The sequence below is a fragment of the Leptodactylus fuscus genome, chromosome 4, assembly GCF_031893055.1.
Source record: "Leptodactylus fuscus isolate aLepFus1 chromosome 4, aLepFus1.hap2, whole genome shotgun sequence".
In the NCBI taxonomy this organism is placed as follows: Eukaryota; Metazoa; Chordata; class Amphibia; order Anura; family Leptodactylidae; genus Leptodactylus; species Leptodactylus fuscus.
This window is the reverse complement of record NC_134268.1, coordinates 184056866-184345223: the sequence shown is the minus strand read 5'-3', so window position 1 is coordinate 184345223 and position 288358 is coordinate 184056866. Positions and strand designations below refer to the sequence as shown.

Here is a 288358-nt window from a genome sequence, read left to right as displayed (position 1 = left end):
ACCTGGCAGGGAGGGGGCAAGGAGCAGTGTGAAGCGGCAGCGAAGCAAAGAAGAAGGCACCGGGCACCGGACCAGCCATCTCTGGAGGTAAGTGGACACCAGGGGGGACTAAGTAGCCAGAGGATTGAAAAAAATCCTCTGACTATTTGAGTGATTCACTACACAGCGTGGATTCTAACAATTGTTAGATTCCATGCTGTATAGTGAATAGGATTGCTTTTAAAATTCGATCTCCAATTAATTAAAAAATCACATTGACTTGCATTGGGATCGGAATTGGGATCGAGATCGGGTTCGAATGAAAAATGATCGGAAATCGGATTTTAAAATCGATCCTGAAAAGTCAAGATCGGCTCAACCCTATTAGTAACTAAAACATAAATACATTGGCTATACGATTGCTGATTTGGAACTGTGCAGTTACACAAAGTGCCTCGGATAACATAGTCACATCAAACAGATAAATTTGCCATTGTTAAAGGGGTTATTCGGTTTCTAAGAGTGATGCCTATCCTTAAGGACCACTGCAGATTACTGATACCGGAGTTGGTAGGACCTATCATCCTTGTCCATCATTGTAAACTTCTACACTGTCCTGCAGCTGTCCTCTAGCAGAGAAAAATCTCTGTGTGAAGGAAACCTCTAAAGGTGATAGAACTGACCTTCCCTTGGATCATTGTTGGATAGGCCCCCAAAGAGTCCTCAGTGGGCCAAGCCTCAAACACAATAATGGTCCAATAGAAGGCCCTCAAATTTAAAGGGTACTAATTTCTAGGGGTTGCTGAAGAGTAGGTCACCAGAATAGTTTTATCTGGTGGATCCATAGTTACATAGTAGATGAGGTTGGATGAAGACATCAGTCCATCAAGTCCAACCTATAACCCTACAGTCCCCTACAGTTTTGATCCAGGGAAGGCAAAAACTCCATGAGGCTCATGCCAATTGCCCCATTTCAGGGGGAAAAAATCCAAATAACTTTATTCTGCCACTGTCTTGGACTAATACATACAATAAGATCTTAATTTGAATAGCTATACAGAATAAACCATTAAATACAAAGCCAACATAGCTTTTGCATAGCTCTAATATAGACATCTGTTCAACACCTTCATTGGAATTAGCAATCTAGGAATCATTTTGCCCAAGCACCTTCCAAAAGTCAATGTGCCCTTAATACCTTAGGGATCACTATGATAAGCTGTGGGCAGATATGACCATTTGCCCTTTCAGAGCCAGGCCAAGCACTTATACCCTATGGCTGTGAGGGAACTGGGAGGGAGCATGTCAGGGAGTGTGCCTACTCTTTAAGTCATGACCACTGGAAGAGCATGGATGCCAGTGGTCACAAGCCATAGGCATTACATCTATCAATAGTTTCTAAAATTTTAGTGTGGTGAAAGGAATCCCTGCACAGGTTCTCACCAGCAATCTTGGCATGGCCCCTCATTGTAGGGCCTCCGTAGGACTTAATGGTATATACACACTTGCATATTAACACATTTATTAAATTCTTAAATGTACCATTGTTGACTTTAATACCATGACTTATTAATGTGTAGTGACTGTGCCTGCATACTACAGCTCTGTCCTAGTCATGTGGCTTTACTGCAGGTCAGTCCAATTCCCAATGCCTAGCTACTACAGCTGGGTCCGAGTTGCTTGTATGAGAGTGAGCAGCAGTATCAAGGCACGGCCATTACTCAGTATGTGGTGATGGGCCTGATTCCAGAGCTTCACAGCAACTTCAATCCTACAAATATTTTCTACTTTTTAGAATTTTTTCATACGAAGGGACTTTTCTGAAATATAAGTTCTGTTAACTGGATAATCACAAACAATAATTTTGGTAATAGTGTTAGTTTGTAATATTAGCATGGCTAGAAAAGTACACTAGCTGACAAGTTAGAAAATTTGCAATGTTACAGGTAGTCTGTGACCATAACCCAGCATATCAACCCAACCGGCACATAAATAAGTTAGGGTCACCTGAATCAAACCATGTTCTACTCTTATGAATCAATTCCTAGGGGGTGTTGCCGCTTACTTCTTTGGAGCAATGACAATGCCCTTATTGCTCCAAAGAGCTCATGTGTATATTGATTAAAATAGTGATATCTCAGCAATGGAGGCAGCGATTTACAAGGGAGAAAGACTATCAGACTCGTGTGATCCTACCCTATCTATGGGGATAGGCTGATATGCCGGGATCTAGTGACAGACTCCCCTTAAATATAAATGTGCTTATCCTATACAAGACATATACGGTAACTGAGTAGCTGTATGAACACTTTAGCAGTTACACCGCACTCTGTATTTCCTCTATTATACACATGCTACACCTGCACTAAACTTTTATTCTGTTAATTTACTACACAAATGACAGATGTACATTGACTTACTGGACACAGTTTTATATTAAAACTCAAATAGCATCTTGTGTTCATGTCACTTACCCAGCCAGCCAAGGCCTTGTCTTTCACTCACCAGCTGCTCTGTGTAAGCGCTGAGCTACAATTCGTAATGCATTTCCTTTAATAGTCGCTATCTTTTGTTCTGCCAATTCTGTGCATAATATCTTTATTTTTTCCTATTTGTTTGTTATCCTCTAGATGGTCATCAGTATTTGCTTCATTAAACCGCTCTTCTGGTTGATCGGTAAAGGATGATTCGCTATGAAGTTGGCATTAGACCGATCCTGTTTCATAAAGCACAAGTCATTGGTATTTAAGTTATGAGCACATTTATGGCCCCCATTTAATTGGTTTAGATGCATGCATTCTGTAATTCTTTTATATTTTGGTATACAGTACAACAAAGCGCTCATTACCAAAGTTCATAGCCAGGCTTCCAAATGTGCATCAATTTGCACTGTGACTAACAAGCATGCATATCAGTTCAGAAGTCCTGGCTAAATGTTTTTCTCATTAGCCAGAACTAAATAACTGTCGGCAAACTATGTGCAGAGGCAATAATCTATATTTAATTACAGAAGCCTGCACTCCGCTCACAGATCACTGATATACATCATTACGTTACACAGCCACTAAATGAGAAGAAAAGTCAAATAGGAAAACGCTGTACATGTATGTGAAACTCATCTCGTGTACTGGAATGCCCTTCTTGCTTATCTCCATGTTTTACATTAAGACAATCTACAGTATAGAAGTAAAGAAGGCGAACAAAAGGAGATAAAACATGTACATAAAAGAGGACAACAGTTTCACATTGCACTATAGGTACATAGACGCGGCACTTTCTCTGTATTAAAAGGAATGTATCGCCAATTTTTTAAATGTATTTATTAAAACTAAGTAGTGAAATATGACTTTTTATTTTCAGATTGTAGATTTTTGTATTCTGTTTTCTGTATATTATTATGAGGGCTGCCATCTTGCCTAAGTGTAAGCCGTGTACCGAGGTGGGCTCCCCAGGATACAGCGAAGTCACGAACAAAGGAAGTGAGTCCAATTCAATTTAACCAAGATAGGACTTTACTTAGTTTAGATAACCTCTTTTGTCCAAAAGAACACTCCCAGGTATTACATTTACACAGCCTAGAGGCTGGGACCCTGGTGTTATACAGCACGGTGCCCACTAGTGTGGCCTTCAATATACTCCAAGCTTTTACCTACCTGCAGGCTGCGCCTATGCAGCTGCCTGTTACCTGTTATTACCCTATTACACAGGAACAATTCAGTGTGTGTGACACAGGCATCCGGCGGTGTAACACCAGGGTTTACAATCTTATCACAATACTACTAAATTCCCCCCAAACCAAGTACAACTAAGCAAGTATAATGGTTAGTTAGCTTGCAAGCCAAACAGTGTAAAGTTAAACTAAATGTTGCTCCCAGACTTCCTTACAAGTCCCTCCCTGGGAGATATAACTGTAGAAATCCTCTGTGACTTAGTCCTTTTACCAGACAGGTAGATAGTTCACCAGTATTGCAGCCTGGGGTGATGATTATACCTAACTAACTAACTACAGGCTTTTTACTCAGTCCCAGCAATATGGTGCAAAACTTGCAGTGTGGTGCGTGCACGCTTACTTCTGTTGGGTACCTTTTAGTCTCTGTTAGCATCAGGGTGAAGAGGAGCTCCTCGGACAGCATGCGGTCTCACTGGCAGTCTCACTTCTCAGCCAAGTCTCTGACAGTAATCTTCTCCTTAGGATGGTGTCTGGACAGACTCTGAAAGTCTCAAATCCTCAGCTATTCTTGCTGTGGCTTCTCCCTCCAAGGACCCTCTCTGCACAGTGATGTCTCCACAGCTCTCTCTTCTCCTCTAGAGTCCAGCACACTCTGACTCAAAATGGCTCCTAGAACCTTCCTACAACGATCAGGGTCTCCACATCAATCTTCCAGGGGCATGCAGCCTTTTTCCTTTTACTTGTTATCTCGCAACAGCGACCTCTTGTGGTCAAACAACAAAATGTCAGGTTATGAAAACACCAACTCAATTACACATTGCACATTCACTACACAGGGGCTGTTTCACCCTCTTACATGCCACCCCACTAGAGGTTGACGTCCTTGGCAACCTTTCCCATATAAACTCATCTTGTGCATAGCGCTGTGGGGGTACCCCAGCATTGGACCTGGCTGTCCTACGCAGAGTCACAGAATCAGGGGCACCCGGCACACCCAATGATGGCTGTTCTGCAGGTTGTACAACTCCCTCCCTGGGCGGCAAACTAGACTCGACTTGGTTCCCTGGATCGGCTGGGGCAGGGACAACCCACCACTCATCGTCTAAGGGGGTTTCCCTGGTAGCAATGCTAGGAGCCTGTACCACCTCGTCGGCCACCGAGTGTTCAAAATTGCAGCGTCTTAACATGTTACGGTGAAGGTTCCTTGAGGGTCCTCCAGTCCCTACTGGCTGTACCTCATACACTGGAATATCAGGGTCTACCTTTCGCTTCACAACATATGGTACCGCCTCCCAACGCCCATCCAATTTTCCCGTTGGCCTCTTGGCCCTGACAATCACACGATCACCTGGGGCGTATTCATCCCTCTGCACCGGCCCTGGGTTGGGGTGTACTATTTGTCTCATGCGTTCGCCCACAACCTTATGTACTGCTCTCAGTCGGCGACGGTGTTCTTGCGCCCATGCGGTAGTGCTCCTTGGAGGAGGCTGCATTGGATCTGGCATGTGGAGATCCTCAATCTCTTGACCTGCCCTCCCAAACATCAACATGTGTGGAGAGTAACCAGTGGTGTTGTGTACTCTATTGTTATAGGCCCACATCAGTTCAGGTAGATACTCTGGCCACCGAGCTTTTTGACTATCCTCTAGCGTCCGCAACATCTGTATCAAGGTGCGGTTGAACCGCTCGCATGCCCCGTTCCCCTGTGGATGATATGGGGTCGTGCGAGAACGTTCGATCCCATAGAGTTGATACAATTGACTCATCAAAGCCCCCTGAAAGCACGCCCCCTGATCTGAATGGATTTTCTGTGGACACCCAAACACTTGTATAAAGTGTTTGCAGACCGCTTCGGCAGCGGATTCAGCCGTCTGATCTCTGGTGGGTACAGCTACTGCATACTTTGTAAAATGGTCCGTCCTAACCAAACAGTAAGAATGTCCTGAGGTAGAGTACCCAATCTGTACATAATCAATCATTAGAATTTGCAGGGGGGCAGATGTTTGAATAGTTTGTACAGGGGCACGTTGTTCGGGACTTTTACTCAGCCCGCAGGACCGACATTGAAGACATGCCTTGGTCACCATCTTTCCCAAATCTGGACAATACACAAATCGTTGGAGCCATTGGTACGTTTTGGCACTCCCAAAATGGGCCCCACTCTCATGGGCTTCCTGAGCGGCTACTGGTCCCAATGACATCGGGATGACAATCTGTTGCCGGTGCTGCAGCTCTGACTGTATGTATATGGTCCGACATAGGAGTCCTTGGATGACAACCAGCTTATCCCACTGTCTCAGTAACTTCTGACCCTCTTGGGTTAAGCTAGCCCGCTCATTCGGCCGTGGCCAGATCTTAGTCCGGATCCACTCTTTCACTTTACATAGGTCCGGACAGCTATTTTGAACCCTTTCCCAATCTTCCAATGTCTTCCCCAGCACCATCGGCATCCCTGAAGCCACCCCACTTGAATGGGTTATGTTCTGGAATGGCGGTATTCTGCCGAGGTGTGGGATTTCACTGTCTTCTAGCCCTTCCTCTCCACTCTTGGTTGGCAACCCCACAGGGACTCGGGAGAGGGCATCAGCGTTGCCATTCTCTCTCCCTGATCGGAACTGGATACGGTATTGATACTTGGAAAGGCGGGACATCCACCTCTGCTCAAGGGCACCTAACTTAGCGTTCTCTAAGTGTGCTAAAGGGTTATTGTCCGTCATCACAATCACTTCTGCACCCGTCAGATACTCTGTGAATCTTTCAGTCATGGCCCATACAAGTGCCAAAAGCTCCAACTTAAAGGAGCTGTAGTTGTCGGGGTTACGCTCTGACTCCCTTAAGGACCGGCTGCCATAGGCAATCACCCTCTCACGTCCATCTTGAACTTGAGATAGCACAGCTCCCAGACCATGTAGACTTCCATCGGTGTACAACAGGAATGGCTTATCAAACTGTGCATAGGCCAGGATCGGGGTACTGGTCAGAGCTTTCTTTAACCCCTCAAAGGCTTCTTGCTGTCGTGGCCCCCACTCAATGGGGCGATTCTTGGGTCCACCAGCTGTGCCTCTCAGTAGTTCATTTAGGGGGCCAGCCCGATGAGAGAACTTGGGTATGAATCTCCTGTAATAACCGGCCAACCCTAGAAAGGCTTGTACTTCACGCAGGGTTCTTGGTTGGGGCCACTTCTGGACGGCCTCCACCTTGCTGGGCGCAGGTTGTACCCCTTCCGGAGTGACTACATGTCCCAAGTACTCTATTCGCTGCTGGAATAGTTGACACTTCTTGGGCTTGATTTTTAGCCCATGATCACGCAATCGCCCTAGGACCTGCCGCAGCTTTTCGAGATGATCTTCAAATGAGGACCCAAACACTACAACGTCATCCAAATATATCAATACCGACTCAAAGTTTAGGTCACCCAAACAGAGCTCCATCAACCGCTGAAATGTCCCTGGGGCATTGGACAGACCGAAAGGCATTCTGTTAAACTCATAGAGTCCCATGGGTAAGATAAACGCTGTCTTGGCCTTGTCCTTCTCGGCCACTGGCACTTGCCAATATCCACTGGCCAAGTCAAGCGTTGAGAAATACTTGGCATGACCGAGGGAGGATAGTGACTCTTCAATCCGTGGAAGGGGGTATGCATCACGGACGGTCTTAGCATTTAGTTTCCGGTAATCTACGCAGAAACGGAGACTTCCGTCTTTCTTCCGCACCAAGACCACCGGAGCAGCCCATGGGCTCTTACTCTCCTGGATCACTTGATTCTCCAGCATGCTAGCCACCATTTCTTTCACCTCCTGATACATCTTGGGGGGAATCTGCCTATACCGTTCCCGAATAGGCGCAGCGTCGCCAGTGGGGATTTCGTGTTCAATGGCGGTAGCACACCCGAAGTCTTCATCGTGTCTTGAAAACGCCTCCTGGAATTCCCACAGAGTGTCCTCCAGAAGCTTCTGTTGTCCCGGGGTCAGAGACCGGCGATCTACTCCCATCAGAGACATGATCACTTGGCCATTCCACTCTGCCGTTGGAGGCTGCCTTTGCTGGACCTTCACAGCATAGGTCCAAGACGACCTCCCATCAGGCTGCAACGTGAAGCTCTTCCGGCGAAGGATGTCACCCCCGGGCACGTGAACTTCAGCCAGCAGGGTATTCCCAGGCACGAACAACTCACTGTCCAGAACGTTGAGACAGCGTATAGGCACACACCCATCCTTCACAGTGGCAAGTGCTCGGGCTACCAGAGGGCGGGTCTGCGTTTCTCCCTGCAGGGCAGGCTCTATCAAGACCTCTAGTCCATTTAATGGTCGTCCAGCCCCCACCGGAAGCATCACAATATTTTCCTGTCGCGGTGGAATCTTCATTGGGGCACTCAGCGGCACCTTCACGTATCCAATGGAGCGCCGTGCCATGGTGCTCTTCTGCAAACTACAGCTCCTCACCATCTGCTGTAGGACCTTCTGAGTCGGCCGGTGTGTGGTGGCCCGCTGCCAGTATTTAGGTCCTTCCTTTGCATAAAGGTGATGATCTAGGTCTCTCAGCACGTTCATGCCCAGCGTCACATCGAGTCCTCTCCTGGACGGATGGTCTATCAGCACGATCCCCTTTTTGCCAATGTCTTGCCCAAACAGCCGGACCCGCATCCAGACGATCCCTTGTACGTCCATCGCACCATTGTTGGCAGCTATCAACCGGATGACACTTCCATCCTCTGGCTCCATCATATGTCCGAAGTGTCTCTCGAAGAACTCCAGGGGCATCAGGGTGCACTCCGATCCAGTATCAACTAAGCAGCGTACCTTCTGGCCCTCCAGCTCAGCTTCCATAACGGGGCTGCTAGCATATAGGTCGCATTCATCACGTACGGGGCTTGATTGTTGGTGAACCGCCACAGGACGCCCCGTTACTGCGGCGGTCGGGAGTTTAAAGCCGGCTCGGGTTCCACCTCCCCCTTACACTCTCTGGCGATATGGCCATACTGTCTGCAACTCCAGCAGAGGGGTCCCCTTGATACCTGCCCAGCTGATGAGCCTCGGTTGGTGGGTCCTCGGCCACGGTGTACTCTCAGCGGGGGAGAGTAGGACGATGCGGTCATTTCTGGAACCATGGATTGACCTGCTCGCATCTGGGACACCTCCAGTCGGAGTTCTCTCATTTCTGCCCGTAGAGCCTGGACTACATCCTTTAAGGACCCTGGGTCTTCAGGACCTCCTCGGGTCCCTGTCACTTGGGTGCTACTCACAGCCTTCACATTCACAGCCACGGGCGCTTCTTCCCTCTCTACAGCAGCCAGGTAAACATTATAGAATGTCAGGTTGGCATCTGCCCGGATCATCTCTTGCAGTTTATCCTGTAACAACTTATTGGATAACCCTAGGATGAATTGATCTCGTAGCAGCCGGTCCACTTCTTTGAAGGCTCCCATAGCCTCTGAGTCCCGTCGCTGCACTTCATTCAGCATCTCTTGTAAGGCGTTAGAGTATTGCGTTAAAGTCTCACCCTCCCTCTGTGACCGATTGAAGAAGTTGCTCCGCAACTGCGCTACCTTGGCACGCCCTCCCTGAGCTCCCTCTAGCAGAGCAAATATTTTTTCTAAAGTGTCTCTTTCCGATTCGGGCCGTACCATCACTGTCCGTCTAGTGTCACCTTCTAGGGCCCCTAATGCTATCTCTGCACGCAGTTCCGGTATCAGGTTGCTCAGTCTAACTATACTTCGTACCCTTTCAGTCCAGTCCTGCAACGTCATATTATTACCGTCAAACTTTGGCAGATGCTGCATTAGTGCCCCGGCCGATAAGTACCCCACTTGGGCCGGCATTACCAGCGCTGGGGCTTGCTGTGCAGGGGCACCCTGGACCACCACAGCTGGTGCCAGGGGATTCTCTCCCACCACATTCCCGTCCATGAGGGTCGCTGTATCCTGCCGACTACGCCAAGTTGTAAGCCGTGTACCGAGGTGGGCTCCCCAGGATACAGCGAAGTCACGAACAAAGGAAGTGAGTCCAATTCAATTTAACCAAGATAGGACTTTACTTAGTTTAGATAACCTCTTTTGTCCAAAAGAACACTCCCAGGTATTACATTTACACAGCCTAGAGGCTGGGACCCTGGTGTTATACAGCACGGTGCCCACTAGTGTGGCCTTCAATATACTCCAAGCTTTTACCTACCTGCAAGCTGCGCCTATGCAGCTGCCTGTTACCTGTTATTACCCTATTACACAGGAACAATTCAGTGTGTGTGACACAGGCATCCGGCGGTGTAACACCAGGGTTTACAATCTTATCACAATACTACTAAATTCCCCCCAAACCAAGTACAACTAAGCAAGTATAATGGTTAGTTAGCTTGCAAGCCAAACAGTGTAAAGTTAAACTAAATGTTGCTCCCAGACTTCCTTACAAGTCCCTCTCTGGGAGATATAACTCTGTAGAAATCCTCTGTGACTTAGTCCTTTTACCAGACAGGTAGATAGTTCACCAGTATTGCAGCCTGGGGTGATGATTATACCTAACTAACTAACTACAGGCTTTTTACTCAGTCCCAGCAATATGGTGCCAAACTTGCAGTGTGGTGCGTGCACGCTTACTTCTGTTGGGTACCTTTTAGTCTCTGTTAGCATCAGGGTGAAGAGGAGTTCCTCGGACAGCATGCGGTCTCACTGACAGTCTCACTTCTCAGCCAAGTCTCTGACAGTAATCTTCTCCTTAGGATGGTGTCTGGACAGACTCTGAAAGTCTCAAATCCTCAGCTATTCTTGCTGTGGCTTCTCCCTCCAAGGACCCTCTCTGCACAGAGATGTCTCCACAGCTCTCTCTTCTCCTCTAGAGTCCAGCACACTCTGACTCAAAATGGCTCCTAGAACCTTCCTACAACGATCAGGGTCTCCACATCAATCTTCCAGGGGCATGCAGCCTTTTTCCTTTTACTTGTTATCTCGCAACAGCGACCTCTTGTGGTCAAACAACAAAATGTCAGGTTATGAAAACACCAACTCAATTACACATTGCACATTCACTACACAGGGGCTGTTTCACCCTCTTACATAAGCATCATCTCTGCGCTGTCCACAGCATTTAGTTACATGCTTTACAGTCAGGGTCCAGCTGTATCGGCAGAAAAGAGGAGAAAAGAGCCCTCGGCCTGTTTCTAAAGCTTTCCAGTTTTGTAGGCTGCAGATTTGTGTCCTACAAGCTTGAGGTCACTATACACTATCACATACACTATGTGATCAAAAGTATCCAGACACCCCCAAAACATGTTTTTCATATTAGGTGCATTGTGCTGCCACCTACTGCCAGGTACTCCATATCAGACATCGTGAGAGAGCAGAATGGGGCGCTCCGCCGAACTCACAGACTTCGAATGCGGTCAGGTGATTGGGTGCCACACATCACGCAGGTCAATGCCAAACGACGCCTGGCTTGGTGTAAGGAGCGTAAACATTGGACGATTGAACAGTGGAAAAACGTTGTGTGGAGTGACGAATCAATGTACACAATGTGGCGATCCGATGGCAGGGTGTGGGTATGGCGAATGCCCTGTGAACGTCATCTGCCAGCGTGTGTAGTGCCAACAGTAAAATTCGGAGGCAGTGGTGTTATGGTGGTGTTTTTCATGGAGGGGCCTTGTACCCCTTGTTGTTTTGCGTGGCACTATCACAGCACAGGCCTACATTGATGTTTTAAACACCTTCTTGCTTCCCAATATTGAAGAGCAATTTGGGGATGGCTATTGCATCTTTCAACACGATCGAGCACCTGTTCATACTGCATGGCCTGTGGCGGAGTGGTTACACCACAATAACATCTCTGTAATGGACTGGCCTGCACAGAGTCCTGACTTGAATCCTATAGAACACCTTTGGGATGTTTTGGAACGCCGACTTTGTACCAGGCCTCACCGACCTACATTGATACCTCTCCTCAGTGCAGCACTCAGTGAAGAATATGCTGCCATTCCCCAAGAAACATTCCAGCACCTGATAGAATGTATGCCTGCGAGAGTGGAAGCTGTCATCAAGGCTAAGGGTGGGCCAACACCATATTGAATTCCAGCATTACCGATGGAGGGCGCCACGAACTTGTAAGTCATTTTCAGGCAGGTGTCCGGATACTTTTGATCACATAGTGTACCTCCCAACTTTTGAAGTGCGCCACAGCAAATTTAGCTCTTCCCACTTTTACATTGACTCCACCCATTCTCATTCATTTTTCATGTGCCCCCACACAGTATAATCCTCCTACAGCTACCCGTACATTATATGTCTCCCTTCCATCACTCCCACAGTTTCATATGCCCCCTTCATCTGCCCCTAGTTTCATGTCTCCCTCCATCTGCCCCAGTTTCATGTCCCCCTCCATCTCTGCCCATAGTTTCATGTCCCCATCTCTTCCCACAGCTTCATGCCCCCCTCCATCTCTTCCCCCAGTTTCATGTCCCCCATCTCTTGCCCCAGTTTCATGCCCCCCTCCATCTCTGCCCCCAGTTTCATGCCCCCCACCATCTCTGCCCCAGTTTCATGCCTCCCCTCCATCTCTGCCCACAGTTTCATGTCCCCATCTCCTCCCACAGTTTCATGCCCCCCTCCATCTCTTCCTCCAGTTTCATGTCCCCTCATCTCTTGACCCAGTTTCATGCCCCCCTCCATCTCTGCCCCCAGATTCATGCCTTCTCCATCTCAGCCCCGTTTCATGTCCCCCCTCCATCTCTGCTCCCAGTTTCATGTCCCCCCTCCATCTCTGCCCCCAGTTTCATGTCTCCCCCTCCATCTCTGCCCCTAGTTTCTTGCCCCCTCCATCTCTGCCCTAGTTTCATGTCCCCCTCCATCTCTGCCCCCAGTTTCATGTCCTCCCTCCATCTCTGCCCCCAGTTTCATGTCCTCCCTCCATCTCTGCCCCCAGTTTCATGTCCTCCCTCCATCTCTGCCCCCAGTTTCATGCCCCCCTTTCCATCTCTGCCCCCAGTTTCATGTTGTTCTTCCCCCTCCTTCATTTGCCCCTAGTTTCATGGGCCCCTTCATTATGTTCCCCCTCAATGTTTAACACAAAACAACACTGATACTCACCTTTCCCTCGCTCTCCCGCAGCTATCTCTGCATTCTCACTCAGAGTTGTAGGCGTGATGTGAAATTCTGTAAATTGCCACAGCTAACACAATGTTGAATGGGCATGTGCTCCCATACAGGGATAACTGGCATGATAATCCAATTTCTTTTCTGCTTGCCAAGTTTTATTCTCACAGTCATAGAACCCGTTCATGTGGCAGATCAGGCACACATTTTTCTTTTACTCTTATAATTGTCACTCATTGATGCGGCATCTGCTCCATAAAGGGAAATTTTTTTTTTTACCATATATACTCGAGTATAAGCCGAACCGGATATAAGCCGAGGCCCCTAATTTTACCACAAAAAACTGGGAAAACTTATTGACTTGAGTATAAGCCTAAGGGTGCATTCAGACTACGTAACGCCGGGCGTGTATGAGAGCCGTACACGCCGGCATTACGGCAGACTGCCGAACACTTCCCATTCACTTCAATGGGAGCGCTCGTAACAGCGGCGTTTACGAGCGCTCCCATTGAAGTGAATGGGAAGTGTTCGGCAGTCTGCCGTAATGCCGGCGTGTACGGCTCTCATACACGCCCGGCGTTACGTAGTCTGAATGCACCCTAAGGAGGGGAAATGCAGCAGCTAATGGAAAATTTCAAAAATTAAAATGGTCGGAGTTTTTGGGTGCAGTAGATTCTGGGTGCTGGGAAAGGGGAGGGGTGTTTTGGTTGTCTGTCTGCCCTTTCCCTGAGCTTGAGGACTGGGGTTTTTCCCCCCCATTTGGAATTCAGCCTGGCTGAATATAGGGTATCTGCTGTGCTCCTATTGACCCCTTCCCAATGGAATAGGAGCACTGCAGATATATTTAGCCTGGCTATAGTCAGACTGAAATCCAAGTGGGTCTTGAACCCCAGGGGGTCTGATCACTAATGCAATGCATTACAATGCTAATGCATTGCAATACATTGCAAAAATCGTCATTTCTTTTGTAGGCTGCATAGAGCAGCCTGCAAAAGAAAAGCACTGCAGCCGGGGAGCCTTTACAAAGACGCTGTTCATTTCAAACTACAGAAGTACTTACGGTGCTTCTGCTAGAAGGCCCCGGTACTTCTGCCAGGAGCGTGGCGATGCTGCAGCCCGGCACCCGCCCCTGTGTCTGTATGCCGGGTCTGTAACTACGGTATTACCGTAATGACTCGAATATAAGCCGAGGCAGACTTTTTCAGCACAAAAACTATGCTGAAAAACTCGGCTTATACTCGAGTATATAAGGTAAGTCAGTTCTTTATCACTTCACTATTGTGCCAAGGCATGCTAACAGTGTGCCACACATATTTCTTCTATGGCTGACAGTGCCACTCCTACTCAAACAACTATAAATCAAACAACCCATTGCTTCTTCCAATATTGAAGTGGAATTTTGCTCATAAAGGGATAATTTTTGGTGCCTTTTTTTTTAAAAAAGCAAAATCTTCATCACTTTTCAACTAGACTCATAGCCACATATTGCTCAAATAGCAAGAAAGTAACTCTCGCAAGTCATCAAAACAGACTACTTCTATTTTTATATATAAAATTACTTCAGTCCTCCACTACTTCAAAAGACCTTTGTTACTGTTAAATTGTCTGCTATATGTGTATGTATATCTATTTGAGAGAAAGGAGGGGTCAGTTTTGTAAGGCCAAGTTTTGAGAACCTGGTTGCCACATTGGGATATCTGGAGCAGCCCAGGTCTCCTGGGGATCAGAGTGTGTAGCGTAGTGAGAACATGTGGCTGTTGGTGGGGGTAGGAGGTGTCCAATGTAGTAGCCTATTTTTAGTGAAAGCAGGGCTCTGAGTGACAACCCATGTCAGAATCATATTACTTCAAGCATGGGATAGTTTACTGAGGTTGAGCTAACCCCAAAAGCAGTATAGTTGTCCAAGCGATGGTTAATTTAATCATATGTAGACCCTAGTGTCAGTATGGTAAGGAAACCCATAGACAGAAGTGAGACAAAGGTTAAAGGGAATCTGTCAGGGTAATTTTGGACCCTAAGCCCCCACAGTGATTTAGAGCCCTAAACCTGTTGTAAAGCTATCCATTCCTGAATTAAAAATAAAAACCTTAATACTTACCCTGCCACTGTAGTCCTTGCACTGGTGAAGTGAATACACCTCAGCTTCAGTGCTCATGCCCCGTATCTCCGATAATTGTGCAGTAAAGCCAGGGTGCGCATCCTCGACTTCACTGACAAACTGTGCAGGTGTTAGGAGAACCAAAGATGCGTCTGATTAAATTTAATGGTCTAATCTCTCAGTTAGTATTTTTTTAAATGCCATTGATATCCCAATATTTGAGGGCTATGTATTGAGGTGCTTAGGTGTGCTACCGTAGATGACTATATGCATATGACCAAGACAGGCTAGCATCATTTGTGCTTGTTGTGTGGATGTACTGTATAACCATTGGTGATGCAGAGTGTATATTTCTGTCTCCTTTGTGAATACAATCTGTCAAGGAGGAATGTTGGCTGGGTTTTGCACCCAGGAGATGTTGCTTGGACACTAGCCTCACTGTGATGTTTGGCTACACCGGAGCAAAGCTCAATATAAAGCCTTTGCACTTTTTTGAGAGATGTAGTTGTATGAGTGCACTTGGATGGTTGGTATGCACTGTCCCAGAAAGCAGCTACTGATCCACGAAGAACCAGATGACTAATTCATGAGTGTAGTAAGGAGCATTGCCTGTGTAATCTCTTGGTGAGATTGAAGTTACTTGTTAAAAATGTGCACAATCTGCATTCAGGCCCATTCATTGTACAACATAGAAAATTTACCACTTAGGCCCAGTTCACATCTATGTTCGGTACTCCTTTTGAGGATTCCCGAACGAAATACCAAATGCATTAAAAAGTGGTAAGCAATGAAAGCACACAGACCCCATAGACTATAATGGGGTCTGTGTGCTTTCCGCGCGGTGTACGCAAGAATCAAGCGGAGAGAAAAGTACTTCAAGCAGCATTATTCTCCATATTTCATGCGGACATACCGCTGAAAACACATGGATACTAGAGATGAACGAGTAGTGAAATATTCAAAAATTCAAAATTCGATTTGAGTAAACCTCAATATTCGACTATTTGTTCGAATATCGAATCCCATTATAGTCTACGGGAAAAACATGCTCGTTTTAGAGAAACCAAAATTCGACCAATTGGAGTCACCAAGGCCACAATGACACCTCAGGAAATGATGCTGAAACCTCTGGAATGCAACTGGGACAGCAGGGGAAGCATGTCTGGGGGCATCTAACACGCCCAAGTCCCAGGATGATTATTGTTACTGCTGCTGCTACTGATTTAGCCAGCCAATGACTGTATACATTTTTTTCCAATGCCTACGTTGTCCTACTACCTGTACCACCTCCCCTGCATAGTTATTGGTGTAAAAAAAAAGCACCAGGGAAGGTGGGAGGGGAATTGAATATTGACTGCGCTTAACCCGTGGTATTCGACCGAGTCCGAATATTTCAAATATTGTAATATTTGATCAAATACCTACTCGATCGAATACTACTCGCCCATCTCTAATGGACACCATTATAGTCTATGGGGTCCGTGTGGTGCCATTGCTCACCGCTTTTTAGTGTGTTCGGGTGTGGTCCCCAAAATGGAATGCCGAACGATGTGAACCGGGCCTAAGATAGTCAAGGTTGTACAAAGAAAAAAGTCTAAATCACAACGTCACTTTAGTTGTCACAACACCAGACATGAAAACAATCTGAAACTACATCTGTTTTACCCCGCATTCTGTTAGTCCATTGAGGGTAATTTTTCTATTGTTCCTTGTCATTCTTTTCCAACGATCTATGTTATCCTCAAGAAAACAAAGACACCCCAATGTTTCCCCATCGTACTGTGACAAACATTCAGTGTCGGAAATGTTTCTGTCATAACCATGATTTTCAGAGTAATGGTTCTACCTTTTATCTGCCTCCATTTCATTAGTGAGAGGCAAAGAATACTTTAATGCTATTGAAATGCAAAATACCAGATAAATGTCTTTTCTACCATACATCGATTCCAGCAATCTAATGGAAGCGCTGAAAAGCATTTGGCATTCACCTCCACGAAACATGTACATCGGCTGAAAGTACCATCTAAACCATACGACTCTCAGAAATGGAAGTTGCATCAATCTGCTAGTTACAATGAGCACTAAAATATCTTTATTTAGGTTAGAGTAGCTAGTTTTCATTGAAGTTTTGGTGCCGGTAACCACAGGGTAATCAATCAATGTGTTTTAGAACATGCCAGCTAAAAGTACCCGCGGCTCACAATTCAACATTTCTTCAAGTTGAAGTGTCTAAATTAATTGAGCAATTAGCCTCTCCACCAGCCTCCTGAACTCTGCTCCCAAGACTCGAGATCAATATATGTCATTTTTCCTTTGAAAATGCAACTCAAGGAACGTAATTTTAGCAGCAATCTAAAGAAAAGTGGTGAGTGACTTTTCTGTGTTACACAATAACACAGACATTCAATAAGAACTCTACTAAGAGCAGCGACTAACAGCTTCAATGGTAGGAGAGAAAAAAAAAACTTTTACCAGATTGTACACAGATGGAGAGGAGTGGAAAATCAGGCTAGAAGAAAATGTTTCAGATGACACCTATACAATAGCGATATAATGTTAATTGCGATATTGCTCTTAGATAATCACAAGACGAGCTATAGCATTGAGTGTTTTCTGCACATTATTGCTCTAGGAGAAGAGTTTATGTAGTTTGTGACGCTTTATCAATGGCCTATACGTAAAAGTTTGAGATATAAAGAAAGTTCTGATCTAAATGTATCTTACCAGGTGGGAAACGCAACTTTATAAAAGTAAAAATACACTTACAAGCAGGAGAACTTTGTTCCAAGTGGAGAGACGCTATTAGATGAGACAGCTACTTTGTTATATTGAGGCCCCAGGTTGTAGAAATGCTATTTTTTTTTGTTGCAGATTTTGCTGCATTTTTTTGAGCCAAAGCTAAGAATGTCTACAAGAGGATATAAGAATATATCGGAAGCTCTTCTACTTCTACCTTCTGCTCAATCCACTCTTGGCTAGGTCTCAAAAAAACTGCAGCAAAATCTGCAACAAAACAAGCTGTGTTTCCGCAACATGGGGCCTCAGCCTGAACAAGTTTGTGGTCTCAAAAGTAGGAAAGGAAGGTAAGAGAGGAGACAGCTTGGATGAGATTATGTCTGAACTTACTGAAATTGGTTTTGTAGGTCTAAAAGAGACTGAGAACTGTTAAACATATATCACCTGTCTGTCTGTTCCAATCTACTGATTCTATGTTTTCCTACAGTGAAAAAAGCACACTTTTAGTCAATTTAGTGAATACCATTACAATACCATAACGCCACCCACAACACCTTTACAACACAGCACCACTCGCAACCCCATTACAAGACCACAACACAGCCCGTGTGATCTATGAAAACAGCCAAAAAAAGGACATGACCTATATTTTGACGGTCCGTGAGAACAGAAAACTCATGATAATGGTCATGTGAATAGTCCCCACATGACCTGAGTGGCTCCCATTGATTTCAATTGGAGCCGTCTTTCTGGTCAGGATTTTGAGGTGAATACTGCCTCAAAACCCTGACCAAAAAACCCCCCTGTGAACTTACCCTAACAGTAATCTGAGAAGGATATTACTCAAAGCACAATTTAGGAGAATATGGAAAAGACATATTTTAGGCTAAGGCCTTATAGCAAAACGCAGCAAAACAATGCTAAGGAAAAAAACAAAGTGGAAATGCCATTGCCTTTTTTTCCGCAGCGCTTTTCATTGTATTTTCGCTGGCGGTTTCTCTACAGACTTTCTGACCTCCTTGCACCTATAGAGAAAATTCCAGTGTTTCCGCAAGTACAATTGACAGGCTGTAATTTTCAAAAACGCGGACATAATTGAAAACGCAGTTCTTCCGCTCCAGATTTTTTTCTGCAATGGGTGGATGGGATTAACCAGAATCTCATTCACTTTGCAGAATTTTTTGCTGCAGCATTTCTGCAGCGGGATTTTAGTCTTATTATATTTTATATATAAAACAAGGTATATACTGTAGTTCATAGTTTCATAGTCACAATGAGGCAGTATGGTCGGAGTTTATTATGAGGATCCACTTTTATTCTGTTGGTATTGATTTTTTTTATTATTTGTAATTCTGTATTTTTCGTGCTTACACCCTGCTTGTACAATTTTGCAGAACATTTTGGCACTGGTACAAATTTCTAAATATTGGAGACCTATAGCTTTCAAGAAATTGGAACAAGCAATCCACAACTCTCAATATTTCAGCGCTGCTATTTTTAGTAGCGTTACAAATGTAACATAGACCTTGACATGACTTAAAGGTGACTGTCTAGTCATGAGACCACAAATGTTTTGTAAGTCAGTACCTATAGGTGACACTTACCTACTACTTATTTGACTCTTTGCTTGTTCCTTAACTGTATTTTAGTTGAGCTCTAAGGGTCAGTTCACACGTGAAAACCGCCTAGCTTATTTGTGCGAGGTAAAAAACCTCGAGGAGTTTTTTTGACGCTGTTTTTTGCATTCCGCGCGGTTTTTGACGAGGTTTTTGACGCGGTTTTCGCTAGCGGTTTTCGCTAGGGTTTTTTTTCCTATATGTGCTATAGAAACTGCAGGCGAAAACCGCGCGGTTTTTTGCAAAAAACCGCGCGGTTTTGTGTGCAAAAAACCGCGCGGTTTTTTACCGCGCGGTTTTCGCCTCCCATTCACTTCTATGCAATTCTTCAGGCGTTTTCCGCCTGAAGAAAGGTCATGTCGCTTCTTCAGGCGGAAAACGCTAGGAGGAAAAAAAAAGCTAGTGGTCTACATAGACCACCATGTTAAAGTAGAGGTTTTTGAAGCGAATTCCGCTGTCAAAAACCTCCCCTTTGCCCACGTGTGAACTAGCCCTAATAAGACATAGCTGTGATTTGTGACTACAGATTAACCACAGTGCCTATTAGGCGTCTGAAGTAGTCTAAGACATTTCTCACGCCATGCCCGTGATTGTTTCGGCATTTCAGCAGCTCGCTGGGACGCCATATAATGAGTGTGTTGTTGATGTCGATGATCCCCCTGAGCTCCGCTTGAGGAGAACTCAGTGACTTCTGACTTTCTTCATAGCTCTCGTTGTTTTAGAATTTTGTGAAAAATTAGATTTTCTTTTTCCCGGTATGTTTAAAAGCAGCAAACTGCCAATTTGGATTAAAGGTGTTTTCCCATCTTAGTGTGTCATCACACTGCCTGGAGCAGATTAGATAATAGGCAGATGCTTGTACACAGTGAACTCAGTGTTATATGTGTGTTTACATTGAGAGATAACAGACCTGGCTTTATCAGCAAACTCCAATTAGCTGATAGTCCTGCTGGCAAGAGCAGTTTAATATAGTATATGAACATAAATTCATCATAGTCGTGAAGAAATAAATAAACTATCTATGTGTCAAATTTCATGTGCCAAATCCATTCAGCCATTTTTGCGTGATTGAGTAACAAACACACAAACATCCCAACTTTCACATTCATAATACTGTATTAGTAGATATCTTTCGCCTCTGGCCAATTTAACCCCTATCCATAGAATAGGGGATAACTTGTAGAGATGAGCGAGTACTGTTCGGATCAGCCGATCCGAACAGCACGCACACATTGAAATCAGTGGATGTAGCTGGCACGCGGGAGGTTAAGCGGCCGGCCGGCGTCAAAGCGGAAGTACCAGGTGCTTCCATTCATTTCAATGCGTGCGTGCTGTTCGGATCGGCTGATCCGAACAGTACTCGCTCATCTTTAATAACTTGCAGATGACTCCTCAAAACTGCTGACAATGCTGGAGAGGTGACGTGTAAAGCAGATAAAACATTGCATATTTGATGGTTATACTAGCTGCATGACCAAATAAATACATTTTATTCTGGTTTGTCCTGTGAACCACTAGACAAACCGCAAACACCAGCAAGTAGAAACCATCTATTTCAATTGTATCAGTGTCTGCAGAGCTTCTTGCTTTACCATTCTTAACTTGTATAAGTTAAAGCAGCCTACACGACGCCATCACCGCACATCTACCTCCCTGCATAAATGGGCATGATAACATCACTGGACATAGACGTGTTGTGGTTACTGTGTTTTGTAGGCTGCTGACTTGAAGTGTCTAGCAACCTACAGCTTAGAACAAGAAGAGATGATGGCGATGGTTTGGGCTCCCTGCATCAGGGGCTTGAAGGAATTTATATTAAACTAGCTGGTACCCGCGACTTCGTCTGCGGTGATTGTAGAAGTGGGTATATACAGGCGCGGGTAATGTTTTCGTACTGTGTATAAGGTATGGGATATGAAATGTAACTTTGTATCTTGTTTTTGCTGTAATTCAGAGAATACGTGAGACTTTTGTGTTGAATGTAATTTGTATTTGAGCTGCTATACGGTGTTGTGAGAAACTGTACATAGTGTCTTTGGGACAGAGGGATTTGAAGTTAATATACCTCGATATACGACATTGTATGATTTGTTATTTTCTGCCAGTAGTGTGTTGAGATTTTTTTGTTTTTAAAAGTTGCCATATTCTGACAGCAGTCACTTTTTTATTTGTCTGTGTCAGCGGATGTCTTTTTTGCGGGGCCGGGTGTAGTTTTTAGTTGTTGCATTTTTGGGAAATGCCATTGGTTTGATCACTTTTGATTGATATTTGTATGATAATGAAAATAGTGAAAAAACAGCGGTTTTGGACTTTTCAGTATGTTTGCCGCTACGGCATTAAGCGTCCAGGCAAAATATTTGTATAGCTTTGTAGAGCGGGCGATTTCGGACACAGGGATACCTAACATGTATGTGTTTCACAGTATTTAACTACTTTTATATGTGTTCTAGGGAAAGGGGGGAGATTTGAATTTGTAATACATTTTATTTTTTATTAAATCTTTTTTTCCTGTTTTTTTGTTTTTGCATTTTATAGACTGCCTAGGGGTATTGACATGGGTGGGCGGTGTCGCGGATTGTCAGAGCGGTGGGGGTTGGCAAACATGGCTGCTCAGGAGCGTTAAAGAGAGTCTCCTGGAGTATCGTTAAGGTGAGGGGCAAAGTGGTAAAGTATATGTATATGTGATTGTGTGGGGTTAGGGGCTAGGCTGTAGAGGGCAATATGAATTTTGGGGCTTGCTATGGTCCAAAGTGTGTGAGATTGCAGAGATGGTGGTGTGAGTTTGGGTTTTGTGGGGGTCCTGGCACAAACGTATGTGTGCTATTGTGACGAAAAGTAGCCTATTGCGCAATCGGGTGTATTAACTATGTTTGTGGAAACTTTCAGCCAAATCGGTTGAGCGGGTTTTGCGTGATTGAGGAACAAACATCCAAACATCCAAACACACAAACCCACAAACTTTCATATTTATATTAATAGGATATTCTATAATTGGGGTGGCAGCAGGATGGAGACTTTTTGTAGGTGAGGACAATGTGAGTCAGATGCCTGAAAAAGGAGCTAAAGATGTTGCACACTTTACAGAGACAAGTCACAGCTGGAAGAGGTGATCATGGTGGTCCAGATAGAAGACGCAAGATATGTGAACGATTAGTCAGAGACGTCACCTGTAAGTCACTGAATGTTGCTGCACTGTAGTCACTTAAATGGTCTGCAGAGCCCTGTGTAGAGCCAATATCTACCACTATATGGACAATGTAGGGTAGTAATACTGGTATACTTGGGCTGGGGGCCCACTTGGATGTATACTGAACCCTCATCTACGCCTCTGAGTGTTTGCAATGTTGTAGTGTTGTATAGTGTTCATTACTATGTATTTTCATCTGCTATCATCCAGTTTCCAGTATTCACAGGTAGGAACGTATCCCCCAAAGATGTGAAATAGGGGGTCTTACTGTACTTATTCAGTAATTCAACTTCGATCCGCTTACTTTGTTTCTTTGTATTATTATTGTATGTATCTTCTGCATCTGGGAAATAGGCAGTAACGTATGAAGTATCCAAGAGAGGACAATGTAAGGATGATCATTATCACTTAGTGACGGGACTATAAATACGTATGTTATTACTTTTCAGACAATTGCCTTGCATTTATATTTCCAGCAGTAAATGTGCTGCATTTTATCTTATCTGCTCGCGGGACTGAATGTTTTCCTAAAGTATATATATTTAATAATGGCGCGCCGTTGAGCACTTCTGCTGCAGATATAATAGTGATAACATCAATTTCCTCCCCTGCTGTGTAAAAAGGGTAGAATAAATCAGGTTCAGTAAGAAGAACAGCACTCTTGAGTTCGGGATTTTCCCACAGAGCAAATTGTTTGGGCAAGTCACATGGTCACACGTAATTGTCTCTAAATCTGATCCCCCCCATTGTGGGTTTATTCTGATTGAAGCCAGCGGAGCAGGCGAATGAGCTGTGCAGGAAATGATTAGTTAAGCAACTATTATGCTCGGTTGTTGTTCGTTAACCAGCGCTCTTACCATGTAAATCACTCATCAAAGCCATTCCATCCTCTAGCTTTCCGAAGCTTTATGAAGTGTACAGTCAAAGACCCTCACTCCTTATTTTGCATAAAACAGTTGTGCCTCATGAATGATAAGCATTACATTGGTCTGAAAATTACAGGTAATTTACATTGAAACTCAGAAAAAGGCCAACCAGCAGCGTGCCCTTCCCAGCTGATAAAATTATTTGTGGCTTCTATTGAACTGGAACTAGCACAAGTTGTACTGTTCTCTTTGTGAACGCCACATTATTCGTATAGAGATTTTGACTTTAAGATGGCTCTAAGATGGCTTTGCTGCTAGATCAGCAAAGTAACCAATGTAGTGTATGGTATGCATAAAATAATCATCCTTAGGGGGTGTTCACACTACCATTGGATGTTTGTTATGTTAGAGGGCGCCGATCATAATGGACAAGAGCAGATACTAACCGATACTAATGTGTCTTTAACTGATCCATATAATGTACCGTATATACTCGAGAATAAGCCAAGTTTTTCAGCACAGTTTTTTTTCACATGACTGCAATTTGTGGTCCGTAACTGTCCGCAATTGTGGATCCGCACAGTATTAAGTTTAAATTGCCGTGTTGGCACTCCGCGAAAATTTAGTTGGTTTTGGGTTGCAGTTTGGGCACTTGGTCACTAAAGGTTCGCTATCACTGGTCTAGAGACCTACAAGATTAATACAGTAAGTGTAGGTTTCATTGATAGTAAAAAGATAAGAACAATAAACAGGACACAGATGTGTCCTCTCACAATGAGGCCTCCGAGATAAGAATCAGCAGCTTACAGACATGTCCAGGTCCACATCCTTTCACACTCAGAGTGACCTCACCTCGTAGGATTTATATACAGTCCTATGAAAAAGTTTGGGCACCCCTATTAATCTTAATCATTTTTAGTTCTAAATATTTTGGTGTTTGCAACAGCCATTTCAGTTTGATATATCTAATAACTGATGGACACAGTAATATTTCAGGATTGAAATGAGGTTTATTGTACTAACAGAAAATGCGCAATATGCATTAAACCAAAATTTGACCGGTGCAAAAATATGGGCACCTCAACAGAAAAGTGACATTAATATTTAGTACATCCTCCTTTTGCAAAGATAACAGCCTCTAGTCGCTTCCTGTAGCTTTTAATCAGTTCCTGGATCCTGGATGAAGGTATTTTGGACCATTTCTTTCTACAAAACAATTCAAGTTCAGTTAAGTTTGATGGTCGCCGAACATGGACAGCCCGCTCTCAAATGATCTGAAAACAAAGATTGTTCAACATAGTTGTTCAGGGGAAGGATACAAAACGTTGTCTCAGAGATTTAACCTGTCAGTTTCCACTGTGAGGAACATAGTAAGGAAATGGAAGACCACAGGGACAGTTCTTGTTAAGCCCAGAAGTGGCAGGCCAAGAAAAATATCAGAAAGGCAGAGAAGAAGAATGGTGAGAACAGTCAAGGCAATCCACAGACCACCTCCAAAGAGCTGCAGCATCATCTTGCTGCAGATGGTGTCACTGTGCATCGGTCAACTATACAGCGCACTTTGCACAAGGAGAAGCTGTATGGGAGAGTGATGAGAAAGAAGCCGTTTCTGCACGTACACCACAAATAGAGTTGCCTGAGGTATGCAAAAGCACATTTGGACAAGGCAGCTTCATTTTGGAAACAAAAATTGAGTTGTTTGGTTATAAAAAAAAAGGCGTTATGCATGGCGTCCAAAAAGAAACAGCATTCCAAGAAAAACACTTGCTACCCACTGTAAAATTTGGTGGAGGTTCCATCATGCTTTGGGGCTGTGTAGCCAATGCCGGCATCGGGAATCTTGGTAAAGTTGAGAGTCGCATGGATTCCACTCAGTATCAGCAGATTCTTGAGAATAATGTTCAAGAATCAGTGACGAAGTTGAAGTTACGCCGGGGATGGATATTTCAGCAAGACAATGATCCAAAACACCGCTCCAAATCCTCAGGCATTCATGCAGAGGAACAATTACAATGTTCTGGAATGGCCATCCCAGTCCCCAGACCTGAATATCATTGAACATCTGTGGGATGATTTGAAGCGGGCTGTCCATGCTCGGCGACCATCTAACTTAACTGAACTTGAATTGTTTGTCCAAAATACCTTTATCCAGGATCCAGGAACTGATTAAAAGCTACAGGAAGCGACTAGAGGCTGTTATCTTTGCAAAAGGAGGATCTACTAAATATTAATGTCACTTTTCTGTTGAGGTGCCCATACTTTTGCACCGGTCAAATTTTGGTTTAATGCATATTGCACATTTTCTGTTAGTACAATAAACCTCATTTCAATCCTGAAATATTACTGTGTCCATCAGTTATTAGATATATCAAACTGAAATGGCTGTTGCAAATACCAAAATATTTAGAACTAAAAATGATTAAGATTAATAGGGGTGCCCAAACTTTTTCATAGGACTGTATATATATATATTAGAATACAGAATGGAGAACTACTCATGGAGGATTTTCTCTATCCGTTTCCATTTTTCCCATGTGGTCCACGATCCAGAGTCTAAAATTTTTACTTGTCTTGTCTATATAGTTCTTAGGCCAACACATCGCTAGATAGACCAGACCCATCATACGGCAGTTAATGATACTCTGTATGACATAACTTAGGCCTGTAGAGACACCAGTAAACCTGCAACCTTGTTGCATAAACTGGCGCATATTGTAAGACCTGCATGGACATCAATGATTTGACTCCTATTGAGCCATGTTCTTCCTGACTCATCCAGACCCAGCCAGATTGCTACTAATAAATTATAGTATAATATAGTATAATAATTGTTAATGGGTGTCCACAATGGAGCATAATACAGTCTGATGGGGCCACTGTGGGGCATAATACTGGGTGATGGGGCCACTCTGGGGCATAATACTGGGTGATGGAGCCACTATGGGGCATAATACTGGGTGATGGAGGCACTATGGGGCATCATACTGGGTGATGGGGCCACTGTGGGGCATAATACTGAGTGAAGGGGCCACTATGGGGTGTAATGCTGTGTGCAGGGGCCACTATGGGGCATAATACTGGGTGAAGGGGCCACTATGGGGTATAATGCTGTGTGCAGGGGCAACTTTGGGCATAATACTGGGTGAAGGGGCCACTATGGGGTATAATGCTGTGTGCAAGGGCAACTATGGGGCATAATAGTGCGCGCAGGAAGGCGGGGGGGGGGGGTCAGGGTCTTCGGCGTCGGTTGGGGGGGGCATGTCAAAGGTTCTCCACGGGGCCCCGCCATTCCTAGTTACACTACTGGAAGCAGCCATTATCCTCCCCAGTACCTTAAAACACCAACAAAGGAGAACTAAGCTGAGATCCCACGTTGTGGAAAAGCTGCTTTTTTTTGTAGCAGATTGCGCTACGGTTTTTTGAGCTATAGCTAGGAATAGATTGAGCAGAAGGGAAAAGTACTAGGCTGAATCCTCATGTGTTTTATATTATCAGCAAAGTGGTTGGGATTTTGGTTAATCCCATCCACACATTGTAGAAAAAAATCTGAAACGGAAAAACAGTGTTTTCAAAAACGCCCACGTTTTTGAAAATTGTAGCATGTCTTTGCCAGCGGAAATGATACCGTTTTCCTTATAAGTATAATAGGGGCAGAAAGTCTGCAGAGGAAAACACTGTGAAAATGCAATGAAAATAACAATGCGTCTCCGCAATATGTTTTGCTGAATTTCGCTACATGGGAGCGTAACCTATCAGATTCTTAGATATTTTCCATTTCTTCTGTAATCACTACTAGGTTTGGCGCAAAACCCCCCAGCAAAAGCTGCATCATAAAAAAGTAGCTTTTCTGCAACGTGGGGCCTCAGCCTAAATAAGATAATCCTTTAATAGTCCCACTGTGGGAAAATTTCAGTGTGTTACAGCAGTATAGTAATACAGATACAGGATAGTACACAGTAATATATTACAGAAGTAGAGACACGTGCTGAGAAGAGAAGATATACTAGGAGTCCATAGCAGCTAAGGAAGAGAAGAGAGAAAGAAGTGTTAGGATCACATCCTCCATCTTGTATTTTGTCATCCATCTTGTAATCTTTTATATATAAACTTTTTAAGCAATGTCTGTTTAGAGTCTAAGAGACCCCTTTAGGGGATAAGGCGTGTGGAATGTTGATGGATGGGTTATAAATCCTTATCTGTTTGTGGTAAAGGTCTCATCTTTGATGGTGTGTGTAGAAACAGGTTCTATAACCTGTTGATCGTCAGCCCAAGACCGGAGTAGTCAGACCAGCTTGTGATCATTATCTCTCTTGCTGTGATATATACATCTAGAATTAGTGTAAGATGTTGGTTTACACATAAATATTTTAAATCCATGAGAAAGGTCATCCCAGTTTGGAAAGTAACAATGAGATGCAGATTACATTAGGCCGTATTCAATAGTCATGTGCCACACCTTATGTTATAGCTCTAGAACCAATCATGTTATTAGAATAGTCCAACCTGCTTTTGTCTGTATTGTATTTAAACTACCTTTTTGCACCATTAAAATCAGAACTCACTTGATACACTATCAGCTGTGTGTGTGTGTGTGTGTGTGTGTGTGGCTGGCTTCTCCAGGCCCAAAAGGATGGGTGTAACCCATCCAGGCCTGTTATTTAATTTGGAACTCTGCAACATACTCTATTATGAGGACCCCTTGATGTCCCTAACAGAAGGAAGACTTCAGGATCATTTATTTCTCTGTGCGGAGTGATCTTCACATGTCCTGATGTAGATTATGTAGTCTGATCTCGGTTTGGAGGAAAGAAGTGCAATAGTGCTCCTTCTCACACTTGGGGTGAAGCAGACGGTCACTTACATTGCTGCCAAGTGCCATCAAGGTCTCATACATGGGGTGGGATTTGTTCTCCCGCATGGAGGTCACCACAGACAGTATCCTTCTGTCATCCACCACCTGTACTTGGTTCAGGGGGCTCCCCAGGACAGAGCTGGCCCTTCTGATCAGCCTGTCAAGTCTATTTCTGTCCTGGTTGATATACTGCTCCCCCAGCAGGCCACACCGAAAAAGATGGCTGAAGTGATCCAGTTGTATAAAAATGTGTGACGGGTTATAAACTACTGAAAAAAAGAGCTTATACTCACTTCCACTCATTGTCTCCTACTGCTGACAGAGCCCAGGCCTGTTGCACCCCACTTCATGCACCTGTCCTGAAAATGGCGGGGAATGTCCATCTGATCAATCAATGGCCGTGTAAGGTCACAACTGTGGCCACTAATTGGCTTACACTGGGTTCACACGAGCGCCCGATCTCCGTTTTCAGGTTTCCGTCTTCTGCCAACAGAAGACAGAAACCTGACAGACCATGTCCGGCCATGAGCGCCAGTGAGCGTTTTGTGCTCTCCGTTACAAAACTGTTTTTTTTTTTAACTGGACACAAAGTCCTGCATGTCCGACTTTGTGTCTGGTTAAAAAAAATGGTTTTGCCGTGGAGAGCACAAAACGCTCACTGGTGCTCACAGCCGGACACTTTCCAAACCCATTCAAATGAATGGGTTTGAAAAATGACTGCAGGTTTCTGTCTCCTGTCCAGTTTCGGCAGGAAACAGAAACCGGCAAAACGGAGACCGGGGTGCAGATGTGAACGAGCCCTTAGTGGGTATTGTAAGCACTTTCTGCAGTGTTGAGATAGAGGCAGGACGAAGGGTGAAGAAGAACTAGGACATTGTCAGAACAGCAGGAGATCTGTGCAGTCTGTTTAGTACTATTAAATTTGAGGCTCACTATCTGGCACTATTACTTTTAGACTGCAGAAACACATCTTTTTTTGTTGCAGATTTTGCTGCAGTCTTTTGGGCCAAAGCCAGGAGTGAGCAGAGGGTAGAAGTATCAGAGATTCTTATACAATTCTCATTCCTTTTGTAGGAAGAATATGCATGTCTGTCTCTCATGATGTTAATATAGGGAGACAGTGCCTCAGTCATGCAGACCACTAGAGGGCACTCCCTTTAACATCATGCCTGACCTTCCCAGAGGCCTTTGCTGCAATGATGTGGGATTTTACCAAGTCAGTGTCTCAGCCGAGGACAGCTGTTTCAATCTGTTTGGATCTCTTCAGCCTGGCGCAGAGAAGACTAACTTGGCAGAGGTGAGAGGCTTCTAGACCAGGTTAAGGGGATATTGTCACTCCTTAGGGAAAGACCACCATATAGGTGTGTGGAGACTTATTAAGCCATTTGCGCTCCACTGTGAGGGATCATGGGAAGAATATGCAAATCTGCCATTTTTTCTGCAGTGCACTATTTGGGAGCACTGTACAGAACAGCAGGCATATTAATGGGGCATCTAGGAAGCAGTAGGCATAGTATTGAGGCCATCAACAGGATAGGTAATTTTTCTATACATGTGACTTGTAAAAGTGCTAGAAACCAAATGTGTATGTGCAGAATCACGGCCGAGTGGTGTCTGGACAAAAATATCCATCGTGAGACTCTGGCTTGTAATGTATTACTACATATATTTACTTGTAGAGTCTATAATCTGCTTCTATGTAGAGTTGATGTCTGACCATTTGTTTCCTGTTACTAGTATTATTAGTTACTATAGTGGTATAGTATAGTGGTTCTTGCTCAGTAACAGTATGGCGGTATTACGTCACTGTGCCAAGATAATATGTGGTCATGGTAAGAAAGTATTATTTGGTACGTGTATACTGGAATTACTTGGCGACTCTATGACTATGTTATTTACGGCAGAATTGGTAAGAACGTACCCAACAAGTATAGAAATGTCTTATTATCCAGCGTAGCCCTGCGCAGAATAAATGTGTATGTACACTGCTCTATTATACCCTTAGGTCTGTTAGCCTGCTGACCCCCTGAGGTTAAACCCTCCGTCTTCCCAAACCCGATCATATACATTTCACTTATTTGCACTTCCGATCTGATATAGGCTGTTAGTTTTACAGTCTCACTGGGGAAGCCTACACTTCCCAGCAAACTGTTCCTAAGGAAACATTTGATAGTTTTGACAGTAAAACGCTGTTTATAGTGAATGTATAAGACCATTTCATTGAGTTTAATAAGGGATTGGAATGGAATCCTTAATTACAAGATAATTGTGACTTGTCGGAGAAACTGAAGCAACTATTACAGCTGTTTAAAGGATTGCATCTTTCCAAGACAAGAGAAGGCTTTTTATGTTCTTAGGATTGTAGTTTGTTGATTGTGTTACTTATTTTACAGTGAAAATAATTCCAAACAAAATAATCTTGTGTCTTCAGACTTTTACTCTATAAATATAGCAGGTGAGGAGTCAGATCCTGCACACAATGAGCCATCATACTTCTTCTCTCCATTGGTATTAACATACGTAACGTGGTAAACAGATACCAGAACAAAGCTCGTGGCATCTGCTACATCTGCTACATTATTATATGCTGTCACTTAGCCCCATTAGGACCAAGCGATTTTTGGCTTTGAGGACCACACAGGATTTCTCACTCTGGAGGTGCCAATTATATCCGGCTTGGGTCTTGATTTTATATGTTCTTCTATAAAATATGTTCTTCTATATATGCAATACTGTGCAAAGGTTTTAGGCAGGGTTGGCAAAATGCTGCAAAGTAAGGATATGTTAGAAAATAGAAGTGTTGATAGTTTATTTTTCTCAATGAAAAAAAAAAAATCTAAATCCCACCAATATTGGGTACGAGTGCCCTTTGCCTTCCATCGCTTCTTCTAGGTACACTTGCAGACAGTTTCTAAAGGAACTTAGCAGGGAGGTTGTGGCCGCCATCTTGGAGAACTAAGCACAGATCTTCTGTGGATGTAGGCTTGCTCCAATCCTTCTGTCTCTTCATGTAATCCCAGACAGACTGGATGATGAGATCAGGGCTCTGCGGGGGCCAGATCATCACTTCTAGGTCTCCTCCACTAAATACTATTGAGATTTAGTTTCTCTTTTGATCATTCATTTTATTCATTGCTAAAAATAAACTAAGAACAATTCTATTTCTGAAACCATTGTTTCTTTGCGGTAATTTTTCCACACCACACTTTTGTACAGTACTGTTTATTTTTATACAGCTATAATATGTTACGTCTGCACCCATTCAAACTTTTGCGCCATCTGCTCGCATGCTGCGGTGCAGAAGGCATGTTTAGCTTTGGTTCCTTGCTTAAGGTTTTTGTTGCTCTGCCTAAACTCTGTCCTATTCCTTCTCCTCTGTAATTGATTTTCCACCAAATCCATCCCCTTCACATTGGTTTCTCTCTTCTCCTCTAATAGTTAATGTTAGCCTTGCCTGTGTGATTGACAGCATATCTTCCTATAAGGTCGGGAACAGGTTCTTCCTTCCTACTTATTGTTTGCCCACATTCACATTGGTGCTTGCTATTGCCTTGTGCGTATCGGCTATTTACTCTTGCTGATTTGTTACCTGTTATTGTTATTCTTATTCCTGACCTCTGGCTTTACCTTTGACTATTCACTTGGATTTTGATTCTGTACTGCCCTGATCTCAATTGTTTATTGTTTGTCTTGTCTGCATTCTGTGTCATCATATATGTCTAGGTAGGGTTTTGCCGCCCATTTGTCACCTGTCGCTTAGGACAAGCAAGTAGGAAAGGACGGGGGGAAATCAGATTAGGGGTCACAGTGTATTGTGCCCCTCCCTCCAGGATTTACCAGCAGCTAGTGGGGAATTGCACCTATAGCAATCTCCTAACACAATAATTTTAACCTAACTTTTTCCCATTCTGACGTGCTTTTGAATATATAAATAGTGTAAGCCGATGGCTGGTCAGGTAATGGAGGGGGTGTACATCTCGCCCAGACTACTCAGGTGGGTGAGATGAGAAAACTCCAGAAGGAATGTTTGTTCTCAGCAGACAACTTTCGTCTGCTGAGCATTTTGGTAAATGCTCAGTATTGGGCTGGATTTTTAGGAATGACAGGTAGGATTGGTAGTGGGACCTGTTTTTCCAACCCCTCTAGTCCACACTTTGGGGATGTTCCGGCAGTGACTCAGCTGTTGAGAGTCTGCTCATCAAGGAGGCTTAAGAAGTTGCTCCAGCAGCAGACTTTGGCAGAGCTTGGCTGGAGAGCTGACAGAGAGGTCATATTTTTGGAGCTGTGTCCTGAATTATTCAACTGGCTTTTGGATTTCTGTTATTCTAGGTGAGGTAACATATTCTATGTTTAGTTAGAGCCTAGCTGGGCAGGGATTTATTTTTGTATTGTTTCCTTTGTTGCTGCACTACCTTTTTCGAGTGAAAATAAAACTCTACTTTTGTTTTGGACTAAAAGAAAGTGGACTTGTGTATCTATGCCACCCCACCTAGCAACCCAAGACCATGACAATAGGCAAGCAAATACAAGGCATGAAGTATAGTATATACTTCCAAGCTTGGTCACAATGATGTCTATTGAGTTGCTGAGCAATGTAAGCTGGCAAAGCAGTAACGCTAATTCCAAAGACATAAAGGTACATAAGACATATGTAACAGTTGTTTTTAGGGATAATACAGTGTAATGTGGGGGTGATACCTGTTATGGGGCAGTGCTACTTTTTAGGACACCCATCATGGCACTGACTTGCTTTACTGTTGCACCAGTATTTGCATTCTCTTACCTATATATATAGGACACTGCGTTGGTTTTCGACGGTATCTAGATGCTACTATCATGTATTATTATTATGCCTATATCCTTATGCTTTATAACGGCTATATTTATATGCCTTTATATTATATACTGTATTTTCTTTTGGACATTTTCAGGACTATTCTCCCATCTGGTTTCTTTTATATTCTATGTTACTTGGAGATATTTTTGATCAAGAGCCAAGTGGATTAAAATGTTGCACGAGATATAATCTGCTACATCCCAAATGTTGCAATAAAAACTAAACCCATTTAAACAGCAGTCATTTTGTAGTCTTTTTGTGTGCTGCGTACTATATTATATTATGTTTTACTATAGATAAAAACACGGGGCTACTCACAATGTACGACCCAAAAAATTTAGTTTACCTGCAATCTAATATACTCACATGTGTAACACCTATACACATACCCTGAATACAAGATGAACATTTTTTGTGTTATCTTTTTTTTTTTCTTGAATTTTTTTCACTTTAGAAATGAAATGGCTCTTATTGTAGCCCTGCTGAGCGTTCCTTCTGTAAGATCAAGTGTTCCTTGTTCTATAATCCTCTCGCTCCTTGTGCATAATCCTTTGCTAGATTCTAATGTTTTCTGGCTGCATAGGATGTTATTACTGCATGGAGAGTAGAAAGTGAGTTTGTTGTATGTGGGTGGCGTTAATCCTTTAGTAATGAACACCTTTCTCAAATCAGGCCATGTTTTCACCTTCTTTGTGATTTCACAAATTTGCTGGTTTTGTTTTCATGCATTGTTATATATTTCTCAATGACGGGGTTCACTCTGTCTTCACTTTCAATGTCTCTTTTGTGGCTTTTACTCTTTTCTCAGATGACTTTGAAACTAGAATATGAACTGCAAAGTGATTTTAAGCTTTCTGACAGAGTTGATCCATATATTTTTCTGTAATTTACACCGTTTTGCATTTTCATCATGAATCCAGACATTCATATCCTAAGGTGAGCCTACCATTGTTCACAAGGTCCCACCTACCTCACTCTTATACCTTCAGAATTCGACTAATTTAGATAAATGCACATTGTCCTAATGCAAATGGCTGGTTGCCAGACATCTCAATTTTAACTCTCTTGAGGTCTATGTTCCTTCCATACATATTTGGGAAGGAGACTGTAAATGGCTTGAGTCAATGACGGCAATAATCACCCTTTTATTCTTATACAAACTATATCTAGCTATGTTTTTTTGTCTTTGTAGGAATATTTATTACATATGATCAGCCTGTTACTTACATACTGCACTTACATAGTAATTTGGGCTTATTTATTACTATTTTATGGCACCTCGGGGATTGCAACTTTTTAATTCCATTTGCAACAAATGGTGTTTTTACTTGAAAATTGACACGTCAGACCCATCAGATTTCTGATAATTCTCACCAGTTCACTTTCATGATTGATGCCACAAATCTACCCCATACAGGACCTGGCACACATTTCAGTGCAGGTGCATGGCCCCACTGATGGGTGAACCAAAAGCATCTTTTGTGTATGGATTATAAATTGATTTGCTCAGCAGCAAGACTGTACTTTGATGCTAAAAGGTATGTTCACTATGTCACTAATAACACAAAACAAGTGCTCCTGCATATAAGGGGGTTAGAAGTGATTTTGGAGGTGGAAGATTTCCTTTAAATAAAAAGAACAATAAAAAGAATAGATATAACTTGGATCTCTTAAAGTAAGAGGAGATTTCTGGCGATATAAGATTGATGACCTATCCTCTGGAAAGGTCATCAATGGAAGACCAGTGGGAATCCAATAACTAAGACCCCTGTGGAATAACTATTTGAAGTAACACGTCACAGTTATCTGTCACATGGCAGCTATGCAGCTCAGTCCCAAGTGAATGATTGATAGAGCCCCAAAGTATCAGTGCCCCATCACTATGCCAGCCACAGTGCCCACTCAAGATTCTATCTACAGTGCTCCATCACTACGCCAGCCATCGTGCCCAGCCACAATGTCATTCACAAGGCACCTGCACTATACCAGTCTCAGTCTCATCACATGGCAGCATTAATTTCACTGTATGTGAATGGGGACTATTCACATGACCGATATTTTGACGGTCCATTTTAAAAGACCGTCAAAATATAGGTCATGTTCTATTTTTGCCCATTCATGGATCACTCCATACAGTGCATAGTTTGAGGGATCCATGAAAACAGAAACCCCTTTGATAAACAGACGTTTTTATGGCCATTTTCACCATTATTTGCCTGAATGTAATGTAGGCTTAGGTCACAGTGAAGATATGTACTGGTAGAAAGATAAAAGGGGTACAAATTTTTTTACATGTTTAATGTTTAATCCTGGAGGGTGCTGTATATTTAGGTCAGAGTTTAAGGCACAAACGTGAATTGTAATGTACTTTTAATTTTATAAATAATTTCACATTGATTCAAAATGGAAAGAAAGCACCAATGAACGTGGAATGCAAGGAGGTGTTTTGTGGTACATGTGATATATCAGTTATATATCAGTTTTTTTAAATTCAGATTTCATTTCTATATGTCACAAGTGAGAAGAACACAAGGGCTTTCAGCATGGAACTTGATAGGAAGTCATAGGTCAAATCAAAATACAGTGAAACCTCTCCAAAAGACCTTCTTCTTGAGAAGACCACCCCTTACCCAGACCATATTTTGAGGGAAAGGCTTTTAGTTTTCCATACTAGCCATCTTCTTTGAGATGACCACCTCTCTAGTAGAAGACTCTTCCATGCAATTTTGATCAGTTGTCTCAGAGGTTTCTCAATATCAATAAGGCTCTGCCTACATTAAAAGCGTTAATATTGTTAGTCCTCTGTTGCAATATTCATTACAAAGCTCCACAATGCATCTGGTGTTTGCTTTTGAGGATGTCTAAAGCAGGGCTTCTTTTGACTAGGGCTTCACCATTCATTCTGTAATGATGCCAAAGCCTCGCCAGCAAAGATTTAATATCATGTGGTGAAAAACAAATACCAAGGTGCTGTAGACATAATACCTTCCTCAGTGTCAACCAAATCCCCAGTACAGCACACATAACACCCATATACTGAAACATCCAAATACCATGTACAGTAGAAAATACCTCCCAGAAGAGCTTGTGCAAAGGATCTGTGGACTCTTAACAGGTCATCATGGCTCCTTCAGCCTCTCTAGTCACAGAACCTGCACTGAGAATGTAAGGCTGGCATAGTTAGTGCAATCCTTACTTTGTACCAAAGCTGACACTGGCAGGGACCTGCACCTCACCAGCTGTTGAGTTGTACTTTACCAGTGAGGCCCGCCTCATAGTTTGAAGCAATGGTCTAGAGCAGGGGTCGGGAACCTTTTTGGCTGAGAGACGTACATATTTTATATGCTACATATTTTATAATGTAATTCCGTGAGAGCCATAATAACCCCCCCCCCCATTCCTTCATGCACTATTATGCCCCATAGTGACCCCTGCACACAGTATTATGCTCCATTGTGGACACTCATGAACAATTATTGCAATTATTGTACTCTTGGTCTTTTCAGACACCAGGGTATAATAATTGGAGACCCAGGGGGGATAAAAACATAAAAAAAACACTGTTACTTACCTTTCCCGGGCTCCGCTGCACTCTACGCCGCTGTCAGCCATCTTCAATGACGTCCGGGACATCATGTGACAGGGGGCTTCAGTCGCGACACATATGGACGCAGGCCCTGGTCATGTGACATCTGGGACGTCACACAAGTACGTCTGAAGCCTGCCCGGACAGGTAAGTAACACTGTTTTTTATGTTCCCTTACCTCTCCTCGACCTCTGGTCATTATACTCGGGGGGAGGTCCAAAAAGACCCCAGAGTATACCACCCCTGTCAGCGAGTCAGATACAGCCATCATAAGAGCCACATCTGGCCCGCGAGCCATAGGTTCCCGACCCCTGGTGTAGAGCAAACTCCTTGGATCACATTGGATTTAGGGTAAATTCGAATATTAGGTGGGACGAATCATTGTTTACCATCAAGCATCTGCAAAACTCTGAATGAAATTAAACTGGGGGCAGCAGGAGGGGGACAGCTGCCCATAGTTTAATGTCCCCCTCTAGCTACCCCACAGTTAGCCCTATATAAGCAACAGGAAACAAATAAATATTGGTCCTATGTTCTAAATCAAATAGTTTTTACAAAAAAATCCAGTAGATGGCAGCAATGTTTCACTGCACAGACTATCTGGTGCCATTCACATGCATTTATATCTTCTAGCTATGGAACGTATCAATATAATCCATTCAAGTGCTAAAGTCTGAGAGAATTGCAAAACAGCCAAGTATTTTTGGGAACAGAAAATTGTGAGGTGCATCAGAAATGGCATTTTTACCTTTATAATGTCATAGGTAAAGTCTGAACCGTCAATGATGAAAAAAAACCTAGAGCAAACCCTACTAAATCTTGTTCTATCCTTATAATTTCATATTGTTAGCTTTATTGTACTGAGCTTTTTCTTTAATATTTCAACCTATATTTTATTAAAGGGTTATCGCTGCAGATGTGAGCCCTCTACTCACTGCCCCGCCTTGTAGTCAGGGCCCCGGGCAATAAAAGTGATGTTGTCGTGACTAGTGCAGACTAAAAAATACATTTTCGCCTGGTGCGCAGGAAACTGGTATTTTACTCACACACAATTCTGAAATACAACAGTAGCTGAATGTTCCTTCGTAAAGAGGACCTGTCACCAAGTAGAAAATACTAAATAAGGGCTCATTCACATCTGCGCCCGGTGTCCGTTCTGCAGGTTTCCATTTCCTGCATAAAACAGAGAAGGAGACGGAAACCTGCAGGACTCTTTCATACCCATTCATTTGAATGGGTGAGAAAGCTGTCCGGCCATGAGTGGCGGTGAGCGTTTTATGCTCTCCGCCGCAAAACCGGGTTTTTTAATCCGGACACAGAGTTGGACATGCAGTACTCTGTGTCCAGATTTTAAAAAAACGGTTTCGCGGCGGAGAGCATAAAACGCTCAGCGCCGCTCACGGCCGGACCCGGTCTGTGCTTTACGTCTTCTGGCATGCAGAATTCCGAACACGATCTTTTTATGTGGGATCGAGATCGGTGATTTTTCCCACAATGCTTTGCTCAGCCTTCACACTGAGTATACACTGTATATTCAGTGTGAAGGCTCCGCTGCAGTTCCATAGGAATGAATGGAAGCAGCCGGCACACAACCTTAACCCCCTGCGCCCGGCTGCCTCCATTCATTCGAATGCCAGCTGCTGCCTTTGCTGTCCGTGCTGCTGTAGAATGAGCTCTCCCAGCTCATCCCAGAGGCAGCAGCCGCCATACAGAGGAGGAAGCAGCCGGCTTTCCTGTGCACACGGAGCACAGAGCACGGCTGCTGTGTCAGTGAAGTGGAGATCGCCAAGCTCCACGCCCCGAAGCATCGCTAAGCCCCACCCACCACTGCCAGGACGAACAGCAGCACCAGTGCTGCTAGGAAGAAGGGAAAGGTAAGTATGATACCTTCCCCCCTCCCCTACACTACACTACCTACAACCGGCAGTCATGCTGACGCTCCACTAAGGAAGTGCCGGCATGACTGCCGGTTGTAATAAGGCTGTCACGGAGCAAAAGTATACGTCCTTCCTCCGGAGGATATCTTGAATCAACAGGGACGCAAGAGGTCGGGAGACAACAGCAATTTATTGTAATCCACAAAGTTAGTAGCCGGCGGCGGTCACATCAACTGTAACAACAACAAGTCCACGGAAGTCACAATCCAATGATAACTTTGGTTCCTTGGTCCTGTAACTAAATCCTGGCTCTCTGCAGAGCTGTGCACAGGCCGGCTAACACGTACTAACTGCTAACTACATACTATATACTAAGACTGTTACATCCTATATCTGTGGGTGGGAAGGGCTGAGTCGCAGATCCTTCCCCCCTCACCTATGCCAAACAGAGCAGACTCCCTGTCTCCTGTGGACAATGCACCATCCAACATCTTCTTGGGGACACCGAGCAGATTATCTCCACCCATTGTCCTCACTAGTTAGAGGTATTTGCATACAATCTGCTAACACACTAGACCCTAATCAGCCAACTACACATTGATGTATACAACAGGTTAGAGAATACACTCCACATGAAATATATATTACACATGGCCTATAGTATAGACTCTAAACACCCCGCGACAAAGGCGTCCCCCGAAAATAAGACAGGTCCTATATTTAGGGCGACAATTTAATATAAGACGCTGTCTTATTTTTGGGGAAACACGGTAGCCATACAGTAGTAACTCCAGCATGTACCTGTCATTTTTTTCTTTCACTTGAGCCGTCCTCTCCTCCTTCTCTTCTCTGCAGGACGGCAGGAGCTCGGGCAGGGTCCATCTTCTGTGTAGGGATAAGCCCTGCCTCCTGGGCTCTCCTCACCCTCTTATTGGTGGGCAGAGGGCAGCCGGAGAAGGGGGGTGGGGAGAAGCCTCCTGAGAGCGCGGAGTGGAGCTTCCTTGATCAGTACCTTCAGCTCCTGCGCTGGCTGTTATGTATTAGCCGCTGCAGCGACACACAGTCTGCTTGTGACATATACTTTCCCTATATTAATAGGGAAAGTATTCCATCGCCGGGGGCCCAGTTTGCTGGCCCTGCATTCACCCCACACAGACATGTGTTACTATTTACACGGGGAGACGCTGCAGGTAGTTCAGCCTTGCTTTTCTCTACGCTGGACTGGATTGTAGAGTAGAAGGGGGAGGGCTCATAGGTCACAAACTCACTCTCCTCTTCCGGCTCAGCAGGGAGTGAGCAGTGGGGGGAGGAGACGCAGCAGAGAGCCAGGGTTCGGGGAAAAGTGAAAACACTCAGGGGCAGAGCGGGACAAGCTCTAAGCTGTCTGGGACGGAGGGACAGGACTACAAAAGCGTGACTGTCCCGCCAAAATCGGGACTGTTGGGAGGTATGTATCTATGATGCATTGTCTGCACTTTGGAGGACGGCATTTAGAGTTAAGCTTGTACCACTGGCCAGACACAAACACTCCTGACATGCTGCACAAGCACTCCTACTTATAGAGTACTGTAATTATATGTAAATTATTAAAGGTGTGTTCTGATTCTGATCTTGGCTGGCTGCACTATAAAATGCTCTCATAGGCTACTTTTGGCTAGTGTACCTCTTGGTGAAAGTTCATTGATTGCTAGACATTCCTCTATGATCAACTAGATAGATACCAAGCATGAGGAGTACCTATTGTCCATCATACAGACACAGGTAGCACCTTTATTACACACCCCTGTCTCTGTTAGGGGTCAGAAGTTTTATGTCAGTGATTGCTCACTTACGTCCCTTAACCCCTCCCCTCCGCAGGATTTTTTTCGATTTTCATTTTTGACTCCCCACCTTCAAAACCCCATAACAGAGGGCTTAATGTTTTGTGGGATGTTCCCTGTGTGTCACCAGTGCACGGGCAGTGCATGAATAGCAGCCATGGAAGCAGGACAGGAATAGAATCTATTCTATATTATGTGGCTCCGAATGATGGCAGTGGGGTAACTACCACGGTAGCAGTGGTAGCAGCTGCGACAGGGCCCGACACCTTAGGGGGGCCCGGGCCCCTCACTAGTTAATATGACAAAAAAATAAATAAACAATAAATTTTACTTTTTGAGGCCCGAGGGGAGGGCAGTGGGGGAGGGCCGGAGACATCGTGCAGGAAGAAGATAGTGATGGGATGGAGTGAGCAGTGCTGAGGACTTATGGAGAGTGAGAGCAGACTGGTGAGTTTAACCCATGTGTGCAGGGCAGGCTGTCAGCACACAGTACTGTGCTGGTAGCTGCCTAGCGATGAAGGAGTTATTACAGTACATAATACTGTGCTACAGGGGCCAATATAGGGTATAATACTGTATACAGGAGCCACTACAGGGTATAATACTGTATACAGGAGCCACTATAGTATATAATACTGTGCACAGGGGCCACTGTAGGGTATAATATTATGTACAGGGGCCACTATGGGGCATAATAGTGCAGGCAGGAACGTGTGGGAAAAGGGATGGTCAGTCAGGGTCTTTGAAGGGGGGCCCCATGTCAAAGTTTCGCCACAGGGCCCCGCCACTGCACACATGGGACTGTCAAATTCTCGGTCGTTGTATACAGGCCCATAGAAAACAATGGGTTAGTGTGTTATCTGTGAAATACACGGATAGCACACTGACCACGGCCATGATCCTTACTCTGCATAGGCTAGAGCCACAATCTTGGTCTTGTTTTGAAGCCCAGAATCTTGACCAAGTTCCTACAAGTAGCCCAAGTAAAACAAGAGTTATCACTATTATCAGACAGTGTGCAAGGAAACATCTGCTGCTGACAGTTTGTAGCAGGCGAGAGCCATGAACTTTTGTCATAGATTTTGTCAACTGTTAGAGCATAATTGCAATTTAACCACAGCCCATAAGTGGTTTTAGAGAAAAATAAAATAAGACAATTTAAAAATACACAATTGGTATCGCCACCTACATAATAAAGCATAAAATAAAATGAGTATGTCATTTATTCTACATAATAAACTATAAACTTTAAAGTTCAGATGCCAGAATTGATGTTTTCTGTTCATCTCTCCTCTACAAAGCAAAATAATAATAAAAACTGATCAAAAAGTCATATGTACATTATACCGATAAAAACGAAAAGATATCCAGCAAAGATAAGCCCCCACATAGCCTCATTCATGGAATATGGATGTTGAAATATGGAGACACACAAACTGAAATTATTTTCTGGAAAAAAAAAAGTTTTTATTATGCAAATGTAGTAAAAGAAATTACAAAAACTATAGAAATTTGGTATTGTCATAATTGTAACAACTGTGATATTAAAATATTATTTATACAACACTGTGCATACCATAAAAAGAAAAGTGCTTTGATACATTCTATGTACCTACAAAGTATTCTCATCAGGATCATAGTTACACTTGTAGAGTAAGAGCTTGTTCACATCTGCACCTGGGACTCCGTTCTGCAGGTTTTCGTTTCCTGCACAAAACAGGGGCAGGAGATGGAAACCTGCCGGCATGTTTCAATCCCATTCATTTGAATGGGCTTGAAAGGTCTCCGGCCATGTGCGCTGGTGAGCGTTTTATGCTCTCCGCGGCGAAACCTTTTTTTTAAACTGGACATAGAGTCGGACATGCAAGTACTCTGTGTCCGGTTTTAAAAAAAAAACGGTTTTGCCGCGGAGCGCATAAAACGCTCACTGGCGCTTACGGCTGGACTCGGCAAGAAAACGGAGATCGAACGCTGGTGTGAACCCAGCGTTAGCTAACTGAAGTGTTTACCCAATACATTCCTTTGTCTATCTTGCTCCATTTGTTAGCTACAGCTAAGGTTAGGTTCACATCTGCGTTGGAGTCTCTCTAGATACTGCCACAACTTGGCAGAGAGAAAAGTCCTGCATGGAGGTCTTTTCTCTCCACCAGTATCGGTATGAAAACAGCGAAACCCAATGGACATCCAACGGACCCCATTATAGTCTATGGGGACTGCAAGTGTGCGTGGGTGACTGCTGTTTTAGGGGAGGGGCTCTCCATTATTCGAATTGTTCGGGGGACCTAAATGACAGAGAGCTGGACCGCTGAAACAGCAGTTACACACAGAGAGTGTCGAACTCCATTGACTATAATGGGGTTTGCAGGGTGTGCGCTGTAAAGCGTTGGAGAAAAAAATCTTCCATGCAGGATCTCTCTCTCCACAGTAATATGTCTCCTTAGAGTCTGTGTTAGGGCCCGTTCACATGGAGTAAACGCGCATGTATTTTGGCAAAATACACGTGTAAAAATAAGACTCCCATTGACTTCAATGACATTTTTTTACACGTGTAAAAAAGTTCCTTCAAAGTTGTCCGGGATAATTTGAAGTCTCTACACTATTAAACACCCTCCCCCTCTGACTTTCTAAATAACTTTAGCAATAAAAAATGTATATTTACCCATATCCCTGGCATGGCCATGTGACCGCCCCAGGGACATTTTCTAATTATCCGATAACGATCCGGAAACGGATTATCACTACTGCTCATCCCACCATACTCCCTTATACTCACCCTCTCTGCTTCTTCCGGTGAGACGGCAGGTTCTCTTGTACTGATTCGGCAGGTATATTTGGTGTATTTACAGTGTAGAACGGTACAATCTATTTTTGGTTGGTTAAAGAGGCGTTCCTCCCCGCTCACACAGTACAGCGCGATAGGTGTTGCTTTGAAGAAGGACGTTCCTGACTGACTGTCAGGAACGCCTTTCTGACTGCAAAGAGCTACGGTACTGGGACTGATAGCCCTTTACCCGGGGCACAGATCAGGAAAGCCGACAGTGCGCTGAATTCAGCGCACTGTCAGCTTTCCAGCAGTATATAGAACTGCCTGTGCCCCAAACCATGAAAGGTCCTCTTTAAATATGCTGCTTGGTTTTTTTTTCCAGAGAACTAATGTAAATAAAATATCAGTAAATGGAGTGAAAAAAGTTAATAGCGCACTTTATAGCATACAGAATAGTCGCTGATGATTTTTCCAATTACATTAAAGCTCACAATTCAATTATAGAATGTGTTTCTTATTCTGTTGAAGTGAATTGTGGATATACCTTCAAATCATGTTTCTGAATGCTTATTATATTACACATAATTACGTGAATGTCTAATGAATGATGACACCTTTGGAGATCTATATGTTTATTTTACTTTCCAATGCAATACATATGCAATAAACCATTTACTTATCAATCAACAATAATACACAGTCCAGTCACATTAATGTGACCACCTGTCAAAATCCAGAATAACCACCTTTGGCAGAGCGGACCACTGCGAGACCTGCAGGGAGAGAGGGGATGTTGTGATGATGTGAAATGTAGAAAACAGGGCACTCACCCGCCACGGGATACATAAAACATTCGTTTTTATTTATCCTCTTTAAAAAAAGGTCAAACCTTGACCATCGGGGTACAGAAGACGGAATGATGCAAAGAAACAAACAGCGACGATCGTTTCGTGCTTAGTGCACTTCGTCAGGCTTCTTTCCGAAAGAAGCCTGACGAAGTGCACTAAGCACGAAACGATCGTCGCTGTTTGTTTCTTTGCATCATTCCGTCTTCTGTACCCCGATGGTCAAGGTTTGACCTTTTTTTTTAAAGAGGATAAATAAAAACGAATGTTTTATGTATCCCGTGGCGGGTGAGTGCCCTGTTTTCTACATTTCACATATGTCACTGCCTGTCTAGGTTTTTTCACAGTGAGCACCACCCTGGGATTTTATTTATTCCATGGTTTTTTGGCTGTTACAGCTGGAAGATTTGCCAATACTGACACAAGATTGTGAATACGAGCGCTGTTGCAGTAGTGCCGCTGACTACTTTGTTCTTTGCGATGTTGTGATGATGTTCATTGGGATGTTGAGCCATGCCGACTCCAGTGCCGTGACCAGCTGCTCTAGGTTACGTGGTTGAGCATCCATGGCGCAAACAACCCAATTGAGGTGGTCCCACAAATTCTCAATTGGGTTCAAGTCCAAGGGAGCACGGTAAACTCATCCTGGTGCTCCTTGAACCACGCACGTACACGGCGAGTTTTATGACACGTCGCATTGTCCTGCTGGTAGATGCCATCATCCTGAGGAACAAGGATAGATGTATACCTGTGTTGATCCATCGTGCCTTCCACAATGATGAGTGCACCCAGATGACTGATGACACGTGCCTTCTGCGATTGGTTATTTAACGTTGGCGTGAAAAGTAGGAGGTGGTCACATTAATATGACTGGACTATGTAATTTCCATTAAATGATCCTCCCCCCACAAGAATGTGGTTAGAAAGGAAGAAAAGAGAAAATTTACTAATACTTTAAAATAAATCAAAGGGGTTATCCAAACCTGAACAGTGATGGCCTATTTATTTACTTTTTCTAGTTGTACAGCACCAACATATTCCACAGCACTTTACAGTCACTGTCCCATATAGGGCCCACACAAATTTAGGGGCAACATACAAACTCCATGCAGATGTTGTCTATGGTCAGATTTGAACCTATGACTCAAACTCTGTACATCTACAAGGCTAACCACTTAACCACCATGCTGCCCACCCTTAGGATAGCGCATGAATAAGAGATCAGTGAGAGTATGACACCCAACACTCCAACCAATCAATTGTTTAATGCTGGAAGCAGATGGCTCTGTACACTGTATAGTGACTGACCTTCGCTATTCCAGCTCAGAGTGTAAGAGGCCACATAAAAATGACCAATTGGACATACAGAGTTGGCTCTATCCAACATGAAATGGCAGAGCCGACTGAGCATGTGCGGGAAACCAAAGACACGACCAGCGGGTGCTGACGCTGCGGAGAGGCGTCAGCACAAGAAGAGAGATGCCGCGCTGGATCTTCTCAGGAGCCTGTGCTTTGAGCACAGGGGACACCCCCTGTGCTTTCTGAAAACTACCGTAATCTGGATAAAGAAGAAAAATCTCAAAATCCGATCCAAAAGACGGGTAGCCGCAGCTGAAAGCCAATGCACTGCACTGGCATCCAGCCACGCGCTCCACTCCAGATTAGGCCCAATGAATGGGCGTAGTCAGGAGGAGGGAGTGTCTTCAAGCCGAATTGCGAGGCGACTCGGCCTGACCAATGAGCATCTCGCTTCTTTTTTCCAGGAGCCGTAAGAAACGGCTCCAGAGCGGCTCCCATTGATTTCAATGAGAGCTGTCTTTTTGGTCAGGGTTGTAAGGCGATTACGGCCTCAAAACCCTGACCAAAAAATCTCATGTGAACTTACCCTTAGATTATGTTCACACAGAGCTTTTTGGCAGCGGATTTTGACACGGAATCCGCCTCAAAATCCGCCTACCAAAATGGCTCCCATTGACTTCAATGGGAGACGCTCGCTTCTTTTTTCCGCTAGCTAGTAGCAGAAAAAAGAAACAATATGCCCTATCTTTCTGCGGATTCCATGGCTGAATCAGCCACGGCGTCTGCAGGGCAAGACTCCCTCTTGATTAGGTCCATTCATGCGGGCCTAATCCGGAGCGGAATCCACTGCATCGGCATTGTGTCACAGCTAGCCGCGTGGTATGTTCACACACGAAATCCATTTTCCGCTGTGTGAACATGCCCTTACTGATCCTGAGTATACCCTATATAAACAGAGCGTCTGTTGAAATTGTGCAGTGATCAGACATATAGGCCACATGAACATAAATGTGCGCAATGTAGGGTGCCATGGGATATCCGTGTGCCATCCATGCCCTCCACAGACCTATTTATTTAATGTATTGAACCTGGGCCGAAAAAAAAAACAGGAATAGCACCTGCCCAGGGTTTTGCCCCGGACTCACTGCCCCTTACCCAGACCTATGATAAATCTAAATTTCCTGTATCTAGCACTGTGACACTATTTCTGAGGATGGAGGTGGTTCCGGCTGTTGGATCTCCACTAGTTAGGAAGTAATGTCATATTGATATTAATCCTTGGCAGCCGCTTCTTTGCTATTAAGTATGACAATTTTACATTAAAATCAGTACTATTTATATACATATATGGGGTATGATCAAAGGGCAACATTAATCTTCAGCATAAATAACCTTTAAATGCAATCTAAAGGTTAAAATGTGAAATATACCAAAGAAAGTAAACAAATTAAAACTGTGCAGTCACAGAACCCGTCTCTAAGAGCAAGACTTACATTTGCTTAAAGGGATTCTACCATTAAAAATCTTTTTTCTGTGGCTAACACGTCAGAATAGCCTTTAGAAAGGCTATTCGTCTCTTACCTTTAGATGGGATCTCCGCCGCGCCATTCCTTAGTAATACCGGTTTTTACCGGTATGTAAATTAGTTCTCTGGCAGTGATGGGGGCGGGCCCCAGCGCTGAATCCTCCCCTTCTTTCTTTGTCTTTCCCCTGACGCCTGCGCAGTTGGCTCTGCCATTGAGACACTAGTAGAGCCGACTGCGCATGCGCGCAATTGCGGCCTCTGAACTATGGCCGCGCATGCGCAGTCGGCTCTACTAGTGTCAGAGTCGACAGAGGTGAAGCCGCCAAAGAAAGAAGGGGAGGATCCAGCAGAAGATAGAGGCAGCGCAGGATCCTGTTCTCAGGCAGCGGTGGGGACGCCCTCATCGCATTTTCAGCGCTGGGGCCCGCCCCCATCGCTGCCAGAGAACTAATTTACATACCGGTAAAAACCGGTATTACTAAGGAACGGCGCGGCGGAGATCCCATCTAAAGGTAAGAGACGAATAGCCTTTCTAAAGGCTATTCCGACGTGTTAGCCACAGAAAAAAGATTTTTAATGGTAGAATCCCTTTAATGAAAAACATTCTTCTTGGTTTTGTATAAGCAAAAATTCACAGCAGCAGCATGTCTCATCTTTACAGTTTTTAACCAAAAGTGAGAGCGGATCCCTGGTGCAATAAGATGTCGGTTAGGCTTGGTTCACACTAGCGTCGGTGTCCGACAGCTAGTGTCCGCAGCTAATGTCCACGCAAGATTTTAGCATCAGACACTAGCTTTGTCTGTTTACTATTTGCATTATTTTAAATGGGATATTATGTAGTGTCCTTAAGTGTCTGTTTACAAAGACATCCGATTTTTCAAGCGGACAGCTAAATCCTACATGTAGGATTGAAAATGAAGAGGAATCCAGAGGAGGATGTGATGTTTGCTTCAAATTCCTTTTTATTTCCTGCTGTGTGAACATACCCTAATATACCTTCTCATTCAAAGACTTTTCTGTATTTTCATGACTATGAAAATTGTAGATTCACACTGAAGGCATCAAAACTATAATTTAACACATGTGGAATTATATACTTAACAAACAAGTGAGAAACAACTGAAAATATGTCTTCTATTCTAGGTTCTTCAAAGTAGCCACCTTTTGATTTGATTCCTGCTTTGCACACTCTTGGCATTCTCTTGATGAGCTTCAAGAGGTAGTCACCTGAAATGGTCTTCCAACAGTCTTGAAGGAGTTCCCCGAGATGCTTAGCACTTGTTGGCCCTTTTGCCTTCACTCTGCGGTCCAGCTCACCCCAAACCATCTTGATTGGGTTCAGGTCTGGTGACTGTGGAGGCCCGGTCATCTGGTGTAGCACCCCATCACTCTCCTTCTTAGTCAAATAGCCCTTACACAGCCTGGAGGTGTTTGGGGTCATTGTCCTGTTGAAAAATAAATGATGGTCCAACTAAACGCAAACCGGATGGAATAGTATGCCGCTGCAAGATGCTGTGGTAGCCATGCTGGCTCAGTATGCCTTCAATTTTGAATAAATCCCCAACAGTGTCACCAGCTAAGCACCCCCACACCATCACACCTCCTCCTCCATACTGGGAACAAGGCATGTAGAGTCCATCCGTTCACCTTTTCTGCGTCGCACAAAGACACGGTGGTTGGAACCAAAGATCTCAAATTTGGACTCATCAGACCAAAGCACAGATTTCCACTGGTCTAATGTCCATTCCTTGTGTTCTTTAGCCCAAACAAGTCTCTTCTGCTTGTTGCCTGTCCTTAGCAGTGGTTTTCTAGCAGCTATTTTACCACGAAGGCCTGCGGCACAAAGTCTCCTCTTAAAAGTTGTTGTAGTGATGTGTCTGCTGCTAGGACTCTGTGTGGCATTGACCTGGTCTCTAATCTGAGCTGCTGTTAACCTGCGATTTCTGAGGCTGGTGACTCAGATGAACTTATCCTCCGCAGCAGAGGTGACTCTTGGTCTTCCTTTCCTGGGGCGGTCCTCATGTGAGCCAGTTTCTTTGTAGCGCTTGATTGTTTTTGCAACTGCACTTGGGGATACTTTCGAAGTTTTCCCAATTTTTCAGACTGACTGACCTTCATTTCTTAAAGTAATGATGGCCACTCGTTTTTCTTTACTTAGCTGCTTTTTTATTGCCATAATACAAATTCTACCAGTCTATTCAGTAGGACTATCAGCTGTGTATCCACCTGACTTCTGCACAACACAACTGATGGTCCTGACCCCATTTATAAGGCAAGAAATCCCACTTATTAAACCTGACAGGGAACACCTGGGAAGTGAAAACCATTTCAGGTGACTTCCTCTTGAAGCTCATCAAGAGAATGCCAAGAGTGTGCAAAGCAGGAATCAAAGCAAAAGGTGGCTACCTTGAAGAACCTAGAATATAAGACAGATTTTCAGTTGTTTCACACTTTTTTGTTAAGTATACAATTCTTCTTTTAGTGTCCTGCAAAAAAATAAATAAAATAAATACATTTTAGGTGGCACACAGCTGACACCCCACCGATGCATGGTGTCCAATTGCATTAAAGGGGTTGTCCAGGATAAACCTTTTATATTAGGCCAGTGAAGGAGAAAAAAAAAAAAAAGGAACCCATTGAAGTCAATGGGAGGCTTTTTTTCCATGTGGATTCTGAAACGGATTCAGCCTCAAAATCAGCGCCAAAAAACTCTGTGTGAATGGATCCTAAGTGTTTCCTAAGGGTATGTTCACACAGAGTTTTTGCAGGCGGATTTTAATGCGGAATCCTCCTGCAAAAATGTCTCCCATTCATTTCAATGGGAGTGCCTTGATTTTTTTTCGCACTAGCGATTTTTTTTTCAGTTAGCGGGGAAAAATGTGGCATGATCTATCTACCCGCGGATGAGTCAGCTGTGGCGTCCGCAGCGCGGGAGTCACTCTTAATTATGCCCATTCATTCAGGCCTAATCAGAAGCGGGATACCGTGTTGGGATGCCGATGCACTGCATTGGCATCCTGTTGTGGCTAACTGCGTGGAAAAGTTAAACAATGGAAAAGGTTTCCATGTGAACATACCCTTACTGTGCCACCCCATGCCCATTTCCTTAGAGCAGCAAGATCGGACCGTGCTGGGAGACACAGAGGACAGGTGAGGTGAGTAAGATTTTTTTTTTTTTTTTATCAACCCCAGCCTAATATTAAAAAAAAGTTTATCCTGGACAACCCTTTGAAGGGGTTCAGGACTTTTTAATCCATGTCCTATCTTTAGGATAGGTCATCAACTAAAGATTCATGGCGGTCTGACACCAAGTGGATCAACTGTACTGCTTCCACTTCACAGGTCACGTTCATTGGCCACATGACCCGACCGCAGCTCAGTCCCGTAAGCATACCAGGAACAGTCGCTATACAAATGTATGACGCTGAAGCCTCTTGAAACAGCTGATCGGTCAGGGGCCTGGGTGTCGGACTCTACCAATTGTTAATTGCTGACATGGATAAAGCCCATGCAAAGTGATGTCATAGTAGAAATAATGTACACAGTGATGTCAGAGAATCATTATAATGTACACAGTGATGTCACAGTACAGGGATAATATCTACTGTGACATCATAACACAGGATTAAAGGGGCCATGGCAAATATTTCAGGATAGAGGATACATTGCCGATTGGTGGGGGTCTGGCTGATGAGCGCTCCACTGATCTTGAGAACGAGGGGTGGGGGTTGGGGGGTGTATAACCCACATTGTGAATACAGCTGCTATGTTGCTCACTGCTGTTTGGGACCAAATAGCGGTTACATACAGACCTATGGACCCCGTTGACTATAATTCAGTCCGTCGAGTGTCCGTTATTTTGAAACTGAAAGTGGTAGACAAAAAAAAAAAATCTATTTTTTGTCCTCCGACTTCAGGCAGACATTGCAACGAAGGAAGCAAATGTGAACATAGCCTGAGACAAAGCTGCAATACCCCTCACGGCTGCTACCAGGGTATGACCTGCAAGTACATGGAGCAATGCCAATACTGAGGGGGGCACAGCACTGGCAGGGGTGACCACAGCCCCCCACAAACAGCTGGTAAATGGGGCGCCCAGAGTTACTCGCCCCCTCCTAAAATACTATTCATGACTTTGCCTCAAAGGTGCCATCCTGGGAAGTATCAGCAAAGCTCTGACTGGTTGCTATGGACAACTCCTCCACTTTTGCCTTGCACTGACATTGGGAACTCTCTGTGCCGTGCTTGTGGTGCATTAGGCAGGGACAGTCTGTAGGATCCTATACGTGTCTCCATCAGTCAGGGGGCGCTCTATGTAGGTGAAGCCACATCTCAGTGTTGTGTGCACGGGCTGTGCTCAGCTTCTCTCCTCCTCAGGGCGGGGCTGTTCCTCCCCCCCATTGAGTTTTGCAGGACTCGGCGGTGGTGGAAAGTTTACAGGACTAGAACATCTGTGCGGACACCGAGCACCGCATCTGGGCTCCCCCACCCAAGCCATGGACTCGGCCACCGCAGCAGTGAAGGTGAGGACCCCCGGCCCCACACGGCGTGGTACTGCCCGCCATAGCTGCACGTGTGTGAGGACGGGCGGCAGCTCCAGGTTTGGCGCCACTAGAGAGGAAGCGTGCTGTGTGCAGGGCGGGCAGGACGGAGCTGTACAAGTGATAGCAGGGGAGACTGGTACTAATATGGCCTGTGTGAGGGGCTGCAGACCCCAGATAGCGGTGTGAGGGGGCAAACTCTGCTATAAGTATGCCCATCTCACGTGTATTATCATTAGGGAGGGTCCTCGGGGTCAGATATAGCACCAACCAGAGAGGGGTCAGCTATAGCACCAACCAGAGAGGTCACTGGGTCCGATATAGCACCAGCCAGAGAGGGTCCTGGGGTCAGATATAGCACCAGCCAGAGGGGGTCCTGGGGTCAGATCTAGCACCAGCCAGAGGGGGTCCTGGGGTCAGATATAGCACCAGCCAGAGAGGTCACTGGGTCAGATCTAGCACCAACCAGAGAGGGTCCTGGGGTCAGATCTAGCACCAGCCAGAGAGGTCACTGGGTCAGATCTAGCACCAGCCAGAGAGGGTCCTGGGGTCAGATATAGCACCAGCCAGAGAGGGTCCCGGGGTCCGATATAGCACCAACCAGAGAGGGCCCTGAGGTCAGATATGGCACCAGCCAGAGAGGGTCCTGGGGTCAGGTATGGCACCAGCCAGAGAGGGCCCTGAGGTCAGATCTAGCACCAGCCAGAGAGGGGTCAGCTATAGCACCAACCAGAGAGGTCACTGGGTCAGATCTAGCACCAGCCAGAGAGGGTCCTGGGGTCAGATCTAGCACCAGCCAGAGAGGGTCCCGGGGTCAGATATAGCACCAGCCAGAGACGGTCCTGGGGTCAGATATAGCACCAGCCAAAGAGGGTCCCGGGGTCCGATATAGCACCAACCAGAGAGGGCCCTGAGGTCAGATATAGTACCAGCCAGAGAGGTCACTGGGTCAGATCTAGCACCAGCCAGAGAGGGTCCCGGGGTCAGATATAGCACCAGCCAGAGAGGGCCCTGAGGTCAGATATAGCACCAGCCAGAGAGGGCCCTGAGGTCAGATATAGTACCAGCCAGAGGGGGTCCCGGGGTCAGATATAGCACCAGCCAGAGAGGTCACTGGGTCAGATCTAGCACCAGCCAGAGAGGGTCCTGGGGTCAGATCTAGCACCAACCAAAGAGGGTCCTGAGGTCAGATATAGTACCAGCCAGAGAGGTCACTGGGTCAGATCTAGCACCAGCCAGAGGGGGTCCTGGGGTCAGATATAGCACCAGCCAGAGAGGGTCCCGGGGTCCGATATAGCACCAACCAAAGAGGGTCCTGGGGTCAGATATAGCACCAACCAGAGAGGGTCCTGGGGTCAGATATAGCACCAGCCAGAGAGGTCACTGGGTCAGATCTAGCACCAGCCAGAGAGGGTCCCGGGGTCAGATATAGCACCAGCCAGAGAGGGTCCCGGGGTCAGATATAGCACCAACCAGAGAGGGCCCTGAGGTCAGATATGGCACCAGCCAGAGAGGGTCCTGGGGTCAGGTATGGCACCAGCCAGAGAGGGCCCTGAGGTCAGATATAGCACCAGCCAGAGAGGGTCCCGGGGTCAGATATAGCACCAACCAGAGAGGTCACTGGGTCAGATCTAGCACCAACCAGAGAGGATCCCGGGGTCAGATATAGCACCAACCAAAGAGGGTCCTGGGGTCAGATATAGCACCAGCCAGAGAGGGTCACTGGGTCAGATATAGCACCAGCCAGAGAGGGTCCTGGGGTCAGATATAGCACCAACCAAAGAGGGTCCTGGGGTCAGATATAGCACCAGCCAGAGAGGGTCACTGGGTCAGATATAGCACCAGCCAGAGAGGGTCCTGGGGTCAGATATAGCACCAACCAAAGAGGGTCCTGGGGTCAGATATAGCACCAGCCAGAGAGGGTCCTGGGGTCAGATATAGCACCAACCGGAGAGGGTCCTGGGGTCAGATATAGCACCAACCAAAGAGGGTCCCGGGGTCAGATATAGCACCAACCAGAGAGGTCACTGGGTCAGATCTAGCACCAGCCAGAGAGGGTCCCGGGGTCCGATATAGCACCAACCAAAGAGGGTCCTGGGGGTCAGATCTAGCACCAACCAGAGAGGGCCCTGAGGTCAGATATAGTACCAGCCAGAGAGGGTCCCGGGGTCAGATATAGCACCAGCCAGAGAGGGCCCTGAGGTCAGATATAGCACCAGCCAGAGGGGGTCCCGGGGTCAGATATAGCACCAGCCAGAGAGGTCACTGGGTCAGATCTAGCACCAGCCAGAGAGGGTCCTGGGGTCAGATATAGCACCAGCCAGAGAGGGTCCCGGGGTCCGATATAGCACCAACCAAAGAGGGTCCTGGGGTCAGATATAGCACCAACCAGAGAGGGGTCCTGGGGTCAGATCTAGCACCAACCAAAGAGGGTCCTGGGGTCAGATATAGCACCAACCAGAGAGGGTCCTGGGGTCAGATATAGCACCAGCCAGAGAGGTCACTGGGTCAGATCTAGCACCAGCCAGAGAGGGTCCCGGGGTCAGATATAGCACCAACCAGAGAGGGCCCTGAGGTCAGATATGGCACCAGCCAGAGAGGGTCCTGGGGTCAGGTATGGCACCAGCCAGAGAGGGCCCTGAGGTCAGATATAGCACCAGCCAGAGAGGGTCCCGGGGTCAGATATAGCACCAACCAGAGAGGTCACTGGGTCAGATCTAGCACCAACCAGAGAGGGTCCCGGGGTCAGATATAGCACCAACCAAAGAGGGTCCTGGGGTCAGATATAGCACCAGCCAGAGAGGGTCACTGGGTCAGATATAGCACCAGCCAGAGAGGGTCCTGGGGTCAGATATAGCACCAACCAAAGAGGGTCCTGGGGTCAGATATAGCACCAGCCAGAGAGGGTCACTGGGTCAGATATAGCACCAACCAAAGAGGGTCCTGGGGTCAGATATAGCACCAGCCAGAGAGGGTCCTGGGGTCAGATATAGCACCAACCGGAGAGGGTCCCGGGGTCAGATATAGCACCAACCAAAGAGGGTCCCGGGGTCAGATATAGCACCAACCAGAGAGGTCACTGGGTCAGATATAGCACCAGCCAGAGAGGGTCCCGGGGTCCGATATAGCACCAACCAAAGAGGGTCCTGGGGTCAGATATAGCACCAACCAGAGAGGGTCCTGGGGTCAGATATAGCACCAGCCAGAGAGGTCACTGGGTCAGATCTAGCACCAGCCAGAGAGGGTCCCGGGGTCAGATATAGCACCAGCCAGAGAGGGTCCCGGGGTCAGATATAGCACCAACCAGAGAGGGCCCTGAGGTCAGATATGGCACCAGCCAGAGAGGGTCCTGGGGTCAGGTATGGCACCAGCCAGAGAGGGCCCTGAGGTCAGATATAGCACCAGCCAGAGAGGGTCCTGGGGTCAGATATAGCACCAACCAGAGAGGGTCCTGGGGTCAGATATAGCACCAACCAAAGAGGGTCCTGGGGTCAGATATAGCACCAGCCAGAGAGGGTCCTGGGGTCAGATATAGCACCAGCCAGAGAGGGTCCTGGGGTCAGATATAGCACCAACCAGAGAGGTCAGTGGGTCAGATCTAGCACCAGCCAGAGAGGGTCCCGGGGTCAGATATAGCACCAACCAAAGAGGGTCCCGGGGTCAGATATAGCACCAACCAAAGAGGGTCCCAGGGTCAGATATAGCACCAGCCAGAGAGGGTCCCGGGGTCAGATATAGCACCAGCCAGAGAGGGTCCCGGGGTCAGATATAGCACCAGCCAGAGAGGGTCCTGGGGTCAGATATAGCACCAACCAGAGAGGGTCCTGGGGTCAGATATAGCACCAACCAAAGAGGGTCCTGGGGTCAGATATAGCACCAGCCAGAGAGGGTCCTGGGGTCAGATATAGCACCAGCCAGAGAGGGTCCTGGGGTCAGATATAGCACCAACCAGAGAGGTCAGTGGGTCAGATCTAGCACCAGCCAGAGAGGGTCCCGGGGTCAGATATAGCACCAACCAAAGAGGGTCCCGGGGTCAGATATAGCACCAACCAAAGAGGGTCCCAGGGTCAGATATAGCACCAGCCAGAGAGGGTCCCGGGGTCAGATATAGCACCAGCCAGAGAGGGTCCCGGGGTCAGATATAGCACCAACCAGAGAGGGTCCCGGGGTCAGATATAGCACCAGCCAGAGAGGTCACTGGGTCAGATATAGCACCAGCCAGAGAGGGTCCCAGGGTCAGATATAGCACCAACCAAAGAGGGTCCCAGGGTCAGATATAGCACCAGCCAGAAGTAATACAAATCGCTCAGGGAAATTAAAGGGATTCTTCCATTAAAATTGAATTTTTTGCCCCTAACACGTAGGAATAGCCTTAAGAAAGGCTATTCGTCTTCTACCTTTAGAGGTCTTCTCTGCTCCGCCGTTCTGTAGAATCCTGGTTTTTGCTGGTATGCAAATGAGTTCTCTTGCAGAGAACTCTCCAGCGCCGCCTCCATCTTCTTCAGGAACGTGTCTTCTTCCAGGGCTTGGCTTCAAACTTCTAGGCGTCGGGCCTAGGGCAATGCTGACTGTGCATACCTGCTGGACACAAGAAAGTGGCCACTTACAATACTGTGTAAGCGGCCATTTTCTTGTGGACGGCGGGCATGCGCAGTCTGCTTTGCCCGAGGCCTAGAAGTTTAAAACCAACCCCCGGAAGAAGACACGTGAAGAGGCCGTACCTGAAGAAGATGGAGGTGGCGCTGGTGAGTTCTCTCACAGAATTGGGGATACCCCCAGTGCTTCGAGAGAACTCATTTGCATACCGGCGAAAACCAGGATTTCTACGGAACGGCGGTGCGGAGAAGACATCTAAAGGTAGGAGAAAAATAACCTTTCTTAAGGCTATTCCTACGTGTTAGCGAGAAAATGTTCGATTTTAATGGTAGAATCCCTTTAATGAGTTTATGCCATTTACCTGGCATAAAAAAGTTGCAAACATCGGGACCCTTGTGACATATTCCAGATCAGTGTGACTGCCGAGTGCAGGGTCTGTGTACTTTCCCTTTAAAGCGCCCCCGCCGCTCTTGAGGCATTCTATTTGAGTTTAGACTACTTTGCTTTTTCTCTAATAAATATAGACATCTCTATTTATGCCGCCTAAAGTAAGTATTTTAGAGCGAGGCATTTTAGTTTTGACGGGACTTATGAACACTTTAATGAGACTCTTGAAAATCATCGAGGGGAGCCCTGAAACGATTTTAATAGTGGGGGGCGGGGGGGTCGCCTTTTGAAATCCAGCAGTACTTTTTTCTTAATTAAAGCCCATCAGTTCCCGGCCGTACATGGGGTGAAGTACGCGTCGTCTTTGTTCCTAATCAGTAATTGTGATCCCCTGACGCTGCCTCCTTGGGAGTAGAGGTGGAAGTAATAGAGGAAACGGGGGGGGGAAAAATTATTTAGCGCACGGTATTCTCAGCGGGGTCGCGACACAGCAGCACAAAGGCAAAAGAGCTAATGCAGTTTCTCTTGAAGGTAATTTTTCATTCTTTGTAAAAATGGCTCACAGCTCCTCACAAATATTCCTCCATTAAGTCATTAAAATGTTACATTTTCTAGTGCTCCAATTTAACCTCATAGAGATGTGGAAGTAAAATTTCTTCACAGGTACGGCAGGCTCAGCTGCTCGCCGGCCTAACTAGAGGCTAGGAGCAAAACCTGGGAGAGGGAACGTGCTGAGGTTAGGCAGAAAGTATTGGGAACAGAGCTGAAGGGGTCAGGTGACAGTGCAAGACGCAAAATTGGTATGCAGGGGTATAATAAGCTTGGGAAGATCAAGCTCCTATTTTAGGAAGGTATATACCTTCTATATACTGGGAAGAACTAGATAAGGCTGCGTCAGGTCATCAAAAATTCCTGCAATCCCGACTTTTTCGACTGATAATAGTCAATGCAGTCCCTCAGCATTTGTTGCTGCCTGTCATTAGCCAGACCGTTTTTCCGTTCTTCTGGTATAATGGAACTCCAAAGCAGATGTGAGCATAGCTAATGCCTCGTTCACATCTGTGTTGGTAATCTGTCGGGGAGTCCTCGTGGGGACCCCCGCCGAACAGACTACCGAACACATTTGCAAGTGGTGTGCAGTGAAAGCACATGGACCCCTTAGACTATAATAGGATCTGTGTGCTTGCCGCGAGATCTCTGCAGGGAACATGTGGACAGGAAAGTACTTCACAATCTACTTTTCTGTCCGCATGACTCGTGCGGGGATCTCGTGGCAAGCACACGGACCCCATCATAGTCTATGGGGTCTTTGTGCTTTTACTGCACACCGCTTGCAAATGCGTTTGGTAGTCCATTCGGGGGTCCCCATGTGGACTCCCCGAATGGATTACCAAACGCAGATGTGAACCAAGGGTAGTAAAGGAAAAATTGTTATTCTGTGTTATATCTAGTGCAGGGCCCAAGAATTTCAAGGCCTTGCACAAGTTATAAAGCCAAGTTCACACAAGTGTAATATAAGTACAATAATATATTAGACTGAACCTAAAAATGAATGATAAAAATAAACCAGAAATCTGGGATGGCTTCATAGCTCAGAGGTTAGAGAACTGGTCTCGAAAACCAGGGGTCAATAGTTTGACTCTAGCTGAAGCCTTTGCGTCACCTTAAATGGGGCAACACAATGGCTCAGTGGTTAGCACTGCAGCCTTGCAGCACTGGAGCTCTGGAACAACATCTGCAAGGAGTTTATATGTTCTCCCCGTGTTTGTGTGGATTTCATCCCATACTAAAGACATACTGATAGGGGGGAAAAAAGGTACATTGTGAGCCCTATATGGGGCTCACAATCTACTAAAAAAAAAAAAAAAAAAAAAACATATTTCTTTTCACAATTTACCTTTTCAGCATTTTCTACATTATTCTTAAGCAATCTTATAGAAATCTGCAGAAAACACGGATTAATCTTGTTTAATTTTTTTTATTCTCTCTGGTATTTCTGATGCCGACCCATCAGTAGTTGCCGGTGCAGACAATACACAGTGGCCAGAGGTGGAGACAGACGACTCTGTACACTGTCACGCCACTCTGCTGAGTTACTTCAGCTCTTATTCCAAGTGATGGGAACGGACTTGCAGTAACCCACCAGAGCCACAACACAACGTATGGCGTCATCTGCTGGATGGATGGTGTGGGGCACTTGGTGTTGGTTTCGAACCTGCAGCGGGTTCGTTTCTTGCTGTAGGTTCAGTGCTCACTTGCTCTGGTTTGTAGGGAGAGAGCCCAAAATGGCACTTCCTTTTGGGATAGTAAAAATTGGCTGCAGTAATTCAATCATCTGGGTCTGTGTCCTATTGAAATGAATGGAAAGTACAGATTTGCACTTATTGTACATAGGTTTGATAGCGGAGGGGAGGCTCCAAATACTTTAAGGGGTTAAAGTGAAGTTGGAAGTTTTTTGTTTTTCTTTTTCCAAATCTGCTAGGATTGGCCTTACAAATCTGTGTAGTCGATGAGCTGCTTCATTTATCACTGCTCTGAGCCCAAAGTGCGCAGATCTATCACTGTCGGTGATTTAGACATGTGCCAGAGGAGAAACCTACTAATGTTAGTAGTGCTAGAGGTTAATGAACCTGCATCAGAGCGAAGATGTGAGAGATGAACTCAGCAAAATGTAACGCTCAGTTTTCATGACCTGAAATGGACTGGTAGTGCACATGCTCAGTCACTGCTCTGTTCAAATGAGGGGTGAGGACCTCCAATTCTCACAATTCTTTGCCTAATCTTTTGGATGACGAGCTGAAATAAGCCTTAGGATAGGCCATCAATGTTAGATCTGTGTTGATACCCTAGACCCCCGCAGATCAGCGGCCTCTATGTCAGTTGCTGCAGTACCTTTACTTGCTGCTATAATAAGTACAGCAAGTGAGCAGTGCGGCTGCCTCAGTAACGGTGATCTGTGCCACCGCAGATCTAATACTGATGACCTAGCCTTTAAGCTGTTTTCCCTCTACAGGCTGTATTTCTAATTCCCTGTGGTCCCTGATCTGGCCGTGGTGGTGGGGAAGTGTGTGTGGGGGGGGTAAAGATTATTTGCCATGATGTCTCTCATAGCGAATATGTAGAAAATAGGATATTCTGCTTTCTACCTCTCACTCAAACGTCATAGAGAATAGAGATGAGCGAACAGTGTTCTATCGAACACATGTTCGATCGGATATCAGGCGGTTCGATGTGTTCGATTCGAATCGAACATCACGTGGCAAACTCCAAAAAAATTAGATTCCCCTCCCACCTTCCCTGGCGCTTTTTTTGCACCAATAACAGCGCAGGGGAGGTGGGACAGGAACTACGACACCGGAGGCATAAAAAAAAATCGGAAAAAGTCATTGGCTGCCGAAATCAGGTGACCTCCATTTTAGACGAATAGTGGATTTCAAATCCGGGTCATATGAGAATGTGAACTTTGTGACTATGAGACAGGGATAGCTGTACAGGCAGGGATAGCTAGGGATAACCTTTATTTAGGTAGGAATGTTATTAAAAATAACTTTTTGGGGCTCTATCGGGTGTGTAATTGTGATTTTTGTGACATAAACTTTTTCCAATAGGAATGCATTGGACAGCGCTGATTGGCCAGAGTACAGAACTCGACCAATCAGCGCTGGCTCTGCTGGAGGAGGCGGAGTCTAAGATCGCTCCACACCAGTCTCCATTCAGGTCCGACCTTAGACTCCGCCTCCTCCGGCAGAGCCAGCGCTGATTGGCCGAAGGCTTGCCAATGCATTCCTATGCGAATGCAGAGACTTAGCAGTGCTGAGCCAGTTCTGCTCAACTACACATCTGATGCACACTCGGCTCTGCTACATCTGATGCACACTCGGCTCTGCTACATCTGATGCACACTCGGCTCTGCTACATCTGATGTAGCAAAGCCGAGTGTGCACACTGCTACATCTGATGCACACATGATGCTACATCTGATGCACACTCTGCTCTGCTACATCTGATGTAGCAGAGCCGAGGGTGCACTAGAACCCCTGTGCAAACTCAGCTCACGCTAATAGAATGCATTGGCCAGCGCTGATTGGCCAATGCATTCTATTAGCCCGATGAAGTAGAGCTGAATGTGTGTGCTAAGCACACACATTCAGCTCTACTTCATCGGGCTAATAGAATGCATTGGCCAGCGCTGATTGGCCAGAGTACAGAATTCGACCAATCAGCGCTGGCTCTGCCGGAGGAGGCGGAGTCTAAGGTCGGACCTGAATGGAGACTGGTATGGAGCGATCTTAGACTCCACCTCCTCCAGCAGAGCCAGCGCTGATTGGTCGAATTCCGTACTCTGGCCAATCAGCGCTGGCCAATGCATTTCTATGGGGAAAAGTTAGCTTGCGAAAATCGCAAGCTGACAGGGATTTCCATGAAATAAAGTGACTTTTATGCCCCCAGACATGCTTCCCCTTCTGTCCCAGTGTCATTCCAGGGTGTTGGTATCATTTCCTGGGGTGTCATAGTGGACTTGGTGACCCTCCAGACACGGATTTGGGTTTCCCCCTTAACGAGTATATGTTCCCCATAGACTATAATGGGGTTCGAAACCCGTTCGAACACTCGAACAGTGAGCGGCTGTTCGAATTGAATTTCGAACCTCGAACATTTTAGTGTTCGCTCATCTCTAATAGAGAACAGTCCTGAAAAAGCACTTGGGATGAGGTGGAAACTTTACTATTTAGCTGCAACAGCATGTTTTTCCCACTGTCTCCCTTTTACTTTTCTCTCACTGTACCCTTTCCCCCTCCATAAACTTCAATGGGGAGGTGTAATCTGATGCTCTGAAATGTTTGTTGAATCCCTCTTAGGAAGCTCTGAGTTAAAGGGGTTGTCCACAGCTTAGGTCATCACTATCCCATTCACTTGAATAGGAACAGAGAGCTGCTACTGAGTCTAACCGATCTGATACTGATAGCCACAGGGTAGGTGCTCAGTATCAAACTTTGCTGGGTTATGGCGCAGTCAGTTTAGGAAAAGGGCGCCCAATAAGTGAAGAAAGGGGCTGAGATATATTTACCAAGTTATTGACCATTTAAATTCCTTATTATTGCATTGTCTGTGAAACTGTTAATAATGCCGTTTTTTATGCCCCCTCCATTTGCAGAAGCCAATCTTCGACCCTAAATCCATAACTGAAGAACTGCTGAGAATTTTCACTGAAGACAAGGATTCGGAAAATGATGTCTTTGAAGGTTTCTCGCAGAAAGAGGTGGAGGAGCAGGTAGGAAGGACGTGAACGGATTCCAGCACATGTAAATGTTTAGGCCGGGTTCACACAGGAACACACGAGTTTTTTGGACCAGATTCTGAGGCGGAGGCCACTTCAGAATCCGATCTTAAAAAAAAACGGCCAGCCCCGACTGGATGCCGGTGCAGTGCTTACAGTGCACTGGCATCCAGTCGCGGCATTTCGCTCCGGATTAGGCCCAAATGAATGGGCCTAGTCGGGAGGGAGTGTCGCGAGGTGGACGTCCATGGCTGTATCCGCCTGAAGAAAGGGAATGCCGCCACTTTGTTCCACAAGTGGGAAAAAAAAAAACAGAAAGAGGAAATGTGCTGGTCATCGTCTGGCACTTATCTGCATATATCCAGCCAAAGGGAACGGTACAGAAGCACAATCTGTGGTTGGTTAGCAGCTGTACACAGTCTGTTACATGACCATTGTACTGTTTTGTGTTTTTTGTTCCATCTTGTGATGTCCACCAGACATCTGTGTCATATAGTTTTGGTCTTGTCTTAGAAGTAGGCAGATGATCAGAAGTTAGTCTATTGGTTGGATTGGTACAATTAATTCATTTTTCTGTTTTTCAAGATCATTGATGTGAGCCCTTCTGTATATCAGAGAGTGGTATCTTATGGCTATGTTTGTAATTTCAGGATGTAAGTGATAATGATCATAAAGAAGATGTGCTATCGGACAGTGAAGAGGAATCCCTCCCACCCAAAAAGAGAAAGTTTGGTCTACGTATTGCCCTGCAGTTTCCCAGCAAGAAGCTTGCAGACAAGGATAAGAAGCCGTCCAGTACTCCCAAAGTGAAGGTGGCTCAAAACAACAGAAAGAAGGGACCTGCCAAAGTAGACACTGCAAAGTCTGAAAACAAAAAGAAGGCTGAACCTGATTCTGATGGGGAAAATAATGTATCCAATCAGGAAAAGTCAAACGCACTCGCCAAAAGAGCCATGAATATTAAGGAAAATAAAGCCGTGGTAAGTACTGCAGTAAGAGGCAGACACTATCTTTATCTTAAAGAAATGCTGGACTGCAAGGATTCATGCACACATGTGTTTTGATATTTGGTTCCATGTCATATTTCCCTTTCCGTTCTCACGGATCTGAATAGGACCTGCCCTAAAAATATTGGAACAGAACATTGAAACACGTTAGGATTGCACACTTGGTCATGTGCATGAAACCTTAGGATACAGTCACACAGAAGATTTGTTGCAGAAATTTCTGTGACAGTAAGTCTGTTCCATTCTTCTGATCGGGGTTTGTTTCTGTATTGGGGACATTTTGAAAAACCCTATTCAGATGAATTGAACGGTTGTGGAGATTTTCTACCGGAAATATACCCGGTATTAACTTTCCCAGAGAGAAAATGTCAGAATAGCTGAAATGTCTTATAGATTTCAGGGCATCCCCTTAACAATAAGAAATAAACCTTCAGTTACTGGGCCTATATATGACCGACCAGGTGGCACGTATGTGAAATTGTGATATGTAATCTCTAAGTGAGGGCAAATGTTTCTAGTCACATATTAACCATTTTATTCTTTGTATTATTATTCCAGCTTGCCCAACTCCTTGCAGAGCTGAACTCCATGCCTGAACTGTTTCCAGTAAAATCCTCTAGTCCCACTGTAAGTTGCTACAGCTATGAAGAGATTGTGTATCTATGTGTGTGCGATACACAAAGTGACTTTCATTCTACTGTTTTATATAGAAGCAGAAAAAGACCAGCCGCCGATCGTTTTCAGAAGGTCCCATTGAGAGGCGCACTAACCCAACTCGCAGTGCACGACCTAAAGAGAATTTTGCACTGGAGAATTTTACTGCTTCTGCTTTGCAGTTTGCAGAACATCTCCAGAAGTATGGGAAACGTGCATTCAGGCGCACCTTGAGTGATGTAAGTATCTATAGGAGATTTCTTTAGGATAGCTGTCTCCATCTATTGGGCTACATTAATTCTGGTGTATATGTCAAAACTATCCAATGGCCCCCATTGAGCTGACATCAGCCAAAACTAGTACTTCAGTACTGGTATATGCCAATAGTAACGCTCTTTCTGTTTCACTATTACATACAACATCTCACAACATATTTTTTTGTTATATGGTTGTATTTGTAACTGCTAAGAACGGCTGATCTGTGAGGGTGCTGCATGCTAGACCTTCACTAATCTGATATCAATATTTTTAGTATAGAGACCTCTTAAAATCTTCCTCTCTGTATCTTTGATACAATTTATATCCTATATCTTTTTAATGGGACAGAAAATAAACATTTTTTGTGGGATTACCACTTTAGGTAGAAGATCCTATGGGCTGCATTTGCTGGTGGATTGCTATACAGTGATCTTTGTGACCGATCCCATTAATACTGAATGTATAATAGAGCCTGGCCTTGTATTCAGAGCTTGACTCTTACCTTTTAGTTATTTTAACTTGAAACTTCATCAATTTTTTTTTTTATTTTTTATTGCGGTCTATTAGGAAGATCGTGAAGAAATTCGCAGAAGGAGGAGGGCATCAAAAAACAACTACCGTGCTGTAGAAGACATTACAGAAGAGGAGCTGGAAAGTGTTGCTATTACGGTTAAAGACAAAACCTATGACAAGATCTTGGTAAATACTTTCATTTGCTTTAGTTTTCTGATTAAAGGGATCATTAATATCAGCCAGTTTGTGCCGCTGATCATTTGTTAATGTGGCCATGGTACTCTAGTAAGCCCGGCAATCTCATCATTGTTTACAATGCTTCATTGACCTGCACGTTTAGTAGCAGTTGTGTTAGCCCCTGCTTGTTAGTGGGGTAACCTATCAGTATTGTAATCCCAAAAAATCCCTTTAACTGGGTGCCTAAAGGGCCAAATATTTATCAATGGGTGAGCAATAGGTGTGCACGGTTAACCACTTGCCCATATTGGGAATCATGTATTATGCCTTCCCTCCACTTATGTGGCATACTGAAAGGGTATGTTCACACAGAGTTTTTTGCAGGCGGATTTTGACACGGAATCCACCTCAAAATCGGCCTTGAAAAAACTCTTTTTTTTTTTCTGCAAGTGGGGAAAAAGAAGCGAGATTGCCCCCTTCTTCCCGTGGATTCCGTGGCTGAGACCGCATCCGCAGCGTGAGCCTCCCTATGACTAGGCCCATTCATTTGGGCCTAATCAGGAGCGGAATGCAGTGACTTAATGCCAGTGCACTGCATTGGCATCCCGTTGCGGCTAGCTGCACGGAGAGTTGCACGGCAAAATTTGATTTCCGCCGTGTGAATGTACCTAAAGAGATGTAAACTGGTGGTTTCCAACAATGTATGTCGCAAGTGCTGTTTTTATGCCGCCCTCACCGCTTTACTGAAAGGGCGCATGGTCATTGGCTCCATCAGAATTTTCATTTCCAACATTTTTCTGGAGTTGGCATGTAATACATTAAGTCAGTTGCATCCTCCACTGGAGAAGAGATTGAGACTGGGGTCTTGATAAATTTTCCCCATTGCACTAATAGAGTATCTAAGGGGAGGAAGGGGACGGTAGGGGTGCACTAGTATTATATAGTTACCACACATGTAATGATGTGACTGGTATTACATAAGCATCTGATTGAGGCGTGCGTCTTTCAGCATCTGATCTGTAGTATCTTATTTCTATCCATTTCCTAGGGAAGCACATGTCACCAGTGTCGCCAAAAAACACTAGACACAAAAACGTTCTGTCGCAATCCTGGCTGTGGTGGTGTCAGAGGACAGTTTTGTGGACCCTGTTTAAGGAATCGCTATGGTGAAGATGTGCGGGAGGCACTTTTGGACCCTGTAAGTAAAAAGTCTCTAATAATAGTAGTAAATACTTACTATAGCTAATAAGATGAAACTTGGTTGTACCAATTACAAAGTTCATTTGTGCACATTTTGTATCTGAACTAGGATATTATTTTCCTGCATTTTTTGGTTTATTCTCATTTTACGATTCCTTTTATTACCAGTTAGATTTATAATCATCTGTGCCCTTTACCATTCTCATAGGATTGGATTTGTCCTCCCTGTCGTGACATCTGTAACTGCAGCTACTGTCGTAAGAGAGATGGACGCTGTGCCACAGGGATGCTTATTCACTTGGCAAAGTTTTCTGGTTATGACAACGTCAAAGAGTACCTTGAAAGGTGAGCAGTAAAAATAGTGTTGCAATGCAGGTGTCTGAAAGGCGTGTCTATGTTATAGTGTGTTGTGACGTGTGTCTGTGCCAGGGAAAGCTTGGTGGGATAGTGGAAGCCCAAATTAGCTCTTAACTGGGAGAGGTCTTCAGGTTGAATGTGACAGAGATCATATATGCAGTGCCCTTGTTGTACAGTACAAGCATAGGGTGGGTTTACACCTGTACTCAGTCTCCGCTTTGTGGGTTTCAGTCTTCTGCCCGAGAACCTGGACAGGAGACGGAAACCTGGCAGTCCATGTCTGCCCATGAGCGTTTTCTGGTCTCTGTGGCAAAACCGTGTTTTTTTTGTTTGTTTTAACTGGACACACAGTCCTGCATGTTCGATTTTGTGTCCAGTTAAAAAAACTGGTTTCACCGCAGAAGACGCTTAAGGGCGTACACTTTGCAAACCCATTCAAGTGAATGGGTTTGAAAACTGCCTGCCGGTTTCCGTCTCCTGTCCAGTTTCTTAGGCAGAAGACTCAAACCTGCAACGCAGAGACCGGGCGCAGGTGTGAACCCGCCAATAGTGGATAGTTTTGTTTTTTCAAATCTTCATCATTGTTGTGTCACAACAGCTATGTATAGAAATGATTAAAGTGTAACTAAGCCTTTAAACAACTTTATATTTTCTACTTTAATAACACATTTTGGCTCCTTTCTGTGAAATCCTGCATTTTTATTTTTTCCCTTGTTTCTTGTTTTTGAGCTGTGCCTGGCTTAATACAACATAGAACTTTGCGTCTGGTGTCATATGTGAGCGGATTCTCACCAATGTAGTTCTACCTGTACCATTTTCATAGATAAGCAGCTGCCTATAAATATGACAATCAAGATTGTATTTCCAGTGATATCTCTGGAAACAGAAAAATAAGTTGTAAATCCTTTCATTGTACAGTGATTAAAAGGGGTATTTAGTAGAGATGAGCGAATAGTATTCGATTTGAATACTCGTATCGGTCGAATACCACGCAGGAAAATTCCATTCCATTCAAAAACCTCCTCGTGCTCCTCGTCCCGCTACTTCCTGAACTTGAAGGATCCAATGTGGCAAACTTTGATTTCCATGGAAACTGGAACAAAATTCCGTTTTTCTCCCCTAGACTATAATAGTATTCGATATTTGATCGAACACTACTCGCTCATCTCTAGTATTTAGCATTTCATAGGTGAAATCACAATACCCATATGCCTGAGATGGTGGAAATTGACTTTGATGTAAACGATGAGATTGCCTACAATGTCCATACAAAGCAAACCGCACAGTAATACTGCACTGCTGAGATAGGTGACGCTTGGTGTCCTTTATTTACAGCGAGCATTTAGTTACAACATGTTGCAAAATGCTGATCTGAAAATCATTCAATCTCTATATCAAAGCAATAAATAGTCCAAAAGGTATAAAATATTGTTTTTATCTCATATATATGTATTTAATTACATTTTTATACATTAAAAAAAAATTACTTATAGTATATGTGAATTTTTATTTTTTCCTTTCTTCCTCCAGCTTACAAAAAAGTCTGTCGGAAGATGACTGAATCTGCTCTACAAGGGAAGTGAGCTGTGCCTTAGTGGATGGTATAAAGATGCACTGGATTGCATTGTGCCGAGGGGCCGGATGAGAATGTATATTGCGGCCTATTGGCGTATATTCCTAAAGCTCCGGTATAGCGTCATCACAGTTGAACATTTCATTTAGCACCTTATTCACCAGCAAAACGTTATGTCTGAGTGTTCCCGATGCCTTACAGATACTGCAGTTAGGTATTCTCCATGACCAAATGATATATCGCCGTGTCTTCCAAGTTAAGCTCTATTTTTATCTAGTTTATGGGAATTTTTCTGATTGTAGTTTTTAATAGTTTGGTTTTTCCCTAGTTCTGGCTGATGCTTTAGCTGTAACATCCTGACTGAATTACTTGTTTTGTTCCTGTAGAACTTTTTAATCTGCATCTTGTTACTTTCAATGGTTATAACCTTGTGTTGTAGAGCTGTGAATGTTTTTTTTTTTACTGTAAATGTTTTAATTCTTAGAGTTCTCTATATTTGTATAATTGTTTTATGTTATGGAGGTGGAATGTCTCATCTTTCATATTTTGACCTGTGCCAAATAAATCTGACTCTATAGTGCAAATACTGTAATAAAGGACTAAACCGCCAGCAATAAGGCCACACCGGCCAGGACCCATTTAGCTGGCTTCTCCCTGGTTTTAAGATTAAATGTCCAAACATAAGTGGGGCCTCTAATTTTAGTTTTGTACAGAGGACACTCATACACATTCTTCAGATCCTGTTTGTCAACTGGAATCGCTTTCACGTAGATGACCGGCATAGGAGGAGTCATCTCTTTGAGCCGAGCTTCAGCAATGACTCCTGTCTGCATGTCCCAGCGAGCACCTGGGGAGAAGCAAATACTGTGAAATGGTCTGTATATTGGCATTTCACTTCCAAATAAACATTTCTTGTGTCAGAACTCCTGGAATGTATTACTCAGTTGAGCTTAAATGTATATTTTTGTCTGAATACATGTTGCAGAAATTGTAGCCAAAGTCAAGAGTAGCTTCAAAAGAAATGGGAAATTATTTAAGTTCTTATACTTCTCCCTTCTGCTCAATCCACTCCTGCAGATTTGCAGTCCCATAAGCTGTTAAAATGAACAGAGTACCGATTGGGCAAGTACACTGGTACTTCACAAGGAGAATGCAGGGGGGGCTTTTAGTGCCCCTGTTCTCCTGTCCACTGGGACCCTCAGTGATCAGACACTTATTCCTTTATCCTGTAGATAAGGGCTAACTGTCTTTAATGGCTCAGTGCACATGTATTGTTTAGTCCATTCTGTTGTAACAATAGTAATAACCTAAATGGCAAAAAAGAGATCCCACTAAGTATATAATGGGGCCTGTTGGGTATTCGTATTGCCTGATGGACTTTTATCATCTAATTTGATGGATGCTGCATGGAGCCTCCAACACGTATGTGAATGAAGTATAAATTAGCTACAAGCAGGGGCGTAACTTGAGAGGGTGCTGTCGCATTGGGGCCCAGGAGCCTTAGGGGGCCCATAAGCACTGGCATCAGTATTGAGATTGTAGCTTCCATCTGGCTCATAAGCCAAGGAGACCCACAGATTCCCCTAACCACACTAAGGGGGATTAAACTCCTTAACACCCATAACCATCACGATCAAGAATTCACTGTAGGGATGAGGTAGGAGGCCCACAAGTCTTTAGTTTCGTCACTGGCTGCAAGCAATGGTTTGGCTTCGCTAGGGACCGGTTTTAGAGAATTTAAAGCAGTGAAACAGCACAAAGCCCAGCACCACATGCAGCCAAAACACAACTGGCCACACAATTTTGACGGTAATTCACACAAAATCTGAAAGCCATTGTTCATCATAGGTAAGTGGGGGGTTCAACTATGTGCAGCCGCCAAAACGTGTGGCCTTAAGGTTTTGCTTTATTTAAATAAAGAGGTGTGTTATGAGACGGCTGCTGTAACCATTTCACAAACAGTTAATAAGATTACAATATATTTTTAAGTAGTTTCCCCTCCCATTTTATGTAGGTGATACATCATTATGTGTTCCCAGGGAGAGGCTAAAATCTGCCATGTGGGTGTGGCAATTTTGTGTGATGTAATGGTAATGTAACTAGAGCTTCATTGGGGCTGACATATTAGCCCCAATTATAGGAGCAATACAGCTTCCTAATACGCACTGCAGACTTTTCCTGGGTCCTCTAGGACCAAGCAACCTTTTGCAGTTCCCTGGAAATCACACGACCCCCCAAGCCTGGTGGTTTCCATAGCTAAACAAAAAGTGCTTGGTGTACCGCGATCAGGAAGGCAGGAACGGTAACAATCTGTCCCTGCCTTATTATTTGTCACTGACAGCCATCTCCTCATTTGTGCAGCTGCAACTCTGCAAGGATGGACCAGTATATTCAATGGGCTATTGGCAAGGTGGTAATATAACAGGATCTGCTCCTGGGCCAAGTTTCCTGACATGTCCATGGTCCCATTTAAATACTCAATTGAAATCCTCCATTATGTTAATCTTATGTTACATTTGCTTTCCCAATTCTGATACCATTTTGAGAAAAAAAAAAAAAATCAAGTAATTATTTTGTTTACGTTCACGGTACTTTTGCCGGTTACCTTCCATAAAGAGTCCATGAATATAGGCGCCTTCTCGTGGGGGGTGTCCAAAGTCATCTTTTGCTTTCTTGGTAACGTCAACAGTCAGGCACATTTTATCTAGGGGCCATTCATTCTTACGGGCCATGCTCTGCATTATTGCTGGGAAGACAACACATCTCGATTATAAATGTTATTTTCTTACCTCTTGCATTCCAGATAAATCTCTCGTTAGACTCTGCTTAAACCTTGTGTAGACAGTGCCTGGCATGTACTGTATGGCCCTGGACTGTGCAACCATATACTATACAATTACATATGTAGATGTGACTTTCTACTTAAAAGCATGGTCGACTAATATCTGAAGCTTCGTTGGGAGTAGAGATGAGTGAGTACGGATCAGCCGATCCGAACAGCACGCTCACATAGAAATGAATGGACGTAGCCGGCATGCGGGGGGTTAAGCGGCCGGCCGCCGTCAAAGCGGAAGTACCAGGTGCATCCATTCAATTCTATGCGAGCGTGCTGTTTGGATCGGCTGATCCGAACAGTACTCGCTCATCTCTAGTTGGGAGGACATCCTTTAAGGACAGGATATTTCACTGTATACTATGAATGTAGGCTTTTCTTGATTTATACTTGAGCTGTATATATTGAGATATTAACAAAACCTTAACGGGACAGTTCATAGATTATTACTAATGTTGTAGTTACCTGTCAAAAATGACTGTGGATTAAAAAACCCAGAGAGCCAGACTACTGCCGGTAGCACCAGATCCTGTGTCCACATGTCCAGTTCACGACATCTCAGTAAAAGATCATTAATCCTGTTCAATAAATGGGACACGTTATATGCTCTGAATAGGGACAAGGAATGAACACGCGCAGAGTTGAATTTAGCATAAGAAGGGTGAAAATTAGGCAAGAGCTACATGGCAAAATAACATTGTAATGTCATGCCACTACATTGCACCTGGATGGGGCAGTGTTTCCATCTGATGACATCTATCCAACCCTGCCCCAGTTCTGTGCGACTGCTTTTATGATCATTACAATTAAAATGTATCGGTAATCCAGAAGAATATTTACCAATGCCCTAATCCAAACGTTGATGGGTATGCCAGCTTTGTCCAGGAGTCAGGAACACTGTCATAGTACAATGCAAGTTGTAGTGCCTCCATGTCTGAGGAGATGGTAAGTTCTCCCTAGAGTGATGAGAAGAAACCTGTCAGTGTCTTATGACCCTATGCTATAAAACACGTTTCTATCACACCTAAGCCTACCTTTAACCCCAGGTCCAGTTCTTTAAGAGACCTCCGGATCTCCCTCATTAAGACGTTCATTCTCTCACATTCTTGGAAACAGACAAGGATGTATGGACTTCTCTCTGTTGTCTTCTGCATGATCTCTTGTAAATTATATTCTTCTGGGAGTTTCTCCAAGATCTCATCAATTGTATTCTTAACCTATTATCAAAAACGCAAGGAAAAGCTCTGAATAAGTGGCCATCCTACCCAAACCTTCCCGCAGTAAAATTTGTAGCTCACCAAAAATGTTTTTGGATCTTTCATGTCCTTTGACGTTGGTGGCATTATTTACTGCTACAAAGCAGACAGTGCATCAACTTTCCTGGTGTGTGCCCCAATACAAGAGACATATGTGCCGTTTGTTTCGGCACTGATATCCTTCCACTGTCAGCAGGGCAAGTGTTACAGTTTAGCGTCATCACTGGGCCATGAGGAATACCATCTCCCTGACAGCACTCTTCCATACCCTTGTACCTTCAGGGAGGGGTCGTTGCTCACAGTCCAGCAATGATTTCGAGTTGTAAGGTCTGCCCTTCTGACAGTGGAGGGATATTGGTGCCTAAACTAATGGCACAAATATCTCTAGCACAAGCACCGATGCAATGGCAAAGCTGACAATGTGCCGAACTCAGTGCACTGTCAGCTTTCTAGTGGTATATAATACCGCCAATGTCAGAGGACGTGACAGGTCCCTCTTTAATCTCATCCTGTCATTTGATCATAATTATTCTTATATTGCAAAGAAAGGTGAGAAATATTTCAAAAAATATTCACTGTGCGTCCCAATTCATTACTAGGTTCAGTGTTACTTAAACGTATGGGGTTGAGAAAAGTAATTCATTCAAGAAGAACCCCACTACACATCTACTGACATGTCACCTTATACAGGTTGATGATACCATTGTGGAGGATCTATGTCCTGTACTGTACACTTCTCTTACCTTCTCTTCTATGGACATCCCTGATCCTTCACCAGTCATGGTTTCTTTAGGCTGCATTTCTAATATGGTCTTGAACAGATTATCCGAGGTCACTGTTAAGAATTCAATCTCCGCATTTGGGTGCAGTCCATACAATACAGGATTTTCTGCAGGCAGCATCTCATCTATATAGGTATGATATCCAATGTAATCCAAGTTTGGTGGAGCCAGGAATCCAGGAGCCAAGGACAGCTCACCATCCAGCTAAAGATGAAAAAAGTTGCATACAATGAGAGCGAGTATATAGAAAGTGAAAACACTAAAAATCTCTCTGGCTGCTTATTTCAATATATTTCTAAACCAATGCCCAGTGATGGGACAAAATCACCTGAAACCATTCAGAAAGCCTCCATATACTACTATACAGGTCCTTACAGGTCCTTTAAATATGAACATCCACATGGCCACCTTCTCCTATATTGTAGTTGTATTACACAGGATAGCGGTGTTCACCAGGTTACAGGGGTTTCCCAATGAGAATATATTGGCAGTTGCGACACAGAGTGGGTTAAAAAGATAAAAGGACCGGCAAAGAAGCCTCCAGTGATCGGACACTTATCCCCTATAGGCCACACGGGGTTCCGCATGAACACTTTCCGTCGCAGCAGGAATGTGAAGAAACAAAGGGCAGCTCGCTTCTTTTTTCCACAAGCGGGAACAAACCGCTCTCGGAAAAAGGAAATGACCGGCTCCCATTGATTTCAATGGGATGTAGCAGGATTTTGATGTGGATTCCGCATCAAAATCCTGACCATTTGGCCCCTTGTGAACTAGCCCTTGAAGCTTGCCTAGAACCACCATTCATCTTCCTTTAATCTCAGAGCACACTATACATGCTGAGTGTGTTCCGATGCTCCAGTCCATTCCCAGATTTATATTGGACCTGCTAAAGAAATAACACAATGGAATGTAAAGGAGCATTGGACACACTTCACGCTGTACACTCGGGCAAGTACATGAAGACTCAAAGTAACCAACCACTTGAGTGTCCAGACATAACTGGTACTAGGTCTCGCCTGTCTTACTTGCCTCTATGGGGCTACCCAACAGACACTTCAAGAGGTTCTTGGTGCCCCATTAAGCACTAGCAGTTGGCTGTTCATACATTGCACAGTACTATACTTGCTCCACTATATAGTCAATGTCAGGTAGAGAAATAACATGTCTCTTACCAGTGCTGGACTCATAAACTCCTCTAGATATGTCTGACATAACCTTCTGTCCCAATCATCAGTTATGTGGCCACCATACATGATTTCTCCAAACAGGTAGCGCAAGTCCTCCCATGGCACCTACAATGGGTAATATAAACTTTAAGGACATCATACGTTAAAAGAGCATATTCTGTTCATTCATTTAGAATATACTGTAGCTACAGTACAGCCGAGGATTAGGTTTTGTTATGTTTCTAGTGAAAGAATATAATGAATATTGATTAGAGATTAGCGAATAGTATTCGAAACTCTAGTTTCGAATACCTTGCTCCATAGGAATGAATGGGAGCAGCCGGCACACTGCAGGCGCCAGCAGCCGGCGCTTAACCCCTTCACGATCGGCCACTCCCATTCGAGATATTCGAATCTCAACACTAATATTGATGTCTAATGATCAAGACTCCAACAGACCTGCATTCACAATTTAATCCCAGTTTCTGGCAGGAAACACCGTATGTATCAAAGGAACAGAAAAGATGTCAGTGCTTTGGAGGGGAGCATATAACTTCACAATTAGCATTAGCATTTATATTGGGTGCTAAAATTAAAGAAAAAAATGACAGCTTGTACTGCATTGTTGAAGTGGTGCCTGCTGAAGAATGTAAAGAGGTGAAGTTGGTGAAAGGTCCTGTTTAAAGGGGATGTCCATTTTCAGACAAATATTAAGAGACATATGTTATTGTTTGAATAATGAAAAGTTGTACAATTTTCCAATATACTTTCTGCATCAATTCCTCATTGTTTTATAAATCTCTTCCTGCTGTCATTCATTCTGCTTACTTCTAGTGAAAATCAGTCCATGGTCATGTGATACACAGTCCATGATCATGTGATATTCAGTCCATGGTCATGTGATATTCAGTCCATGGTCATGTGATATACAGTCCATGATCATGTGATATACAGTCCATGGTCATGTGATATACAGTCCATGGTCATGTGATATTCAGTCCATGGTCATGTGATATACAGTCCATAGTCATGTGATATTCAGTCCATGGTCATGTGATATTCAGTCCATGGTCATGTGATATTCAGTCCATGGTCATGTGATATTCAGTCCATGGTCATGTGATATTCAGTCCATGGTCATGTGATATACAGTCCATGGTCATGTGATATACAGTCCATAGTCATGTGATATTCAGTCCATGGTCATGTGATATACAGTCCATGGTCATGTGATATACAGTCCATGGTCATGTGATATACAGTCCATGGTCATGTGATGAACACACAGGTACTCGGCTCATTATAGTCATATGAGACGGTCCCTAATAACATTTTTAGCCAGACAATGGAGACCACACCTCACACATAAGATTCATTCAAGTAAAAATCCTTTGGTCTATGTGCCGACAGTTTACGGCCCCTCGTGCACATTGAGGCTCATCCCTCCTAAATATTATTTTTCAAAGTCACCTTGTTAATGTAATAAGTACGGCATAAACTTGTTTTACTTTTCACATAAAATCACTCATCTCACCTTAATTTCATCTCAAGTGGAGTATCAGTGGGAATGTCACAACAAGGTGGCATCCCTAATACATAAAAATGACATGTACAAAAACCTCTGCGTTATTTATGTATGTGACGCGTTGCAAATTGCTTCCATCATCAAAACTAATTGTAGTGATTATTAATGCAATGTTAAGAACTGTCAGATTTGCTGTATGTAATTACATTTTCGCAAATGCTTCATTACCTGCCTAATGAATAAGGCGCACACGTACATGTAAAGCACCGCTACTGTTAACAGAATAAAGGGTATTTTTCTTAGATGGTTTTGACTTTTTATGATAACATTTTTCCAGTATGTTACCTCATTTACCATTACAATACAATATCTTTTTGCCTCCCTGATATCCTTTCAACAGGATCACATCAGCCAGACTACTGGAAGTGAATGGGCCCGAGGTCCAATACCAGACGAAACTCAGACAGGTGCAGGGGAGTAACAATGGGGCCCTATAGTAATGAGGTCTCACTCTACAATGGACAACTTAAGTAGCAAGTTCAAGGTTCAAAATGTGTGCAATTAATTTACATAGAGGAATAATACACACAGTGATGTCACAGTACCAGGATAATGCACACAGTGATGTCACAGTACCAGGATAATGTACACGGTGATGTCACAGTACCAGGCTAATGCACACGGTGATGTCACAGTACCAGGATAATGTACACAGTGATGTCACAGTACCAGGATAATGCACACGGTGATGTCACAGTACCAGGATAATGCACACAGTGATGTCACAGTACCAGGATAATGTACACGGTGATGTCACAGTACCAGGCTAATGCACACGGTGATGTCACAGTACCAGGATAATGTACACAGTGATGTCACAGTACCAGGATTATGCACACGGTGATGTCACAGTACCAGGATAATGTACACGGTGATGTCACAGTACCAGGATAATGTACACAGTGATGTCACAGTACCAGGATTATGCACACGGTGATGTCACAGTACCAGGATAATGTACACGGTGATGTCACAGTACCAGGATAATGCACACGGTGATGTCACAGTACCAGGATAATGTACACGGTGATGTCACAGTACCAGGATAATGCACACGGTGATGTCACAGTACCAGGATAATGTACACGGTGATGTCACAGTACCAGGATAATGCACACGGTGATGTCACAGCACAGGGATTATACACACAGTGATGTCATAGTACAAGGATAATGCCCACTATGTTATCATACTACAGATTTAATGCATACACAAAAAGTATGTACATTATGACATCACAGCATATGAAGTAGTAATTAGAATGATATGACATGCAGGAATTATGATGTCACAGTATTGCACTTCCAGTTTTTCACATCCTCTTTCATCAAACACAGTTATCACGAATTGTACCCCAGGTCTCAGTGTGAATGTCCCCCCTTTAGTTGTTATAGCATAGCAGCTGCCATGTGTGCGACCCTGTTCATTACACCCACATGCAGATGTATTGTTGCTTATGGAAATAATCCTGTATAACTCCTTTATTATATATTGTTCTGAGCGTGAATCTCACTGGTAGTATGATTTCAGCAAATATTAGGCTATATGTGGTTATAACTGTAGTATATACTATATATATGGTGTATATCTGAGAAGCAGGGCTTTAAAAGGCCACACCTCTGGCTACTTTGGCCCGGATGGGCAGGGGGATACCTATTTATAATGGCAAATTACATATAGTAAACATCAGCAAAGAAACATTTGTATGTAGGTAGTATACTTATTCTAACCAATATAACAGGATATTAAGGGGCGGCAAATGACAGTTTTGATGCCATTCACAGACCGGTGTGAACACTCATCTATTATTGTAATTGATCATCGCTGGAATTTTGTCCCAGAGAGCTAGACAAGCCTTTCGTGTAATCTATGGATACTAGCATGCTTCTATTTAAATGGTATTCTTCTATAGAATATTAGCAGTTATTTGCACCCCACTTACCTTCGTATTCGCTTCTAAATAGTTGTATAACACATTAACACATATAGTCAGGTCTCCAGCATTGAACGGATAGCTGCGATTCCAACCTTGCGGACCAAACTTAAGTCTCCCAGCAACAGAGGCATGGAAATAGCAAAGAGAGAAAAGGATGCTCTTAAATTCATGCTCTCTTGCACACATTTCTAGTGTGTCCTGGAAAAATGCAGAGATATAGATAGCGCATTAATTCTCATATTCATTTCTAAAAAGCGGATACAAGGTAACTTATGGTCATCTGACTGCTTCACCAATATATGAATTAGACATAAAATTAAAACCATCTGCCTAGTAATGTGTTGCCCCTCTTTGAGATCTGATACCGAAATGTTAGCAGCAGATTCTTCATGTCCCTGTAAGTTAAAGGGGCAGTAGGACAGGTCATAAATAACTTATCGGTCTGGTAACCCCTTCAGGGATCAGCTATACTTCCAATACATGTACTATACAATGTACCGTCAGAAGCAGTTGGCTCAATGCCCTGTATAGAAGTCACAAAAGACAAAAGCAATAGAGACACCGAGCGGTCCGTAGTGTAATATCGTTGAAACCAAAGGTGGTGAAATACAATTGTATCCTCACCTTTATAGGTTGTGGTTATACGATCTAGAGTACGTGGAGCTGCTGGGTTCTTAACACCCTACGGGTGCATATGTTTGCAAAATAGGACCGAGAGTGGACTATGGAGTGGATGTTCCAGTAGTTAATGACCCGCGCTCAGATGCATGGCTAAAAAACGACTTTATTATACGAACAAGGCACAACGCGTTTCGGACGTCACTTCGCCCTTCATCAGGTGCAAAATTCAAAAACCATCAGGCCGATAGCCTTCCGCCGGGCCGATAAGCTATCGGCCTGACGGTTTTTGAATTTTGCACTTAATAAAGGGCGAAGTGACGCCCGAAACGCGTTGTGCCTTGTTCGTATAATAAAGTCGTTTTTTAGCCATACATCTGAGCGCGGGTCATTAACTACTGGAACATCCACTCCATAGTCCAGTCTCGGTCCTATTCTGTATAGAAGTCAGGCGCTGTTACTGCAGCTCAGATCCCAAAGTATTCCTGAATCACCTTGGCAGTGTCGTAGGTCACATTATCATGGTGTCATGGTGAAAGAGGCCACTGCTATTATGAAACACTGCTCCATTGGTCTAAACAATATTTACGCAAGTAGTTTATGACCAAGTAACAACATGAATGTCAGGACTAAAGCTTTTCCAGCAGAGCATTGCCCAGGGCATTGCTCTGCCACCACTAGGTCACCTTCATGCATCCTGGTACCACATGAGCCATCTACATCATGTTATGTAAAATGTGCAGACTGAACTAATATTATCTCTGTAATTTACCTGATCAAAATTGTACAATGCAGCATGTAGGTTCGCCAACATTCCAGTAGGGGGCTCATTGGTGATTTTGATGGAATTTTCTAGTATTCCCTGAGGAATAATATGCTCTTCTGGAGTTGAAGCCGGCTCAGCACTGATGAAGATTCGGTAGTCCTCATGGCTCCCACTGCTGTACTTGTCAAGGAGTTTTTCCAAGGTCACCAACCATTTGGCCACTAAATGAACATTCTGGTGAAGAATCGCACACGTGTCAGCAGTTTTCAAAGTGGAGACTTACAGCAAACAATAGTAAGCTCTACATATAGCTAGAACAGGAGGGAAACGATGGCAGACAGAATATACGCTTACCTGCAGGATCACCCAGTGTCCTAGCTCTGCAGCCTTCTCCATAGTCTCTTCCGCTACTTTTTCTTGTCCCTGTCCCAGTGAAATGTTATGGAATTTTCCAGAGTCGATGGTGAAGCCGAGTTTATTTCCTAATAATTAACAAATGTTATTTATTATACCATGACATTACAAATCCCTGTACTGTATGCTATAAGGACCAGGTAAGTGCGGCTGAAGAGTTGTGTCTGGTCAGGGGCGTAGTTAGCAATGACCGGGACCCATAGGAAGTTTATCACTGGGGCCCTCTGCTCCCCACATGGTATAACGTCCCCTTTACTGGAACCCCTACACCGTATATTGGCCGCTTATTAGTTCCCATACAGTATACTGTCCTCATTAGGGGGCCCCGATATAGTAAGGGCCCGCATTTCAGTAAAAAAAATTGGCTGTAACCTGCTAGAGTAGTCCAGATGATAATGGCCTATTAAAAAAAATAATCACAGGGCCCTTAAGGTCACGGCCAGTCAGATGGGTTTAGCCCTTTAAAGTATAGAAATAAGGAAACCTACCAAGGGACTCCACATCTTTGAGCGGGTTCACTCCAGGAGACAGAATGAAGAATATTGGTGTTGCCGGGCTGGTCTCTTCATAAGATTTGGCTATATCAGGACGTGATCCCTCCACATACTTTGACCCAAGTTTTTCCTCCACAAAATTTCTGTGAAGAGATGGACATAACAGATACATGGAATACAGTAAGAAAGTACGTCTCATATTATACACAACTAGAAATATGGGATTTGAGACTAAAAGATTACTTCAGATTCTCAACTCAGTGCATTAACTATACAGAATACACACGTGCACCCCAGTCTGTGCTTTCAGGTTTCTGTCTTCTGCCGACAGGAGGTGGAAACCCGGCAGACAGTTTACGCCTTTGAGCGCCCATGAGCGTTTTGTGATCTCCGTTTTGTGGTTTCAAATGAATGGGTTAGAAAAGTGACTGCCAGTTTCCGTCTCATGTCCAGTTTCTCGGGCAGAAGACAAAAACCTGAAAGCGGAGACCGGGGCGCAGATGTGAACCCACCCTGACTTGGTGTGTACACTGGTAATTGATCTTATTGAAATCTTTCTTATATGCCAGAAAACTGATCTGACATGGCTAAAATTTTCAAAAGGATCTGAAAGACAACCCCATTACAGAGAATAAAAACAATTCTGGAGCAACTTTCCATAAAGCTGTACATTTTGATGTCACTCTTGGAAATAATAATAAAATAAATAAGTTGAATTTACTCCGTGTTACCACGTCCTTACTAACATGATGTGTCCATACACATTGTGACACTGTCGAACTCTCAAGGAAAAGTGTAACACTGAGTTGTCAATTTCTTTATACATTTTCCAGTAGAATGGCTTAAGGCAAACTCTTGGAGCTCCTTACAAGATTTCTCAGGAAAACTCATTGTACTGTAGGTAACAAACCTGATGGCGTAGGTCATTCTGTCCGGACGAAGCGCTCTTAATATAACCATTTTTTGTAAAGATGTCTTATTTTTCCACTCCTGAGGGAATCTCTCCTTCTCCGGACACTCGGATTCCACCAACTTTTTCCATCTTTTTGCTGATCCCTCAATATCTCTGTCTAACCCTCTGAATTCATCCAGCAAGGAAATCATCTATAACAAATCACAAGATTTTATAATATAATATATTCTTTGTGCAGTACATACTAGGTATAGCCTGGTATGGTTCTGTAGTGTTTCATGCATGGCGTGATTATTTTATGCTGCCAGTCTCCCCTGGCATTGTCTTATCTCTCTGAGGACAAAAGGATCAAGGAGTTGAAATTTGACTTCTCAGTCCTGATCTCCCCAGATCCATCGGAGTTGAGAGACCCCATACACACTACATGATCGGCAAATCTTGTGGAAATTGGTGGGCTCGGCAGATACACATGACTATATCTATACCAGTGTATAAGACATCTTAAAGGAATCACTATTCCAAATACAACATGGTATAGATATTTAGAAAGTGGGGTGTTGAGGTATGACAATCTCTATTCTATGACTGCTGGAATTTCTACATAATAATATTATTGTGCCCAATAGGCTGACCCCTACCTTGATGGCGCTCCATGACTGGACTGACAGGAAGTCAATTGGACTTTGGTATACATGATCAATAGGAAAGCGAAGCAAAAGGTCCAATTCCAAAGAATCTATTTCCTTTGATTTCAGGAGAATCTTTTGGTAGAAAAGGAAACAAGGAAAGGTTATCTACAATAAATCCACTCTTTGCTAAGTCTGATAACCTGCACATGCCTATATATTCTGCACCTGATGGTAACTCACCCCATACTCTATATAAAGTGCAGTGTCATTTCTTACAATGCTTTACAGTTCACACATATACTGTACTTGATATACTTCTAGACCTTGGGCCTAGGGCAAAGCCGACTATGCATGCCTGCTGGCTACAAGAAAATGGTCACTTGCATAGTATTGTAAGCGGCCATTTTATTGTGGCCGACGGGCATGCGCAGTCGGCTTTGCCCTAGAAGTTTGAAGCCAACCCCCTGGAAGAAGACACGTGAAAACCCCGTCCCTGAAGAAGATGGAGGCGGCACTGGAGAGTTCTCTCGTAGCACTGGGGACGCCCCCAGTGCTGTGAGAGAACTCATTTGCATACCGGCGAAAAACGGGATATTAACCGAACGGTGGGGCAGAGAAGACATCTAAAGGTAGGATAAGAATAGCCTTTCTTAAGGCTATTCCATCGTGTCAATGAGAAAATAAAAAGTTTTTAATGGTAGAATCCCTTTAAGATGTTAGTTGAAACAGCTATTCCTGCTGACTTCCTTATAAACATTCACACTTGGATTGGCTGATGGTAGATGTATTTTCACTGTCACTGTCAGACCCCTTCTGGCAGCAGCTTATCTCCTGTGGCCACAATGAATCAAACCTATTAAAATCTATCATGCCCTGTTTTTCTATGTTTGCAGGGAGTCTGTCAATAGAACCCAGTATATCAACCCAGCCCCACAGGTAGATAGGTTGGGGTCACCTGAATTATACAAATCAAAGCAAATCAAACAAGCTTTATTGGCACGTCCGAATAGATATTGGCATTGCCAAAGCTAGTAAAGTGGGGGCGGGGAGTTGGATTCGGGTGGGTGAGTGGAGGGTATGGGGGGGTGGGGGGGTTGGTTTGGGGTATAACAGTCCGTGGAGTCTCATCTTCCTCTTAGTTGGTGACCGCTATATGGGGAGGTGGGGTGGGTGGTTTGGGGTATAACAGTCCATGGAGTCTCATCTTCCTCTTAGTTGGTGACCGCTATATGGGGAGGTGGGGTGGGGTGGGTGGTTTGGGGTATATACTGTTTTATCCTTGTGAATTGCTACCTCTGTTGCTGAGGTCTCTGCGGGGTTGATATACTATGTTCTGGGGAAAGATTCCCTTTAAGAATCTCTGTGGGAAAATTGTGTTCAACAATGGACACCCTCTCTATACCTCAGTACTCTTTGTATCTGCATTAACCAGCAATAAGGTGGGTAACTACTGTACCTCCATTCCACTACTAAACTACACTTCATCTTGTGACCTTATAGGACTATAAATAAGGTTATGGCCCCGATAGTTTCACTCATTGTGGTTATAGATTTAATTGACTGTAAGGAACAAACAGAGGAAAAATGGGACAGTCTGGGCGACTGAGTGACAGATAAATTGGCGCCATCGAGAACTAAAACTGCAGACAGGAAGAAGCTATTACCTGGAAAAGATACGGAAAAGCCAGGAAGCAGCGGAGCTTACAAGACAATCTGTGCACACACTCACTGTATACAAGGACTTATTACTGCCGTCTACTTTTAACTTGAGTTGCGCTTTGAAGATGTATTTTATATAATGTTGTGCATAGCTTTTATACTAAATTAACTCATTTCTGTCTCCTGACATAAACCATTGCAAACTATTTTCTGACAAAAAAATAAATTACCTTGACTAGTAAACTATAGCATAACGGGTTGTTGAGGGCTAGTCCCACTATTATCCATTTGATGTTCCTGGTATGGCTGCTCATTCCATTGAAGTGAATTGGGGTGAGTTGTAATACCAGTCTCAGCCCACTGACAAGGGAGGCGCTATTAATCCACCAAACCCAGAACAAATTGTTAAGTTGTAACACATTTTGTGAATGAGAATTTACCTGAAATGCGATCTGAGATAGGAATGTAAGCTTATCCTTTTCAAAGAGTCCCTGGCTTGTGTATAGAAACGCCGAGTAGGTAATGCACTCTGTAAGGTTGGTTACTCTCTCTTTGACATCTTCTGATGGTTCTGCTCGCCCAATGGCTTTATGGAAAACTACATTAAATGCCTATGAAATATATAATAGTGAATGTCTTTGGAAAAGCAAAAATAAGGATAAAATCATTGCAAATCTTTCAGTAAATTTTACTTGTTCAACAATACAAACGAATATACCATAAGTAACTTAGTAATACATTCTATCAAGGAAATATGCCTTCCTGCTTTCCTTCATCCTTTTCCCTCCTAAACTCTTCACTTACTCTCAAGACAGTCTATGAGTTTACAGAATGATCAGATTACATGTGATCATACAGTAGAAGTCTATGGAGAGGAGAGGGAGGAGTTCATTTTTAAATAGCCAGCAATAGTGCTTACACCTTATATATAAACATAAGGTAAAAATTTAGGTATGCTTTACTGATTCTGGTCTTCCCATTGACTATATCCATTCGGCACAGTCCATTCTTAATCCGTCAAGGAAATACATGTCCTTTCAGTGTTAAGCAGCTGAATGAAATGCAGCAAGGCTATTGCTACAAATGGAGCTGCAATGAGGATGCCAGGGACAGTTTATTACCCCAGATCGCTGTGTACACTGCACTAAAAGAGTGTATGACCACATAGCTATGACCATGAGTAGCCATGATAGCTGCAATGCTGAAAAAGAAAGTGTAAGAAGCTCCTCGGAGAGCGGGCTGGGGAGATATACTCACTTTTAGCGAGAACTGGTAAATGGGATTTATTTTACTGAGATCACTCATCACAAAGTAAAGCAGTGCCGCCCTGGCTGCTGCAGGCCTGTAGTGTTCTCTGGCTTCATTAATTTTTATCTCATTCTCTTTTGCTTCAACCACCTGTCAAATAATAAAGACCCTCGTGAAACCAGAGAGACATGACATTGGTATTTCTGCACAATGCCTATAAAGAGACTTGGACATCTTGCCAATAAATGTTCAAACTTCTGTGAATTTCAAGGCAGGTTATCCAAAGAGATGCTGGAAATATGGAAATTATCAATTTATCAAGATAAAAACTTTACATGCAGAATAGAGAACAAAACTCCCTCATTCTGCTAATCAGTAGAGATCGACATGTTCGGACCCCCCCGAGCTACAAGTTATCTTCTATCCTATGGATGGGATAAGATTGGAATACCCCTTTCACAATTACATTAACAAATGTAGACAATTTACCTTAATCTGGATTTCAGCAGCTGTTGTCTTAGTTGATTCAAGTTTCTCCACAAGTTCCATATCACCCAAAAAGTTTCCCTCTGCCGCTGAGAGGCGGATCAATAGCTCGTCTTCCAGACGCTTCAGTTCTATCTTGAATTCATTTTGCTGCTTTGTTAACATGGACTGAAACGACATGAGAAAATACATAGTAATTTGGGACCTAAACTTGCAAAGATAACAAGATTGCATAAGTTGCCTGGAAATCATGTTGTGGTTATCCAGATATTTTGTATCATATCTTTGTTGTCAACAGAACCAGAGAAGGACTTGGATATTCCCATTACGAATAAGCTAAAGAGCAGAGCTATACCTGAGCTAGCATTCTTACTCCTGTGCAGACTGTATCTTAGTGGAGGGATATCTCTCCAAAGAAGGGAAAATGGGGGACACAGCCCACTTACACAAGATATGAATTGTTCTAAGCTATTAATGAATGAACAGGTGTATATGCTGAACCCCTGTTTATGTGATATTGGTTACATGAAGTCTATAATATACTTTTTGAAAGCCTCCTATTTTTAGGGCACATGCTAGAATTTTAGAATTATTTATTAAAAGTTATGTTTTAGGAATGCTTTCTTACAGGGCTTTGCATAAAAAAGATTAAAACCCAGGGCCCCAATGTAATATTACAACTCTCTGAAAGCCTTTTAAGTCCAAATCTAGAATATGGAATTGGAGTTTTGGACGCCATATTCAAAAAATGATAAAGGAGAATTAGAGAGAATTTATCCACAGGCATACTTCAGATGTAAGGTCTCTCTTATAATGAGAGGTTACAGAAATTGTGCTTCTTCAAAGTGGTAAAAAAGAAGCATTAAGGGTTCATTTACACTTACGCTTGGTGTCCGGTTTGTGCATTCCACACTGGGTTTCCATCCTCAGCCCCGGTCTGGACAGGGGATGGAGACCCAGTGGTCAGCTTTAAATCCCATTCACTTGAATGGGTGTGTAAAGGTGACTGCTGGTGTCTGCCTGCGGCCTGTCCACGAGAAAACCGTTTTTTTTAGCCGGACACAAAATCCTGCATGTCTGACTTTGTGTCCGGCTAAAAAAAAATAGTTTCCCCACAGACACGCCGCAAGCGGACACTGGTGGTCACCTTTACAAACCCATTTAAGTGAATAGGTTTTAAAGCTGACTGCCGGTTTTCCGTCCCCTCTCCAGTTTTGCCGGAGCTAAAGATGGAAACCCAGCGGAATGCACACACTGGACACCAAGCGCAAGTGTGAGCGAACCCTAACGCTAAGGCCCCATGTGGCATCCTGCAGCAAAAAAGCTCTGCGGTAAAAACCACAGCGGCAACGCATCGCAGTTCTTCCCGCAGCGCTTTAGAAAGAATGTTTTCACAGCTTTACTCTGCGGACTGTTTCAATTACACCTATGGGTAAGCCACCAGCGTTTCTGTAGGTATAATTGTTATGCTGCTATTTCCAAAACCGCAGCAGTTTTGAAAATCTCGGCTTGTCCGCAGCACAGTTTTTACCACAAAGTGGACATTGGATTCGCTTGAATCCCATCCACTTTGTACTGATTGTAAAATGCCACGTTTTTTATACAGACACAAAAGTATGGTATACTATGTTTTTATGTCCATTAAAAAAAATTGGAAAGCAACAATTTTTTTTTTTTTTTTTAACATTGATGTCATTGGAAACGAATGGACATCTATTTCCTTTTGTTTTTGCATCTGCTTTTTGAATCAGTTTTTTGCATCCGTTAATGTGATGTAAAAACCGTGATCTGAATAGAACCTTACACGTACAAATATATACGTGGTCAATATAAAGAACGGGCACATAATTTATTCTATCCAAGAAGTGTATGAAAGACTAGGAGACATTCTGTATGGGAGAAGGATTGGCGGTTTAGGCATCTATATAAGAAGTGGTTCTTTACCGAGTAGTAAAGCTATGGAATGGCCTACTCCAAGAGGTAGTAATGAGAGATGCCAGATCAGCATTTGTGAAAATTTAGCTATACCATTTTGAGTAATGGCTGATGTTTTGATCGTTTTTATATAAAAAAAATTTAGGGGAAGCAAAACGGCTTTCACTGTATGATAAGCTTATGAAATGTTGATAAGGTCTTAGCAAATTAGATGAGCATGTGTATTTTGTCAACCAGACTTTTTATGTAACTATGGACTGTTAGGGCCCCTTCACACGGCGTAAGCGCACCGCTCATGTAGACACATACAGTGAGGCAAAAAAGTATTTAGTCAGTCACCAATAGTGCAAGTTCCACCACTTAAAAAGATGAGAGGCGTCTGTAATTTACATCATAGGTAGTCCTCAACTATGAGAGACAAAATGAGCAAACAAATAAGTATTTGGTCACCTACAAACAATCAAGATTTCTGGTTCTCACAGACCTGTAACTTCTTCTTTAAGAGTCTCCTCTTTCCTCCACTCATTACCTGTAGTAATGGCACCTGTTTAAACTTGTTATCAGTATAAAAAGACACCTGTGCACACCCTCAAACAGTCAGACTCCAAACTCCACTATGGTGAAGACCAAAGAGCTGTCAAAGGACACCAGAAACAAAATTGTAGCCCTGCACCAGGCTGGGAAGACTGAATCTGCAATAGGCAACCAGCTTGGATTGAAGAAATCAACTGTGGGAGCAATAATTAGAAAATGGAAGACATACAAGACCACTGATAATCTCCCTCGATCTGGGGCTCCACGCAAAATCTCACCCCGTGGGGTCAAAATGATCACAAGAACGGTGAGCAAAAATCCCAGAACCACGCGGGGGGACCTAGTGAATGAACTACAGAGAGCTAGGACCAATGTAACAAAGCCTACTATCAGTAACACACTACGCCGCCAGGGACTCAGATCCTGCAGTGCCAGACGTGTCCCACTGCTTAAGCCAGTACATGTCCGGGCCCTTCTGAAGTTTGCTAGAGAGCATTTGGATGATCCAGAAGAGTATTGGGAGAATGTCCTATGGTCTGATGAAACCAAACTGGAACTGTTTGGTAGAAACACAACTTTTCGTGTTTGGACGAAAAAGAATACTGAGTTGCATCCATCAAACACCATACCTACTGTAAAGCATGGGGATGGAAACATCATGCTTTGGGGCGGTTTCTCTGCAAAGGGGCCAGGACGACTGATCCAGGTACATGAAAGAATGAATGGGGCCATGTATCGTGAGATTTTGAGTGCAAACCTCCTTCCTTCAGCAAGGGCATTGAAGATGAAACGTGGCTGGGTCTTTCAACATGACAATGATCCAAAGCACACCGCCAGGGCAACGAAAGAGTGGCTTTGTAAGAAGCATTTCAAGGTCCTGGAGTGGCCTAGCCAGTCTCCAGATCTCAACCCTATAGAAAACCTTTGGAGGGAGTTGAAAGTCCGTGTTGCCAAGCGACAGCCCCAAAACATCACTGCTCTAGAGGAGATCTGCATGGAGGAATGGGCAAACATACCAACAACAGTGTGTGCCAACCTTGTGAAGACTTACAGAAAACGTTTGACCTCTGTCATTGCCAACAAAGGATATATAACAAAGTATTGAGATGAAATTTTGTTACTGACCAAATACTTATTTTCCACCATAATTTGCAAAAAAAATTCTTACAAAATCAGACAATGTGATTTTCTGGATTTGTTTTCTCATTTTGTCTCTCATAGTTGAGGTCTACCTATGATGTAAATTACAGAGGCCTCTCATCTTTTTAAGTGGTGGAACTTGCACTATTGGTGACTGACTAAATACTTTTTTGCCCCACTGTGTACACGTGTCCAAGCGCGGCGCTTCAAAACAGAGCCCATTGATATCAATGGGAAGTGCACGTATATGCCAATATACGCGCGCTTCCCATTGAAATCAATGGACTCTGTTTTGGAGTGCCGTGCTCGGACACGTGTATATGTGTCTACATGAGCGGCGCACTTACGCCGTGTGAAGGGGCCCTTAACCTTCATCAGTGTCAATATCTTGCATTAATAAAGAAGGATTATACGGTGATGTCTACACTATAACGTCTACTTTACCTTCAGGTTCTCCAGATCTGGTCTTTCAATGCTGACCACATCAGCCAGTAGTTGATCTTCAAGTCCATCTGTAGTGACTGTGAAGTTTATGAGGGTGGTCTGAGCTTGAAGTTCCGGTTTATAATGTGGATTTGCGAGTTTTGTATGAAGGATTAATCGGAAGTTCTTGCTGTACTCACATTCTTTGTCTCCTATCTTTATATATCTGTTGAGGAAAGCCATTCATGTTATGTAGCTATTAGCACAAACTATTGTAGATTAACTAAGAACAATCACTAATCCTAAAAGAATATCATGTTGTAGGATTCTTAGGATTCTCCAAGTCTCTCCTCATGCAGATTTATATTCAGGAATACTGTATAACATTTGGAAAAATCCCTGAGATAGGCCTTATATGGATCAGTTGTACAGAACTGCTTCTGACGCCGGTACTATACGCTAGGTGTCCCTAACCACCAGTCTGTGAACCAGGACTGGGCCCGTATGCTATACACAACAAGGGGCCATAGCCAGTTGTCTCCGTGGCCTGTATAGTGGCTGGATGCCGTCACTGCAGCTCAGGGAACCGTATAGCCTTAGGCCATCGCTGACTGTAAGAAATACCATAGAAAATAGCCAAGTAAATTACAGATGTAATACAGGTTGCAGGACGGATTGCTCAGACAGGTATATGTATCGATTTATGATCCTCACGATCATTCCAGTAGATCATAACTTGTATAATTACAATAATCTGTAGTATTACATTTCCACAGATATTTATTGCTTCCACAATGACTTCGGTGAGACACAATATATAATGACCTTGAGTATCTGCCTAGTGCTAGTGACAGAAATGAAGGATCTGGGACACATAAAGCCAATGCTTGGTTGCTCTTCTGTTACTTTATGGGTCTATGACAATAATATTAATTAGTCTGGTGATAAATAGAGATTAGGAGACAACTGCTCTTCATATACACAATACAGAAGAACTTTATACTGCAGTAAAACTTTATAGAACAATACTAGTGTAATGTACGTGTATATGACCCTTATTAGTTACATTATTACTTTTATATAGTGACTGCCTTTATTTACTTATCAGATGAGGCATGGCCGACACTACAAAATATAGGTGGTAGACAAATTCATGCGGCCTGCTTAAAGGCACTAATATGCAAATTAGTTCTCTTCCAAGAGAAGGAAAGCTGCCCCCTAGTGGCCCCTACTTGAGGTAGCTACAGAGTAAGGTGCTTGGTTAGTTCTGTATCAATGATGCAATAGAACCCCAAAACGGCTGTCTTTTGGATAACAATTTGACTAATCTCCTTAGTTATGTTGAAAAGCCTTGGTCGGACACTTATTATAGGACAAATATCTCCACTAGGAGACAGCTTTCCTTGTTGTGGAGATCTAATACATAATATTTTTCCCAATGAACATCATTTGGTGTTTAAGACTCTCTTGCCAGCTGTAGTGGTCTTTGCAAGGAAAAACAGTACCGCCCTTGTCAGAAACATAAAGGCAAACTAGACACTGCAAGATGATCCAGCACATGCTTATATGGAAGGAACAAAAGGAAGGAAAGGACACCATCCACAATGGTCAGGTTTTACAGGAAGCCAGTTTATCCATCAGTATGTTTTTGGCATGTGGCAGGAATCTGGATGGGGGATGGGGGGCAAAAACATACAAATGCAGATATTGCTCTTGGTCAGATTTGATCTGAGGACCACTAACCACTGAGCCAACACAATTGCACCTGAAAGTTTGTTGTTCTCTTATGGTGCGACCCACTGACATGTTACCCCAGCTACCCAGGGTACTAAAAGGATCACGATTTTAGGAACATTCCTTCGCTCTGTAGGAGGTGATATACAGGTACAGATTGTAGGAGCAGGAAATCTGTTCACTGGATGAGGCAACATCTACTAAGGTCAGGCCAGGTAGATGAGCCATACAAAATATTTGGAGAGAACAGAGGAAAACCTCCCCCAAGATGTCAACTGGTTCATTAAACTGGTGTGTTTCAGCAAACAGCTGGTGGTGAGGGGCATAGCTATAAGGGGTGCTACCGTGTTTCCCCGAAAATAGGACACCCCTGAAAGTAAGGCATGCGGGGGGTTTCTGTTGAATTGCCTAATATAAGGCACCCCCCGGAAATAAGGCATGCCTAAAAATCTTTGCAGCCAACTGAACACTGTGTGATGTGCTTGGTGTGCAAAGGAAATCCGGCTGCTGCCTCTGCTGTTGTGTCCACTGTCCCTGCTGCTGTAGGATGAGCTCTCCCAGCTCACCCCAGAGACAGAGGCAGCAGCTGGCATACAGAAGAGGCAGCTGTCACTGAATTGAGGATCGCTAAGCCCTGCCTACGAAAGACCTGCTAAGTCCCACCCCCGAAGGCTCGCTAAGCTCCGCCCACCACTGCTGGGACGAACAACAGCACCAGCGCTGCTACGAAGATGGGAAAGGTAAGTAGGATACCTTACCCCCCCAAACTACCTACAACCAGCAGTCATGCTGACGCTCCGCTAAGGAAGTGCCGGCATGCCTGCCGGTTGTAATCGCCCGAAAATAAGACAGGTCCTATATTTAGGGTGACAATTTAATATAAGACACTGTCTTATTTTCGGAGAATCATGGGTACTAGGCCCTGAACCCTAACAGGGTTCCTGAATTATTCCTCTGCCACATCAAATATACCACTATTCTAAATTGCACAAGATGGGTATGGGTCAACGTACAGATTTTGTATTGGGACACAGAAGTATCCCACATGACAGCAAAGGCACATGGTCATCATCACCACACCCTCAGGGGCTTAAGTTATACTAACACCCCATTGTGTAAGCAAAACAGGTGCTGTATATGTCCTCACTCTATGGGAACTTTAGGTGACCTGGAGCCAGCTCTGTGTCAAGCACCATATTACCGTTATCCCATTGCGAGCATTTCCTGGCCAGTACCTGGTGATTTTCACCACATCACAACCACATGAGCACTGCTACACCTAGGACAGCGCCCTTCCCCATACTCCAATCTATTATCATGTCATCTATTACACTTACTACACACAGCTCCCTAAAAACCCCTCTCTCGTAAAACGTACAGAACTTCCAAACTATTGAATGCACTTCACCCTATCATATGAAGTTCCAGAATTGCAGGTAGCCACAGAGCGGTATTACTATTTTCTAAAGCCCTTTTACAGATCAGTCCCGTAATATACGAGTCAGAACATTTGCTTTGGAGTGGATACAATTCAATAAATATTTCCTGCTAGGCTTTTCCACTGTCAATTGATATCATAAGACATATTTTATTTTAAATTAGTAGTGTCTAAAGCGCAGTAGATTTAATTATTTGTAATTGCCTAGTTGTTGTCAGTATGTGGCCATTTTATGACACCGGAGTCTACAGTGTGGGTCAGGTTCAACTGTATATCTTTTCAACACAGAATTAATGTACTATTGATAGAACCATTACTGGAACCAAATTAAAGTCTGAGCTGATGGATTGGTCCGCAGGGTGCTGTCAGACATGAAAGGAGTAATTAGTATTCATTACTTCATACTCCACAACATTCCAATTATTAATGAACTTCAACTGTTGGACTGCACCAAATATATCACAACCATCTATTTAGCCATTATTTCAAAGGAGGAATTTATATCTTGGCAAGCCATTAAGAAATATCCAAAACTGTGATATTCTATATTGGATATTACTAGGAGTTGTGTAGGATGTGCATAGGGTGATAAATATTTCATATTGTAAAAAAAAAAATAAAAAAAATAGCTCGTATTTCTATGAATGTAAATGTGACTTAATGAATAGCTTAGAGGAAACCATTAAAGAAATCCCTATTTTCCTCTCTGCGTTATAATAAATGCATCCGCCGTACACGTACAGTGTGCTCTTATATGTTATAATACAGTTTTTATTTCTTGTAAAGATAATTGAGAAATGACTTCCATATTCCCCATGTAAAACACTACCCTCCACCTGCTGTAAATGTCATCACAGCCAGGACACTTGATTTGGGTCTTCTGATGTCAAATTATTTATTCAAAGGGGTTTTCTCATATAAGTGGCTTCTCCTCGACTATCCTTCATAGGATAGAGTATAATCAGTCAAACCGCTCAGACCCCAACATTCGTCCTCCATTCAGAATGGAGTGGTGGGCTGAGTGCTGCATATATATTATGGAAGTCCTAGTTATTAGTATATATTATTCTATAATGTACACTGTATTGTACTGCAAATATATTATGGAGTGGTCAGGGGTGAACCTAGCCTTTTTGCCGCCTGAGGCGGACGACAGAAAGCCGCCCCCCCCACAGCCCGCCGCCCCCCTTCCCCCCTTCCCCCCCAGCAAAAAGGATAGGTTCACCCCTGACTCTACAAAGCATGTAGTAAACAAATTGTTTCAATTTTTGGACCCCACCCTGAAGTTCCCCGTTCTTCTTAGTCCGGTTCAGTCTTCAGAGTGCCCCCTGCGTAGGACGCAGGCACACGTCAGGTGCGGGCCTAATTACGTGGTCCCAGCGTGTGGGAAGGAGGGGGAGGGCGGAGTGGAGGGGGTGGGTCGGAGTGGAGGGAGCGTGGCGGGCAGCATTAGCAGGCAGAGAGCAGGCAGGGAGAGGACCTGCTCTCTGCGAAGCGTGAGGGGCGGCCGCTGGAGCAGCGCTGCGTCCACAGGGCCGCCCCAATCCACCGAGACGGTGACGCTAAGCCAGTCCAAGACAGCTTGTCCTGGACTGGCTTAGGTCAGTAAAAATGCCCCCCTTCCCCCGAAGCCCCGGCATAGCGCCGCCTGAAGCGGTCGCTTCAGGTCGCCTCATGAGAGGTGCGGCGCTGGGAGTGGTGGGCAGTGGGCTGAGTGTTGTACTTTGGCTATCTCCAGTATGCCCATTGAAATTATATGATCGGTGTCAAATGTCCCCATTCTCCTGGTCAGTGAGAGTTGTCGCCCTCCCCGATCTGCAAGTTATTCTGTATCATATGGGTAGGGTATAACTTGCTTAGATGGAAAAACACCTTTTAGGCTGAGGCCCAACGCAGCGAGCCATAGTCAAAAAGTGCAGAAGGAAAAACTGCAACAGGGGGCCACACGGTGGCTCAGTGGTTAGCACTGCAGCCTTGCACTGCTGGAGTCCTGGTGTTCAAATCCCGCCAAGGGCAAAAAAACATCTGCAAGGAGTTTGTATGTTCTCCCCATGTTTGCATGGATTTCCATCCCATATTCCAAAAAGATATACTGATAGGGAAAAATGTACATTGTGAGCTCTATGTGGGCTCACAATCTGCATTAAAAAAGAAAAAAGAAAAACTGCAACGGAAACTCATTGCGATTTTTCCCGCAGCAATCGTCACATTTTATGTTTCAATGATACTGCTAATTATAAGTTCCGGCATTTCCGTAGGTATAATTGACATGTTGTGATTTACAAAAACATTTTTTTTTTTAAAATTGCAGTGTGTCCAGAAAAGCACAATGAAAAGATGCTCCAGAATTATTAGAAGTTGAATTCAAATATTTTATAAAAGAGAACCTTTTATCACCGACCCCAGCTCCAGTTCTTCTTAGGATCTCTTAATAGAGACTGATTCAGACAGAGCTTTTCTCTCTAGCCCCACTGTTCCTGAGCAATAAGTGCAGTTAGTTTTGGTGCCTGATATACTATTTAGCCACTGTACTGTCAGGTGGGCGGTGTCAGGAAGGAGCAGACAACAGGTGTGATTCAGAGCTCCCATCAGTGGCAGCCAGTGTTAGAGCTCAAAATCCCACCCCTTGTCTGCTCCTGCCTGACACCGCCCACCTGACAGTACATAGCATACCAGGCACCAAAACTAACTGCATTGATTGCTCAAGAGTGGAGGGGGCTAGAGAGAAAATCTCAACTGTGACAGAATCAGACTTTAAAATACTGGAGACACAACAAACCTTAAAGTGATTTCCCAATGTAAACATCTTATCTATATTATAGAATAGGGGGATAAGTTACAGATCATGGGGTTCCTAATGCTGGAGACTGCTCCATCCCCCTGTTCACAAGAGCAAGGGTTGTATGGTTCCCGTAAATGGAGTAGACATTGGCCAAGCATACCCGTTTCTATTGAAATGGATGGAGTGTGTGTGTGGGGGTGTTGGTCCAACCAACTATCCATTTAGTATGGGTAGCAAAACATCCCTGTTATTGTGATCAGTGGGGGCCCCAGTGGCCTGTAGCCATGTACACGTATGTCAGCATGATGCTTTGGTTAATATGCTTACTGTGCCAGAAATGAAACTGATCTAATACTGTTGAATACACTATTTTATTTTCTGGTTATCATATAAAGCTTTTATCATCATCCTAAGAGATATTATCGTCACTTGTAGACCACATCTGATGAAGTCCCATAGACCAAAGGGTCTTAATTTCTGCAATATTTGGAAAGGAGTAAATAATGGCTTTGATTTGAGAATGTGCTGAATTTTGTACATACAAAAGTATTGAACTAGATCCATCTAGTAAGGATCCTATTTCCTGTAATCCCATGGAGGTCCTAGTTTTTAGTATACATTATGGTATATTATATACCGTATGCTATTGTAAATGTATTATGTGTTTGTATTTACATATTACAAGTATACAGCATTCCATTCACATTTGCGATACGTGTAAAAAGTTATTTAGTTATTTTTGGTTATCGCCACTGCTGAATGGTAGAGATTACTTATGGGGTCTGGATTTCTATTTATTTTTGTGCACATAAGCTGTGGTAACGTGCAGTTATACCACCAGATGGCGCATGGACAGGGGAAGAGAAATTTCTGCTCTAATTTTTTTTGCTGTTTTCTTTCAAAAGGCATTTTTGTGAACATCTTACATTAACATCTAGGTTTTTCTACTTGATAGATGACAATAGTGCAGACCCTGTCAAAATTCACTTTCCTGGGAGAACCAGCCACATGGATATCTACATTTACGCTCTCATCGTGGAACTATACGTGCTTTGACAAGTGTTGGGAAATGTTTTATTAAGAAATGTATTTCCTCTTAAACACCATCACATTCACAACGCACTGACCAAAATAATTTCCAGGAGATGGCAATTACAGTCAGCTGCAAGTGTCAGTCGTACCTGAAGAATCATTCTCAATGCTTGAAGTGGTTGTGAACAGTATATACAGTCTCAGTACAGTATATACAGTATACAGTATATACAAGCCATATGTAAGAACGTGTAAGCATGTATCTTTCCCTTTATGTGCGTCTTGTGTTCTATTAAATAGATGTAAGGCCCGGTTCACATCTGCATTCGGTATTCCATTCAGGGAGTATGTTTGGGGATCCCCCGAATGGAGTACCGAACGCATTAAAAAGTGGTTAGCTATGAAAGCACACGGACCCCACAGACTGGTAATGAGGTCTGTGTGTTTTCCATGCGTGTCCGCACGGAACATGCAGAGAGGACAGTACTTCAAGCAGTACTTATCTGTATGATTTCTGCGGACACCGCGCGTAAAATGCATGGACCCCATTATAGTCTATGGGGTCCATGTGCTCTCATAGCTAACCACTTTTTAATGCGTTTAGTATTCCATTTGGGAGGTCCCCATGCAGACTCCCCGAACAGAATATTGAACGTATACGTGAACCAGGCCTAAGAAAGAGAGTTTATGTTTAACCCAGCTGGTGCTGGAGAACTCTTCTGTGGCTATATACAGTGTAAAGCAGCACTTCAACATCTTCAAGACTTGTTTGGATCTATAGAACCGTGTACACAATCTGGTCTAGTCAAGTGCAGTCACCTGTGTATAAGTAGGCTTCAACTATTTTGAAGCACCCAAACAGGACAGAAAGGCTACACTATAATAATACTTACCGTCCTCGTTTTATAGTGTTTCTTCCCAAAAGAGGGTCAAGTACAGGGTCAATGGTGTCATCCAGATTTTCGATTAACACAATATCACCTGATGCCAACGCATTTTCAATTGTATTCAGATAGCTAGAAAAATAAGTAACAGAAAAGTAGAAGTGAATAAAGAATTTTTTAAATTGAATTCTAAGCCACATGGGCATAACAGTGTCACTTACATTAAACAGAATTAAAAATGTGAAAAATAATTTTTATCATAGGGATTCAGGACCAAATAGCAACCTATCGGGAATCATCCTTATTTCTTTATCTGTGTTACGCTAGGTTCACACCAGTGTTGTGGCCTCTGACGTTTGGGTTCATCGGGGAACCCTAACAGCAGACAGGCGGCTAAAACAGCGGTTACACATGGACACTGGCGGACCCCATTGACTATAATGGGGTTAGTTGGGTGTCTTGTTGTCAAACCGAAAGTGATGGAGAAAAAAGTCGTCTGACTGGACTCGAAACACGGAGACCACAACAATAGTGTGAACCTCCATCGTCAGTTTCTACGATGAGTCCCCAACAGAGACTTCGGTGCCGATGTGATCCCGGCCATATAAGAAATAAAAGCTGGATTTTGGTTGGTTTCTATGATGATAAATGTTTATATGCTAAACGTTTGTCTTCAGGGGTTTCAGAAGTTGCTGCGGGACCAATTATAATATTAAATGAATGGCGGACCATATAAATACATGGACAGGATGAGTCTACTACTGTACAGCAAAAGCCACTTTTTAGGACAGACTCTGAAAAGATTCTAGTCTCTGGGTTTATGGACATAAAGTAGGTACCTGCTCCAATTGAAGACCCCTTAAACAGCCCTATTATTGGTGTGGGAGACATTTTGGACCCGACAGAATCCCTTTAACCATTAGGACAGAAACCAGAACTGGATTTACTAAAGTAAAAATACCATCACCCGAGCAGAAGTTATACGCAGAGATAAATGTGTTGCCTTATACACACACCAATTCATTAAGAGCAATGAAAAGACAGGTGGTTAGTAAATGTAATTTTCTGTGAACAAAGCATAAATGTTCCATTAAAATCTCATTAAAATCTATATACTACAAAGGCCACCTCATTTACTATATACACCCAGTGAACAGAAAATCATTGCCTTTGTGCGGCTCAGGGTATTAAGTGCTCCATTGATAAAGACTAATACAGCTAGTGCAACAATATTTATGTTGTCAGAGAGATTATAATTCATAATAAGATAGTGTAATACAATCCTGGGAAATGGAAGGGGCCTTATAAGGTGCGTGTCCATTATACCATATACCGTCCATCATATTTTAGGACGTTATAAGGAATAGCTGTCAGATGCTCAGGCAACAGCTAGGGAAGGTGTATGGGGATCTTTAGATAGTTTTATATGTAATGTGCAATATGCAGGTATATGTTGTAATCCTGTATTAAGAAACCTTATTTACCAAAGGGTCCTTGATAAAATGCAGACAGTAATAGGGTTGAGCCGATCTTGAGATTTCAGGATCGATTTTAAAATCCGATTTTCCAGCCAATCGTGAAATTTGCTCAATCGCCGATCGGGATCTGATCTTTCCCGATCCCGATCGCTCAACCCTAGTCAATGCTTCTCTTTGGGAAAAGTCACTTTTAGGGTTGAGCCGATCTTGAGATTTCAAAATCTGATTTCCGATCATTTTCCAGCCGATCCTGATCCTCATCGTGATCATGAAATTTGCTCGATCGCCGATCGGGATGCGATCTTTCCTGATCTCAATCGCTCAACCCTAGACAGTAACCATAGTTATGCTATAGTTACTATCCAGTTATCAGAGACTTTGGGATTAGGAGAACTACGTATTAGCTTATGGTGAACTAATATAGCTTATATTAAAGGGGTTGCCCAGGAATTTGAAGTCAGTGGTTGCTGAGTTGAAGTACCGGCCACTATACAGGGGATGGAGCCATCTGCTTAGTGTATAGTACGGGTGTCAGAAGTGGCCCCTAACAGCTGATTCATGTTGGCTCCCACCGAACAAATATTTAAGGTCTGTGCTAACCATAGGTCACAAATAAATTCCCGATCAACCCCTTTAAGACAGCTTCTTCCATCTACATTTAATCTATCAATGCCCACAAGAGAAAGGCTGTATATGCAACAGTACAAGGATCAGCCTGCATTTGCCTATTTCACGGAATACATAGGGGTAGTATGTTGTTGGCTCTTGTGTCACCACAAGCATAGTATCAGTCCATGTCGCTGAGTCTCAGAACACGTCATCTGTACTAACTTTTTGGTAGAAGCGCACTTTAGTATTCACTATCTGACTGTGCCTGTTAATATAGTCAGTCCTTTATAACACGTTCCTGTGGTGTGGCCGTGGACAGAGGAGCAGCAATTCTAGGTGGGCATTTCGATTGCACAAACAATAAATCAAACACCTTTGATGCATCTTCAGAATAAATGTATTTCTGTACAAATAACAAGACTGTCCTGTTACATTTTGTATTACACACATACCCTTTCTGTCCTAAATTTATAACTTTTAAGTCAGCTCCATATTTATTCTTAATCCATTTGATGCCCTGTTGCTGTGGATCTATCATAAGAGGCCATCGCTCGCAGTTTATTAAAGTGGTGGCATTTTCCGTTGACATTCTGTCTCCAGGCAAACCTTCATTATTCCAGGCGGCGACTGTAGCATCATCAGTCAGCATGGCAATTGGATCTAGACCTTCAGATATTGGAATCGCAACCTGAATGGAGAAAATGTGGATTAGTAAAACTCTAAAGGCGAACTGTAAAGTATCTACAAACTATATATGTAATGATGAAACCAGGACAGATCAGAAAATGCAGAATGATACAGATAATTCAATCTTAAAGGGAATCAATCACTAGAATCCCGTTTTTAGCTAATCCCACGTCGGACTAGCCTAAAGAAAGGCTATTCTTCCCCTACCATTAGAAGTCATCTCCGTGCCGCCGTTCGGTAGATATTCCCAGTTTCTTCATTATGGTAATGAGTTTTCAGGCAGCACTGGGGGCGTTCCCTGTGCTGCGAATAAATTCTCCAGCGCTGCCTTCTTCTTGTTCTCCGCTTCCTCCTCTTCTCTGCCGTTCGGCCACAGGAAAATGGCCGAACAGGAGAGTAGAAAATGTGGCCGAACAGGAGAGTAGAGGCAGAGGTGGACGAACAGAAGATGGTGGCGCTGGACGCCCCCAGTGCTGTTTGAGTAGATTTAGCTGAAAATGGGATTCTAATGATAGAATCCCTTTAACAGTATTAAAGAGTGAAGAGGTTATTCCATTAGAGAAATTTAGCCCCTATTCACAGGATAGGAGATAAGTATCATATCGCTGGGGGTCTGACTGCTGGGTCCCCCAAAGGATCAGGAAAATGGTGGACTGAAAGTCATTCTGCATTGTCCCTGTGAATGAAGTGCCAATACTCTTGCATGATGGGAGCTCCAGTCATTGCTATGGGGCTGCTGGGACTGCAATCTGCAACACACCTATAGCAATAAATGGTGTGCTGGTCAAGAAAGCACATTGGCACTTTATTCACAGGGAGAAAACAGGGGAACTTTCAGTGCCTTGTTCTGATCTCTGTGGGAAACAGCGGTTAGTTCCCCCTAAGGTACATGGCTGTCTTTACCCTGCACAATTTAAGTAGCTGATATATAGCTAACGTCCAGTAGGCCAGTGCATGGTGGTCACTCCAAAGATACACCCATTAACCCTTTGCCACATTTTAAGTGAAAGACAAAAAACAGGAGGATATTAAAGGGGCTCTATCAGCAAAATTATGCTAATAGAGCCCCACATATGCGTGAATAGCCATTCAGGCACCGTAAATGTTATATTAAACCCCCATCCCGGTTTTAAATAAAAGCATAAAAACATATATGCAAAACTTACCGAACGTGCACCATGGGCGGGGATGCACGATGTGACATCAGCTTCGGGCACACCTACCTCTTCTGTCTTCTTGTAGCGACGCCCTCTGGTTCCGTGTCTTCTTCCAACTTCTTCTCTTCAAATCCCGCGCCTGCGTAGTAGCGCTTCCCTCCGAAGCGCTACTGCGCAGGCTCACTCGCAAACTGCGAGGGAAGCACTACTACGCAGGCGCGGGATTTGAAGAGAAGAAGCCGGAAGACACGGAACCAGGCGTTACTCCAAGAAGACAGAAGAGGTAGGCGTGCGCGAAGCTGACGTCACATTGTGCATCCCCACCCATGGTGCACGTTCAGGTAAGTTTTGCATATATGTTTTTATCCTTTTATTTAAAAATGGGACCGGGGGTTAATATAACATTCACGGTGCCTGAATAGCCTTTTTAAAGGCTATTCAGGCATATGTGGGGCTCTATTAGCATAATTTTGCTGATAGAGCCCCTTTAAAAATAAGAGAGGAGACATTTTACCTGGATGACTATCTGATCTAAACATTCATTTGCAGGCACATTTGTAGGCCTGTCTTGCTGTGTTTCTTGGAACAAAAGAAAAAACCAAAAACATAATGATAAATGTTTCTATTCTTTTACCTTCTGAGACTTGAGAAATGGGAGCCACATTTGTTCCATAAGCTCCTGTCGATAGCGCTTTGTAAATGACCCCACATAAGATATAAAGGCGGCAGTCAGCAGCACATCCCCGCATAAGGTCTTCTCCTGAGCTTCATAGTTTTTGATGGACTCGCTCCAACGAACATTTTCAGACTGGAGTAAAAAGAAAAGAAAAAAAAAACGAGAATGAGTTGCTTATATTTATATGTATCCCCAATATACATCCATTATATCTATATTAATATTTTGTACACAGGAGCTGAGCTATGGACAGTTCTTTGGTGGTGACCATAAATTGCAGATCTTCTTCATCTGCACCTTGTAGCATCTTATGAAATACAGATGTTGCCAAAGTGTCCATGACTGATAATTTTACCAGGGAGCACCTTTACTCTATATATCCATATCATAGTATCTTAACTCTCGAGGCCATTGTGTCATTGGTTTGGTTGGGAGTTTGTACTGACTGTACTAGTTCTAACCCACAATCTCAGGTTCTGAGAACAAATAGGCTACATTAGTTATACTTTTCTCTTGTATACAGTATATACTTAGTATATCATAAGAAACAAACTTCCCATAGTAATATATGAATATTGTTGCCATAGTATGCATTGTACAATACCGCAGCCCTGTGTAAACAAATAATGATGGTTCACATGGGGCTGTCTCACAATTTTACATCCAAGCAGTCACATGACAGCATAGTTCATGTCAAGTGCCATAGCCAAGGATGTGGTCCCATGATGATGTCATGTCTAGAGTGGGAATGTCACGAGACACCCTACACCTGAGGTTGTATTCTTTACATAAAGCACCTGTTTAGGTACAAAACTTTAGGTACAAAAATTGCAGCTCAAAGTAAAGATGTAGCAAAGTAAACCCGAACCTCTGAAGTTGGTTAAACTGCCGCAGCAAGATACATTATCACATAAGACAACAAAATACAATGACAAGCCATCGGAAAGTCTTTTTTCAATTACTTAATTTTTTTTTTTTGCCTTCTGTGATATGATATTACACTGCAGCAATAACAAATTGCAGAAGTTTGAGATAACTCTGCTACACCTGTATATTGATATATTCTGTCACTTACTGTATACTCCATTCAGCAATTTTTTTTATATCGGGGAAGAGAATCTGCACCATTTACAGTAGCAGCAAAATGGGCCAAATGTCAAAAATTCTGCATATCAATTTATGATGCAGATTTTTGCAATGAAGAAAATCTGCAACAAAATATCCATGGTCGGTGTTATTTTTGCAAAACAAAAAATTTGCAGTGTATCCGTTCCACGTAGACACACTCTCATAAGTAGGCACGGACCCTGTAGACCAGGGGTGCTCACACTTTTTCAGCGTGTGAGCTACTTTATTAGCTGACCAAGGCAAAAGATCTACTAGGGCGCGGCCGGGCCTGTGGGCGGGACCGGGTGGGCTTGTGGGTGGGGTGGGCGTGTCTGTGGGCGGCAGCCCTGCCTGCTAGTGTCCGGAGAGGACTCTCAGCCTGCACTGTGAACAAGCAGACACCGGGGATCCCTGCATCCCGCGATCGACCCATACGTCCTTTGCAATATACCAGTACATCGCGATCGACGTATTGGGCACCCCTGCCGTAGACTATAATGGGGTCTGTGTGCTTTCCGCATGAGTCATGATGCAGACAGGAAAGTAGATCATGAACGGAGAGCACACGGACCCCATTATAGTCTATAGGGTCCATGTGCTTTCACTGCACACCACCTGTCAATGTGTTCAGTAGTCTGTTAGGGGGGTCCCCATGCGGATTCCCCCGAACGGATTACCAACGCAGATGTGAATGAGGCCTGACACAGAAGACGTGTTCATAGTATATGCCTTAGAGAAAGAATATAACGGAGACTAGTTTTACATAGAGATATCCTTTCACATTCTTACAACTAATCTTGCTGTTGGGAACAAATGACTTGCGCTAAGACATTGCAAATAAAGAGATGTTTATTTAATGCCATTCTGGTATCGTTCAGTAGCAATGAAATCATCAGGAGTGACGGCGGCAATGAGGGATAAAATATCTGTGTCTCAAGCAGTCGCTGCATCTGAAGTAATCAGGAAAGATATTAGGAGCCAATAAGTAAGTCTGCCACTTTAACTTATCGCCTGCCGGCCAGAAAACTCAGTTCATTTAGAAGAGGGAAAAAAAAACCCTGGGACATCCATTTTAAGAATTCTGCTTGTGAGTAAGTTATAAACAATGAAAATCCTTTCTTTAATCTCTAGGAGAACTTTAAAAAAACTTGAAGATTTTCCGAACATGGAATGATCATCTATTAGAATCTTCAATAATTTCAACATACCGTCCATGCATCATAAATCAAAAGTGACATTGGCTAACAAGAGTTTAAGTGCAGGAACATGCAGTGTAATACATTTCCAGACAGTTAAAAATCACTATAATCTCATCCTAATGTATTATAGATTGCTTGTAATGTCATCTTGGCTAAGATCAGCCATTTCTAATTTTTAGCAGCTGCTCGGCTTAGGAGTTAGTTAATGATTAAATATAAAGTGCCTGAATTATTCTCCTGATTTATCAGCCACCGCAGGAAATAACCTTCTGGATAGTCTTCTTCATGTGCTCAGATGAAGGCCCGGTTATTCTGAGAATAGATCTTACTTCTTAACTTATATGTTAGACGGTAACTAGGTAGAAAAGTTCTATGGCAAAAACCCAGACCAAATAGATCGGGTAGGCTAAGTTCACATCTGCTCCGGAGTCTTGTTGGAAACTCCACTACAGAAGCCGCCAAAAATTGCCAAAATCAGCTCTCCGTCCATATATCCATCATGAAGGTGTCATGTTAGGGTATGTCCACATGACGGAATTTTTGCAAGCCTAATTTTTCTGTTTTCCCAAATTATGCCACAGAATCCATGGCAGAATTTGTATATTCCATACCAGCCAGGTAGAATTTTTCTGCCTCCAGTTCATTTCAATGGAACTTGTCTGAAGATCGCACATGACCCTTATTTCTTTTAGATGAAAAAAAAACAGCTAGCGGAAAAAAAATCAGCTGAGTTTGGGGTGGAATCCATTTAAAATGTTGATGCAATGTCCTGAACTTTGGTGCATTGGCCAGAGTTTTGGCAGATTGTGACATGATTGACTTCTATACTTATAGTCACTGGCTATAAAGCCTCAACGCAGAGCACTAGTGGAGGTCAAGCAATGGCCCATAATGGTGCAAACTTTTGACTATGACCCAATGACTTTTCTAACACTGTTAGAATATGATTATTTTCTTACATCCTACACAATAGGATGGATCCATTTCTCAAAAAAGCAATTGACAGCTAACCATAGATATTATAGAAGTGCAAAACTTGCATGTTATCTGTAATGGGAGACCTGGTGTACATTTGTTACATTTGGTGTTACATTTGATGTTACATTTGGTGATTTTCATGTCCAAAAGAATACTGCTGATCCTCTTTATATTTTTTGCATTGACGTAGCCCACTGGAGCCTGTACAGGTATGATCTACCATGTACTTCAATACTTTTTACATTTTTTCACAATCTAAAATCCCTATCAGTATGTCTTTGGAGTATGGGAGGAAACCAGAGTACCCAGAGGAAACCCACGTGAACACAAGGAGAACATACAAACTCCTTGGAGATGTTGTCCTTGACTAGAGTCAAACCCAGGACTCCAACACTGCAAGACAGCAGTACTGACTACTGAGCCACCGTGCTGCTAGTATATTAGTAATAGTACAGTGCTCAGTAAGAATGAATTGCTTACCACAATATATTATTATGGCACAGGGCATGAAGGGGTTTAGTACCACGCCTTATAAAAATTCTACATAAGTGTAAGTGACTCCCAAACCATGTGACCTTATAATCACATCCATATCCATATATATGATAAAAGCTTTACTAACCTCAAGTCCCTTGACAAGTCTGTTGGCTAGTTCTATGGTGGTGTTAGTACGATTAACCTCTTCTTGGCACCTGATTTTCTCAGCTGTTGCTTTCTCGAAAGACTGTGTCAGTCTTCTCAAATTGTTGTCCAAGTCCTTTAAGTAAACACATATAGTAAGTCATACGCATATGCACATATAGTACACGTCTCACACTTGTAGTGCACATCTTACGCTAGGTTTACACCAGTGGCGTAACTAGGAATGGCGAGGTCCCGTAGTGGCCCCTGCACACAGTATTATTTCCCATGGTGGCCCCTGCACACAGTATTATGTCCCATAGTGGCCCCTCCACACCTTATTATCCCCATAGTGGCCCCTCCACACAGTATTATCTCCCATAGTGGCCCCTGCACACAGTATTATACCCCATAGTGGAACCTGCTCACAGTATTATGTCCCTTAGTGGCCCCTCCACACATTATTATCCCCCATAGTGGCCCCTCCACACAGTATTGTACCCCATAGTGGCCCCTGCACACAATATTATCCCCCATAGTGGCCCCTGCACACAGTATTATCTCCCATAGTGGCCCCTGCACACAGAATTATCCCCCATAGTGGCCCCTGCGCACAGTATTATGCCCCATAGTGGTCCCTGCACACAGTATTGTACCCCATAGTGGCCCCTGCACACAGTATTATGTCCCACTGTTGACACCCATAAACAATTATTATACTCTGGGGTCTTTTCAGATCGTGGAGAGGTAAGTAACAGTGTTTTTTATGTTTCTTACCTCTCCCGGGCCGCCGATCATTATACTCGGTTGTCCGAAAAGACCCCCCGAGTATAATGATAGCAGCGGTAGTAGCTGTCACCGGGCCCCTAATGTCCCGGGCCCTGTGGCAGCTGTCTCTGCTGCTACGGCGGTAGTTACGCCACTGATGCAGACAATTATTATTGTTAAATTATTAATAATCCATTAGACAGAGTTGTGAGGCAGAGTCTCTCCAGCTTCCTGGACAAGGATAAACTTATCAATCACTAGATTCTGCCCACGACTTCGTCTGCATATTGTTGGTGCCAATGATCAATCTGCCTCGGTGTTTCAGCAGTTTTCAAGCTGGCCTGCCACTGAACTTGTTCCTTGCGCCGTGCTTGTTATTGTTCCGTCATCTCAGCAGCTCGCTGGGATGCCATAGAATAAGAGTGTTGTTGGCGTTGATGATCCGCCTGCTCCAGTGTTTTGGCTGCTCTGTGAGCTACTTGACGCTTAGCTTGCTCAATCCTTCCCAGCTCCGCTTGAGGAGAACTCTTGACTTCTGTCTACCTTCATAGCTCTCATTTTTTGAGAATTTTGCGACAAATTAGATTTTTGTTTTCCCAGCATGTTTAAAATTGGGAAACTGCTAATTTGGAATAAAAGGGTTTTCCCATCTGAGTTCTCAACTCGCTGCCGGCTGTGTCTGCTTCTCACTTCCTGTATTTCTCTCCCCCCTTCTCCCTCTGGACACAGAACACTTATGCAAATCAGATAATGTGCAGATGCTTGTACAGAATGGACTCAGCGTTATCTGTGTGTTTACATAGAGATAACAGACCAGGTTTTATGAGCAAAGTGCAATTAGCTGAACGGTTGTCCTGCCAGCAAGAGCAGTTTAATGATAGTATAATATAGTATATTAACATAAATTGATACCAGTCATGAAGCCATGTCATTTACCAGGATACTAAGAAGATACCAGAATTACAAGAGTAAGTTAATGCCATGTATTTTGTAGAAGGACTCACTATGTAAAATTGGTTCACTCGAATATTACATTTCAGAACATGAAATCACTCTAAAAACTTACATGAAGCTTTTTACGAATTGCATCAAGTTTCTCAGTAGCCCCTTTGAGATCATCATTAGCTTGAGATAACGCTCTGCGTTTGGGTTCAACATCACAATACACCTGAACAAAGAGAAAAAAAATAAGATTTATATTTTAATATTTCAGCCTTTAGTATACCAAATATTAGACATCTGGGAAGGCTTATTCACTTTCTTATTGATGGTGTCTACAGACAAATATGAAAATCTTTATACTGCATCTCAGGTCTCTAAAGATTATTCTTAAAAATGATTCACATTCCGATTCTGGTCGGACCAAGTGTTAGTCAAGCCAGCAGAAATGAAAGTGTTCTGGAGGGAAGAAAACAACAATTCCTGACCATTATAAAAGAAATCTTTCTCTATGCACTTCCTTGTGCCATGGCTAAAATCAATCATATCTTGTTTGTGGTACAAAGGATACCATTGGGCTAATAATGGTGCATGGCATTAGTAGACAAACAAAGATAATCCAGCACTTGAAATCCGGGGTAAGTTGTAGGTAAACGCCGCAGTTTGGTCGTGGCAAAAACCGCCGCGTTTTACAGTCACTGCAAAACAGATAAGATTCTAGCAAATCCCATCCACGCATTGCAGAAAAGTATGCGCAGGGGAAATGCTGCGATTTCCAAAAGCGTTGCGTTTTTGGAAATCACAGCATATCAGTTATACCCACAGAAACGCTGGCTGTTTCCCCCATAGGTATAATGGAAGCAGAATTCACTGCGCACTTTCTGTGAAAAGCGTTGAGAGAAAAAACGTGATGTGGTTTTTCCTGCAGTGCTTTTTCACTGCAGCTTGCTACATGGGGCCTCCTATGTCGGCTCATTCATTTGAGCCGACATAGGAGGGGAAAGCCGCGACCTCGATGGTCGTGGCAGGCGGGTTTTGACCAGAGAGAGACGTCGCTCGCCGCATCTCTCTCTGTGTCAAAACCCGCGCGGGCGCCCCACATGTGAACTAGCCCTTAGACTAATGGTGTTGCCAAGACTTAAATATTGATGAGCAATCCTTAGGTGATGATCTGATAACTGACACTTAAATTGAACAGTGTTCTGATGAGTTTTGTTGTCTCTCTACAACTTACCAAGCACAGCACCATCCATTTAGTACTCACTTACATCGGACTGAGACCATATGACTGCTCAACTTGACCTTCTGATCGCTGATACAGCTTCTATCAGGTGATCATTGAAGGAGTCGGTTGTTAACCCCCCCTCCCCCCCCCCCAAGGATAGGTTATCAATATAGAAGTTCCAGAAAATATCTTTAAGTAAATAATAGTAAGTAAAATGATTATTGTTGCTGCATTTTTTTTACAGCCCTCTCTATCTATGAACAACATATTATTTCTTGGCCGATCTGGGGTTATAAGAATAGAAGGAAATACCTCATAGTATTTGACAATATTGATGACCCAAGCACACAGACCAGCAGCTGCAAATGACTTTAAGCGAATCAGGTCCGGGTTAAATTCTGTGTCTTTCAGGTACTTCTCCTTGACCACTTTCAAACAGTTCTCATGAATGTGCTCCTTGTCGTAATGGACTAAAGCTTGCAAAAAGTCGTCAACCTATATTGGTAAAGTATTGTAGTAAGGGATAAAATAATACAATTGGGAGAATATTAGAGCACTGATGTACAGGGTCACACCTCGCACCCCACAAGTATCAATCTTTATTAATTATTATTTTTGTTGCTTACATAGCGCTAATACGGTAGATTCCTCAGTGATGTGCAGAGTTTGACTTCATACATATCAGTATGTTCTTGCAGTAGGTACAGGAACCGCAGTACTTGGAGGAAACCCATACAAAAACAGAGGAATATACTGTATAAACTCCATACAGATGCTGCTGGATTGAAGTCAGAACCCAGGGCTGTAAGGCAACAGGTCTAACCAGTGAGCCAATGCGCTGGCCCAGAGGATTCTGTTCATCAGTATGCAATAAATCTTACCTTTCCCATGAATGCCTTGCATGCTTTCCAGCTGCGATCTTTAGATATCCTGCCTCGGGGAGCCAGCAGCACCATTACAGCCGCAGTAACATTTATCACCGCTGATGGGGGGTTAGGGAAGGTTTTAAGCTCAGTAAGGTTTACCTGTGAGACAAGAAAATATGTTGTTAGATTTCAGACTGTAGCATTGTATTGCTAAATGGTGATATATGATGCAGGTAATGTGCTACTAAGTATGCATTGTAACTTCAGGGACATACATTGCTACTGTATCTGTATAAACAGTGGACTGACTCTGAATACTGCGCCCCCTGATCCCCCTTTGAATCTTATAGAAAATTGCCATTTTCTATCAAATCCACATTTGCGGGGGAAAAAGTATTATTATTATTATACAATTATTTATTACCGCTATATATTAAACTATCATTACATATAAGCAATATTGTTATAACTATCCAATATATATATATATATATATATATATATATATATATATATATATATATATATCATAGACTGTGTATCTATAAGATAGATGGATAAATAGATAGGAGATAGATAGATAGATAGATAGATAGATAGATAGATAGTGCATAGATAGTTAATAGATACATTAATATACTGAAAATATTATTTTCCAAATTATTGTAATAATACATCTTTACAGTTAAGGGAATGAGTCACTAGGAAAAAAAATTTAAACCAAGTTTTTATATGTCAAACATATTTTTATTAACTTCCAATATACGGTATATATTTTTTAAAGCGTATATCTATTTATAAACACATTTTTGTAAACGAATAGTACAGGTTAATATATGAAACTTTGTAATACATTTTATTAAAGAAATATATGTTTCTTCACTTTACAGGAAGTTACTTTCTGAAGAGGTGAAGGGGATAGTGAAGACACTCAAATAATTGCTGTTTCTTCACTCTGCTATTCTGAACTCTTGTTACACTACTAGGTTTGTAGATAAGAGGCTACTGCTGCACAGAGTGAAGCAATAAATCAATTCTGTCCCTTCTCTGTAGAGTTCTATGTGTGGGGCTGAATACAGAGATAGATATAATGTAAAGAAAACAGTGAGACTGAAGATAAGTAGCAGAAAAAGAGCTTAATACGTGAAGAATGAAACAGAGCTCCATAATAAGGTATATTACAAAGTTTCCTATTTACACCAGACCATGAAAATATATGGTCATGTGTACGAGGCCATAGAAAATTAATGGGTCCGTGTTCTAGCTGTGACAAACAGAACTAGCACACTGGTCATGTGTATGAGGCCTAAGTCTTACACAGACCAAAAAAAAGTTACAGAAAAAACAAAAAAATACCATAAAATGTATATAAGCTTTGTTTAACTTAATGAGCATTGTTGTCGATCACACACAGTAGGATTATAATTGAAGTTTTAGTTGATAATATTTCTTTGCTTCTGCCATGTAAAATATATCATTATTTTCTGTGCCCATAAGGCGATAACATACGTTCCAGGCATGTGAACATACAGAGATGTGACATCTTAAAATATACAGAGATAAAAATCTAAAAATGTAATTTGCATTTTGGCAACAAAATTTACCACTAGTATTTTTTTTGCCAAGTATGTGGTACAGGAAATGCTCTATGAATGATGACTCCCTGATGAGCAGAAGAAAAGAGATCTCTTTGCATGGGAAGATACAATTGAATACTTGTAAAACATCAGTTAGACGTCTTTAAACCCCACACATTATCTTGTCAGACGTTGTTAAATCACAGTTCCTACTGCGAGGCAAACCATGTTGTTTACTTCTAAAGCACAAGTTATACCAACCATCATGTTAAAAAAGAGCTGTGGCTATGGGCTAGTGGGTACAGCAGATATTACATATCGTACGCATCGCCTGGGACACAAAAATCTCTAATAAATAGGCATTGGTTAAATATAATACAATAATGTGATGGAAAAATAATACAATTTACAAAAGTTTTAGGCAGGTATGGGAATGCTACCAACTCAGAACTAAGTAAGAATGATCCAAAATGCAAAGTCAGTGAATAAAAAAGAAATCTAAATCACATCAATGTTTGGTGTGACCGCCCTTTGCCTTCAATAGAGCAGGAGGTTGCCCCAATCCAGATCTTCTGTGGATATAGGCTTCCTCCAATCCTTCTGTCTAATCAAGTAGTCCAAGAAAGATTGGATGATGTTGAGATCAGGGCTCTGTGGGGGCCGTATCATCACTTCCAGGACTCCAAAGTGGTCACACCAAATATATTGATAGGATTTAGATTTCTCTTTTGTTCATTCACTTTTTCTCTATCTGCTTAAAACCTTTGCACAGAAGTATATACTTGTTAGGATGATGGTAAGCTTCCTAATGATGTACTACTCCACCGCCATCATAGTTAGATATATATTAGTCATTTATAACGTGATGTAAAGCAGTATAAGATGTGACAACACTGGTAATGTTAGCCAAGAACGTAACACCTTTGCTAACACCATAATATGAATCTCACAAATGTCTACTCATTTTAATCCACCCCCCCATTCACACCTTCTACTTTACATTAAAAAAATAAGTAAATAAGTAATAATAATAATAAATCACATGTGTGAAATCCTTTGGCGTACACTTGGAACATGTAACTGCTCCACAATCTCTCTTCAATTGTCAAAATGTGCCATTTATCAGAATTATCCTACTGTCAAGTATTTGAAAGAGCACTAAAAACAGAAATGCACAAAAATGTACAAAAAAATCCTCCATTACAGGAATTATATTCTGTTATCCTGAAAAATCCGCATTTTATCCTTAAAGGGGCTCTATCACTGGGAAAAGTCATTTTTAACTAATCACATTCTTGCATAGGCTTTAGACAGGCTATTCCACACCTACCTTTAGTATGTATATTGCCTCAGTGGTTTCTGAATAAATCCGTTTTTATTCATATGCTAATGAGCTTCCAGCCAGCACAGGAAGTTCCCAGCAGCACTCGTCTCTCCTATTATCTCCTATATGTGTGTGCAAACAGGAAGCTGAGTCATCAGCAGCAGCAGCCTCCCATAGGAAACAATAGCAAAGGGAAGTGCACGATGTACCAGTCTAATTAGCATATGAATAAAAATGGACTTATTCAGAAACCACTGAAGCAATCTACATACTAAAGGTAGGTGTGGAATAGCCTTTCTACAGCCTATGTAAGGATGTGATTAGTTAGAATGACTTTTCCCAGTGATAGAGCCGCTTTAAAAAGAGGACCTTTCATCAGATTGGGCACAGGCAGTTCCATATACTGCTGGAAAGCCAACAGTGCGCTGAATTCAGCGCACTATCGGCTTTCCCGATCTGTGCCCTGGGTAAAGCGCTATCGGTCCTGGTACTGTAGCGTTTTACAGTCAGAAGGGCGTTTCTAACAGTCAGTCAGGAACGTACAGGTGGCCCTCAAAATCCAAGATCAATCGGGTAGCAGAGGAGTGGGGTAAGGCGCGCACAAACCAGCTGGACATAAATTCTTCCAGAACCTTTATTGACAAGGCACTACGTGTTTCAGGCACTAGCCCTTTCTCAAGTGCATATAGGTCTGTTTAAATCGTCTGCACGCTGCAGACCTATATGCACTTGAGAAAGGGCTAGTGCCCGAAACGCGTAGTGCCTTGTCAATAAAGATTCTGGAAGAATTTATGTCCAGCTGGTTTGTGCGCGCCTTACCCCACTCCTCTGCTACCCGATTGGTCTTGGACTTTGAGGGCCACCTGTACATTTAATTTTTTGCGAGCCTTGGCTGTCGCAAGGGGACTAGCTGCTGCCACCACGCTTTAATTTTGTGTGCTAATAGTATTGTGATTTGTCACAACACAAGGTAAGGGGCTTTAATTTATGCCTATTGCCTCATCTTATCGGGAATACTACACTATTGGCGCTTGGTGTCTCTCTCTTTTCTTTAGTCAGTCAGGAACGTCCTTCTCCACAGCAGCGCCTATCGCGCTACACAGTGTGAGCAGGGGGGAACGCCCCCTCCCCTCCTGATGATACTCGTCTATGGACGAGCACTGTGAGCAGAGGGAGGGGGCGTTCCTCCCCGCTCATACTGTGCAGCGCGATAGGCGCTGCTGTGGAGGAGGACGTTCCTGACTGACTGTCAGAAACGCCCTTCTGACTGTAAAGTGCTACAGTACCGGGACCGATAGCGCTTTACCCGGGGCACAGATAGTGAAAGCTGACGCGATAGGCGCTGCTGTGGAGGAGGAGGTTCCTGACTGACTGTCAGAAACGCCCTTCTGACTGTAAAGTGCTACAGTACCGGGACCGATAGCGCTTTACCCGGGGCACAGATTGGGAAAGCTGACAGTGCGCTGAATTCAGCGCACTGTCAGCTTTCCAGCAGTATATGGAACTGCCTGTGTCCAATCTGATGAAAGGTCCTCTTTAAGCAATTCAGATGAAAAGTGACGGGGCTTCACTCTTAGCTCTAGATAACCACTCCCATTGCTTAAATGACATCTTCCACAATGTCACACTTTGTCTACAGATAGGGCTAGTTATCTAGAGTGGACAGCGAAGCCCTAGCAGGAGAACAAAATGTTCTTAAAACCACTTTTCAGTTAATTTGCATAAGAATAAAACAATGATTTTCATGAAAATGGAGCTGCAAGGCAGAACAAGAAAGGCATCTTTGGAAAGTATAGCAGCCGCTCTAACAAGGTAATGTGATTCGTTTTATATTGATTTTGCTGCTGACAAACTCCATTTAAAGGTCCTCCTTTCCCTCTTATTTTATCATATACCACAACATCAACCTATAATGAAGTCATATCAGTCCTGTGACTCACATATGATAACTTGCTAGAAAACAATACTCCCTGCTGTGCCCTGTCTGCAGCAAGTCACATAAGGCATTGTTCCACTGATTCCAGCACAGTTAGAATTCTTTTCTCTAATTCCACCATTCCTGAGCAATTGGTGCTGTGAGTTTCAGCACATAATATGCTATTTGGGCTTTGCACTGTCAGGTTGGTGGACTCAGGTGATCAGCTTCATCTCAGGACCACCCACCCACCTTACAGCACAGAGCCTGATGGACATACTGTGTTCTCAATCTAACAGCACTGATTACTCAGAAATGGTGGGGGCTACAGAATTTCCAACTCAGCCAGAATCAATGGAGCAGCTGCTATTGAATGCGAATTGAAAGAGTTGGAGTTGGTGGAAGTAGTGAAGATCCTCTTTAAACCCTAGTCCTTAGCTAAGCCAAGGTGGAGTAGATGACAAGAAGATTACCCCTTTGTTTCCATGCAGCAGACTTACTGATAGACCACGATGGCAAGATCATCGACTGCTGACTTTTATATTTTTAAAGTTAAGTGTTCATCAAAAACTTGTAAGATTCAGACTTCAAAATAAAAAAAAAATGGAGTTGGCGTTAGTGCTATGCTATTAATGCTATCATTTACCTTGTTTAGGGTATTTAGCGCTGCGGTGGCCGCAACTAAAGCTGGTTCAGCCTTCATCAGGTCATCCTCACAATCTTTTTGCTTCACAGACACCTCTAGTTGTATTGATGCCACCTAAAAGTAAAAAAAACAAAACCCTGAAATATTTAAACAGTACCTATACATACAATAGATATAGAGACGAGACATATGTGTAATTATTAATTTTTTTAAATAACTTACATAATTTGGGTATAATGAGTACAGGTATGTCGTTGCCATTACTAATTTTATGTAGTACAAGTTTCAGTTCTACAGACTATATGAAGAACTTCACTGTATCCGATGACAGCAACCTGATGGCTCACTCCGGCCTACTTGGCTCTTATATAGGAATATCGGATCTGAGTGAATGAGGCTAAATCCTCCAGAAAAGTGAAGTGAATGCAATTATTGTATTTCCCAGATCCTTAATAGAAGTGACACATTGAAATGAGCTCTCTATTGTCCCATCAAATCAGTCTGAGAGCTAAAAGGTGAGAAAACCCAGAGTGAGGTGAAGTGGTAATCGTGTTGGAAAAATACTGCTACATGGCCCACCATCACGATTCTTCGCACATCGCATTCCCTGGAGAGAGGCTTGTTGAAAATGGTTTGTCTACAAAAGGTGTACTTTGCGCTGAGTGTTCCTTGGCAACTCTAAATGACTGCATTACACTGACCTTTTGCTCCTCTGCATCAGCAATGGTCTTTTCCTGGCTCACTTTCTCCGTCTGAAGCCCTATTTTACTGATTAAAGCTTCTGCATCTTGGTTTCTCTGTGTCAGTTCTGCCTCTTGCGAGGCAAGTTTGGCTTTTAGGTCTTCTACCTGTACGAAAAGAAATATGTGGGGTTTTTTTTTGTTTTTTTTACATCAAGCCACTGTCTATATTAGAATTTTAGAATCTATTTTTCTTTTATAGATGTACAATATCAGTATTGTAAAGATATAGGTCTGTCCATCAACAATAAGATCTTCTGTTTTGTATCATCTAATTTACCTTACTTGGCAACCTTAACTACTTACTGCTCCTTAGGCCTCATTCACATCTGCGTCGGTAATCTATTCAGGGAGTCCACATGGGGAGACCCCCCTGAACTGACTACCAAACGCATTGGTAAGCGGTGTGCAGTGAAAACACACGGACCCCATAGACTATAATGGGGTCCGTGTGCTTTCCGGTCTCTGCACGGAACATGTGGACAGAAAAGTACTTCAGGATCTACTTTCTTGTCCGCGTGACTCGTGCAGAGACAGTGTGGAAAGCACATGGACCCCATTGAAGTCTATGGGGTCCGTGTGCTTTCACTGCTCACCGCTTGCCAATGCATTCGGTAGTCTGTTCGGGGGGCCCCCATCCATACCCCCCAAAATGGATTACTGATGCAGATATGAATGAGGCCTTAGACTAAGCAGGTAGGTATGTAGATTTCAGGAAATTCTCCCATGGAAAAATAATGTATCTCGGCTACCGCTTCTAAAGTGCCGTTGACATGACTGCCATACAAGTTAATCTCTTGCTAAAAAGAGCTTTCCCAATATATAAAGATGGGATGTTTAAGGTTCCAAGGTAAAGAGCATAGACTTGGATAAAAGTAGGTTTTAAGTCAGGACCCTTTGTTGTGAAAATGTCGGGTTATACGTTACCTGCAAAGTGGATGAGATTCTGGCTAATCCGACCCACACATTGCAGAAAAAATCTGCAGCGGAAAAGCTTTTGTTTTCAAAAACAGCCATGTTAAATATACCTATGGAAATGCTGGCATTTAATAGGGGCAGAAAGTCTACAGACTTTCTGTGAAAAATGCTGCGGAAAAAAACATGATATTTTTTGCTGCGTTCTGCTATGTGGGGCCTTATCCTTAAAGGCAACCTGTCAGCAATGAACCCAATTCTAGTAACTTGTAGAGATGATTCTACAGTTTCCAAGTGTGCCTCTATTATTTTGCTTTGGAGACCCATTTTCAGGTAAATCACTGCTTTATTTATATGTAAATCAGAGGGGAAGTGCTTTACCCAGCAATCTAGAGCTGAGACCAAAGTCCAGGTAAGCTAAGACACACCTCCAAAGCACTTGTCCCCTCATTTGCATATCAGTAGATACTGAAAGATAAATGTATATTTGGAAACTGTAGAATCTCCTCTACAAGGAACTACAATTTACTAGCCTCTCTTGAGGTTAAGTCCCCATATTGCGGAAAAACAGGGTTGTTCAAAAACGCTGCAGAATTTTTTTTAATTTTTTTTTTTTACAGTATAAGTAAAGTAAATGCAATTCCAGTGAATTCCATCCACACATTGCAGAAAATATACTGCGGAAAAGCTGAATTTTCAAAAACACACTATTGTTAATATTGTTGAGAACATAGTCAGCACTGGAGGGATCCTGTCAAAAAATATATGGATATCATACAGCCTTAATGTAAGTCATAGCACTGTCTTACAGAGGACCTTTCACCAACTCCACCAAATCTAGGTCTTTGCATCCTTCAATAGGAGCAGCTACTGATTCCAGCACAGTTGGAATTGTTTCTCTAGCCCCCACCCTATATAGACTCTCTACTATGAGGAGGTTGGTCCTAGACTGTCTGCTCCTGGCAGTAAACTAATCAGCATATTGGGTGTGGAAAGTAACAGCATTGAATGCTCAAGAATGGTGGGAACTGGAGGAAAAATTCCAACCATGCCAGAATCAGTGGCAACTATGAAAGGATGCAAAGACATGGAGGCGATGAAAGGTTCTCTTTAATAAACTGCTAATCAGAGCCAATTGCTCACAAGTCTCCTGTATTCTTCAGTCCAGCAACTCTCTGATTCCCTCACCAATACTTGGTAGTCATGGATGTATCTGTATACAGAGAGGCCAAAAATGTATAGTAATGGTGCAGGAAGAGGTAGTTGGAAAGTTCTTCCCATCAATAGAATACCGAAGTTGCTCTATATTTTCTTATTGATTATTAACCAATTGGCATGATATATTTTGTGTGTTAGGTGTAATAGTGTACATGGAGCAGCGTATTCTATGACACATCAGCTTTATCAACTACCATCAAAATAGTTGTATTAATAATACAAGTACATGCAAATTCGTCTGTGATTAAAAAAAAAAAAGTGGCATTGTTATTAGCTCTCCTGGGAATTGCAAGCGTTTGGGTACACACAGCAGTATATATGGCAGCACATTAACTCATAATAATTCTGAAGAAAAAAGAGGCATTTGTAGATTACTTGCGGCTGGCTGGCCTCTGCGTGCATCATATTCAGTCCGCTATTAGTAAATCTAACAATTGCAGGTTACCATTCTTCTAACCCTACATTCTGCCTCTAGTACAAACCTCTAATGTGACAAACTAACACAATACACCATGTGGATAGTAGATTTGTTACACAAGAGGGATGGACTCGGTTAATAATGCTATTCCACAGATCTGTAGACTCACCTGGGACGCTGTGGTCTTCAGCTTTTGCAAACCATTCTCCAAATGTTCCATTTTCTGAGATAATTCTTTCCGTTTTCTGTCCAGAAGATTTTGATATAAATTTATTTGCTCTAGGAAACTCTTTGGAGTGGTATAATTGTAGCGTTTCTCATTCTGATAATATTTGGTACTGATTTCATTGACACTTGTGTGTACGTATGCCATAAACTGACTGATGGACGTCTTCACATTGTCCTATAAGAAAAGCACAATATAAATACAGGTTACATGAAAACCAACAATCCCAACAGCCATATAGATAATAATATAATGCAGTATGGAGTATTCCAGTTCATTGTAATTGATGACATTTTAGTGGGACTCCTACTGATCAGTTGTTTGAAGATGCCCTAGCACCAACACCATGACCCCTTCACTGTACACATTGCTGGTTTCATAGCGGCTGTGCAATGGAATTTCAGCCTTGTCCTGTTAAATTCTATGGGAAAAGGCTGCAATTATATCACATAGTCAATATAAAACAGACAGTGTGAAATGTAAACAGTGAAGGGGTCACAGCACTCGCCGAGGCATTGCAGATATCAGACTCCCATTGGACAAGAGAAACCCATTCTTATAAGTGATGGGGTTCACAGGAACCCCGTGATCAAACACTTATTATCCATCTGGTGGGTAGGTGACATTTGTTAACGGAGACAACAATTTTAATACTTATTATCAAGTGTATTTATCGTATTTTTATCACAGTAATATAGGGGTCAAAGTTTTTTTTTGTCACTGTGCCATTTAGTTGCCTTAAAAGAATACAGAATAAAATCCCAGTGGGACTTTTAATAGGAAAGAAAAATGGCAGGTGTCCGAGATCAGGGCACCCAGGTGATCAGCTGTTTGAAGAAGCTGCAGCATTCTGATGAGTCCTGCAGCCTCTTCAATACTTGCCAAGCACAGCTGTACATTTTACAGCAGCTGTGCTTGGTGCTGCAGCTCATTCCATTCAATTGAATGGGACTGAGATGCCATCAGGTCATGTTACAGATGAACATGACATCACATGACCCATGAAGTGTCATGTGATGTACCCACACGTGAAACAGTTGATCCACGGGGGCCCCACAGATCTTCAACTGATGACTTGTCCTATGGAATTCTGATTTAGGCTGAGGCCCCACGTTGCGGTAATGCAGCTTATTTGTTGCATATTTTGTTGTCGTTTTTTTTAACCAAAGTCAGGAGTGGATTGAGAAGAAGGGAGAAGTATAAGAACTTCCTATATATTTCCCATTCCTTTTGCAGCCATTCTTGGCTTTGGCTCAAAAAAACGCAACAAAATATGCAACAAAAAAAAGTTGCGTTACAGCAACGTGGGGCCTTAGTCTTAATGTGAATCCCATAGAAGAAAACCAAGTTCCATCGTATACCATATGTACTGAACAGCTTGATACATACAAAACCCAACAGAGCTTTGCATGGTAGAACATAGCGCCACCCACAGCTTTGTAGTACAGGGCAGTAAGGGAACCGGTACAACGCCTTGCACGCTTCTCTGGAGTGTGTACAAAGCCTTATTTGTGCAGCATACATTTTACCATCACGGACTTATAAATGACTCTACTCCGGTGAACCTACACCCTCATCAATGTAACAATAATTTATGGGTTTATTTACAAGATTAACCCTCTACAATTAATCAGAGAACGCCTGCAAATCAATTAATAAGGATTAAATAAGGTGCACCCAGTGCAGTGAAAGTTACACATAATTTACCAAAGTGCTGTCAATAATTGCTCCAACTTCAGACGGATTCGCGAAAGGTATCGGAGTGTTTAATGATATAGCGCAATGATTAAATATTTTTACATGATTAAGCTGGGGAAGTGTTTTAATTGCCTGCTCTCCAATTTAATATTTCCTATTAGAAAAACTAGAATATCATTGATATTTAATCCATGTGTATTCTACCTGCCTGCCTCTAAACAGACTCATATTATTTATCTACCGGCGAAAGAAAGAAACATGAATTTCTATCATGTAAGACTAGACTTTGTGAGCTTGAGCAGAAATAAAGGGGTTGGCGTTTAGTCTATTACACGAACATCACCGGATTGTATATTACAATGCTCAGCAAGTGTTGGCCCAAAACTCTATTTGTGAGGTTGTGTCTTTTTTTTTGGTTACAGAATACAGTACATAAAATCCCATCCACTTTGCCTGTACTGTATTATGCCGCAATTTTCCCTGTGACGTTTCCGCTGCAGGCAAATTGTGGCATTTCCAGACTGTAGGGCCCCGGCCTGAAAGACGTTTTCCCATGGATATAGCTGTACTTAAATTTGTAGACAATTAAAAGTTAAATATTTTGCCAAAAATAAATAATTAAAACTGTTGCAGTTTTAAAGATTTTCTTAAATCAACTTAATAGGGACAGTCTTTTAATTTGATTTTTTTTTCTCTAGCCCCCACAGTTCCTGAGCAATTAGTACTATTAGTTTTGGTGCCTGCTACCTCTTGTGCCACCCCCTCTACCTCATAGATTGTAAGCTCTTGCGAGCAGGGCCCTCAGTCCCATTGTGTGAAATGATTTTCTTTGTAATGTATCTTTCTGTCTGTATTTGAACCCTACAAATTGTACAGCGCTGCGGACTATGTTGGCGCTATATAAATAAAATGTATTATTATTAGTCTCTGTACTGTCAGGAGGGCGGTGTCAGGCAGGAGCAGGCAAGGGCTGCGATTCTGAGCTCTTACACTGGCTGCCACTGATTGGAGCTCTGAGTCACTCCCCCTGTCTGACACCACCCTTCTGACATTACAGAGCTTACATAGCACATCAGGCATCAAAACTAACTGCACTTGTTGCTCAGGAATGGCGGGGCTAGAGGAGAAATTCCAACAGAATCCATTCAGCCTTCTGATGAGAATTCAATGACTCAATGAGTATAAATCAGTGAAGCCCAGGTCCTAGGTGGAGCAAAAGCTGCTTTTTTTTTTTGACTGCTGTATTTTTTTTTTATTTTTTTTTTTGAGCCAAAGTCAGGAGTAGATTTAGCAGAAGAGAAAAAAGAATAAAGTGCTTCCTTTATAGTTTCTATTCCCTTTGTAGCCACTCCTGGGTTTGGCTTAAAAAAAAAATCAAAAACTGAAACGAAAAAGGAGCTTTTCCACAACATGGGGCCTTAGCCTAAGGTTGGTTTCATGATAAGCCTTGATCTTGCACAGTGTTACCTATCTAACTTGTTGACAAGTAGAATGGCTTCCAATGGTCTACAAGCAGTTGGATACCTTACCGTAGAATAACGTATATATCAAAGTGCTCCCTTCCCCCTGTGTGCTGTATATACATTCACCAGTGTATTATAACATGCGCATCAACATACAAAGATAAGCAATTACAAAAACTATTTTAATCTTAAAGAGACGTCCATTACCTTATACACATACGGGTAAGTGACAACGGTGACACCTGCACAATTATCCTGTCCATAAAATACAGTAAACTATGACAAGATACATATCAGGAGGCTCCAGAAGAGGGAAAAGGTCCTCCAGTAAAAATGGAAATGGCCCCGGATAAGTTGTCATGAAGCAGTAAAATAACTATTGTTGTAATGTAAAGCTTAACAAAGTGGCACAGCATGGGAGACATGTCAAGCCACGGAGCAGCTGGTTGTAATTCATGCTGCTTTCGCAGAAAACACTAATCGTTGTCGTACGGGATTCTTTGATGATTGGCCTCCTTTGCATTTGCAATTTGTCACTTTCTCTTATGATAAGGTCAGCGGTGACAGCACTTCCTGACTTTAACAGCTGTGCCTTCTGAAACGGTCATTGTGCAAATACTAATTGCAGTAATTTCATTAGCATAAATTATTTATTCTGCCAATCCCTTTATATACTATCTGGAGTTTTTTCCCCTGTATACTTCTATTTTGTAGTATACAATAATATACAAGAAAACGCTGATGTAAACTCACAGCAATGGGTCAAACGCTGAAAATAGAATAAAATATCTAATATAGAAATGGATGGAAATGTGATATTGTTGGGACCCCAAATGAGGGGACGACCAAAAACTGTAATAATTAGAGCGGGTTCACACTACCGTTGGAAGTCCATTATATATGTTAAAAGAAAACAGATGGTAAATGGATAGCAGATCTGTCAAAATGCATTTGTGAATATCCGGTATGAGGCGTTATTTTGTTCTTTTTTCTGACCATGCTCAAAAAAAAAAAAAAAAAAAAGATGGTATTACCCATCGACAATAATGATAACCCCCCCCCCCACCACCACCACCACCAAAACACTGAGACTAAGACTCCATATAGCATTCTTCAGGAGGCATGAAATTAGCAAACAAATCTGTGAACATTGTTGCTTTGGAATGATTTCGTCACCACATGAATTCGGCTAAATATGACTCCAGATGCTGGCGGTGTGTCTTTTATTGTGCCATTTAGCACTTCCTCATAAATGTTCCACATTTTGTGTGTGGCAATGAGTGTTTGGGTCAACAAAATTGTATTTGTGGTTCACCATTAAATGGTCGTAGCCAGCAGCTCTTAAGTCTGCAGTTTTATACCCCTCCCAGTAATCAGAGTATATTATACTCCCATCTGCCACGTTGGCTTTAATGGCAGCCTTCAATGTTGAGGCCGATCTTTCCGCAACTGCAACTACGAAACACTCCTTCATCTCACGGCACAATCCTCCAAAGATCCGTTGTGGTGGCAGAACGCGGCCGCTGTTGCATTTCCTTTTTGTAAAAAGGCTTTCATCCACTTCAACCACTTTGTTTAAGCCGCCTATCTTTGTAGAAGGTCGAGATATTAAGGCACTTACGCACACTTCGCAGAGATAATTATTCCAATCCATGAAGGTGTTGTGATTCATCCTCAATTGCTGTTCACAAAACTCTATGGATGTCAGTTCTTGGCACCAACAGGAAAGGGAAGAAAAGGAATGCGTGAGTGGCAAACCAAGTTTGCAATCTCACACCCCATTTCTCATCACACAGATGTTTGCTGCACTGCCATTTTGGGGATGCTTTGGCCAAAAAACATAGTTTCATCTGGTGGTTACGAGCACAAAACCGCCTCTTATGGATCATCCCATTGGCTTGGAACAGTTCAATTTCTGATTTGTCATCTACAGGTAAATCCCACAGCGCGTAATCCTTGTGACGAAACTACTGAGAACTGTGACTGAAATAACGGTGACTACTGTGACTAAAACTACTGAGACTAGCCCAAATGAACACACTAATTTGGCGCCTTCTTTTCTGTCACGACTTGCTGGCCCTACAGCTCGGCGCTTTCACTACGATGCTGCTGTCCCATTGCTAGTCCTGAACAGCTCTGCAGGCCCGATGACGGAATAGTACCGTATTTGCTATATATTTTCCATTCCTTCTGTAACCATTCTTGGCTTTGGCTCAAAAAAAAAAAAAAAAACCACAACAAAACCTGCAACATAAAAGCTGCATTTCCGCAAAGTGGGGCTTCAGCCTAAAGGGGTTTTCCTGGGCTAAGGAAATGTGACTAAATGCAGGAAATTCTTGTCATATGAATAAATAACCATAACTAAGTACCTTTATGTTGTAAATATATATTAGAGAGAATCTTTGTAAAGCGCAATCACACAATCTGTTCCCATAATACAGCACTTCACATTAAGACTGAGTTTACATGGTGCAGTTTTGCTAAAAAAATAAATAAATGCGTTTTTATCAGAAAACCAAATGTGATTTTTTTTTAATGCATTTTGAAACCCACACATGCTTTTTATAATGACAAAACGATGTTATAAAACATTCACATCTTTTGCACATGTTGCTCATCTCTTTTTCTCTCCATTTGCATCTACCATGTTGCCAGTCCATAAGCATCCAGAAAACCTTCTAACCACTCACGGACGGTTGCCTGTCTGATGGAGAAAGGTGAGAGGCTGGAATTGTTTATTATGAGCTCTGACACCGATTAGACCTCTGAGTCACACCCCTTTGTCCAAGTAGCCTATAAGGCATCAAAACTTAATGTTCTGGAGTAGTGGGGGCTAGAAAAAAAATTCTAAATGTGATGGAATCCATGGAGCAACAGCTGTTAACAGATACTAAGAACTGGACTTGGTGATGGTGAAAGGTCTTCTTTAAGTGAGAACTATACTCTATTGAATGAAAGGTTATTAGTCATTAAATAAATATTTTTCTTTATATATACAGTGGGTACGGAAAGTATTCAGACTTTTGTCTCTGAGCTCTTTGGGCAGTTCCTTTGACCTCATGATTCTCATTTGCTCTGACATGCACTGTGAGCGGTGAGGTCTTATATAGACAGGTGTGTGTCTTTCCTAATCAAGTCCAATCAGTTAATTAAGCTGGACTTCAATGAAGGAGTAGAACCATCTCAAGAAGGATCAGAAGGAAATGGACAGCATGTGAGTTAAATATGAGTGTCACAGCAAAGGATCTGAATACTTATGACCATGTGATATTTCGGTTTGTGGGGCAGACCAAACCAGTCAAAAACAGGGACATAAAATATGCAGGAAACAGGTTTATTTAGAAAAAGAGGGAAATAAAAAAAACCTTGACTTCAGGCACAAAATGAGCAAAATAAAATACAACCTAACTATATGTGTGGCTTACTAACAGCCACATGAACAAAACAATAAACACAATGCAGTCTCGCTGGACTCAGAGTAACAGGACAGACCCAGATGCCTCCTCTCCTCCTAGGATCTCCAGACCCAACCTGGACCATACGAATGTCAGAAACCTGGGGCTGATATAGCGGGACTCTAGCATTCTGCCTGTCACCTTCTCACTGAATATTACACACACACATATAAATACACATACATACACACACTGACATATATCTTACCATAATAGTAACACTATAGGGATCTATCCACACTCTGACAGCCATCTATACACGGTTTGGAACTGTAAATTGCAGATATCGCCAGACACTTACAGATGTGTTTTTACACTTTCAGATCTAAACTAGACGGTACCTGATAATACCTCACTGTGGATTTAATTATCATATAGCAAGTTCTGGAAAACCATACATACAATGAATTATAGTAATCTTGATAACAACAGTAAATAACAGCTATTTCACATAATATTCATCTTAACGGTGTTTTAAGTTGCAGGTGCTTGGCAAATAAATTCTGTGTCGCGCTACTGTACATAAAACCTGAAACCATTAGGTTTTACAGATGGGTTTAAAAACTGATTAAAACAAAGTTGAAGCAATTTGTATCGGAAAAGTTTAGTCTTTTCTGCAGCTTTCTTTTGATATGTAATGAAAATGAAAGGCTACATTGTAATGTGTCTGAATAGAGTGAACGCCGTCCTCCAGCTATCTCCAACAGTCCCACTGAAATGAATGGAGTGGGTACATGTATTTGTGACCGCTGCTCCCCTCTAACTGGGCGCCCAATACACTCCCATTCTCATGATCGGTGCAGTCCCTATAGACATACTCTCACCAACTATAGAGAGTGACTTTCTGTGACTGGAATACTATGTTAAGTTCATATTATACCAGTAGGGGGCAGTGTAATATGGATAGAACAAGGCTAAGGCCACACAATGCAGCTTTAAATGCTAAGGAAAGAAACTGGAAGCAAATTTGAAGAAAATCCAGCATTGCAGTCAGGTATCCGTATAAAATAAAACTTAACTTTTATTGACTTGTAGTTGCTACATTAAAAAATCTGTGTGCAGCAATAGGAGTAGCAGAAGCCTACGCTTTCGGGATAGACCCTTACTCATGGCATAACATGTATGCCATGAGTAAGGGTCTATCCCGAAACGCGTAGGCTTCTGCTACTCCTATTGCTGCACACAGATTTTTTAATGTAGCAACTACAAGTCAATAAAAGTTAAGTTTTATTTTATACGGATACCTGACTGCAGTGCTGGATTTTCTTCAAATTTGCTTCCATTTGACCTCATCTCAGCCGAGAGAGATTTCCTGGCACCAGTCTTGAGGTTCCACGATTCACAGCAACCAGCAAACGGACAGAGTGAGTGCACAAGGTTTTTTACCTATTTTTGAATTGTATGTCACTTTGGATGAGGGCTGTAGCTATTTTTCTAGTTTTGGACCTTAAGGAAAGAAACTGCAGAAATAAGCAGCAAAAATGCTTGGTTTTTTTTCACTACTTTTCCACTGCGTTTTTAATTTTTGCTTTCCCGCTATATGAGCTATAATTAATATGCTGCGTTTCTCAAAAACATACACATGGTTTTGAAAATACGACAGATCAAATGAGATCTCATTCTCTTTGCTGGGACTATGAAATGTAGAGTTTATATTCTACTGCCAGAAATGCTGTGTTTTGAGAATCCTAGAATTTGTAACGTAGCAAAATTGTAGCAAAGGTTAACATAACGCAGTAAGAGTAGTCTCAAGTTCACTCTTTCAATGGGTTCTCAATGACTTGTGTTGCCTTCTGAGATAGGATATCACAGCACAGAAGGAATTTTTTCTCTAAAATAGGGCATTTGTTATGAGCCTCATGTTTTGTATTTTTTTGCCTTTGGATCAACACTGTAGGGAACTGTAGGGTTGTAGGTTGGACTTGATGGGCTGATGTCTTACCCTTGGTTCACATCTGCATTTGGTAACCTGTTCTGACAGTCCGCATGGGGACCCCCCGAACGGACTATCGAAAACATTTGTAAGCAGTATGCAGTGAAAGCACATGGACCCCATAGATTATAATTGAGTCCGTGTGCTAGCCATGAATGATAAGGGGTATGGATATGGATTTAGTGCCAACATCAAGATTCCATTCTATTTTATGAAGAAATATAAGCAATTTTGTGATGCCTTGCTGTCATTACCTGGCAGGATCTCTTTCTCTTTTATGAGACATAGGGGCATACCTATTAATAGAAGTCCGACACTTTTGCGTCACAATTTACGGTGCCCACATTTACGAACAGTCTGCACCAGAGACAACAGAAAAATATACGACAGACTGAATATTTTTGAAAAACATGCACCAGAATGGGTGTGGTTTAGTGAAGATTGTGCGTGGTTTAGAACAGAATAGGTGGGGTTTAGATCAGAACGGGCGTGGTTTAGTGAAGATTGTGCATGGTTTAGAACAGAATGGGCGGGGTTTAGAGCAGAATGGGCGTGGTTAAGAAGTGTCTTACTTTACGACACATTTATGCAATAGAAAAGAATGAATATGGCGCAGATTTCTTGCACAAAGTAGACTAAGTTTAAAATGGTGAGATAAATTTACGACAATTTTCTTATGCGCCATAAATTCCCGTCACTTCCCTCATATTTGTCCCCTCAGCCAGCGAGCGATGATTTGTGTCTGCTTATGCTAAACATTGTAGGGTTTTGGATGCCTGTAACAAATATTTGTTCCAGGTAAGTTTCTTGTCTATTCATTTTGTCTACATGTTTTGTGCTTCTAGAAACACTCCATATGTATGAGGAAGGTCCATACGACTGATTCATAGATATGTCTAAAACTATGAATGGGATTCATAGTTTAAGATGGTGCAAATTCCGACAGTATTGATAAATGTGCCCTATAGTTCATGTATAGAGGCTATTCCTCAGATATGCAATTCCTCAGACATTTCTTTACATAAACATAGAAAAATGTGAATCCAGCCCTATGGAGACTGATTAAAATGGCATAAAGCTTAACTTTTAATGGTCATGTTAATAAAAAGCATGAATAAACATACCAAAAAATGTCCCAAAGATGAGAAAATTCACATGACAAAACCAAAAAACATGAACAACAAAAATCTGGCTTCTGCGTTTCAAGGTGTAAGCCCCTTATTCACAGCACTATGCTATAAGTGGCTTATGCCTCCAAACGCGTAAGAAAGATTTTTGTTGTTCATGTTTTTTATTTTTGTCATGTGTTTTTCTGAATTTTAGAATTTTGTCATCTTCGGGGCATTTTTTGGTGAGTTTATTCATGCTTTTTATTAACATGATCATTAAAAGTTAGAGAGGCCCTTTCATGTCTAGAATTCAGTGCACTGTCAGATTTCCTGTTCTGTGCCCCCGGTGAAGAGCTATCAGTGCCGGTACCGTAGGTCTTCACTGTCAGAAGGGCGTTTCTGTCAGGAACGCCCCTCCTCACAGTAGAGTTTATTGCGCTGTACTGTGAGAGGGGATGTTCCTTACCGCCCAGCGATGACAAGTGGACAAATACAATCAGGAGTAGGAGAGGCGTTCCTCACCGCTCAGTGTCATGGCTGGGCGGTAAGGAACGCCCCACTCACAGTACAGTGCAATAGACGCTACTGTGAGGAGGGACGTTCCTGACTGACTGTCAAAAACGCCCTTGTGACACTGAAGACCTACGGTAACGGCACCGATAGCTCTTCAGCACAGAACGGCAAAGCCACTGTCGGCTCTCTAGCGGTGTATTACACTGCATGTGCCCGAGGAGGTGAAAGGTCCTCTTTAAGCTTCATGCCATTTTAATCCATCTCCATAGTGCTGGATTCACTTCTTTCTATATTTTCTAATGACCTCTAGCCGGGAGGTGTCCTCCGTGCACTTTTGTGGACTACCAATTTTTTGATTCATGAGCATTATTGGGTTATTTTTTTGGGGATCTAGTTTTTCTTTTGTATTTCTCAGCTCAGCTCTATATTCCGAGCAGCTGTGTTATGTTTATACATAGCTTATTCCTATGGGTAAGAGACAGGCTCGTAGTCTTTAGAGGTCCCCGTGGCTGCTGCTAGCACCCCAGGGAGTCACCGCATGTTCTGTCAACAGGTGATTATGTGTCAAAGCAGGAAAGTAAAGTAAAGCTCTTCTTCACATTTCTGATTTCACAATTGTCGCCTGAATGACAAAAATGCTGCTATGATTTGGCAACACGCTGAGAGGGCCCACATGTCACAGTCTGCGCGGCATCACTTTGGACACTTTTAGAAAAAGCATAAAATCTTTCCTTTAAAGGGAATATATCAACAGAAAAATCAGGTTGTTGTAAACAAATATTTTATATGATTATATCTATAAATAATATACTTGTGTATAAATATGTGACCGTTCGAGCACACATTAAGCTGCTATTCGGAAATGTCAACCTGGGTGATTTACCAAAATTGTGGCAAAAGTGGGAGTGGCCTTTATAAAAGGCGTGGCCTTTATAAAAGGGCACAGTTACATATATCCAGACTTCATACAATAATATTGTTACCGGTCAATTAAAATAAACCATTGTGCTATTTTGTATTTTTTTCCATTTAGTGACCATTTTTTTGATGATACTGAATAATAAAACTTTAATAAAGTTGTATTTTAATAATTGTTAATAATTAGCTATGTTTTATTCTCACAGTATTCAGAGCAGCACTCTGTAGTAACCCTTTATGGGTTTTCGGTGCAAACCTCAGGATCAGGCTACATAATTCGTTATAAATATACAAAAAATGGGCAGTAATATATGAGAAAAGTCCTGTGTTGTGAGAACCGGAATGTTGTTTTTGGAATAAAATTGTTTTTTAACTGAAGTTTTTGGATTGTTGCCTATATATAAAAGTATACACACAAAAGAACAATATCTATTCAGTGAACATCTCAACGCGAACATTGGGTATTAATATGAAGTTGATGATCTATCCTAAATAGAATCACCTTATAAAATCACAGACAACCCTATTAATCTATTATTGTTCAGTGGTTAGCACTGCAGCCTTCCAGTGCTGGAGTCCTGGGTTCGAACCCTGCCAAGGACAACATCTGAAAGGAGTTTGTATGTTCTCCCCGTGTTTGCGTGGGTTTCCTCCAGGTACTCCGGTTTCCTCCCACATTACAAAGACGTACTAATAGGGAATGTAGATTGTAAGCCCTATATGGGACAGTGACTGAAAATGTCTGTGAAGTGCTGCGGAATATGATGGTGCTATATAAGTAAGAATAATAAATTATTGTTTTGTATACTGATTCCTGCCATGTGATTCTTCTCAGTCTTTTTTTTTTTTTCCTATCCCTCTTTACTTTTTTATCCTATACTTAATGTATTAATTCAATTGCTCGTATATAAGTTCATCTGAAAAACAGATAAACAAGTAAAACAAAAAAATTAAAGTGGAAGTCTACTTTATATATTTATATTTCATAAATCAATTTCTGTTAGTATTCTGTACACAAAGCAGATCAGTTTATAATGAAGTCTATGGAGAGGGGAAGGGATAGATAAAGAAATGAGACCATCTGTCCTACAGCATTAAATACTAAGGATAGTAATTTATGATAACTCAGCTGTGAAAGTCTGAAAACGGTCACTCTATAGTACTTTGAAGAGCTATTTTCTTCCTCCTCCCCTCTCCATAGACAGCTATTGTAAAGGTTAGATATACGCTAGAACGAGACAAATACATAGAGACACAGGCACTTTTCTTTAATACACTATATTACAAAGTTTGTTCCCTTTACCTGCCCTATTGATTTATGAATAAATAAAATAAATACATAAATAAAAAGTTTACTTGCCCTTTAAAGATTTCCTTACCACAAACAACTTACAATACAGCGGGGCTATTCCAATAAAATAAACTGTTGTACCGACTGTATCACAGCATTGATGAATATGGTGGAAGTCCTTTGTGAATAGACACAGATTGTATTATTTAGGTTTATTAGTAAGTGTAAATTATATTTATTAACGGTCTCGAGCTTCCTGTCATTCATCACCCGGGAGAATTAACTGCTAGAACAGCTGCGAAAATGTGTTTAATTGCCTAAGCATACTAAAAATGTTCTAGGTTACAAATTTAAGATCCAAACAGTATTATTCAGAATTTTCACATGGAAAAACACCTTCTGGTATTTTCTTAGACTTATAAAACAAGTGATAAGAAAGACAAGATAGGAAAGTGTGCGGATTGTTACTCTCCATGATGACCAGCTCTTATAGTGATACTGGGGCTCATCACCAGAGCCTCAGGAACTGTGGTTTTCACCACATTTATTGTTTTTCTGACACTATTTGCTCCTGATCAGTGGCATAACTAGGAATGGTGGGGCCTCATGGCAAACTTTTGACATGGGGCCACCCCATCCGATACTGAAGACCCCAACTGACCGACCTCCTCCCCCGCATTCTTGGACACACTATTATGCGCATAGTGGCCTCTGTACACAGTATTATGCTCCATAGTGGCCCCTGCACATAGTATTATGCCCTATAGTGACCCCTGCACACAGTATTATAGCCCATAGCGGCCCCTGCACACAGTATTATGCCCCATAGTGGCCCCTGCACACAGTATTATGCCCCATAGTGGCCCCTGCACACAGTATTATGCCCCATAGTGGCCCCTGCACACAGTATTATGGCCCATAGTAGCCCCTGCGCACAGTATTATGTCCCCAGAGTATAATAATCGTAGACCCAGGGGGGAATACAAACATAAAAAACACTTTTACTTACCTATCCCTGGCTCTGCTGCACTCCCCGCTGATGTCGGCCATCTTCAATGACGTATGGGACGTCACGTGACCAGGGCCTGCGTCCTTATGCGTCGCGACACAGGCCCCGGTCATGTGACGTCAGGGAAATCACACAAGTAGGCCCGGAGCCGGCAAAGTATAGTAAATATGGACTGTTACCGGCTGGAGTAACTTCAGCTGATAATGGCCCATTAAAAAAAAAACAAAAAAAAACAACAAAAAAACCCCCAGCAGTAGCGGCTGTTGCCGGGCCCCTTAATGTCACAGCCCCTGTGGCAGCTGCTAGCCAAATAGTTACGCCCCTGCTTCTGATGATCCTAGTCTTAGGGAAAATGCGTAGAGCAGGATTTATATCACTAGCCTCTCTGTAATTACCTTCATCATTAGTATCTGTTACTGCAGAGGTGGCAGAGTACCGGTGTGCTTTGTATGGGCGGTGGGATTAGCGTGGAGCCTAGTGGCTGACCGTGTGGCTGACCGTGTAGTGCTGTTTGGGATCCTCAACAGCCCCATTGCCCAGTGATGTTAAGGACTTTAGTTGAGGTAGGAGTGCATTGGCCCCTTTAGGTATCACACCTTCCTGCACCTACCTGCCCACAGCTTTAGTATTAGTAGAGAGCTGTGACCACTTTTTATATTGAACTAAATAAAGGTTATGTTTTATGTTACGATAATAAAGTACTAGCAACATGAACAAGAAGAGGCTAACAATCTGCAGGCTTACCAGCTGTGAGGAGATCCAATACTACAACAGATGGACAATATTGGCGCCTGAGTGGCATTTAATGAGCCGTACAGTATAGCACATAGTTGGCATATAGATTACCAATCCCTGTCACATGGGTGCCCACATCAAAGACAATTGTGTTATGTTTGGATCAATGATACCCACTGATATTTTTGACTATCGTCAACTTGATGGCCATTTATTCATTCTAACCTCTCATTCCCAGATGACGGCGTTACACACAGTTCACATTGAGCCTAATATCGATGCAGTAAGTCTTATTATACTGTATATGTCCAATACTCAAAATGAATATTTACCATTATCACTTTCCCAAAGGAAGTAACCTTATAATGACGGTTAGCTATCCTGCTTCCTCTAAGTATGGATGGCATCCCAGTTTGAATGACTAAATCTAAGTGGAAATATCTATATACATGTACAAAGGGACAAGAGGCAGCAAAGCTCTTGGGGAGGGGTGACTATATTTTTCACCTCCCCTCTGCTTTATCCTGGAAAACCTCTTTAAAGGGAATCTATGATTAGAAGGGCTATTCTTCCCCTACCTTTAGATGTCTTCTCTGTTCTTTAGATATCCTGTTTTTGTCCATATGCTAATTAGTTTTCTTGGTCCCCAGTGGTGCGAGAAAACTATCCAGCGCCAGTGCGGCGAGAAAACTATCCAGCGCCACCAGCTTCTTGTTCTGCACCTCCGCCTCTTCTTCCTTGTTCCGTCATATCTTCTTCAAAAAGCACTGACTGTCACCATTGTCACCATTTTCCTGTGGCCGAACAGGAGAGGCCACAGAAAAATGACCGATGGATATGCACAGTCGTCCATTTTCTTTTGGCCTAACAGGAAAGAAGAGGCGGTGGATGAGAAGGCAGCAGCACTGGATAGTTTTCTTGTTGCACTAGGGACGCCCCCAGTGCTGTTTGAGCGTTGGGGACCGCCCTCAGTGCTGCGAGAAAACTAATGGATATGGACGAAAACCGGGATATATAAGGAACGGCAGAGAAGACAAGGTAGTGGAAGAATAGCTTTTCTTAAGGCTATTCTGTCATGGGTTTAGCTTAAAACGGGATTCTGATGATAGATGATATCATTAGAATGATAATTGTGTATTGTATTGAATTGAAAAGGTGTAATTTTTGTTGCAGACTTTTCTTTTAGCTAAAGTCTGCATCAGGTCTTGTTATTCACTTGACTAGGGATGCAGTACCAGACACAGCCTACTATGGATAAATCTTGCATAGCTGCTGGAAAATAAAAGCAGATCCTTTTTTCCAAATGTGACACCCTTTGCATTCCTGAGTGCTGTGTGTATAGGTCTCAATGCAGAACTACAGTGTAATGGAGACAAAAAAGGAACAAAGATGGAATCAAGATCCCATTATTGTTTGCCAGTAAACGTGTTCCATCCAAGTGTGATGTGGAGCAGAGGTATCAATTGCAATGTGTGAACTACAGTCTCTACCCAGTGGTGTAAACAATGGGGTAAATACAGACCTGGGGTCAACAATGACCTATGTTCTGGGGTATTTTTTTTTTTTTTTTCATTTTTAACACACTGCATATTCACTTGTCATATAGCAGAAAAATAGTTATGTTGAATGTGAGTAAACCTTAAGTTAAAAACCAAACAGCTTTACATCAGATACTTAAGACGCTGCTGATCAGTTAAAGCTGTTTTGGAAATCACACTTCACTGTTCTCTAAAAATTCCTTACCTCAATACCCTCTGTGTCTTCAATGAACCTCCTGCTGACAGACTGCAAGGCCTCTTGTGGCCACTCATGGAACCAGTCAATAGCGGTGCAGTTAACTATAGCTGGGAACTTCCGAGCTCGAACACGCAGGGTGGAACCAACTGGAGAGAAACATAGAATGACCTGGATACAAAAGAAGAGACAATGTTAAGTAACAATGACAAGATGCACTCGGCCGGTCAGCAATGCAGTGTTACTGCGACCGACAAACCTCAACCTTCCACTAAACAATGATATCTATAACATACTGAGAAATGAAATATGAAGATTTAGAGTCTTCAGTAGTTGATACTTTAACAAAAATGATGACAGATTGCAAGCTTTCGAGACTACTAGGTCTCTTCATCAGGCATAGTATGACACAATTTCTGAAGGCATGCAGATTTATACACAAAAAGGACACAGGAATCAAGAGTGATGGAAAGAGACCTAGTAGTCTCCAAAGCTTGCAATCTGTCATCATTTTTGTTAGCCATTAAAAAGGTATCAACTACTGAAGACTCAAGCTTTAGATTTCATGTCCACTGGCTAATACAGTACAAAGATATATTTTTCCTTATACAGAGAAATGTTTTACAAGGGTTTATTAGATGTTAATGTTATAGCTTTAGATGCTTTACATGATTTATAGAATACATACATTGCTTGTAGCAGGTATATAAGAAGTGATAAATAACCCAAGTGGATAAAGAGGATGTCTCAAAGACAAACCCTTTCTGAAGCAAGGCTGGCCACCACATCTAAAGCGCTGAGCTGTCATATTGTCAAGGGAAAGTTGTGGCCAGCCATACAATGTGCACAGAGCAGCAGATGCTACAGGAGAAAAGTAATAAAACGGAAGTAGGAGGCATTAACTCAACACTTTGTACCTTACAATTTATATGATATGTAACTTCTTATGCTATGTTCACATCTACACTTTTGTGTCCATTGTTCTGGTCCGTTGAAAAACCATAACAGACAGACACATGGACCACTAAAACCCAGTAGACTCCATTGACTATAATGGAGTCCATTCTTTTAAACTGGAACTGCCACACAGAATAGTCAATCCTGCAGCACTTTTTCATCTGGCGGTTTTCAGAGGTCACTGGGACCTGACTAGCAGCGCCTCTCTACTGCAGAGTATGGTACTACACGTTTGCACTTTACCTGTGCTAGGATAAGTGGCATGTCCTGTTTCTGGACAGGATCTTAAAGAAGTTCCTGTCCTCTACTTAGAAAATGACTTTGCTATGGAATGACTTGCTTTATCTGTATTATTTTGAGGGATCACTATAGGTTATATTCAGGAGATATATAGATAGTCCAAGGTTTGAAATAGAGGGTAGCTTTTCGCACACGACTAGACGTTGTGGCAAGACAGTCTTTTTACTAATCTGTGGTGTAATTTGCCTTCTGGCCACTAGTCCACGCAAGTATTATGGGGGCATAGCCTTATACACTGGGATCACTGGCCTTCTTTCAAACACTTTTAGAATTATTGGTAGCCAGGAAAGGTCCCATGTTGTTACCGATATGTATTATATTTTCTGCTATTAAATGACATTAATGACAAGTAAAAACACAACCTCAGCTGTCTTGGCTCCTGACAAATTGAACACTTAATCCTGTGTTACTCTAAGACACTGAATCATCAGGCCGATCCTTTACGTAAGACGTTTTGATAAATCAGCCACGCAGGATTAAGAGACACTTTCCAACCAGAGATAAAATTACAAACTTTGATAAATCAAGGTATGACGGCCCTTACGATGTCAGATTGCCAGATGTACACAATACAAGGTAAGATTCTGTGACAATATGATTAATGAACTAAATAAATATGGCAAAAATGTTGTTGTTTTAGTATTTCTGTATTAAGGTATTCATGGGTCTTAAAGAGAACCCGCCACTTCTCCTAACATGCGGATTTTATTAAATACTTATATTCCCCGTGCAATATGAATTTTAGAGCATCTTCCTAGAATTGCAATTACTCTGTTATTTCTCCTAGATCCTGGGGAATATAAAACTAAAACAGATACATCAGGAGAGTGGATAGGTCCTCGTTACCATTGCCCGGGCTTGTGGTAATTTTATATGGCTACTTCAGGTTACACTCAGGTTACAGAGGTTACAGATAAGGGCGGGTTCACACCAGCGCTCGGTCTCCACTTTAGGCAATCCGGCAGGTTTCCGTCTTCTGCCCTGAGAAACGGGACAGACTTTTGACTTGTGGCCCCGTATTGTGTACAGGACGAGTGCAAGAAGCGGCTCGGTACAGATCTTCGATCCAGAATCCAGGAGTCAGCCCTCTATCTTCTGGATAGACCATAAAATATTTAGCCCAGAGAACCCATTTAAGTGAAATACATTGTAAAGTCTGTTCCACATATTCCACAATAAAACTACTGACACACATCCCAGACTTACTTTAAGCTGAAGTCTAACTCTCTCCAGGAAGAACTTCCAGCAGTTTTCTTTTGAGTCCTCTAATCCAAGTCCTCGCACCTCATTTCGGATACCGGATACAATGGTGTCCACTTCTTCCTCAGTGAACAAGTCAGGGACCTCTCCTGAAAGAATATTTATTACTATTTTTTTATTGTATTTACTTACTTAACACTGGCCTTAAATCAGAGTAGAGTCTCCTCTCCCAGGCAGGTTTCATCATTATTGCCTTGCAATGGCGTTTCCTTAGAGTTATTTGCTATATGAATTATAAGACTAGCTACAAGCATCTCACCAGTTACTGATACCAGGAATAAAGAGGTGGTCGATGGATAACTGCAGTACAACTCCAAAAATATTGGTATCTGATCCGCACTCCTTCAAAGACTTCAGTGAGATCTGATGAAGGGGTCTATACTCCAAAATGCATCACCTGATTTCTGACCAATAAAGGCTTTGAAACTTTACCCAGAATTAGTACGGTCTGTACTGTCAAGTTGTCATTGAAGGAATCCAGATACATATTTTTTGGAGTTGCAGTGTGCCTATCCAACACCCAAAGCTTATTTACAGCCCATGTTATACACTTAGAGTTGCTGTGGCCCATATAACAACATAAGGTATGGTTTCTACCTATCAGAAAGGGGACTGGAAACAAGTAGGTAAGTGTCTGTATGACAAGATGGGGGTAGTGGTGTCGGACAGCCCTAATGCACATCTCCTCCTTGTAGATCCTGAAGTGGACTCTTCTACCTGACAGGACATTGTTCATTGAGGTTCTCTTCTGCACCAGGAATACTATCGCCAGACACTGGTTTTCCATCCATGTTCCCACCCCGGGGGGCTGGAACAGCTCAATGGATTTATACTGTACATACTAAATAGTCACTCCATTGGCCAATGTGAAGTTGAAATAAACTACTTCGTAGACGCAACAGGTATCAATTGATCAATGTCACTGTTGGTGACTGCCTATAAAAGGTCATTTGGTATGGACCCCAAAGAAGTTGTGGGATCACCGTAAATATAGCGGAAAATCTAGCCAAAAATTTTCTAACATGTTACAGATACATGTCTTAAGATCACATTGGTGAAATTCATGATCTTGAATAATTCACAGGAAACAACCACGGCACTCTTTACAGCAGGGCTGTGGAGTCAGAGTGGAGACCTAGATATATTAATTATATCATATATTAATTCTATGCATAGTGTGTTACATTCTTACTTTCATAGGAAGTCAATCACTGGCTTTTTAATCAATTTGAGGAATTTTACAACTTCTGACTGACCATGGCTGTGGGGTTGTGAAAAATCGAGGAGTTGGAATCTAAGTAAGTGGTCTGACCTCCCAACTCCAAAGCCTTGTTCTATAGGGCCTGAATCTTTTCAGGACTGCTCAAGAAATTTAGATCTGACCTTCAAGGCAAACCACCAATCTAAATCCTGCGATGGAAATATCTGAGCAGTTCCAATGGTGTTTGGATGCTACATAGTTTTGGAAATCTGCAATGTCCCAAGTTCTTTTAAGCCATTCATGTTTGAATCTGTATCTCATACGCTAGGTTCACACCTGTACTCAGGTTTCCATTCTTGGGGTCCATTGGGTACCTGAATAATGAAAACCCAATCTGCGTAAAAAATAGTTACCTGCAGAAACCCACACAACCAATAGACTGCCGGGGTCTGCCGGGTATCCACCCGAAAAATGCAGAGAGAAAATTTGCAGGACTTTTCTTTCCACTCTTTTCAAGCAGAATGGGGGATGGAGCCCCCGAATGGAAACCAAGCGCTGGTGTGAACCCAGCCTTAATAATACTTTAGCCTCAATTTAACTTACCCTTTGACATGGCACTCATATGAAACTTTAAAATGATCAAAGGGAGTATTGTTTTGGCTAAGAAAGAGTGCCAAGAAGGTACAAGGAATCTTACTGAGTAGACCGTGCAATGCTATTGTGGTATAAAGGGATTTGCTGCCGTAGTGCAGTAATATACTGTAATATAGTACTATAGTAGGTACTTTGGTCTGAGCTATGACTTGACATAACTGCAGAATATTTATCAGACACATTTCTTTTCCTAGGTATTCTGTAAGTGTAATGTCTTACAAGGTTAAGTTCCTTATGAGAACTGATCTAGCGGAGTCTCCTTTTGCTGAAAGTTCATTGTAACCGGAGATAATTTATCAATGGGAAAAATCTTTCAAGAAACGTGTTGATGTAATCACCTGATGCCAACAAGTCATTAATCAGAACAAGAAAGCGCTCATCTGGAACATGGGCATCTGTCAGCAAAAACACAGTGGGCATGTTCTTGGCTCCAGTCCTGATGTACAAATTGGCAAGGTCCACCTGTAAAAGAAAGACGGCAACGATTTATCCTTTGTGGATATGTTGATGCAAGTATATAAACAAAAGCCTCTATGATTTTAAGGATTTTTGCTAGATTGTCCCCCTGCTCTATGACTGTATCCATCATCAGTGTAACTCCTATACTGACTAAGGCTCATCATGTCATTGCCATATTAAATGAGAAGTATCAGGGCCAGAGCTCTCATAAATGAATGAAAAGTGACTTTCTGTATTAAGAGCAAAGAAGAGTACAAGACGTATGGCCAGCTATGCGTTGTTAGTTTATACTGGGGTCAGTCAAATCCACATCAGATTCCAACAGGAAGCAACAGAATCCATACGGTAAGGCAAGCATCACTTACTTTACACCATTGGGAGCCTTTTTCCAAAATTTTAATCATCCATAAAACCCCTTTAACTTTGTCATTGGCAGTTTGGCCACTACAAGTATATATTGCATTTTCTTTGGGTTATTTTGGGTTGAAAACTAAATTTTAACTGGATTACATAACAACATAATATTCATGTTAACTTTGCATCTTACTCTCAGGTCTTGGATTCCATATCCATTTTTCAATGTGATCTGAAACACTTCAAGAGAGCTGATATATGCCGCCAATTTTGACAAACTTTGTTTACCGCTGCCACCAACTCCAATTAGTAAAGCGTAACCGCGAGGAGCCTCCAAAATACGGCTGATACGACATCTGCGACAAAAACAGCAAAAATGACAAATATTATTACTATTAGGGTGCATTCACACGATGTATTTTGGCTCGTCATCTGGCACGTCTATGCTGCGGGAGCTATTGCGGGCCGTATACGCTCCCATTGATTTCAATGGAAGCTGGGATCGTATACGCGACACTATTTTGTGGCCGTGATTTTGCAAAATAGCGCCGCGTATACGATCCCGGCTCCTATTGAAATCAATGGGAGCGTATATGGCCCGCAAAAGCTCCCGTGGCGTAGACGTGCCAGATTACGAGCCAAAATACGTGTGAATACACCCTTAGGGTTGAGCGATCGGGATTGGAAAAGAATGGATTCCAATCGGCAATCAAGCAAATTTCACGATCGCGATCGGCTGGAAAATGATTAGAAATCGGATATTGAAATCTCAAGATCGGCTCAACCCCAAAAGTGACTTTTCCCATAGAGAAGCATTGACTCGGGTTGAGCGATCGGGATCGGAAAAGATTGGATTCCGATCGGCAATCGAGCAAATTTCACGATCGCAATCGGGATCGACTGGAAAATGATCGGAAATTGGATTTTAAAATCGATCCTGAAATCTCAAGATCGGCTTAACCCTAATTACTATTCATTGGCCATGTAAAAACTCAAACTATGGTAAGATATTCTAACAACAAAAATAACGTATTGCACTTATTTTTTTGGGTTATGTAAAAAGGTAGAGGAAATGTTGCAAATTTATAGTGAGAGTTCCACATCAGAGATCCAAGAAATTGCAGAGCAATGTTAGTGAATGGGTTCTTCAAACACTGCAAATTGGAAGGCAAACTGCAAAATCTCAAATCTGCAAATTAATGATTTTTTCCAAGATGCAATGATTTTTTTCCAGGAATTTAAAGTTAAATGGTTTTGCCACAATTTTTGCAATAATAAACTGTAATTTAGTTTTTGGCTCAGTGGTTTGCACCAGTTGTCCTGCGTTCAAGTCAAGGCCAACATCTGTATGGAGTTTATATATTCGCCCTGTGCTTGTGTGGGTTTCCTCTGGGTACCCATTCCCTCTGTAGCAACTACTAGATTTGGCAAAAAAAAAAAACAAAAACAGCAAAATCTGCAACAAAAAAAGCAGCATTCTCACAATGTGAGGTCTTAACCTTAAAATATTTGTTTCTCCTCAAGAAGTTTCTTTACTTACACATGTTGCATTGCATCTTCAAACAGGACAAGATTCATGGCTGCATTGAGCTCATTGTAGCTGTCGAGAGCTTCAACAAGTGTTTTCTTGAGGGCATCCCATCCTTGAACTGGCATGTACGCAGGAGCTCCAATACCATTTGCAAAATGGCAAAACATTAATGGCTGTTTTAACAAGATGTGGTCCTCTAAGCCCTAACATGAATAAAACAAAGTCATATTTTCAGGGATCAAGAAAAGAAATCACCTAAAATGTGTCACTATACAATGTGCAGCAATATTAATATATTGAATAGAGCAGTTATACTGGCTTTTATAAATCGTTCTAAGAGAAAGGATTACCAAAACCTAAGATAAGACTGGATTTCAATGCAGTGCATATGATGCAAAATGAAATTACATTACATTCTGAATTCATTGGCCAACTCTGTATTTGACAGTCTGTACAAAACTTACATTTCCACTGAAGTTACGACCCATTAAAGTTTACAGAGTAGGAAAAAGAAAAAAAAAATAGCTGCTGAGGCAAAGAGAGGCAAGGAAATGCAGCTGAGAAAGTTTTATCTCACTATAAAGTTTACTTGATAATCCAGCTCTGTGATGAGATAAAACAGTCTCCAAATACTGCAGCTGTGTCTTCTTATCACTCTCTGCTCTCTCAGCAGTTCATTGCCCCCCTCATCTCTCTGTAGACGTCAATGACCTGGAGCTGTAAGCTTTGTACACACTACCAAATCATGTAAAATATTATCTAGCTCTGTGATGAAATAAAACATCTACTAGATGCTGCAGCTGCTCTCCCCTCTCCAAAGACATGAATGGGCTGGAGCTGTAAGCCATGTACATAGAGCTCTGAACATATTACATCAAGGAGTTCAGAATTAATGATGAATACAGAGGAAGGATGAAGTTACTCATGAGTTTTTCTTTAATATATCACAAAGCTTCCTTTTTTTTCACCTGTTGATTTATAAATTTCCAATAAAAGTTTAGGTACACTTTATATACTAAACACTACACTGAGAATGGGAGGACTGATGGATTTGCAAATACTGAATGCATAAATTACATTAGAGACATTTCCAAGATTCTTAGGATTAATCCATAACTTTTTTTTTATACATGGTTATTGCGCACACAACAATTTAGATGCAAATTAACAAGTAATAGTATTTGGATGTTGGGACATGCTGAGACTTACTTCAAAGTATTTTCTTGCTGTGTCTTGAAGAATTTTCTGAAATAATTCAGAGTCTTTGGCTTCTACCAACTTGTCTCCATACACCCGAGATGACTCATGAAGCCAAAGCTGAACCAGATCATTTGGTTGCTTTAAGCAATCTGGAGTAGCAAACAAAATTCCCTAAAACCAAGAAGGTAGATGGTACCATGTGTGAAGATTTCATAAGGCTTCAAATCATCAGTACTTTGTGTGTAGTATTGTTGCAGATTTGCACCGTAGAAGTCAAAAGTTTATTCCATAACCCACAGGGACCCACAAATGGGCGTTAAGATGTCATTTAAAATTTCCAATTATGGATTTTCCATAAATTCATGTAATTCCATTCTTCTAAGATGTCATGCTTTCTTTAACTAGTAACGTAAACTTGGCATGAATTGCAGATAAATTGTATTTGTGGGAGAAGAGATTTTCACTGAATATATGCCTAAGGGGGCCGTCATATGAATCAGGAAATAGAAGAGTAGTCTCATATTTATACCTAGTATTATAAGGATACACATTGGAATTTTTCACCATGGATCTGGCCATGGTGACACAGCTAAATCTGCATGCATTACATGTGGATTTTGAAGCAGATTGTATTGTAGGGTTAAATGAGCAGTGAAAACCTGCAGCATCTTCACAACAGACCGAGGTTAGGGTCACACTTGCACTAGGCTCTGGACTGTTCGCTAAAACAGAGCCCATCCGCTAAACCAGAGATTTACCCACGGACCCCACAAGATTTAATGGGGTGGATGTTCGTCGGGTTTCCGCTAGATTTATACTGAAACTGGTAGAGACATGTCCTCCATGAAGGACTTTTCTACCATCAATCTGAATAAACTAGTACACTAAAATATAAGTTTTATTGAACCTGAAATAAAAGTGAAAATAAGGCATAAAATCTCAAAGTCCATACTGGCAGGACGAAAAAAAGTTGTTGGCCAGATAAATCAAATGTGTGATAGAGTGTTTGTGTGAATGATTGATTGATTGTGGGTAACCTTGCAAACTTAACCATACAAAGGTTCGTGAGAAACCAAGATAGTTTTTAAGGGGTTAATGCAACCAGAACATTTACATGCCCCTGGAGAACAAGGGCGTACTCAATCACACACAAGCTAGCTGGGAACAGTAAAAGACCAGTCAAGACCCTAGCTAACCACTAAACTGGAGGGCCTACTTTACACCCCCATAACTAAGTCTAGCCAGCAACAAACAAGCGTTCATACAATCATCGTAGTGACATGGACGTACAAATACACCAATAGTAGACCAGTCTGTGAGCCTGACGTGTTTCAACTGGATAAACCAGTTCATCAGAGGCAAAGAGACTAAACCAGGCTACAGTGATGGTCCATAGCCTGGAATGATGAGCGTGACGTGACCTACAGCCGGTCGGCTATGATTTTCAGCCTCGATTGCGCCGCGAAACACCGAGATTCATATATCCCTGGCCACACCCCTTACACTCACGTCATCGGAGGAGCGCCCAATCACAGCGCACACACCCCTCAGTGTCGCAATATCCACAGCCACCCACAATGGGCGTGTCGGCCTTGATGTAAAAGTGACGCCGGTGCGTCCTTAGAAACCTCAGGCTCCTAGTCGCGGTATAAACCCAATAAAGAATTAAAAGATAGATCGCTACTGCGAAACACACTGTGTAGTACATCTACCTGAAAATCCAAAACGCACTTAATCTTCTGTGTGGGGAAATTCCTAAAATTCTAAAAATTTACCAGAAAAACTAAAAAAATAGGTTTACAATAGTCTCAACACAGAGAATTGGGATTTGGCATACCTGAAATATATTGGAGATATCCCTCAAGTTAAAAATATAATGAAATTTAATAGCAGTTGGAAGGAAATTCTGCACCATTTTCTGGCTTAGCCACATTGCCGCCTGAATCACGGTTGGTCCGGTTCGCAGTATTGACGGGTGGAAGGAGTGCTGCTGAAAGTGGAAACTAAGGATCTTGGCAAAGATGGCTTCTAGGGTATCATTAGAGGGGAAACTTACTGCAAAAACTGTGAAATGTCTCTGAAAGGAAAGACACATGAAATCCATATTACTTCATATAATGGCGATCTGTATCCTAAGCTTTACATTCATTTCACTATTTTAGTTGACAAAGCTAAGTCTAAAGGTTTAGTTGTTACACTACTTGAAGTGTTCTGTTTTAGTCTCGGATCGGTCACAGCGGTCGTGTGAATGGATCCAGTTATAGTTATGGTGCGGTGCGTAGGCCACTAATACAACGCCAAGCACATAGCTGGCGAATGCTGTCAAGTGAATAAGCAATATGTCATACATATCAAATGTTACCTGCAGCCGTGGATTAATAGTAAAGCTCCCTGCAGTGGGATTCATACAAGCAACGTATTGGCAATTGTGAACTTCTTTAAGAGTCATTTTTTGCCGTTCATACCTGTAGTAACATATGGGGAAAACAGTAAAATTCATTATATATGAATATTAGGATGTTTTGTTTTTTTTTAGTATACTAAGGCTGGTCTTACACAACAGTAAGTTTAATCTGCAAATGGTCCAGAATTGTGGGTTCTCAATTGCGGACACATTGTATTCAGTGCGGACTCTTACTCCACCGGATATTTTATCCGTGGTGTGCCGTGCTGTGACCGGGGTCCGCACAGAACAGAGCAGGTCCGCAAAGTCGCAGACATCATGGCACGGCACGGACTGTCCCATAGAACTCTATGGGCGCGTGTGGTTGGACATGGACGTCTGCAGAATGACTTTTTGGAGTGAAATTTAGTGTTACTGATCAGCAATTTGCGAACTGCAAAACCCACTACAGTAGTGTAAGACCATGCTTAGTGTGAATATTGCATAAGCAGTACTCCAGCTTCAGCAAAAACAGAAAAAAAAGTTTTTTGTATAATTCAAAGTTAAACAATATATTCAGTATTAGTTCCTCCTGGTATAAGACGCCTGTTTGCTTATTAGTGTAATTCAAGGAGATAAACAACGTCCTGATCATGTGAATGTCACACAAGAGAATGGCTTTGTTACAGTACATGCCTCAGACCTGATAAGGATGAATGTACAATGGCCTTAGTGTGTAACCTTAGATAATACTACTTACAATACCCTGTATCTCAAACACTGGGATATACCAGATAAAAAGTCTACACTGAAAAATACAATTCTGTGCAAAAGATTTAGCAAGAGGGTTGCAGGTTGACTGGGCCTCTAAGTTCACAGGCCCCAAAACAGCCGCTCCAGCTGCTATGGCGGTAGTTACACCCCTGCCGCTGAAACTCTAATACCCAATATTACACATACAAATGAACAGTTTACCAGTGGCTATAATCCAGGTGCTGTCTGATGAGGGCATGAGGCTGGACCGTTCCATACTTGTCTACCTCCGGCATGTTCAAGTCATCAATGAAATACACCAACTTTTTGTTTCCAATAGGGCCATAGTTACGTCCTGCTTTCTTCTCCAAAGACTTCTCAAGAATCCCTGTAAAATACAGAGATTATAGTCAGATCAGATAGCTGTGACCCTTGAAGAAAAGGTCTGCATGCATAATAACTTGATGTATTTGTGAATGGAGTAATTTTAGAGTTGGATAAGATCAATATGAATAAAAATAGTCAAGTCAGAAAAAAAAAGCTGAGCTGCAATACCAAGCATAGCCACTATACAATGTATGGCGCTATGCTTGGTTAATAGTAAAAAGGCAATAGGAATGAATATCAATCTTGGACAACCCCTTTAAATCTATGACTATGCAAGCGATTTGGAGTTCTGTATCAGAAAAACACAGCTGGGAAAATTAAAATATCCCCGGTTCAAGTGAAACATATTAACTTATTAAAAGACAGGAAAATAATGAAAGAGAGCACCGTCACATAAGAATCATACTTTGCAGAGCAGATGATGTAGTATAATAGTTGAATGGGACTTTGGATATCATGTATTGGTCGGATAAACCAGCCAGTCTGTCATTGAGAAACACAGTCTTGCCCACGCCTGCGCTGCCCACCAGCATGACCGGCTTAGACTTCTTTATGAGCAGATCTGTGAAGTATCCAAGGCATGTGGTTTCAGAAGTGTGGACGAAAACTGCCTACAATGCAAAAAAAATTGGTTTATGTAATATAAAAGTATGCTGCATATAATATTGTTCCTATTGTCATTAGTTCGGGATTAGAGGGGGATGTCCAACTGTATAAAAGTAATAATACATTTTATTTATATAGCACCAACATATTCCGCAGCGCTGTACAATTTGTAGGGCTCAAGTACAGACAGAAAGATACATTACAAAGAAAGTCACTTCACACAATGGGACTGAGGGCCCTGCTCGCAAGAGCTTACAATCTATGAGGTAGAGGAGGTGACACAAGAAGTAGCAGGGGCGGTATTGCTTATGCAGAGGTCAGACACTTTTGTGATAGAGGTTACTGTCATTACACAAACATAAAACTTTATGAGCCGTCACTAGTGGTGTCCTGTAACATGTGGATGGAGCTTGGACCTATAAAGTTAGCCTGAAATGGCATGATATCATGTGGGGAAATGTGGGAGCGGGGACAGAGGAGGCTTAAGGGTTTACGTTAGACATTGTGAAAGGCTTGTCTGAAAAGATGTGTCTTTAGTTTGCGCTTGAAGCTGTAGAAATTGGGAGTTAATCTGATTGTCCGGGGTAGAGCATTCCAGAGAAGTGGTGCAGCTCGGGAGAAGTCTTGTATACGAGCGTGGGAGGTTCTGATAATAGAGGATGTAAGTGTTACGTCATTGAGTGAAGGGAGAGTACAGGTTGGGCGGTAGACAGAGATGAGGGAGGAAATATAGGGAGGTGCCGCATTATGGAGAGCCTTGTGGATGAGGGTGATAGGTTTATTTTTTATTCTATAATGAATAGGCAAAAGGTATATAATAAAAAAGCAACCACTATTTATCCATTACATTCTCCACCACTCTAGAGCGGTCACTACAACAGGCCCTGCAGTAACAGTAAGATGACAATGCAATGTACCTGTAGAGGGGTCTCAGGGTCCATATCAAACTTTGGAACTTTTTCACTCCAAGGGAGGAACTTCCTGGCTTTGCTATCCAAATAATAATCAAAAACTGTTCCTTGTCCTGGAAATTTCACGGCTTTCACTTCTTTGATCCACCATTGACTGAATTCAGCTCTGTAGTCTATTAACTGAAATAAAACCCAGACACACAATAAAAAATAAAAATTAACAAAACTCTCATGCAGCCAACCAAGCATGCTGCTCTATACTGACAAGAACTAGAGTCAAAGGATAGGTTTATCAGGGAAAATTGTACAAATGAAAGGAGGCTGTAGGAACCTGAACAAGCTCTTGCCTGGATGCAACATGAGATAGTGTGGAGCATGGAGATATATTGGTTCTGTATGGTACAGCTGGGTGTGTAGATCCTGCATACTCAGAAGTTGCCAAATCTGGTGTCCTTGCTGGTCCCATAAATGCTCAATAGGTGATAAGTTTGGTGACCTGGCAGCTAAGAATGTGTTACAATCTGGTAAAGTGATTCCTGGAAAACTCTTGCTGTGCACGGGTGAGCATTATCCCGTTGAAAGCATTACTAGGTGTGAGAGTCTGTTTTTTTTTTATGATGGCTCCCCAGATCATCACACCAGCAATTGGATCAGTTTGTCGCTCCATAGCAAAGTCAGGAAGCACTCACCACAAGGCCTCGATACTTGAATCTGACAATCGTCAGATCCCAAACTGAACCTGGATTAATTCCTAAAGATGATACAATTCCTGTTCCTGGCTGTCCATGTTTCTCATGCAGGACACCACTATAAACAAAGGTGAGGTGGCTGATTGTCAATGGCAAGACACGTAATGGGCAACTTGACACCAAATTTCCTTCTGTTAAATGACTGGAAATGGCCCGGGCAGAGACAAGGGTGTGTAATGAAGGTGCCTCCTGTGTCTTCAAGGTGGATAAGGAAACTATGGGAGCTGCTTGTGCTTATCGGCGACCCTCTCTACCGGTGGGCTGTCTGCTCTATCCCGAGCCTGTTTGCCATGTGTGTGCTCTCATGTAACCAAATGCCCCAACACCCCAAACAACTATGTGACAATGCCCTAGATGGTGGCAACTCATCAAAACGGCCATTCTGCTTCTCTCAGTCCAATAATGCGCCACTCTCAAACTTTATCAACAGGGCAAAATATCATTCAGCTCATCATAGAGACATGTCTAGAAGCCACTCACTCAGAGGTACACTACCCAAAGGTTGCCCCTGGGAGCCTTTGTATAGGGAAGCAGACAAACAATTTCACTCCCTCTTGTGGCAAGACCCAGTATCTAACTAACATGTGTAAGCGGGAAAGATGGGGGAGAGGGAGGGAGAAAAGAAACAGCCCACTGCCAGATGGAACAATGTAAGATTTCATATACATGAAAATGACCCGGAATACACTCACGATCCTTTGGTTTAGCAGTGGTGCACGGATATAGCCCTTCGGTCCAGGGCGCTCCTAGGCAGACAATGCTTGAAAAGTGAAATCCAGCATCCAGCGGCTTCTTTAAAAATCTTTTAGTTTATTGACATAATCCTTGTTTAAAAATATATAGCTGAGCTACTCAGCTATGAATAAGGAAGCAATTTCCGAAACGCATTAGCTGTCCTTCTATACAACTGAGGAGTATCACCTAGATGATTTGTACTATATATTTTTAAACAAGGATTATGTCAATAAACTAAAAGATTTTTAAAGAAGCCGCTGGATGCTGGATTTCACTTTTCAACCAGTGTCTAACTAGACCACACCTGTACTCATTTATAGATCTGCCTGAGACGTAACTTGCATCCTGAGTTTTGTAACAATCTGAAATTCAGCCTGAAATTTTATTCTTCTGGAGAAAACATTGTTGCGGCTACTATCTTTTGTCATGCTGTAAGGCCTTTTTCTAGGCTTGGGCATTGATTTATATGAGTAGCTACTTCCACTAGGTGGCGCTACAGAAACAGCTTTCTGCTGGAAAAGAGCTAATCTACATCCATTTAAGAAATGCAAAAAATCTATTACATTTACTGTGATTTTTTTTTTTTTTTATGTAGATTGTGAGCCCCACATAGAGCTCACAATGTACATTTTTCCCTATCAGTATGTCTTTTTTGGAAAATGGGATGGAAATCCATGCAAACACGGGGAGAACATACAAACTCCTTGCAGATGGTTTTTTGCCCTTGGCGGGATTTGAACAATAGGACTCCAGCGCTGCAAGGCTGCAGTGCTAACCACTGAGCCACCGTGTGGCCCCTACATTTACTGTGATTGTAAAGATTTAACCAATGAAAACAAATAGAACATAAATGCATTCATACATGTTAATCCATATACAAAATAATAAAGTAACATATCGGAACCTGCAGATGTTCCTTTAAAGAATCCTTTACAGAAATGTAATATATTGTACCTGTAACTGAGCATTTATCCAATACCACTTTAAGAGAAGCATTCAAAATAGCCATTGTGGTTTGGTCACCGCTCAATCCAGGGTATGAATTAAAGGGATTGCGAATGCTAACCGATTTAATACCACTGCTTTACACACATACTTCACACAAGTTCAACTTTGATACCCTGAAGATGAACAAAGATGGGAATATCAAGAAAGAAAATACACAAAAGGGCTAAGCAATTACTTGTGTGAAGGAGAAAAGATAGATAATAGAAGAAAATTACAGGGTGACAGGCAGAAATAAAGATCTCTCAGTGTATTATGTCATGTGCATGAATATTTCACCCTCACAACCTTTTTAATATGCTAAGCCTTCCAATGCACCGTTAAATATATCGCAAAGCAATTTTCTATCATTGAAAACGTATACAAATAAATAAATCATCAATCAAAGTGTCACAACAAACCTGGTCTTTGTGTAGAGCCCCTCCAAAAGCCCAGATACAGGCAAAGACAAAATATAACTCATACAGGTCTCTCGAGGAGTCGGGAGAAACATTGTCTGGAGTTAGTAGACAGTCGAGAAGGGAACACAGCGTCTGTCGTAAATGTATAGAAAACGGTACTAAGTTGTGTTCTATGCAGGCATATAATATTCAATTATTTCAAGTAGATTCTGAATAACATATTTATTGATCTGAGCAACGTGCAGAGTAATATTCCCTTACACAAGTCTGCAAATTAAATGAATTGTATCTATTAGAGGGCATCCATCTACTTGGGTCACTCTAAATGAGGCAGAATGGAGAACAACTCTAGAACAGTCTCCGTTCCAGCAATCTTAAGCTTGTATTATATGAAAAGCCACCATGTAATACTACATGTCCCCTGCAGTGGCCACTGTAGAGCAAAAGCCTGGGCCATGACGATCAGTTGATCAATCCAGAAGCGGCATTTTTAAAGGGATTGCCTTTGAGGCTCCTGCGTCAGTGTTATAGCCAGTATTCTACTTGAAAATATTTCGTTTTTAATAAAAGTTTATAATTGCTATAATTTAGGATCAACAAAGCAAATCTACTTACTTGAACCATGCTGTTCTCTGAAATGGGTGTTACAGTTTTAAGAAGACCAGTCCTGAACTGCTCCAGACATGGCGGCACATACTTGTCAAACAGGATGGTGAGATTTGCCTTTTCTGTTTGGCTACTTCTGGTCTCTATCCAGCTGGTCACATACCTGGCAGGAATGAAATATAAGACTTTGATACTACACTTAACAACACTGTCAATATAATAACTTGGTATTATACCAACTGCCTGTGAATTGGATGGAAATCATGAAGATGGTCCCATAGAGGTAAAACAAAGCAGCAGCGGACATGTGTGACCACTGCTCCATTCAAAAGGAGAGACACATTAATATGGGATACATGTGGTTCACGAGACAATCCCTTTAACAAACTGGTGCTGAGTACATACTCATCCATATGAGGCTTAGCAATTATTGTCGTCACGAAAAACCAATGCCGTGTGTTGGTATGTGAGCTTTAATATCTTTTATTTATATGGTTTTATACATGACTTACGGATTCCATCCCAGATCCTGAGGGTTGACGTAGAGAATTCCTGCTCTAGAGACAGTAGCTGGGGTTGCAGTTTTTAAATGATGGATTTCAAAAACTAGGCGCATTGTCGGGGTTAGCGGGATTCGCTCATTGCTTGCGAGTGTCAGGACCTTCATTAAAAAAAAAAAAAAACAAGAACAAAAGACATATTACATATAGATCCAGGGTTTTCACTTTGTCTGCTATGTTCTCTTACAATGTCTAGGTACGATTACCTTTTTTTTTGTCCCTTTATAACTTTATTTAATTTTATTAATCGATAAATGACTCGGATATAATGAAGGGTAAATATACGGAACAGACATGTTTATGTGATATACACGCACTCTATGTTATCAAGCTTATTTCACCTTGTTGTCATCCATTACAGTATTCAGCGATTCGATCCACATGGGATCTATGTCTCCATCCAACACGATCCACTTTGGTCCCTCATGAGTTATGTTTGCCTGTTCTCTCATAAGATTTGAGAAGAGACCTGAAAAAAAGATAGATCCATGCTGAGGACATTTGTATACAGTTTTAAGGTTTCAGGATGAGACCAGATAAAAAAATAAAACAATCCACCGCGGATATGTTTGGGGGTAGCAAAGACTGTGTGATATAAGTATATTATGTCTATTACCAACGTGTTAAGGATTCGATCTCCACAATTTGATTACATTGATATATTTAGCATTGTACCGTTGAGTTTAGGGTAGTAGAGGAATATACAATGTGTACGTGTTTCCCTGCTCATCCTATATACAGACATAACCCTGTAACCACTGGCAGAAGAGGTCTGTATACAGGCACACCTACAGATTTCTATACATATCTCCTTGTCATAGAGGTGAATCCAAAAAAGCCGCAGAGCAAAACCTGTAATGAGGCCCCATTTACCATGTGCTATCTATACTGGTGTTTTCCTTTATAGAAGCAAGTCCTTTGGTCACCCTCAGGCTCCAATTGCTACATATAGCTAAGCTCCTGCCCCCAGATGATAACACCCAATTGCCAATTAGTTCATACATTTTTAGGAGGAATAACAGAACTCATCATTGTCCTCGAAGAAGAAATGCTCCACCATTGACATTGTCTTGACATCATAAGTTTTGCTGGCACCCTAACAGTTACTAATGCTGGAGAGACATGGGGTGGAGGGATTTCCTTAGACTAAGGACTGTCAGTGTTTAACCATCAGACCCCAGTGATTGCGATCGCAGAGATAAATGGGTACAATGTAGTCCGATCCTGGACATTAGTAAGGGAGCTTAGCCTATAACAGAACCACACTACTACTTGTGACTACATTGGCACAACTGCTATGCCCATGGCACCCAGTTCATGCAGTTTTCTGTAGCATCCAGCATTCTTGAACAATCATTTCTGTTAGTTTCAGCACCCAATATGCCAATAAGACTCTAAAAGGGCAACTCAGTGGTTAGCACTGCAGCCTTGCAGCGCTGGAGTCCTGGGTTCGAATCCCGCCAAGGACAACATCTACAAGGAATTTGATCTCCCTGTGTTTGTGTGGGTTTCCTCTGGGTACTCCAGTTTCCTGCCACATTCCAAAGACATACTAATAGGGGATGTAGATTGTGAGCCCTATATAGGACAGAGACTAACAATGTTTGTAGAGTGCTGCGGAATATGATGGCGCTATACAAGTAAGCATAATAAATACTGTGAGGTGGGCAGGAACCACCCACTCGGAGGTAGTGACCCTAACTAGTATATTAGTTGCTGAAACTAACAAAAATTATTATTTGGGATGGTGCGGGCTTGAGAGAAAAATCCAATGGCACCTGAAACAGCAGAGTGGCGCCTACTGGGTGCAAAGAGTTGGCGTTGGTGGAGGTCATGCAAAATCCTCTTAAAGAGGAGTGTAACAACATGGGAAAGTCTAGATCAAGAATCGACCTTTGGCACTCCATCTGTTGTGAACCTACTCTTCCCATCATGCACACTTGTTCAGCTGCTCTCAGAACTCCCACAGAAGTGTCTGCAGCATGCTGGGAGTTGTAGTATCCCTACAGCCAAAGGTTACCGATCCCTGATCTAGATACTGTAACAGCACAACACTAAAACTGATTCTGATATAAAATTCTTATTTAATAAATTACTACTTTACTGTATGGTTATTACCATCTTTCCACTCTCGAGTGCTGGGGTGAATAAAACCAAAGAGTTCGTCAGTGGTGACCGCTTTGGGGTTCAAGTCATTCCACACAGGTTTTTGTTTGCGGTTTATATACGTCCGATTTAGCGTCTTTAATACCTGTAAATGTAAAAGTATATATTTATTTAGGTAGAAAAGAAAGCTTTAGCAATGGTTCATATTCGTGGTATATTTTCCTATGCATTCCATTAATTTCCGAGTAGTTTCCTGATATAAATCATTGGTAATTACGAAGACATTCGGAGTAGAATGAAAGCAATTAAGTTATACAGACGGTCGTGTAATTAGTTGTGATGAAAGAGAATAAGTGCAGAAGTATTGTATGTGTGCAAGAAAAGAAATTATACAAATAACTGTCACAAAGCCACATCTCCAATGAAGTCACAAATTGCAGGTTAGGATTTTTTCCACTTTTTTTTCAAGGTCAATTTATTTGAAATTAAAATAGCTAAAGGTATAAATTGTAATTGTTCGCTTATGCGGAAAACCTATGCGATTTTAATAACATTTACTTTTAAAACCATCAAAATGATAATTGTTTAACTACTTATAGCCTGAGGTCTAAAAGAAAACAAAATGTAGGAGATTCTCATGTAAAACATGAATGTACATAATCTGGCAGAATTTGACAAGCGAAGTAAAGCAGGTTTATTTTGCAGCACAAATAAGTCTTGTCGATTGTTCTCTCATCACCGTTTTTGGTTCTTTTGACTGGACCAACAAGTGGGCTGTTGAAAAATGAAAAAGTCTGAAAAGCTGCTTTTGTCCTTCTGGTTGGTTTAGTCTCGTACCTTGCTCTTTCCGGTTCCTGCATTTCCAACCACAAACACTGAGTGACGGACAGCTAGTAACTCCTCCAGTTGAACAACCTGCATGAAGACAGATTTCGCGCTTTACAACTACAGTATACATTAAACAGGACATATAGCTAAATACAATTTCTAAACATAATACAGATTTCTAAATTCATGTTAGGGCTCATTCACATCTGCGCCCGGTCTCCGTTCTGCAGGTTTCGGTTTCCTGCACAAAACTGAGCAGGAGACGGAAACCTGCACGACTCTTTCATACCCATTCATTTGAATGGGTTTGAAAGATGTCCGGCCGTGAGCGCCGGTGAGCGTTTTATGCTCTCTGCCGCAAAACTGTTTTTTTAAAAATCGGACACAGAGTCGGACATGCAGTACTCTGTGTCCGGTTTAAAAAAAAAACGGTTTCGCGGCGGAGAGCATAAAACGCTCACCGCCGCTCACGGCCGGACCCGCTCTGACAGCTTTCCATCTTCTGCATGCAGAAGACGAAAAGCTGAGAACGGAGACCCGAACGCTAGTGTGAACCTAGCGTTATAGGGTGAATTTATTTTTTATCAGTACACAAGATAAAATACCGTATAATCCCATTCTCATTTTGTTGTACTAGAATAAACAGATAAAAACAAATGCATTAGGGGCAACACGGTGGCTCAGTGGTTAGCACTGCAGCCTTGCAGTGCTGGAGTCCTGGGTTCAAATCTTGCCATGAACAACATCTGCAAGGAATTTGTATGTTCTCCCCTGTATGTGTGGACTTCCTCCCGTTCTACAAAGACATACTTAAATGAAAAAAAAACAAAAAAAAAACGTACGTTGTGATCCCCATATGGGGCTCTCAATATACATTTAAAGAAAAAAAACAAAAAAAACAAATGCATTGAGAAATAAGGGAAAGGACAAGTTCAATGGTAAGTCTAAACACATTAAGGCTGGCAAGATTTTGCATCATTTTAAAGAACACGCAATAAAAGGTAACCTTCATGTTCATGGCAGGTTGTCAGTACATATTTTAATGAAAGTAATTAAGAATAAATTGATCTTTGTTTTTACTTTGAGAATAAAGCTCTCTTCGGGCTGCAAGTGAAGCTCGAGCATGGACTGCTTAACCATCTGTTCAAAGTGAAGGTCCCTCTTCCTCGGAACATCCAGTGCAGGAAACAGGTCACTGATCAAGCCCATGAAAATTGGGACATCATCTGTTACTATCTTAGGTAAATTGAAGTCTCGTAAAGCTCGCATGAGTACCTAGAAGCGGGAATTAGGGGACACACATTAATCTGAGTATAGGCAAAATGCAATTCTTCATGAAAAATGATTGTTATAAACTTTGAGATGGAAATATTAGGGACCAGGGTATTATAAAGAATGATTGGTCTGCCTAGAAAAGTAAAATTAAATATTAGGATAAAATGGCTTGAGAAAAGAAATTCCTCCTAGGTGTAAAGACTAATTCATTTTCTTATTTTCATTAAAGATATACAAAAAAAACCCCAAACAAGTACAAGGTTCTGTTCACATCAGCACTATGGATTTTCACAGTTCTGCTCTATCAAAGCAAAACAATGAAATCACAAATCTCAGACACATCATAGAAATGAACAAGGGCCCAATGGACCCCACTGACCATAAGTAGTGTTGAGCGAGTACTATTCGATCGAATGCCTCGCCGCCATAGGAATGCGTGTAAGCGGCCGAACACCAAGGGGTTAAACGCATCGAATATTCAATACGCTTAACCCCTTGGTGTTCAGCCGCTTATACGCATTCCTATGGCGGCGAGGTATTCCATCGAACACTACTCGCTCAACACTAACCATAAGTAAATATAAAAAGTTTTGAATACCCAATGGGTCACTGTGACAACACAATTGGACACTGCGACACCACAATGGTGGTTTTATAACATCACAATGGTCTGTTATGATGTCAAATTGGGGTGTTGTGACATCACAATAGGTCATTCCATCCGTTAAAACACAGAGTTTGTTATATTAAAGTCACAGAGCCCATTGTGATGTCACAATACCACATTCTTGATGTCACAATGGGGCTCGGCATCATCCCAATGGACAGTTGTAATATTCCAATGGTGCCTTGCCACATTCAAAAGTGTGTTTCACCCATTACAAAACAGAAATAGTAACGTGGGTCGCAGAGCCTACTGTGATTTCAAAAGGACTGACCCATTGTGAGGTCACAATTACACAATGTAAAAATATTCTTATTCTTATGGTAGAGTTGGAAGGGACCTCAAGGGCCATCGGGTCCAACCCCCTGCGAGTGCAGGTTTTCCTAAATCATCCCAGCTATATGTTTATCCAGATTCCGCTTGAAGATTTCCATTGATGGAGCGCCCACCACCTCCCGTGGCAGCCTATTCCACTCTCTCACTACCCTCACTGTCAGAAAGTTTTTCCTAATGTCTAATCTGTATCTCTTTCCCTTTAGTTTCATCCCATTGCTTCTTGTACTTCCTTGTGCTAATGAGAATAGGGGAGATCCCTCTGCACTGTGACTACCTTTCAGATATTTGTAGACTGCTATTAAATCTCCCCTCAGCCTTCTCTTCTGCAAACTAAACAATCCCAGTTCTTTTAGCCGCTCCTCATAGGACATGGTTTGCAGACCTTCCACCATTTTGGTTGCTCTTCTTTGGACTTGCTCCAATATATCAATGTCTTTCTTGAATTGAGGCGCCCAGAACTGTACACAGTATTCCAGGTGTGGTCTGACCAGGGAAGAGTACAGCGGAATAATGACCTCTCTTGATCTAGATTCAATGCTTGTCTTAATACATCCCAGAATTTTATTAGCCTTTTTTGCAGCAGCACCGCACTGTTGGCTCATGTTGAATTTGTGATCTACTATTATGCCCAAGTCCTTTTCCCCTATGCTATCACTTAGTTCTATTCCTCCCATACTATATATGTTTTTTACATTTCTGTTACCCAGATGTAGAACTTTGCATTTGTCCCTGTTAAATACCATTTTGTTCGCCTCAGCCCATTGTTCCAGTGTGTCTAAGTCCTTTTGAATACACTCTCTCTCCTCTCTAGTGTTGGCTATTCCTCCTATCTTTGTATCATCTGCAAATTTTATGAGTTCCCCAATAATTCCGTCGTCCAGATCATTTATAAAGATATTAAAAAGTACTGGGCCCAGAACAGAGCCCTGCGGCACCCCGCTTTTGACTTTCTTCCAGTTCGATGTGTAGCCATTTAGTATTACTCGTTGTGCCCGATCATTAAGCCAGTTGTGAATCCACCTAACTGATTTTTTGTCAAAGCCATACTTAATCATTTTTTCAATAAGAAGGTTATGTGATACTTTATCAAATGCCTTACTGAAGTCAAGATATACTATGTCCACGGCATTCCCTTGGTCCAACCATTCAGTGATTTTGTTGTAGAAGGAAATCAGGTTAGTCTGACAAGATTTATTGGTCATAAAGCCGTGCTGGCTCTGGTTAATTAATGCCTTCCCATCCAGGTACCGAAGTAAATGTTCCTTGACAATTTGCTCAAAGATTTTTCCTGCTATCGAGGTCAGACTTACCGGCCTGTAATTTCCTGGATCGTCCCTTTTCCCCTTTTTGTAGATGGGGACAACATTTGCCCTTTTCAAATCTAAAGGGACCACTCCTGTTTCCCATGACTTACTGAAGATTATAGCAAGGGGTTCTGTTATTTCCTCTGCTATCTCTTTCAGGACTCTAGGGTGTAAATCATCTGGTCCTGGGGACTTGGTTTCCTGTAACTTGGCTAAGTGCTCTCTTACCAGACCTTAGCTTATAGTCAGCTTGGAGTCCTCCTTCCCCTCATCTCCATCACCATTAATGTCGATATTTCCATTAGTTTCTTGGGAGAAGACGGATACAAAATATGAATTTAGTAGCTCCACCTGCTGTTCCACCATGTTAACTGTTTCTCCTTTGTCATTCTTCAGGACTCTAATGGTCTCCTTCACTTTTCTTTTGCTTTTAACATATCCCCAAAATCCTTTTACCTTACTCTTTGCCTCTTTTACAAGCTTCAATTCGTGTTCAGCCTTAGCTCCTTTGATGCTTGTCTTGCAGAGTCTGCAGACTGCTGTGTACTCTTCCTTATGTATAGTTCCCATCTTCCACTTCTTGTATGTTTCCTTTTTCCTTTTTAGCAGGTTATGTAATTTTTTGGTCATCCAGCCTGATATTTTTAGGTGCTTCCCATTTTTCTTCCTTCTAGGTATTGTTAGTTCCTGTGCTTTAATGATTTCCCTACGGAAGATTTCCCACCCTTCATGTGCATTTTTGTGCTTAAGAATTTTGCACCATGGAATTCTGCTAACACTTGCCTTCAGACTCTTGAAGTCTGCCCTGCTAAAGTCGAGCCTTGAAGTCTGTGTCTTCTCAGGTCTTCTTCTTCTTGCAACCCCAAACTCAAGTATAGCATGATCGCTGAATCCCAGTGTCCCTGCTACCCGTAGTCCCTTAACCATGTGCTCTTTGTTGGTTAGGACTAGGTCCAAAATGGATGTTCCTCTCGTGTTTTCTTCTACTAGCTGGGCAATGAAGTTGTCTGCTAGAGAGGATAAAAATTTGATGGAGCCTTTACTCTTGGCTGTGTGGGTTTCCCAATGAATGTCAGGGTAATTGAAGTCTCCCATGATCACTATTTCATGTTTCTTTGAGAGCGTGGTCATTTGCTGTGAAAAAATCTCATCCATGTCTTCTGTCTGTCCTGGTGGTCTGTAATAAACGCCTAGTATGATGTCCTTATCATTGTTTTTCCCTTGAATTACTACCCAAATAATTTCCAGTAGATTATCATTCTGTAAAACTGTAATTTCTGTGGAGATGTGTTCTTTTTTAACATACAATGCAACTCCACCCCCTCTTTTATTAGTTCTATTCTTTTTGAATAAGTTGTATCCTTCCATCTGTATGTTCCAATCATGCATGTCGTTCCACCAGGTTTCTGTGATGCCGATGACATCATAGTTTTCCTTGCGTATCATCAGCTCTAGTTCTCCTTGTTTGTTTCCCATGCTTTGTGCGTTTGTGTAAAAACATTTCAGATTGTGCTCTGTTGTATCCTTTTTCGTAATTTCCTTCTGATATCATGTGATGTCATGATATCCAATTTTAAGGTTATAATATCCCATTCTGAGGTCACAATATCCCATTGGGATATTGTTACAATCACACATTGTGATATCACAATTACATACTCTAAGGACACAATGCCTGGGCAATTGATAATTACGAAACCAAAGCTGCACTTACAATACAGTTTATGCCAAATTTATCATTATCGAAAAGGTAAAACCTAGACGTTGGCATATGTAGAGGCTTGGGAATCCTATCAATCCGAAAATACAGTTTATAAACATGCCTTTAAGACATTACAGCCTTTGTATTCCTGCTTTAAGAACTGTTCTTATTTGTACAAGATGCCTGCAGTTAAGAAATAGGATTTGTGTCCTTTCCTTGCATGGCAGGTGTAAAAGTATCTATGAATTTTTATAACAATATTCAGGTCTAGGGATTACAAAGACCATTCCAAATCATAATTTCTTGTACACTGAATTGACTCAAGGTTGGTTTTTCAGCATGGTATGTTACATAGAATGGGAATATTATGAGGTTTATTGTAGGCTGGAGTATTCTTTGTTCCATTACCCACCCAAATTCCTTTCTTTATTTCTAAAGTTTTATTATTTTTGTTTTTATTGTGAGACTATGTTAGTAATTGTAGGCTATAGAGCTGTGTGTGTTATATGTCCAAGACCACAAATATGTCACAGCTTGGTCACACTCGATGCCCTAACATTGCATATAAAGCATCCTTTACGCCACTGCACTTCTGGCTGTCCAGTCTCCTTGGCTGTCGGTTTTATTGCCTGACTCTCTGGCAGCGGCTAACCTTTTTGAATGAAGGATCGGACAATTGGATTTCAACTGAAATTGGCTGGTTTGATCGACATGCATTTAATGGGGGTATTTACTGTGCTGGCTGCATCTGGATTTTGGCTTAAAATAGGGATTTTTTGCATTCTAGTTGCATCTACTTATAGACCATTTTTTAAACTAGCTATACAAGGGTGTGTGGTTGAGCTGAAAAGGGTGTGTTTCTTACGATGCAACAATGTGCGCCAAATTGGGCCAAACTCCTGACATAACATTCTATCTTAAACTAAGCCAACTAATAGGAAGTATACATTTTAATAGATAAAAATGCACCAGATTTATCTTCAAGTATCATATACTGAGAAATCTGGCACATTTTAAGACTAACTATCCTGCATTGTAACATGGGAAGAATATGCAAATCTGACTTCCATGATGTAATTAGGAAGCCAGTGCCTCAAGAATGCACACCAATAGAGGGCGCTCACTGAGAATGTGCAAATCTATCTTCCATGATGTAATTAGGAAGACAGAGTCTCAGTCTAACAAACCTATAGAGGGCGCTCCCTTTAACATAGCCTGCATTGTGTAATTTTTAGTAAATATGAGCTAATAGAAATGGCCAGCTTTGCTGTAATTTATCTATTCTTGACAAAGCATGAGCAAGGTTTTTGGAGGTCCTAGATCCTGTGTCTTCCAGGAAGCCAACCTTACTCATCCCTTAGAGCAGGGGTGCCCAATACGTCGATCACGATCTACTGGTAGATCGCAAAGGACGTATGGGGGTCGATCACGGGATGCAGGAATCCCTGGTGTCTGCTTCTTCACAGTGCAGGCTGAGAATCATCTCCGGACACTGGCAGGCGGGGCTGCAGCAACCCCGCCTGCCAGTGTCTGTAGACCCATACGTCCTTTGCGATCTACCAGTAGATCGTGATTGACGTATTGGGCAAACAGACACTGGAGATCCCCGGGCAGCCACAGAACGCCGCTGTCTTGCTCTAGCGATCCGCCCGGCCCCGCCCACATGCCAGGCCCCGCCCCACAGACACGCCCACCCCGCCTACAAGCCCGCCCGGTCCCATCCATAGGCCCACCCTTGCCCCGCCCACATGTCCGCCCTGGCCCCACCCCAGTAGATCTTTTGCCTTGGTCAGCTAAAAAGTAGCTCACACACTGAAAAAGTGTGAGCACCCCTGCCTTAGAGAGATAACAAATCCTCTTCTCTTCCAAACCATGAACCACAAAGGGAACACAATAACAGTCCATGATAGAACAGATCCAGCAGCTTGTACAGAGTTAGACACAGGTAGACAAGCAAGTTGACCTTCCCAAGAGCAGAGAAAAGCAGCTGCAGCATCTTGCATAAGAACTGCTGAAAAAAGAAATAACTGCAAAAAGTATTCTACATTATTGGTAGACTTTGCCTGTTTTAATAGAAATTTCTTTGAGAGAAATGTACCTGATCTTCTGGCCGGTTACTATCACCTCGTCTCAAGGAGCCTGCTACAACAAGGACAGACTTTACAGCTCTCAGGCCCCAGTCATAGTGATCCTGTAAATAAAAGAAAAAAATATATATATTCAGGAAAAATAAGCTCAGAATTTTCTCCATTTTCCAACCTTCTTGGCACTTTTTAGAAAACTGGATTGAGAATGGCAGAATCAAGGTGAGCCCGGCTGAAGTCAACTGAATCCAACAAAGTTACTATAACTCTCACCAGAAAGATGGCATGAGTTCTCAAATGTTCACCACTTCATGACTGGTGTTGATTTCAATGCTGGCTGACGAGAGTGTCCCTGAATTATTAGGATACTGGGGTTTCTTACTAATTCGGACGCATCCTGCGCCATCTGGGTACTTTTTTTTCCCATTGAATTTCATCAGGATTCCTTGTTTCTACCACAGGACAAGTTGCAGCCAAAGATCTCTGCTTATCCTCCCTCTCCACTAAAAAGCCACCTACATGCTCATCCAAAGAACAGCATGTGCACGGTGGAATCAGAAGGCATAGCTGTTGGCCTAACAAGTGTTTGTCCAACGGCTATCTATAGTTTTAGGGCACCTTTACCGTGGCATTCAGTTGAGATCAATGTAGCCCAATTCAGCCAACTAAGCCAAATTCAAATGAATTTGTCTGAACAAACTGAAGGGAGATTTATCAAGCAAAATGTGCCATAATTCTAGCATAATATACACCAAAAATGTCCAACATGCTGTGAGCCACTTTTATCAAGAGTTTGAGACTCTTTTACGACTTGTACGAAAATGGGTTCTGGTCTAGCAATAAAGGGGCATGGCCTAAGTAAGACGCAGCATGTCGAAAACGCGACAAATTTATGTAACCAAACTAATAACCGGTGTAATATTAAACTAAACAGTATCACAATACACCAAATGTATCAAACATTAGACACTTTGATAAAATTCATGCAGTTTAAGTCCGTGTTGTCTAAATTTTTTATGTCTAAAACACAGACACTATTAGTAAATCACTGAGTCTACCACTGGAGGTATACACCTGGAAAATACCTACAATAGAAGGTTATGTTGTACTTTGTCATTGTCCAGACATATACAGTACTGGTTAGAGATGAGCGAACACTGTTCGGATCAGTCTTTCCGAACAGCACGCTCCCATAGAAATGAATGGAAGCACCTGTGATGCCGGCCGGCCGCCGGCAAAGTGTACGTGCCAGGTGCTTCCATTCATTTCTATGGGAGCGTGCTGTTCGGAACGGCTGATCCGAACAGTGTTCGCTCATCTCTAATACTGGTGTATATTTTCACTGAATGTAAAAAAACAAACAAAAAAACCTAGGCAATACAATTTTTTTGGTGGCCTCTGTAAAGGAAAATGCATATCATGCATTTTACCACATATTAGAAAAAATGTATTCTAAACACCTCAACAATGTTCAAAGGGAGAGTCTGATGAATGAATAAATCTGACTTATTGGTCCACAGCTTTCCCAGTATAACCATACTCACAACATAGGGGTTGACATGGTATAATAAATGATAATAAAGGGCTACTGTAAAAAAACATATTTTCATACAGTTGAGAAGGGGGTTAGATATAGTAGGTGACTCATGGTAAGATTCTGTAATAGGAAAGAATACTGCATGTATAAGACTCTTTCTACATCCATGTCATGGTTCCAGTTATAATCAAAAATCACAACGTAGTTCCAATTCCATTGCAAGAAGGACACTTTAACAATGAAGCCTTCAATGCAGTGTGATAAATAGAATTGTAGGAGAAAAGGGAGTTAAATTCAAAGCTTAACTAGACTAAAGAAAAGAAACTTTGTCATATACTTCTTATACTATTTCTTCACTTATTTGCCTCCTTCTCTCCTGATCAAATTTTTACAATACAAGTCTATGGAGAAGAGAGAAGGAGGACATCTGCACCACAGAGAGACAGTTTCCTTTCACAACACAGCTCAATCAGCAATTACTATCTAGCTTTTTCCTTATTTAGTTCTATCCTCCACTCTCCATAGACTTCACTACATACTGACATTACTGTTGTACGGAGTAGGGAGCACAGTATGGATAAGAAGTAAAGACAGGAGTGGGTAAAGAGACTTTGCTATAGTGAAGTATATTGCGAAGTTTGTCTTTACCTGCACTATTGAGTTATGAAAACAAAGTACAATATTTTTTACATAAATTACATTAATCTGTATTATAAATATTAAACAAAATAATTATATGTACACCATGCAGCATGTATACCAGCATTTTATAGAGAATACTAAAATACTAATACTAGTACATAGATCACTCTGATACCGAGTCTTTCACAACACATGAAATAAAACTGTGATATTGTATTAAAAAACAAGCTATAATATTATAATTTATGACATTTTAATTAAATTCATTAAATTCAGAGCTAACATATATTGTTGAACAGGGGAATATAAGATGAAGAGCATTTGTCTTGTATCTAATACAGGCCAGTTATTTAATGCATTAGGTTATTAGATATGTACAAGATATAAAAAAGCACAACATGGAAAGAAGAAACCCGCCATACCCTTCAATAATATTTCAGGCTACGGCTCGGAATACTTTGTCTGTGCCTATAGGTCAGCAGGGACCTGTACAGTCACCTTTCAAGTCTCCTATTACTGACGGAAACTCATAGAAAAAATTCTAAAAATGAAAATTAAATCAGGTAATGATGTGGCCCAATTGCATCATAAATTGTTTATGACAATTTATGGAGCGAGAATTAAGCGAAGCAACAATATGTCTGATTTTATTGAGCAATTTAGGGCCTAATAAATGATTAGAGAATCCTCGCCGGAGAAACTGACACAGTCATTACCCGGGAATTAACCAGCGAAGTGGAGGAGTCTTTGTAAGAGGTTTTTGTTTTATTTTAAAATGTAACATTTTAATGCTTTTAAGCATTAAAATCATTGACATATAAGAGCCACCGGGGTAGTATACAAGAATACCGTACTAAAATAACACAAGCTCCATATAATAAGTATGTGTGCAAGTAATACCAAGGCTCTCTACATTTGTAGACAGTACAATTTTACACTCAATGATTTTTTTTCCTACTGCTCATTGCTGTAACCCCTTCGTGAAAAATGACTGTAAGTAGAACTTTAAAGTGTTTAGCTAAAAGTTGAAATACAGTTACGTTGCGATGATGGTACAGGGTTAGGAGCAGAGTGTGCCACACAGAGGATACCAGCTGGAGTTAGCTGATACCCTTCAGCAACTCCTGAAATCAGTACCAATGGGAGTCCTGGCTGTTTACTCCCCCTAGATGGTCTCCTAGACTGCAATATACAGACACCTATTAGGTTCTGCCAGTGGCGGAGTCTAGTAGGCGTCCTGTAAATATAACAGGCAGACATTATACACCACATAAGTAGTGCAGTGTATTATGTAAGTGATCAAACCATGGTATGCGGGACTAATAAGTCTTCTTTAAAAAAAATATTATAAATGTGAAAGTTTGTGTGTTTGGATGTTTGTGTGTTTGTTCCTCAATCACGCAAAAACGGCTGAACAGATTTGAATGAAATTCAGCACATGTAACCTCGATTAAAATATAGGCTACTTTTTATCCCGGTAAATGACATGGCTTCATGACTGTTATGAATTTATGTTCACATACTATATTACACTGCACCTGCAGCAGATTATCTCAGCCAGGGCTGTTACCTCTCAGTGTAAACACATGCTAACCTTCAGTGGTTTGTGTACACACATTTGCATATTATCTGATATGCTGACAAACTGAGATGGGCAAACACCTTTAATCCAAATTGGCAGTTTGTCAATTTTAAACATGCCGGGAAAAAGAAAATCGAACTTGTCGCAAACAACAAGAGCTTTGAAAGAAGCCAGAAGTCACAGACTTCTCCTCAAGCGGAGCTGATAGGGATCATCGACGCCAACAACACGCTCATTATATGGCGTTGCAGCGAGTTGCTGAGATGCCGGAACGATTACAGGCACGGTGCAAAGAACAACTTCAGTGCCAGACCAACTTAAGAGCTGCCGAAACGCCGGAGCAGGCGGATCATCAAAGCCAAGAGCACGCTCCTTATATGGTGTCCCAACGAGCTGCTGAGATGCCGCAACAATCACGGGCACAGCGCGAGGAACGCGTTCTGCGACAGGCAGAGCAGGTGGATCATCAACACCAACAACTTGTTCATTATATGGTGTTCCCAGCGAGCTTCTGAGATGCCGGAACAATCACAGGCACGGTGCGAGGAAAAAGTTCAGCAGCAGGAGAGCTTAAGAGCAGGCAAACCATCAACAGCAGTAATTTGCTGAATATAGGCAGATCATCCACTCCAACAATCCACAGAGGCTAGTGTAATACACTAGCCTCTGCGGGTTGTTGGAGTGGATGATCCACCTATACTCAGCAAATTGCTACCAAGCAATCAATCAACATTGTAACAGTTCATTATTCTCTTTCACGTAGAAAATTGGTATTGTCCTGTTCATAACAAGAATTTACTATAAATATAAGACATTGGTTATCCCACATGGTGAACAGCGTAATAAATACACTGCCAGAATTGCCTGTTTTTTGTTCAGCTCGTGACTCAAAAAACAATAAAAAAAGTAATCAAAAATTTTTATGCGCCACAAAACAGTTCCAAAAATTACTATAGTTTGATAAAAAACACCAGCTCTAACATAGTCCCATGTGAACTCAAATGACAGAGACCCGAACTGAACACTAGTGTGAACCTAGCGTGAGAGGCTAAAGCTGGCCATACGTATAAGATAGTAACCTGCAAATCGTTGGCAGACGTAGCTTATATTAGTAGTATTTTCTTTTAACCTTATTTGTATGGCCACCACAGACATCAGATTCTCTGTAGACTTCTCTAAATGTAAGTGGATCTGCCAAATATCTGCAGATAAATATCTTATGTGTATGTCCAGCTATAGCAGCAGGGACTCCAGCCAGTTGTCTTACAGACACACAGGACAGTGAAGGGGAAGGTCTGATCTCTAGGGATACAGAAGACGTCTTTATATATTTATCAGGATTAATTTGTAATAAACAGGATCAAATGAAAGGGGGAAATGAAGTGAAGAAGAGCATTTATTATTATTATTTTGCATTTTATGCTTAGTGTTCCTTTAAATGTGATACCAATGTGAATTACATTGTCTAAGAAAAAAAAGACTGAAACAAAAAGTCATGTTTAGCAAACAAGGCATAGAAATATAGATATGGTCCTTGCAGTAAGACGTTCTTAGTGAGCACAAGACTGTGACAGAACATTTAATTGCTGTATAATTGTAAACTGATAATACGCTACCTTGGCAAAGCGAATGACGTTTGTGTCATCCACACCTATTGTCATACAGGGCTCCATAGTTTATTAGAAATTACCCGTCCTTAGTCAAGGCTGCTGCATTCTACTATACTAGGGGGTACTTATTACCTATGGCATAGATACAAAGGACTGTCTAATTCTCCCAAGAACATGTTCTGACTGGCGCCTAATAGCGCAGTTTTCTAAAATTACAATTATCATCTTCTCTAAAATCGACTTGCGAGTACGTGAATGTGTGAATTGCAGAAAAATTAATAGCAGATACGTGAAAGAAAGAAAACTATCCATGTACAGTGTTTAAATAATTTCTACTTTAGCCCTAAGAAAGTTGTACATATATATAATAATTTGACAGGTCTCATAGTGATATTACAAAGGGATATTATTTTTTGACATTATGGTTTTTACATTTCCTTGAACATATATTGTATTCATTGGATTCATCCATGAAATACGGTATACTGAGTCTTTTATTACACACTGCTGAAAAGATTACCATTGTTGGATTACAGTATAAAATCTATTAGCAGCCGTAATTGTAAAACAGCATAGCACAGACAATGGAAATACACATTATAGCTGGGGGGTTTTACATGGCCTTATGGGTTGCAACATGCATGCAGAGCAAGAACACCCAAATCAACCATGGCCAAGGGAGTGCAAAAGGGCTGGGATGTTGCATCCTTAGGATTAAGTTGGCCTCGGTGGTAGAGGGTTTCCCCACTTAGAGATGGAAGAAGGATATAGACAGGCACAGATATGTAGTACTTTAGTTACAGAGAGGCAACAGGCTTGGCAGTTACCAAGTTCTCAGACAAATTCTCAGGCTAGGGCGTTGTGCCCTTAGGATTAATTCAGCCTTGGTGGCAGAGCATTTCACCATTTAGGGATGGAAGAAGGATGCAGCCAGGCACAGATAAGTAGGACTTTAGTCCCCAAGAAGCAACCGACTTGGTAGTTATCAAGTTCTCAGATAAGGACTTATTCACACGTCTGCAGGCTGTATCAATTCCTTTCAATGTATTTATACAGATATTCGTTTCTTTTCACGGTTGATGGATCTGCAAAGTATAAAAGCTTTGTCTAGAGCGGCACATCTCTTCACATACAGGCACCAGACCCCTTATTCCTCACTTTACTAGTGAATTCACCCCATCTCTGTTGCAACAGGTGAGCCGGTCTGGAACCTGGGAAAGGCCTTAAAACTGCAGCTCAATTTGGAGGTTTATTGTACCCATGTAAACCTTAGGGTGGTACCTTGATAGTGAATGCCACTCAAAGCCGCTAGCTAACTATAGTGCAAAAATTTGGCTTTCCTCAGCACAACCTTCTCCATAGATTAAAAAACCCTAATCTGATTCATTACAGCTGCATGGGATCGCTTCTGACCCCTATACTATACACAACACAAGGCCAGAAGCAGATAGGTGACTTACCAATATAGAGGACTGGAGCCATCTGCTCATACTATAGGAACTGGAAGTGGTCCCATACATTGACATTTATAGGGCACCACTGCAGCACCTAAACCTGCCGCTACAGTGTGTAAGGCAAGTGAGCAGCATGGCTACCTAATGTAAACATTACCTGGAGCTATACTGCCCTGGTAGAGCTGATCTGCATGGGTCCTGGGTATGACACTCCTGCCGATCTATTGATAATGGCCTATCTTAAGGATAATCCATTGGTAGTAGAAACCGAATAACTTCTTTTAATTAGGATTACCCTTGCTGCTGTGTGAACAGCACGCTCACAGCATGGTCCCATAGAAATGAATGGAAGCGGCCGGCACGCAGGGGGTTAAGCGACCGGCCGCTGGCAAAGCGTGCGTGCCAGGTGCTTCCATTCATTTCTATGGGAGCGTGCTGTTCAGATCGGCTGATCCGAACAGTGTTCGCTCATCTCTAGTCCTTATCAATTTACGGTTTGATATACGGCTAGACAGTCAACAGTGCAATGAATTCAGCGCATTCTTCAGTCCACTTTTTTGGTATGTGCCCTGGGGCTGGAGATATCGGTGCCTTTAATTTTGGTACCAATATCTCCCTACTGTCAGAAAGGCGGACCTTACATCTCAGCGTCTTCATTGGGCCATGAGGAACGCCCTCCCCCCAACAGTATTCTTCCATACACTTGTTGGCTTTATAGCGGTTTATAATACCGCACATCAATGAAGACATGGAAACATGGAAAATAAGTTAATAATTTACAAGTTAATTTAGTTTGCATTTCATTCATTGTACAGTAGCTAGCAATGGGATAAGACACTATCCTCTGTTCTATCCTTTTTTAAGTAGTTTTTAGTATACTGACTATATCAGCCAGATGGAGGCCAAAAGACTATTCTAATGACTTGCATTTATCTAATATAACCCTATGGACACTTTTGGCATGTATGTCTAGAACTTCCCAGCATGGAGATATGTTATGTACATCACCTGTGAGCCTAGCCTAAAATTGTTAAAATTATTAAGAGAAACCCTGCAGTTTGTAGAGGAGAAGACGACTGTGTATCTGTGTGCGGTAATATTACCTGTTTGGACAGCAGCTCCTTGCATAGAGTATAAAGGGTAATAAATTTCCTGGCCAATGGCCGGGCATCGAGGAACCCCTCAGCTATCAGCATTATCTCACAGATCAGCTCAGTGTCTGGAACCACCATGGCACACGGCCTGAAAGAAGTGCCAATGTGAAATCATTAGTATGGTAGTCTTAAGATTGAAGATTTCAGTACATAACAAGATCAACATTAGAACGCTGCTGCGCTGCGGACTGAGATATTACAGTAAGTATAGAAGCAAGATATCATCTATAATCTGTAGCAAAATGGTCAGGGCACTGCAGCGCCTGGCACCAAAGAAGAGACTGCAGCGTCCATGGCTGATCATTGAAGGTTCTGAGGGTAAAACCCAAGGATCTATGAGTGATGGCCTATCCTAAAGGGAGTCCATCGACTATAAGATTTTATATATGAGCAATAGATGTACTCAGTGGCGTAACTACCACCATAACAGCAGAGGCAGCTGCCACAGGACCAGGGACATTAGGGGCCCAGTGACAGCCGCTACCGCTGCGTTTTTTTTTTTATTTTTTCTTAATAGGCCATTACCGACTGGAGTTACTCCAGCCGGTAACGGGCCCTATTTACTTACTGATCCTGGCAGGGCCGGGATCGGTAAGTGACACCGCAGGCCTCACAAACACTATCATTATACTTGGGGGGTCTTTTCAGACCCCCGAGTATAATGATCGGAGGCCTGGGAGAGGTAAGGAACATAAAAAACATTGTTACTTACCTCTCCACGATCCGGGCAGGCTTCAGGCCTAGCTGTCTGACGTCTCATGACCCCAGCCTGCGTCCCGGGTCATGTGACGTCTGACATAATTGAAGATGGACTACAGCAGAGGCCCGTGGGTCTCCGATTATTATACTCTGGGGTCTGAAAAGACCTCCGAATATAATAATTGTTTATGGGTGTCCACAGTGGGGCATAATACTGTGTGCAGGGGCCACTATGGGGTACAATACTGTGTGCAGGGGCCACTATGGGGGATAATACTGTGTGCAGGGCCCACTATGGGGGATAATACTGTGTGCAGGGGCCACTATGGGGTACAATACTGTGTGCAGGGGCCACTATGGGGTACAATACTGTGTGCAGGGGCCACTATGGGGTACAATACTGTGTGCAGGGGCCACTATGGGGTACAATACTGTGTGCAGGGGCCACTATGGGGTACAATATTGTGTGCAGGGGCCTCTATGGGGGATAATACTGTGTGGAGGGGCCACTATGGGGGATAATACTGAGTGCAGGGGCCACTAAGGGACATAAAACTGTGTGCAGGGGCCACTAAGTTACATAACACTGTGTACTGGGGCCACTAAGGGACATAATACTGTGTGCAGGAGCCGCTATGGGGGATAATACTGTGTGGAGGGGCCACTATGGGGGATAATACTGTGTGCAGGGGCCACTATGGGGGATAATACTGTGTGCAGGGCCCACTATGGGGGATAATACTGTGTGCAGGGGCCACTATGGGGTACAATACTGTGTGCAGGGGCCACTATGGGGTACAATACTGTGTGCAGGGGCCACTATGGGGTACAATACTGTGTGCAGGGGCCACTATGGGGTACAATACTGTGTGCAGGGGCCACTATGGGGTACAATATTGTGTGCAGGGGCCTCTATGGGGGATAATACTGTGTGGAGGGGCCACTATGGGGGATAATACTGAGTGCAGGGGCCACTAAGGGACATAAAACTGTGTGCAGGGGCCACTAAGTTACATAACACTGTGTACTGGGGCCACTAAGGGACATAATACTGTGTGCAGGAGCCACTATGGGGGATAATACTGTGTGGAGGGGCCACTATGGGGGATAATACTGTGTGCAGGGTCCACTATGGGGCATAATAGAGCGCGCAGGAGTGCATAGGAAGGGGTCGGTCAAGGTCTTTGGTGTCAGTCAGGGGGGGGGGGGGGGAGAGAGGGGCATGTCAAAAGTTCGCCACGGGGTCCCGCCATTTCTAGTTACGCCACTGGATGTACTAATAGATGTTTACTGTATTTATGCGTATGTATGTATAAGATTTTTTTCTTCCTGGGATTAAAATATCTAAAACCTATACCAGACAAATATCCAAATAATCTATAAAAGGTGCTAATAAAAAAAACCAACAATAGATGGCGATAGCGCTCCAATCGCTTGCCTGAAAAGGGCCTTGAGATTCTCAGGCAGTTCTGTGCGGCCGGCATAACCAGGGTTCATAGTGATAAATATTCCCACTGATGGCTTCAATGTGATGTTTTCTCCAAGGAAAAAGAATCTGTCAGGAGGAGAGGGACAAGCTGTGAAATGCGCTCTTTGCAAAAGATTACATTTTGATTTGATGTAAGTTATCATTTCTGGATAGATTCTCTCCTTGCCTCTTTTTCTTGTTGCGGATGGCATCTTGAATACTTTTCACTTGTACAGCAACCACTGACAGAACTTCTACTGCAATCCTGTTAAATTCATCAAAACATCCCCAGGCTCCGGTCTGCGCCAGCCCTTTATATATGTTTCCTACAGACTGGGAGACAAATTGCAATGAGACGACACTGTGGGAAGAAATGTTTTAGGAAGCGCAGATTGTGAATTTACCATTTAACTTACTTTATAATCCATCTGTTCCGAGCAGTTGAAAACATATACCATCACCCCCAGGGCCCGACCTAAATCTTTGGTTGTTTCGGTTTTCCCTGTTCCGGCAGGGCCGGCCGGGGCTCCGCTCATCGTCAGATGGAGGGACTGTGTCAGGGTGATGTAGCACCTTCCAAAAAATAAAAGAGGACCCGTCACCTCTCCTGACACGGCTGGTTTAATAATACATTAAATAACAATGTTAGAATAACTTCTCGTAACACCTTACATTATATTGTTCCTCTTATTATTCCGCCTGGCAATTAATTAATAAATTAATTAAGGTCAGGGCCGCACGTTGTGAATATACAGCATCTTGGCAGAAATAAAAATCAGTGTTTTTACGGTGCTAACAAAGTGGATGGGATTCTGGCTAATCTCATCCACACAATGCTGCCTGTTCATAAACCGTTGCGTTTTTGTAAATCGCAGCATACCAATTATACCTCTGGAACGCCAGCGGTTTCCGTATAGGTATAACAGGGACAGAAAGTCTGCAGAGGAAAACTCTGCGGACTTTCAGTGAAAAGCGCTGCAGAAAAAAACGCAATGCATTTCCGCCATGGTCTTTTTTGCAGCACATTTTGGCCGTGGCTTATTGCATAGGGCCTTAGCTATGAGGGATTTTACAGGCTGGATGCTCATCAGTATTAGGTAGGGGGTCAGGGGTTTGTGGCACTGATTCTGCCATAATAACTCGCGGCAGAATCAGCGCTGATAAAAAGACTCCCATTCACTTCAATGGATTCCGTTTAACTCACCTAACACATTGAAATCAATGGGTTAAAAAGCCTCCAATTGATTTCAATGTGTTTCGCACGTTAAACGGAATCCATTGAAGTGAATGGGAGTCTTTTTTTATCAGCGCTGATTCTGCCGTGAGTTATCGTGGCAGAATCAGAGCCACTTTCCTCTGTGTGAATGCCCCCGTAAGGGGAAAATGGGCAGAAGGCACTACATAGTGGTGATGCTCAGGTACTGCAGCTCTGGTACTATTCGTGTGCATGGGAGATCAACTGCAGCACTTCGGCACTGTCGCTATACAGTGGCTAGAGTTTTCGGATTCTAGCTGTAACAACTGTGGTGCTGTAGACTGCCAGGAACAGCTGATCTGTGCAGGGACTGGGTGTTGCTAGTGAATGGTTATCAGTGTCAAGAACGTCCCGAAGCCAGGAAAACCCCTTTAAGAACTGGATGGTTATCATTCCAAAGAGCTCGTCCCTATACCATCAGCAATGATTACACTGCGTCACTTTATGTAGGGGCACATGCAGCTGGTAGGACACAGTTCTCAATGACTTCATTAGTTTCCAGGCGGAATAACAGAGGAACGTGTAACACTGTTCTACTTGCTCTAGTTATTTTATGAAGATTATAATTACTTACTAAGAGACATGAGATGAATTCAAGAAAATAATTTCAGTAATAAGTCAGAGAAATACATGAAATATGAAAGAAGCGCGTAAAGGGATGAGCATCAAGCTAATAAATGTTGCAAAGTATTGCCCAGAAAAATATTTACTACAATTAAAAATGTGGTTGTTTTATATAGAATTTTTTATTTATTTATTAATTTCCATTTTAGTGTCAAAAGTCATTTTCCCAATTATATATGGAATGGTAGTGTACTTTGTGGTACAGATAGATGCCCTGCAGCCCCTCATGTGCTGTGACTGTACAGTCAGCGCGTCCCTTGGTCTCAGTGTTCTGGCCCCTCGGCTGATCACGGACATCCAGCTACCGCAGAAACCATTTGGAGCGACTCATAAAAAATCATATTCTCTATTGATCTGCAAATTTTAATCCTGGTGAACAGAAACTTATTAACTATATAATTAGAAGCGCCTAGCTTTTTATTTTAACCCCTTAACAACTAAACACTCAGTCTTAAAAGGCCCCTTGCACACAACCATGTGCTAGTTTAGTGTGTGAGTTGGGTTTTTCCCAGATAGCACACTGACCCATTCATTTCTATGGGCTCATGCACATGACCGTGATTTCCATGCAGTGGTGTAACTACTGGGTCACAGGGCCTGTAATATTAGGGGGTCAGGTGGGTGCCTGATTTTTTTTTTAGCAGCAGGTAACAGGCCCGATTTACTTACCGATCCCCGCTCCTGCTCACAGCTACCTTTGCTTCCCCTTTTGTGGATGCGGCTGTGAGCAGGAGTGTGGAAATCGATAAGTGATGCTGCGGGCCTGTGAACCCTATAGACACCGCTATCATTATCCTCTGGGGTCTTTTCACGGACATCCGTTTTCACAAATCTCTCATACATTTGAGTGTATGGAGGAATCCATGAAAATGGATAAAATAAATGTCTTTTTTAATGGTGGAAACAGTCAAAAAAAAAGTGTAATCATCAATCACACAACTGATATGGTCCGTCATATAAATATATTTTGAGGCCGGGGCCCCACGTTGCGTTACAGCTATGGCTCGCTATGTGGGGTCTTAGCCTAAGACTGTCTAGTCTACAGTTGCACTTTCTAAAACTACACGATTAGTAAATCTGAGCCTGAAAATCTCTCTAAACTTTGTGCTTATTTACACTCACAAAGGCCAATTTATCCAGATCATGTGTCTGAAAACTGGAGCAAAAGCCAAAAAAAGTTTTGTTTTACACAGGTCACACAAAAATTGTGGGCACTCCGTGGACCACTTTCCTTTTAGGTAGCAGGGCAGGGATGGGACCCATTTCTCATAATATATGCCAGTTTTCTGGTGTAAAGGACTCTAGATATCTCCAGCAGTAAGGAGCTAGTGTAGAGCCCTGTTCGGGTGCACGGACCCCGCAGGATGCTCCTAATTTATTATGAGGCACAAACTGCCGTGAGCCAGGGATTATCAAGACCAGCATGGAAAACTCCAGTCTTGACAAATCAGCCCCACAGTGTTGTATTTTTGGATACCGAACTCTTAAAGTGAATGCCCATTTCTTAAAGGGGTTGCCCATTTATTGTAGATGCCCCTTTTTAACAAGAGGAGTATTCTTGATATTTCAGTGCTCAGGGGCAGCCCAGAGTACAGACGCTTCACGCTACAGCTTAATGACAGTAATGCAGTGATTTCGTATAAGGACTATAGTACCATGTCCTGCACTATAATCAGATAGAGGTACACTATATTACATACCATATCATTATAGAGATCAAAGAGACAAATAACTGTATTATGACAGCTAGCCATTCTGGTGAAGAGTATTCAAAGGACGTATAGACAGACCCGAAGTCTAGTCGCTTAACAGCCAGTAGAGAAAATAAACCCAATGCCCCATAGACGTCCCATGAAAACCTTCCTGCTTAATTTAAGGCATATTAAAAAAAAGTCCATGTGCCGCGTACACAGCCTTTGTGGTTACACGCTTCAGCAGAACCAATACAAAGCAATGTGATGTGCTCTGACAAAGGCATTCTACGTATAGCTGCTATAGCCCCATGCACACGCCCGAGTGTGCATCCAATGTGGGGCTGAACTTGCAGCAGAATGCACTCAGATAACACTGCGCAAACATTAACGTTAATGGGGCTTTGGATTCAATCTGTTTTGATTATATTCTGATTATAGAACAGATCCTTACCTGTTCAGAGTCATCGAAACAGAATTAATTCAATGGCCCCATAGATGTGAACACATAATAGAATGCACTCAGAATGTCATTCAAGTCACATCAGATGCACATTTGGTCATGTGCATGGGGTCTAAGGCTGTGTAGTCTGAACATGTACAGTTTAATGTGCCTCATACTAGGTTCACTTTCAGGTCTGCATGGGGTTCTGAAAGACAGAGACCTTGTCCGCTTAAAAAGTGGTTATTAGTGAAAACCCATGGACCCTATAGACCAGGGGTCCTCAAACTTTTTAAAAAGGGAGGCAGTTCACTGACCTTTGGAGGGACGAAATATAGTTTTAAAAAAAATGTAAGATTTTTAAGATTGCACAGTAGCTCCCCCCACAGTATTATATGCTGCACAGCAGGCTCCTCCACAGTATTGTATGCTCCACAGCATGCCCCCCCATACAGTATTATATGCTTCTAGGTACACCCCCTACACTGTATTATATGCTCCTCAGTATGCCCCTTTACACACACACACACACACACACACACACACACACACACACACACACACACACACACACACACAGAGTATTATATGCTCTTCAGTATGCCCCTCCCCCACCACAGTATTAAATGCTTTTCAGTACACACACACATAATTATTCTTACCCAAGAAGAGCCGCCGCACATCCTCCTCCTTATAGCTTACGTCATCGCGCCTGCGTTGGGGAAGAGGTCACAAGGACCGTGGCCTATACTGAATGATTTCATCTGTATGTGCATTTGCACATACAACGGAAACAAACAAACACTCACTAACAGGAATTCCTATACTGGATTCCCTGTTAGTGAGTGATCCGGGCGACGGGACGGAAAATGTCCTTGGCAAGCCACATGTGGCCCGCAGGCCGTAGTTTGAAGACCCCTGCTGTAGACTATAAACTACTTTGGCGGTTTTATACTGAAATTGGTGCCGCATACACATTAGGTATTCCTTTGTCCAAAAAATAACAACCTACAAACGTATCCAAAATGTTGGGATATGGTGAATATCTTAGCTGGGGAAGGAAAAAAAGAAAGAGCTGTACTGCCATTGTTTTCCTAACCATAAAAAATTGAATAAAAAGCAAAGAAAAAAAAAGACATTCCCCAAAATGATATATTTAAAAAAAAGGACATCTTGCCCTGCAAAGACGCTTTATGCATCCCTGTATACAGAAATATAGAAAAGTTACGTGTGTCAGAATATAGTAATGATATAGTGTCACTGTAATCACAACACCCACAGAATACAAGTAATACGTCAGCACAATGTAAGCACACAAATATAGATTTTCTCTCATTCTGCCCTGTTTTGAATGGGTTTTTTCGCAGCTTTCCAGTATATCACATTAAATGGTACCATTACAACGTACTATACATTTCTACTCATTTACACTTATACATGTCACGTTGTAATAGTCTGTGAGTGATTATACAGTACATGGTTCTGGCTACATCAGACACCACAAACATGTCTTACCTGTCAGTCAAAGGTGTAATGACCAGCCGGGGCGTATTCCCTAAATACTCATAGGAGTACTGGAACTGGGCATCACAGATATTGGCAAAGCAATGCTTTTGTTTATCATCCCAGCGATGTCTCAGTTGAGACAACCAAGCAAAGTCTTGAGCGCTGGTCACCTATACAAGTGAAAGAAAAGAAAATTCTAAGCAGAAGAAAGAATTATGTAAAGGATCTAGATGGCACTTAAATATATAGTAATTAGAGATGAGCGAACAGTGAAATGTTCAAAGTTCGATATTCGATTCGAGTAGCCCCTCAAAACTCGACTGTTCGAACGAATATCGAACCCCATTATTGTCTATGGGGAAAAAAAACACGTTTAGGGAGAAACCAATATTCAACTCAGGAGGGTCACCAAGTCCACTATGACACCTCAGCAAATGATGACATCACCTCGGGAATGCAACGGGAACAGCAGGGGAAGCATTCCTGGGGGTATATAACATGCCAAAGTCCCTGTATTACACCACTAATAATGCGGTAGCTGACTTTTCCCCATAGGAAAGCAATGGCCAGTGTTGATTGGCCCAATGCTGTACAGTATTCGGCCAATCAACGCTGGTTCTGCTGGAGGAGCCGGAGTCTAAGATCGGTCTACAGCAGTCTCCATTGTGGTCCGATCTCAGATGTAGCAGAGTTGACAGAGCTCTGTACATCTCAGATGTAGCAGTGCTGACCACACAACACTGCTACATCTCCGGAATAGCAGAGTTGACAGAGCTCTGTACATCTTCGGAATAGCAGAGTTGACAGAGCTCTGTAAATTTCAGATGTATTAGCACTGACCGCACAGCACTGCTACATCTCAGGAATAGCAGAGTTGACAGAGCTCTGTACATCTCAGAATCAAATTTTTAGTCAGTTTGCCACATGGTGTTCGACTGGAATCGAACAGCCTGATATCCGATGGAACATGTACTCGGTTGAATGCTGTTCGCTCATCTCTAACAGTAATCCAACATGTGAAAAAAACCTATTCAAACAAGCATGGTACATATTGCAGTTTTGGTCACCTATGTGAACTATATACAGGTATATAAATCGGGATCACCCATTCCATGGCTTGGGACACATTATTTTCCATACTGCTGTATGGCTCTAACTTATTTTACTATAAGTTTGGGTTTAGACGATAATGGGGTCTGCTGGGTTTCCACCGATTTTATACTGAAACCATAGCTTGATTTGCTGATTTTTCGAAGAATATGCAAATCTAACTCCCAAGATTAAAATAGGGAGACAGTGCCTCAGTTATGCTGCCCACTAGGGGGAGCTCCCTTTAACATCATGCCCGACCTTCCCAGAGGCTTTTGCTGCAATGTTGTGGGATTTTACCAAGTCTCTCAGCTGAGGACAGCGGCTGTTTCGATCTGATTGGATCTCTTCAGCCCAGCGTAGAGAAGACTGACTTGGCAGAGGTGAGAGGCTTCTAGATCAGATTATGGGAATATCGTCACTCCTTAGGGAGAGACCACCATGTAGGTGTGTGGAGTCTTACTAAGCCTTCTTCCCATGATCCCCCACAGTGGAGCGACAATATCCCCATTGCTGATTTTAGGCAGATTCGGCGATGATGCTAGTGTAAATTCAGCCCAAAACAGTCATTTCAGCTGAATTCCTATCAGTTTGATAATATTTCAGCTTAAATTAGTGTTCATGAGCACTTTAGGACAACGGAGATAACAATCAAAGGAAAGAACAGTCGTACATCTTCTCAGATGGATCTCTATGGAAAGGGGAAAGAGCAGCTTGTATTATAGGAGAGAAAACCGTATCTGAAAAATGTTTTTTAGCCAATAATAATACAATTAAAAGATGTAATGTAGCCTATGAGCCTGTTTGTACAGTCAAAAGTGTGAACTTTACTTGAACTGCTGTATAATAATGGTGAACTTACATTAGTATATTACATTACCTTATGCATAACAAGCTTGGCAACCACATCCCTGGCATGGACATCTATGGTACATATCGTCATGATCTTCTGCCTGTCTCCTGGGGTCAGTTCACCCAATAACATGGTAATGAGGGCATTTAACTGGTTAATCTGAAAGAAAAGTCAACATGATAAGTTTCGGACTTTCCCATCATTGGTCCTGTGCATCCAGTAGTGGGCTCATGGGGTGACAAAACCAACTTGTGGATCCTTTGAGTTCTTAGGTTCTTCTCAGACACTGTCTACAGTGTCCCTCTTACTGAATGTGTAAGGAAAGCTAGCAGCACATACATTACATGGTGTATAGGACGGATGCCAGAAAATGTGAACACACTATATACATTTTTTTATAGATGCCTCTGATACTCTATCCCATACAGAGAAAATGGAGCCTACGATGTGGACCACTGGACAGAAGACTGGAATACTCTTCTGGCCTTTGTCAAAAATAATGGTGACCTATGGTACATATGTTAAAGGTATGGGAGCGAACACTATGTTAAATAAAAAGGTCATCAATATTAAAATCCTGGAAAATCCTTCCAACTCTGAATACATGAAGGCAAGCAGGGGATCTTAAGTCTGAACAGGAAAATGAAGCTCAAGCTTACTAAGAAGCTCAGAACTATTCACAGCAAGAACAATATATGATTTATAAAGATGAGTTAATGCTGATCACAGATGGCAGAGCAGTTCAGAATATATCCACATAATGTTAGTGTTGGAAAGAGTAATATTACTATAGATTCTAGCGCCTGCATTGGTCACATATACAAACTGCAGAACATACCTGTTTTTTATTATAGTCTTTGAGCGCAGTTTCAAACCCTTCTTCCAACCTGTCAAACGCAATCCCAACATCAATGGTCCACCAGATCTGAGAGCTGGTCAATGCCACCTGTGCTGGATAGTCGAAGATCCATTGTTCCCTTGGCTTCTCCTCGTATGCCGCCACAGCCTCGGTTATATGATAGCGCACAGTCTCACACATAGTGTCCTCCACATTCTTCAGCCAGTGTTCCACCTTTAAAAGATTGTTTTGCTCTTATCATATGTTCTCAAGAGAATCCGTCACCTCTCCTCACATGTGGATTTTATTTTTTTTATCTATTTTTTTTTTTAAGTAGATTGAAAGCCCCATATAGGGCACACAATGTACATTTTTTTTCCTATCAGTATGTCTTTGTAGAATGGGAGGAAATCCACGCAAACATGGGGAGAACATACAAACTCCTTGCAGATGTTGGTCCTGGCGGGATTCGAACCCAGGACTCCAGTGCTGCAAGGCTACAGTGCTAACCACTGAGCCACCGTGTTGCCCCTTGATATACTTACTCCTGTTAAGAGAGCGGTCTGAGTGCCTAAAACCCCTATTCCTATCTTCTGTCACTAAATCATATAAGAATATACAATTTTGCAGATTCACTTTTAAGCAAAGTCAGGAAATTTGATGAACATAGAGATCATATGAAAGAATTTTCACAGCTTGTACATGCTGCCTTTACAGCCGAAATATATTGCCATATCTTGCTCTGTATATGATACTATGGTAGGTGCTACATTTACAACCACTTAGGTTCCTGTTTGCCATGAGATCTGTAGTTGATCATCACAAGTGTACAATGTGACATATTCACCTGTCCCCGACACTGACAAGCCGCACTGAACGAGACAAACTCCTTCTCTTTGCTGTACATCCCAATCGCCTCATTTTCAACTTCCTCTTGGAACTTTAGATCCGCAATGTTGTCAAAAAGTTTTGCCAAATGTCTTGTTACCTACAATATATATCCATATAAAGCACATCACATGTTGATAACATTGTGGTTGAACATGGCAAGAGTATTGAATATTTTGGACGTCTGGATGGTATTTAATGATAAAAAATGCAAACTAAAAAAAGCAGATTTCCATATTTGCAGATCATTTTATAGGTCAATTTGGCTGCTTCAGTTACACCTAAATTGAAACACGGCGGTTTTGGAAATTGCAGCATTTGCAGCTGATTGGTGAGGGGTCCAAGTGTCAGAACCCCACCCATCTTCAACTGATGTCCTAACCTAAGGATAGGTCATCAATTATTTTGAAAAGCAAAATAATCTCTTGTTCACATCTGCATTATTATTCCGTTTGGGGGAGTCCGCATGGGGCCCCCCCCCCCCGAATGGAATACCAAACACACTGGCAAGCGGTGTGCAATGAAAGCACACGGATCCCATAGACTATAATGGGGTCCGTGTGCTCGCCACAAGATCTCCGCGGGGAACATGCGGACAGAAAAGTACTGCACAATTTACTTTCCTGTCTGCATGACTCGTGCGGAGATCTCGCGGCAAGCACATGGACCCCATTATAGTCTATGGGGATTTGTGTGCTTTCACCGCACACCACTTGCAAATGTGTTCAGTAGTCTGAACATGTTTAGTTTCTCTCTAAGGGTGCATTCACACTTTGGATACGCTGAGCTGATTCTGAACGTAAAGCACGTTCAGAATCAGCGCATACAAAGCAGATCCCATTCATTTCAATGGGAGCCGGCATACGAGCGCTCCCCATGGAAATGAATGGTCTGCTTTATTCCCTATTGGTTTCAATGTGATATGCGTGTATGTGATACGCACCAAAATGTATTATTATTATTTATCATCTTGATAAGTTTTATTGTATTTTTTTCTTCCCCTCTTAAAATATGTAGGGAAAACGTTTGCAAATCTTCAGCTAAAATGAATACAATGTTTTCCAAAAAGCAGCTTTTCTGCAGCTTTTTTTTCCTAGTATATACGAGATTAACACAAAATCTGATTTTGATGGTCCTGTAAAATGCAGAATGCCCATAGTAAAAAAAAAGAAGAAAAAAAAAAAAGCCCGCTTGCCACATGTGTATAATTGACATGCTGAGATTTACAAAAAAGCAACGGTTTTTGAAATCGCAGCATGTCTGCTCTGGATAATTTTCTGCAATGTGTGGATGGGATTAGCCAGAATTCCATCCACTTTGCGAAACCCCAGCGTTTTACAGTACCTGCAATGTGGGGCATTTACGTTACATAGGGCCCTGGCTTTAAATTACCTGTACCAACAACTGAATGCTTTATGCTGGGTTCATATGGGGTGTTTTGGTCAGGATTTTAAGGCCGTATCTGCCTCAAAATCCTGACCAAAAAGACAGCTCCCATTGAAATCAATGGGAGCGGTTCAGTTATTTTTCTGGGAGTGCTTTGTTCTGGCTCCCGGAAAAAAGAACGGACATGCTCATTCTTCAGGCCGAGATGCCTCGCGACATCCGCCTGAAGACACTCCCTCCTCCCGACTAGGACCATTCATTTGTACTTAATCTGGAGCAGAGTGCGCGACTGGATGCCAGTGCACCACACCGGCATCTAGTCGCAGCTACCCGTATTTTGGACCAGAACCTGAGGCGTATGAACCTGGCCTAAGAAATGCATAGCTAATAAATAATACCCAGGAAGATATAGGAGGGGCCATAGGGTTTTTATCATTGTCCACCTAAGGTGTTACAGCACTACTGGTGACTTCAAGGTTTAAAGGCAAATACAAGAAAGATCCCAGAAGATCTGACACTTTTGTGCTCATAGGGAAGCATTAAAGTTGTCTAGTTGACTTGTGATAATGCCACAAGGCTACTGTGCAGCATGGGTGACTAAACACAAATCTGATATAAGGGATATCAGTTTCCAATATTAAGCAGTACCTGTCTTGGCTGACTTCCTTTAGAAAGAATGTCCAACAAATCTGCAGAGGACACAAAGTAGAAACGCGGAAAAGCCAAACGCTTTGTTTCCAAATACTGAGACAAAGCTTTCTCGCACAGAGAGAGTCTAGAAAAGAAAATTGCAGAACAATGTCATCACGTGAGTCAGAATCCATCATAAACTGTCAACGCACCATAAAAAGCAGCGCATAATAGAAATAGAATTACTATTAAAATACATCCAGACTGTCAGCCATTATGTGCTTTTAGTTAAAATGATCTATGAAAAAGAAAATATTGTTCTAAGGCTTTGTTCACACCAGTAATGTGACTCCCTTTTATAATAGTTATGCCACACATTATACAGAGTGCACTGGCAAATGTTATCTAACCCTAGTGACTTAAATGGTGTTCATTGGGGTTCTGGGATATCTGACAACAAGAATTGTAGACAGAGATATTCATGTGGTCTAAAGTACAGGAAAGCCAATTCCAAAAAAGTTGGGACGCTGTGTAACATTTATGGAAAACAAGTATGTAATGATGTGGAAATCTCATATAACCATATTTTATTCACCATAGAACAAGTGTCAGAAGTTGATGTACTCATGTAGATATTGATGGCAGAAACTCATCTCAAGAAGGTTGGGTCAGGGCCATGTCTACCATTGTGTAGCATACCCTCTTTTTACAACAGTCCGTAAATGTCTGGGACTTAAGAAGACCAATTGCTGCAGTTTTTGGAGAGTAGCGTAGTCCCATTCTTGTCCAATGTAGGATTGGAGCTGCCTAACAGTTCTGGGTCTTCTTTGCCTTATTTTTCATTTCATAATTCTCCAAATGTTTTCTATTGGTGACAGTTCTGGACGGCCAGCAGGTCATTACCCAGACGCTGTTCTGATGGGTGCAGTATATAGTTTAGGATTGTTGTGCTGAAATATGCAAGGCCTTCCATTACAGAGATGTTATCGAATTGAGGGCGTTTATTGTTCTAAAGCCTCTATATACTGCTCAACTTGATAGCGCCTTTCAAGATTAGAGATGAGTGAGTAGTATTCGATTGAATACTACGGTATTCAAAATACTCGTACTCGATCGAGTACTACTAGCTATTCGCAGTAAATATTTGATTCAGAACCAGCGTTGATTGGCCGAATGCTATACAGTGTATAGCATTCGGCAAATCAGCGCTGGTTCTACAGCAGCCTCGTCCTTGCTAGTCGGCAGTGAGATAGCAGCTTGCTGTTACGAGGGAGCTTACTTTTTCTCATAGGAATGAATTGACCAGCGTTGATTGGCCAGTGTACAGTATTTGGCCAATCAACGCTGGTTCTGCCGGAGGCTCGTCTGTGATAGGACCACAGCAGTCTCCATTGTGGTCTGATCTTAGACTCCGCCTCCTCACAGATGAGCCTCTGGCAGAACCAGCGTTGATTGGCCAAATGCTGTACACTGGCCAATCAACACTGGTCAATGCATTCCTATGAGAAAAAAAGTGAGCTCCCTCGTAACAGCAAGCAGTCAGCTCTCTGCCGACTAGCAAGGACAAGCCTGCTGCAGAACCAGCGTTGATTTGCCGCAGGCTAGTCTTTGCTAGTTGGGAGAGCTGGCAGCTTGCAGTTACGAGGGAGCTGACTTTTTATCAGTGCAACTGCAAGCACTGTGCAGTTAAAGCGCACGGACCCCATAGACTATAATGGGGTCCATGCGCTCTAACTGCACAGTGCTCCTCCTAAACAATCTCCTCCGGCTATTCGTGGACTTGGTGACTCTCCTTTAGTTGAATAGTGGTTTCCCCTGAAATGAGCATTTTTTCCCATAGACTATAATGGGATTCAATATTCGATCGAGTAGTCGAATATTGAGGATCTACTCGAAACCAATATTGAATCTCGAATATTTCACTGTTCGTTCATCTCTATTCAAGATGTGTGAGCTGTCCCTGCCATAGGCAATAACGCAAAATCATGGCCGCAAAATAATGCGGCGTATACGATCCTAACTACCATTGAAATCAATGGGAGCGTCTATGGCGCGCAAACTCTCACACGCCGTATACGTGCCAGATCACGCGGCACGTTACATTGTGTGAAGGCTCCCTTAATTTGCATTTATGGATTGCTTGGCAAACTGTGTTCACAGACAACAATTTCTAAAAGTATTCCTGAGCCCATATAGTGATTTCCATTACTGATTAATGCCTGTTTTTAATGACCCATAGATAAACAAACATAGAATAGTGACCAGCAACCTTGTTTCTTGTGCACACGGAGAATTCCAGATTCTCCAAATCTTTTGAAAATATTGTGTATAGGGTTGAGCTGATCTTGAGATTTCAGGATCGATTTTATAGTCCGATTTCCGATCATTTTCCAGCCGATCCCGATCGTGAAATTTGCCCGATCGACGATCGGGATCCGACCCCGATTGCTCAAAAGAGATTTCAGGATCGATTTCAAAATCTGATTTCCGATCATTTTCCAGCCAATCCCGATCCCAATTGTGATCCTGAAATTTGCTCGGTCGCAGATCGGGATCCAATGTTTCCCAATCCTGCTCGCTCAATCCTAATTGTGTACTATAGATGATGTCATATTCAAAGCCTTTGTAATTTTACATTGAGTAACATTTTTAAAACAAAATTTTTTTCCCAATTTTTAGACAATTTTTCACGTTTTGGTGAATCTCTCACCATCTTTGCTTCTGAAAGACTCTGCCTCTCTAACATGCTCAAGTTATACACGGTCATGTGACAGTTGAACCTTCAGGGCGTTTCATTAGTAGCACTTACTTTTTCAATTTTTTCTTAACCCTGTCCTAACATTTTTGAGATGTTACTACCATCAATTGCTAAACAACGATTTATGTTCTACTGTAAATAAATTATGGTTATATGAGATTTCCAAATCATTGCATTCTAGTTTTCTTTGCATTTTATGACGCAACCAATGTTTGGTATGGGGGTTGTAAATATTTACATAAAATATCGGACTTTACCTCTTCTGCAATTCATCAAGTGTTTCATACAATTTGGGACGATTTGTTGCATCCAACACGTTTCTTATTTTCTCGGTCTCAAACATTAACTCCTACATGGAAAACAACTAAATCCATTACTAGAAATTTTCAGTTTTCCAAAATTATTCTGATGCTTCTAGGAAAGTTTGTGGGAAATAAAAAAATCTGCAATTTGCTGCAGCCGTCTAATCTAATGGCTGAATTTTCCCATGGTGGGACTATTAAAGGGAGTCTACCTTTTGTCGATCACACGTAGGAATAGCCTTAAGAAAGGTTATTCTTCTCCTACCTTTAGATGTCTTCTCCACGCCGCCATTCAGCTGAAATCCCAGTTTTTGTCGGTATGCAAATTAGTTCTCCCACAGCACTGGGGGCGGTCCCCAGCGCTCAAACAGCACTGGGGTGTCCCCAATGCTGCGAGAGAACTCTTCAGCGTCGCCTCCATCTTCTTCAGGAATGGCCTGTTCACACGTCTTCTTCCGGCACTGAAGGACAAACTTCTAGGCCTCGGGCAGAGCCGACTACACATGCCCGCGGCCACAAGAAAAATGGGCGCTTACACAATAAGTAAGGGGTCATTTTCTTGTGGCCTATGGGCACGCGCAGTCGGCTCTGCCCGAGGCCTTGACTCCCAGCCAGAAGAAGATGTTCCTGATGAAGATGGAGGCAGCGCTGGAGAGTTCTCTCACAACATTGGGGATGCCCCCAGTGCTGTTTGAACACTGAGGACTGCCCCCAGTGCTGCGAGAGAACTCATTTGCATACTGACGAAAACCGGGATTTCTACTGAATGGCGGTGCAGAGAAGACCTCTAAAGGTAGGAGAAGAATAGCCTTTCTTAAGGCTATTCCTTCATGTGATTGACTAAAAATTGGATTTTAATGGTAGAATCCCTTTAAAGGATTACCGGTATCTTATCTTAACGCAGACATACCACATTTACATTACACCGTTACTTTACTAGAATGTACATATAATAAATTCATAGGCTGTACAGCAGAATAAATAGGTTATTCCTGACTTGGACATGTATAAGCATAGATATCTTTTAGATGCGAGTCCATCCTCTGAGTGTTCTCCCATCCTGTGCCCCATAATACACACCATATTGCGGTAAACAATAAAATATTTTGTGTAAATCTGTATTGCATTTATTGTTGTATATATTTAGATCTAATCTTTACATTATGTGCTGGTTATTAATAGGGCACAAAGAATTACTTTAAAGTCGGTGTCTACTCCATCAAATCTTTTGGCATCTTCTGGTAGTTGGTTTCTGATGTCTTCAGAACCAATAAAAATACTTTCTAAATGAGACCAGGTACGCTGGACTTCCATCCAGATGTAAATCACCGAATCAGCCAGGTTCAGCCTTTTCTGCCAACTGGACACTTGTTCGATAAAATATTCGACGTATTTGCTTTGCATTATTGCCTGTAACTGCACCTGATGATACAATACAGAAAAAAGTTAGACATTCATGCAAGATTTTTTTTTTTTTTATACCCTTTGGCAAGGAGAGCGGTTTACTTCTTGTAGGCCAGCTTTGAGTTTAGTCTGCAATTGCAAAACGTACCTGGTTACTGTCCAAAGTCTCAAAAAGCTGCTCATCGGTTTTTATCAGGGGGGTTCCTGTACGATGGTGTTTTTCATAGGAAAACTCCAGAGTAGTCCAAGTCTGACTTATTTCTGTAAGTATCTAATACATAAGAAGGTTATTGTTAAACAAGATTTTTGTTGACTCATCTGAGTATTTCCTAGAAAAAAAATGCATTGCTCTAGACTTACTTTCTCGGTACCCATTTCTTTCACAGCTTTGTCTACAATGTTCCTGACTTCGTCTTCAACCTTATGCAGCTGTAGTGCCAGTAAGTCTGATAGTGTGGTTTGATCGGTCATTGTAAACTGGACCTAAAAGGATGAAATTGTCAAATTATTATTTACAGAACAAATAGGTGAGAGATAACCAAGCATTTAAGATGTTAAAGGGGTTGTCCCATCAAAAGGATCCTATCTATACTGCTTGTTAATGTGGATGTAAGACTTTTCCTAAATAAATTGCTTCAGCAAAACTGCTTTGTTTGTCCACTATCTTACTTTATTCATTTCTTTGTGGCCACAGCCCTGACTTAGCTGCTCATGAGTCAAGTGATGTATCTGCTGCTCTCAGGGGGGAGGGAGGAGGGGCTAAGTGCACGGGAGCGAGCCTGTGTATCTAGCTATTCCTGTGTCTGCACCATCTGACCTAGCTTCCTGTTAGCAGATAGAAGAGAGGAGCTGCTTTCATTTCTTCTGTTCTCCCAGTTATCAGGCTAGCTAACTCAATTGTGTTCATTATGGCAGAGACAGGCAGTGTCTGTATGTAACACAGAATGGAGTTGCTGCTGCCTGTACTTCATAGTCCAATATGGGTGGGCGGAGCTACACGTGAATTTGGGGGCGGAGCTAAACGGCAGGTTGCATGTGAAACCCCGCCCACCAAATGATGCAAGAAACCAGGAAGAAAGAAGATTTTACAGCAGTAAAGACTGCTGAGTATGTGAGGTGGGAATACCCCTTTAACACATTATATCCTGTAAAAAACCTTTAAGCAAATATTTTTATTGCTTACGGTGGCTTGTCCAGTTATAGCATCACAAGCAAGTTACAACATAGCACATGGTTTTTGAAGATGGTGATACCTGTTAGTAAATCCACAGTAAAGCACATGGTCCCCATTATTTTCCATTCATACACTACTGTAACCAAATGGTCTGCACATTTACTGCATTTAGCTTTAATTGTCTTTTTCAATCGCAGCCATTTCTTTTTTTGGCCTAATAGGTAATGGCATTCATCTAAGATAGTGTGTGCCTCAAACACCTACTGTATTCCATGTTTGTTATTAGGGCATGAATACCTCTGGCTGCTGTAGTATATAACACACCTTAGAAACCTCTCGCCTTCAAAAACTGATCAAGGAAGAAAAAGAAAACAGACCTTTGTTGCAACCATCAGCTGGTGCCAATGTCGTTCTCTTATTGCTGGGTTTTGTAGGTCAGTCACTGCTCGTAATGATGTGATAAGGTTTTTCACTGCCATATCTAAGCCCATATAAGCATCCCATGAGCGAACTTGTTTATCTAGAGACAAGAGCTCCTGCATAAAAGGAATGGAAGAAACATTTAAGAAAAAACAAATGTACATAGTTGACTGAAGATATTCACTAGTACTAAGGCCTGGTTCACATCTGCGTCAGTAATCCATTCAAGGAGTCTTCATGGAGACCCCCCCCAGAACGGACTACCGAACACATTGGCAAGCAGTGTGCAGTAAAAGCACATGAACCCCATAGACTATAATGGGGTCCTTGTGCTCTCCGCAAGATCTCCGCACGGAACTACTTTCACAGTCTACTTTTCTGTCCGTATGACTCGTGAGGAAAGCACACGGACCCCATTATAGTCTATGGGGGTCCATGTGCTTTCACTGAACTCCGCTTGCCAATGCGTTCAGTAGTCCGTTCAGGGTGGTCCTCATGCAGACTTCCTGAATGGATTACCAACGCAGATGTGAACCAGGCCTAAGTAATGTGGCCCTGAAAAGAACATTGAACATTTCCTTAAAGGGATTATCTGGCTTTTCAAAATTGTTTATCCAAAGATAAGTTTATGATGAGTCCCTGTGGTTACATGTTATGTCCCTAGCACCACTAATGGAGATGTTGATGACTGGGACCTTATTCTGGCTCACAAGTCCATCAGGGAACTTACCTGCTTTTTGTGGGCCAGTCTGAACCTGGTCTAATACTCCAGTCAGACATTGACTACATTTCTACTGTTGAATGCCAAAGAAAACGGTTTGCAGATTATACATAAAACACATACAATTATGGGGATATTGTCACTCCTTAGGGAGAGACCACCTTGTAGGTGTGTGGAGACTTACAAAGCCGTTTTTGCTCCACTGTGGGGGATCATGGGAAGAATATGCAAATGTGTTTCCCAAGATGTAAATAGGGAAACCGTGCCTCTGTATGCTGCCCTCTATGGGAAGCTCCCTTGAACACCATGCCCGACTTTCCAACAAGCCTTTGCTGCAATGATGCAGGATTTTGCCAAGTGACAATATCCCCATAATCTGGTCTAGAAGTCTCTCACCTTTGCCAAGTCAGTTCTCCCTAGGCTGCGCTGATGAGATCCAATCGGATCGAAACGGTGCTGTCCAAAGCTGGGATACTGACTTGGCAAAACCCCGCATCATTGCAGCAAAGGCTTGTTGGAAAGTTGGGCATGGTGTTCAAGGGAGCTTCCCATAGAGGGCAGCATACAGAGGTAGTGTTTCCCTATTTACATCTTAGGAAACACATTTGCATATTCTTCTAAAGTTATAGTCACACAGAGAGGCTAAAAAAAAAAAATCTGCAACAGGAATTAGGAAATGTTTTTTGACTTTTTTTTAAAAAAAAAAAAATTTTTCACAATGCACAATTGATCCATTTTTTTACTCTAGCAGTATGAACCTGGAAGATCTGTTTAAAACCCCCCAAAAAACCCCAAAAACAAACAGTAGTGGGTATTGATGTGGTTTTTGCAAAAACTGCATTGTGTTTTTTCTGCATCCCATTGATTACAATGGGTTTTTCAGGAAGGAGTGTGCCTGAAGATAGGTCATATTGCTTTTTTTTTCAGCTCGAGGAAAAAAACTAAAAAAACCACTAAAATGAATGGGAGGCATTTTTGAAGCAAATTTCGCCACAAAATCTCCATGCATAAATCTCCATGCGAACCAACTCTAAAAGGGATATGTAGAAAAAGTCACTTTTTAATCTACCAATCAAAAAAACAAAAACAGAAAGCACCCACAAACTTCTGACCCCGATTCTTCAACGTATTCATCTGTAGATTAATATTTCAGAGTAGTGTATTGCAAAATAATATTTATAAGCAAAGCATTTCATGGAAGCAACAGCTGTGGAACTTGCCTTTGAAAACCTTCTTAGCTCCACGTCCATCTGTTCTACATTAATCTGCCTCCACTGTGTTTTAACCCAATCCGCAATACTGCTCTATAAAACAAATAGAAGTCAATTAAAAAGTGACAATAAATACATAAGAACACGTTCAGAACTGGAAAATCCCACAAATATTCAGCACAAAGAGGACATGGCTACAAATCCTCAAAGTCCCCATGAAAGAGAAATGTTGTAGCATCTTAAGGCTCAAGGTTTTTCACTTGTTTCCTTGTCTACTGCAATAGCCCAAGGCCCCATGTACACAACCGAGCGCGAAGGCTAAGGAGGAAGGTGGTGGTGGTGGTGGGGAGGCAATTTTATAGTGGCATGAACTCAAATGACAACCTAGTGCCTTCCATCCCCCATTTATTTCAATGGGGGTTTCCGATGTCACGGAGCAGGATAGGACTTGCTCTATAGATGTTGGAATTGAACAGAGCATGGCACCCCCAGTTGGAGGAGCATCAGCCCCCATGGAGGAGCATCAGCCTGAACACTCAGTTATGTGCATGAGGCTTAAGGGAATCAATAAAGTCCATTAATGATATTCATCTGTACCAGTCTAATTCTGAGCTGGGTACAGTGGGTATAAATAAAATCCAGAGCATTGCTTTCATACTCTTATACCAACACAATGAGAATATAAAGAATTACTCCGTTGTTTTTACAGTGCACTATATGGATATAAACTATATACAACACTTTATATGCTCAGAAACAGTAACTTAGGCCTAGTTCACACAGGCTAGTGACCGCGTATTTTGGTCCTGAGTTTGGCGAGGGAAGCGCGTCAGAATCAGGACCAAAATGCGCCTGCCATGGCTAGCTGTGACTGTCGCAGCTTCCGACAGTCGCGGCTTCCTGCTCCAGAGTATGCCCAAATGAATGGGCCTAGTCCGGAGGGATAGTCTTGGCGCGGACGTGCCTCGGCGTCTGCCTTAAGAGAGGGCAGCTTGCTTTTTTTCCGCGAGCGGGAACAAACTGCTAGCAGAAAAAAGATTGCTAGCGGTCTACATAGACCTCTATTGTGAGGGGGCAGATTTTGAGGTGGATTCTGCTAAAATCTGCCCCCTCTTGCACCGTGTGAACTAGCCCTAAATCTACTATAATACAAGAGTGTTAGGCAATGAGCCCACGAAAGCAAGCAGCACTTTACTCTCCGCATGATTTGTGCGGAAACCGAGCAGAAACCACACAGACCCCATTATTGTCTATGGGATCCTTAGGTAACCTCTTTTTAATACATATAGGTTTCTGTTCAGGGGGTCCCCAAGTGGACACCTCGAATGGAAACCCAAATGCAGATGTGAACTAGGCCTCAGCCCCATTCAACTACTGAATGTTGGACCCACCAATCTGATATTTACAGCCTATCCAAGGGACAAGTCATAAATCCTTATCCATTTAGATTTCTGCAGTTCTACTTTATCGGTACGGAGGATAGTAAATCACACTCGCACCGATCTATTCAGTTTATTTCTCAATAGGCGAAACTCATTTGATACCACAAGAATCCGGAAGATAAAATTTTAGTCATTTTTAACCCCTTCCCGACATGCGCCGTAATAGTACGGCGCGTGTCGGGTCTGTAACTATGGCGACCGCCCGGGAGCCGGGCGGCCGTCATAGCCGCCGGGTGTCTACTGCTTTAAGCAGTAGACAACCGGCTCTCATGCCTCCGATCGGTCCCCGGACCGATCGGAGGCATTAACCCCTCCGGCGCTGCTTTCCCGGCGGCGCATGGGCGCCGCCATTTTGGCAGGGATCGCCGGCTCCTGGAGCATGCTCCAGGGCCGACCCCCCGTTGCCATGACAGCCGGGAGCCTTGTTAAAGGCTCCCAGCCGGTCTGCAAATTCTCTCTTTTGCAGGCTGGTCTATACAGCCTGCAAAAGAGATGATGATTTTTTGCAATGCATTGCAATGCATTAGCATTGTAATGCATTGCATTAGTGATCAGACCCCCTGGGGTTCAACACTCCTAGGGGGTCTAATAAATGCAAAAAAAAAAAAAAAAAAAAAGTTAAAAAAAATATAAAAAAATATAAAAAGTATTAAAAGTTCAAATCACCCCCCTTTCCCTAGAACAAATATAAAAGTAGTTAAAAACTGTGAAACATATACATGTTAGGTATCCCCGCGTCCGAAATCGCCCGCTCTACAAATCTATAAAAATATTTTTCCTGTTCGGTAAACGCCGTAGCAGGAAAAATAGTCAAAAGTGCCAAACCGCCGTTTTTTCACTGTTTTAATTCTGATAAAAATTTGAATAAAAAGTGATCAAAGCAATAACATTTCCCGAAAATGGTAGAACTAAAAAGTACACCCGGCCCCGCAAAAAAAGACGCCCTATGCATCCCCGTACACCTATGTATAAAAAAGTTACGGCCGTCGGAATATGGCGACTTTTAGAAAAAAAATTTTTTAACACCGTTTTGGAATTTTTTTTAGGGGTCAAAATGTAAATAAAACCATATAAATTTGGTATCCCTGGAACCGTACCGAAACACAGAATATAGGGGACATGTCATTTTGGCTGCACAGTGAACACCGTAAAACCAAAGCCCGTAAGAAAGTCGCAGAAATGCATTTTTTCTTCAAATCCACCCCATTCTGAATTTTTTTCCTGCTTCCCAGTACATTATATAGAATAATTAATGGTGGCATCATGAAGAAAAAATTGTCCCGCAAAAATTAAGACCTCATATGGCTCTGGGAGAGGAGAAATAAAAAAGTTATGGGGTTTAGAAGGAGGGGAGTCAAAAACGAAAAACGAAAATCAAAAAATGCCATCGGCGGGAAGGGGTTAACCAGTACAACTTGTGTGTGTAATATAACCCTGTTTAACCATAGGAAGGGTTTTGTGTTTTTTTTTTGTCAATTTCTATTCCTTGAGGATTTTGTATTCACACTGAGTTACAATTCCCAATGAATGTGATTGAAATATTAATGATTTCTACAGTACATCCAAATGGCTGCTAAGTATTATTGATTATATCTAGTGTTGGGAGAAAATAAGTAAATTTATCTCTAGGCCATTTATTCCTCTCAGTGAACTCATCTTCTTGATTCTTTCAAGTGGTTTATACAAAAAAAAAATATATATATATGTTCATGCTTTAAAGGGAACTTGTCACCATGAAAATGAAGTCCAGTTTACAGCGGGTTATAAAGCAGGAGGAGGCTAGTAGATTGATATATAGCTTTGTGGGAAGATTCCGTATACCTTGTTATATTTCTTGCCGCTCAGGGCAGTACTATTATGTCATGTTGAGCGTATAGTTAACGTCCGACATTGCAATAATATCTCACTGTCCTGCACCAAGCCTGGGGCTATACCTGTTACATAGATTCTGACCAAGGATTGTCTGCCGAAATTGTAAAATGCTTCAACTCCAACTTAACCCCTCAGATTCCGTGGTCAATAATGATCTGAATGGTTCACCCCCTTTAAGTCCCTCGTGATGAGACTATAAGGTCCAAGGGATGGTACGGCAGCCAGGACACCAATCATTGCCTTCCTGGCTACCTTTTGCTATAAGGGCTCGTTCACACGGAGTAAACGTGGCGCGCAATGCGCCGCGTTTACGGGACGTTTGCGCCGCGATTTTGATGGTGCATGTTTGCGGTCGCGTTAATACCGCCTTAACGCGCGTTTACGCGGTGCTAACGCGACCGTAAACATGCACTGTCAAAATTGCGGCGCAAACGTCCCGTAAACTCCGTGTGAATGAGCCCTCACACATAGGGAATCTATGTAATGCAGTCTATGATGGACAGGATCTAGAAAGGTTGAAGTGCCCTTGAGGGACAGCAAAAATAATTTTTTAAAAAAAGTTTACATTTTTTTTTAAGTCGTAGAAAAAATAAATAAAAACAAAAAAAGTTTTCCATTTAAAAAATAAATAATGTAAAAAAATAAATAATGTGAATTAATGAGCTTTCTCGCCTCCTTCCAAAAAATAAAAAAACAATAAAAAGTAATAAAAAAGCTGCACATATTAGAAAATGGCACCAACCAAAATTACAAAAAAAAAAACTCTCGCAAAAAATGAGCCCTCACATTGCCATTGCTCAGAATATGGTGCCCCCTTGCAAATTAGCTATTTTCACAGTAAAAATAATAAGAAAACTGATATATATGGTATGACCATATTGTAATGACCAGATGGTACAAATGCCAAATTTCAATGCAGAACATACGCCATAAAAACAAAACACAAAATAAATGACGGAATTGTATGTTTCATTACACATGGACCACCAAAAAACGTTGCTAAAAGCTAACCAAAACATTACATGTATACCAAAATGGTCAGCTAAAAGTACAACTTGTTTTGCAAAAACAATCCCTCACATAGATTTGTTGAAACAACAATAAAGAAGAAATGAAAAATATGAACAATTCAACAAGCCTTAGCCACCAAATTACTCTGCACCTTGAAGAGGTTACCCATCCAAATAGCTGTTTGATTTGTGCTCGGGAGTCCAGTGGGCGGTCATACAGAGTGAAAGCTCAATCATTTAGTAGGACCGCTCTATCACTAGAGATGAGTGAATATACTCTATCGAATAGCTCCCATCGCCAGGGGAGGTGGGAGGGGCAGTAAAAATTTGATGCGCCGGACGTGTTTATGCATCGGGAGCTATGCGGTGGACATATTCGAACGAGTATATTCGCTCATCTCCATATATAACATGACCATGGACTGTATATCACATGACCACAGACATCCACAGGAAGTAGAGAAAGAATGACAGCAAGCAGAGTCCCATGGTTAAAATGCTGTATGAACACTGGAAAGACAAATGTGTACCTGAACATTATATATAATATCCCACAACTCCTTAAGCAGTTTTATCTCTTCACGGCATTTTTTCATCTGCTTATAATCGGGTACTGCTACTTCAAACAGATCAGCCGATTCCTGTATGAGTTTCAATTCTAGCTCTAGGGCACGTAGGTCTTGGTTGGCCTGCAGGAGAAAAGATTGTAGACATTGCATTTAATTTAATAAATGAAGATAAATTTGGGACATTTTTTAGGAGAAAACATAATCCCAATTGTAATTTAAAGCTCTTGGACCCTAGTGCAATGTCTGTAACGGGCGCCCAATTACCACATTCTCTTTATAATACCGTTATCTTATTATGTTGTACAGATCACTTTGGGCCCCCCTAGGCTCCGGGGCTTGATAGCGATAGCTAGTACTGCACCCCCTATACCTACATCCCTGGTCATCACAAAGCTTTGGCCACAACAATGGTTTTCCCTGTCTAAAGCAAACACTATTTTTTTTTTTTTTTAATGTAAGTTAACCCTTTAAAGCGAACCTAGATTTCTGTATTGATTACTAATAAAATACTCTCTTGATACACCTTTCCCCAATTATCCCAATGCATCTAGACCATTAAATGACAAAGCAGCTCCAAATCATGAAGTTCCCTAAAGCAAATTTTACAGTTACAATAAGATTGTAGTCTTGGTACAAGGTGTTTTGTTGTGCATCTCTGCTATAAAGCAAGGCTGTGGAGTTGGTAGGCCAAACAATTGCAATTCTGACTCCTCTATTTTTCACACAGCCAGGCTCTGATCCGGCTCCAACTCCTGTGTAACTGGCTAACTATCATGGCCAGTCAGAAGCAGTAAAGATCCTCTAATTCATTAAAAAGATAGTACCGTAGTTGAATTTCTATTAAAGTAAAAATGTAAAACTATGCATCTAATTAGTTATACGATTTTGGAAATCGCAGTATGTCAGTATACATACAGAAACGCCAGTGGCTTCCCCGTAGATATAATTGTAACAGAAAGTCAACGGAGGAAAACTCTGCAAACTTTCTGTTTAAAGTGCTGTGGGAAGAATTGCGATGCGTTCCTGCCGCGGTTTTTCCCGCAGCACTTTGTAGCTGCGGGTCGTCCCCTAAGACCTTAGCTTCAAAGGGGTTGTCCCACGAATTAAAGTTCTTCAGGACCTTTGTCTCGCTCTACATTTTAGCTGAGCACAGCCAAGTTAAACGTGGGTCAGACTGGTGGAGGTCAGCATTCGGCTATCTCTGGGGATCTCACTAAACTGAATGGGAGCCCTGACTGCGCTAAGGTAGAATGTGGAGCGAGACAAAGTATCTGAATAACTTTACTTTATGGGACAATCTCTTTAAAGAACAATTGGGCAATATTTTAGTAGAGATCAATGCAAAATTGAGGTAATACCAATGGGTTCTCTTACTCTTTTTTTGCAATTGTGTGTATTTTATATACATTTACTTAAAGAAAACTTAAAGAAAGAAAATGGCAGGTTTTTTTTCACATACAAATAATCACTGACAAATATAACCAGTCTAGTAGAAATCACCTGAGATTAGATGTACTCAGAATCGTCCTCCATTTTGTCATGTTCCCCTACATACAAGCATCATTAACTACTGCGAGGCTCCCGCATTTCAACAAAACTCCACCTTACTCTGCAGGGTTTTAAAGAAAGCATTGTTTTGAAATGAGCTGGACACGGGACAAAGTGTCCTCTGGGTGGTCCCACTTTGGCTTCTCCATGATCAACTTGATTGACAGGTCTCTTGTTATGGGCAAATATGGACAGTCCGGCCAATGAAGCCAAAGAAGGCATAGAGAGGGAGGTAAGCCGCCCAGCTGTCATCGTCTTCATCATGTCCCACTATTTTTTAAAACCATGTTTTCTTTGAAACCCCACAATATTTCAGGGTGCACCACAGTATTTTGTAATGGATTGCATGTAATGCATTTCAATATTTCACGCTATTCATGGCTATAGCAAAATCAATATCCTGACAGGTCCGCAGCACTGCATACCTTATCCAGCAGAGTATACGGATTTTGGGAACTGTATGAGAATGGAGCTTCCAGGCAAAACATCTCCCTAAAGTTATTCTGTTTCACCTGGAAGAAAACAAAAGCAGAAGAGTAAAGAAAATGCCCTGATATTGTAGCATAGCTGGCTGGTCTTTAACATACACGGACTTTACTTACATCAAAAGCAACACACCGTTTCCTGACAACAGAAACCTCTGCTATCTGCAGGGGGGCCAAGTCGTGTTTCACAGTAATTGCTGTTTTTTTGGTGTTGTTCCATTTTTCTGGCAGTTCCTACAGGAGGTTATATAAAAGAGGAGCAAGCAAATAGTAAGACACAATGGTAAGACTCAATTAAAGTTGTTGTTTTTTTTTAAATTCTACCACAGAATTTAGGGATAACTGTCTACATATGAGCAATTTCAGAGAGTATACACTACAGATGAGATACTAGACAAGTACATGACAGTCAGCAGGTTTTATGGATACGCTTCATATGCACTGGAAATTTTGCAGCGTGAATATAGCTACCGTAAATGTTGGCCATACACATTAGACACACTTGCTTTAGTATATTTCCCAACTACCAAAAAGTGGGCATTGATTTATATCAGTCTTTCTCAAAGTGGGCGATAACGCCCCCTTGTGGGCGCTGGAGGCCTATAGGGGGGCAGTAAAGGGCACAGAGAAGATTGGGGGGCGTAGAAGCGGTTTAGGGGGGCGATGGCTAATTTAAAGGGGTGGTATCATAACAATGATTCTATCTATACTGCTTGTTAATGTGTATGTAAGACTTTTCCTAAATACACTGCTTCAGCAAAACTGCTTTGTTCGTCCACTATCTTACTTTATTCACTTCATTATGGACACTAGCACCTGGCCCCCTGCTCATTGCTGAGGGAGCCACATGACATAGCTCCCTGCTGTGTGGGGGGAGAGGGGGGGGGGGCTGAGTGTACGGAGCCAGCCTGTGTCTGCACCACACATACACATCACATACACATCACCTAGCTCCCTGCCGTGAGATAGCAGGGGGGGGGGGGGGATGGAATAAGTGCTGCTTTCTTATATAAAGCAGTCTAAATCCTACTGGGCTAAAGGACCTGGTCTCTCTGTTCACTAGGATAAAGCTTTATTATATAGAGCAGGCTGCTAGTGGGCAGAGGAGCCAGGTCCTTTAGGAAACTCCGTACAAGGTAAATCCAAGTCTACAGGACCTTTTGATGACATCACAGGCCCTTCAGTCATCCCATAGGATCACGCTATGTGGGGGGCGGAGCTACATGCTAATTTGGGGCGGGGCTAATTGACACGAGCAAACAGGAAGAAAGAAGATTTTTAGGCAGCTTAGAAGGCAGATCAAGCTTCATGAGGCTGCCCCTTTAAAATTGTTTTTTTGCTTTTAACACAAACTTTACCGCTCCTTTACGCTTAACGCGCGTTTCCTCGTGTAACGCCATCTAGGGGACTAGACAGTAACTATTTCCTGTCCAAAAGTTGTCAAACTGTACCATAGATGGCGGTAAGCTCCAATGCGAAGCGAGAAGTTTCTAGTCCATTCTCGAAAGTACTAGGCCCGCCCCCGCTGCCTCATATAAAAGCACACGTGCCATCATGTCACAGCCAGTCATGTCATTCAACGATATTACGAAAACAAGTGAATTTAGCCGCTAAAAAAATTGGGGGGGGGGGCGCTAGAAAATAATTAATTCTCGAAGTGGGCGGTAGACAAAATAAGTTTGAGAACCTCTGATTTATATGGAGTGACCTTCCAAAAGGTGGTGCTAGTCTAAGCTCTCCTATCCCACCAAGGGGGACTTATTTGCATATTTCTTTCCTAGAATTCCTAGCACGATATGTATGATCTAATAAGTCCCTATACACCTTATGGTGGCCACATAGAGGAGACATAGATTCCTTAATGAGACATAGAATCCCTTCTGAGTCCCTATTCCCTATCCATATATGTTAAGCTTGACTGAATGTGCATGAGTTGTAAATAAGAGGAGTGAAGGAAATGGCCGACATACACTTCTGGTTCATCTCCCCAAGTGTAAAAGGATTAGGCAATCTGGAATCCAAAGTGCTTGACCCTTCTCTTCCCAACATCTCTTCCCAAAACATATCACATGGACTGGTGGTCCAGCCAAAATTGGTAGGTTTGGTGGATAAAGATATAGTATACAGTCAGCTTGGATTGGTTTTCCAGAAATTGGACAAAGACTAAAATCTAAAAAGAGAATGTTAGCGTACCTATCCTGATGCCTACTTCCATCCTCTTGTAAGATGCAGAAGCTTGTTTTGCTTATAGGGGTTTGACTGTAAAAAAAAATAAATGGCTGCCACTGCTTCTTCCATGTAAAACCCATCCTGGATAGGTTCCCGGTTGCTGGAGGGGGCAGAGTCAGGCTGGACCTTACAATTGGTCATATCTGTTCAGGTTGTGTAACAGCGAGATAGGATATCAGAAGCACTGACCATCTCCGCACTAATACCAGAAGATGGTGGGGCAGCTGAGAAAAGAGGTTTTACTGCTTCATAAACCAGTAGTATTAGTGCAGCCATAGTCATTACCCCCTAGCCTTACCTCAACTCCATCCCCTACCCTTCAGCAGCAGGGAACCCGTCCAGGGAAGGTTTACATAGAGTATAGCAATGGTGGCCATTTTTTTCATATGCATACCTCAACAGGCAGGTATTAGGGCAGGTATCCTGACATTTTTTTAAGTTTTTTTTTTTTTTGGCCCATTGCCAGAGAACTCCTTTAAGTATCATGTCAATTAAAGTCCTCAGCAAGAGTAATAGACAATAAAAGGTATCAAGTTATGTGTATAGCAATTCTATCCTACTCTCATTTACAAAATTCACTATGCAAATTATACAAAAGGTTTATGATCACCATCTACAAGTAGTACTTCAGTTTATTAGTATTTTCAAGACTATGGGATTGCCCCTGGATATTAGGGCCCATAATCCTATCCCAAGTGTTGGTAATGCACTCAGAGAAGACTTGCCTCCAGCTGGGTGTAAATCTGATCCGGCAGTTTTTGTCCATAACTTTCTAACAAGGCAATGGTCTGTTTGATGGGTTCAAAAAGTTCATCTGTTGCTGCCTGTCTGTCTCTCACAGCCAGAATGTGCTCCATGACACCAACAAGTGCGCTATAATCTCCTTCCGGCACCTTATTCTGAAGACCAGCATCGGTCACCTTAATAAATTCCTCCAGTTCAGACAAACTAAGAAAATACAAAATAAGTTCATATAAGTCAGTGCGTAGGTAATGCTCTGTTCATAGTGAATCCCCCCATTCTGAGTTTTTTGTTGTTGTTGACAGCAACAATAGCCTAGAATGAGGACGATTTCAATTTGTAATGGGTTGGTCACTATATATGTATTTGTGCACGCGCGTGCAACGGGAATAAAAGCAACTCACTAATATACAGTTTTCAGAAGTTCGTTGCCACTTGCCTTCGTACTGAAGCACTGCCCCCTTGCCAACCAATCTTTTAACAAAGGCATTCCCATCCTGCAAATGGCCACTGATGTAAATGCATGTGACACAATCCTGTCCATCAACATCTCTTTTATAAATGCACTGCCCCCGCACCAGTTTGGATGACCATGATGCTGATGCAGACGTAGTGTGATTTAAAGAGGACCTTTCACCATATCCAACAAGTGCAGCTCTTTACATCAATTAATAGCCATCTTTCAACTGATTCTGGCACAGCTGGATTTTTTTCTCAAGCCCTCGCCGTTCCCAAGTAATCAGTGCTGTTAGTTTTGGTGCCTGATAAACTATATGGGCTCTGTACTGTCAGAAGGGCGGTGTTAGACAGGAGCAGGAAAAGGATGTGATTCTGAGCTCTGACACTGGCTGCTTCTGATTGGATCTCTGAATCCCGCCCCCTTGCCTTCTCCTGCCTGATACCGCCCACCTGACACTAAAGAGCCTAAATAGCACATTAGACACCAAAACTAACTGTGCTTGTTGTTCAGAAATGGCGAGGGCTAAAGAGAAAATTCCAATTGTGCTGGATTCAGTGGAGTGGCAACTATTCATAGATGCTAAGAATTGGTTGAGGAGGTGAAAGGTTCTCTTTAAAAGTTGGGTGCTGATGGACAGTGACCCTCCATTACCAGCCATTTGTAAGATGAAATAAGCTGGTCTGTTTGGGTTGAAGACTAAAATGCCATGCAGGGTGTGACTTCAGGAAGAAAAAAAAAAGACAGGGGCACAGAACCTAAACCTATACATTAGTTATTTGCCTATACCCCCATTACCCACTCTCTTATTTAATGTGGACAACCCCTTTCATAAGATATAGAACAAAATATTACTACAAGTTGGATTTGCTTGTCTTACGTTACGTGGAATTCACATACACTACCATTAGTGGGTTTCCAGAAATGGCAAGAAATATAGCAACGTCTCACCTGTCCACCACAAATCTGAGAAGATGCTCCTTAAACATCCAGCTCCACTTTCTTATGGTCACAAGCATGTTCATTTTAAAGGGCTTTAAATCCAGCCTGAACCAGCTTTCAAAGACCTTGGTATCCTCAGAAGAAAACATCTCAGTATAAAGGTTTTCATAGATGTCAATCTAGAATGAAAAGTAAATTATCTGAAATATTCTTGGATTTTCATAATATCTGGTGTAGGTGTTAGAAACCTATTTAGTCTTGCTTCTTACCTGCTCTTTGTATTGATCTATAGATGGTGGATTTTCAGGAACCCCATCATCAACATGAGCCTCAATCTCTTCCGAGGTTAACACGTGACCATATAGAAGAAATTGCTTCATGAACTCTGATCTGTCGTCTGTCCACAGGTAAGAGTAGGAATCGTATGTGCTTCTAAAATCTAAGACTTTGCTAATAACCATTGTAATCTTGTCCATAATTCCTTGTCGGATTGCTGAAAGGTCACTCATTTCATCTAGGTCATTCTGTGACATATAGAGAGAAAAAAACATAATTTTTTGCCAAGGTATATACTTTATTCAATGTGTATTGATATCCAAGATAAACTAGTGATGGACTTAGGAGCAGTCACCATTAGTGTAGGGTGACCTTATGGGTATGTTGTAGTGTGTGGGACACAATGGGGGGAACTACTAATATGGATAGGTGTAAGGAGTCACCATTACTATCTGGTACACTATAAAAGCGCAGCCAACTCTACAGAGATGCAGATGGGAGAAGTTGTCACATTGGTTTGGGCCAGAAAAGGTGCTGGATAGAAAAGAGAACGGTTATGGTATGGAGGTATTGTTTAATAGATACTATATATGGTAACTGTGTGACCCTGTTATTCATTTAGTATATGAATCTAGTTGGTCATTATATAGTGGTATTATTACGTAACACCATTTTGATATTATTCACTAAACATGTATTGGCTATATTGTGGAAGTATTAGCCAACCCCTGTATAATGGCATTGTTTAGTTAATGCATTACCTGGAAAAAAGACGAACTGCGAGTATATTCTACCTGCATGACATTGGGATACTAAATCATTAGATGCAGTCCCAGACAGCAACCAAACTTAAGTTTAGGGGCATAGGTCATAAAGAGTATATGATCCCACAAATTATAAAGGGTATGGACAGCACCCTACAGGATAAAGCAGAAAAGTGTGCACACCTATTTCACAATGTCCTAGCTCCAGTTTAGCAGACTGGAAATGTTAACCGATATCCAGGGACCGTATAGTGATCAGGTTGTGTATCATGTTCTAGACAGAAAAACAAGTCTATATATATATATATATATATATATATATATATATATATATATACACACACACACTCACACACTTACCTGGTAGTTGTCTTCACCAAAATGTTTTGCAATTCTCTTCACTTGTCCCGATATTTTAAAAATGTCCCCTAGAAGCTCCTCCACGAGGTCATAGAGACCATCTCCATCTTCTTTCTGTAATGAAGGCTTAAATACAATTTCATTTCCATTAAGACACATTTGTGCCTCAAATAAAGGCGCTGGCTTCAGTCTATCATCTGTGTTATCTACGAAGAACTCCAAAGAATGAAAGATAGCATTATACAGTCCATCTGTCACGATGTCGTCCATATACTCCATATAGACTTTCCAGGCATCGACGTCCGGAACGGCCTTTAACAATTTCATATTTTCCTGTTGAAAAAAAATGGTCATTAGAGTAATAATGATCATGTAAGATTCCTCACCTATTATTAATTGCAAAAAGAGAAGACTAAATATAAGAGATGATCAAATGCACATGTACTTCATTCCTATTATACAGTTTTACCAATATAAACAAGCGAAGGAGCACCCAAGGATCTTTTAAAAAAATTTTTGGCTCTAAACATATATTAAGAAATTAATCATCACCATATATTATCGTATCGTACAGGTTTCTAATAGCCTACATTGTGGTAGAGCTAGAAGATAATATAATGCCTCCAACTAGGGAGAGCTTAGGAGTTTATTGCATACTGTCTTATTATTGAGGGCAATGCACAAACAGTATGCAGTAGGCTCTTAAGCTCCACCTAGTGGTGGCAGAGGATTATTTGAAGAGGCGTTATCCATGATATTTATGTCATAGCCAGAGTATAAGTGTACTGTGCTGTTCCTCATAGATGTGAATGGATAGAAGTACGCATACCTATAGCCACCTATCCATGTATTCTCTGCCTAGATAGAACAATCACTTCACTAGGCAGGGTAGGGGGTCTGTGGGCCTCTGTTCCAGAGCTTGGACCCATATTTGTCATACATTTATGGCATACAAGGTAACGTGGATATACCACAAATGCCCCACATTGGAGTAGCCCTTTATCATGCAGGAGATTTCAAGCTCCGTAAGGGTATGTTCACATGGCGGAATTTGCATTCCACGTGTGAATATTTCCGCACGGCTAACCGCAATGGGATGCCAGTGCAGTGAACTGGCATTCAGTTGTGGCATTCTGCTCCGGATTAGGCCCAAAGAATGGGCCTAATTGGAAGGGAGCCTCGCACCGTGGACGCCGCAGCTGAGTCAACCACGGAATCCGCGGCAAGATATGGCAACTCCCTTCTTTTTTTCCGCTACTAGCTAGCGGAAAAAAGAATCGAGCGGCCCCAGTGACGTCAATGGGAGCCGTTTTTGGAGCCGGATTTTGAGGAGGATTCTGCGTCAAAATCCGCTCCAAAAAACTTCATATGAACATACCCTAAGAGAAAAACAGAGCTCAAACTGCTGTAAAAACAAATGTAGAAATGAATAAACACAAAATTGTGAACCTCTTAACCCTCAGGCTTCCAAGAGTTTATCATGACAGCCAGGAGATATAATAATGTCCCTCAGGCTGTCCTGCATAGATGCCTATTATGTCCTGCCAGAAACGGGACCTAATGGGTATCTAAAAGTAAGTATGTAAGTAAAATGTACAATATACTACAATGCAAAATAACTGCCGTATGTACAAGTGTATGTTCAAGTCTGTTTGTGGAATTTTTTTTCCAAAAAGTCTAAAAACCCTTTTAAAATTTTATAAAAAATAAAAGTAAAAAAAGCCCCAAGAAACTATATAAATTAAATAAATAAAAGATAACATAATTTGCATTATGGCTTGCATGAAAGTCATAAAAAAACCTACAGCTCGCCGCGCATTATAAAAAACCTTTCCAGCTCAGTCAACCAAAATATAAAAACGTTATGGGTGGCAGAATATGGTGCCTCCAAGAAAATTTTCACAAAATTATTTTTTTAATAAGAGTTTTACATGCTGTAATACACATGTAGAAATAGGGTTTGTCTATAGCCCTACAAATCCCATCAGCAGCTATGAAGCATTGTAATATTTCACCATATTTGGCTGATGTTTTTCTAGTAATCCCCTGGTTTGACTCAAATGCGGTTTCCAGCTGAGCGTGCAACAATTGGTACAGGGCTATTTGTTTACCTCAGCAAGCCCGCGCAGTTTGTAGCCGTCTTCTTGGATTGTTTTGTACTTTTTACTTAGTCGTTCATTTTTATCTTCAAGATTGATCAGGGATTCTTTTTTGTTGTCTTTCCGTGAAAACAATACCTGCTCAGCCCATGAATTCATTATCTGCTGCATGGTGGCTATATTGTCTTTAGATTTCTGTAGTCTCCTCTCCAGATCATACACTACAGATTTCACATGAACAATATAATCCCAGCAGTCCTCACTGTTCCACGTGTAATGTTCCTCGGCATCTCTAAGCAATTCATTGATGGCCGCCATGTCATCCTTAATCAAGGGGTATTCAACCTCCAGCACTGTCTTCTTCACTGTATTGTACCAATGGACTACAAGCTCCAGGCTGCCGATATACTGTCACAAAATAAAAAATAAAAAAAATTTGATAACTCCATGTTGTACCGTTCCTCTATTATACCTCTGAGAAATTTAAGAGAAATTGACAACCGGGTGTCACCAGTTTTGTTGTCAAAGGGGTGTGTCCCAATGACCTACACAGTCTCACATTGTCAGTGCTGATTAGATAGTAATATACTCCTAATAGCACAACACCTGGCAACTATAGCCTTGCAGCGCTGGAGTCCTGGGTTCGAATCCAGCCAAGGACAACATCTGCAAGGAGTTTGTATGTCCTCCCTGTGTTTTTTTGGTTTACTCAAGGTACTCCGGTTTTCTCCTACACTCCAAAGACCTACTGATAAGGAATTTAGATTTTGAACCCTAATTGGGATAGTTTTGACAAAATATCTCTGTAAAGTGCTGTAGAATATAATATATATTCATAAATTTGTAGTAGGAATAACCGAGGAACCTTGTTTCTTCACTGTTCTGGTAAATAAGATTATGAAAGTGGCAGTTTCTTTTGTAGGGTCGTTCTTTGAAATGAACGAACATCACTATATTTGATAAGAAAATATCGCAACCTCTTTCGCAGGTATATTTTGTTTATTGTTATAGCTCTTGACCCAGCTGGATGACTATTTCGCTGTGTCAACCTGTAATTGATCCAGACCTCTGTGTGTCTTAGCGCTTGTTCACATCTGCGTCGGTATTCCATCCAGGGAAATCTGCATGGGGACCCCTCCAACTGAACACCAAACGCAGTTGCAGGTGCTGTGCAGTAAAAGCACATGGATCCCCATAGACTATAATGGGGTCCATGTGCTTGCCGCGCGCTGCCCACACGAGTCATGCGGACAGGAAAGTAGATTGTGAACTACTATCTGGCGCAACTGCATATTTTCTTTTTTAAATTCCACGCCATTCAGAATTTTTTTTTCTAACTTCGTATTACATTGTATAGAACATTAAATAGTTCCAGAAAGAAGTACATTTTGTCTTGCAAAAAACAAGCCCTCATACAGCCATTCTCTTTATGTTCATAAGTAACTTTATTTTAGATCAAACTAGTAAAAGAAGCTTGACATGGATCCAGTTTCCGATATTATAATATATGTGATTTATATTTACTGCTACTATATTTAGTACACTGGTTGATGTGAGATATGACATCCAGATCGCATATCTTATAATAAGAACATTCTGCATTACTGTTACATGATTTTACTGGGCTGTTAGATTTGTCATTGGGCCATGCTATAAAGCAGTTCGTAAAAAAATGTTAAAATTTATCACTGATCAGACATACCTTGTGTAGGATTTCCTTCTTCTCAAAGATACCTAAAGCAGCCTTGGGTAGGTCTGTTTGATTCAGTACTTGGAGATATTTCACCTCTCGTAACACAGCTACCAGCTATAGAGAGAAGGAGCCGGAAACACAGGAATGGTAAATGTACGCTTTACAAATATATTACTCAAAGTAATGGAGAGCCAGGAAACGAAGATAGATAGATAGATAGATAGATAGATAGATAGATAGATAGATAGATAGATAGATAGATAGATAGATAGATAGATAAAAGGGTAGATAGATAGACAGATAAAAGGGTGGATGGATGGATGGATGGATGGATAGACAGATAGAAGGGTAGATAGATAGATAGATAGATAGATAGATAGATAGATAGATAGATAGATAGATAGATAGATAGATAGATAGATAGATAGATAAAAAGTGAAGCTTGAGATTCAATGACATTTGTAAGTTTGATTCATTCCCCCCCGAAAAAAAAGAAAAAAATATAAATGATGCACCTTGGGATCAAAGTTCACGCTGAGAAGACCATCATCGTGGTTACGTTTTATGAGTGGCTGGTCTAGATTGAAACTGCAAATATCATCCACTTCAGATATCCACTGGTCATATGCTTTGTCCTCATGCTGGTCTAGCAAAGTCATCATCTCCATATACTTCTGATAAATGGATGAAGCTTCTGGACTCTCCATGCTCCTATGAAAGGTCAGATAGAAGAAAGATTGCTTTTTTCAATGTATAATACATTACATGTCATATTGTTATATTACATTTCATAGATACCATATAAGACATATACATATAACATTTATCCATAGAATATACACATATTATATGAATATAATACATAATAGCAGCTTACTCATGCTGAATGAATCTGAAACTTGACCACATTGTCTGTATTCTGTCTTTCAGCTCCTTTGTCCATTTTAAGATTCCAGAAAGGACTGGCATATTTTTATGTACAACTAAATTATCTATCTGCAAGATAAAGAATACATGAGTACAGCACCGTGGTATAACATTATACAGTACAGCACATCATATAACATTATACAGTACAGCTTTATACATTATATAGTACATATCAAGAAGGATCCGCAACATCTTGGGTACGTATAAAATTTAACCTTTAATCCATGAATTAAAAATTAGCCCCGATGGGCAAACAAACAAAATAACTAATACATAGTACAGTGCAGAAAAAAGTCAGAAAGGTGGATAAAAAACCGCAACTAACGCGTTTCGGGGTCCTTAAAGCCCCTTAATCATAGAGAGCACTATGATTAAGGGGCTTTAAGGACCCCGAAACGCGTTAGTTGCGGTTTTTTATCCACCTTTCTGACTTTTTTCTGCACTGTACTATGTATTAGTTATTTTGTTTGTTTGCCCATCGGGGCTAATTTTTAATTCATGGATTAAAGGTTAAATTTTATACGTACCCAAGATGTTGCGGATCCTTCTTGATATGTGGTTTTCCAAAGAATTTTGAAGCTCCTAGGAGTCAGGAGACAGGGTCGTGCACCTGGGACGTCTATTTCAGGGTGAGCTAACCTCTTGCATTTTTTCTTTCTATTATATAGTACAGTATACAGTACATTCCAGTACAGCACATCATATAACATTATGCAGTACAGCATTATATATTATATAGTACAGTATACAGTACATTACAGTACAGCACATCATATATTATACAGTATAGCATTATACATTATATAGTACAGTGTACAGTACATTACAGTACAGCACATCATATAACATTATACAGTACAGCATTATACAGTACAGTATACAGTACATTACAGTATATTATATAGTACATCAAACGGTATAACATTTTTTATGGTTTTGGTACTGACCTGTTTCATTTGCTCATCATACAACAGTTTGCATTTGTCAAGTTCCTCACTATACATCTGGAGAAGTGTGAAATAGTTGGGACTGAATAAATCCAATACGGTCCGTCTTTCAAGAAAATAACCAGAAATAGCCAGTAACTAGAGTAAAAAAATAAAATAAAAAAATAAAAACTACATAGAAGAATCATATAGTTCTCTCATAACAGAAAATGAGGTACATGGAGGCCAGTTACCCATAAAGAAGTACAATTATGTAAGTGAGCGGTCATGGCTCAGGTATAAAAATACAGGAATTGTGTGGATGTTGTTGAAGAGTGTTACTGCGAATTGTCACCCAATGTCCTTCTGGCACAAAGAATAACTTGTTGGACCATGAAGGAATGAAGAGAACTCATCTGGTCAACACCAGGACCATTTTAATGCATTGGGGGCCCTGTGCAAACTTTTTGAAAGTGTGCCCCCCCAATACCTCACCATAACTTAATTTCCCCTGCCCCACTCAAACACCAATGTTACATAAAAGAAAAAATATATATATATGAATACTCACCGAACCGCGTTCCTGTGAACCTGCAGGCTCTGACTGTAATGTCTGTGGTTTGGTGCTGAAGGCTGAATAATGGAGCATGGAGATAATAGCTAATGGCTCCAAGCTCCATTATAGTATTCAGCCTATATCTGTGTCCTAAGGACACAAGCAGAGGTGTAATCACTGCCTGCCGCCTGGAATGGAGGGACATCACTCGAAATGTGGGACTGTCCTGCTCGATCGGGGGTGGCTGAGGGGGCCCCTGCAACTATAGGGCCCGGTGGCTGCACTGTTGCACTTATGGTTAAAGCAGCCCTGGTCAACACTAGAGGAAGCGCAGGTTAAAGAAGACCTGTCTCCCCTTTTGACATCTCTGTTTAAATGGAATGTGACAATATCACCAGTTTTTTTTTTCAATCAAGTTTTATGTTATCTTTTAATTCTATTTCAAAGAACTTTTGGTGAGTTCTTCGTCGTGTTCCTCTGTTACCCCCTCTGGGAAAGTATGAATACATTGAAAATGGAGCAGTATAGTTCTCCTTGTCAAAGAGCTTTGTTCCCGCACAGTCTGACACTGGCAGCATTAAATGGACAATGCCAGAGGATACCCCATGGTATAGGCACACACAAGTACAGTAGTCAATATACTCATATCCTTATAGGAAGAATAACAGGAATGGCACAATGCCGAGGTCTCAGAAATCATGGTCTTATTCTATGTAAAGGAAACAAGTATTTACTACAACACACGTCACAATGGCGGACAGCTAGAACTAAATGTTCAGCTTAGACTAAGGTCTTTATTAACGTTTTATCAACAGAACATGGATACGTTTCACACGCCATAACCTTGTTATAACACTTGAGCGGGTTACATCAGGCTTTTTGTCTCTGTTGACAGCGAGAATAACAGCGCGCTGCGTCAGGACATTGGAGTAAAAATAGCCTATTAGCATACATCTATATGGGATTCAGTTGTGGGCTCCACATTGTATAAAAGAATATCTGAAATTTAGAAAGGATTCAAAGGAAAGCAATGGGATTATTAAGTGGAATGGAAGATCTTTCAAGGATCCGTGCCATTCCAAAATAAGACTATTCTATATACTTGAACGGTCTTTCATCTGCATTCATTCGTAACATTAAGGCAATATTTTATTTACAAGTATTTATGCATCACAGCCATCAAGTAGAACTGCCTACAAATAGGAAAATTATTGGATGTAATACTAAGTACTCAATGTATCCCCACTAATCTATCCCAGTGGTTCACAAGCTGTGGTACATTGTATTGCAGGGGTTATGCTGCCCAGTCTCGGGGTACGCGCCATGGCTGGGACTACTCAGGTTCTGAGCCTCCTGGAGGCTCCTGAGGAAGAGTGAAAAGCTGGTAAGAAGATGAAAAACCCTTATACTTTTTAGTGGATGTCTGCCACAGATCCCCAGCAACCTAAAGGATTTGCTAGTTTTGCTTGCTTTGTTCCCGCACAGTCTGACACTGGCAGCTTTAAATGGACAATGCCAGAGGATAACCCATGGTATAGGCACACACCACTACACTAGTTTGTCTTCCCCACGTGAGGCCCAGTTCACATCTGCGTTCGGGTTTCCATTTGGGGAGTCCGTTTGGGGACCCCCCGAAAGGAAATCCATCCGCATAAAAAAAGCAGTTACCTAAGGAAACCTGCAGATCCCAAAGTCTATAATGGGGTTCATGTGGTTTCCACACATAAAATGTGGATAGAAAAGAGCTGCCTGCAAGACTTTTCTCTCCGAATATTTCCGGCAGATAGGGGAACGGAATGGCCCAAACACAGATGTGAACCGGGACTTAGATGAGGAGCAGGATCTGTCACTTGATGAACACCACAATGTCCACTGGGGTACTTGGTTGGAACTTTGATTTTTCTCAAGGGGGCACCTGGCTCAGAAAGGATTAGAAACACTAGTCTAACCAGTTCCATTTTTAAGAATCACACATCACTATGTACAGTATACTATCCTACTGCAGGAGATGTGCATGAGAATTAAATTACTGGAAAGTAATAATATATCAAAATTATATTCCATCGCCTGATATCAGATGGTTTTTGCACTTAATCTTTTTATCTGAGCATTGCGGAGTCAGCATTTTTTCAAAGACTTGTCCAATAGAACTTCATTCTGTTACAATTTATACACAAAATTACCTTGAACGCCGACTCTAAGCCGGAGCAGTCTTTAAAAGCAAGACATATCATTGTCGCAATCTGAGTCTCCAGGTCTAAAACTTTTGCTTTGAATTCTGTATAATCATTCTCAAACTCCTGGAAAAAGGAACAAAAGATGTAATTTATACTATACGAGATCAATACACATAACTATAGTGAGAACTGTTCTATTACAAGAAGACAGAAGATTTATCCATAGAACATTATGACAATATTAAACTAACTAATAAACACGGCACCCGCTCTTTATTCTTAGGCTATAAGATACTATAATAGTAGAGCAGCTTACAGTCTGCTAGAACAGAAAAAGTAATTCCCCAGACAATAACACAATCTGGAATAAATACAAGTCATTTGTTTTTTCTATTCTTTTCAGTTGCATTTTATATTTATTTTATTCAGATGTTTCTCAGTTTATTGCTTTAAAACAGCTAAAATAAAAAAGCAAGAAAACAAGTCTCGATTAAAAATCGCAAAAATATTTGTGTATGTAGCACCCAGGCAGACCCCAGTGTTATGGTGAATGTCTACAAAACTATTACATAGTCAGGACGGGTTCACAACTCCACCTGGTCTCTGCTTTAGCCAATCAAGCGGGTTTCCGTCTTCTGCTCCGAGAAACTGGACAGGGGACGGAAACCCGGCGGTCAGTTTTCAAACCCATTCACTTGAATGGGTTTGCAAAGTGACCGCCTGTATACGTCTTCTGCTTCTCTGCGGCGAAAGTTTTTTTTTTTTAACCGGACACAAAGTCCTGCATGTCCAACTTTGTGTCCGGTTGAAAAAAACAAACGGTGTTGCTGCATAGAGGCAGAAGACGCACAAAGGCGGTCACTTTGCAAACCTATTCAATTGAATGGGTTTGAAAACTGACTGCCAGGTTTCCATCTCCTGTCCAGTTTCTCGGGGCAGAAGACGGAATCCCGCAAAGCGGAGACTGGGTGCAAGTGTGAACCCGACCTCATGTGTCACTGTCTCAGTTTTATGAACGTGTCGGTGTTTTTGTCCTTGGTGATCAGTTTTTGAAGTCCATGTTTACATAGTTACATAGTAGATGAGGTTGGATGAAGACATCAGTCCATCAAGTCCAACCTATAACTAGAGATGAGCGAACACTAAAATGTTCGAGGTTCGAAATTCGATTCGAACAGCCGCTCACTGTTCGAGTGTTCGAATGGGTTTCGAACCCCATTATAGTCTATGGGGAACATAAACTCGTTAAGGGGGAAACCCAAATTCGTGTCTGGAGGGTCACCAAGTCCACTATGACACCCCAGGAAATGATACCAACACCCTGGAATGACACTGGGACAGCAGGGGAAGCATGTCTGGGGGCATAAAAGTCACTTTATTTCATGGAAATCCCTGTCAGTTTGCGATTTTCGCAAGCTAACTTTTCCCCATAGAAATGCATTGGCCAGTGCTGATTGGCCAGAGTACGGAACTCGACCAATCAGCGCTGGCTCTGCTGGAGGAGGCGGAGTCTAAGATAGCTCCACACCAGTCTCCATTCAGGTCCGACCTTAGACTCCGCCTCCTCCGGCAGAGCCAGCGCTGATTGGCCGAAGGCTGGCCAATGCATTCCTATGCGAATGTAGACTTAGCAGTGCTGAGTCAGTTTTGCTCAACTACACATCTGATGCACACTCGGCACTGCTACATCAGATGTAGCAATCTGATGTAGCAGAGCCGAGGGTGCACTAGAACCCCTGTGCAAACTCAGTTCACGCTAATAGAATGCATTGGCCAGCGCTGATTGGCCAATGCATTCTATTAGCCCGATGAAGTAGAGCTGAATGTGTGTGCTAAGCACACACATTCAGCACTGCTTCATCAAGCCAATACAATGCATTAGCCAGTGCTGATTGGCCAGAGTACGGAATTCGGCCAATCAGCGCTGGCCAATGCATTCTATTAGCCCGATGAAGTAGAGCTGAATGTGTGTGCTAAGCACACACATTCAGCACTGCTTCATCAAGCCAATACAATGCATTAGCCAGTGCTGATTGGCCAGAGTACGGAATTCGGCCAATCAGCGCTGGCCAATGCATTCTATTAGCCCGATGAAGTAGAGCTGAATGTGTGTGCTAAGCACACACATTCAGCACTGCTTCATCAAGCCAATACAATGCATTAGCCAGTGCTGATTGGCCAGAGTACGGAATTCGGCCAATCAGCGCTGGCTCTGCTGGAGGAGGCGGAGTCTAAGGTCGGACCTGAATGGAGACTGGTGTGGAGCGATCTTAGACTCCGCCTCCTCCAGCAGAGCCAGCGCTGATTGGCCGAATTCCGTACTCTGGCCAATCAGCACTGGCTAATGCATTGTATTGGCGTGATGAAGCAGTGCTGAATGTGTGTGCTTAGCACACACATTCAGCTCTACTTCATCGGGCTAATAGAATGCATTGGCCAGCGCTGATTGGCCGAATTCCGTACTCTGGCCAATCAGTGCTGGCCAATGCATTCTATTAGCTTGATGAAGCAGAGTGTGCACAAGGGTTCAAGCGCACCCTCGGCTCTGATGTAGCAGAGCCGAGGCTGCACAAGGGTTCAAGCGCACCCTCGGCTCTGATGTAGGAGAGCCGAGGGTGCACTTGAACCCTTGTGCAGCCTCGGCTCTGCTACATCAGAGCCGAGGGTGCGCTTGAACCCTTGTGCACACTCTGCTTCATCAAGCTAATAGAATGCATTGGCCAGCGCTGATTGGCCAATGTATTCTATTAGCCTGATGAAGTAGAGCTGAATGTGTGTGCTAAGCACACACATTCAGCTCTACTTCATCGGGCTAATAGAATGCATTGGCCAGCGCTGATTGGCCAGAGTACGGAACTCGACCAATCAGCGCTGGCTCTGCTGGAGGAGGCGGAGTCTAAGATCGCTCCACACCAGTCTCCATTCAGGTCCGACCTTAGACTCCGCCTCCTCCAGCAGAGCCAGCGCTGATTGGCCGAATTCCGTACTCTGGCCAATCAGCACTGGCTAATGCATTGTATTGGCGTGATGAAGCAGTGCTGAATGTGTGTGCTTAGCACACACATTCAGCTCTACTTCATCGGGCTAATAGAATGCATTGGCCAATCAGCGCTGGCCAATGCATTCTATTAGCGTGAACTGAGTTTGCACAGGGGTTCTAGTGCACCCTCGGCTCTGCTACATCAGATTGCTACATCTGATGTAGCAGTGCCGAGTGTGCATCAGATGTGTAGTTGAGCAAAACTGACTCAGCACTGCTGTCTCTGCATTCGCATAGGAATGCATTGGCCAGCCTTCGGCCAATCAGCGCTGGCTCTGCCGGAGGAGGCGGAGTCTAAGGTCGGACCTGAATGGAGACTGGTGTGGAGCGATCTTAGACTCCGCCTCCTCCAGCAGAGCCAGCGCTGATTGGTCGAGTTCCGTACTCTGGCCAATCAGCGCTGGCCAATGCATTCTATTAGCTTGATGAAGCAGAGTGTGCACAAGGGTTCAAGCGCACCCTCGGCTCTGATGTAGCAGAGCTGAGGGTGCACAAGGGTTCAAGTGCACCCTCGGCTCTCCTACATCAGAGCCGAGGGTGCGCTTGAACCCTTGTGCAGCCTCGGCTCTGCTACATCAGAGCCGAGGGTGCGCTTGAACCCTTGTGCACACTCTGCTTCATCAAGCTAATAGAATGCATTGGCCAGCACTGATTGGCCAGAGTACGGAATTCGGCCAATCAGCGCTGGCCAATGCATCCCTATGGGAAAAAGTTTATCTCACAAAAATCACAATTACACACCCGATAGAGCCCCAAAAAGTTATTTTTAATAACATTCCCCCCTAAATAAAGGTTCTCCCTAGCTATCCCTGCCTGTACAGCTATCCCTGTCTCATAGTCACAAAGTTCACATTCTCATATGACCCGGATTTGAAATCCACTATTCGTCTAAAATGGAGGTCACCTGATTTCGGCAGCCAATGACTTTTTCCAATTTTTTTCAATGCCCCCAGTGTCGTAGTTCCTGTCCCACCTCCCCTGCGCTGTTATTGGTGCAAAAAAGGGGCCAGGGAAGGTGGGAGGGGAATCGAATTTTGGCGCACTTTACCACGTGGTGTTCGATTCGATTCGAACATGGCGAACACCCTGATATCCGATCGAACATGTGTTCGATAGAACACTGTTCGCTCATCTCTACCTATAACCCTACAGTCCCTTACAGTGTTGATCCAGAGGAAGGCAAAAACCTATGAGGCTCATGCCATCGCCCCATTTCAGGGGAAAAAATCCTTTCCCGACTTCAATCTGGCAGTCAGTATAAAAACTCTGGATCAACTTGTTAAAATCTTGAACCCATAACCCGTAATAATTTTATTTATTTTTTAATTGTTTTTGTTGAACACTATTCGATGGATTGGATAAGTAAAAACTAGATAACATTTTTCTGTTCTCTCTATGATTTTTCATAGACCCGAAACCCATAATCCATCTACAGATAATGAGGTGAACATAGGAGAATGGATCAGAGCTAAAGATGCCCTGAGCCCAGTAAAGAACCTCTGCCCCATCCTTTAAATGATCAATTGGGTCTCAGAGCTTGGACCCCCACCAAAATGTCTTACATATTACCAGAACATGTTAAACATTTTGTGAAAAAAGTTACTCTTGAATGACAAGGTATGTTTGGGATGGTTGTTTGTATAGCTGACTATACAGTGTATTTGCAGCTTCTTAGGACTCAATCCTGACTGCAAGGTCACTCATGTACCGTATTTTTCGACTATAAGACACATTTTTTTTCCCCAAAATTTTTGGGGAAAAGAAGGGTGCGTCTTATAGTCTGAAGGTGGCGCCTGGCATCCGCTGTAATAGAGAGGCGGAAGCCGGCAAGTGATAGACGCCATTACAGGTGCCGGGGCCTGAGACATCGCTACGCTCCTCTGCCATGCATGAAGCCAGCAGCGGCAGGGGCTCCTCCGTGCCCCCGCCGCTGGCTTCATGCAGGGCAGAGGATCGTAGCGATGTCTCAGGCCCCGGCGTCTATCCCGTGCCGGCATCCGCCTCTCTAGTACAGCGGATGTCGGGTCAGTATCGGTGGCCCCTTCTCCCCTGGGGCCGGTCCCCACCGGCCCCGTACCTGTAAAGTTGCAGGCCGGCTCCTGCGCGGCGATATCGCAGGAGCCGACCTGTTCGGGTGACAGCCGGGAGCCTAACGAGGCTCCCCGGCCTGTCACGGCTATATTAGTATTGCGGCTGGTCTCTATGACCAGCCGTAATACTAATAGACAGAATGTCCCATAGACGGCAATACAGTTGTATTGCCGTCTATGGGACTTGCGATCAAGTGACCGCAGGTTCAAGCCCCCGGGGGGGAATAAAATAGTAAAAAAAAAAAAAAAGCTTTAAAAATATGAAATAAATAAAAGTTCTAAATCACCTCCTGTTTTTTTTTCAATACAAGGTGATCTAAGCAATAGATATCCCCCAAAATGGTATAACTAAAAATTACAGCTGGCCCCGCAAAAAAAACGCTCTATGCATCCCCGTACAGCTGCAGGGTCACCTGTCAATGTGGCCTTGCAGCTGTTGCAAAACTACAACTCCCATATATTAAATATTTTACCAGTTTTTGCTTCAAAATTTTTTTTCCCTATTTTCCTCCTCTAAAACCTAGGTGCGTCTTATAGTCCGAAAAATACGGTAAGTCTTTGCCTACTAAGCTTATCTATTCTCCGTCACGCTACTATTAGCATCTGTTAATAGCTGCCACTCCACTGATTCCAGTACAGTTGGAATTTTCTCTCTAGCTCCCACCATTCCTGAGCAACAAGTGCAGTTAGTTTTGATGCCTGATGTGCTGTGTAAGCTCTGTAATGTCAGGTGGGCGGTGTCAGGCAGGGGTGTGATTCAGAGCTCCAATCAGAAGCAGCCAGTGTCAGAGCTCAGAATCACACCCCATGTCTGCTCCTTCCTGACACCGCCCTCCTGATGGTACAGAGACTAAATAGCATATCAAGCATCAAAGCTAACAGTATTGATTGCATGGCAAAATTGGAGTTAGAGAAAAATTCTTACTGTGTCAGAATCAGCGAAGCAGAGTTAGTGGCGTAACTAAAGACTTGTGGGCTCTGAGGCAATCTTTTTTCCCCTACCTCATCCTCATCAGTAAATTCTTAATAGTGATGGTTACGGGAACTAAGGAGTTAATGAACCTTAGTGGGGTTAGGATAATCTGTGGGTCTCCTTGGCTTATGGGCCAGATGGAAGCTGCACTCTCAATACTGATGTCAGTGCTTATGGGCCCCCTAAGGCTCCTGGGCCCCGGTGCGACTGCACCCCCTTAAGTTATGCCCCTGAGCAGAGCCTATTGTTTGATGTAAAGACCTGGACTAGTTTGAGGCACTGAAAGATCCTCTTTAAAGGCAGAAGACTTCAATAGATAGTAGATTAGTTTTATCTCCTTGTGAGAGCTATTTGCATACTTTTCCCCCATGATGCATTGCCAATATGTCTCTGTACCAGCTGACCCACCACGCTGACAATTACACAATACTAACCGGGTGTAGTTTTGACTGGAAGCCTGTGATTTCTGCATATAGCATAACTTATGTAGCACCTGTTTAAAACCCTTATAAAATAATTGCAGCGATGTTCTCTGGTCTATAATAACATTATTATCCAGAAAACACAAGGCTGACATTAAGAACCTTCCAAAGAATGTGATCTAGTTAAGGAAAACAATACCATGTTTGTATAGTCTGTCGGATCCTGAGCGTACTCTTTGAACACTTTGCATTTCTCATCGAAATCTTCTTGAAGATGTACGACCTGTTCAGTCAGGGCATTCCCTTTACTTCCTCCAAACTCCAGTTTTTCTAGCTTTTGAAATTCTAGTGATGTTTTTAGGATATCCTGTAGAAAGAAATTAGAATGATAGCATTACCCACATAGCTAGGATTCTTAATCAGTATCACAAAGTAAAGCTCCATATACAATAGACTGACACCTTGTTCTTGTTATTCCTCCCGGTGCCTCTATAAATGCTTACCTTTACTTCAGACATGGCTTATCTCCTGAGGGAACCAAGGATCGGGCATGATAAAATTCAATATGCCTGATCCTCCCTTCACCCACATCATCTACTGGGGAAGATAAGAGTTGCATATACACATAAAGCCGGGTTCAGACGGGTTTTTTTTGGTCAGGATTTTGCTGCAGAATCCGCATCAAAACCCTGACCAAAAAACCGCCTCCCATTGAAATCAATGGGAGCCGATCATTTCTTCAATGGGAGCTGCCCTTACTTCAAGGCAGATTCCGCAGCTGATTTAACCGCAGACATCTGCCTCGCGACACCTTCCTCCTGACTAGTAGAGATGAGCGAACACTGTTCGGATCAGCCGATTCGAACAGCACGCACCCATAGAAATGAATGGAAGCACCTGGCACAGTGACCGGCCAGGTGCTTCCATTCATTTCTATGGGTGCGATCCAAAGTGGATCCAAAGAACGGAAAGCCGATTGCTAGTGTGAACCTAGCGTTAGTCGACTTATATACATACAATGGCTTTTTCACTTGACCATATCTCTTCATTCAGAATATTAAAGAGTTGTTTGTTTCATTTTTTGTGTTATTACTATTACTTAGCTTGCACAATGGTCCAGTGTTTAGCACTTGCTGCCTTAGGGCCCCATTCACACAACAGAATCTGCTGTTGATTTTGAGGCGGATTGTGCCCTGATTCGAAAGGAAGCAGATATTTCAGCAGAACGCTGAAAAAATAAGTATCCTGATTGGGGTAAGTGGTTAACACTGCAGCTTTGCAACGCTGGAGTCCTGGGTTCGAATCCTGCCAAGGACAACATCTGCAAGGGGTTTGTATGTACTCCCTGTGTTTGTGTGGGTTTCCTCCCATACTCCAAAGACATACTGATAGGAAAAAATGTAGATTGTGAGCCCTATATGGGACTTACAATCTACATAAAAAAAAAAAAATAGTCCTGATCGATCTTTCATGCGGATTTCATGGCTGGTTCAGCTGCAAAGTCGCAGGTCAAGACTAGTCACTGATGCTCTGCTTTGTAATTGCCCCGCAGGTCATGGCCTCAAATTTTTCTTAATTTTGCGCAGTATGAGCATAGCCTTATACTATACTGAGGTTTGGTTCTGCTTTGTAGTACCAATTAAGACCAATATAACATGCATTGTGTTGGTAAATCCTCACTAGGGTTGAGCCGATCTTGAGATTTCAAGATCGATTTTAAAATCCGATTTCCGATCATTTTCCAGCCGATCTCGATCGTGAAATTTGCTCGATCGCCGATCGGAATCCGATCTTTTCCGATCCCAATCGCTCAACCCTAATCCCCACCATTCCAAAACATTATGATGGTTTCCTATGAAACTGAACCCAATACCATGGGAATTGTTGAAATTTAGTTGTATTCCCCACTGAGCCAAAGAAAATAGTGTTGTGAAATATAATGGGAGACTATGAGAAATATATATATATAAAATTAATACGGATTTCTGTATAAAAAATACAGATAACAATAGAAACGGCCGCGCTTCTAGAAATTCAATATGAACAAATCCTTTTTTCCACTAGTGGAATGGTATAAACCCATACAACGTTCTACAGTAAGGATGGACGTGATCAGGTTTCTTTCACACCGTCTGGATAAGGCTGCGTTTTCGGTCATTCGACTCCAGGTCGACTTGAATATGAGAAATTGTAACTAAGGGATATACCCCTAATTTTCTTGACCTACTCCGCGCTCATTTACGGTAAAATGAAGAATCGGTTTGGATGTATTAACCACTATTTTATTACAGATAACGCGTTTCGGAGTTTTTGCACTTCAAAAGTGCCACCCCTTCATCAGATCTCTATTAATCTTTTAGCAATATCTTGCCCGTTTCTGGATTTCTGTATAAAAGTGACAAAGTTGCTAGAGGCGAACATGTATTTTATATACTGTACACTGCTAGCATAAAATTAGAACAGATTGAAGCATTATTAATGTAAGGAACCTATGCGACTTCCCATCACAATAGAAATGGCGCACTAGGGCAAGTAAATTTATTTTAAGGTTCAAAGCCTTAAAACATAATAATATCTACCTATATATCCAATTAGACATAATTGTTGTGGTCAATGACTGCGTCCAATGGAACTAATTACACTAATAATTATAATTATAATGAGGAGAAGAATGTATTATATAAAATAGATTGTAAGTCTTATGTAAGCAGAAAGTGGAAGGTTTTTCATTAAAAAAAAAAATGTTGTGTAGGTCGGCTCATTTGCAATTCATAGCCTATAAATATACGTATTTTTAGTGCTCGTATCTGAATAGGATACAATTAAAAGAATTAAATACCTCAATCTTCATTAAACGCTCAAGAAATCTGTCATATCTGGCGAACACCAGTTGAGAGCGAAAATCCCAAGGTTTAAATTCATTACTGTCTCTGTAAAATGACCCAAGATTGTTCCTGTGACTTTGAAATGAATGCTTGAAGGTCCTAAGGACATTCACTGCAATTTCTACATGCTCTAGTGCTTCCTCCGCTTCCTCTTTGAAAAGATCTTCTGGTGAAAGATACAATTTTGCCTGAAATAATAAGCGACAATCAACCATCATGCCAGATTCTGCACAAAAATAATGAATAATAATAATAATAATACAATAAATCATATTCTAAATTCAGTTTAAAAAAAACAAAAAAGGACCAGCTCCAAAGAAACCAGTGAATTTTTATAAAAATTTTTTAATCAAATCATTTTAATCATATTTATGGGAGACTTCAATTACCCTGACATTCATTGGGAAACCCACACAGCCAAGAGTAAAGGCTCCATCAAATTTTTATCCTCTCTAGCAGACAACTTCATTGCCCAGCTAGTAGAAGAAAACACGAGAGGAACATCCATTTTGGACCTAGTCCTAACCAACAAAGAGCACATGGTTGAGGGACTACGGGTAGCAGGGACACTGGGATTCAGCGATCATGCTATACTTGAGTTTGGGGTTGCAAGAAGAAGAAGACCTGAAAAGACACAGACTTCAAGGCTCGACTTTAGCAGGGCAGACTTCAAGAGTCTGAAGGCAAGGGTTAGCAGAATTCCATGGTGCAAAATTCTTAAGCACAAAAATGCACATGAAGGGTGGGAAATCTTCCGTAGGGAAATTATTAAAGCACAGGAACTAACAATACCTAGAAGGAAGAAAAATGGGAAGCACCTAAAAATATCAGGATGGATGACCAAAAAATTACATAACCTGCTAAAAAGGAAAAAGGAAACATACAAAAAGTGGAAGATGGGAACTATACCTAAGGAAGAGTACACAGCAGTCTGCAGACTCTGCAAGACAAGCATCAAAGGAGCTAAGGCTGAACACGAATTGAAGCTTGCAAAAGAGGCAAAGAGTAAGGTAAAGGGATTTTGGGGATATGTTAAAAGCAAAAGAAAAGTGAAGGAGACAATTGGAGTCCTGAAGAATGATAAAGGAGAAACAGTTAACATGGTGGAACAGCAGGTGGAGCTACTAAATTCATATTTTGTATCCGTCTTCTCCCAAGAAACTAATGGAAATATCGACATTAATGGTGATGGAGATGAGAGGAAGGAGGACTCCAAGCTGACTATAAGCGAAGGTCTGGTAAGAGAGCACTTAGCCAAGTTACAGGAAACCAAGTCCCCAGGACCAGATGATTTACACCCTAGAGTCCTGAAAGAGATAGCAGAGGAAATAACAGAACCCCTTGCTATAATCTTCGGTAAGTCATGGGAAACAGGAGTGGTCCCTTTAGATTGGAAAAGGGCAAATGTTGTCCCCATCTACAAAAAGGGGAAAAGGGACGATCCAGGAAATTACAGGCCGGTAAGTCTGACCTCGATAGCAGGAAAAATCTTTGAGCAAATTGTCAAGGAACATTTACTTCGGTACCTGGATGGGAAGGCATTAATTAACCAGAGCCAGCATGGCTTTATGACCAATAAATCTTGTCAGACTAACCTGATTTCCTTCTACAACAAAATCACTGAATGGTTGGACCAAGGGAATGCCGTGGACATAGTATATCTTGACTTCAGTAAGGCATTTGATAAAGTATCACACAACCTTCTTATTGAAAAAATGATTAAGTATGGCTTTGACAAAAAATCAGTTAGGTGGATTCACAACTGGCTTAATGATCGGGCACAACGAGTAATACTAAATGGCTACACATCGAACTGGAAGAACGTCAAAAGCGGGGTGCCGCAGGGCTCTGTTCTGGGCCCAGTACTTTTTAATATCTTTATAAATGATCTGGACGATGGAATTATTGGGGAACTCATAAAATTTGCAGATGATACGAAGATAGGAGGAATAGCCAACACTAGAGAGGAGAGAGAGTGTATTCAAAAGGACTTAGACACACTGGAACAATGGGCTGAGGCGAACAAAATGGTATTTAACAGGGACAAATGCAAAGTTCTACATCTGGGTAACAGAAATGTAAAAAACATATATAGTATGGGAGGAATAGAACTAAGTGATAGCATAGGGGAAAAGGACTTGGGCATAATAGTAGATCACAAATTCAACATGAGCCAACAGTGCGGTGCTGCTGCAAAAAAGGCTAATAAAATTCTGGGATGTATTAAGACAAGCATTGAATCTAGATGAAGAGAGGTCATTATTCCGCTGTACTCTTTCCTGGTCAGACCACACCTGGAATACTGTGTACAGTTCTGGGCGCCTCAATTCAAGAAAGACATCGATATATTGGAGCAAGTCCAAAGAAGAGCAACCAAAATGGTGGAAGGTCTGCAAACCATGTCCTATGAGGAGCTGCTAAAAGAACTGGGATTGTTTAGTTTGCAGAAGAGAAGGCTGAGGGGAGATTTAATAGCAGTCTACAAATATCTGAAAGGTAGTCACAGTGCAGAGGGATCTACCCTATTCTCATTAGCACAAGGAAGTACAAGAAGCAATGGGATGAAACTAAAGGGAAAGAGATACAGATTAGACATTAGGAAAAACTTTCTGACAGTGAGGGTAGTGAGAGAGTGGAATAGGCTGCCACGGGAGGTGGTGGGCGCTCCATCAATGGAAATCTTCAAACGGAATCTGGAGAAACATATAGCTGGGATGATTTAGGAAAACCTGCACTCACAGGGGGTTGGACCCGATGGCCCTTGAAGTCCCTTCCAACTCTACCATAAGAAAGAAATAAGAAAGAAATATTTGTATTACAAAAACAACCCCAGAATTACTACTGAGCTTATAACTAGACATTGGCGTAACGTGTCACATCTTTGGCCAACATGGCAGATCTAGTTTGACCTGAAATTTTTGACTTCGTAGACAATGAAGCAGGAATTTTTGTGAAAAGTGTACACATTTAAAGGTCACCATGCACCAAGCTTGTGTCTGATATGAAAAAGCTGTGTTCCGGGAGGAGGTCAGAAGGATTACTATTTGGTATATTTTGAGGGTTGAGTGTCTTCAATGGCCAACAACTTTTTTCCATTGTCCAGTCTTTATAACTCCATCACTGGTATAGAGTGGGCCTCATATAGGATGAGACACGTACCTTCTCATAAATGAGGTGCACCCTCTGCCAGGCCATATGCTTGGAGAGTTGTATAATGATGTAAATTATAATAAATCTGGTGGGTTGGGAAAGTGGTGAGGATGGTGCAAATAAGAAAAAAAACCTAGTGTACAAGACAAAATAAGGGGGCATTCACACGGAGTAACGCCGGGCATGTATCACAGCCGTACACGCCGGCGTTACGGCAGACTGCCAAACACTTCCCATTCACTTCAATGGGAGCGCTCGTAAGCGCCGCTGTCACGAGCGCTCCCATTGAAGTGAATGGGAAGTTTTCGGCAATCTGCCGTGACGCCGGCGTGTACGGCTGTGATACACACCCAGCGTTACTCCGTGTGAAAGCCCCCTAATCCTGCCACACTGTCGTCTCTTAAAGGGAGAGAACAGCTGTCTCTCCCCCTTCCCAAGAACTCTGTCACGGTTGCACCATTCTGCAGTAGTTTGGTCCAATAAAGGCACGGTATATAGGTAACAATGCAAATACTATTTCTAACAGGAAGACACAAATGCACAAATATTCTGTAGTATTTGTAGCGTTCCCTACACATGCTTCTGATGCCGCTGAATAGGATGGAACCATGACTAATGTGCATGTCTGCGAGCCATCCAAAACAGATCGACCGAGCAGCAAAAAGGTGGTCAGGCACGTGGTCTTGCAATAATCACTCCTAAAAACCCAGCTAGGGGACAACATGGTGGCTCAGTGGTTAGCACTGTAGCCTTGCAGCGCTGGAGTGCTGGGTGCCAGGAACAACATCTGCAAGGAGTGTGTATGTTATCCCCATGTTTGCGTGGATTTCCTCCCATTCTACAAAGACATACTGATAGGAGGAAAAAAAATGTGCATTGTGATCCCTATATGGGGCTCACAATCTACATAAAAAAAAAATAAATCATAAAAACAGCTAGAATAATACAACTAGGCAGAGCAGGATCTATATAAGCTGGGCCACTGCTGCTAGAACACAGGAGTGGCAATAAACAGTGAAAGCAAAAGATTTATAGATGAACAAAGCATTACATAAACATAAAAATAATGACAGACTCATCATTTTATATACTGCATTAGATTACAATGGTTATGCCTCCAAAGCATAACTTCTGGATCGGTTAGACCACTGGGACCACCAACAATGTCAGGAAGTGGGTCCTATCTCCTGGATGTGCCAATGTACTTGTAACTGTCTGTACCATAGTGGATGAATGGTGCAGCAAAGTAACACCCATTAACACAGGGAAGATGATATCCTGTTCAAGGTATCAGTTGGGTTCCCAAACGACTTGTAAGTTAGGCATAACTTGTTTAGATACCACAACCCCTTCAAATATGAGATGTGTATACGTATTACCTGATCAATAAGTAAGTTGCAGAACTCTTGCAGTAGAACAATAATCCGCGCAGGAGTGTTGTAATACGTGGAATGACTCCAGATCAGACATATAGTGTGGAATAGGGGAGGAATTAAGACGTTGATCTGAGGAAAGTCTGTCTCTTCTAACAATCTGATATGTGAATCTAATGTTCTCAAGTGTAGATCAATATCTTCCGCTTCAACAAGAGCTGAAACAAACAAAGATGATGATTTATGTATGGCAATGCTTTATTACTAGGTTATATCATAAAACACAGTAAATATATCTTGCTGCCATGGCTGCTCCAGCAAGTTGAAAGTACTGTATTGAATAATACACTGAAGCAGGTCAGCCATATCGTTTGCCTGAAAAACCCCTTCAATGACTAGCTGATATTCCTTGCACACAGTAGGTAGAGGAGAATCCGCTCCACAACTGTCTCACTCATAAAAAAAAAAGCTCAGGACTAGAGATGAGCGAGTACTGTTCGGATCAGCCGATCCGAACAGCACGCTCGCATAGAAATGAATGGACATAGCCGGCACGCGGGGGGGTTAAGCGGCCGGCTGACGTCAAAGCGGAAGTACCAGGTGCATCCATTCATTTCTATGGAGCGTGCTGTTCGGATCAGCTGATCCGAACAGTACTCGCTCATCTCTACTCAGGACCATGCAGGAAATATGTAGAGAAAGACTAATATGTACTCATATGAATAAATGATTTTGGTTGAGATAGAAAGCTCCTATACAGATCCAACATGAGATTAAGTCTCTGCTATCTCTATCTCCTTTTGCTCACCCCCACCAGCTTCATAGACTTTTACAGGCATGCATTTAGAGTGAAAGTCGGTTTAACAGAACAGCCTGATAACAGGAGAAAAAAAGGAGTTTTCTATGATAAGCTATATTACAGAGTTTGTTACTATTGATTTACACAATTTTTTTTTTTTTTTTTATATGCCAGGGACTATATAACTCTTCTTCAGTATAGAGCAGTGGTTCTCAACCTGTGGTTGTGACCCCTTCAAGGGTTGAATGACCCTTTTATAGGGGTCTTAGGAACTGAGACATTGCTCCTCTGTTTGTCCGCCCACAGATACACTTACATAAGAGTACCTGGCGTGATGACATCATTACGCCAACCCCATCACATACACCCTGAACAAATACAGGTGTAAGTGACAGGGTTGGCACCATAATGTACTTATGCAGACCAGTCACGTATGTGTAGAGAGCAGCTACTGTGCTTAATGCTAAGGCCCCACAGGACGACCCGCAGCCAATAAGCACTGCGGCAAAAAACGCGTTGGAAACACATTGCGGTTCTTCCAGAGGTGCTTTAGACAGAAAGTTCACAGAGTTTTCCTCCACGGACTTTCTGTTTCAATTATATCTAAGGGGAAATCACCGGCGTTTCCGTAGATATAATTGACATGCAGTGATTTCAATAACGATGACGGTTTTGGAAGTCATGGCGTGTCCGCACCGTGGTTTTTACCACAAAGTGGGCATGGGATTCACTAGAATCTCATCTACTTTGCACTTACTGTAAAATGTCGAGATTTTTAACCGTGGCGTTTCCACCACGGGCAAATCACGTCATTTCTGACCAATGGGGCCCCGGCCTAAGGAAGTTACGCTAGGTTCACACTAGCGTTCAGCAGTCCGTTCTGTAGTTTCCGTCTTCTGCAGGCAGAAGACGGAAACCTGTCAGACCGGGTCCGGCCATGAGCGGTGGTGAGCGTTTTATGCTCTCCGCCGCAAAACCGTTTTCTTTAAACCAGACACAGAGTACTGCATGAGCATAAAACGCTCACTGCCGCTCACGGCCGGACAGCTTTCAAACCCATTCAAATGAATGGGTATGAAAGAGTCCTGCAGGTTTCCGTCTTCTGCCTCTGTGTTGTGCAGGAAACGGAAACCTGCAGAACGGAGACCGGGCGCAGATGTGAACGAGCCCTTACTCTGTTAAAAGCAGTTACTGTGTTGAGAGCAGCAGTATTGGAGGTAAAGAAAATTATGGTTGGGGGTTACCACAACACGGGGAACTGTAGTAAACGGTCGTGGATGAGAACCACTGGTATAGAGGGTCAATATAGTGAATTTGTGCAAGAAACTGCAAAAGCATTAGTGCCAAGCCAGCAGCTGCCTAGCAAACTTTTTGCTTCTATCTACGAACATGAAATTGAAAAAATAGTTTATAGATATAAAACAAATCAAAGATCTACTTTTTTTTACGTTTTTTTGACTTTTGAATTTTTTTTGCCCACCAGAAATCTATCTAATTAGCAAATCAACCAGAGGAAACAAAAATGGTGTCCTGCATGGAAATGTGACCATGTCTGTCATGATAAGACACGCATTTCATCAGGCTCCATGTTTGGACGCCACGGGAATGCCAACTCCGGACCCTTAGACCTTGCACATGTCAAGGCCATTTTTTCTACATGGCAACTGGACAATTAGATCTGTCATAAATGAAACACCCCATGGTGTAGAATTGGTAGCCTGTGTGTTATGGAGTAAATAAAGGTGCCATGCCAGTGTTAGTCGAGGAAAAAAACATTTCTATACAAAAGAAAAAGCCCTTCAAAAGTACAGTACTTAGTCCAAATGGGAGCTCATTATAATGGACTAGAGTCTCCCCAGCCTACGTATGTCTGAAGAAAAGATTTTGTCACTTCCATTGTAATGTAAATATATATTTTTATTTTTTAGAAAGAATTTAATTGGGTAATAACCTTCTAATAATTTCCTCCACAGTATGGCTCTCATCGTGTCATTCAGAATAACGTTAAAGTCAATTTTATAATTATTGTACCCTAAGGAGGTAGACAACCGACTTGGACTAGAGCCTAAAGAAAGGGACTTGAGAAAAATGATTGTTAATATATAGTAACGGTCAGTCACTTCTCCACACGGAACTTCTTATAAGAAGTTATCTTCTCTTCCAAACTTATCTAATGCTTCTTAGGAATTTCGCCCTCGTAAAGATAAAAACTATTTTTAAAACTACTAATGAAATGTTTGTATCGTAGTTTCACTTTACATTTCAGTTAGTGGTGTAAAGAATGCAAAAGGTTACTAATTTTTGGCAGAAATAGGCAAAACTCAAATTTGCAACTTTTTGATTTCAAAATTCTAGTGTGCAGAGCTTGACAAAATCCGCATAGGTCATTCCAGTCTTAATGACGGGGCCGCACATTGCAAAAACGTGACGTTTTGGGAACAGCAGAAATGCCACATTTTATAGTACCTGGAAATTGGATGAGATTCTGACTAATCCCAACCAAACATTCCAGGAAAAAAAAATCTGCTGCAAAAATGCTGCAATTTCATAAATGCTTGTATTATTGCAAATCGCAGCATGTCAATTATACTTGCAGAAACACTACCGTTTTTCATATAGGTATAATAGAGGCAGAGTTTTCCTCTGACTCTATTATACCTATATGCAACATGTGTTTTCGCTGCTTTTTTTAAAAAAAATTTTAATGGCTACATGTGGCCTTAGTCTAAGGCTAAGGCCCTATGGGACGATCCACAGTGTTAAAGTGCTGCCGGAAAAATTGCGTTTATGGGTCTATGGGTGCATATCAAAAATAGAAATAGTAGTAGAAAGGGTAACATTTTTAGAATTTTTTTTTAAATGAGATAAAAAAAAATAAAAAAGTTACTAATCTACTTGATGCTGGAGCTGCTTTTCCAGTGCTTCCCAGGTTCCATGTTGGTCCAACTCAACAAGGGTTACCCATCTCAGCCAGCGATTGGCTCAGTGCTACAGGATTTCCTGTGTGTCAAGAGGAACCATGCAGTAGAGAGCAGCAGTAGATTTGTCCTACGGTTGAGTAAATTCATAGTCATTGTGATAACTTAGGGGCAAAAGGAAACCTAGAATAGGAAAGCCACAGGATTTTTCAACCAAAGTAAGTTATCCCCTTCATAACCTGCAGATCAGTGGGGGTCCAACTGCTCCCTGATGATTAGGAGAATGACAGATTTTTGTTCCCCATGGGGCAGTGGTGAGGAAGCATGTGCCCCGCTCGATTCATTTTAATGGAAGTGCCAGAGATGAGTTTAGTGTAGTGCTCGTCATTTCTGGCACTCTCATTGAAATTAATGGAGTGCAGTGCAATCTACCAGACCGCTGCTCAATTCAGAAGTAGTGAAACACCCAACCATCTGCAAGTTGTCCCCTATTCTAACTTGCTTTAGTAGGAAAACCCGTTTAGGTCTCTGGTTATCTTACGTTTACAATTGTACAATACAAGCCTGGATTACAGTGGTCATAAACCATCAATACACACAAATAAAACAATAACATAGATGCTAACATGTACCAGCTCCACAGATCTTCACATTCAGTTACCGGACTACGCACCATTTTTAACCTCTGTAATTATGTTCTGTAGTGTCGGATAGTAACTGCTCTCTTTTTCTTTCAAGATGGCAGACATTTTCTGAACAATGGGTGCTTGTAGCTACAAACATAAAAAAAGAGAAAGTTTTAAAAAAGGAACAATACAACCATTGTGAGAGGATAAAGCCAAGGCTGGGTTCACACCAGCGCTTGGTTTACATTAGAGGTTCCATTCCAAAATCTGCTTGAAAAAATGTGAAGAGAAAACTCCTGCAAGCAGGACTTTTCTATCTGTATTTTTCAGGAAGAAACCCGGCAGACCACATTATAGTCTATGGGGTCCACAGGTTTCTGTGGGTAACCATTTTTAAAATGGATTGGTTTGTTTCTTGGGTCCCAAAGAACTGAAAAACTGATAAAAATTGATCCATTTAAATATCCATGTTGTTTTTTTTTACTCTGAGGTCAAAGGCAACAGATACAAACAGAAGGTAATCCAAACTGTGTTATTCTAACCATCTCTTAGAATCCGTTTTATTTATATAGGTCCATTCTCAACAGATTACCAGCACAGATGTGAATATCAGCTAAGACAGTGCTGTTTCAATCTGGTTGGATTTCCTCAGCACAGCGTAGGGAAAACTGATTTGGCAGAGAAAACCAAAACCCCAGAACCTGGTCTAGAAGTCTCTCATCTCTTACAAATCAGTTTTTCCTACGCTGTGCTGAGGAGATCCAACCAGATTGAAACAGCGCTGACACAGCTGGGATATTGATTTGGCTAAATGCCGCATCATAGCATTAACGCTTGTTGAAAAAGTTGGGCATGATGTTTAAGGGAGCTGCCCCTAGAGGGCAGCAAACAGAGGCACTGTTTTCCTATTTACATCTTGGGGAACAGATTTGCATATTTTTCCCATAGTTAAAAACACTAAGTCTGTAGCAATGCAAGCCTGCACCAATAAAAGTAGACCTGTCACCCGATGCTTTTGGACCCCCCAATTTTTTTTTCTACTTTGTAAAAACAAAGAAAAACCAAACAAAACACATAAAATACTGTACTTACCTGCTCATAAATTCCAACAAGATTCTCCCGTCTTGCTTTCCAGAAATGAAGCTCTGCTGATGGTCCCGGATTGAGTCCTTTTAGAAGGGGCTGTGCAGAATCTGTTTCGATGACGTCTCGTACTTGGTAGGACCACTTTATCAGCATTGATTCAAAGGCATGGAGCGCTCCTCTGTCTATCACAATCTCTCTGGAAAAATAAGAAAATCAATATATCAAACAAATACATATCATGTAGACACAAAGAAAAAGGCAAACTTTAAAAGGTATTCAACCAAAAGTAATATGTACATTGAGCCTGTGTGTTGTCTTCTTTACACATTTTCTCCAGGCAGTGCAATTTCTTGGTATTGTTAGGTTAAGTGGTGCTAATGGGCTTTCATGTCTGAGTCTCTGTATCTGTTGCGACTCATCGGTGGTAACCACAGGCAGATTACCACTAATTGCTGGGGATGCATGTCTACCTGTTACTCCAAACAATGGCATGGTGCAGACTGAAAATTACAGCTAATCTATATGTGGTTACCACGACTCGGCCACCCCATATACAGACATCCTTTGAGACTAGGGACTTAGAATATAAACCTTGTAGATATCGGCTAAAGTGGGCACACACTCATCTGCTGCTCAATTTTAGAAGAAAAAAAATGCAGCATGAGATTCTGACTAATCCCATCCGCACATTGCAGAAAAAAAAAACACAGTGGAAAAGCTGTCTTTGAAAAACACAGCATGTCAATTTTACCCGCAGAAATAAGGGTGAGTTCACACTGAGTATACGCCAGCTTATTCTGAACGTAAAACATGTTCAGAATCAGTGGTGTATAAAGCAGTTCCATTCATTTCTATGGGAGCGGGGATACGAGCGCTCCCCATAGAAATGAATGGGCTGCTTTTTTCACTGCGAGCAGTCCCATTGAAGCGAATGGAAAGTGCTCGCGTGTACGGCTAGCTCTGCTCATTCGGAGCCGTACACGCGAGCACTTTCCATTCACTTCAATGGGAGCGCTCGTAGTGAAAAAAGCAGCCCATTCATTTCTATGGGGAGCGCTCGTAAGCCGGCTCCCATAGAAATGAATGGGAACTGCTTTATACGCCGCTGATTCTGAACGTGTTTTACGTTCAGAATAAGCTGGCGTATACTCAGTGTGAACTCACCCTAATAGTGTTTTCCCTATAGATTTAATAAGGGAAGAAAAAACACAAAGAAAAATGCATCAAAAACACATTGAAAAAAGCTACAGTAAACAAGGTGATGCACTCCAGCTGTGTTTTTTTCAGGCTCGTGCACACGGAGTAAACGCGCTCTAATTTTTGCATAACACACATGTAAAGAATATACAGTAGGTGTAAAAATTAGACTCCCGTTGACTTCAATGACATTTTTTACATGTGTAAAAAACGCACCAAAAACACACGTTTTTTTTGTGCAGTTTTTGGCGTGTTTTTTAGAGGTTAGTACTTTGATAAGGGTGTAATAGCCTTTCCTTACTTTTTTACTGTACCAAACTGGTTTGATCCACTTGTGGCCAATTTGATAGGGAGAGGTAAGATGGTCCTTCCAGATAGCAATCCTTTCACTATAAGGATTTTATTCTTCAGAGACTCCACGTGAAGCTCCATATCTTGTGAAATGACATTTGGTAAAGACTGGGAACTCTTCTTGTTAGAAAAAACAGGCATCAAGACCTAAGGAATTAGAGAAAGTATGATTTCTTCATGAAACGTCCATACACAACACATATGTTCAGATAGTCTGCGGGTGTTTTGTGCAGGATATTTACTACAGAAGGGAATTATGGAATAATCTGGAAGTAACCGCTGTCTGCACCCCCTTAGGCCCAGTTCACATCTGCGTTTGTTATTCCATTCGGGAAGCCTGCTTGGGGACCCCCTGAACGGAATACTGAACGCTTTAAGTGGTGAGCAATGAAAGCTCACGGACTCCATAGGCTATAATGGGTTCCGTGTATTTTCTACGAGGTCTCCGCACGAATAATGCGGAGAGGATAGTAGTTCTTGAAGTATGCTTCTCTCCACATGATCTTTGCTAACTGCTTTTGTAATGCGTTCGGTATTCCAATCGGGGGGGGGGGGGGGGGGGTCCTCAATTGGGCTCCCTAAACGGAATACTGAACGCAAATGTGAACCACGCCGTAACTGGAGTTCTTCTAAAGTACTCGTTAGAATACTGAATAAATCACAACACAAGGGCTCACCTTTATTAATGGATACAAAGTGTAGGCTTGGACAAGCAGTCTGAAAATGCACCAAATGTCCAGTGCTGAACTATGAATCTGGTGCTTCTTTAAAGGGTTTGTTCACATGGCGGAAAAGGCTGCGGAAACCTTTTCCGCCTTGTGAACTTTCTGCGTGGTTAGCCACGATGGGATGACGATGCAGCATTGGGATTACGTCGCGGCATCCCGCTCCTGATTAGGCCCGAATGAATGAGCCTGAAAAAGAGCATGTCTCGAGCCTCAGACGCTCAGAATCCGCAGCAAGATAGGTCATGTCGCTTTGTGTGAACATACCCTAAGACTTAGTGTGAACATACCCTAAGACTTTCTAATGAAAGTTTAAACCACCTATTAGTTGGCTTACTTTGACCAAGAATTTGGTACAATAACACACATTTCTGTCATGCCCACTTTCAATGCAAAGCCGCAGCCACTTATATTATAAGTCAGAAAAAAAAATCATCTCTCAGAATATCCCACTATGCAGTACATTCTGGTGAGTTTAACGCCAAACTCCAGTTGGAACCACAATTGTAAATCTGCCCCAATAAGTCTAAATAACTTAATTCACAAAAAATGATGTAAATCCTTAAAGGTGCATAAAAGATAATACTGAATGATTTACGCTAGCGTTACATCAATGTCGTCCTTTTCTGGACTGCTACAACAGCAGTCAAATATGGAGCCCAACTGACCCCATTAACTATAATGGGATCCATCAGGTGCCCATGTTAAAACTGAAATTACCAGATGAGAAAGTCAGACTTGCATAACTTTTTCGTCTGGCATTTGATGCACACTACAACAGTCTTCAAACAGAGACCCCAATGCAGATGTGAACATAGTCTTAGTGAATGCCCCATATGTATTTCATTTAGGTGAGGCTGTGTTAGACATTTCTTGTGGAATACAGTACAGATTCTGCTACATGCTCAATGTAAATAACAGAGATATCCTTTAGCTAGGTTAGAAGCTTTCTTCTCTTAAAAAACAATACTTAGCATGAGTATCAGCATTAATAACAGTAACAGGTAGACACCCAGATAAAGCATACTGAGAAAGCCTAGCAAGGGCAGTAACATTTATAATAGCAAAATTAAAATGTCATTATATAGTGTGTGAGCAGTGAGGGGATAGAAATTAGATAAGTACATTATCACTTTGTACTGCATCATCCTGAACTAAGATTCTTATCTCTGTCCCTGGTAAGGAGGAGAACAGTATGAAGTGGTGGTGAAGTGCTTATGTAATTGCTTTCCCCTCACTGCTCACAGTCTGGATCATAAAGCAGGGGATAGTCTATGTCCATTCCAAATAATATCTCTGCTCACTTCACTGAGGATGCAGCAGAAGCTGTACTGTATTCTACTGGGGATACATACCTAATAGAACCTCGGTAGTATGAAATGCAAAGACCTATACATTTTGGACACCAGGGGTCCGGTTAATTGCAATATATCTTCAAGAAACTTTTTTTAAAAAATAATACTTGGTTCCAAAATGCATGTTCCGTTTACTTATTGCCATCTGTATTGATGTATTGAAACCATTTTAAATACAGATATGTAAGATTGGTTTAACATGAATTTTTCCAAATGTGGTTCCCGTATTAATGCAGCCCTTTAATGCTCTGATACAGGAACAGGTTACACTCTATTTGGTGACCTTTCAGTCATTTTTTACAAATTAGAGAGCAGCTGTCACAATGAATAAGTGAAATGGCCATGACTGCTGGATAATTGGTTCACGAACATGTAGGATGGAGAAAAACTACTAAAAACTGCACCTTAGGGGTCACTAACATACTCACTGGTCCACAACAAATGATATAACTTCATTTAGGAACAAACATGAGATGGTGTATCTTAGCAGTAACCCTGGTGGACGATACAGACTCTGTAGTGAACGCTGTAGCACTCCCTGAACGCTATTCATTCCAATGCAGCTGAAGAATTTATTACAAAAGAGAGCTGAAGAAACGTCCTGAGTAATTGTTCCTTTATCTTGGATATACATATATGTATAAAACAATCAGACGGGCAAATATTTGTTCTATGCTCTGCCGCTATTGTGAAATTTTGAGTAATGAACATGAAGAGATATGTTGCTGGAGAGGACAGCATTATCCAGGCAGCCCGGGAAACACAGACACAACTGTAGCACAGGCCGTTCACTGCTTAGCATTGCCACACACTTGTTTATTGGACCTTCTTAGCAACAGATGAAAGCCAAAGCTACTCTGCTATAACACCTAGGCTTTACTCATACAGTTCATAGAGGCACAAGGCGTCTATTTTATACTAATCCCTTAATGAATGGTCAAGATTCAGTGTTTCTAATTGTGTATAATTAGACTAGACATCAATAGTAAGCAATCAGGCATCATTTATACCACGGCTGTTAGGAAGTGATTAAATTGCATTTTCTTTTTGCATTTAATTTTTTGGCTTGCCAAAGTGATCTGTGTTATTGGAAATGAAATGCATCATGCTCACAACTTTGTCGTACGTGCTGAGTCTGATACTATGTTCACCAACGTGGACATCAGGTAAGTAGGCAAAAAGGTGAAGGTCGCTGTCATGGTGTTTGATGGTCAAGAGGAAGTCATGGGCATGACTATGGGTATGGTGGTCAGGAGGAAAGAAGGTCTGAAGGTAAAAACCACACTTCTTATCCTCAGTTGACAGAAGAAATATGTGTTTCTTATTTTCAAGGCCACCATACATATAAGAGTAGTCATCGGAGACCAATCATCCATTTAATGTTTAGGAGGCCTCCCGATTATTCTCTGATAGATCATAATGCATATCAACAGGGGAGACAACCCACCCCAAGAAAAGTCTCGGGGAGATAAGCCACCACCATAGGAGTCTCAGGGGAGACAACCCACCCCTAGAAAAGTCTCGGGGGAGATAAGCCACCACCACAGGAGTCTCATGGTAAACAAGCCACCTCCATAATCGTCTCAGGGGAGACAAGCCACCACCAGAAGAGTCTCAGGGAAGACAAGCCACCACCAGGTGTCTGTCAGCAGCTTACTCCCTTCTCCACAGTGACAACACATATAAGTTCAACCAAACGGAACTTGCATGTGTATGGGAAAGGTCATGAGGAGTAGCTGTCAACCAAATAGGCATTCAGCCATCGGGTATCCCAAGCACAGCCAACCTTAGATGCACATCACCTTCTAAAAAGATGTGTCAGGGCCACCAGAGAAGTTGTGCCTAACAGGATAACAAGATGTCCAAAGCATATAGATCTTTCCGGCATTAAAAACAAGGATCTGTCACTGTACTGAATTCCTGCTAAACACTTAGTGTACCCCATTGTAGAGACTTGTCTATGAATCCAAGTAGAGCGGAGCAGAACCAATCAGACAGCTTAGCCCCAGGAACCCACCTGTCAAAACTCCTGACAAGTCACTATGACAAGTTTTTGACAGTGATGGGCAATTTTGATTTCATGTACATAAGTATTCTGAAAATACATTTATACAGCATTAAAAGGGAGTCTGTCAGCAGATAATAAAAACGTCTGTAAACATACCTATGATGTATTTTATTACTAACATGGCTGGCAAAGAAATTTTAATTCCCTCATCCTATCAAGTCTTCACAGTGTGTTGCCATACAAAGTAAGTCTCCGGACTTTTCCTCAATAATCCCTGCCTTGCATTCTGATGGATGGGTTTAGTGTTGGGAGCCCAAAGCAGGACATAAAACAATGGGCCCATCATTCAAAATGAAAGGGATTTGGGAGGGAATATTGATGATAAGTCAGGACTCTTCCTGGCTTGGCAACGTCCAGTGGACACTTGCCAGCATGGCCCTATGCCACCAAGAACAGCAAAATATGTAAGTTTACACCAACCCAATATATTAGTTGTTTGAGAGACTAACATCTGCTGATAGACTCATTCAACATGGCAAATGTAACATCGGCATTCTAACTGCATTATCTAGTTTTTGGGGACTTTCATTTAATTAACTATATTTTTATACACCTGAAATATAGTGTGGTACATCATCATAACCATACATATCAAGCACAGGTCAACAAATGTAGAGGAAATGAAGCAGGAACAAAAGAGCCCTCAGGAGCGCAACAACAGTAAAGATACTTTTGATAAAGATAGGCCACCATAGACATTTGCTCCTAAACCCTAAAATCTCACAAGAACGATCTGTACTATCCAAAGCGCTCTATTCGGTCTACAAAAAGTGGCTTAAGAAAATACAGAAGGGTAGACAGTCCATCTAATCCTTGACAACAACTGATCTGGAGGGATCCCATTGTCTATAATGGGACCTATTTTATTCCTGACATCCCCGACGAACAAGTCCTTCATGTAGGACAAATTACATCTACTTAAAGCCTGCAAGTATTTTTCAAAGGGAGTGTCACATACTTTGTGCCAATTAAAGCAATAGCAGTGCCCCGTAAGGGACTTAGACATGTGTGGAAACATACCTTTGTGGAGACTGATAGGTGTATATTTGCAGATAAAAAAAACTTTTAAGACACATGCAAATAAGCATGCAAGTGCCCTGTAGGTGGTCCTGAGCCAGGAAAATAGCAGCCATTTCTCAGTAAACCCTGCCCCACATCTACCCTTTAGTATGTAACTTAATGGATCCAGACAGGGGCATAACTTTAGGGGTGCAGTCGTATTGGGCCCAGGAGCCCTAGGGGGCCTATATGCACTGGCATCAATATTGAGATTGCAGCTTTCATCTGGCCCGTAAGCCAAGGAGACCCACAGATTACACTAACCACACTAAAGTGGATTAAACTTCTTAGCTGATGTAATAATCACTATCAAGAATTCACTGCAGGGATGAGGTAGGGGCCCTGGACAAAATATTGCACCGGGGCCCACAAGTCTTTAGTTACGCCACTGATTCTAGGGCTGTCTTACATGACTCAGTTTGCCATTAAACTCCTGTGCACAAAGGTCTGAGTGACAAACTGTATATGAAATGCCTCCATGTCCTGGGATCGCATGGTGCAAGTGCAAGAGTTCAATAACATGGACAGCACTGGAGTTGTTAATAAACACCAAGTACTATGGGGTTTAGTAAAGAGAGCTTGAGCCTTAGGGCTCGTTCACATCTGCGGCCCGGCACTCCGTACTTAGGTTTCCGTTTCCTGCCTAAAACACAGGCAGGAGACGGAAACCTGCAGGAGTCTTTCTCACCCATTCATTTGAATGGGTGAGAGAGATGTCCGGCCGTGCGCGGCGGTGAGCGTTTTAGGCTCTCCGCCGCGAAACCGGGTTTTATAATCCGGACACAGAGTCGGACATGCAGTACTCTGTGTCCGGATAAAAAAATCCGGTTTCGCGGCGGAGAGCCTAAAACGCTCACCGCCGCGCACGGCCGGACCCAGTCTATGGTTTCCGTCTTCTGGCATGCAGAAGACGGAAACCATAGAACGGAGACCCCAAACGCAGGTGTGAACCCAGCGTTACCTGACTCCGGAACACCCATTGAGCGTCTGTGAACTAATTTGCATTTGTGCAAAAAAAATTCTCAGCAATTAAACCTAAATCAACCTAGTTCCAAGCCCCCTTTGCATTGATTGGTGCCATGGCTCCCCCCCCCCCTTCCCTTTCAATCGGCTCCCTCAGCCCCTTATTTCTTGTTTCTCAGTGTCTCTCTTTGTTCCCTTCTCAACACTTATTCTTAGTCTTGCTCCCCTTGTCGTTGGCTTTTGGCACCCCTCCTTTTCATTGGGGAAGAGGCATTACATTTAAGAGAACCTGACCTATCTGTGTTACTGGTACTTACTGGTGCTTCATCCTGGTGACAGACTCCATATAATAATATAGCACTAACAGTGAAACCTTCATCACACATTTTCACAATTAATGTATTTCATATTACCTCTTCTACAAGTGAAGATGTTTGGCTGAAAGAGACACCAGTCAATTCCCCAAGTATTAGGACTTTCTTGTAGTTATCGATCTCTACAGTTGTTGGCATCTTCTTCATGATGTACACGGTCTTGCCTCTTACATTTACATTAATCTGGAAAAAGCAAAAACAAGATATTATGTAACCAGACTATCAAATCTTAAACAGGAGCCGTCAAAAATGATACCAAAATTGGCTTCCGATGTAATTGGCCCTAGTGTATGTTAGATGGGAAAATTGTGAGCCCTACTAGGGACTGATGTGAAGGGCGACAAGGTGTGTAGTGTAGATACTGACATTGGGCTTGGTTCAAAATCACCAGTGTGGCCCATCCCAAACGTTTCTGAAAGGTTGCAGTGACGGATCGGTGTAGACCAGTCAAGTTCTTCCACACCAAATTAAACTTGTACGTTTTTGGACCTTGCATTCACCACTGGAGCAGAAAAGAGCTTTTCCAAAACTGTTCACTGTAAGTCGGAAGGATACAATTGCCCAAAACATCTTAGCATGTTGAAGCATTAAAATGTCCCTTTACTGGAACCAGCCCTTGAAAAACAGACCTAATGCATTATTCCTCGTCTGCCAAAATATTTGCATATTCTGAAATAAATTGATAACTGCAACACAGGAATTTATTTTTGTGGGGAAAAAAAGTGACAATCTAGTGCCCCTGGCCTATATAACAGTGTCAAACCACACGGGTCACAGGCTTAGCGCTGATGTAAATACCAGAGGAGGTTTGGAGCTCTGTAGTTATTGAGTTATCACAGAGTCGGTGACTTTTATGTATTATAGCACTTTGCGTCTCGGCTCTGTAGCTTTCCGTGGCCTACCACTTTGTATGTAAGCTGCTGTGGTCCCTAAATGCTTCCGTTTTTCAATAATACCACTCACAATTCAACCTTGTTGCTTACTCGAAATTGTGTAAAATGAGAGTCCTACTGTGATACCATACTGAAGAAGAAGTAATGTGTCCCTATTATATTGTATGTTTCTTACCTCATGGGACACTAATACCCCTCCTTTCGGGGCAGCTGAGAACAATAGCATGATTTGAGCTCTTTGATCAAAAAAATCTTTCAATATCTTCTCATTCTCTTCATCCTCTACAAACTTTATCCACCGATCTTCTTTGACTTTTAAGGTACGTTGAAGGCACCTTCCCATATAAGATACTCTTTCATCTTCCCAGAAGGGGGGTGGTGGAGCTTCCTCATCATCTATGTCCATGTTTGGCTTCCAAAAATGTATATATGATCACCTATAACAACAAAAAACATGATCATCAACAACAGACTAGGAATAACCTATGTTCCAACTCAGGTCTATCACTCTAGTAGACTGTGGCCATAGCAAACAGATGTTTGGCAGAAGCATGGGAGCTGGAACCCAGCCAAGCAACTAACAGTGACATATCCTAAGAGGAGGTCATCAACAGTATATTCTTGGAATACCATTTTGTAGGCACATATCCCCTGTACTATTACACCAAATTGTAAAAGTATATAGCACCCAAGAAAAAATTCTGGGATAAGTTGTAGTCGCAAAAAAAGTTACTCGTTTGGGCTTCAATATAAATTAATTATAATATGATTATTAATATTGTATAATTAGATTCATAGTATGTTGAGCATTTACTTTCATAGCAGTACAATCACTAGAGTTTATAAAGTTTGTGGATTTTCATTGCTTCTGACTGACCATGGCTGTCAGCCATTTATATAGGAACTGGAGTCAGACCTAGAGTCAGATTTAGACTGTGGGAAAATAGAGGAGTCAGGGTCTGTGGTTTGATCTACCGATTCCACAGCCCTGACACTGATCCTTAGAATGAAGTTTTTCCCCATTGTGCATGCAGTCTGACTGCAACCAAGCTGAATGTGGGCATGCACATTACTCCCATTCATCTCAATGGGAAAGCCAAAGGTAGCTGAAGTACAGTGCCACGCCATCTCTGCCTCTCCTATTGAAGTAAAAGGGCACAGGCACACCAACACTAACATTAAGCCACTGGTTCTCGGGGGGCATGGCCAGCGGCGTATGGAGTCAGACGCTTAGCTCCGGAGCTCCGCTGTCCACCGGTCACTCAGACCGCACACTGACCCAAACACACTATACATGGCTGATTTTCATCACAGAACCTCCCAGCATTATCCTGACTGCAATGGTTCACAGCAGGAAAAAGAAAAGCCCGCTCAAGCTGATGAAATTCTTCCCTGCAGCCATATCTAAGTCTCTCCAAAATGGCACCAGCATCTCCTCATCCGGCCTTCCTGGAACAAGCTCCAGTGAGTAATTTACAGGACACTCCTGATGCACTTACTCTGCTGCCATCCTCAGCTAGTAGTCTAGCTTCTCCGGTCTCAGTAGACTCTCCTCCACATCCAGCCTTGCTGGTCTCTCCTGTATTAATGCCAGTAAAGGCTCCATCCTTACCTGCTACACCTTGCTCCTTTGGTATCCTTCCTTGGTCCTCCCCAGGCCCAGAGCTTGGTGATTCCTCCAGGCCCATATCTGAGGCAGCTATGAAAGCATTGTTTGTTGACTTTAAGGAGGCCATTCAATCTGAGCTAAAACTACTGATTGGTACTTTGCAATTTGAATTACACTCTTTGGAGGACTGTACATCACAATTGGAGAAAAGGATGGTAGAACTAACTGCTGTGCATAATGTCCTGGTTAATGTTTGTAATGGCATGGAGGAGGAGGTGGAGGCCTTGAAAATGAAAAGAGCCGATATAGAAAACCGGTCCCGGCGCGATAACATGCAGTTTACAGTGATCCCAGAATTGTTAAAAAGTGATGTTGTGTCTTTCCTAATCAACTATTTTGCCCTACTTCTACCTGCTGAAACTTCTCAGGACTTGTTCATTGATAGGTCCCCATAGATTGAAAAAACTAAAAAATCTGTCTCACAAATCCACTTTTACCACACTAAAGAAAAATAATGGAATTCCTCTGATTTACCAGACCATTGCCTTGTTTGGTTGCCTTGTTTGCAGATCTCTCAGCAGCTACTATAGCCCACAGGCAAACATTTGCAACAATTACAAGAACCGTGTGTGATCATGGCATTCTGTACAAATGGGGCTTCCAGTTCATCTAGTCATCTCCTACAATGGTTTCAAGTTGGTTTCCAACAGTCCTGAAGCAGCTCTCAAGTTGTGTCAAGAATGCGACTTGAAATTCGCACATCACAAAGCATGTTCCCGGGAAAACGCCCTCCACCTTCTACCACGTCAGAAGAATGGGCAGTCGTACAGAAGGGGAAGAAGCACCCTAGAAAATCAAGAGGATGACTCTCATATTATATTCTTATCCTTTATCCCTTGAGATATATTTATTGATGGTGTTTGTGTGGAAACAATGGCCTTTGCCTGGTTGATCCTCCTAAATGCCCACCCCCCTCTCTGGTGTGCTTCGGCTATACACTGGGTGCGTTAGTGTGCACGTTTTGGGTTCTCTAGCATTAAAATATCCCCCTCCAGGTCTATGAGTACCCACCCAGTGATACAACCTTTGTATTATATTGCTGTTTCTTTTGTATGTTCATACATTTTTGATTGTTTCATGTTTATACAGTAGATTTCTGTCTGATTTCTAATAAAGCAAGATGGCCCACGTATTCCTGGTGGTATTCAGTACTGCACTCCACATTTCCTGATGACACCCTGACCCTTGTAGCCAATTGGATTGTAAATCATGGGATTTAAGACACACTTAAACTGAGAAGATGTTCCTCGACTCCACCACAAGTGTTATCCAGCTAGCGATTACTTGGCAGGAGTATTGTTTACCCCTGTTATAAGTTATTACTAAAAGAACCTGTCAGGGATGCCCCTTATCTGCCCTGATTTTTGCTTTGACTATGGAACCATTCGCCCAAAGCATTAGGTCTCCAAATCTTTAGGGCATTGAGGTGGGTACAACTGAGCATTGCACAGGGCTGTTTGCAGACAATATTATTATGTCACTCTCAATGCCTGAACGGGCTTTTACCACTGTGATGACCCTTATAAATGATTTCCATAATGTCAGCTATTACAAAATGAACCCCTCAAAATCGCTGATTCTGAATATGGGCATTCCCTTCCCTATTCAACAATATCTTCAGCAGTCCTTTCCCTTTCCATGTTCCTTGTCCCAAAGATCCTATATTACTTTAAGAACCCCCCCATCAACATCCCCAGACCTTTTATTAACACCCTTCAGCTTTTGTTAGTGAGCTTTATATGGAGGCATGAAAGAGCAAGGATCCCAACATCTCTCCTGCTTCTCCCCAAATCCAAAGGAGGGCTAGACTGTCCTAATGTATTGCATTATTAGTACGTATCTATTTTCGATCAATTAATAGGTTAGTGGCATATGTCTGATGGGAAACACTGAGTTGATATCGAGAGATACTGTTCGGGATTGCCTTCTCTAACGTTACTGCTGTGGCACTTCAGATTTCCATTGTCAACGATTAAAGTTACACTACTCACAATACAAGCAGCGGTGGTGGATGTGTGGAAACTATGCCATGAAAGCCCTGGGTCAGTGCACACTGAGTTTTTTGGCGCTGATTTTGACGCTGAATCCGCCTCAAAATCAGCCTCCATAAAAAAACCCCTCCCAATAGCCTCCTGAATGAATGGGCCTGACCGGGAGGGAGTCTCACGCCGCAGACGCCACAGTTGAGTCAGTCACAGAATCCGCTGGAAGAAGGGACATGTCACTTCTTTTTACGATACTAGCTAGCGGAAAAAAGAAGCAAGCAGCTCCCATTGAAGTCAATAGGAGGCATTTTTGGCAGCGGATTTTGAGGCGGATTCCGCGTTATAATCCGCTGCCAAAAAACTCTGTATGAACAAGTCCTAAGATAGCCCAAGTATGGAAAAGCCCCGACCTTCTATGTATATAAGAAATCACTAGAGCTGTCACCTTCAACTGCACTATGGAACATTTCTTATCATGTAGATTGGGTATTACCCCTGCCTTTAATAGGTTATGGAGTAAATCGGTAACATGGTCAGGCTATGAGTGCTAATTTCGCATTGATATTATTTTCACTGGTACCACATTGTTAATTATTAATAACTAATTTGAATATTACTCAATGGATCACTTGCTATCTTGCTTTTGAGCTGTGCCTACAATGACTACTGGAACACTTGATTATGTATCGCATTCCCTATGTCCCTCCCATCCCAATCCCTCCTGGCCTAACCCCTTTCCCTTTCCCCATACCTCAACCCCACCACAAACTCATCCATCACCCCTCCCTTTCCCGTCCTCCCCCCTCCTCATTATCATTATATTTTGATATACTGCGATTTCTATCGAATTTTGGTATTGAATTTTGTATACTTGAAAAACCTTTTAATAAAATGTAAGATAAAAAAAAGCCACTGGTTCTCATAATGGGTGGGGGTCTCAGCAGTTAGACCTCCACCGATCAGTTACTTAATCTCTGCCCTTTGGATAAATATTCATTGTGGTGTAATCCCTTTAAATGTATTTAAAAAATTAAAATACATACTGGGCACCATATTTATTATGCGTTTTAGACACATTGGAAAGCAGGGGTGTTTGCAGGAATAAGGGTGTGACTTAAAACTTTGGTAAAAAATTTTGGCACAATGTAAGCCAACCAATAAGTGGTGTAGTGTCAGACTTTTACCGTAGGTAAAACAGGAAGAAAAAATACATCCATGCAAGTCTACATCATGTCTTTTCATCCCTTTTCAGGACAGAAGGATGACACAAGTCTTATACTGCTGGCTTACTGTGCAACACTTGGCAGAGTATGACACTTAAATACTGAAGCTTACAGAGGTTGTCTTAAGGAGAAAGGGGAGGAAGGGGGGCATATGATAAAACATGACCAGAAGCTGTAACCAAATTTTCTGACAACTTTTCATTTTTTGGCAGCATTTGTGTCATTAATAAATTTTGTAATATAATTTATTAACAGATTTTGTCTCCTTTCTGTGAAATCCTGCTTCCCTTGTTTCTGTATTGAGAGCTGTTCCTACCTCTCACTGAATGTTACTGTATATGAATTACAGACTGTGTAAGGCCAGTTGCAGATGACCATGTTCAAACCTGCCTGACATTAATTAAAAGTACGGCTGCACATGGGGGACACAGGGATGTACCCATGTACCGCCCATGCATGGACCATGGTTTCATGAAAGGAATAGGAGCCACGGAGGCACGTGGCTCCTATTCCATTGTTGTTGATTTTCACCCGCCTTCTGCCTTTTCATGGGGAAAAAGGTATTACATTCAGGAGAACCTGACCTATTTAACTGTGTTGCTTTAATATTATACAAAAGTGAACTGAATTACATGACATTTACAAAAACTGCACATAAAAAATCTGAATGTGTAAATACTTACTAAGGTTGAAGCCCCACGCAGCGTAAATGTCGCAGTTTCGCCGCAGCAAAAAATACTTGCAGTGGACATGCTGCGATTTCCAAAAGCTTTGCACTTTTAGAAATCTCAGCATGTCGATTATATCTATGGGAACGACGGCTGTAAAATTGAAGCAGAAAGTCCACAGAGGAATCTTCTCTGGATTTTCTGTGAAAAGCACTGTGGGAAAACCGCAATGTGTTGCCACCACAGTTTTTCCCATAGCGCCTATTTGCTGCAGCCTGCTACATGGGGCCTTAGCCTAAGGGTAAGTTCACATGGGGTTTTTTGGATCGGAACCTGAGTCGGAGGCTGCCTCAGGTTCTGATCCAAAAACCAGGTAGCTGCGATGGAAAGCCGGTGCACTGCACTGGCATCCAGCCACGCACTCCGCTCCGGATTAGGCCCAATGAATGGGCCTTGTCCGGAGGAGGGACTGGCTTCAGGCCGAATCGCGAGGTAACTCAGCCTGAAGAATGAGCATCTCGCTTCTTTTTTCCGGGAGCCGGTACAAACGGCTCCCGGAAAAAACACCTGAGCGGCTCCTATTGATTTCAATGGGAGCTGTCTTTTTGGTCAGAATTTTGAGGCGGATACGGCCTCAAAATCCTGACCAAAAATCTCTGTGTGAGCTTACCCTAAAGCAGTTTTACTCAACTACTTTTAGTAAAGGTCTAGAATTTACCATATTTTTCAAACTATAAGAGATATCTGACTATAATAATAATAAAAAATTTTATTTATATAGCGCCAACATATTCCGCAGCACTATACAATTTGTAGGGTATAAGATGTACCCCAGGTTTAGACAAGAATAATGTGGAAAAAATATTAGTTAAATATCATATTATTGTAACCTGGTGGTCAATCAGCATAAAGGGATCAAGAGAAGATTAAAGGGTTATCAGCTAACAGATTAGTTGCATATACTCATTCACATACACACGCATCTTCTTACAGTCAAGCACAAAAGGGTTCAAGGTTAACGGGTTTAAAGATCAAACACAAAGTATCATAAAATTTAATGATTTGATACTCAAAGGGTTTCGCTCTATATATCATAAGCAAAGACTAATAAAACATGACAAACAAGCAAATAGTTTTAAAGTAAAAGGAGAAACACATAATAAACCTAACAACCCAGTCCTTTTGGTTGAATGGAGCTATAAAGGATCTCTGATGGACTGGGCACACCCAGCTTTCTCGCTGGCTCCAAGATGTCACACATGTTTCTTGTGAGATGAAGCTCCTAGCCTGTGCTTAGCTATGCCTCCTGGCAGAGTACCTCATCCTCCCACCTTTCATATCTTGAACAAGTTGGGAAATGGCTGGTTTCATCTGAGCTTTGAAAATGGGGATAGAGGTCACTGGCCGGGCAAAACTTCTTATGCCTGACTGCCCAAGAACTAGACATTAACAAACATGTTGTATATAGATTGAGCTAACATTTTTCAATGTGATAGACATGTGGTTGTGAATTCTCATAAAAAGGGACCGAGGATTAAATGGACCACAATACAACAAAAATGCATCAAAACAGTGTCCAAAAATTCTGGCTCAAAGTAAGCCAAATTAAAAGGTGATTAGACAGTCTAAGAATACGCCAGATTTATCACCTGGCATCAGTCACTGTGATAAATCTGGTGTATTTGCAGACTACCTGTGTCATTTTGCACCTGCCTAACTATTAGAAAAATTTGGGTCATTGCATGCCACAATTTTGGCATTAACCAAGCCAACAAATAGGAAGTGTAAAGTTAGAGACATTCTAAAAATGTGTCAGGTCCAGCATCAGACACAGTGAAAAACCTGGAGTATTTAAGACTGTCTAGTCTAAGTTTACACTGATTGACTACTAGACAGGATTAGTAAATGTGTCTCTTAGCGTCAGGTAACCCTACTAACAAGTAGTAATTGTATGGAAGCAGAGGATGTCTCATGACAACCATCCCAAGGATTAGCTGATCACCAGGTGTCTATCCAGCTCTTAACACCAGGGAAGGCTGCAGTCAGTCTGACTTTATATGGACGGGCTGGATCTAACACACAAATTGCACTGAAGAAGATCCTACTATGATATTCATAAGTACTAATAGGGCACAAGGGAAGGGGGTATCTTAAAGAGGGCCTTTCACCACTTCCACCCTTTAATGGTGCCACTCCACTGACTCCAGCATAGACTGCACATCCTGGTATTATACAATTATTCCCAAACTAAAAAGACATTCTGATTGGGAGTTCAGTGCACTGTCAGCTTTATAGCAGTATATAATACCGCCAATCTCCAAAGACATTAAAGGTCCTCTTCAGATAAATGTATGCTCCTCAGGAAAATCTACAAATGGACACAAGGTTCTTAGTAGACATTTTGATCAAGGCATATGAGCCCACTAGCCACTTTACAATGAGTTAGAGTGAGCAGGGGTGTAGTTATAGCGGGTGCAGTAGTAGCGCTTACTACTAGGCAACCAGACCCTGAGGGGGTCCCTAGGTCCCTCTATTACAGAAAATATACCACTATTCTTAATGGCACATGTTAAGGGTCCAATTACAGATTTTGCATTGAAGCTCAGGAACTTCAAGTTACTACTCCATTGGATGTGGCTCTGCATGGCCACTATGGCTCCCACACCTAGCATCCCAATAGCCACCCTGCTGCCAGGCAAAGGCCGAGCTATGGGTCGCACAGCCAGCAGGTGCAGAACCACAGCAACAGAAGCCACCATGCAGCAATGCACCATGTTGAACAGATCTCAAAAAGTTCACTTTACCATATGGCCACAGTCAAAGGACAAAGCTAGTAGGTAGATCTCTAAGGGGGCGTTCACACTACCATCTGTGTCCGACAGGTAGTGTCCACTCCTAGTGTCCGTTCAAAATCTCGCACGGACATCAGGAGCGGACACTCCTGATGTCCGTGCGAGATTTTGAACGGACACTAGGAGTGGACACTACCTGTCGGACACAGACGGTAGTGTGAACACCCCCTAATATGTTCAGCTGCAAATTTAAAAAAATAAGTAACCATAAAACTAAACTAATTGATAAGACATATGGCACAAGGTAGGTAACCCACCATGCTACACATGAGCAACATAGTGGATGACAAGTCAGAAACCTCATCTACATGCTGTGACTAACCCTGCGGTACAAGTGACCTGCGCTGCGGTGTAATATATCTACACCACGCCAATTATTACTGCGGTTTTACCTGCAACTTTACCCATTGCAAAGTAAAGAAGCTAAAAACCTACCAAAATGTCTGCAGGTGAGCAGGTGATGTGTTTTGTGACAACATAACTTCTAGAAAGACAATGTGGCCGAATTTCCCTGACAGATGTGCACGTCCTCCGTTTGCGTTGCCAGTCTAGGGGTGCGATTTTACCTTCAGGTTTTATCCCATGCATGTTTTTAAGCCAAAACCAGGAGTGGATTGAAAACAAGAGAAGTATCCCTCCATTTTAGGTTTTCATTTAATTTTGGCTTCAAAAACTACACCAGAAGACCTGCTTGTGTGAACAGTGCCAGAATCACGTCAGCCCCATGAGAACAGGTGCAGCCATAATAATAACCTCTATGTTACGCTCGCTCTATGTCACAGAATACAATGACCTGAGGGTACGGGTTTAGGAGGCTCATACTCTCCTGGTCCCAACCACTGCCTACCTGTGAGGAGAACTACATTGTGCCCCCTGCCCCGGGCAGTGCCCCATAGTGAGCCGCAGTGACTTTACCTGCCGCCTCTGCTCTATTCCGCTCTGTACATGACTCTGGGGCTTCCTCGGCAGCTTCTGATTTCTACAGTCCCTTCTGTGTTTGCTGACAATTCACTACCTGCTCCTAACGTTCCCAAATAGTGAGAGGGGCTTGGCTGTGGAGAAGGCGTGCCAGAGGAGAGGGGCAGGCGGCGGCGTCCTGTATCCCTGGGACACAGGGCTGTGAGTCACATAGCAGTAAACATTAGCCGCCCTCGGCTCTCCTCAGATCTGTCATACATGCCATGTCCTCCAAGATGTCTCATAGCCGAGGGATAGAATAATATATAGCGTGCGTTGTCAGGGAAGAAAAGAAAGTGATTTACTTTATGTATGTGTGTATGTATATAAGATAAGATAAGATAATCCTTTAATAGTACCACCATGGGAAAATTCAGTGTCACAGCAGCATGGATAATACAGTGTGTGGATGGATAGATATGATAGATAGACAGACATATGTATATAGAGAGATAACAGTGAAAAATGTGGGTTTATTGCCCCAAACTAAATGATACTTATTAATTATTTTTTTATTATGCTTACTTATAAAGTACGATCATATTCAGCAGCGCTTTACAGATATTGTCAGTCACTGTCCCATATAGGGCTCACAATCTACATTCCCTATCAGTATGTCTTTGATGTGTGGGAGGAAACCGGAGTACCCGGAGGAAACCCACACAAACACAGGGAGAACATACAAACTCCTTGCAGAGGATGTCCTGGGCGGGATTTGAATCCAGGACTCCAGCGCTGCAAGGCTGCAGTGCTAACCACTGAGCCACCATGCTGCCCATACTTGAGTCTTTTTCAAGCAATGAATGATGTGCAAATGTAAGTTTATATAAGGCCAGGTTCACACCTGTGTTCGGGTCATTCCGTTCCCCTATCCAGCAAGCAGCACTTTTCTCTCCACATTTTTCGTGCAGAAACCACATGGACACCATTATAGTCTAGGCGGTTTTCCTTAGGTAACCGTTTTTTTATGCGGATAGGTCTCCATTCGGGAGGTCCCCAAGCGGACTCTCCAAACGGAAACCAAAGGCAGATGTGAATCGGGCCTAACATACAAACCAAGTGTGATAAATCAGCAATCATATAATAAAGTGCAACATTGTCTATTACAGCAATGATAGTGCAATATGAGGATCCAAGTATTACAACATAGGATGCATATCAATATATAAAGTGCATGAAATTGTGCAAAAATATTAATATCTACATAAAAACACGTAATATAAGTGGTCCTAATAGGGAATTAGAGAGGACTGAGAAATGTGTAAAGAACAGATTACCTAAATGGATCCAGAGAAATGTCAGAAAGCGCTTCCATGCGTTACCCGGTGTCTCCAAAATAAAATCGCGACCACATGGAGATCGCATAAAAAGATGCTGACACCATGACAGTCATGTGACAACTCGCGCATACACATTAGAACTAGTAAAGTCAGAAAGGGATATTCTGGTATAGGAAACACATGTGAGACCCTAGAAACTATTAGTTACAAGCAGCGCGATACTTAAAGAGGACCTTTCACCATGTCCGGGCACAGGCAGTTCTATATACTGCCAGAAAGCTGACAGTGCGCTGAATTCAGCGCACTGTCGGCTTTCCCGATCTGTGCCCGGTGTAAAGAGCTTACGGTGCCGGTACCGTAGCTCTTCTATGGTCAGAAGGGCGTTTCTGACCATTAGCCAGAGACGTCCTTCTGCCTTGCGGCGCCAATCGCGCTGTGCTGTGGAGCGGGGAGGAACGCCCCCTCCCTCTGCTCACACAGCTCGTCCATAGACAAGCATTATCAGGAGCGGGAGGGGGGAGTTCCTCCCCGCTCCACAGCACAGCGCGATTGGCGCCGCGAGGCAGAAGGACGTCTCTGGCTAATGGTCAGAAACGCCCTTCTGACTGTAAAGCGCTACGGTACCGGGACCGATAGCGCTTTACACCGGGCACGGATCGGGAAAGCCGACAGTGCGCTGAATTCAGCGCACTGTCAGCTTTCTGGCAGTATATAACACTGCATGTGCCCAGATATGGTGAAAGGTCCTCTTTAATGGATTGTAGCCTGGGCATCAGTATAAACATTTAGATCCAGTAAGCTGCGGGCTTTTAAAGAATATACATTGCATAAGGGATGTCAGCCCATTATTGGGTTGCTGGATAAATTGCATCAGTATCATAGTGTGAATAGGGACCTAACAACCAAGATCCACCTGGGCATTAAAAAGTCTATTCACTCCTCTCATGTATCACAAGAGGATTGTAGATCTGTAATCTCAATAACGTTTTAACGTTGTCTAAATATAGAGACAAAATATTTAGGGTCTAATTAACCATAATAAGGTGTGTTATATAACACCGCAGTATATTATAATGTCTTGCACCCCAGGGGCGCCTATTTTCATGGATCTTTATACATTGAGTGTATGGAGGGATCCACAACAACTGAGCATGGAATTTTGTTAAAATAATCCCCCATTCACCTGTATTGAATTTAATGTGTCATGTGAATATTGCTTTAAGGGGATTTCCCAACATATGAATTTTTAAAAAAACTATATACAGATAAACCATCTGCACTGTACCTGTGACTTCTCCACCTCCGATAGGCCTGCTCTTTTAAGATCTGAACCCCAATAGCTCCATTACATGTGCAGCTTGGAATGGCCAGGGTGGGCGGTGCTTACTATGGATCATGTGACTGCCTGAAACTACCTTTCTCTAGCGCACTATGCTCACTGTGCACTGCACATGCTCCGTCTGTGAGGATGGTTATGAAGTTATGAAGCCTTGATTTAAGCAGCTAGAGCAGGGGTAGGGAACCTTCGGCTCTCCAGCTGCTGTGAAACTACAACTCCCATCATGCTCCATTCACTTTCATGGGACTTCCAAGAACAGCAGAACAAGTATGCATGCTGGGAGTTGTAGTTTTGCAACAGCTGAAGAGCCATACATTCCCTACCCCTGAGCTAGAGGAAAGTCAAAGGCAAACTGAGCATGCTCGTCCTGCATGAGGATACCACTAAGGTCGTATCCATTGGCTAACAGGGTACAACAGTGGTACGAAAAGGGGGATTTCTTTGGCTATTACTAGTGACATATACATGTTTGCTAATCACTTTTAATGGGTGATAGCGATAAGTTTCCGAGTACTTTTATATGCCATATGATTGTTGTTGTGGGAATACCCCTTTAAGTGACCGCTTTCTACTGCCTATCACTGGGGAATGTGACTAAAGTAATGTAATAGTGGCTGCCAGGGTAACTTCCAGACACAACCACATGGTAGAAGGGGGGCAGATAAGTAGGTGACAGCCAATCAGCAAACGAAGTGGACTCTGGAAGGGGCATGTAAGTGCAACCTATCAAAAGGAGAACAATAGCAGACAGCTCCATCTAGTGGCCAGTGGTGAAAACTAGTTATGAGTGTGGTATATTTGTGAGTGTGGTTTTTCATTTTGTGTTGCAGGAGACAATACTCTGATAATACTCTGAGGGAAAACAGATGACGCTGGGTTCACACCAGCGTCTGGACTCCATTATCAGGTTTCCGTCTTCTGCATGCAAAAGATGGAAACCTGTCATGCTGAGTCCAGCCGTGAACGCCGATGAGCGTTTTGAGCTCTCCGCGGCGAAACCGTTTTTTTAAACCAGACACAGAGTACTGCATGTCTGACTCTGTGTCTGGTTTAAAAAAAACGGTTTCGCCACGGACTTTATAAAACGCTCACCGGCGCTCACGGCCGGACACTTTTCAAACGCATTCAAATGAATGGGTTTGAAAGATGTCGGCAGGTTTCCGTCTCCTGCCCAGTTTTGTGCAGGAAACGGAAACCTGCAGAATGGAGACCGGGCGCAGATGTGAACGAGCCCTGAGCTGTCCAGTCATAGGACCCCTTCCTTAATCCGTTTACTTTAAGGTTTTTGTATTACATGATTTATGTGTTATGAACCTGCTGTCTGGTTTTATTGGCCTCTATCAATTCACACCAGCAAGCAATGGAGGCAGAACATGATTCCTGTACTAGGGACTGATAAAACCACGGATGATATGACACCTGTAAAACAGATAGTGAGCAGCCTCTACAGACATTGGGTGTTATTTATCAGCTGCGCCTCTTTTCAGTGAAATTTTGCGCAGTAGCGCCTTTTGTTCTCCCTTTCAATTCCTAGAGTGATTTACTAATGGAGTGCAAGCTATTGATAAATTCCAGGCATGTCCTTGCCATGTTATAGGTTGGACTTGATGGACTAATGTCTTTATCCAACCTCATCTACAATGTAACTATGTATGTGTCTTGCTCCTTTTTTTGCACCTATATAATAAATAAGACACAGAGCAGAATGGTATTTAACCACTTCAGCACCAGGTCAATTTCTGGTCCAGGACCAAATACATTTTTGATTTTTTTGTATGTGCCATTTTGCGGGCTGTAACATTTTAATCATTTGGGTTATTCAACTAATTTCTGCATCTTTTTAAAGTGACACATAGGGCTTTATTTTTATATTTGCATGTTTTGGGGGGAGGGGGTTATATCCGGGAAAATATAAACAAAAGAGGAGGGAAATGTGTCTGGTTTTCACTATTTATTTAAAAAATTTTAAGGCTAAGGCCCCATGGGACGTCCCGTGGGAAAAACCGCGGCAGCAACACAATGCGGTTTTTCCCATAGTGCTTTAGACAGAAAGTTCACAGATGAGACAACCATTGAGCTCTTTGGCATTGAAGGGAGTCTATCATTGGGAAAAGTGGTTTTGAGCTAAAAACATGTGTGAATAGCCTTTAAAATTCTACTACTACATTTCCGTTTTATGTTGTCCCCACTGTTTCTTTTTAACCCGCTTTATTTCTTTATGCAAGATAACCCCACAGAGCACCCTGGGCGTTCCTCAGGGCCTCCAAGCACCCCCACGTCATACATTTAATACCGCCCCTCCACTGCTTGTGCTCCATCCATCCTCCTCCCTGGATACTGTGCCGCGCTGTTCGAGTTCAAATTTCAGTTCTCAGTTCAAAGCTCAGTTCTCCAGAGAACTTCACCAAAATGGCCGCTCGGACATGCAGTACATGGAATTAATGGTGCTATATAAATAAACAATAATAATCTAACATCTTATATCTCTCTTGTAGGTTTCTGCATAGGAACTCTTTTAGGCTGGGTTCACTGTTGTATCTTAAAGGGAGTATACCACCTCCCCCAACACTATTAAAATGTAAGTCTGGCCTGTGTTTGCTTTTTTCTGGATGCATAATGGAGGCTGCTAACTGTACAGTGTGGACCTGGGATGTGTTGACTAGAATCAAAGACCTCACTGAATGTATCTAGCGCCACACCTGTACACAATGGAGCTGACCTGCAATCTCACACCTTTGGACAAGTGTGATACCATTTCTAGAAGAAATCAGCCCTGCTATGCTAATCTGGAAACCCCCTTATAATGTACTGGCTAGACCACCTTTGCTCTATTAAATTCTATGAAGAAGATACTTGGACATAGATACTTAATAGCCACTGAATTCTTTATTAACTTCATTCAAGGTGTGTAAGAAGTTACAATGTCAAGTCAGGGAAGTATGTCTTTATACAGTGGGAGGAAACCAGAGTTCCCGGGGAAAACCCACGCAGACACGGTGACGGGGAGAACATACAAACTCCATGCAAAGGTTGTCCTTGGACAGATTCACACCCAGGACCCTGAGGGGCATCAGTGCTAAGCAGTGAGCCACCATGCTGTCCATGTCACAGATGGTGGCTTGGTGCAGCAGATAATTAAATGGCTATGTGCAGGGCCGGCGTCAGCGCATGCCATAGTCGGGCAAGTGCCGGGGCTCACAGAGCCTCTGGGGGCCCCCCGGCACTTGCCCGTCCCAGCACTTGCGTGCGACGGACGCCGGTGAGCTGAATGCATAGGCGATTAAAGCAGGAGCTGTAAGCTCAGCTCCTGCTTTAAAGCTGCGGCCCGGCTTGCGTGTGTAGGCACGATGACGTCATCACATCGCGCCTACACACGCAAGCCGGGCCGCAGCTTTAAAGCAGGAGCTGAGCTCACAGCTCCTGCTTTAATCGCCTATGTGAATGGAGTGAGAAAGCGGAGAGAGGAGCGTCGGGAGAGCGATGGAATGTGAGTGTGTTTGTTTTGTATTAAATATTAAGCTGGATCATAATGAAGGGGGCCCATGAAACTGGGGGGCAAATGAAGGGGAGGGGGGGAACGGCATGACACTGGGGAAGATGAAGGGGGTGGGGAGAGAACGGCATGAAACTGGGGACAGAGATGGAGGGGGCCCAATGAAACTGGGGGGGCAAATGAAGGGGAGGGGGGGAACGGCATGACACTGGGGCAGATGAGGGGGTGGAACAGCATGACACGGGGCAGAGACGGAGGACATGAAACTGTGGGCAGATGAAGGGGGAGAACGTGATGAAACTGGGGACAGAGATGGAGGGGGGGGACATGAAACTGGGGGCAGAGGAAGGGTGTATATGAAACTGGGGGAGAGATGGAGGGGGGGCATATAATTTACGGGTGACTGAAGGAGGATTATACTGTTTGGGGGCACATGAAAAATGACTGAAAAATACTCTTTAAAAATTGGGAGGTATGGTGTTGGTGAAGCCACACTCCTGCGTGACGTCACTCGCCTCATCTGCAACACACAGTGTCTCGACTCTCCCGCCTCCTTTACAAGGGGGCCCACTGAGGCTCTGTCACCGAAGGGCCCATAAAAACCTGGAGCCGGCCCTGGCTATGAGTATATATTAGCTGTGGAAAGTCCAGGTAAATGTCGAGACCAGTGAAGAGACCAGAGATGAGCCAGGACTCTGCCTTCTTGGTGAAGTAGATGACTTGCTTGTTCAGCAAATACATCTAGTCGTGGAAAGTCCAGTAATAGGGTCACATCCAGTAATGTCAGTAGAAACCAAGCCCGGAATCTTCTGCAGAAAGTCCAGTGAAAATGTTCCATCTGGTAATGGGGACAGATCATTAGATCATAACATGGTGGCCATCATGTCCTTGACTTGCAAGAGGAAGAATAAAAAGATGAACATAACCTATTCCATAGCTGGTGTACATACCTGGCCTTTAGATGCTTTGCTGCTAGTCCTATTTGCAGTCTTTCATTATATCCTGCTTGGAGGCTCCTTGGCTGAGCTGAATATGGAAGCTGATCAGACTGGTGCAGGGTCCTGGTGCACTGTGGTAGTGTGCACTCCAAGCAGGACAAACAAAAGAGACATTCTGGAAGAGCTCTTGGTGTTTCATATTGCTTGTCGCCTGACTGGCTGGTGCAGATATCTGCCTTGTCACATACTCATCCATGGGTTTTTTGGTTATTTCGATGGATGACTCTGCTTTTCCTGATTCCAGTTCATCCCAATTTATTGAAGAGAAAAAGAAATGTTCGTGGATGCTTCTTCTCATCCCTAATCTTAGAGACTTGTCCTCACAGAAGAGCCCTCTTATCTAGTCTTTAGTTGCAGTGTCAGACTGTTCGGAGGTTTCATTGACTTGTACAATCATCTCTGCAGGTCTTAGATTGTCAACCAAGTCTGAGGTAATAAATCCTAAAGCCCACCAGTCATCTGCAGCAATATATGGTCCACCAGTGATCATTTCTGGCGCGGGGCTCCCATGGAAGTCTCCTTCTGCTGGTATTCTCATGGCCAATCCAAAATCTGTGATCTTAATGAGGCCTTTGCTAGTCAACAAGATGTTATTGCCGCAACCCAGAGGAGGAGATTGGAGAGTGAGCATTATAGTGACACTGACTGTGTCACCTGCATGACTGGGGATGCTGCTCACACCCTCCAATCCCTTCCCAGGGCTGGACACAGTCAAAGGTGATGCTTTTTGGAGATGCAGGCGCAAACTTGGAAAGTCCAGAGTTGCAGTAAACCAGGGAACTGTTTGTTTAACTCGAACCGTTTGGTACAACCAGCAACTTTGCAGATGTGGGGTATCGGTTGCAGTTCAGTCCCACTGCCTCGTTCACAGGAGGCTGCCCAGGGCTCTAACATATAAGTCCTCCACTATTCCTCCTCTTGTACCACTCCCAATTTAGTAAGATGGGGATTCCAGAAGGGCAAAGAGTTGCTGACAGGGATCTGGTTAACTAGATGCTAGGCCTGAATGCGTACCTCCTGTCAGTTCCTCCGTTGCTCTCCCTGGCACAGTTGGCAACCGTCTCTCAGAGTTGTTTAAGTATATTCCTTGTCTCACGGGTGTCTCTGGATGAGCCTGGGGTGATGTAAATTCCTCCTAGAGGCTGTAATGGCTGAACGTTGGCCCAGAGTCTGGCTGAGATGCAGAATACCTCTGAACACCTCCACATACAGCATCTAACTGCCAGAGCCCTAGAACAGGGATCACCAAGGGGACAGGTCTCCTACAACCCCACCCAATGGCCTGTGAATGGCTAGGGCCAGACCAAGGCACTGGTTTGAACTGCACAGGGCGAAACTAATAGGGAAAACAATATTTACATCACACATATCATAAAACACATGGGTCGGGACATACCAACATAACTCAGAAGTACAAAAGACAAACACCTTATGTAGAAGCTCTTCTGGGATGCTGCGTTATCATCTTTCAGATCTCTGTGAGAGATGCCTTTGGAATGAAGGAACTGTTTCCGCATACTATCTCTGCTACTAGAAATGTGATGGTGCAGAGACTTAGCCATTTCCTCTCTTCAACCAAATCATAGAGAGTGCCACCAGTGACCAGCTCCATGACATAGTAGACATGACTCTGAGTATGAAATTCTCCATAGTCACGAACCAAGAAGATGCTCTCATGAGCTATCTGCAGAACTTTGCCTTCTGCAAATCCTGTCCTGTCCACTATTAAGAATCTCTTATGTACTGCTTTGATGGCAATGTGTTCTCTCTGTACTAAGTCTGTAGCCAGCATCACCATCCCAAATCCACCTTCTCCAAGGACATGATGAAATGTAAATTTGTCCATGGTTACGCTGGGTTCACACTAGTGTTCGGTAGTCCGTTCATGCAGAAGACAAAAACCTGTCATGCCGAGTCCGGCCGTGAGTGCCAGTGAGCGTTTTATGCTGTCCGCGGCGAAACCGTTTTTTTTAAAACCAGACACAGAGCACTGCATGTCCGACTCTGTGTCCATTTTAAAAAAAAAAAAACGGTTTCGCCGCGGAGAGCATAAAACGCTCACCGGCGCTCACGGCCGGACACCTTTCAAATCCATTCAAATGAATGGGTTTGAAAGAGACCTGCAGCTTTCCGTCTCCTGCTCTGTTTTGTGCAGGAAACGAAAATCTGCAAAACGGACTCCCGGGCGCAGACGTGAATGAACCCTTAGAGGCTCTGTGTCCTCTGCCCCTTAGAATATTTGCTGTTTATTTTAGCCTTCTTCCTTGGCTCGGTATTGGACCTACTTTCAATAAAGGATCTTTTTCTCCCACCATGGCGCTTCTGTTGTTTTCCCTTCATCACATGCAGCATTTATATTGTTTGATTTTTTAGTTGTTTCACTTTCTATTTTGGGTCTTTTAGTGGGTGCACCATGGTCGTCTTATTTTTCCCTTTTGCGAGATTCACTTTTTTGGACAGCTTTGGTTGAGCCTTGACCCCCTATTACTGTAGTATTATTGGGGTTGTCAAGTCTTAGAAGTTGCCTTCCTTTTTTTAGGATTTCATTTTTTTTTCTTTGCTAAAAATCCTGCAAACCTTCTCCACTGGTTCTGCAGAACATGAAGACAGGAGGGTTTTTTAAGCAACTGAAGAGCAGGTTTGGCCTTGTTCATCTGCTGGTTGCACCGCTCTTGGGGACCCTCTAGGTCAATTCCTCTCCTGTCTTCATTTGATGGTGTTGGGTTCTTTCTATTTGATTCCATGTTGAGTCAACAGGACACTTGTAGAAAGGAGCTAATAACAGTAGATAATCGCTAGCAAGATACACTTATGACTTTCCTCTTTGAGGGTTTGAGACAAACTGAGGTCAACTCTGTGATGTCATCAGAACAGCCATGGCAGAAGTGGTGGAATGTTCAACTGGTTTGAACAGGTTTAATGAAGTTTCAGGCAGCCATTTTGTTTTAAATAAATGTAAGTTTTTCACAAGAAAATGGTCACCACTAGTACATGGATTAAAGTCTGAAAGTTTAGATAACAATTAGGAATATATATTGTAAGCCGATGGCTGGTCAGGTAATGGAGGGGGTGTACATCTCGCCCAGACTACTAAGGTGGGTGAGATGAGAAAACTCCAGAAGGAATATTTGTTCTCAGCAGACAACTTTCATCTGCTGAGCATTTTGGTAAATGCTCAGTATTAGGCTGGATTTTTAGGAATGGCAGGTAGGTTGGTAGTGGGAACTGTCATTCCACCCCCCTCCAGTCCACACTTTGGGGATGTTCTGGCAGCGACTCAGCTGCAGAGAGTCTCCTCGTCAAGGAGGCTTAAGAAGCCAGCACCAGCAGCAGACTTTGCAGACAGCAGACACCTAGCAACCCCAGTCCCTGACTATATATATATACAGTATATATATATATATATATATATATATATATATATATATGAAAGAGTGAAGGGTTGAAGGGTATGTTTGCCACCCATGAGGTACCGCAGGCTTCCACTGGGTTTTCTCCTTTTGAGTTGGTTTACGGCAGACATCCTAGGGGTCTCTTGGACATCACCAAAGAGACATGGGAGCAAGAACCCACCCCCCACAAAAGTGTTATTGAACATATTGCTGGTATGCAGGACAGGATAGCGGCAGTCATGCCCATGGTTAGAGAGCATCTGCAGGAGGCCCAAAAGGCTCAGTGTTTACAATAGGTTGGCGAGGGTAAGGACCTTTAAATCCGGTGACCGAGTACTTGTACTCATTCCCACAGTGGAGAGTAAGTTTCTTGCCAAATGGCAAGGCCTCAATGAGGTAATGGAAAAGAAAGGAAAAGTGAACTACAAGATTCGTCAGCCAGGTAGGAGAAAACCTTATCATGTAAACCTGCTAAAGGCGTGGAAAGACAGAGAGAGTCTGCTTACAGAAAGGTCTCCAGCTAAACTGTCTCCCATGAAATCCCCACAGGCTGTAGTAGCGGCAGGGGTAGGAATATCAGAGACCCTCACAAAAAAACAGCAACAAGAGTGCAAAGAGTTTGCAGCTAGGAATACAGATGTGTTCTCTGAGCAACCGGGGCGTACATCTCTAATCAAGCATGATATTGTTACTGAGCCCCATGTGAAAGTGTGGATGAGGCCTTACCGGGTCCCCGAGGCTCGCCAACAGGCCATTTCAGGGGAGGTGCAGAAAATGTTAAAATTAGGAGTCATTGAGGAGTCCAAAAGTGAATGGGCAGGTTCCATTGTTCTAGTACCCAAACCAGATGGGACATTGCGTTTCTGTAATGACTACAGGAAACTGAACAAGGTTTCTAAGTTTGACGCCTAACCCATGCCTCGGGTAGACGAGCTTATTGAGAGGCTGGGAGGGGCCCGGTACTTCTCTACGCTTGATCTCACTAAGGGTTATTGGAAGGTACCCCTGACAGATATCGCAAAAGAAAAGACTGCCTTTATCACCCCTGAGGGACTTTTTCACTATGTTGTGTTACCGTTCGGGCTCCATGTGGCCCCAGATACATTCCAACGGTTAATGGACATAGTGTTGAAACCACATGGAAAATACGTCTCAGCGTATCTGGATGACATCATTTTCAGCAATGACTGAGAGAGTCATTTGTCTAAGGCAGTGATTTTCAACCTTTTTTGAGCCGCGGCACACTTTTTACACTTAAAAAATCCCGGGGCACACCACCAACCAAAATGGAACAAAATGACACTAAAACAGTACATATTATACATATAGTTAATAATATAGATTATAAATGGTTGATTCTTTGGTTGAAATAAACTGCCGCAAAATCTGCAACAAAAACGCTGCGTTTATGCAACGTGGGGCCTTACGCCTTCTGCATACAAGTGGCACGCATGTGGTTTTCACTGATATAAACATTAAAAATTAATTGACAGGGCCACAAATGCAGACAGATATAGGGTATGTATAGGACAGATATAGGGTAGGTATAGGACAGATATAGGGTATATATAGGACAGATATAGGGTAGGTATAGGACAGATATAGGACCTGCTCTATAATTTTCAGCTCTTCAATTTGGCCCAGATACACAGCCACAAAAAGAATGGCTGTATATATGGGTCCTTAGAAATGTATAGGTCTGTACTCTTATCCACAGTTGTGTATAAAAAGTCTGGTCATGTATATTACAGGTTACAACTCAATGTGCCTCATATTAATAGCAGTGAACCCCATCCTGTCCCTCACATTAACCCCCTGTGTGCTTTACATAAGGGATACTGATATGTGAGACATATGGAGGTGATAATTAAGTAAATATCTTCATTATATAGTACCCCCATATGTCACACATGTTATTAACTCTTATGTGAGCCACACAGGAGTTAATATGAGGGACATGATGGGGTTAATTGCTATTAATGTGAGGCACATGGAGTTACTAAAACTAAAGTAATAACCCCAAATGCCTGACATTCATAAGAATAGTTACTAACCTGGTGTTTTCTTTTACTTTCACTTTGTTCAGCTTCCTCTCCTCCTCAGGGCTGCAGACGGCAGGAGCTCCTCCTCACATGTAGCAGCAGGTCCAGGGAGCCCTTATCCTGTGCAGTGAGAGGCTCACCTCTGATTGGTGGGCAGGGAGAGAAGGGGGCGTGTCCTACACCTCAGCTCTAGCTAGCAGAGCAGTGAAGGGACGCTCCGTCTACATTTACACGGGGACTGGCTGCTGTGCCAGCAAAATAGGTCTCCCGTGCCAATCTTGGCATGCGTCTGGGGAACTTTCCCCGCGGCACACCCGACCATGTGTCACGGCACACTAGTGTGCCGCGGCACACTGGTTGAAAATCACTGGTCTAAGGTACAAGCTGTAGTGGATTCTTTGAGAGCAGCCAGTCTGACTGCCAACCGCAAAAATTGTGCTTTGGGGATGGAGGCGACACGCTATTTGGGGTATGTGATTGGCCGTGGTATAATCATACCCCAGGTCAACAAGGTCGACGCTATCCGGGGATGGCCTTGACCTCTGAGCACCAAACAAGTTAGGTCTTTCCTGGGCATTGTTGGGTATTTTGGCGGTTTATACCCAATTTTGCCACAGTACTTTCCCCCCTGACGGACCTTCTAAAGGGTAAAAGGTCCTTTGTGGTGCAGTGGAATGACCAGGCCGAAAGTGCTTTTCAGGCGCTAAAGGTGGCCTTGTGTGGATCTCCTGTCCTAATTACGCCCAACTTCAGGAGGGAGTTTGTGGTCCAGACGGACGCATCAAATGTAGGGCTGGGAACTGTCCTGTCTCAGATGGTGAATGGAGAAGAGCATCCAGTCACCTACCTGAGCAGGAAACTCACGCCAGCAGAAAAGAACTACAGCATAGTGGAGAAGGAGTGTCTGGCCATAAAATGGGCATTAGAGTCCCTGAGGTACTACTTGCTAGAGAGGCAGTTCTGCCTATTGACCGACCACTCACCCCTCACTTGGATGAGCAGGACCAAGGACAAGAACGCCAAGGTGACTAGGTGGTTCTTGTCACTTCAGAACTTTAGGTTCACAGTGGAGCACAGAGCCTGGAAACTACAAGGCAATGCGGATGCCTTGTCCCAAACTTATTGTTTGGTGGCTGGAGTTCGCCCCGAGGGGGCAGAACTGAGGGGGGAGGTATGTGAGAGAGTGAAGGGTGTGGTCTGGGAAGACAGGTACATTCCAGCCAGGCACCTAAAGGGTATATGATAAGGATTCACACCAGGGAGGTCAGCTGACTAATCAGGCCCTAATAATAGTCTAAGTGTGAGGACTAGCATGGTGGCATCACACAGACAGAGTTGAACTGTCCAGACCGGACCTCCAAAGCAGGTACTGTGCCATCTGTTGTTGTTGCCAAGGTGGGAGACTGGTAGCCAGTCTCCTGTATAGTCAGGGAAAAGTTTCCTTATGTTTAAGTTAGTTTTCTCAGCCGAGAAGGATTTTGTTTTTGTTTATCCTGTGACTTTGGAAAAGCAGTGCAAGCACTACAAGTGAATAAAACCTGAACCTGTGTGCAATCTAGTGTCTGTGTCCCTGTTTCCTGCACTGCTGCAAGCATGTACCTGAGCGACTCCCCATTATATATATATATATATAGAAAAACACTGCGGGGAAAACACGCGGTGGCAACGCATCGTGGTTGTTCCCGCGGCGCTTTGGATAGAAAGTTTTCCTCTGCAGGCTTTCTTCTTCAATTATACCTTTAGGGAAACGACCGGTGTTTCCATAGGTATAATTGACATGTTGCAATTTCCAAAACCACAATAGTTTTGGAAATCGCTGTGTGTCCACAGCGCATATTTTAACGCAAAGTGGAGACAGGATTCACTATAATCCCATCCACTGTAAAATGCCACAGTTTTTACGCCATGTGGGGCCCCAGCCTTACATTGTAAGATACATAGCAGACCAAATAATACCATAAAATGCTATGTAATTTCATACAAAGTTATGTAATTCCAAAAAAAAACTAGTCAATACATAGCTGCCACATTGTTGTTAGTTTCACACTGCAGCTTTATAGTCTGTTGAGTTGACCTGTCAGGCGATCAGAACAACAGACCATAAAACGGTCAGACTGATGGATAAAACAGAGCACTTTTAATTTGTATCCAACATTATTTACAGCAGTATTAAAGGGGACTTTTCAGGTCGATTAAAGACACTATAAGATCCTTATAAACCTGGGGTTTAGTGTCCTAAATTGCCCTGTTATACATCTATCTATCAAAAACAACAACAAAAAAACCCTTTTATACTCTCTTAGAGATGAGTCTGATGTGTCTCAACGGAGTCATCTCTGGTGCACCCGGCACCTGTGCAGCTAAAAATCCCTGTCGTGCTGAGGCCTGCGTGTGTCCAGGCTGCATTTAAGAGCCACATATTATGGAGGAGGTCCTATAGCTGTGCGCATTTGCGTCTCAGCCCACTCAATAGAATGGATGGGACAGTGAAAATCACTGACATCATCCGGATACCAACCGTGCTGTTTTCACTAATCTGTCGACTGCATGTAGCCAGGGGTGAACCTGCCCCTTTCGCCGCCCGAGGCGAACGACAGAAAGCCCCCCCCCCCCCGAAGGAGGGGGCAGAGCGGAGGGGCGTGGCTGAGCGGAGGGGCGGGGATGAGCGGAGGGGCGGGGCTTAGCGGCATTCGCAGGCAGAGAGCAGGCACGGAGAGGACTTGCGCTCTGCCTGAGCGTGAGGGGAGGCTGCTGGGGCAGCGCTGCTCCAGTGGCCTCCCCAATCCACGGCTCGGTGCTAAGCCAGTCCAGGACAGCTTGTCCTGGACTGGCTTAGGTAAGCAAAAATGCTGCCTTCCCTGGTGCCCTGACATAGCGCCGCCTGAAGCGGTCGCTTCAGGTCGCCTCATGGGAGGTGCGGCACTGCATGTAGCCTTACTGTATAAGAGAGGGTCCCCCTGCATCTTTATTAGATCTGTAAAGAGCAGAGTGGTACCAAAAGTCTCTGTGCTCAGCCTCCCTGGCTAGCGCTCTAGCATTCTGTGTTATCTGTGACTCTGCTCTACTCCTATTGCTTTTACATAGAATAGAGTGGAGTTGATCATGTGACCAAGATTTAGAGCACAAGGAGGGGAGGCAAAGGAGCAAGACCAGTGTGCTCTGCAAATCGAATGATGAGGGCACAGGGGCACCCTCTTCTACACAGAATGTCAATAATCCAGTGCAGGGAATGCAGTGTGTGCTGTGTTATAATGACTCAGTATAATATGAGTTTCACTTTTTCAATTGAATTACTAAAAAAAAAAACTTTTTGATGATATTCCAACTTATCGAGATGCACTAGCTTAATATATATATATATATATATATATATATATATATATATATATATATAATGGGGAGTCAAAGGGTTCCAAAAGTTTCCCTGTGGGCTTCATTCACTCCTATCTGATTGCCGGGATATCCATCAGCCCCATAGAAGTGAACGCCCATGCTTGAGTGGCACTGCTGAATTAACAGGGGGCACACAAGGGACTGCCAGGACTCCATACTTCTGATTGCTGGGGGTCATCACAGTTAGACCCTGAGCTGCTGAACCACCAGAGATCAATATAAAACTGAGATTCTTACATGTATTATAGATAAATATTTGATCATCTGTACTTAGATTTTTGAATGTAAATTTCAGCACATATTAGACTATAAATTAGGTTAATAATGGCTAAATAAGCTGATTTCGGCTGATGGTTTATTGTGAATGGTGCAGCTTATACTGACCCTCTGTGTGCCATCGAGGGAAAAAAGGGTGGAGCAAGTTGGATTTTAACATGGCAGATCCTTTGTTTCCCTGGGAGATAAATACCGCCAGAGGTGTTTGGCTGTGGCTTTTCCTCTTCTCCCTATTGAAATAAACATTCACATTTGGCTGACTCAGATATGAAAGAGACAGCTGTCAAAACACATCTCATGATCATGGCCAGAAATAGTCAGATAGTTATAGATTTGTTTTTGCTTGGTAAACTTGTCTGGATAACAATGGACACAGTACAGGAGCTCACATTTATTCAGATTGTACCTGATTTTATGGAAACCAGAACATTAAAAACTGAAAAAAGCTAATTTTGTCATATCACTCAGGCTGGTTGCAGACAACCATGCTGCAACCAGCCTGCCGTGAATTAAAAGCACGGGCTGCACACGGGGAATACGGGGATTTACCTGTGTACTGTCTGCGTGTATGCCATGCTTCCAAGGCTCCTTTCATTAAATGAATAGGAGCGACTGAAGCACAGGCTGCAAAATAGGAGAGGAATTGGACCTGTCCTATATGATGCAACCTGCATGTGACACCACGAAAATCACGGTCATGTGCACAGGCCCATAGAAAAGAATGGGTCAGTGTGCTATTCGTGAAATACATGACCCACACCACGGTCATCTGCAAGGGGCCTTATAGGCATTCTCCAGGGAACCTTTGAGTAGTTACTTCCTCCGAAGCTTTTAGGCTATGTACCCAGGGGTTCTAGGCTGTTTTGACCCATGGTTTCATGATCAGAGCTACTACCCACCTCCTCCCTCCTCTCGTGTTTTCACCCTGGGGGCTGGCAGACTATAGTAAAGCCAGCCCTCATAGGTAACTAGTGGTGAAAACTGGAGAGAAAGGAAGAGGTGAATCGACCCCCGAGAATTGGAACTGGTTTCCAATCACGTGTTCCAGGGTTGCAACCAGTGGCGTAACTAGGAATGGCGGGGCCCCGTGGCGAACTTTTGACATGGGGCCCCCCCCCGACACCGAAGATCTCGACCGAGTCCCTCCTACGCATTCCTGCGCGCTCTATTATGTCCCATAGTGGCCCCTGCACACAGTATTATGTCCCATAGTGGCCCCTGCACACAGTATTATGCCCCATAGTGGCCCCTGTACACAGTATTATACCCAATAGTGGCCCCTGCACACAGTATTATGCCCCATAGTGGCCCCTGCACACAGTATTATGTCCCTTAGTGGCCCCTGTACACAGTATTATACCCAATAGTGGCCCCTGCACACAGTATTATGCCCCATAGTGGCCCCTGCACACAGTATTATGTCCCTTAGTGGCCCCTGTACACAGTATTATACCCAATAGTGGCCCCTGCACACAGTATTATGTGCCATAGTGGCCCCTGCTCACAGTATTATGTCCCTTAGTGGCCCCTACAGGACTAAATACTGTCACCGCTGACCGCTATACCAGGACAAATTGTGGATAAAAAAAAATCTGGTCCTGTGCATTACAATTTAGTAACTCCATGTGCCTCATATTAATAGCAGTTAACCCCATCATCTCCCTCACATTAACCCCTGTCTGCCTCACCATAAGAGTTACTGATATGTGAGAGACATGGAGGTAATAATAAAGTATCTTCATTACTATTACCCCCATATGTCTCACATATCAGTAACTCTTATGGTGAGACAAACAGGGGTTAATGTGAGGGAGATGATGGGGTTAACTGCTATTACTATGAGGCACATGGAGTTACTAAAACACAAGTAATCCCCCCAAATGCCTGATAGTAATAAGTATAGTAACCCCAGTACGTACCTGTGTAGCTTCAGTTTCATTTTCCTGGAGCAGCTTCTTCCTCTTCTCTTCTGTGCTGGACGGCAGGGATAAGCCCCGCCTCCTCCTCTCATTGGTGGGCAGAGGACAGGCAGAGAAAGGGAGGGGGGAGAGAGGAGGGGAACGTCCTGCAGCGCTGACAGGAGCCAGACCTGCAGCTCCTGTGTCTCAGCCGTTGCTGCAGCTTCGGGGCCCCCTGTTGGTGGAAAGTATTCCACCAACAGGGGGCCCCGATCATTATACTCGGGGGTCCGAAAAGACCTCCGAGCATAATGATAGCAGCGGTAGCAGCTGTCACCGGGCCCCTAATGTCCCGGGCCCTGTGGCAGCTGCTACCGCTGCTATGGTGGTAGTTACGCCACTGGTTGCAACCAACCTGGAACCCCAGGTTCACCGCCTATCCTGAACTAAGTAACTATTCAAACAATCCAGGGAGAAACCCTTTAAGGCTAAGACCCCACGTAGTGAGTCGCAGCAAAAAAAAAAAAACTCTGTAAAAAGAAAAACACAGGTGAAATGCATTGAGTTTTTTTTCCCATAGTATTTTTCTTTGAAATTTTGCAGAATTTTTCTCTGCGAACTTTCTGCCTCTATTATAAACACCAGCATTTCTGCAGGTATAATTGACATGCTGCGACTTTTTTTTTTCTGCTACAGATTTTTTTCTGCAATGTGTGGATGGGGTTAGCTAGTATCCCATCCACTTTGCAAGTACTGTAAAATGCCAGATATTTTGGTCGTGACAAAAGTAAAAAAGTGGATATGATCAAGTTCTAAATGTACAAGGAAAGCATCCAATTCTATTGCCCTTGCCCAGCAGTATTAAAGGGATCCTATCTTTCAAACATATTTTTTTCTCCTACCTTTCGTTGTCTTCTCCGTGCCGCCGTTCCGTAGGAATCCCGGTTTTTAACGGTATGCAAATTAGTTTTCTTGCAGAACTGGGGGCAGGCCCTAGCGCTGAAATAGCACTGGGGGGGGGGGGGGTCCCCAATGCTGCGAGAGAACTCTCTCCAGCTCCGCCTCCATCTTCTTTAGCAACGTCCTCTTCACCTGTCTTCTTCCGGTGCAAGTTTCTGACTTCTAGGCCTCGGGCCGTGGGCAGAGCCATCTGAACATGCCCACAAGCAAAAGAGAATGGCTACTTACGCAGTATTGTAAGCGGCCATTTTCTTGTGGTCTACGGGCATGCAGAAGTCTGAAACCTGTGCTGGAAGAAGAGGATAAAGAGGCTGTTGCTAAACGAAGATGGAGGCGGCGCTGGACAGAGTTATCTGGCAGCACTGGGGACACCTCCAGTGCTGTTTGAGCGCTGGGGCCTGCCCCCAGTGCTGCGAGAGAACTCATTTACATACTGACAAAAACAGGGATTCCTATGGAATGGCGGCGCGGAGAAGACAATGAAAGGTAGGAGAAGAATAGCATTTCTTACTCAGAAAAAAATGTGTTTGAAAGATAGGGTCCCTTTAATGTCTTACACATCTAGCGTGAAAATAAATGGAATATAGGTAATGAGATATTCATTTAATATAAAAAGCACAAAATAAATTCCCAAAAAGTCTAGTGAAGTACCCTACTGTGTCTGCTATAACAGATATGTCATTGTGCGAGGACAGCTTTAGACAGTAAAGCCACTAGTTCGCACCTGAGATTACCTTGTGGTTTGGAAGAAGAAGGGATTTCAGATTATCTACAAGAAGCTAAACCTCTGAGCCTGAATAATGTGATATCAGCCATCATTAACTGCAATATCCAGGCTTACCATTAAACATTTCATTATCTTAATGTAGAGAACAGAAGCTTTCTGTGGCCTATCAGTATCATCTGTAAGCGCACTTCTGTTGTTTTGACTACTATATTCTTGGAAACAAACCTTGTCCTGGAGATTCTCTTATTTCAGTTGTCATCAGCAGACTCATCGGTTACACTTAGAGCTCCTTTAAGCCAGTTACAAATGACCGAGCTGCAAGCGGTCTGCTGTGATTGAAAGGGATCCTAACATTAAAACTCATTTTTTTCTGGGTACCACGTAGGAATAGCCTTAAGAAAGGCTATTCGTCTTCTACCTTTAGATGTCTTCTCCAAACCGCCGTTCGGTATATAATACGGTTTTTATCAATATGCAAATGATTCTCCCGCAGCACTGGGGGTGTGCCCCAGCGCTCAAACAGCACTGGGTGCGTCCCCAATACTGCGATAGAATTCTCCAGTGCCGCCTCCATCTTCTTCATGCCTGCTGGCCACAAGAAAATGGCCGCTTACACAGTATTGTAAGCGGCCATAGTCTTGTGGCCAGCAGGCATGCGCAGTTGGCTTTGGCCTATGCCCGAGGCCTAAAAGTTTGAAGCCAAGCCCCAGAAGAAGACGCAAAGAACACCCATTCCTGAAGAAGATAGAGGCGGCGCTGGAGAATTCTCTCGCAGCATTGGGGACGCAGATTTACTAGTAATGTCTAATTTTGGCTCAAAAACTGCGCAAAACAGCAACAAAAACTCAATAGGGCAAATTTATTAAGACTTTGTGAGGGTTGTGGTGCACATTTGGCACGCAAAAGGGTCTTGCCTCAAATATGCTCCGTAATAGTTCCTGTCTGTGCCAGAAAACTAGAGGGATTGATAAATTTCCCCCCAGTGTGTCATCAACTCATTGAAGCAGATTTATTATGCAGAGTACGCCATCCTGGGGCATGAAGCAGGGTCATTGGTATCCCGCCATATAGAAGTCATTTTCCCTGCAGGTGAAGATTGAGCGTCATTTATGAGATGAGCCACAGCCAAAAAAACGCTGCGGAAAAGACAGTGGTGGAGTTTTCCTCTGTGAAATTTCTTCTTCTATATGCCTATTCGGAAAACGGCAGCGTTTTGGATTCCTACGTGTGCATGGAGCCTTAAGACTTGTCTAAGGGGTCTGGTTTACTGGAAGAGGTAAGACCTATTAGGAAAGACACAAGGCTGAACCCCTGTGCACCATATTTTATTTTAGACTAGACAGTCTATAAATGTACCAGATTTATCATCCAGTATCAGTCACTGTCATAAATCCGATGCAGTTAGGATTGAGCGATTGGGATCTGAAAAGATCAGATCCCAATTGGCGATCGAGCAAATTTCACGATTGTGATTGGCTGGAAAATGATTGGAAATCGGATTTTGAAATCTCAAGATCGGCTCAACCCTAAAAGTGACTTTTCTCATAGAGAAGTATTTACTAGGGTTGAGCGATCGGGTTTGGAAAAGATCGGATTCCAAACGACGATCAAGCAAATTTCACGATCGGGATCGGCTGGAAAATGATCGGAAATCAGATTTTAAAATTGATCCTGAAATCTCAAGATCAGCTCAACCCTAGATGCAGTTTAAAGATGCAGTAAAAACATCAAAAATACACTGGTGTGAAATCCAGGAAACTTTTATATTCAGTAATTACCGTAACTGAATTGTCTTACATCATAGAATTAAAAAGAAAAAACATCTGAAAATACCTAGTAATATGTACAATGTCAGTCTGGTCATCGGGTCGACTATGAGGTCCTTGCAGCGCCTGCTTAACAAGAGTGTCTGAATCTGCCAGGATTTATACGATGCTACTTTAATATCCATGTAGTAACAAACTGACCCTGAAAAACAAGGCCAACGTGAATGCTGAAAACAAAGCAGAGCAAAGCCAATTGCTTGCCAATGCTGGGTACAAGCAAATGTGAGCAGGAGTAGGGTAAGGCCTTGGTCACATCTGCATTTGTATTCCGTCCGGGGGACTCTGTATGAGGGCCCTCCGAATGGAATACCGAATGCAACTGCAAGCGGTGTGCCAGTGAAAGCACACAGACCCCATAGACCCGTGATGGTGAGCATATGACACGGGTGCCAGAAGTGGCACTCAGAGCTCTCTCTGTGAGCACCCATCTGTGGCACAGATCATACTATGTGGAGGCCACTGTGGAGCAAAGTGTACTGTGTGGGGGCCACTGTGAAGCAGATTGGATTGTGTGGGGGCCCTTCACTATTTATCTCTCACATGGAATACGATGGCGCTATAAATATAAGCTATGTAAATAAATGAATAATTATATTAAAAAAGGGTTTCCGAATTCCTGAAGCAGATTTTTACAATCTACAAAAAACTATGCAAACATACGCTCAGGGTCCAGTTTTTTGGCACTGATTTTGACACTGAATCCGCATCATAATCCATGTGGAAAAAAAAAACCTCACTGACTTCAATAGGTTCCTTTTTCGGAAAAAGGAACCTATTGAAGTTAATGGGAGGCTTTTTTTCCACGTGGATTCTGACACAGATTCAGAGTCAAAATGAGTGCCAAAAAACTCAGTTTGCATGGACCCTTAGGCTAAGGCCCCATGTTGTGGAAACACAGCTTTTTTTTGTTGCTGATTTTGTTGTGGTTTTTGGAGCCAAAGCCAAGAATGTCTACAAAAGGAATGTGAATTATATAGGAAGTTCTTACACTTCTACCTTCTGCTCAATCTACTTCTGGCTTTGGCTCAAAAAAAAAAAAAAATCGCAACAAAAAAAACCTGCGTTTCCGCAACGTGGGGCCTCAGCTTTAGGCTAAGGCCCCACGGGCCGTATCCGCAGCACTAAAGCGCTGCTGCGTGAATGCATTGCGGGTCTTTCCGCAGTTCTTTTAATGGGATTCTACCATTAAAACCCTTTTTTTCTGTGGCTAACACGTCGGAATAGCCTTTAGAAAGGCTATTCGTCTCTTACCTTTAGATGGGATCTCTGCCGCGCCGTTCCTTAGTAATACCGGTTTTTACCGGTATGTAAATTAGTTCTTTGGCAGTGATGGGGGTGGGCCCCAGCGCTGAAAATGCGATGAGGGCATCCCCACCGCTGCCCGAGAACAGGATCCTGCACCGCCTCTATCTTCTGCTGGATCCTCCCCTTCGGCGGCTTCACCTCTGTCAGCTCTGACACTAGTAGAGCCGACTGCACATGCACGGCCATAGTTCCAAGGCCGGAATTGCGCGCATGCGCAGTCGGCTTTACTAGTGTCTCTGTGGCAGAGCCAACTGCGCAGGTGTCAGAAGAAAGCCGAAGAAAGAAGGGGAGGATCCAGCAGAAGATAGAGGCGTCGCAGAATCCTGTTCTCGGGCAGTGGTGGGGACACCCTTATCGCATTTTCAGCGCTGGGGCCCGCCCCCATCGCTGCCAGAGAACTAATTTACATATCAGTAAAAACCGGTATTACTAAGGAACGGCGCGAAGGAGATCCCATCTAAAGGTAGGAGACGAATAGCCTTTCTAAAGGCTATTCCGACGTGTTAGCCACAGAAAAAAAGGTTTTAATGGTAGAATCCCTTTAAGAGAGAGTTCACAGAGTTTTCCTCTGCGGACTCTCTCTTAATATTATATCTACGGGAAAGCCGCTGGCGTTTCCGTAGATATAATTGACATGCTGCGATTTGCAAAGCCGCAAAGTGGGGATGGGATTCGCATGAATCCCATCCACTTTGCCTGCACTGTACAATTGCGGCGTTTACGTCCCGTGTGGTCCCGGCCTTACTGTGGTTTATTTGTGATGCTACATATACTATAAATAATATGTCATAGTGTTTTTGTCGTTACTTTAGGTAATATTCTGAGGGTTATTAGGAGGTAATGTTTATTCAGTGGCGGAGGGAAACCAGTTTCATATTCCCAAGTCAAGCATTTTGGACAACAAATTTCACATAATTTTATTTCCAAATCCACAATAAAGAACAAAAGTTTATACAAATCAGCACTGTAAAAATGACAAGTTAGAGGCTATGCTGGCAAAGTGTTAAGGGAAACCATTGTTTCCAATTCCTCTTAATTATTTTCCCCTCAAAAAATGTACAATAGGCTCTAAAAAAAACATCTCTTGCAAAACATTAATTCTAATTTTCAAAAATGGTGTCCAATTGAATATCTGGTGCATATCAATATATTAACATATATATATTTATAGAGAGCGCGGTCAATATATCAATCTAAGTGCTCACCCTTTGACATGCACAGAAGGCATTGAAATTAAATACAAATATTGTTGCAATAAAAATGTCCTAAAAATTGAAAAGTTGGACCAAGCATGCTTCCTCACGTGACAAAATTAACTTTCATCCTACAGAAGAAAAAAGGTGATAAATAACTTAAACTTCTAAAGCAAATTTCTGCAGCACGTCCACGTGACAACTACTCAAACGATTACTCCGAAAAAAAAAAAAAAAAAAAAAAGAGAAAATAACACTGATATTCTAAACGTGATAAATATACAGGAACAAATAGATAACGGGGTTTTATAAAACAGTGGCATATAGGTAGACAGTGAAATGACATTAAATAAGACAATAACTTGAGAGTTAGGACAGCCATTAAACTAGCAGAGTTCAGTTCCTATGAAATGTCAGTCTGGAGGAACAACGTAAAGGAATTTTTTTCCCCCTAAATTTTAAGGTTGGAAAATTAAATGTACAGGTCAGGTATGGGAAGTATATCCAATGACTCCAATATCTGTACCAGGACAAATATATACGAGAAGTCTATATAAGATTTTATGATTAGTGGTTTTCATGTACTTTTGTAGATCTAAATTAAAGGGGTTGTATCACACAGACTTAGTCCATGTCTACGGGATAGGGTATAAGCACCCAAATGGTGACAGTTTGACTACCAGTCACAGGTACATGAGTGCTACCACTCTATTCAATTCTGAGGGACTTTCGGAGAACGCTTAGCACTGTAGTTGTCTTTTTTTGGGAATCCCAATTTGGAGCACCAACGTAGATGAATGACTGCTGAACAGTTTAAACAGGGCAACTCAGGACCTCCCTTTTTACGATGGATGAAGGTCTCTTAGGCCCAGTTCACATCTGCATTTGGGGATTCCGTTCCCCTCTCTGCATTTTTTGTGCGGAAACCACATGGACCCCATTATAGTCTATGGGGTCCGTGTGTTTACTAACTTAACTGCTTTTTTTATGCGGATTAGGTTTCCATTCAGGTAAACCAAGCGGATCTCCCGAACGGAAATTGAACGTAGATGTGAACCGGGCCTTATCCTGTAGATAGGGCATTAAGTCCTGTTCGCGGGGAGACCTTTTAACGTATTGGTCAACTGATAGAGTACATCCCTGATATTATTAGTCTGCAGCATGCTATAGTATCTTTGACATGGCTGCCGCTGGAGCAAAGGGACAAGTTACGCTCGGTATTATCAGCTAAAAGATATTGAAGTCATTGGTTCCCAGTAAGCTATACATAGGTTTCACTTCATTCATATTCTTCTTTAGCCTATAGCATAGCATATTCTTCATAGTCTATAGCCTTTAAGCAGAATACAGTGAGGTAAGGCTTTAAAGCAAGGGATCTAATGGAGAAAAGCTGGCAATGAATATTCAGGAAAATCAATGACCATGAACATAACGAAACAGCTAATCCTAGATGTAATAACACAAATAACATTAAATTCTACTTCATGGTCCCAGCTCACGAATCCCCAAGCACCAGTATGTTGGAACACGTATTGAACTGAGTGGGGTGTAATATGTATACACATTACTGCCCCCACCCAAGTCCACGAGTTAGGTTGTTCAGAGGTCTTATTACACTACCAACCGATGTAGGCCCATGAGCTAGTATGTCAGAAATGTAATAAACCAAGACTTTAAGTGCTCAAAAGAGAAAAAAAATAAAATCATATTTAACATGCAAACTAAACATATGCACTTGTTGTCTATGTGTACATACAAATCCATAACTACAACTTCAGCTAGTACAAACCTAAAAGAACAGCTTTATACAATGCACCAAAATATATACAAAAGTTGAAGTTTTATTACCATAGTCGAGTGACTGAGATTTGATTTCAGGTCTATGAAAATAAATATTGTATTTGTGTGGAGCTATGTCTAATAACGTTGTCTATTTCACAAATGATACTTAGATTTGCTGAACGTTGCAATAATTAAAATAACAATATGAGTGTATATATATTGTATATACATAAATACATACACACACTCAGTCACACACACGCTGTCACAAGTGCCAAGGGTTCTGACACTGCCATATAAATATACTTATTTAGGAAACCAACAAGCAAATACGCATCTTGTCATTTGCATCATCTGACAAAGTCGTGGATGGCATTTTTTTTAAAGGGGCTGTATAATTTTTGGCGAAGGGCCTTTAATGGGTTAAAAATTATATATATATAAATAAAATTTTAGTGTGATGGGGACTTCACAGACCCCTCCCACTACTCCCATTGCTATGCTTACCAAGTTGCTACTTTCCGCTACTTCCTGGTTCAGACTTAACACACAGGAAGTGGCTGCTCAGCCAATCACTGGCTAAGGCTGGTCACCAGTGGTTGGCTGAGTGGGCATATTCTGTGTGCAGAATCGGGAACAGGAAGTAGACTAGTGGTGGGGGATCTGGCAAGCATTAAAATGGGAGCAGTTGGGAGACTGTTGAGAAGAGTATACATATATATCATTTATATATCTATATATATAAATAATTTCTTAGCCCACTCTAAGCCCTATTCCAAAAAGCTTTTCCCTCTGGATAACCACTTTTGACTAGAATTCCCCATCCTTGATTTTTGTGCACTTATGTTGGCTTTAATAAAGGTGACCCCATCCCACCTCCCCCAAAGAAAAAAAAAAAAAAAAAAAGCACAACACAAACTCATGAAGCAGTTCTAAGCACGTCTCCTGCCAGTTTAACCAGAAACGTGATACTGATCATAAACAAAACTGTGGGTTTTTTTTCAGAAATTTTTACATATGGCTCTTGGATGCCCCATTACCTTCCATGAATAAAAAAAAAAAAATAAAAATAAAAAAAATAATAGCCATTACCTGTTAAAATGCTTTGAAAACCAAACATACATATACAGGATATACTGTATGTTATAAAGGAAATTTATCAGATTTACATTAGTTGTGCTTCTAGAAACTGCAATTATTTGCAAAGATTTTTGGGGAGTTGTTAAGCAAAAATTTTACAATGCTGCACAATGAAGTAATCTTTACATTATGTCATAAATGCCTATGACTTTACACACTCTTCCAATTGAGCCTGCAGCCATTCCTCTTTATATGAATTCTGTATATGGTGTACACGGATACTACCAAACCATAGCCCCAAAAAAAAAAAAAAAAATTCAATTAAAAAAAAAAAAAAAAAAAATTAATACCATGGAATGTGGAAAGAACCGACTGCAGCAGCTAGTTCTTGGTGATCGGTGGATATGTACAAAAGGTTACATAAGAAACAGCATATTCAATGTCAGGTAGCATCAAACTATATGCAGCTTGCATAATTTTTTTTTAACATTACATCTATATAAATAAGATTTTTCTGAAAATTTTGTTTAAATATCAGATCTCCATACAAAATTACTTCTTTGTAAAGGTAACTGCGGACTAACTTTTGCTACCATAAATACAAACTGATTGTATGGCCATTTACAAACAGAGTTTGTAATATATTCGTGGCCCTGAGTCGATCGCCGGTCATTTAATTATATGGTTCATCGTGAAACCTCAGTTTCTTGAAGATGAATGAAAACGCATTAGTACGTGAAGGCTTTTTACAAAATGTAGAATACACGACGCAGATAAAATATCTTAGCTTTCTATTGCCTAATAATAGAAAATGGATATAATTCACAGCTTCATCTGCATTCGCGTCATCCCCTTCCCATCCTCGGAATATTTAAAGGAACATAATCATGATTTACCACCGATAGGCATTCTACAGAATAGATCTCAATTCTGTAAATTCTTATATTTAAGTGCAGGAAAAAGAAAAAAAAAAAAAAGTGCTTTTGACAAATGTTCAAAATTCATCTATGTTTGTGGAAACAGTTGGGGTGGCTGGATTTGAATCTTGAGAAATGGCTGCAACGGTGACGATTCTTGGGGAGCCGAGGACCCCAGTGACAGACGCATCCAGGTCTCCTGAGGTTACAATAGCCAGGGCCGTTCCGCCTCCCTTTTTGTTTTGGTGGGTTTTCACATGTTTGGAGAGATGGTCGCTCCTCATGAATCTCTTTGAACATTCTGGACACTCGAAACGTTTTTCACCTAAAAGTTATATATAAAAATAAAAAATACAGTGTCACGGTCATGAGAAGTGAAGGCAGCTAAAGATACCAAAGAAATGTGAAGGTAGCAGAGGTGGGAGTGTGGAAAACATATAAAAAGAAGAAGTGCGTGTGTAGTGTATGTGGAGATAGAGCTGTGTGTGTAGCAAAGGCTTGTGTGAAAGAAGAAGCAGAACAGAGGCAGTATACAGCTAAAAAAGCAGAATAGAAGCCAAAAATAGCTGACTTTTATTATGTGAATGAGACTAAGTGTTCTAAGCCAATCTGGCACTAAAGGAGTAAAGATACACAGTCCAGTCATATTAATGTGAGCACCGCCTAATTTTGACGTCAATGTTAAATAACCAATCGCAGAAGGCACGTGTCATCAGCCACCTGGGTGCACTCATTGTGGAAGGCACGATGGATCAACACAAGTATGCATCTATCCTTGCGGACCATGTTCACCACTACATGCAAAATGTTTTTCCTCAGGATGATGGCATCTACCAGCAGGACAATGCAATGTGTCATAAAGCTCGCAGTGTACGTGTGTGGTTTGAGGAGCACGAGGATGAGTTTACTGTACTCCCTTGGCCAGAAAATTCCCGGGACTTGAACCCAATTGAGAATCAGTGGGACCACCTCGATCGGGTTGTTCGCGCCATGGATGCTCAACCGCGTAACCTAGAGCAGCTGGCCACGGCACTGGTGTTGGCATGGCTCAACATCCCAGTGAACATCATCACAACATCCCCTCTCTTCCTGCACGTCTCAACGCCATCCCGTGGCTACTAAGAATGGACAGGATGGCCATATGTAGTCACACATACGAAGCCCTTTACAGGAGATCGGCTGTTTTCAGACCTCCACTAGAAATTAAATGTGGCCATGGAGAGTGGGTCGCTGACCACTGTTCATGACATAGATACAGGTCTCTGAGTTGGAACCTGCATCTAAAATGTTTATGACTTATGAAGTGGCTATGCCATAAAAGTAAATGAGAAAACCCCATTAAGGGATAAGTCTTTATCATGGACCATATGTACTGTCCTTTTGCTGAAGCAGTTCAGTCTTCAAAAGTCCAGGTGTCCATCGACTTACTGCCCGAGACATTTTTAAAGTTTCTTATATTTGTCTCCACTACTGATGTATGTAAAGCTTATGGAAATTTAGTGACAATTTAAATCTGCATCTATAGGACATTAAAAGTCTTTGTAGTTACCATTTGGGAAGAATACACCAACAGCTCACATAGCCCTTAAAGGGATTATCCAGTTTTAATTTATTATTTTTAAAACCCATGTCCTATTCCCAGGCAGTTGTTAGTACTGCAGAGGTTGTAAGCCCCATTCAGATGAATAAAACAGTAATAAAAATTTCTGCAACAAATCTGCTGCATGTGAATTTACCTTCTATAAAAGACCTTATCAGAAGAACCTAGTAACATCGTACCTGTGTGCGTTCTTCTATGTCGCTGTAACTCATCGCTCCTGGTGAATCTTTTTCCGCAAAATATCCAGTTGCATACAAAAGGTCTTTCTCCAGTATGCCAGCGAAGATGTGCTCTCAGATGGGATGTCTTCCCATAGACTTTTCCACAACCTTCGATATGACAGATGTGCTGCTTCTTTTTCCCAGGCTCACTGCTGCCTCTAATAAATACACATATGTGGATCCATTAATATAAAAAAAGTCTTTAACTTTGGAACTTTACAGAGAAAGAAGCTTTCAAAGTCTCAGAGTCACCATTCACGGTCATGCTAACAATATATTACACTACTAATGCTAGATGGGAAGAATATGCAAATCTGACTTCCATGATGTAATTAGGAAGATAGAGCCTCAGTTATGCAGCCCAATAGGTGGCGATCCCTTTAACATCATGCCCTACCTTCTCAGAGGCCTTTGTTTGCAGTGATGTTGGGATTTTACCAGGTAGTCTCTCAGCCAAGGACAGCTGTTTCGATGTTATTGCATCTCGTCAGCTTGGCGCAGAGAGGACTGACCTGGCAGAGGTGAGAGGCTTCTAGACAGGGTTGGGGGGGATATCGGCTTTCCCGTTCTGTGCCCCAGGTGAAGAGCTCGGTGCCAATACCGTAGCTCTTCACAGTCAGTCAGGAACGCCCTTCCTCACAGCAGCGCCTATAGCGCTGTACTGTGAGAGCGGTGAGAAACGCCCCCCCCCCAATAGTTCTCGTCCATAGACTCCTGCTCAGCGTCATCACTGACTGTCACAAACGCCCTTCTGACAGTGAAGAACTACGGTACAGTTACCGATAACTCTTCTTCACCAGGGGCACAGAACAGGAAAGCCCGTTCGGGAAAACTGTCGGCTTTCTAGTGGTATACAAAACCACATGTGCCCCAGATGGTGAAAGGTCCTCTTCAAGTCTGTGTTTTAGATGATTTTTTTGCATCCGATAAACATATCTGCTAAACGTATGTAAAAAACAAAAAACAAAACAAGTTCTGAGCCTTAGTTTTTAATACATGTCACTAATTTAGTTGAGCACATGTGACACTTCCCTTCTTCTGATAGCTGTTTTATGATATAATGTATTTCAGATGAAATGACAACTCTTCAGAATCTTTACTTTAAACTATATGTTACACTCTCTCCGTTATTCCTTTTAGAAATTTAGGGTTGTGGAGTCAGAAGGCCCAACTTGGATTACTCTAATTTTCTACAACTCAATTTTGGTTTTGACTCCTTCATAAATGGCTGACAGCCATGAGACGGAAGCGGTAAGGATCCTCTAATTCATAAAAAAAATTCTTAAAGGAAATATACAATAAACTATGAATCTAATTATATACTATTAATTATTGTAGAAATAAAAATAATGATTTTATTTTGAAGCCAGAGTCAGTAGCTTTTTTCCCGAATGAATAAATTCACAATAATTTCTACCAGTTGGGCGTGTGTCCCTTTTACGGTTGTAACATTACCAGAATTACCTTACCCATAATATTTCATGATACCTAAACATGCAGAGGTGTAGTTAAAGGTGCACAGACCCAGATGAACAGGCTCAACTTGGGCCCAGGTACTCAGTACCGCACCCCAAATCCTACCTGCTTCAGCCTGCAGAATAAAAAAAAAAAAATCAGTGTGGGGGAAGGAGGGCTGTCAAAGGTATACGGCCCGATCAGAATAGCAGATTCTATTTACACCTTCTGCATTACTTATGTGTCAGCTGATTTCTGGGAATTCCTCATTAGGCCAAGACTAAACATGGCTGTGATGCGGTCAGGATGTAGCGGAAACTCATGTGACCAGGTCAGCTGCCACCGATTCCTATTACACCATGAAGAACGTCTTGTTTAATGATTGATCGCTGCTAATGACTGTATGGTTTGGTGGGTACATGTCCATGTGTTTTTCAGCTGCCATTGAGGGATATATAAATGGATATTATGTGTATATATATATATATATATATATATATATATATATATATATATACACACACATACACACACACACACACACCGCCTGGACCATAAGAACTTTCCCTGAAGGAGGAGAGCATGTTACAGTTGGTGAATGTGTTATAACACCTATGGACTGAGTGACACTGACTAGATACTGAAACACTAAATTGCAAACACACATCAGTGTACAATAAGGGAGGTGACAGCTTTCTATGCATTAGAGAGTCATTATAGCCATCAGCAGCCAAGCCCAGGGAATAAGCATCTGAAGCAGCATCAAACATGGGCGCTCAATCTCTATAGATTAGGAAATGGTAGATAACTAAGAGGCAATAGTTCACACATGAAAAAAGCTAGCTGATTTTGTCACTGATTTTTCAGCGTCACTTTTTTTGGACACTGTTTTTTTTGCATTGGACGCTGTTTTTGACACTGTTTTTGACGCTTTTTCGGTCGCTGTTTTTTTTTAAGCTTTTTTTTTTGCACTACAAAAAAGTACATGATAAAAAAACGCTAGCGGTTTCAGTCGCTGTTTTTGCCAAAACAGCTGCAAAAATAAGCGACCAAAAACCGCTAGCGGTTTTTTTCAGCACCCCATAGACTCCAATTCATTTTTTCAGGCGTTAAACGCCTGAAGAAAGGTCATGTCGCTTCTTTTTCTGCTAGCAAAAAAAGCTAGCAATAGAAAAAGCTAGCAGAAAAAAAAAAAGCTAGCAATTCACATAGGGCTACATTTTATGGAGGCTGATTTGGCCGCAAAATCAGCTGTCAAAATCAGCGTCCATGTCCCCATGTGACGTTCACATCTCAGGCAGAATGTCCATTGGAAACCACCGAAAATCAGCAGAGAGAAAAGTCCTGCATGGAGGACTCTTTCAATTTCAGTTTGAAAACGGCAGACAACCGTGTGGACCCCAATCATAGTCAATGGGGTCCTCAGGTCTCTGTGTGTAACTGCTGTTTTAGTGGTCTGGCATTCTCTCCATCGTTCGGTTTCCTGGTGGAACATTGGAGACCACAATGAACCTAGCGTTGTACAAAACCTCATCACCAGCCATGGGTGTGCCTCATATATGATGGGGCGCATTGCCCACCGGGTAGTGCGCCTGGAGGGAAAGCTATGCCAGCTCAAAGCTGGTAACTTTCACCTCTATGAGTAGCTCTAAGAAGAAGAGCAAATATGAATGCTGGGAGTTGTAGTTCTTTTACAGCTGATTGCCTACCCTATTCTTACACACCAACAATGACTACTCAGAGCTGCCAGTACCAGATTATAGAGACACACCCCTTTGACAATATGTGTGGCTTAACCTAGTTGTCAATTTTAGTAAAAGAAAAAAAAAATTATATGAGGAATAAAAGAGGGAGCGACAATACAGAGTTATAAGAAAAGATGTTCCAGAGTTATTTTATGGGGAATATGAGTATTTACTAAAACAGTGTCCTCTGTAAACATATATACCCTTTTACAGGTCATTGCATGAAGCAGCCACCTTGTACGGCACATATTTATAAAGCGGCTCTGCCAGCTTACTTACAAAATGAAATTTCCTCTTGCATGTCCTGCAGCAGCAAAATGAAATGAAGCGTATCTACCATCTTTAGTTAAGTATGAAACCTTCCCTGTATCACTGATTCTCTGCACAGTTCACGACCGGCTTGTGCTTTAATATACTTTATATATAGTTTTGGCACCCCATAGAAGTGAATGAAGTTGTGGTCAAGCAAGTGCACTGATGCTCCATTGATAAGAAGGCCTTAGGGCAGGGGTCCTCAAACTACGGCTCTGTGGGCCACATGCGGCCTGCCGAGGACATCTCTCCGGCCCCCTCGGCAGGGGTACACCAATAATGAAGCTCCTAGGGCCGTGATGACGAACCTATAGCACGCGGTACAGAATTCCCCATTAGTGAGCAATCCCTTCTTTCAGCTGTATGTGCAAATGCAGTAAGGATCCTGCCTGTAGTCATCAATGCAACAGGCCAAGTGTTGTCAGTATGGAAGACACGTCCTCACCTACAGGATGAATGTTTCCGCCTGTGGATGAGGAGGTGTCGTCCACATGGATTGCAAAGATGGAAGACCAGCACCTGTGGAACATTTATGGCAAATCCCATGAAAAGGCCACAAAAGTCTTAAATTAGATTACTGCTTCAAAAAGGTGACGGATGAACAACTATCCCCATGTAATACATGAATGAGCGTAACTGCTCTTACAGAAGTGCTTTGTTCTGGCTCTGAATGTATTGAATATAGCCTACCTAAGGTACAGAAATAGCTGTGTGTATTCTGAAATCGATACATAGCAGGCGTGAATGGAAAGCAGCCTTCATTTCCTACATGGAAGAAAAAAATTAAAAAACAAAACAGCTGTCCCCATTCAGATACCGCTGTCACTAGATCCGCTTCACCTGCAACAAGCAGTTTGTGAGAAGGGGGCGTGGGCAGAGGCGGAGGGGGGGGGGGGTAGAGTTTCACATCTGTACATCTGCACGTTCTACGAGTGAAACTGAGGAAACACAAGCAGTGGTCGGCTAGATCAGAAGCAGCGATACAAGAAGCAGATCACATGTAGTTAGGGTTTCAGATAAAGGGACACTCACTAGGTTAAATACACAGGGACACTTCCAGTATAAAACATGGATTATTTTTAAAAAAGCAGATCTTTGTGTATGTTGTTAGTAGCAACAGAACTGTGAGGAAAAAAAAAAGATTTTGAAAGGGGCTCTATCATTGGGAAAAGTCATTTTTAACTAATCACATCCTTGCATGTGTGTGAGTGAGCTGGGAGATGAGTCAGCAGCAGCCTGTGCTGTACACACACATAGAAGAGAATAGCAGAGGGTGCATGATGAGACTTCCAGGGTGCACGGTGGAAGCTAATTAGCATATGGATAAAAACGGGCTCATTTAAAAACTACTGAGGCGATGAGCATACAAAAGGTAGGTGTGGAATAGCCTTTCTAAAACCTATGCAAGTATGTGCTTAGTTAAAAATGACTTTTCCCAATGATAGAGCCCCTTTAATTCAAGGCTGATATCCTCTAAGATGGCCCTTACAGGGGTTTCACCATTAGTGACACATATACTGTGGCCCCCCAGCGATCAGAATAACAAGGGTCCAAAATTCCCCCACATCCACCCTATGATAGAAATGGCAGTGCCCTTGCACAACCAACACTCTATTCATATCTGTGGGGAAACCGGAGATTGCAAGAAGTCAACACAGCGCCGGTCACAAAAGTGCACTGGTGCTTCCTTCACAGGGAGGATGTCGGGGGATTTTTGGACCCCAATCTCGTGATTGTTGTATGTCCCTGATCTGTCAGCTTATTTCTATTGTTGACCTATCCACAGCACAGGTTATCAACATCAATAAATGATCGGTTGGGGGGGGGGGGGGGATGGGGGGACTGATACCCAGGACCTCCACTCTATTAAAATGAATCATACCATATGATATGATATGCATCATATCGGTAAAATAATAAAAAAGACCATGATGGAGATTTACACAATACAATGGCATGTACCAAACAGTTTTTGAAAACTAATCAGGTTTTTTTTTCACATGGAATCTTATTTCGAAAACGCGTAGTAATCCATTGTTTTTTCCAAGTTATGTCCTGCCCTATCTTACCATGGTTTCAGTGCTGCAAAAAGTGTTGAAACCGTGGCATGTGGCGAAATACATATTAACCCCATTGACTGAGGTAACTGGCATGCCAGCCTTTGGCAGTAGGTGTTGCACTAACCTGACGTTCACAGAGTATTTAGGTCATGTGAAGAAACCCTAAAATGGGTCATAATGTAGCACAATTTATGTAAGATACTGGAGGACATACACAACAATGAAGCTAGGTATGACCTTCATATGTGTACTGTTAACTCTAGAATGGTACCTACCTCCCTTCTCCTTCCCTACAATTGGGACATGAACATGCAACTCTTCGCAATCTCTTTCCTGTCTGCACCTCTTGATCTGATGATGGTTGGGACTGTTGAAGCTGCACTTGTGTTATCTGGTCAGGACTGACCGCACCGATGGTTGCATTAGCAAGGCCACCTACTGCGACCGTCACGGGTGCTATGGTGGCTTGCTGGACTTTCACGCCTTCTGCTCCTTGCTGTTGACCTGATGCAGCAAAATCAAAACACAATGTAAAAAAGGCTGAATATACAAAACTATGTAAAACAGAATGCCAGGGCCAATACAGAGTTCCTATTTTGGTTCAACCTTCTAACCTCCTTTTTTTTTTGCTTGTCATCTTCTAATAGACATGAAAACAATGTTGTCACAAAAATGGCTGGCCAAGGTAATGCAAGATGGCAGGATATAAGTCCAGGAGTACATGAAGGGTCACATTGCAATACTAGGTTTGTCCTGTAGAGGCCACTGCAGGAGGAATGACTGACTGGCTCTGGATTTCGATGACAAAACTAGTTGTTTAGGGAGCTAGACCTGGGGTGCTCACTGCTTGTCCCAGCAATGGCATTTTGAGAAGGGATGATCTCCGATGAGACAACCCCTTTAATGAGTCACCATTTGTTTAATTTTTTGTGACACCATCTATTGTCAGCAGGGGATGCAATGATGGGTCAGGGCGTTACTGTAGTGTCCCACTGGGAGCACAACAAAATGTACATAGTCTAAGGGTATGTACAGCTCTGGAAAAAATTAAAAGATCACTGCAAAATTTTCAGTTTCCCTGATTTTCCTCTTCATTGGTATATTTGAGTAAAATGTACATTGTTCTTTTATTATATAAGTTACTGCCAACAAGTCGCCGAAATTCAAAGCAAAAAAATTTGTATTTATTTGCAGCAAATGAGAAATCGTTAAAATAATAAAAAGAAACAGCGCTGTCAGGCCTCAAATAATACAAAGCAATCAAGATCATATTCATTTAGAAACAACAATACCAATATTTAGGGTTGAGCGATCATGTTCGGAAAAGATCAGATTCTGATCGGCGATCGAGAAAATTTCACGATCGGAATTCCAAACACGATCTTTTTAAGTGGGATCGAGATCGGTGATTATTTCCCACAATGCTTTGCTACTGGCCAAGCATTGTGGAAAAAGCTAATAATGTTAGCCGTCACACTGAGTATACGCTCCGCTCATTCTGTGTGGAGCGTATACTCAGTGTCAAGGCTCTGCTGCGGTTCCATAGGAATGAATGGAAGCAGCCGACACACAGCCTTAACCCCCTGCGTGCCGTCTGCCTCCATTCATTCTAATGGGAGACTAGCTAACATCTCTAGTAGCTACTTACCTGCAGAGATGGCTGGTCTGGTGCCTGGTGTTCTCGTTGTTCTTCGCCTCACTGCCCCCGCCTCCCAGGTTAGTGCTTAAAGAGCTAGGAAGAAGGCGGGGCTTGTGGCTTAGGAGAGTGTGGGCGGGTACAGGGCAGGGAGATGTGACATCTCCCCTCCCATTACCCGCCCACACTGTCCTAACCTGGGGGGCAGGGGGCAATGAGGCGAAGAAAAATGAGAGCACTGGGCACCGGACCAGCCATCTCTGCAGATAAGTGGACACCAGGGGGGACTAAGTAGCCAGAGGATTAAAATAAATCCTCTGGCTACTTAGTGATTAAAAAAAATAAAAAAATAATAAAAAAAAATCACTACACAGCGTGGAGTCTAACAATTAAAGCTTTCGATTGTTAGATTCCATGCTGTATAGTGAATAGGATTCTTTTTAAAATCCGATCTCCGATTAGTAAAAAAAATCCCATTGACTTGCATTGGGATCGGAATTGGGATCGAGATCAGGTTCGAATGAAAAATGATCGGAAATCAGATTTCAAAATCGATCCTGAAAAGTCAAGATCGGCTCAACCCTACTAACATTGTAACTAAGGAAGAGATCAGAAATCAATATTTCGTGGAATAACCAGGATTTTTAATCCCAGCTTTCATGTGTCTTGGCTTTCCACCAGTCTCTCACTGCTTTTGGGTGACCTTATGCCACTCCTGGCACAAAAATGTAAGCAGCTCTTCTTTGTTTGTTAGCTTGTGACTATCCATCTTCCTCTTGATTACTTCCCAGAGGTTTTCAATGGGGTTCGGGTCTGGAGATTGGGCTGGCCATGACAGGGTCTTGATGTGGTGGTCTTTTATCCACACATTGATTGACCTAGCTGTGGCATGGTGCATTGTCCTCAGAGTTGGGGAACATTGCCTGAGCAGAAGGAAGCCTTTCATCAATGAGAAGCAAAGGAGAGCCAAGCTGAAGTTTGTCAAAGACCATAAGGATTGGACCATCAAGGACTGGAGTAAGGTCATCTTTTCTGAGGAGTCTAATGTTCAGCTTTACCCAACACTCGTCATCTAAATGGTTAGACGGAGACCTGGAGAGGCGTACAAGCCACAGTGTCTTGCACCCGCTGTGAAATTTGGTGGAGGATCTGGTGAGACTTCAGTGAGGCTGAAATTGGGCAGGTTAATCTTTGTGAAGGACGTGTGACTCAAGACGCACACAAGGTTATTCTGGAAAACCACTTGCTTCCTTCTGCTCAGGCAATGTTCTCCAACTCTGAGGACTGGTTTTTCCACTGTGGCTATTATTTAAGGTATATATTCACCTTGATGTTATATATTCCTTACCATTTGTCCTTGAGTATTTGTATTTACTACGAGTCTTCCGATTTTTTGATGCTACATTGCACACACAGTTTGGGTGTGGATGTCTTTTCTGTGATTTTTGATATTGTGGTTCTCCACACTTGTTGCGCATTATTTGCCTCTTTTGTACCATTATTCCGTTTATAATATACTTGCTCATTGTCACCTGTGAATGTAAACTACTGCAGTTTCATTTACACTAGGTCTACATGAACTGATGGAGGGTTGAGAGTTGTACCAAAACTCTCAAGCAAGGTTGTGTTCTCCTTGCCATAAAAAAATAGAAAATTTGTCAAAGGAAAAAAAAAAAAAAAAAGAAATATTTTGAGAGCATTAAGGCCAGAATATCCATACCAAGTTGTTCCTCTGTGTAGCCCGAGATGCCTGTCATGTTAGCGAATGCTCACCTGAGCAAAAGTGACCATGACTGGTCGAAGCCCCTGATGGACAGGGCTCTAAACTCCGCATCTCAACGCGTTAGACAGCTGCTTTATACAGCTAGGGCTTTACAGAGACAGTGTAGTAAAACCACATTTTCTGGTTGAAAAAAAAAAAAAAAAAAAGTTGTCAGATGTCAGGGACTTTTTGTGGTGCAATTTTACTCCAACGTACAAGATGTGGAGTCCTGGCCCAAGGGCTGTCACTGATGTAACATGCCAAATGACCAATTGTCCCCTGCTACGTCTGCACATACAGCAGGTCTAGATCACAATCAGTAACTACATTGTAACATTAATGAAAATACTAAATTGCAACTGCAACATGACAAGTAATAGGATTTTTGTTTGCTTTTAAAACAAATAAAATAAAAAATACTGCTTTGTGACATCAAATTCTGACCCAGAATTTTGCTTTTTTTTCTCCATCTAAGACACTGTGTGAAGTGTTGTTTCTTTTAGGGAAGGGGGGGGGAGCTATAGTGTTTATTGGTACCATTTGGAGGTATATACGACTTTTTGTTGCAAGCTAACCAAAACCAGCAACTCTGGCTTCGCCATTTTATTTCATGGACGACATTTATTATGTAAAAAATAAATAACATAACATTTAATATATATATATTTTTTACGGATGGGACAATTCATGTTTAACAATTTGTATGTATTTTTTTTTTTTATATCATAGATGGTAAAAAAAAGTGAGCATTTTTAGTCTTTAATACCCATAATTCTATAAATAACCATTTTTATGACTTTAAAAAAAAAAAAAATAATAATATGTTACTAAAAAAAAAATATTATCTGAGATTTTAATATCCAATCCAATGTACTGGAGCTTCAGCGGCATGTTCCTATTAAAGGTCTGGGTGACTAGTAGATAGAGAAAGCCTACCCCTCCTACCGTCAGATGCCATGGCATTTTCAGGGTTAAATTTGTGTGACTCCTGAAAACTGCTGGCGGGTGACCGATGTAAAACACAGCTCCTGAGCCTACGCCATTATTGAAGTAGCGCACATCTGCCATACATATACAGCGAATGTCTCTGCAATTTGAATTTGTTTGGAGTACAGTCATTGGATGCAGTTTTTACAGACGTGACATCAGTCTGACATATTTTATTGTTAAGAACTGCGGGGGCAACTACTTTTTTTTCAAACTAATAGCAAATCATGCAAATCAGCATGCAGGTA

At 42.5% G+C, this 288358-nt stretch overlaps 3 protein-coding genes across 4 annotated transcripts in view; 1 reads left to right on the top strand and 2 right to left on the bottom strand.

Moving 5' to 3' along the window:
* The first annotated feature begins 51040 nt into the window (after positions 1-51040).
* Positions 51041-67513, top strand: CDCA7L (cell division cycle associated 7 like). The gene is made up of 9 exons (XM_075269840.1): positions 51041-51153; positions 61310-61426; positions 62083-62412; positions 62998-63066; positions 63150-63332; positions 63919-64050; positions 65090-65239; positions 65450-65586; positions 67129-67513. The coding sequence occupies exons 1-9, from the start codon at positions 51127-51129 to the stop codon at positions 67157-67159; spliced, it is 1176 nt and encodes a 391-aa protein (XP_075125941.1). The 5' UTR covers positions 51041-51126; the 3' UTR covers positions 67160-67513.
* Positions 67514-67694: 181 nt separating this feature from the next.
* On the bottom strand, positions 67695-248458 carry DNAH11 (dynein axonemal heavy chain 11). Its single transcript, XM_075271484.1, has 83 exons — positions 248390-248458; positions 239253-239514; positions 238224-238367; positions 231591-231787; positions 230099-230288; positions 229054-229153; positions 224670-224881; positions 220095-220328; positions 217455-217622; positions 210737-210853; positions 208019-208156; positions 207019-207137; positions 206657-206852; positions 206151-206255; positions 204461-204856; positions 202350-202682; positions 201219-201473; positions 200959-201128; positions 199535-199757; positions 196698-196814; positions 196521-196607; positions 194509-194667; positions 189664-189747; positions 187680-187838; positions 186489-186611; positions 186277-186399; positions 185922-186146; positions 184680-184771; positions 181683-181809; positions 179608-179748; positions 178761-178994; positions 177950-178081; positions 175990-176150; positions 170879-171035; positions 170650-170795; positions 170433-170549; positions 168245-168383; positions 160331-160423; positions 154032-154226; positions 152961-153038; positions 152136-152268; positions 150359-150486; positions 149970-150118; positions 149467-149620; positions 148852-148983; positions 145968-146141; positions 144851-145055; positions 144280-144445; positions 143284-143386; positions 142759-142998; positions 140931-141092; positions 139731-139924; positions 138384-138546; positions 137716-137839; positions 135469-135611; positions 133015-133176; positions 117091-117324; positions 114332-114478; positions 113631-113744; positions 108184-108327; positions 107615-107797; positions 106205-106306; positions 104372-104506; positions 100424-100597; positions 98398-98633; positions 95868-95990; positions 88010-88214; positions 83960-84124; positions 83480-83620; positions 82663-82833; positions 80573-80695; positions 79932-80125; positions 79016-79164; positions 78468-78595; positions 78120-78347; positions 76736-76927; positions 73215-73334; positions 72004-72246; positions 71039-71221; positions 70845-70960; positions 70470-70582; positions 69777-69917; positions 67695-68018 (listed from the first exon to the last, which is right to left on the bottom strand). The coding sequence occupies exons 2-83, from the start codon at positions 239481-239483 to the stop codon at positions 67771-67773; spliced, it is 13401 nt and encodes a 4466-aa protein (XP_075127585.1). The 5' UTR covers positions 239484-239514; positions 248390-248458; the 3' UTR covers positions 67695-67770.
* A 27932-nt stretch (positions 248459-276390) lies between these two features.
* SP4 (Sp4 transcription factor) overlaps positions 276391-288358 on the bottom strand; it is an 18656-nt gene continuing 6688 nt past the window's right edge. For both annotated transcript variants that reach the window (XM_075271492.1, XM_075271491.1), the window contains exons 4-6: positions 284001-284229; positions 278112-278311; positions 276391-276657 (exon numbers count right to left, since the gene is read on the bottom strand). In XM_075271492.1, the coding sequence (XP_075127593.1) occupies positions 276410-276657; positions 278112-278311; positions 284001-284229 (677 nt within the window). In that variant the 3' untranslated portion in view covers positions 276391-276409. The remainder of the gene's footprint in view (positions 276658-278111; positions 278312-284000; positions 284230-288358) is intronic.

Excerpts from the sequence above, each read along its gene's own strand:
- CDCA7L (XM_075269840.1), top strand. The coding sequence starts at position 51,127 with ATGGACTCGGCCACCGCAGCAGTGAAG. Across the intron at positions 61,427-62,082 it reads AGAAAGAGGTGGAGGAGCAG|GATGTAAGTGATAATGATCA; the intron begins GTAGGAAGGACG and ends TTGTAATTTCAG. Across the intron at positions 62,413-62,997 it reads TTAAGGAAAATAAAGCCGTG|CTTGCCCAACTCCTTGCAGA; the intron begins GTAAGTACTGCA and ends TTATTATTCCAG.
- DNAH11 (XM_075271484.1), bottom strand. The coding sequence starts at position 239,483 with ATGGACATAGATGATGAGGAAGCTCCACCACCCCCCTTCTGGGAAGAT. Across the intron at positions 179,749-181,682 it reads AAGGAAGTCAGCCAAGACAG|GTAACAAGACATTTGGCAAA; the intron begins GTACTGCTTAAT and ends TATATATTGTAG. Across the intron at positions 108,328-113,630 it reads CGCTAAATACCCTAAACAAG|GTAAACCTTACTGAGCTTAA; the intron begins GTAAATGATAGC and ends CTTGTCTCACAG.